This window comes from Oreochromis aureus, linkage group 3 (assembly GCF_013358895.1).
Source record: "Oreochromis aureus strain Israel breed Guangdong linkage group 3, ZZ_aureus, whole genome shotgun sequence".
Taxonomy (NCBI): domain Eukaryota; kingdom Metazoa; phylum Chordata; class Actinopteri; order Cichliformes; family Cichlidae; genus Oreochromis; species Oreochromis aureus.
In genome coordinates, this window is record NC_052944.1 from 48,118,195 (window position 1) to 48,344,840 (window position 226,646).

A 226,646-nucleotide genomic window follows, 5' to 3' on the forward strand; every position below is an offset into this window, starting at 1 on the left:
CCATGTTTTGTAGAAGATGCTGCTGTAGTTTGCAGGTTTTGTGGTTAAAACTGTTACTATACTTTGCTGATGATGTCGCTTCTAGTTTCAGTCATTGAATTAGTTGCAGACGTTGCCATTGCTTCAGTGTGTTTGTTGGGCTGCAGTAGCTGTGCTTACTTATAGGTTTTTTGTGCTTGTTTTACACTTCTTATACAAGTTGGAATCTTTAGTCACATGTTTTTAAGGTTGCTGCAACTCAAAAAAAAGTTGCAAAAGTTGCCAAAGTGATCCTTGTTGTTGTGCTATTGTTGCTATTGTTGACATTGGCATTGTTAGTTGCAGGTGTACTGTCAGTGGTCCCTTTCTTCATTGTAGGTGTTGCATTAGTTTCACAGGTTAGTTTAGCTATAGTGTCTTATTAGTTGTGGGAGTTGCCTTGTGTAGCTGTAAGCATGAGGGTTTTTTTTTTTGCAATTTCAGTAACAAACTTAGTTGCAGGTTGCAGTTGCAGTTTTTCTGATAAGTGTTTGTTACAGTGGTTGTAGATATTTCTGTAGTTTCATTCAGAAGTCATTTATTTTTATTTATTTATTATTTAAAGGTGTTACTGTAAATGTTGCAGTGATGGGTTTGTTTACCTCAATTAAGTGTCGCTCCTATCAGAGAGCCCATTCTGATTCCATTTAGTAACAATTTTACGGGTTTTCCAATGATTGCGTAATGACTGAATTTACCACCTAAAAATTGAGCTCACCAACATTTTTCAATGTACTGTGTATGAAAAAGGTGTTTACTTCAAACTGGAATATATCAGATACTGATAACTCCTCCCTCTTCTACCTGAAAGCACCTCCTCTTTGTCTGTGTTTCCTCATTCCCTCCCATTCAGTCTATACTTTGAAGATGGGCATAACCAACATCTGTTGACGTGTAAGAACAGACAGCCTCCATTTCCCACATAAACTCCTGCTGATTAGATCAAAGCTCAGAATAGTTTCACTTCCACAAAAGACAAACCAGCAAGTCATTGTTACTAGGAAAAGAGAATGGATGCAGAAAACATTTCTTGTTCCATCTGTTTGGATCCACTGAAGGATCCGGTGACTATTCCCTGTGGACACAGCTACTGCATGGACTGTATCAAAACCCACTTTGATGAAGAGGACAGGAAGGGAATCCACAGCTGCCCTCAGTGCAGGAAAACTTTCACACCGAGGCCTGTCCTGGAGAAAAACATCATGTTAGCAGCTTTAGTGGAGCAACTGAAGAAGACTGGACTCCAAGCTGCTCCAGCTGATCACTGCTATGCTGGACCTGAAGATGTGGCCTGTGATGTCTGCACTGGGAGGAAACTGAAAGCCATCAAGTCCTGTTTATCTTGTCCAGCCTCTTACTGTGAGAAACACCTCCAACCTCACTATGATGCAGCTCCATTAAAGAAACACAAGCTGGTGGCCCCCTCCAAGAAGCTCCAGGAGAACATCTGCATGGTTTCAGATATACAAGAGAAAGTGACAGACATCTCGTCAAGAGTTGCTGAAGAGGATGTTTTACTGTCAGCACCAGAGCCAAAGACCAGAGCTGGATTCTTAAAATATTCACGTCAAATCACACTGGATCCAAACACAGTAAACACACATCTGTTATTATCTGAGGGGAACAGAAAAGCAACAACAGTGAAAAAACATCCAACAACATCTGATCATCCAGACAGATTCACTGGATGGCTTCAGGTCTTGAGCACAGAGATTCTGACTGGACGTTGTTACTGGGAGGTGGAGTGGAGAGGGAGAGGAGTTGGTGTTGCAGTGGCATACAAGAATATCAGCAGAGCAGGGAGCTCTGATGAATGTAAATTTGGATTCAATGACAAATCTTGGTCTTTACGTTATGATTCAAATGGTTTTCAGTTTTGGCACAATGAAGTCCGAACTCTCCTCTCAGGTCCTCGGTCCTCCAGAGTAGGAGTGTACCTGGATCACAGAGCAGGTATTCTGTCTTTCTACAGCGTCTCTGAAACCATGACTCTCCTCCACAGAGTCCAGACCACATTCACTCAGCCGCTCTATGCTGGACTTCGGTTCTTTTATTATGACAATGACACTGCAGAGTTCATTAAACTGAAATAGACAGAAATGATTGAAGGACACTTGGTTAAAACGGGTTTTTCTAGTTTCCACTTTCAGATCTGCAAATAAAGTCATTTTACATTTGAGTCTTTTGGACAGATGTTAACAGACTTTTGTTGATGCTGGTGTGGTATATGTAACTCATCACTCATATTTTTATACCGTGTGTTGTCGATATATTAAAAAGGTTAAACACAGCGTCTGCTTCAAATCATTCCTCTTCCTGGAATACGTATGAGACTGGTAACTCCTCTCCTTTTTCCGGAAAGACAGCACCTCCTCTTTGTCCACGTCTCCTCATTGCCTCCCATTCAGCTCAGACTAGTTTTACTGCTATAAAGACAAACCCACACGTCATTGTTACTAAGAAGAGAAATGGTGCAGAAGGAAATTAAAACAGATTATGAAATAATTTGTTGTTTCAATCTACTAGTGATGGTAAATTCGATTCTTTTTACTGAATCGAGTTGTAATGAGTCACTCACCAAAGTGAATCGGGTTTCTTGAGTCATTTGAGTCACTGAGTCAGTTGACCAGAGAGTGCAAAAGTGTATATTTTCACTCAAACTTAATTTGTTTATCTTTTAATGTAAATCCTACTGCTAAGATGAATGATTGTGAAAGAAAACAACTATTTTCTTTAGAGCAAAAAAGAACAAAAAAATTCTAAAGGGAACATTTATTAATTTTTATTTTATTTGTATTTTCCTTAAATGTGTGAAATATATATTTTCTCATCTAAATGTCCACTGAGCTGTGAGCCAGGGGGCGATAAAGTGCCTTAACATTGGTTGCCAACCAAGAAGAAGAAGAAGAAGCTGCGAGCCAGGAGGGAGGGGGTGAGTCAGTGAGTGATTCGTAACAGGAAGGGAGGGGGTGAGTCAGTGAGTCAGTACCCGTTTCTCAATTCTCAAGTACGCGAGTACGTACTGGCCGAGAACGCACGGGAGTACGGACTCGCCGAGAACGCGAGCACGGACTCGCGATTTGTACAATTGGAACACCAGTGTACGTGATGATGTCACAGGTCCGGAGTTTTTACTGCCGTCCCCTCTTAATTTAACTGTGAGTAACATGTTATGAAGCTTAACTTTAATCACAGCCAAACCGGTTTACTCAGGAACAAATAAAACACTGAAATAAACCAAACATTAACATTTAGAAGTGATCTACGTGACTTATATATCATTTTTAACCTCAGTAGTGAAATAAAAATAGTGTACATGTACATACGTGTACGTACCTTAATAAAAACAAGCAGGTGAGATGTTAGATTAGAACGCTTTTATTTTTATTTTTTGTTTAACCTGAGTAGTGAGAAGACCGCGAGCGGGTGGGGGGGGGGGGGTTGACAACGAGTCCCCTGTTGAGTTTCGCGTTCTCGGCTTGATGCGTACTTCGAATTGGAACAGTACTTGGTCTCCGACTGATGACGTATCACGAGTACACGAGAACGCAAGTAGGCACAAGTACGCATATTGAGAAAGGCCCAGTGATTCGTTCAACTCGTTTGAGCTGTGCAGTGGCGTGTCTAGAAAATTTTTGTTTGGGGGGCCAGGTAGGGGCACAGATTTGGAGAAGGGTGGCAGATGTAATTGGCAGATAATGTTAAAAAAAAATTCTACCAACCGTTAACCATAATTCAATAACCCTATAAACCTAATAACCAAATGCACTTTTAACTCTTATTAGAATGAGGTTTTAACCACTACGGTGCAAAGTTTTTAGATACTGCGTTGATAAAGTACAAGAGATACAATCAGTGCTTTGTCAGTGTTTATTCAGCATTCAAGGACAGCAATATTTGCATAGTATTTTTACTGACATATAATTTTGGGCAAAAACATTTTTGAATATTAAAATACGAACATTTTTAACATACAATTGGCAAATTAGCCAATGCAAAACTTATCTGCCTATTAAAAAAAAGAAGATAATCTTCTCACAAACTGGTGTTTGATTTTGAAACAGGAAAAAAGTGGGGAAACAAATGAAAAGACTGACATTTGAATAAAACCTGAAAGCAAGTAAATACTTTCTATGCTGCCTTATGATAAACTTTGTTAATATTGATGTATAAAGAACAACACCGGTTGCGCCGTAAGATGGCTGCACCAACGAGAGCTCCCAGTCATCTCAGCAAAAATGTTATTATTTATTTTGTTCTGCTTTCTATTACTGTGCGCACAGCGCGATCATACACTCGGTATGACAGACAAACGCTTCTGGAGCTACGTTCATCAGCCAGTTCGGACTTTACAGCAGGTTTCGACTCCGTGGACGCTCTGCTGCCTGGGATCCTTTGTTTACTCGCGACGTCGAGGGAAAACAAAGAGGGGAAACGCGCCGGAGTTTTGTGCCGAACGCGACAGAGAAACAGCAAGCCACCTCTCCCCAGCATCCTGCTCGCGAATCTCCAGTCTCTGGACAACAAACTTGACGAGCTGCGTGCACGGATTAAACACCAACAAGACATCAGGAACTGCTGCGTTCTGGCCTTCACAGAGACATGGCTGGAGCCCAGCGTCCCCGACTGCGCCATCACGCCGGATGGATTCACTGTTTACCGGGGAGACCGAACGAAGGACTCAGGCAAGAAAAGGGGAGGAGGGTGTGCTTTATGGTTAACTCCTTGTGGGCTAGAGATGTGTGTATCTTAAAACTTACTGCTCTCAGAGCCTCGAGCTGCTGACCATTAAAGTCAGGCCTTTTTACCTCCCGAGGGAGTTCAGCTCAGTTCTCCTCTCAGCTGTTTACATTCCACCACACGCTGATAAAGCTACGGCTATGGACGAACTGTATGACATCATCACTGGACTTGAGAACAAAAATCCAGAAGCTGCCTTTATTGTGCTGGGAGACTTCAACAGAGCCAACATGAAGAAGGTTCTCCCAAATACTATCAGCACATCTCCTTCCCCACAAGAGGTGATCAAACACTGGACCATTGTTACACTCCATTCAAAGAGTGCTACAAACCCCTCCCCCGCCCAGCTTTTGGTAAGGCAGACCATTGTTCCATTCTGCTGCTGCCTGCATACAGACAAAGACTAAAACAGGAAAAACCAGCTTCCAGGGTTATTTACAAATGGGACAGTGAGGCTGAGGAGGTCCTGCAGGACTGCTTTGAGACAACTGACTGGCAGATATTTGTGGATGCAGCTGATGGCAACATCAATGAACTCACAGACTCTGTCATTGGATATATTGGAAAGTGCATGGATGATATCATCACAAAACCACTGTCCGCATATACCCAAATCAGAAACCCTGGGTAAATAAAGACGTTGGCGCCAAGCTAAAAGTGCGGACCTCTGCCTTCAACTCCGGGGATGCTGATGCATATAAAGCAGCCAGGTATGACCTCCGTAAGTCCATAAAAAAGGCCAGAAAGGACTACAGGGACAAAATGGAGTCCAGCTACCACAGCCGACACCAGGCGACTGTGGAATGGACTGCGCTGCATCACTGACTACAAGAAGGTCAACACAGTCAGTGTCCAGCCCACTGCATCTCTCGCAGACGAGCTTAACAACTTCTATGCTCGTTTTGATGCAGACAACAGAGAGCAGATCCTCTACCCTCAGGAGGACAGTGAGGCTGCAACTTTAACTCTGAAAACAGAAGCTGTGAGATGGACCTTTAAAAAGGTCAATCCTCACAAAGCTCCAGGACCGGACGGCATCCCAGGCCGGCTACTCAGAGTGTGTGCAGACGAGCTGGCAGAGGTGTTCACCAACATCTTCAACCTCTCCCTGAGGCAGTCAGTGGTCCCCACGTCCCTCAAAGCATCCACCATCATTCCCGTTCCCAAAAATCAGTGGTCTCCTGTCTGAATGACTACCGTCCTGTTGCACTGACATCCGTCATCATGAAGTGCCTGGAGCGGCTGGTCAAAGGTCACATCTGCTCCTCCCTCCCTGACACACTGGACCCTCTTCAGTTTGCCTATCGGACAAACAGAGCCACAGAGGATGCCATCGCCCTGGCAACACACACCACCCTCACTCACCTGGAGAAAGGGAATACATATGCAAGAATGCTCTTCATCGACTACAGCTCGGCATTTAACACCATCATCCCCTCAAAACTTGCCACGAAGCTCGTCGACCTTGGGCTGGGAACACCGATCTGCAGATGGATTCTAAACTTCCTCACAAACAGGCCCCAGGTGGTGAGAGTTGGTAAGCACACTTCCTCATCACTCATCCTTAACACAGGTACGCCACAGGGTTGTGTGCTCAGCCCCCTCCTATATTCCCTGTTCACACACGACTGTGTTGCTAAACATGAGTCCAACATCATCATCAAGTTTGCTGATGACACAACCATCATAGGCCTCATCACAGGCAACGATGAGACGGCCTATAGAGAGGAGGTGATGGCACTGTACGAGTGGTGTCTGGAAAATAACTTGACTCTCAACATCAGCAAAACTAGAGAAATGATAGTGGACTACCGGAAACGACCAGTCAGGGAACACCAGCCCATCCACATCAACGGTGTCAAGGTCGAAAGGGTCAGCAGCTTCAAGTTCCTTGGAGTCAACATCACTGAGGACTTCTCCTGGACCCTTCACACAGACACTGCTATCAGGAAAGCTCGCCAGCGGCTTTACTTCCTGAGGAGGCTGAGGAGGTTTGGCATGAACGCCAGCATCATCTCAAATTTCTACAGGTGTGCAATTGAGAGCTTGCTGACGAGCTGCATCACAGTTTGGTACGGAAGCTGCTCTGCCAGCAGCCGTAAATCACTACAGAGGGTGGTGAAGGCAGCAGAGCACATCACTGGCACGAGGCTTCCTGCCATTCAGGACATTTATCACCAGCGATGCCTCCGTAAAGCACACAGCATCATCAAGGACCACAGCCACCCAGCACATCAGCTGTTCTCCTTGTTACCATCTGGCAGACGTTACAGGAGTCTGCCTGCTCGGTTACAAGACTTAAAAACAGTTTCTACCATCAAGCCATACGACACCTCAACCACAACACTTAAACACACACAACACAGCACTCAGAAGCTACCCTGCAGCTTCACAAGTACTCTGATTAATCTGCACTGGTCACTTCACTTTATTGTTATTGTAATTTATATTTAAAAAGTGCAATACTGTAAATTTCTGCTGCTCATTCCTGTGCAATATCCCATCTGCCCTCCCGTCATATTTCTTTTCAAGATTTTCTTATTTAATCACTAGTGTACATATATTTATATTTATAGATACATATATATTTAGTCATTTTTTCTCTTTTACCATGTCTCTCTAATATTTTGTTCTTTACTATTTTTCTATTTGTTATTTTATTTTATTATATTATATTTTATTATATTTTTTCCTACTGTATCATGCTGCTGAGAGACCGCTGCTCGTCAAACACATTTCATTGCGATGTTGACCCTGTGCTAACTTGCATATGACAAATAAAACTGAAAACTGAAACTGAACTGAAAACTGATGATGAAATACAGCCAGCTGGCACGGTGAAAATGCCAGTATTAACCTGCAGGGCTGGACTGGGACAAAAAATTGGGCATTTTGATCAGAGACCAGCCCACCAGGTATTAAAGCCATAAAGCCTTTGAATGAAAACAAACGCTGTTGTGACAGTGATGTACACTGTCTTTTTGGTATATGTATGATTTCTATACATTTTACATCAGATAAAAGCTTTGTTCGCAAGATTCAGATAATTATTTAATAAAAGCTATTTGTTTTAAATGAGAATAAGAAAGAAAAGTATTTCTTTGTGCCCCCCTTTCCCTGTTAATGCTCTACCTGGCCCCCTGGCAAAACTTTGCTAGACCCGCCCCTGCACAGTTACCATCTGTCAGCTACACAGAAAAGGATCCTGGTGTTATTTGTCTCTTAGAAACAGTTCATAACTTCAACTCATTCATGTCACCTAAAAGGTAAACCTGTTTCTCCATCACCTGTTCAGCTCTGATGATTCAGTAAGGACATCTCCTGGTTTCATCGTCATGTTTCCCTCTCTCTACATATCCAAACCGATATCATGACCAGCAGCTTTACAGCTGTGGCTCCAGCAAACATCAGCTGATACTAGAAATTAATATTAAATAAATTCTAACAACAGCAGATCAAGCTTAAACGTGCTGCTGTTGTGTAGCGCGACATCTGCTGGTTTCCTCTTTCTGGCGCAAAGTGGCCGATAAACAAACAAGGAAGAAAAGCCGATCAGCTGATCATTGATTAGTTTCATGATTGAAGTAGCAACAGGAGAGGGAGGGGAGAGAATGAGAGAAGAAGAAGCGGCTGTGCAGCATAACGACACAGAATAACTCCAGCTTTGTGTCTTTTTTTCATTCTAGCTAAAGTGAGGGACAAACTGTGTTCCTTTTCAGCTCAATACCAAACACGTAATATTTTTTCTGAATGCGGGGCGATTCCCTTTTTTAAGGAGCCGTTGGCAACTCTACTAACTAAACTTATGAATAAAATAAAGTTCAACATCAGTAACATCATAGCACCCACCCAGCTGAATAGAAACTCCGTCATGCTAGCTAGTACGCAGTACGAGTTATTGTAACTGACTGTAAAAAGTCAGCACAGGACCTGTGCCCCCCCAGGCCACCCCGCTGGACACGCCACAGGAGCTGTGAGCCAGAAGGGAGGGGGTGAGTGATTCAGTGATTCGTTCAACTCGTTTGAGCTGTAGGGTTGCCAACTCCCTGAAAAATAAATAAGGGACACCTCGTGGCCAGGGCTGGGCAACCCAGTTGTCTTCACCCTTTCCAGTGTGGTGAATTTTGTAGCTCTTTTTTTTGTGTGTGAAATTATTTTTTTTAACCATTTGACTTGAATTTGATTTAAGTAGATGCATATTCTTTATGATATGACCATATGGGAAACAAATGATCATTTAGTCATTTATTTTTAGCTCAAAATGACAACATTAACACAATAAAACAGGTCTCTTTCTTAAACAGAAGCCTGTCATGCTTAACTTTTGAGAATATAAGTAAATCTTTCTTTAAAAGAACTCTGTCCTGCTTAACTTAAAAGTATATAAATTAATAGAAAACAATAGAACGAAAAACATTCTTGTAACAGTGCACATATAGTGCATTTAGTACAATTGGCTTCAGTTGAGGCATTATTTCAGCCTTTCTAATGCTAATCAGCTGCTCCTGTTTGTAAACCCACTTGTTCCCATGATTACGCATCATAACTCATCATCATAATTCATCTATGTAATACTTTTATGTATTAGTCATCTATTTGTTGTAATACTCTATCCTTGCAGTTGTTTATTACACAAAATAAATTATATTATCGCACTTCTGGCCACATAGCGCTGATATTCACTGCACATGCCCATATTAACCTTAACAAGAGGGTTTAAAAAAACAAACCAGTGTTTACATACCATATCTGCTTTTGCCGTGGTTAACGGTTCCCCGAGCTTTCACGCCCCTCATGTTCTTCATGTGCCCACCATTAGAAACATGCCTATGGAAAAAGTGCACCGGCACACAGTGGAGTGCGCTTTATAGGTGTTATCGTGCACTTTTCCAGCCAGGTGTTTTCCTTTTCCCATTCCTCCCTGTACTTTTGCAGCCTTTTTTTTTTTTCTTTCTCTGAGGTGGTCTAATGCTGGGCTTACACTGTGCGATATTTGGCCCATTTTGAGCCGATTTTTGAGTTGTGCGACCGATTTGGTGATCGGCCCGATTTTGGCCTTCATCCTGCAGTATACGTGGGGTAACGAGAAGCGATTAACACCTCACGACCAGCTCCCGATCATCAATCGCTCGTGAGGGTGTCACCGCAGCCGCTCACACTGCTCACACGCAAACACGTAAACGTCGGTGAAAAAGACGGAGCAGCACGGCTGTGCAGCGTGTGATCTGGACAAAAGCGATGGAGGCACAACTTTTAGAACTTTGGAAAGCTCATCCGAGCCTTTTCGATGTGGCCTCACAAAATTATCATGACCACAACAACCGTGAAAATAGTTGGACTGACATTGCTGCTCAATCACAGCTGCCTGATCAATGTTTTTCACTAGCAATTTAGCAAAGTTGATGTTGGTGGTGTGCGTGTCTGTGTGAGTGAGAGACAGAGAGGGAGAGCGAGCGACAGATTTTCTGTTATAACCTTCATTTTATGGATGCACAGTGTGAGCACTCAGGTCGCATCAGAGCATCGGGCCGTATAGTGTGAGACCCTGCATCGTGACCTACGAACTTATAACCCCTGCAAGTCAATCGTGCAATTTTAAAATCGCACAGTGTGAGCCCAGCTTTAGGTGTACTGTCGTCCGAGACTTGCACCGCAGTGTCGGCGTTTGTTTCCCTGTTTCCCTTCCATTAACATTTATAGACTACTTTTGATTCTCACTGTATTACGGGACAAAGTGCGTCCCTTATTAGCTCAATACGGGACGTGTACTTTTGTTTCTAAATACTGGACGATTCCGTTTTTTAAGGGACAGCTCAACCCTATTGAGCTGTGAGCCAGGAGGAAGGGGGTTAGTGAGTCCTGAGTGATTCGCTTATGCTATGATTCAGCACAGCAAGGGAGGGGGTGAGTACCTCAAATGTGCTGTTAGCATGCTAGCTGAGCGATGCTACTGTGAACCGAGGAGCTATTGTCTTGATGTGAGCTTCTACTCAGAAATGTTTTTGCTAATAAACTGGCTGTTGGTTTTTTTCCCCACAATTTTAATTATAAGCTAGATATATTTCTACTAATGGAATTAGTTTGCTAACAGCAACAGGGATGAGTCAGTGAGTCAGTTGCGCTTGTGAATCATGATTCACGAGTCAGTAAAGTGATTCTCGAGTATTGAACGATTCGTTCAGTATAAATTATTGTGAGTTGCGACTCTTTTCCACACACTGAGTCATTACAACCAATTTAAGAGTTCCTCCACCGGCTGAATCCACTTTAACCCTGACTCCACATATTTTCCTCTTTAGAGGCAAAGTCCCCTTCTACAGTTTAGACAAAAGAAAATAGAGCCATTTAAAAAAATTTCTCTGCTCATGCTCACCTGTTTTCATGTTCGATGTTCCCTGCCTCGGCTTTTTATGTTTCATACTTCGTGCTTCTGGTTCCAGGATTTTGTTCCTTTGTCTCATATTTAGTTTTCCTAGTTTAGGTATTTCTTAGTTTGTATTCCCATCTACTGTCATGGTCCTGAGCCTGTGGACTCAGTGTTGGTTTTGATTATTATCTTGTGTTTCAGGTTAATTCTTGTTAGGATTTTCTTGTTGTTAGGTTTGGCTTCTGTTTTGTATTTTGAGCTCCTTATGTTCTGTGTCTTTGTGGATGTCCTGGTCCCACATCTCTGTGTTTTCTCCTGTTGCCAAGTATGATGTCTTGTGTTAAGCTAATGTCTGTGCATACCTGTTGTATTTCCTGTTTTACTTTGATAGTCCCTGGCTTATGTGTAGTGTGTCTGGTTTTGCTTCCCCTTGTCTCATCAGCTCTGATTTCTCCCAGCTGTGTTTCCCTCCTGTCTCCCATTTCCCGATTCAAGGGCGTAGATTTGGCATGGACGGAAGGGACATGTCCCCACCAATATCCAGCGATTATTGAAATGTCCCCACCAATAATTTGATCTCTGCCAGTAAAGAAAAACAAACCCGATAGAAAGAAAAAAACGATCTGTCAACGTCTCATTCACCCAGCGGTGCAGAAAGAGTTAAATTACGTTCGCTCCTACGTCATGTGACAAATGTGGCCAATGTGATTGGCTGTGCCTTTCAGGGAGCTCTGTTTAGTTTTAGCAGCCGCAAGCCTGCGCTGCGAGGACTTGCAAGGAGGAGAGGAGGATGGCAGCAAAAAGGAAGAACCTGGATATAAGAAAGTATTTTTCAAAGAAACCTGTAAGTCACTTAAAGTCAAGTTCACTCATAAAATGTGTCCGTCATAATAACGTTACAGGCTATGCTAGGCTTTGGCCCACATCAGTCTAAAATTGTATGTAACCATGAATAACGTGTTTTGGAAACTGCACAACAGGCAGCACTATTAGTTCTCTCAGTCTCAGAGCAGCATTTCTAATTTTGATTGAAACTGTCAGAGAAAACGGCAGCCTCGAGCAAGCCAGGATATTAGTTTACAGAGGCTGTTAAAATTATACGTCTAACGTTAAAATGTTGGTGACACAATAATTTCATCCTAATGGCACTGACATATTCATAGGGTTCATTTTTGAGACAAAATATCATGAGGTAGTCATGATTTTGCAAATATTCCACCTTGTAGTGCAGTTTGCACAAATTGTTTTAAAAATGCACTCACCCTACAAACATTACTGATGAGTGACAGAAACACTGAAGCAGCTACACATTTTATTCTTATTGTCATGTATGTCCAATTTGTCAGGTGGCAGAAGAACCAACACAAAGCTCAGAGAGTAATGGTGACACAAGATCACAGGTGAAATTGGATGATGACTTAGTGGTTCATTACTGACTGCATGTATTTGGAATGTCTCACTGTTATTTATCAGGTGACAGAGGCAGCTCTGCCATGTTGTAGCTCAGACAGAGGTGAAGAGGCAAGGTCACAGGTTAGGACTGTTGATTTGGTGTTATAGATTAACTAGTATTTATTATCATGACAATAGTTAGGCTGCTGATGTAAATTGATTCATTAGTGTATATTTGACAAAGAATCTGAATTGACATGTCTCACTTTTTATATGGCATGAATCAATGTGTTATTTTATCAGGTGGCAATATGTCCTAGTGCAGTCAGAGGGGAAGAGCCAGGGCCAAAGGTGAGGCACATCAAGCACATAATAATTTTAATCTGAGGATAAAACGAATGAACTCAACAATGACTCAAATGAGATTAAACAATGCTGCTGTATGTCCACCAGGAGTGACTGGACAGTATAGATGTAAAAGAAATATGCCAGCAGTTTATCTCAGTTAGCGAGAGGAGAAGGCATGTGTTTGGCTCCTTCACATAGTGGACATTGAGTTGTTGTGTGGGACACCTGTAGTCCATGTCTGTTGCTGTAACAGTAGTTCATGTTTAGAATGAAAAATCCCAGCTCACTGATTTGATAGTGTGCCTAAAATGTTGCATAACTTTGCTGAGAGATCTTTTACTTTGTGGTAATCTTAGATGAGTAGTTTTATGGACAAAAACCAGCAGGTCATTCAGTGTTCCCTTAGTGCTAATGTGTAAGAGATGTTGGTGCACTATAACTGAAGTAATGTTGTTAAGTCCTTAAAGTCATATTCTTTTATTGTCATGACTGTATTTGACGCTGTTTTTATTTTTGTATGATACCTGATTTATATGGAATATGGCTGAAGTAAACTAAAGTCTAAAATACTTAGTCATTTGTTTAATAGTAATTTAACATTATATAATTCACATATAAAACTATGAATTGTAATTTTAAATGGTTTAAAAGCATGTAGAATAGGATATGTAGGCAAGTATATTTTTCCTTTTTATCAAGAAGCAAAGACAAAAAGGGGAAAAAAAGAAACAGGGCAGGGTTCGGCGGTTGAATCATCCGTCCCCACCAATGCCAAAACCAAATCTACGCCCTTGCCCCGATTGCTCCTGTGTGTATATGTTACAGAGTATAGCATGGTGGAAAAGGATGGAGAGAATCCCCCACTAAGCTTTTGGGTTGGCATTACTTTAGATTTTGTTTTGTATTAATTGCATGCTTTGGTGTTTCTTTGTGTTTAATTTGAGGTGTGGGCCACACATGTGGGAGTGGAGATTCTACTCTAGTCCAGCTGCCAGCTATTTGGAGTTGAGTACAGGGAGCAGCTGATTGGGGAGGATTGGAGCCCTTCTCTATAAAGGGGAGAGAAAACAGGAAGTAGGGATTGTTGTGGGCAGCACGGTGGCACGGTGGTTAGCACTGTTGCCGCACAGCAAGAAGGTCCTGAGTTCAATTCCGACATCAGGCCGGGGTCTTTCTGTGTGGAGTTTGCATGTTCTCCCGTGTTTGCGTGGGTTCTCTCCGGTACTCCGGCTTCCTCCCACCGTCCAAAGACATGCAACTTGTGGGGATAGGTTAATTGGAAAATCCAAATTGCCACTAGGTGTGAATGTGCGAGTGAATGGTTGTTTGTCCCTGTGTGTTGGCCCTGCGACAGACTGGCGGCCTGTCCAGGGTGTACCCCGCCTCTCGCCCTATGACAGCTGGGATAGGCTCCAGCGCCCCCCGCGACCCTGAAAAGGATAAGCGGAAGCGAATGGATGGATGGATGGGATTGTTGTTTTTTCTTTAGTAGGACACTGGTGCAGCAGGGAAGCCTCGAAGATCCAGGATGAAGTGTGCACATTTAAACGGAAAAGATTTTTAACCTGTCCTGGTTTTGCTTTTAAAATAATCTGAGGATGTTGGAGGGAGGACTCATTTCCATTGGGATGTGCGTGGATGTGCTGGGAGGCAGAACCCCCCCCTAGATTAGAGACTCTTTGTGCCCCTGACAAGGAAACTGGACAAGTTTTGGGGAAGTTCCAGCTCCCAGGATGTGATGTGGAGACCCAGCCTCGAACGAAGTCAGGCCTGAAAAGGTGGGTGGCAAGCCTTTTTGAGGAAAATGCAGGATTGATACGTTTTGGCTGCTTGTTCTTCCCCTGTTTGTAACCAGGCTAGCAACCCTGACCGCGGTGGCTTTGGGCCTTGGATTACTGGCCAGAGTTGTGTCTTCAGCCAGTAGTTTGACCTGGAGAAAGAACAAATAAATCTTGTGTGCCCCATTGCAGTGTGCGTGTGGTGGTTCGTTACTCATCCATCCATCCATCCATCTTCATCCGCTTTATCCAAAGCCGGGTCGCGGGGGCAGCAGCCTAAGCAGAGAAGCCCAGACCTCCCTCTCCCCAGCCACCTCCTCCAGCTTATCCGGGGGAACACCAAGGCGTTCCCAGGCCAGCCGAGAGAAATAATCTCTCCAGCGTGTCCTGGGTCTGCCCCGGGGCCTCCTCCCGGTGGGACATGCCCGGAACACCTCACCCAGGAGGCGCCCAGGAGGCATCCTTGTCAGATGCCCGAACCACCTCAACTGGCTCCTTTCGATGTGGAGAAGCAGCGGCTCTACTCTGAGCCCCTCCCGGATGGCCGAACTTCTCACTCTATCTCTAAGGGAGAGGCCGGCCACCCTTCGGAGGAAGCTCATTTCTGCCGCTTGTATCCGCGATCTCGTTCTTTCAGTCACTACCCACAGCTCGTGGCCATAGGTGAGGTAGGGACGAAGATCGATCAGTAAATTGAGAGCTTCGCTTTTACACTCAGCTCCCTCTTCACCACGACGGACCGGTGCAGCGTCCGCATCACTGCAGCCGCAGCACCAATCCGTCTGTCGATCTCCGGCTCCCTTCTCCCATCACTCGCGAACAAGACCCCGAGATACTTGAACTCCTCCACTTGGGGCAGGAACTCATCCCCGACCCGGAGTGGGCACTCCACCCTTTTCCGGCTGAGAACCATGGCCTCAGATTTGGAGGTGCTGATCCTCATTCCCGCTGCTTCACACTCGGCTGCGAACCGTTCCAGTGCAAGCTGGAGGCCTTCACCGATGAAGCCAACAGAACCACATCATCCATAAAAGCAGCAGAGGCGAGATTCTGAGGCCACCAAGTGAAAGCCCTCCGCCACTTGGCTGCGCCTAGAAATCCTGTCCATAAAAATTATGAACAGAACCGGTGACAAAGGGCAGCCCTGGCGGAGCCCATCACCCACCGAAGCAGGTCAGACTTATTGCCGGCAATGCGAACCAAACTCTTGCAACGTTTGTATATGGATCGAATGGCCCGTAGCAATGGGCCAGACACCCCATACTCCGCAACACCTCCCACAGGACACCCGAGGGACACGGTCGAATGCCTTCTCCAAGTCCACAAAACACATGTAGACTGGTTGGGCAAACTCCCATGCACCCTCAAGTATCCTTGAGAGGATAAAGAGCTGGTCCAGTGTTCCGCGACCAGGGACCGAAAACCGCATTGTTCCTCCTGTATCCGAGGTTCGACTAGCAGGCGAACTCTCCTTTCCAGCACCCTGGCATAGACTTTCCCAGGAGGCTGAGGAGTGTGATCCCCTGTAGTTGGAACACACCTCCGGTCTCCCTTCTTAAAGATGGGGACCACCACCCCGGTCTGCCAGTCCAGGGTACTGCCCCTGATCTCCACGCAACATTGTAGAGGCGTGTCAACCAGGACAGCCCTACAACATCCAGAGCCTTCAGGAACTCGGGCGGACCTCATCAACACCAGGGGCTCTGCCACCAAGGAGTTGTTTAACTGCCTCAGTGACCTCGCCCCCGGAAATTGACGGGTCATTCCCCTCATCCCCAGACTCTGCTTCCTCCTTGGAAGACATGTCAGTGGGATTAAGGAGGTCCTCGAAGTATTCCTTCCACCGCCTGACAATTTTCTCAGTCGACGTCAGCAGCGCTCCGCCAGCACTATACACAGTGCAGGTAGAGCACCGCTTTCCCCTCCTGAGACGCCTGACGGTTTGCCAGAATCTCTTCGAGGCAGTCCGAAAGTCTTTTTCCACACATACATACCTGTCGGCTGCCTCCGGAGTCCCACAGGCTAACCAAGCCCGATAGGACTCCTTCTTCAGCCTGATGGCTCCCTTCACCTCTGGTGTCCACTATTTGGTTCGGGGATTACCACCATGGCAGGCACCAACCACCTTGCGGCCGCAGCTCAGTGCAGCAGCTTCGGCAATGGAGACGCTGAACATGGTCCATTTGGACTCAATGTCCCCAGTCTCCCTCGGCATGCTGTTGAAGCTCTGCCGGAGGTGTGCGTTGAAGATCTCGCGGAATGGGGCCTCTATAAGACGTTCCCAGCACACCCTCACTACGCGTTTAGGTGCACCAGGTCTGTCCAGCGTCCTCCCCCGCCACCTGATCCAACTCACCACCAGGTGGTGATCAGTTGACAGCTCAGCCCCTCTCTTTACCCGAGTGTCCAGAACATATGGTCGCAGGTCTGGTGATACGATTACAAAATCGATCATCGACCTGCGACCTAGAGCGTCCTGGTGCCACGTGCACTTATGGACACTCCTATGTTCGAACAAGGTGTTCGTTATGGCCAAACTGTGGGTTGCACAGAAGTCCAATAACAAAACACCGCTCGGATTCAGATCAGGGAGGCCGTTCCTCCCAATCACGCCCCTCCAGGTCTCGCTGTCATTACCCACGTGAGCATTGAAGTCCCCTAGCAGGACAACAGAGTCTCCAGGTGGGGCACCTTCTAGCACCCCTCCCAGGGACTCTAAGAAGGCTGGGTACTCTGAACTGCCACTCGGCGCGTAAGCGCAGATGACAGTCAGGATCCGTTCCCCGACCCTGAGGCGCAGGAAACAAACCCTCTCATCCACCGGGAAAAACCCCAACGTACCGGCAGCAAGCCGAGGGGATATTAGAATACCCACCCCAGCCCGCCGCCTCTCACCAGGGGCAACTCCAGACTGAGACAGAGTCCAGCCCCTCTCCAGGAGACTGGTTCCAGAGCCCAAGCCATGCGTAGAGGTGAGCCCGACTATATCTAGCCGGTACCTCTCAACCTCACGCACTAACTCAGGCTCCTTCCCCACCAGAGAGGTGACATTCCATGTCCCTATTGCCAGTCTTGGCAGCCGGGGATCAGTCCGCCAGGGCCTCCGCTCCTGGCCGCCGCCCGGCACACAATGCACCCGACCCCTATGGCGCCTCCTGCGGGTGGTGGGCCTGCGGGAGGATGGGCCCATGTCTCCTCTTCGGGCTGTGCCCGGCCGGGCCCCATGGACTAAGGCCCGGCCACCAGACGCTCGCCCTCGGGCACCCTCCCAGGGCCTGGCTCCAGGGCGGGGCCCCGGTAACCCTATCCCGGGCAGGGTAAACTGTTCCCTCGATGTTCTCTTCATAAGGGTCTTCTGAATCGCTCTTTGTCTGGTCCCTCACCCAGGACCAGTTTGCCATGGGAGACCCTACCAGGGGGCAAAAGCCCCCAGACAACATAGCCCCTGGGATCCCTGGGACACACAAACCCCTCCACCACGATAAGGTAGCGATTCACGGAGAGGTGGTTCGTTACTATTATATAATATTTGTAATATATAATATTAGACCTACTACTTTCTTGTACGGAGGCCATTTTGGGCCTTACGTAACATGTATAAGCCCTGTGTTTTCTTCTGCCTGTCACTGGTCTGTCTGTATTACCTCCACATGTCAACCTGTGTTCCACCCTGTGAGTTATGGTTTCAGATTTGTTGGTTAAGTTGTCCCAGTTTAGGTTTGTTTTTAGTTTCCATCCATCCCCATCTCTGCGCTGTCTGTATTATCACCTCATGTAAATAAAGCTCACTCATTGCATCGTCAGTGCCTGCTATTGGGTCCTTTTCCCTTCAACCCCACACAACTGCCACCACAGCCATCACATCTACTAATATTATTTTATTATTACATAACTGTAGCACAATCTGTTCAGTTAGCTTCACACAAAAATAACTGGTAGAAATGTCCTCCAAAGATGATCTTTGTTCACCTCTGAGGGGGCATTTTGATGCTGATCCTCTTCATCTGTTCACTGCCTGCTGGAAACTGACCTGCTTGCTGCTGCTGCTCTTCTCTTGGCTTCCCAGGGTAAATCTGAAAAGTCACCTGCCTGCCCTCCTGCCTGCCACAACACACCTCTGCTCTAAAAAGGAAGGGTCAGACATGTTGTCCTTCTCCTTGCTCCACCACACACCCAGAGAAACTCCCGTCTCTGTAGCTTTGCTGTAGCCTGCAATACAAGCAGGCAAAATCTCCTTTCACTCACCTCACGTCGTACTCACCTTTAACCTCATCTAGAAATAACTCACCTTCTCCCTCTGTTACAATGAGTCCTGCTCTGTGGAATTTCCTCCATGTCTCACCTCAGCCTTTCTGATCCGTGCAATAAATAAAGTTTTCCTTCAAATCAAACAGAGACGTGTGCTGAGTCAGCTTTTGACTCCAACCTTTGTACACCGGCTGCTTGACCTTGACAGTACAAGGTCCCAGACCACGTTTACATGTCTTCATAAGTTAACAGACGTGACACATACGGTCCTTAAAGCTTCTGTTAAAATGCTCCACAACGCTTGGTTTAATCTGGCTTTATGAAGAGAAATGTGTGATATTAAATCAAACCATCAGCTGATGGAAATGTTTATTACTAAACTCCTCGCCTTCATCTGTTGGATGTTTAACGGGTACACATCCCTCACTCAGAACATCCTCAAAAGCAGATGCAACAGATGCTCCTGCCGGGGTTTGAAGACACCTGCATGCATACTTAGAAAATCCATCTGTACATGTCAGTAAGTATCTCACATTATCATCACTAATGTGTCTGTCATCACTATAACTGCATGTGTACAATGTGGATATTGATGTTATGTAACGATGATATAAAAAACAATATCAGAACATAATTTGATTCAGCAAAACCTATTTATTAACAACTATTAGTATAAATAAAACATTCTGTCATCTTTTAATGGGAAAAAACATTAAAGCAGACGTGTGTCCAAACCTCCTCCACTAACACATCTGTTTCTATGGCGCTGTCATCAGCTCGAGGCACAGCTGCGTCCTGACTAACTCCATCAGGCACATTTAAGTCACTACAATCTTTTCATAATCCCCCCGTATCTCTGAAGATTTCCAGAGTACTTTTTCACACACATCCAAGTCATGTAGTTACAGTACCTCGACTGCAGCATTGTCCGACTCATTCTGAGTCGCTTGTCTGATGGATCCTGTATTCTGCTGTTTTAACAAGTCCAGCTGGTGCTGGAGGACCGAATACTGGTGATGGACCGCACTGTGCTGAGACAGATTTTGTGTTATAAACTTCATGTTATAGACGCACAGTGTGAGCACTCAGGTCGCATCAGAGCATCGGGCTGTATAGTGTGAGACTCTGCATCGTAACGTACAAACTTCTAAACCCTGTGATTCAGTCATACGGTTTAAGCAGGAGCAGAATAACATGACTGAAATTTCTTTTTTAAATAAATAAAAATTAATAAATCACATAGTGTATGCCCAGCTTAACCAGACTGATGAAAGATTTCAAACATGCTGAATATGAAGAGTAGTATCATTTAAACTCACATGATTATCAGCCATAAGAACAAATTCAGATTTATATTGATGTAAGGTATATAAATGTAAGTACAGTTTGAATCAGTGCAATATTATTTTCACACATCAATGGACCACTGAACTTCTCAGCTTCTAAAATGTAAAGCCTCATTTAGAAACTACACAAGTACATATAATGGTCAGGGATCAACATGAACCTGTCTTCTCTATTTGACTTTAATCAACTCTGCAGTGTCTCCATCATCGCAAAGCCAAAGTCCAGCATAGAGCGGCTGAGTGAATGTGGTCTGGACTCTGTGGAGGAGAGTCATGGTTTCAGAGACGCTGTAGAAAGACAGAATACCTGCTCTGTGATCCAGGTACACTCCTACTCTGGAGGACCGAGGACCTGAGAGGACAGTTTGGACATTGTTGTGCAGAAATATATAACTGTTGTTGTCACAATATAATGCCCAAGATTTGTCATTGTATCCAAGCAAACATTCACTGCCTGTCCCTGCCCTGATGACATTCTTGTATGTGACTGCTACACAAACCTCTGCCCCTCTCGACTCCACCTCCCAGTAACAACGTCCAGTCAGACTCTCTCTACTCAGGACCTGATAACATCCAATGAATCTGTCTGGATGATCAGAATAAGACTGTTGTTGTTTCATTCTTGTTACTTTTCTGTTCCCATCAGATAATAACAGATGTGTGTTTGCTGTGTTTGGATCCAGTGTGATTTCACGTGAATATTGTAAGAATCCAGCTCTGGTCTTTGGCTCTGGTGGTGACAGTAAAACATCCTCTTCAGTGACTGTCAGTGAGATGTTTGTCCATTCCTCTCTCAGAATGTCCTGTAGTTTATCTCTGGTCTCTGACACAGCTGCTGTCACATCCTCAAAGTACCTCAGAGGACGAATATTGATGCTGGATGAGTGTGTAGACTCACTGAGTGCTGACAGTGAGGGGTAGTTGTGTAGAAACTGGTTGTGATCCTCTGTGTGTGAGAGCTGCTCCAGCTCGCCGTCTTTCCTCTTCAGCTCAGCGATCTCCTGCTCCAGCTTCTCCTGAAGCTCTTTGACTCGACTCACTTCAGTTTCCTGCTGGGATCTGACCTGCTGCTTCACATCAGAGCTTCTTTTCTGGATGAGACGGATCAGCTCAGTGAACATCTTCTCACTGTCCTCCACTGCTTTATCAGCAGAGCCATTGATGGCCTCCACCTCCTGTTGAAGCAGCTTCACATCTTTCTCTCGCTCCTGGATTCTCTGCTGGATGTTTAGTCGTCTCACCTCGAGCTCCTTCTGCTTCTCAGTCGTTTCTGCTGCAGCTGGGACTGTTTCATGGCCTTTATGTTCATCCATTGTGCAGAGATAACAGATACTCTGCTGATCAGTACGACAGAAAATCTTCATCACCTCATCATGACGAGAGCAGATGTTCTCCTGGAGCTTCTTGGAGGGGGCCACCAGCTTGTGTTTCTTTAATGGAGCTGCATCATAGTGAGGCTGGAGGTGTTTCTCACAGTAGGAGATCACACAGACTAAACAGGACTTGATGGCTTTCAGCTTCCTCCCAGTGCAGACATCACAGGCCACATCTTCAGGTCCAGCATAGCAGTGATCAGCTGGAGCAGCTTGGAGTCCAGTCTTCTTCAGCTGCTCCACTAAAGCTGCTAACATGGTGTTTTTCTCCAGGACAGGCCTCGGTGTGAAAGTCTTCCTGCACTGAGGGCAGCTGTGGATTCCCTTCCTGTCCTCTTCATCCCAGAAACTTTTAATACAGTTCATGCAGTAGCTGTGTCCACAGGTTGTAGTCACCGGATCCTGCAGTAGATCCAAACAGATGGAACAAGAGAAGGTTTCTCGGTCCAGCTGAACTCCTTTCTGTGCCATTTCTCCTCTCAGTGTCAGTGACTGTGTGAGTTTCTCTTCCTTATAACTGAAATTATTCTGATCTCTGATCTCAACAACATGTTTCTGCAGTAAATGGAGCCTGTGTGAGCTCTGAAGGGGAGGGAACGAGGAAACAGGTGGACAGAGAGGAGGTGCTATGTTTAAGAGCAGGAAGAAGAGGGAGGGTTATCAGGCTGTGCTTCACTCCAGGAAGAGGAGCAGTTTGAGAGTGAAACTGTGTTTAACCCTTTTTATTATTTACTGCTTCTTCTATATAAATAATTTTTAAAATCCAGCTTTAATGAACACTGGACAGAAATGTCTCATGTAACAACAACTGTCAGAACAGCAGAGGCTGCTGACTTAATCAAAGCATATATAGAGAGCAGGGTGTAGAATTATAGGGATTATTTTACATAACCATCATCTTTATCATTGCATTAATTATCATTTTAGTCAAGCATTTATTGAAGTTGCTGGCATTATGTTATAATTTGTATTACAGGGGTTATCATAATCAAATATTAACATGTTTATTACAGGTGCAGTTAGAACCACTTAAATCGTTGAGTTAAATCTATAATCTTAAAAGCTTATATGCTGAGTATATTGTTACAGTAAAATGGTAGCTGAGCAAAGGCCTGAATGTATTCAGCTTCTTGTTGCATTTGAGTTTGCCTAGCAACAGGTGACGCAAAGAGGAGGACAAGTCCATGGGGACCTCATCACCATATTTGGAAGAGGATGCCAGAAAGGGGAACTTCTGTCTCTGCATTTATCTCTTAGAATAGATCATTATCTGTAGAAGAGGCAAATAATGTTCTTAAGATGCAAATTATGTGCTTGTAAACGCATGAGGGGGCGTCATAATACCCTGATGTTATAAAAGCAGTCTGAAGTGTATTTTTGGTTGGGGATTTACAACTGATGGTTTACAGTTTACATCTCCCCACGCTGCGTGCATTCATTAAAAATCAATTGTTTGATTGACCTCTTCTGGACCATCATAGTTTTACTCTCGTCCTCAATTTCGAACCCGTAACATTTGGTGCATTGGCCGAGGGTTGAAGGGAGAGACTTGGAGATTGAGACCGAGAGGGTCCGAGGCGCTCGAACAAGCAGACACGAGTCAGTGGTCGAAGTGAGTGGACATAAGCCGGCTTATTCAAAGGTAAGGCACTACCTGTTGAATTATTTCCAAAATGTGCCAGATTGGACATGAGAAATTAAAGTCTACTCACTGAAATTACTGGTAAATGTCTCTTTTGATTTTGGTGAAAATCTCATGAGAAGTTGAAGTTGAAGTAATGATAAGTTATAAGTAAAAGTGAGTTAGAGTCTCACTAAAGGTACCGGGTTAAAGTCCCAAAGGAATAAGAAAAAGAGTAAAAGTGAGTTAGAGTCTCACTAAAGGTACCGGGTTAAAGTCCCAAAGGAATAAGAATAAAGAGAATTTAGAATAATAGGTAATTGGTGAAGTTTGTGACATTAAAGTCTCAATTGAATATAAAGCCGGGCTTGGACACCGATATGGTGGGTTGGTGAGTTTTGGGGTGTCTTCAAAATAATTAAATTGTATAGAACGGGACTCTGGGAGTCTAACAAGTGCATTGCTCAGACGTAACGGTTGCCAAGGTCAAGGACGCTTAGACCTTGTCCTCAGTTGAGGGATAGTCAGTTGGTCACTGTGGAGCTTGGGGCACTCCAGAATAACTAGTGGTTGGACCACACTGTAAAATGTAATATTGTGTTTAATTAAAAATATTAAATAGGCTGAACTCAATTTTTATCAATTTGTTATTAGAACTCAATTTAAATAAGTTACCAGTACTTTTTATGCAAAAACGCTGATAAACTCCATTTATTTAAGTTGTCTTAAGTTAGAAAAACTAAGTAAGCTGGAAGTTTTGCTTCTCAGGGCGGAAGGATGAAAGATGTGTTTTGAAAATGCCACGTGACTACCGTCCTCCTCCCTCGCGGATCAGTCCGCATGTTCACGGTGCATTTTTTATGGAATATGTTGAGCAAACCTGGAGAAGCGTCAGCTCAAGATATTATTGTTGTCATTGCTGTGGATCTTTACCTGATACACTGACTTGGTGAGTAAATGTTTACTCTTATTCAAACTGATTTTGTGGCTTCTCTTAGTTTAGCACCAGGTTTAAAATCTTGCTAGCTAGTTAGTGTTAGCCTAAGCGTTGCTGCTGCGCTGGGCTCACGTTACTTAAAAATTAACACCACAGCCTTAAAACCTTACATAAAACTATGTGGTGAAATTTTCTGTTGATCGTTTGAAATAAATAAGTGAGATAAGAGCCCAGACAAAATTCTTGGGAGGTGCAGCCTTTAGGGGTGGGGTAGGTGTGGGATGTGGGGGTGGATAACAGAGCTCTCCGAAAAGCGTGGAAGCACTTTTGCAAATATGTGATATTTTGATAAATTAAGTAGATATTTGAGCATTACACAGCTACATTGTCGCCTGAAAATATCTTAAAAGGTTATTTTGTGATCCAGAAAGGGTAGTCTGGGGAAAAGGAGGATCGCATTTGTCGGCCACGGTTGTCGGAGCCTGTGCGTGCTTTGTAAGCGCGGCAATGGCGGAGGAGCGCGCTAAAAACTTATTACTTTTTCTGGGTCACAAAATAAACTTTTAAGATATTTTCAGGCGAGAATGTAGCTGTGTAAATTTCAAATATCTGTTCGATTTATCAAGACATCACATATTTGCAAAAATGCTCCGACGTTTTCGGAGATGTCTATTTTTTTTTTCATGCTTTGTGGCAGCTTTAGAACATCTGTGGCATCTATTAATGTCAAATCTAGCCTTTATTTAACAACATAAGCAAACTCTATGTTACAATGATTGCACAGCCATTAAGGATCAAATCAGTTTCTGAAAAATGTTCTGTTTTTTCTCCCTCTGCTTGCTTCTTACTGTCTTTGAGGCTCGGGACCAGCACTCCTGTTGTTGGACAGAAAGACATCAGTAAGTATTTTGGTTTTCCAATATATTAGCAACTGTCAGTGACATTTATATTAATCAGGCTGAACTTTAATCATACTTTAGATCTGCTTGTTTTACTTATTGTTTTGTTTGTGCTTTGGTTTGGGGAAGTTGTTTCTTTACTGATCTTTTCCTGTCTTCTGTTATTAGACTTGAGATATGACTGCACTATGCTGTTGCTGGTGACCACAGTTAATTCTACAAGACATGCTGTGTAAGTAAACAAACAACAACAGTTTGGTCTGCATTTCTTGAAAGATCACATCCCCCAAACTTAGTTTAGAGGGTCGACACTGTATATAGTGTAGTCTGCAAGTTTTCTAACAGCAAAATCTGTTTTGTGCCCAAAATCATTTTGCACATCATTAGAATGAAAGTTATTGGCCATGTTTGCATAGCCTTTTTAAAATGATGCTTTCATGACATTATTGTGTGTTGGGTGGTGGTCAGGGCTATGCAGACTGACAATTTGGGACATTGAATGTCACCTCTCCGGTGGGGAGGGGGCCTGAGATCGTCTAAATTGGAGTCTGTTCTATACCGAATGCAGAAAAAAATGTTTTAAGAAAGCAATTAAGTTCATGTTCCAAAAAATATGATTGTTTGCTTGCAGGACAACAGGAGAGATGAGTCCTCCGTCACAGATGGTGTGGTCAGTGAAGATGGTCGCCTGCAGGTTCAAGCTCATTGCATCTTCAACCCACATCCACTGCCACTGTACTTAAGGGAAGTTAAAGACTTTCTTCTGCACCTACATTTGGATCACCTCGATCCATGACAGTCATTCAGGCAGTGATGCCTGGACTGGAAACAAGCATCCTTAAAATAATACAACATTCCAGCTCCTGTGTTGGAATGGAAAACAAATGTGTTGTTTAAATCAGAGACTGCACTTGTGACAGAACAATAAATATTTTATTTTGATTATATAAGTAAGTACAAAACAAACTGTGGTAGACCTAAACTTATTTTCAGAATAATTACATCTGAGACTTTGTTTCATTGTAAGATTAAAACAGTGATGGCAATATAATTGTTTGTTGTTCAGCAGAACAGTGTCCAGTATGTTGGCTGTTGTACTTTGTTGTGTTTGAAAATAAAAGTTGGGCTCATTTTTAACATCATTACAAAAAGTGTTGTTAATTATTTTTAATCACATTCAGGTTACACAAATTGTTTTTTCATTTAGTTAAACTTGAAATGTTTGTCAGTAGGTAAACAAATAGTATTGTACAGTCAGAAATATCAAGTTATTCTTAATACTGCAGACTTGCAATGTATAAGTTGTCCTAACAGTAAGCTTTACTTAGTTTTTTTGAGGCAACGAGTTTCCATAATTTTTTTGAGTTCTGGGAACTAACAAGGCTGTACAGTGTACTCAAAATGAGTAAGTTGCCCTAACTTGGTCATCTTACGTAAACTTGATCCAATTTTTTTGAGTTCTGGGAACAAATGAGCTTGTACAGAGTACTCAAAGTAAATAAGTTGTCCTAACTTAGTCATTTTTAGCTAAGCTTTACTCAATTTTTTTGAGGCAACGAGTTTCCATAATTTTTTTGAGTTCTGGGAACTAATTAGATTTTACAGTGCACTTTACCGTCCGGGACGGTGGTTTGCACTTTTTTGGTCAGTAGAAACCGGGTTTCGGGCGTGTAACTTTTAACTTAAAACTTCGGGGAAGCCTGGGATGTGAAATGTCCCCAAAATAGAGCTTCTCGGCAGGGGTTGAGTTGGTTGACGCTTTTAAATTGTGTTAGGGCATTAGATATGTGACCACGGTCCGGGGCCGAGACTGGTTAATTGATGACAAAAACTCAGGAGTTTGTCCCTTGGAGGGTTAATTTAAAATTGTCTAAATTGTGTAGGTTTTGAAATGAGAGGCCTAAAATCTGTGCAGTTGTAATCATAGGACGTCTGTGTAAATATATTAAGAGACTTGTCGGAGTCTGTGAGTCAGGCTGGTATTATTTTTAGACTGTGTGTGTGTGTGTGAAAATGCAAATAAGGCAGCTGCAAGGTCTCTAGAGTTTTAGGAAGTTTAGATAGAGACTGTTACACATTGCTGAACGCCTGTTTTGTTTATTACAATATTGTAAGTAAAGTTTTTATTTCTTGCCATGACTGTATGACTGTTTGCTGGGTTTTGAGATAGGATACATAAAATGTTGATACTTATGACCGTTATTTGGGGTCTGAAAACTGAAATTGACTTTGAAATAATTTCAGTAATAGAGATGTCTGTAAGTGATGTCTCTTTTGGTGTGTTCAAGTAAGATGTTTTAGGATTTTTAGATGGGTTTTGTTTCAGTTTGAGATAATATACACAGTTACAGTTGGGGTTTCTAATGCATTGTTGACTTTGAGTGATACATATAGGTGTAAGTCGTTTGATGTTTGTTGGGCAAAGGAGAACTTTAGAAGACTGTAAGTGGTTTTTCCTTTAGTCCGATGATATATAAGTAGTTAGATTTGACAGACTTGTTTACATTTTGGCTTTATGTTAATATAGGTTGCAACGGGCACAGAGGAAACACAGTACAACATCTTAAGGGTTTAAAATAATAATAAATAAATGAATGAAGTTTCTTAAGGGTTCTTGTGTGTGTTTTTAGGGATAGTTTTTTGTGGGTTTTTAGGGGGAGTGTGTGTTTGTGTGTGTAAAACGGAGATAACATGAAAACAGAGGAAATAGAGACTAGAATGTCCTAGAAGGCAATAAAATGCAAATTAAGAAGCTGTGAACTGCTTAAACCACAGTTGGTTTCACAAGTACTGCTGCAAACATTGTTGTATGCGTGTGTTTAAGACGCCATTTATGTTTATTAGAGGGTTATAAATAAAGTTTTGAGTTGCTGTAGTGGATGTATAGTAAGTGACTGAATTTTGATAGATGTATATATTTTGAGCCATAAAGGCTGGTGTGTTTTATTTTTCAGTTATGTGTGTGTGGTGAGAAGCTGTGTGTGAGATGATGAGAGGTTTCAGTTTTCTTTTCTTTTTTCCTTTTGACTTGCTCTTTCTGATTATGGAAGGCATGTCCAAGATACTCGTATGAAAGCGTATTTTGAGTGATTTTAACCGTGTGAATGCTGTCAGTATTTGATTTGAATGTCTCTGCATGATTTGTCTGAGTGAGTGAAAAAGGGAGAAGTTTGAGAGAAAAGGCAGTGTGTGTGAGACGATTTAGGGCGTCTGAAAGAGGTTAGAACATTTAAAAGTGTGTATGAAATATATTTCTTTTGTGATGTAAAGTAGGATGTTTTAAAGTTTGAAAGTGCTTTTAATTCAAGAAATGCATGAGTGATGGTATGAGAGGTGGAGTTTATTTTTATGTTTGAAAGAGCTCTATTTAAAAGTGTGTATGAAAGGAAGGTGTATTGTTTTTAGACCAAGACTTAGTAAAACTAAAGAGGGTTTGTAGACTGTAAATATGAAAAAACAAGTGTTTGATTAATCTGTAGAAATAGGAAAGAGAAATAGGAAATACTGTGTTGCTGTGTGTGTGACAGGAAGGTGTGTGTGTGACTGATGATGTCAGGGGAGCACCCAGAGAAATGGACAGAGTTAAATTCTAAGAAGATGAAGCAAATCGAGGTTTTAAGATAAAAAAAAATGAATATAATACTAATTGTATGCTTTAGTGTGCCAATACAGGTGGGCTTCTCTCAACATTGAACCTTGATTAACCGGCAAAAAGAATAGAGGAACAATTGGGAAAAACAGGCCACTTTTGGCTGAAATTCTACAGCTTCACCTGTCACTTTGTCCCTAAACTGAGAAGAAGTTCAAAGGACAGTCAGTCGCCTGATGAAGACCGACAGAACAGCGTGGACTTGAATACAGCAGGCAAACGACAGTGCCACTGATCCATTAACACTGATGACGACTGACGACCAGCAGCAGCATGTAAGAGTAATGCAACATGTACTGTGAAAATACAGGCAGTTGAACAGTGGGATAAAGAATTGTGGAAGAGCACTGGACATTGAGTGTCATATTTGCCATGCTTGAAGTAATCTTGGAAGAGAAGACTGAAAAGTCAGACGGGAACTTAACTTCGAAGAAGAATACGGAAAGATCAAAACAGAGAAGAAAGAGACTGTGTTTGCTGGAGCTTTGAAGCCCGAACAGGACACTGTGAATGAAAAAGGACCAGTGAGAGGTGAAGCTGGACGAGGTTGACTGCGAGAATATAGGATATAATTGGAATGAAAATTGAAGCCTGAACTCATGAATTGTTTAGGGAGGTCCACCCCAGCATAACAAAGAGGTAGACCTTAGAAAAGGTAAGAATAATGAAAGAAAATAATTGTCATTACCTTAATGAATAGAAAACACACATACAAATTGTTACATGTGAAATTATTTTGAAATGAATCAGAAGTGAGATAGTTTGAATCTAAAGCTCAGTGGTGAAATGCATAAATTAAATATGAATATATAGGATGCAATGGAGAAACAGCTTACACGTAGTGTACATTAACATGAATACATAGAAATGCAACGAAGAACTCAATGAATTAATTCAATGAAGAAGCAGCTTACACTCAATTAACATAAAATGCAAGGAAGAACACGCTTACATGCATGGCATAATTGGTATTTCTGACCAGAGACAGAGAAATGGGTCATTTAAGCACTTGGGATAATAATGAAAATGTCTTAGTTTGTTATTTTCAGGAGTAAAGCAGAACCGGACCAACTCTCCACAGCAGCAGTCGGAAGAAAGTTAGAAGTTAATATCAATGGAAAAGTTAAGGCAAGTTTCTGGTTGAATTGTTCACAGAATGATGTGTCCATGAACCTGAAAAGCAAGCCCTAGCTCCTGGCTGAAGACCAGGAGTGCTTTTATTTAAGGTGGGAAATTAAAATGTGGGTTAGTAATTCGGGGAAAAGAAAACTGACTGTTTAACTGGAGAATTGGAAAGGTGTCTGACAGACTGCGAAGCCATAGATGCAAAATACCACACACAAACAGAAAATGTATTAACCTTACAAAGACAAGCTCATGAAGCTTGTCTAATCAAAGCTTGATGCATAGAGACATTGATTTAAAACCTGGCTAAGAACACAAGCATATGCAATGAAGATCAGCTTGCTGCTTGTATGAGTGAGAGAATGGTGTGAATGTTTAATATAATAGATGGAAAAAACAAAAGAGAAGTGGTTAAAGTAGTTTAAAAGGGTGACTTAGGAGTGCTCTTGCACTGATTGATCAAAGTAAGTGATTAGTATAGAAAGAAAATGAAAATAATTGAATAATATGATAAGTTTAAACATGTATTTCTCTTGTCAAGTTGGCTGTTGAGCTGTGAGTCACTATGCAAATTAGCTCGAGTGAGTGACGACAGAGGAGCTTGCTGTGTGTGTGATTGAGGCCTTGAGGAAAGGAAGCAAAGTAGACTGTTCAGAGGTGCAGATTTGGACAGGAAATTTATAATTTAGTGTTGACACATTGTTATAACGTGTTTATATTTTAGGCTGAATCTAAGTATGGTGAAGATACATTGTTGTAAAGGGGACCATTGTTGTGTGTAAAACGGTGCAGTTTGGACAAGGTTTTCAGTGAGTTGAATGGGTGAAATTTAAGATTGTTTAAGATTTTTTGGGGCTGTTGTTTTCATTTTAATAGAGGGAGTTTTGATAAACATGGACATGTCTAAAAGGGCCCATAGTTAATATAACAGTGCACTTAGGAAAAAACCTGTCAGGTGATTTTGTTTGGTACTTTGATGAGCTAATAATCAGCTCTCTTTTTTCATTTTTGTTCTAAGCAGGCCTGGAAGACAGTGAACGGACGGCGTTGACAAAATTACCGAGTACGAAAATCAGGTGGGCTTTACAGAATTATAATTGATTACAATCAGAGACTGAGTGGCGGCAAGTCTCTGTCTAAAAATGATTGCAGCGTGTCAATCCAGTCAAAAATATAGAGAACTATTTTCCTAAAAAGGAAAACGAAATAAAACAAATGATTGAGCTCATTTTGCTGATGTGGAGCATCTGATGACGTGCGCAGAAGGCTGCAGTATCAGCAAAAACATAAGGTGTGAATGCATGTGAGTGAATGTGTGGGAATGGACAGGTGAATGGACGGACCAGGCAGACCATAGGTTGGACCACCTGGACACTGACAAAAGACTGGACTAAGGACGTTTCAAGGATGCAGGCTGTGGATGGAGCCAAGAAAGGATTTGACATGATGATTAATTTGATTTCATTCCTTAAAAACAGGTTTGAAGGTCCGGAGCATGTAGACTTAATATGATATGACTAACCTTTTCTTTTAATGCCCTAACCTGAGTGAAGGATTTTGAGTTTGTAACACATGAGATGTGTCACAAAAAGGGGGGTGTTAATATATGCGATTAGCTACATGAAATGTGTTCTTTTAAGGTTACTGAGCAAATGTCTACGTGACCTTTACCTAATAACCTTTGTGATGATAAACTTGTTTACCGACTTGCTCTCTTGTAGAACATACAGACTTAGAAAAGGGGAACTTCAGCTCTGAGTTTTGAGAATAACTCTGTTAAGTTGACAGGAAACACGTCGAGACAGCCATATAGGGCAAATGTGTTGGAGCTTGTAATTAAATGTGGAACTTGAAAAGAGGAACCAAATTTGGTACAGGACGTACTTGAGATGATCAGACGAGAGAAGGAGAAGGTCAGGAATAGTTTAAACTAAGATTGAGAAAGTAAATGGGGTAAAAGGGGTGTAGCTTCAGGGCAGTTCACAGCCTGGCGTAACGCAAGGTGCTGTCACACAGCTTAAGTTATTTGGTTGATTTATTTTATGACAAAATAATAAGGAAATATTAAAAATATACAACACGTTGAGGAGATCTCTTTTGTTATATTTTAGTGACTATGTCAGCTCCCAAACAGACAACAACAAACCAAGACTAGCAAAAAACAATCTGAATATAAATAATAACAAATAAAGAACAATACAGAATCCAAATCTGAACCAAAGAACAAAATAGTGAAATGTGGATTATTGGGTTTTTCTCTGTATATATGAAGCATTTGTAATGTGTATCGGCTCATTATCTTGTTTTATGTACTTTAATTGTGAAGGCTTGTAGAGGTCAGTTTTTACTCACAAACAAGTGCTCAGCCAGACTGAAAAACAGGAAGCTTTAGTGCACAAGGCATATTAATAAATATAGACACAAAAAGAGGAACTCCCCAATATAAACAACGTTCAAAAATGTGTGAAGTATAAAGTACCGAAATAACACTATATAAGTCACAGTTGATGATTCTAATCTTAGAGAGCTCTTGCAACTGGCGTCTGAGCTGTGCAGAGGTCGATGTTTGTCATAACAGTGATGTCTCTATTTACAGGTTGAGTTCATTTTATACACAATGCATAACTGTGCTTGTTTAGAGTTGATGTTCCGTCCAAACAGGTTTTAAGCTTCACTGGTGAGAGTGTCCAGGTGATACATGTTGAGGGAAGATGAGAACATAGCAGGTTAATTGCATGCATGCTTACAATACACATAAATCTAGTAGCAGGCCTGAGCGAAGGCCCAAGTGTCTTCTACTTCTTATTTGAGACCTGTGCCAATTTAGTTTACTTAGTGATTGATGACGAGGGTCCATTCCACTAAATTTCCACTAGAGAGGGACCCAGGAAAGGAGCAGAGACCACTTAAGCATGAAGTGTTTTCAAGTGGGAGCTGGCGTTTTTTATTATTGGACCACCTAGATGACATGAGGTTATTGTCTGATTTGCGGAGTCAGGGGACGGCAAGAGAGGGTCAGAGCGAAGGCAGTGGACCTGTAGTGACGTCTCTGGAAGAGACGTCAAGAGAGGGAATTGTAGAATTATAGGGATTATTTTACATAACCATCATCTTTATCATTGCATTAATTATCATTTTAGTCAAGCATTTATTGAAGTTGCTGGCATTATGTTATAATTTGTATTACAGGGGTTATCATAATCAAATATTAACATGTTTATTACAGGTGCAGTTAGAACCACTTAAATCGTTGAGTTAAATCTATAATCTTAAAAGCTTATATGCTGAGTATATTGTTACAGTAAAATGGTAGCTGAGCAAAGGCCTGAATGTATTCAGCTTCTTGTTGCATTTGAGTTTGCCTAGCAACAGGTGACGCAAAGAGGAGGACAAGTCCATGGGGACCTCATCACCATATTTGGAAGAGGATGCCAGAAAGGGGAACTTCTGTCTCTGCATTTATCTCTTAGAATAGATCATTATCTGTAGAAGAGGCAAATAATGTTCTTAAGATGCAAATTATGTGCTTGTAAACGCATGAGGGGGCGTCATAATACCCTGATGTTATAAAAGCAGTCTGAAGTGTATTTTTGGTTGGGGATTTACAACTGATGGTTTACAGTTTACATCTCCCCACGCTGCGTGCATTCATTAAAAATCAATTGTTTGATTGACCTCTTCTGGACCATCATTGTTTTACTCTCGTCCTCAATTTCGAACCCGTAACAAGGGTTAGGTTAGCAGACATATACTGGTTGCTTTTATTCATTTATTGCTTTTATAGGCAGTAATCGATGTTGCTGTAACAAGATGAGAACTAGATAAATGCCACTGCATTGCTTTGAACAGTCAGCAGAGTCTGCACATATAATCACAGATATTCCTGCAAAAAGTTAATTACTCAAAAGAATCTTGCATTTTATTTTGGTTTTGCATTTATAACAGCTGCTGCAACACAAATAACCATGTTCTTTACATTAAAATAGTAACAAACCTTTCTGGAACAATTTCACCTACTTTCAAGGTTCATGGAGAAGACAAAGATCTAATGACATGAAGACTCCTGTGAAACTGAAAGTATTAGGGACCAGTTTTAGTACGTGACCAACACATTTCCCCTTGTGGCCTTCATCAGGGTCATTGCAAAATATCAAACAATTTGTGTTTAAATAAAAAACAAGGAAACAGTAAAAAAAAAAAAAAAAAATCCAAGGGGACCAATCACACCTTCACAAATGAACAATCTGACCAATTAACATTTAACAAGGTGGTGCTGGCTAATTGGTTATGTCACAGTCCAAATAGGCTCAGGGTAGAGCTGCTACACCTCCACATTGAAAGGAGCCAGTTGAGGTGGTTTGGCCATCTAACCAGAATGCCTCGCGAGTGACTCGAAGTTGTGCAGGGAGGAGGCCTAGAGATAGAACGAGGACATGCTGGAGAGATTATATGTCTCAGCTAACCTGGGAACGCCTTTGTTTTCCAACAGATAAGCAGGAGGAAGAGCCTGGAGAGGAAGGTCTGGGTTTCTGTGCTTAGGCTACCCTTGTGAACTGACCCCACATAAGCAGAAGAAAATGGATGGATATCAATTAGTATCGGAAGTGCTAAGGCAAGTAATTCACAGACAATTAGCAGATGCAGCCCATCCTCATCTTCCAAAGCTTCCATGTGTGTAAAGTAACGTCAAAACACAAGTGACTTTAAACACAAGTGACTTTAAACACAAGTGGCAGCCGCTCAATGGTTTGTTGTCATATTGAACAAAATATTAGGTTCTCTTTGTAAATTATACTCAGGCATCAGGAAAGTGTTAACTAGTTTATACTTTTTAGCTAATGACATGTCAATTCTCAGCTAGATCCACCTTCCACTCTTCACTTACAGTTTCAAAACAGAAAACAAACACACAAATAAGTTAAAGTAATTGTTTCCTGTATGACTTCACTGGTCTCTTACATCAGTGGAGGACTTTTGCTCCTTGTTGTTTGAGTTCATTGAGGTGGTGAGCATACATTTATCCCCAGACATGCCCACGTACACAAACATGAAATAACTTCTTTCTGACTTTTTCACACTTTTGCACCACTTCAGAGGAATCACCTTAACCTCAAATCACTGTTTTCTTAAGGTATGACTTACCTTCACAGCTGTGTGGATTACGCATCATGTAACAGAAGGTCCTCACAAGCATAGATGCACAAGTGTGTTCATGTCTGTAAGCTATTATTGTAATTACAGTGAGCAGACAAACATTGGGCTGGTTTCATCTCACTGAAAGCACAAATGCCATCCTCTCTCTCTCTGTTTTTATATGAGGATGGGGTGGACAAAATAACAGGAACACCTCACAACAGTGATGGCGTTGAGTTGCAAAGCTGCCTGAGCTGCATTAGAGACTGCGCTGGTGTTATTCACCTATAACGTGCTACAGTTCGTGCTTCCCTGTGTGTGTCGCTTACAAGAAGAGGGTCAACAAACACACCGCAGTGCTGCAGGCAGAACATACATAATCAATCAGCCCTCAGTGTAAGCTACAAAAATAAAATATGGGTTACACACACACACACACACACACACACACACACACACACACACACATACACACACAGCAGCCTGCTCTGATATCTATAGCTTCCTATTAAGAGAGAGAGAGAGTGTGTGTGTGTGTGTGTGTGTGTGTGTGTGTGTGTGTGTGTGTGTGTGTGGATTAAAACACCTAATAAAGGCAGGGAAAAGCTCTCAGCCTGACTCGCAGACAGTAAAACTCAACATCAAAACATCCGGCTGGAACTCATTAAACTGTGAGGGTTTGTAGAAGATGTAGCGCACGCACACACACGCACACATACACACACAGAGTCATGTTTTCATATCCTTCCCTAGATGCTTATCCTAACACTAACCCACTGCTTCCCAAAAACTGTGCCGTGGCACATAGGTGTGCCGTGGAAGATTATCTGGTTTCACCTGATTAGTACTCTAAGTGACCAACGTGAGTAACGAGCAGAACAATTACATTCTCTTCCACTAGAGGGCAGTACAACCACCTGCTCTAATTAAGTTGGTTGTCAAACAGAAGAAGATGAAGAAGATATTACATAATAGTCATGCTGTGAGAACACAGCACCTAATAGCAATAAATAAATATTTGAAGAGAAAAAGCAGTCAGTCTGACCTGGGCCCTGGAGAAAATTCCAGCCCACATGAAGGCCCTCATGAGTAGTGGTCAGAAGAAAGCAAAAAAGGTATACTGGGGACAAACTGAGCCGATTTTGCTAAGATAAATGATCAAAATGCTTTTTGAGACATTTTTGTTTGGTGGTGTGCTGTTTGATTTTTCTAATGTGAAATATGTGCCGTGGCTCCAAAAGGTTGGGAAACACTGGTCTGACCTATTTTCTGTGCCCATAAGGGCTGTTGGTCCCCATAAGTATGGTAAACTTCCAATTTTTGGTCCCCACACAGGTATGTAAACATGGTACACAGACACACAGTTTTTCCTATAGGGGTACAGATGTGTGTGCATTTAGCCGTATTATTATTTTAGTGGGGACTTTTCTATGTTGTCACCGTTTTGGGGACAGAAAAACAGGCCCCTGTAATATAAATCATTAAATCATAGGATGGAGTCTGAGTTTATCTCTGTCTTTTAGTAGATCTCCAACTTTAATTTGTCATGTAAATATCACAGAGTTCAATCTGAAGGAGATTAATTAGTTACTTTAATTATCTGGATACAAATTATAGCACTATGTTGGGCTGGTGTTTAGGCTCCAGAGTGGATAAGCAGAAGATGGATAGATGACTTCTTCAGTCTCAGCTGAAGCCTTCACGGCTTTTCATTGGCTTTCTTTTATTTACCTTTTCCTTACTTTGTATCTTATTCTGTGTTTTATAACCTCTTTTTCCTTATTTACTTTATTTTTCTCCTTTCCTCTTTTATTTCTTTTTATCCTTCACATTAATGTACTTTTGTTTCTTCATCTTATTCCACTTCCCTTTGTCTTCGGTGTTTCCATCATTCCTGCTTCCACCTTCATTTACTTAGCTTGTCTTCATGCTTTCCTTCCTCACTTGTCCTTCCCTATATTTCATTTATTTCCCTTTGTTTCTCCTCTTTGAATTGTTTTTCTTTCCTTCATCTTTCTTTTGTATACTAATCAATGTTTTCATTCCTTCCTTCCATTTCTGCCTCGTTTCCTCTTCCCCACTGCCACTTTCTTCCCTTCATTTCCTTCGTCTTTTCTTCTTTCCCATCTTTGGTCTTTCTGGTTCTTTTTTTTTCTCTTCAGCTGTTTTTGCTTTCTTTGCTTGAGTTTTTGCAGTCGTCTGCCTGTTGTTGTGTCGGCTGGCGGTACGTTATCAGGCTACTATAAACACACATCAAACTCTACACACACTTTCACACTGCACCTTTCATTTCCAGCAGGTCGTAAAAATAGAAAGCCCATAAAATCCGGCTCTTTCATGTAGGAGCATTAGGCAGGAAGAAAACCATCCACGTGTGCAGAGCACTGACGGGCAGCAGCACGGACCTGCTGCACAGCTTAGATTTAATTCATTAATTTTATCAATGAAGCTCAGAGAAAAGGAAAAAAAAAACAAAAAACACCTACATGCTTCAGTTTTCCTCGTATGGGGTGTTGCAGCCAGTTCTGGTTGCATAATATTATCTGCTCTCCTACAAACTCCCACATACTGAAGCAGAAAGCTCGGTGCGAGGCTCAGACAGGAGATGTGTGGGAAGACGGAGAGTCAAAGTCAGAGTTCGTCTCATCCTGGTTGAGAATAAATAAGCTTCCTTTAAACGGCTGATTTTGAATGTAGTAAAATCTACTCCAAAACGCTGCTAAAATAAACTCGACTCATTAAAGTCCAGGTTTCCGCTGCTTTAATGAAGCGTAGTTTCTACATTCCTCCACGTAGATCAGATTCAGTCTCGAACCAGTGAATTTGGTCCGAAAAACCTCAAGCTGACGTTAGAGCTCGCTTCATTTTTAAACTCAGCTCAGGAATTCTTCCAAGTTTAACGTGGCTTTACGTTCACTTCCATCTGTCAGTGTCCTCTCCTTCCTTCCTCATATTTTTCCTTTTCCTCTCTTCTTTTATTTTTTCCTTCCTCCACTCCCATCTTTTCCTTCCTTTCTTCCTTTTTTTCCTCTTCTCCCATCTTTTCCTTCCTTTCTTCCTTTTTTTCCTCTTCTCCCATCTTTTCCTTCCTTTCTTCCTTTTTTCCTCTTCTCCCATCTTTTCCTTCCTCCTTCTTCCCATCTTTTTCTTCCTTTCTTCCTCCTCTCCCATCTTTTCCTTCCTTTCTTTTTCCTCTCCCATCTTTTCTTTCCTTCTTTTTTCCTTGTCTCCCATCTTTTCTCTTCCTACCTTCCTCCATCCTTCCTCTCCCATCTTGCTTCCTTCCTTCTCCCCCATCTTTTCTTTCCTCACTTCCTCCTCCCCTTTTTACATTTCCTTCCCTTTCTCCTCTTATCCCTTTTCTATCCGGTTTCTTTTCCTCTTGTTGAATAGAACTGTTTGCAGTAAACAAACATTAAAATGACGATGACTCATTAGGAAGAGAGCGATGTGTGCTTGTCAACGTTCAGCTCACCTGTAAATTTCAGGTGACGACCTCATTAAAGCTGCTGAAGATGTTGCCTGGTGTAAACAATCTAAAAATATTAAATGTTTCGTCTTCGTGGTTTATGTGTTACATCATATGAATTTTTCCCCACTTTGTAACAATTTTGTAATGCTGAGTGATAAAAATCATTCCGTTTAACTAACCTCAAATAAATAAATCGGTTAACTCCTTATGAGTTGTCACTTTGTCTTATTGTCCGATCTTTATGATTTGCAAATAAACAAACGTTTGCATGTAAACAAACATTAAAACGGACAGTTTATGCAACTTAATGCATAAACTAATGCTGGAGGTCCTTTAAACACCTTTAGTTACTGACTCGGTGATTCATCTGATTAATAATTTGTGAAATCTGTCAGTTTTTTTGTCTTGACAGACGTTCATTTGATCTGCTTCAGATCTGAGCATGTGCAAAACCAAGCTTAAGGCTGTTTGAGCCATTCTTTTATTTTGGTAAACCAGAGTTTACCTCAAAGCAGCTCTGTGTACACAGCGTTTGGCCGTCTTTGTGAGGACATTCATCAACATCAGTGGGTTTCCCCATCTTTTTACATCTTATTTTAACCATCCCAACTAAGTGCTTAACTAAAACTCTGACCACAGCCTCATTTAAAGTGTTTTTTTTTTTTTTAAATAATTTGATTTCTGTGGCAGACACCTTCAGCTCACTCCTCATGTTTCGACATTTTAAATGAGTGTTGGTGCTCTCCTCTTTATGATTAGCTGTAGGTGAAACGTTTAAAGGACATCTGTAAATTGCAGACACATAACCTGCAGTGTTAATACAACACAGGTGTGCATCAAGAGTGAAATCCAACCACCATAAAACTGTGATTTACAAATTCTTCTGGGTCACTTTGGTTTGAGTTTTTCATAATAAAAGTCAGAGGAGCTGTAAGAAAAGCAGCAGAAAACTCCCATCACATTTCAAAAGCAATGTTTAAAACATAAAAGACAAGCAGTCAGCACTTTATAAAACTCATCTTTATTGATTCAGAGTCATCGCTCCATCTGATCCTCCATCCACGACAATATTTTCTCTGCTGTGTTCTTATAAAAAGCTGAATATGTACATCCTCTTTGTATTTACATTATTTTACATGATTACATCGTCAGAGAGCCTCACACCTGCAAAAAGGTCAACTCCCCTGCCTGAAACGTATCACCTGTTGCCGGGGGAAATGAACAACAGAGCAACCTGCTCATGGGTTGAGGTTGTTGCCTGGCAACAGTAGCTTATCAGATTAATATCGGTAAAGAGGAATTGTTTTTAATTATTTATCTTATTTTCCTAAATATTTTACAAGCTGAGAAAAACATGCGGAGTGACCCCATGTGTGGCAGCGGCCGGGGGGGGGGCACATTTAATCTATGGAAGAAAAGTAATGCCAAAAAAACCTAAATACAACCCCCAAAAACAGGTGGTTGAAAACACAAATAAAAAAAGTAATGAACCATATAATGTAGTGCGATGAAAATTTGTAATGTGAAGTCGTGATGAACGTACAAACTAATAACAATAAAGTTGATGCACATTAAAGAGTTTTTGTGCACTTTACATAAGCACACAGTCTGAGGAACACAAATTGTAGCTAATATTAGGCTGCTCAACATCTCCTCAATCAGCTTAGTCCTGCACAAGAGAGAAAAGGGAAAAATACGAAATACAGGGTGGAAAAATGTCCTAATTTGCTTGAAAAAATATACACAAACCACTGATCAGAGACTTAATGCTGATTATCTGATAAATCATAGAAATGGCATCAGCACATGGCTGGAAAACTTAATGTGGAGAGCAGACTCGAAGCATAAATGTGGCTGATTAAAACCTGCTTTGCTTCTCTAATGAGAAACAAAACAGGCGTTATTTTATGTCTGTAATATGCCTTGAAGTAAAAGCACATAATTATTTAGGTATAAAACATTTTTATCCATCGAGATGCAAAATGTTCGCCGAGGTCATGCATCAGAGGAAGAGTTCAAGGGTCATTTTCACTTTTCTCTTCTTCATTTTAAAAACTGTGTTAATGCTAATGTTAGCAGCTATGTGTAAAGGCATGTCATTCAGTCATTCAGGCCTTAGAGACTGCTGTGCGATTCCATGGCAACCACTGGTCGCTATGGAAAAATGTGTATTCCCAGACTCGTTGGAGAGTGGTTTCTAGCAACTGCCTGTAGTTTGCATGGAAGACGTCACCTTATCTGCAAACACCACCAGCTATGCAGCTGTTGAACTGAGAAGCGCAAAACAAACTGGAAACAGAGATAGTTCACCTTCAAAATAAAAGTTGAGCCTTTTGAAATGTACGTAGTAAGAAGCTAATTTTCTGTTTTGTCTTGGGAGCAGTTGGCTAGTGTTTGCAGACAAGTTGGCAACTTCCAAATAAACTATGGGTGACCACAACAATTTGCTAGCAACCCAGTCACAAGGTGGTGCAGCTCAGCCTTTGTGATCAGTTTCACTTAACAACAGGCAAGTGGTTCATAACCTCTGCACACCTGAATGAATGACCGGTGCATAGAAGGAAGAAAAAAAAAAAAGATAAATATTATAAAATAGTATCTAGCAGCAGTCAGCAATCACTTGCCAACCGGTCAGGGGAATACACATTTTTCCCTAGCAACCAGAGGTTTCCATGGTGTCAACAACCGCTCTCTAAGCCTGCGTGACCAAAGCCTAAGCTTTTAAAACATCCAAGACACTCTCAATAATACTGAGCAGAAAAAAGGCCTTTCTCACACACAGAATGAGTTTAACAGCAACAATAACTCCATACTTACAAAAGCTTGTGTGTGCAGCCCCCACCCCCTCCAGCCCTGACGGCGAGTAAATAACCACAACCCTGAAACTGAAGGCGCTAAATGGAACTCAGCCACCTTTTGAACTGTTTACTCCTGTGCTTTCCCCACTTTAATACTTCAATGTCTCAACAGAAACAGGCTAATGCCAGAGCTGAGCAGCAGCCGGTACCACCCCTTTGAAAATGTTTAGGCTTTTGGCAGAAAGTTGTTGCACTACGAGCAAAACTGCGCCATAAATCATTCGGACATGTGCGTCTGCGAGTGATTTAGCCTGCAGTAAACCAGAGTAATCCCCTTTCTCTCTTTAAAAATAATGTTTCTGTAAAGCTTGACAAAGTTTCCAGTGTTACAACCATTGCAGATGTGAGGCTCTGCCTGTGGCCAACATGTTTCGAGGGTTTAGTCTTCCCTCTTTTGCATGACGGGAAAAGAAGCTTTAATTCCCGAATTTCACCACCGTTTCCATGAATTCCAAGCACCAAGCATGTAACTCTACCGCAGGATCAAAACACGCTGTTTAGAGGCAACAGAGATGAAGAATTTGGCTCAGCTGTTGAGAACAAATGTGAAACAATGTGATGGTTTAAAAAAAAAAAAATACTGACTAAATGTGAGGTTTGGTTTATATGCTGTGACATCGCTCATCGCCGTTGCCTCTAAAAGTTGCCCGTGTCTCTCCAGCTGCCAAGATTTGGTACATTTGCATTGGTTAAACAGCATCGTTGACCTCCTTGTTGGTTCAGCAGCAAAAAAAACAAACAAACAAAAAAAAAACCAAACAAAAATTGTTTGCCCTCGTTCTTCCTCTTATTGGATACATTCAAGAAATCCAACACTTCTCTTACTCCGTCTTCTTGGGGCCGTTTTGATTGAAATAAATGCACCTGTTTGTCCATTTACATCCATGTTTTATGTCCTTGTGGATTTATCAGTCACACTGTTTGAATTATCCACACTGGGTTCATCCACCCGTCTCTGCCAGCCAATTAGGGACGAGCTGTAACATTCACATCTATCAGTTTGACTGACGAGAAGAGCTGGATCCAGTCAGGACTTTGGTCAAAAAAAGTCAAAGTGTGACGAGTTTCTGTAACTTTTCTTTAAAAAATCAAATAAAATAACCGACTGCCAAATCCTTTTTTTTTTAAGCCTGGGCTTTAACCGGGTTTGATGATGTCACTTCCCCCTCAGTCCGTCTCTTTATTCTTTTCGTCCAGGTCAAAGTCCAGCACGAGAAGTTTGGTCTCCTCAGTGCCGTTTCTGCTGCCGGCGGCGCACACCAGGCGAGTGTCGGACGCTCTGATTCGCCACACGACGCCACCTGGATCAAAGACGTGATTGGTTTAGCCACAGATATGTGATAACTGTGAGGACATAAATAAAGTTCAGGTACTAATATATTTATTCTTAATATTTAATAACAGAGTGAATACTGCATCTACCTGGACCATTACTGTTCATTTAGTGTCTTTTCTACTGAATTTTGCATGTATTTAGTTTGTTAGTTCTACATTAAAATGTCTATTTCCTGACAACATTGGGTGAAACTGGTTCCAAAGAGGTATATGATGCAACACTGAACACCACATTGTGACTGCTTTAGTTGTTAGCAGAGCGCCACGGTCACCTGTAATCTGCATGGAAGGCGCCGCAAACACTCCAACTACTCACCAATCAGGAGAGAAACTGAAAAGTGCAGTGCAAATTGGACATAGGCTGCTTGCCTTCAAATTAAACGTTGTTCTGTCATGCACGTTTCCAGCTGTGCAGGCTGGAAAAAGTGACTGACTGTCTTCAAAGTGAAAGACACTGTCTGCGTTTCCAGTTTGCATCGTGCATTTTCAAAATTTCACTACAATTCAGTGAATGGCAATCACAGCAGTCTTCTGGCCCCCCCCCCAAAAAAAGAAGCAGCAAGCACCACATACCTCTTTGCAAATGAATTCACTCAGTAACAGCCAGAAAAAACACATTTTTCCCTAGCGACCCAAGGTTGCCAGGGGTCAGAGATCGGCCTCTACTCATGTGTGACCCAAGGCCAAAACCAAACAACTCATTTCTTGTTCAAAAACACTCCAAAGCTGCATCCTGAACTCGGAAAAACTGTGATGCTGAGGATTTAATAATAATCTATATTCGATGGTGGGTGTGATATGTAGTGGCGTGAACTCCTCACCTGATCCTCGGCTCTGCAGCGCCACCACGTCCCGCAGCCAAGCTCCGGTCCGCAGGTCCCACAGTTTGACCGTCCCATCGTCAGAGCTGGACAGGACCAGGCCACGACAGAACTGCAGGCACGTCACCGCCGACTGGTGCTTGTTGGGACCTGAAAAGTACGCATCATTACACCGTGACCCTTGACCTCAATCAGTTGTCTTTACATGAGCAGCCTTTCTTCTCAGCGGTATCACTTTATATATCCTTTCTTATATGCACGTCAGGATGTGCAGCTTGATATAACACCTGATTTTATTGAGTTATAAATTCTCATATTGAATAATTTCCTCCTTCTTTACCTCGGACTAAAATATTTGCTGCTTAAAATATTTACTGCTGGACAGATTTCCAAAAAGAAAACAAAAAGAGAGAAAAAACATGGACATTTACAGTCCCCAGAGAATAAAGTTTATTACCACTGGCAGCGAGTCCAAGTTTTCATCCAGTCACCAAAAATCCTTGAAACCACTCACATTCCCTTTAGCTGTACTTTCTAGCTAAATCCATGTGCCTCGAATTGCCGGCACATGTGAGCTTAACAGATGAAAAGCAAACGCTGTCGAAATCCACAACTCATTAAACCAACCATAAAAGACTAAACAGGCCGTCGCAGACTTTGCGTGAAAGTATCCTCAGAACTCGTAACAACAAACACCCTGTGGTTTGTTTTATTTCTCACGAGTCGGACCACAGCTCAGGTTCACTTTCTGCCTCAGACCTTAACATGATTATTCACTTCATCTCAGAGCCTTTACAATGCCCCCTGTTTCCTCACTTCCTCCCAGCGGGTTGCGGACTTTTGAGTCAGGCTGTTTTATTGCTGAGTCGGCGATATGGCGCACAAGTTCCACGGCGACCCTCACCTTCAAGCTGCTCTCATTGTTTAATCTGACAGCTTCCCTCTGAGGGACGTTACCGGCTTCTCACCTTGCAGCGTGTGGAGACATTGTCCTGTCCGGATGTCCCACACGCGCACCGTGGAGTCGGCGTTCCCGGACACCAGGATGTTGTCTCGCAGCTCCATGCCGCTGGTCAGCGATTGGTGGCCCGTCAGCGTGTGGACACACCCACCTGAACAGGACACACTCGTTTAGCTTAGGCTGGCACCCATGCGTTTCGTTTTCATTTGCAATGTGATTTGCAGATTTTTATATGATTACAGCAGGTCACCACCAACAGGAGGCGCCACATTTGGAAGCTGGATTGGAAATATTAAGATTTATGTAATGTGATTTAATGAGAATTCATCAGAATTAAAGAATACCATTTATATGAATTCTCTTCAACACAGAGTAACACAGGGTTTCTTCTGCTTATCCTTATTTTCTGCCACATTCATACATATGTTACACGTGGACATAATAGAGGAGGCTCATATTAAACATGACCAAAGCGTCAAATGACTAGGTCAGAGAATGTAAAGGAATTCAGACCGCTCTAAACTCTCAGGTTCAGCTTTTTCTACTCTTGGGCCTGCACGATGTCACTGAGAGCAGATATGGGCATCTCTGAAACAGAAGCCCCGCCCACCTGCTGTTTAAACTTTCTGTGTGGAAGGGGCAGCCAATCAGAATAAAGTTTGCTTGAAGAAAGAGAAGCTAAACCAGCTTGTTTTAGTGTTTAGTGTTTAGTGAACTGTGTGGCTGCGCTGAGGCCCAGTATAGGACAGATAAGCATCATTTTGAATTATGAATCATGCAAAGCTGCTCTAGTGGAGTCCAACAATATTACAGGGTCACTGAGCATCATTGTATTTATTCTGTTTAAATTATATAAAAGTGAAAACAGGCGATTGCAGCAGCTTTCTGCATGCATTATTTGCCACAAACCATATTTGTTTTTATTTCTTCATTTATCACAGAGAAAGAGGCAGTCTGTAATCCAGGCTGCTCGTGTTTCAGTTATGTGTAATATTTAAAGCAAAAAAAATGTATAGTAATATGATAAACACAGCCCCTCATCCAGATTTGCTGCCCCCTAGTGTCTGAATACAGAAATAAACTAATTAAATAACTCTTAAAGTGTTTTCAGGTCTATTCAGGTTCACAGTGAGAAAACAAAGTCAGTGAGGTCTCTACCTGTCTCTGCGTCCCACACTTTGATTGAAGTGTCCAACGAGCCGCTCACCACGAACACGCCGTCAAACTGCAGACCGGGGTGGGAGAGGTGGAGTCAAAACCAAAACAAGGAGCTCAAAGATGCTAAACTGCCTCATGTAGAGAGCTCAGCTCAAAGACTCCTGCTCTGTGTGTGTTTACCTGCAGCGAGTACACTCTGTTGGTGTGTCCCTGCAGCGTGTGCAGGCACACCTCTGTCTCGGGGTCCCACACCTTCACCATGTAGTCGTAGCCGCCCGACACCACGCGGCGCCCGTCGTACTGAACACAGCGCACAGCAGCCAAGTGGCCAGTCAGGACGTGCTCACAGCGGCCAGTCGACACATCCCACACGCGCAGTGTGGTGTCCCGAGAGCCCGACACCACCCTGAGAAAAAGAGAGAGAAAGAGAGAGGCATTACATCGCTGCAGTGACAGCCAATCAGGTCAAGGTGAACCGAGGTGTGTGTTTTTATCTCTGTTAAAGCTGTGCTGACCCAGTTCTATGAGTTCATGTGTAGCTTACATTAATTTGTGTGTGTGTGTGTGTGTGTGTGTGTGTGTGTGTGTGTCTGTAGCACACACAAGAGTGAGTCTGTTACCGGTTGCCGTTGAGATGCATGCAGCGCACGGTGGACGTGTGTCCGTAAAGCGTGTGCACGCACTCGCCGCTCTCAGCGTCCCACACACGCAGCGTCCGGTCTGTGGAGCCGCTGATCACCGTGGTAGCCGCCATCTGACTGCACCACACCCCACCGGTGTGACCCGTCAACGTCCGCAGACACTGAGGGAGAACAAAAGAGGGAGACATGATGATTAAACAGTGTAATGATTGAATTTAAACTTTGCATTTTAATGATAAAATGCATGAAAACATTCAGACTGAAGACCAGTGATTACAGATAAAGTTGCATTCTTACTGCACTTTAAACTCAAATATTAGAGTTTGCATTTGGAACAGTCGAGGTCGAAGAAAAGCCAACACGTTCTTCCTCATTCACTTAAGATAAAGGAATAAAGAAATAATCTAGTGCTCTTATCTGGGCCAATGAAAGCCGTTATTCAGGGTTTTTCCTGCTCGGATCAAATTAATAAACAAAACAATCAAAGCTTGCAGTTTGCACAAACACAGCGAACATTAAACGTCTCTCTCATTCTTTGCGAACGCGTGTGAGTCAATATTTGTTCCACTTTCAGGGACAGCCTTGAGAGACAAACGCAGTTTCACCTTGAGGATGTTGTAGCGATAGTTGCCATGGTAACAGTGGCAAAACTTTGCCTTGGAAACTGTTGCAGACACAGAGGAAGACACTGCGGGCGCCGACACGAGCGCTCGCCGTTACTACACGACTGCCAGCGGCTCGTACGCGGCGGAGCACACGCCTCGTCACCCCCGCAGACTAAAACATCGTGAGGGTGTGTGTGTGTTTTTCTTTCTGCAGGGAACAAAATGACTTCACACACACACACACACACACACACACACACACACACACACACACACACACACACACACGCACACAGAGGCAGGTCTAGGCGGATGAGCGAGCAGGTGTGGCGGATTAAAGAATGTTTAACCGAAACCAGATGAACGACCTGAGTCTGTGATCTCGCACCACATACCGAGTTCACTGTTCTATAGTGCTGCCTGTGTTACTGCAGTTTATATAGTGCACTCAAAGTATCTCACAATGCCTCACTGTAAGTAATGTACAACCAAGGGTCACTATCCAAGCATTGTATCCCATCATGCACTGTTGCTGGAGTAAGAGGCGCTAAGGCGCTGGCTGGTTTACAGGACAGAATTTCATGAATGACAGGAATTCTGGAGCTTCATCAGAGTGTGTGATCGTGTTCCCGTTATGATACGGGTCAGCAGAGATGAGCTTCCTCTGAAGGGTGACCGGTCTCTCCCTTAGAGGCGGGGTAGAGCCCCTTGAAACGAGCCATAGCAAACAGCGCCTCACGACAGAGTTAAGGTCAAACTGTGGCTCTACCGCCTGAGCCGCAGCCACGTGTACAGCAGCTCATGTGTGAATGTCAGACAGAAAGCACTCTGGCGTAGAGAAAAACGCCTGTTGCATGGAGTGCTTTGAGTGCTCGGGCAGCGTAGAAAGCGCTGCATAAGAACCAGACCATTTATCATTTACCAAAATGACGTCATATGTGCTGTCGCGAGCCACCGTTTCTGCCAGTCCTGCACAGCTCGACTTTTAAAATTTGGCATGTTGTGACGCTGCAGCTGGGTTACAGACGTGAGGTACGATCGTGTCGATTTAACCGCAGTTTTAATGATGCATCAGGAGCTCAGACAATCACAGATTAGAGGGACATGCTGCAACCATTTGAAAAAGATGACACTGTGGAAAACACTCAAATTCTCCTGATGTGGAGGTTTTGTCTGAGTGGCGACACCCGTCGTTCTGCAGAATGCTGCTGCGGCTAACAGCAGTGATAAGTGGATGTGATGTCACAGTGGCATGCAAAGCGTCCCACGCAGCGGGTTTACTGAGGCTTAACTCTTTCCACCTTTGATGCTTACAAGGATTTAGCTTTATTTCTCCTTTCTGAACTGAGTAGTTTCTGTCATACTTCATAACAACAGGTGAGCGTGGTCGCTGCCTACACGGCTGCCCTCGGAAAAACCCAGAACCTGTTTGTCCGTATAGATTCTTGGGTCATAAAGTCATAGTAGTCTAACGAGCTTAAAAAGAAGGTGACAGGACTTCTGTAAGTTTTTCATATTTACATACAGTTGACAGAACTCGGGTAAGGGTACAAGGGAGTTGGTCAAATACCATCTTTAAGGGGAAAAGAGTCGAGCAGCTTATTCGGGGGCGTCCTCCACATTGACAGTAACCAGCGGAGGTGGTTCAGCATGGGATCTGGATGCCTTCTGGGCACCTCTTAGGAGGACACAAGGGAAAGTATGGCTCTCAGCTGGCTTTGGGAACGCCTCGGCGTGACCTAAACTCGAATAAGTGTCAGAAAATGGAAGATCAGAGGAAACGCACCTCAGCATGCTGGGTAATTCCTGTCAGGAACGACAACAGTCTGCTAGCGTTAGCAGCTTTTAAACCAGTGAGCGCACTGAAACATATTGAGGATTGCTCTTCTGGTATTACTCCCCTTTCTTAAAGAGGATTTTCCTTATAAAACAAGACGAGCAAACAGTAAAACACTGAAACCAGGAAACTAATCAAGATTGAAGCAAATTGTTATTACATGAGCTGAAATCTCCTTCAGCACAATCAAAGATGTGTTTGGCATTCTGGTCATGGTTGCTTTTGGAAGGTTTTAAACTATTTTAAAAGGACCTGCAGGGACCCATAAATCTGTTATTTTGTGTAAAACAGCCTTGTCTTGCAGAACATTTTGCGGAGTTAAATTAAGATGATCAGTTGCAGCACTGAAGACGTGCACTTGCAATCAGACAGCTTCTTGGCTTCTGCAGAGAGGGCTGCACTTTATGTCAACATTACATTATCCTCGTCTTGGTGCAGCGGGTAGATGGAGAATCTGCAACAATGGCAAAAGCTTAGCTGGCTTAAGATGAGTCCGGGCATCTTTTCTCCGAGGACAAAGGAGGGATTTATATTCCAGCAATGTTCCCTGTTTATTTAAGGAGCTTTTCATGGTCTGAAATAAGGTAAAGGAGAGCCTGTCACCTTTCTCAATGCACTCTGATTGCACATTGTGTGTTTAACAGTCTGCGGGTGTTAAACAGGAAGGTTTACAAAAACACAAACACGCCAACAGAAACAGACACTTTCTCTACACCTTTAACACAAATGTGAGTATTCAAACACAGATGCCTCGGGTGGTGTCTGTCTGTCTCTGTGTGTGCGTGTGTGTGTGTGTGTGTGTGTGTGTGTGTGTGTGTGTGTGCAAATAGCTTCCCAGCGACACACCCCGATTGACATGACAGGTCCGCCTGTCTTTCATCCGTTCAGCCACACTGAGCTTCTCGCTGTCCTATTAGGTCACGCTGGCCTACATATTAAAATCTTATTCAGGTCAAATCTGAAGCTGAGAGCAGCTCGCACGCAGCAGAGTCCACTTATTTCATGATAATGTCTTTTACTGACAATCCTGAAGGTCACCTTGATTAAACACTTGATAGCTTCAAATTTAAACCCAAACATATTTGAGCTACAATTCTTTGAAATTGGAGATTGAAATGTGGTAAAATATATGTTTGACTTCCAGACGATTAATCCCACAGACTGACCGTTTCCTCTCGCTGCACCCCGATGTTCACATTTCCAGGCTGAAGTGAAATCTGTCTATGAACTCGAGCACCTGTTGTGGACTCAAAAGTCCTTCTAGAAGCAAGTCTAGCAACTCAGCAGCCATTCTGGATCAAATCCAGGGAGTTACTCATTGTCCTAATTGCTCTGTGTTTCTTCCTCTGTATTAAAAGATGTGAATGAGCGCGCGCTCGCTAACTGATCTGCAGGTAACTCACTTCCTCCCGATGACAGCCTCCTACACAAATACCTGCCCAGGACAAAAGATTCACTCATTCATCTTTCACTCAACCAGCCACACCTGCATCTACCTGCGGCTCTTCCATGTGCTTTGCTCATCAGTCTGAAGGCGTTCGTAGGTGCGTGTCCCTCTTTATTCTGAACTGGTTTCATGTTTATATCAGACACAAAAGCACTCCACATCACTCTCCTCTCCTGATGTAGAGCAGGGATGTTACATTATAGTGTTTCTGTTAGTTTTTACTCATTAAAGATAAACATCGCCTTCCTGTATTCCCCTGATGGAGGTGCAGACACACCCAGTTGACTCCTGAAGCAAAAACCCTTCATTTCTCGCCCCAGTTCAACTATCGGTCCAAATGCTACGACTCTGACTCCAAAGATGGAAACGTTGTTGCATGAGATCTGATGGTGTGCAACAGTGATTATTTCTGTATGGGCAGACACCACCCTCACTGACCTCTGATGCACATCCAGTCATTTTGTTGTTTAAGGGGGATTGAAACAATTTCAGTTCAGACACGAGCTTCACAGGTTACTTCTAGCAGACTTGTTTCAGGGTATAAAGACTTAAATTCTTGTTCTTGCTTGATGAACTTGGGCTCATGGATTATGCAGTATTTAGATGATCTTTACAGAAGTTTCCATGTTTCCTAATCTTAATTTTGTCAAACTCTATATGGTTCGTTTATTTTTAGGGTGGTGGTAAATCATTTATCTGATAGGTTTTATTGTGAAGGACTACAAAATAAAAGTCATATTTGTTCTGAATTTGACTTGCAAAAATAAAAGCCTCACTTTTTTTTTAGCGAAACAGCTCCTGCAGAGTAAAAGTGGCTGCAGAAATATTCACACTAAATGTACTGTGAATATGTGAATTTCATAATAAATGGACTGCTTCTAGAAATTTCACAATGCTCCAAAATAAAAGCGCACACCTTGCTTGCTAGGCGACACAAACAAACACACTCATACATGCATGTGATCGTGTGGTCGAAGCAAAAGAAAACAATCGTGTCCATAATCGATACGTCCGTCTCTGCTGCTGCGTCCTACCTTGCCGGTGATGGCGGACCACACTTTGAGCGTATTGTCGTCTGAGCCACTGACAATCAGGTCGCCGCTGAACTGCAGGCACGTGATCACATGATCATCGTGACCTTTTAACACCTGCAAAGACATTTAAAGACAATCAGTTCACATTTACATCTCAGACAGACGCTGTTAAACCGAGGTGGTGTGTGCGTGTGCGTTACCATGGGTTCCCGTGTGTCCCCCTTCCTCCAGTTGGTCTCTATGCGATGTTGTCTAATGTAGGTCGATTTCCACTCGCTGACTGCAGCACTTGGTCGCCTGCGACGAGACGACGCACACTCTGATATACCTGGAGAGGGAAGCGAGTGAAAGGATACATTTCAAAAATGAGGCGCTACCCCTCAGTCTCCTACGTCGTCTCCATCTCAAGTTATCACATTCACTAACTCAGGTGTCCGTGCCGCCCACCTGCATGGCGCAGTGATGACAATACCCCATCAGCCTGTTTGTTTTGTTTTGTTTTTTAAACAGCTGCGGGCTAAAAACAAATCAAGTCCCTGACATAGTGCCACACCTTTTTGGGAGGAAAATAGGAAATCTGATCAGCAGATTTAAATAAAGATTATAAGACAAAAACAGATTTCTAATCAATATTTGGGGAAGCCAGTCCATGACCGATGATGCTTCATTGTGTTTTTTTCTATCCAGAAATGTTTTTACCGCAAGAAGACGTTTCATCACCATACCTGAAGTTCACCGTAGTGTAGCCGAATAGCATCTACTGTGACTTTACTAAAGTAGACCTACTTTAAGCCAACATTCATTAGTATGTAAGATGAGTGTGGTTAATGAAGGTTAGCCGCATTTATATTCTCACTGAGTTCTTGCTAACGTCGACACCGATCCCAGCAGTATGGCAGGGAGTTGATAATTAGCCTTATTTGTGAAGCTGGTGAGCTGCAGTCAGCACCGGCTTCATTAGTATGGCTGTGGTGTGGCGCTAACGTTAGGTAGCCTCATTGGTATGGCTGCTGAGCGCTGGCAGTGAATCTCGGCTGACTGGCAGAATTCCCAGACACACACACACACACACACACACACACACACACACACAGCCACTGCATTGCGCTGAATGAAGGCGCAGTGACGGACTGTGTGTGACTGTATTTGCATGTTTCACTCAGGTTAGAAAGCACCATACATCCAGCAAGTTCCCGTCTCTCTATTTGTATTCTGTTTTCCATATTCCTCTGTGAAAACAGTGGAAAAACACCTGCAGCCTTCAGGTGCTACCTGATAAAACTCACACTCGCAACAGAAAACAGAAGGAAATTAATATAACAATGTGCTGCTGTCCTGGGCTTTTAAATGTAATTATCACCCTCAACCTCAAAATAAACTGCAATCGACTTCATTTTGCCTTTGACTGAATCATTTAAATATTCAGGTGCCTTTTTTATTTGATTTGCTAAAGCTGCTGAGGTCCTCTCATGGTCAAACATCCAGTCATTTTATTTAGATTTAATTATAGTTGAGATGATTATCTCTCCAAGGAACATTAACTGCTTCGCTAACCAAGCAGACAATACAAGTTTATCTAACGCAAGGCTCTTAATTTGGAGTTTGTTCATTTTTAAATAAACCACAGTAAAGTGAATATCTCTGGATCACCGACCACACAAAGTAACACATAAATCAATAAACTGTAAAAGTCTTTTTTTAAGAACAAAAAAGTGGAAAATATTAGTTAATGTATGCAGTATGTATTATTATTGTAGGCTCTACCTTACAATATAAAGTGCCTTAAGGTGACTGTTGTGATTTGGCGCTGTATAAATAAAACTGAAATGAAATCAATAATGAAAATAATTCTTCATTAAAGCTCAAAAATTATCATATTGTTTTAACCTAAAAAGGAAAACTTGCTTCCACAGCCTTAAACAAACACTGAGTGCAATTTATTATAAATCTGTTGAATATAAACTAATCTACAATTCTTGATATTGATATTTCAACATAATCTTCAGCATTTTCATTTTATGTTAGTTTTCTATGGAGAACGTTGCATTATGCATTACATTGTAACAAGCAATGTTACAGCATAGCATAATGGCTACATTTAACATACGTTTATGTTAAATGTAGCCAAATATAATTCCTTTAAGCTCAAGTTTCAGAGTTGTCTGAACACTAAAGAGTTAAAACAGCTGGTTTCATCCTAAATAAAACGATGACTTGTGAAGTGAATACAGAGGTGTTTCAGGTTTTTTTTTTCCTCCTCAAAATGACCTTTGGTTGCTGAAAGACTTCAGATTATAAAAGTGTATATATAAAAAAAAGGTTTCTCTTAGTCCCTTAAGGGCTCAATCGTAAGTTTTAACTCTTACTGAATAAAACGTGACGATCGTCATTACCTTCCTCGCGGCATTTCTCCCTCCACAGCAGGTTGTCTTCAGCCAGGATCCTCCAGTACCTGCAGGTCTGAGCGGCCTGCAGCAGGTCTCTGGGAGCCAGGAAGGTGAGCACATACAGGGCTAGCTGCAAACACGGTGATAAAACACAACATTTGAAGCGTGCTGCTCATCAACGGGGCCACATTTCTCAGACAACAGAGTGGACTGCTTTTGTGCTGTACCTCTTTGGGCAGAAGTGATATAAAGTCTCTCTGGAACTGAGGCTCAATGACCTGCATCATGTGCTTCACCTGGCTGGTCTCACACCTGTCGATCAGCTCGTCCAGAGCCAGCAGCCTCTCAGGGCCGCTCCACATCTGTGTGAAAAGGCAGCGAGGGGAAACATTAGCACAGGATGAAGAGACAAAGATTTACATTTACTGTTGGCACTGAAGTGCCTCCGTATAAAGTGTTAACATTTTTGCTTACCGCTTTGTTTTCCTGTGTAATTTACTTTTTATTTTATATTGTTATATTTCTCCTCTTCTCTGTGTGTGTTTCAGGGTGTGTCATCTTTTACTTTTTGTTTTTATTCCCTTATCTCTAAACTGCTTTGAACTGTCTCTCCAAAGAGATCATGTTTTTTTTCCCCATTTAAATGTCTGCCATCTCTTTGTGTGTTTGTACTTGTATGTTTTTTTAGTTACATAAGAACAGCTTGGAGGCAGCACCACTCTGCCACTGTGTTTGTGCAGCGAGTGGAAGATACACCACACTTTACCAAAAAGCAGGAAAAGCAGAGACTGATTTAGCTGCTGTCCTTGAAAAACCAGGACCAGTGTCTCTGTTCAGATGTGCATATAAACTGTGCACTGAAATTTTGCTATTAAAAGTTCTTCGTTGGATTTTATTTAAATATAATCTCTGGATTATCTGGGAGAACGTGCTTGTACGTGTGCTGACCTGGAAGGTGTGGAGCCAGTCCTGCAGGCCGGAGGGTGGCGGACCAGAGGTGACGCGTCGTCGCTGAGCTGAATGTCCGTTAGCCAGTCGTAAGTCACCGAATGTGGTGGGCGTGGCCTGAACCAGACTGGATGGACTGCAGACAGAAGCAGGAGCAGCAGAAATGTGACAGTTTAGCATTTTAAACCTATAAAACATCCATCCATGCATTTCAGGAGTCTGTTACACCTTTCCTTTGTCCTTTTGCTTTATGCTCTGAACTGGTAAAGCTGATTTAATTTAACCATTTAACATTCTAATTAAATCATTAATTCATTATTAAAATTCAATACAAATCATTCTTGGATCAAATCCACTGTGGCTGCTATATTCATTAATGTTAGGAGAGCAATGAATTTAACTTTTCTGTGTCACAAAATCTGCATGGACAGAATCACCAATCAAAACCAACATGGGGAAGATAAACGGCTGGCAGAGTGTGGGGTCTAGTCGACGGGGTGTTTCTGAATGTAAACCCTGTCTTGCTGGTCCTCCTCTGCTGCAGGATGTCTGCAGGTGCAGATGAGAGCAACTAGAAGCCCGGGGGGTGGGGCAATGGAGAACTGAGTTGGCAGCCAACTGTTGCACGCTGCCAAAAACGGAATGGATCGGAGACGCCGAGCTATCAGTGTGATACAGGAAGCCCTAGGCAACCAATAATCATTCCCCAGGTTCACCTACACAAACCTTGTGAGTTTGGTTTGCTTCAGGTAGAGTTTGTCTTTTAGTCATGTTTGCTAGAGCTGAACTAAAAACCAAGTAGATCTGGGCGTTTGGGAAGGGGCAAAAAATGCACAAAATCAGCTTTGTAGCAAAAATAAAAGCAGAAAAAAAGAAGAAAAATAGAAGAAAAAAAGACTTTTAAAACCTTGAAGGAGCAACTGAAGCAACAGGTACTGGGCGTAAACTGCACGCATGATTAACCTTTATGGAGGTTTAGTTACATTGACGACCAGTTTTAAACGTTATGTTGGTTTGCATGTGAAACTAGCTCTAGACTGGGTGCCATTTTGGTGCAAAGCAGGTAAATCAGTTATAGGACCTTTGCTCACTTCATGTTATCAGAGCATGCTAGCATGTTGTTCCAAGTATTCCTAGTTTAGTTCAACAGTATTGAGGAAAGATTTGCGCTGATGTTAACAAATCAAATGTGGTACCTGAGGTATCCGTTGCCTTTGCAGTGCTTCTTCCCCGAAGGGAACGGCCGGCCATCTGGACCATGGTCCAACTTCCTCTTCATCTAAAGAAAGATAAAGAGAGAAACCATTACAGACTGTAACCCTCCCGTTTTGGAACAACAACAGAGCAACAAATGGAGCTTTGTAGGCCAAACTAATTGGATTTACCAACCGGGCTCCCAAAGCCCCACTTTGCTGCACGCTGGTGATTTGATTATTTGCAAATACCATAAAATAAGTCTGTCAGATCATTACCTGATCCGTCTGATCAGGTAATGGTGGGGTTGCATCTCATAAAGAATAAAGACTCTCCATGTGAAAAACCATTTTAAAAAGCTTTAACTTCTCCACAAACCACTTCAAACGCCACAGGAGCTCTGGCTGCAATAGCAGTTTTTATCCAAGGGCCACAAAACTGGTTAATCCGGCCATATCCTTCCTCAACGGAAATCAGCTAAAATAAACACGCGCAGCTAGAAGTTTAGCATCAGCACAGAAAAACAAAAGCAGACGACATTTATATTGTATATGTGCCTAAAGCATGGGACGAGGATGAGAACAAAGCTAATGACTTCAAATCTGCACAGACAAAACAAACCACACAAAGACCATTTCCAACAACTTGAAAAGATCAGGACACACTGAGGACTACTGCGGTCGGCTAGGGATTTTATTTCCACTTGATTAAAGAGGCTGATGGTACGACTTCCACAGTAAAAAGTAAGACTCAGACTAAATAAGTCAGACAACAAACTGAAGCTCTAGAGATCGGTAACACAACACATACCAAACTAACAGCTGTTCTTGTACTAAAACAAATATAGACAAGACATATTTTAAAAAATTCTATATATGACGTAAAGCCCATTATTTACTGTCTATCACAAAGCTAACACAGGGACAGACAACATTCACACTCACATCTACAGTCACTTGCTCACGACCTTACTGCTGTGAGGTTCCAGTGTTAACCACTGCAAAACTATGCTGCCCAGCATGGTCCTTAGTTTGAACAGGACAATGTAGTTTTTCTTATGTGACCGCCCCTCTCTCTGCCGGTGCTTAAACGGTGCTCGAACCGGTGCTTAAAGAATGGAGAACACAAAATTGGTCCAAAAACCTCTCATGTTCAGCTGTTTTTTTGTAAAAAGATAACAATGTTAGCCTTTTCTGCAGCTATAGGGGATTTATGGCATCACTCTTGGCTGGAAGCAGTGCTTAAACAATGGAAAAAAACACAAACTTTGTTCAAAAAAGCATGTAGCTACGACGGTGTTTGCTAGTTCACCTTACATGCATTAATTTAATAACGTGGTTAGCCTACTCAACGTAAATTACACACGAACAACATTAAGCTCCTCACGCAGAGAAGAACGGCTGCTGCTGCCATCATCATCCGTCATCATTTCTGCTACGCTGACAGGGCTAGGGGCCAGGACTCTACTCTTCGGGTTCTTGGGGGATGTTGCTAACTCTGGGTCTGATAACAGGCACCACACCCGCAGTACATGTGCATGGTGTGAGGTCTCGCAGCAAGCTATCAAATATGGCGCATTTCTCGGCTTTTAACAAAATGCTATGCATCGCCAGGTGTTTCATCAGATTTGAGGTGTTACCTCCTTTGCACAGTATCACCTTAAAGCACTTGTTGCAGGCTGCTGAGTTTGCATCTTTTGCAGTGACGTACAGCCAGACTTTTGACTGCTTTGCCTTGGGCACTTTTAATCTGTAGCTCTGCTCTAAAAGAACGTACGTACCTGGGCCCGCCTACTATCCTTGCAAAGGTAAAATGACTGGCTAGAATTCAAAGTGTATGACATCTCAGTAAAAAAAAGCACCGAAATATGCGCTGCTTTTCGGTCTGGTTACTACCGTTTATGTCAGAACCGGTGCCATAATGGCACCGGATACCGGTACCCATCCCTATTCAGGAGACTGTTATTGTGGTTTGGCACTATCCAAACAAGAGTGAATTGAACTGAATTGGTATCCTGCATTTTAAAATATAAACAGTATTATGTAATAAAAAATAAAAGCTGACCATACACCAGATTGGTATAGAATTTAGAAGTCCTTCTAAATTGTTTAAACCAGTCTTTCGTGACTACCAATAATTAATGGATTATAGCATATTTCAGCAAATGTGTCATGTTTTACTTGTTTATTTTTTTAATTTAGCTCTTCAGTGTGTGACCGGTCACTTACTATATCTAACTTAGTTTGGCATTTGGGGAAAACCGTTGCCCTTCCTCGGTCTACATGGTCTAATCATTCGCCATGCCCCAATTATCTTTACAATCATCGATGTGAGCCAGCCTAATTCATATTAGTCTGCAACCAGTGTCTGCACTCATGATGCCAGCGCAGAAAGAGCTAGAGGAGTTCCCACGAATGTTTGTGGGTTTCTGGGTCGACCCTGCGGTCAGAAAGACGACCAAACAGTTGGAGCAGAGTCCACGTCATCAAAGAGCTGCAGATAAACCCGAGGCCGTCTTTTGAACCGCAGAGATGCTGGAAACACCTACGCCGCCAACTTAGACAAAGCGAGGTCTGAATCAGCCTTCTCTCCCTCTCTCTCTCTCTCTCTCTCTCGCTCGCTCTTCTCTGAGCATCTATCGCTGTGAATGAACGCAGGAATGCAGAAAATCAGAGGAATGTCGCCGGTGCAGCGCCGCTCTAAAATAGCCTCCAACACACACACATGCAGAGGATAGCATCTGTGTGTGTTCAAAATTAAACATGAGCAAGGAGCACCTGTAAATATTTCAGATTGTAGATTATCAGAGGGCGTTCTTCACTCGCTAACATAAACTCATAATCTGCTTTCCATTTTCAGACTCCGTGTCGCTGTATTTTAATAGCAGATGCCGCGTCTGTGTGGATTTGATTAAGCTGGAAAAAAGAAATAAATAAAATAAAAAGGAAAAAACTTGACCTGGGGGGGCTGAAAAACTGAAGAATGTGTTTACTGTTAAAACCAGAAGACTTTGGCTTTTGGGTGGGTGGCAGAGCGGAGGGACACATCTGTGCTGTAGCAGCAAAAATGTCCGAATCAAGCTAAACTGCATGCTTACTACTTTGACTTTGTGGAGGGTTAGCATCTCTGCAGCTTCACCCGGTGACTTAAATCAAGTTTATAATGTTGAAAAGAGGAGGATACGCTGTGGCCTTACATCGACCTAGGTGCAATTTTGCCGGGATTTACAGTGAAGTCTCCTTCCATAAATCTGTGTTTTTACAATATAGAGAAGGAGCTAACGTCCATTTGAAGCTCCGAACGCAAACAAACACTAGTTATTAAAGTTTTATCTGACTTTAAGTAGATTTCTGCATCCAAAAATGGCAGTTTTACAGCAGCTGCTGTCTCTAAGGTGCATCTTTTATTCATATTTTCAAAGTGCAGCGAGGTGAAGGATTCAATTTAAATAGAGTTTAATTCATTTGTATTAGATTTTCTGGGTTTCCTGCAGCTTTTTCTAGCTCAGTCCTGCTATTTATACATCAGTGTTACAGATAAAACTGTCAATTTAAAAGACCTTTGAATTTTGAAATAAGTTTTATTTTTATATTTTTCTTCTTTGAAACATCTTTGTAACTTAAAAAAAAAAATCACATGAGCATTAAGGAGACAAAAACAATTCTCTGTTTAATTGATTGTCATGGATACTGATTGTTTTAAACACCATGTTAAATGTGAACTGTGAAAAAAATGGATTTCTAAGATTTCAATCCTTCAGTTTGAAGCCGTGACGATAAATTAGCATTTGATGTAGAAGTCACGTATCCGCTTAATTAATTTCTTTTGTTTTGTTTTCCACACCTGGATGGAGGCAAATGGCATTTTTTAACTTTCTGCTCCTGTGGTTTGAAGCCAACAAGACAAATTAGTATTAAATGAAAGTCTTATATCCTCTTAATTCACTTTAATAGATAATATCTGCTTTATTAAAAGCCTCATCAGTCTGGAACACGAAGTTTACATGGTAGCGTTGGGATCAAATACAGTTTGTTTTGTGTGGTTTGGAGCATAAAAGATGCTCAGGTTATGCAGCCGATGACTCTCTGTACCGTCTCTTCTGAGGTGAAAACTTTCACCTTTTCAATATTTTGCTTTTGCAGTTTGAAGCTTTAATGACGTTTAAGCATTCAGATGTTATTTTTGTGTCATTTCAGCTCTTTGATTCCTGTTTTTGACACTTAATTTAACTCAAAATGTAACTTAAGTTGCATTGAGATAAAACATGAACACCTGCTCGATCTCTAACTGTTGCTGTTTGCAGATTAAAGGATAAACAGGTAGCTGCTATAGATTAGTTTGAGTTGGGCATCATTTTAGCTTATGTCCAATGCATTGCCTCTCCTTAGGGAGTAAACACTTTCAAGGTTTTAATCTTGTAGTCTTAACCAAGCACTTAACGACTAAGTACTAAAGTGAAGCTTGACTGAAATGAATTTTGACCCGTATTAAACCCCACATGTTGACCTGGCCGCTCAGTAGAAAGCCTTCATTCATTTGTGTTTTCAGAGAAAAAGGAGGAAGTAGTGTCAGTTTCTAAGGCTTCATTCCTGTGGTCTGTAACAGAAGATGTGACTGACCATTATACACTCAGCTTTAGCTTGATTTCAATGTGAATTCTGGTGTTATATACAGACTATGTGAGCCTAACAACGTGTCTTACAGCAGCCATGCTTTTCATTATCTGTCTTTTCAGGAGGTGTAATGTAGGGTTTCCTTCAAGTTTTAATACTGAAGTCATTTTATTGTAATTTTAAGATCTTCAAATAATCAAGAATCGGATCCTCACCTTAAGCCTGACTGGAGTTTATTTTATGTATTTTGCTCATGTATATGACCACAGAAAAGGCAGAATACTGACATTGACATGCCTGTGCAGTGAAAGGCTCCACCTTTGTTTGTTTTCACAGTATCGGGAGAAAGAAAAGTCACTGTCAAGGTTTCATTCCTGTGGTTCGCAGCACTAACAAAGAGTAAAGACTTTTTTTCCCTGCTTTAACCAGCGTTTGCGAGGCAAACAACGCAGAGTGTGCTGGTTTTTGAAGGTTTTTGAAGGTTCATGGAAGAAAAAAAACGAGGCAATTTTGAGAAAATTAAGCCAAACAAAGCAAATAATATCGGCTGTACTGTCAACCTTCCTTATTTTCCGGGGAAAAAAAGTTTGTAAGGTGTTATTCTCTGAAGTTCTCTCTGCAATCTTATGCTTTTAACCTTTAACAAATCACACTCAACCAGTAAAATTGCAGTTTTATCATGTGCAGAGTAAAGTGCCCTCCATTTAATTGTGCAGGGAGGAAGAAATGTCACTTTCCAGGGCTTACCCAGCATTTATGAGCCAAATAGCACAGCTGCTAGAGATTATCACAGCTGTACTGTAAAATATCCCAGTTTTACAAAGGTGGGGGGGTCATGTTTTAAAAGTTTTCATCTTGCAGTTTGAGGTTAATTTGATTTAAAGTACTTTTTCAACCTTTACTAAACCCTACTGGACCAAAATGGTGGTGTTTGCATGGTTGCACAGTGGACTAAACCACCTTTTATCTGCATTTTCACAGTGTAGGGAGGAAAAAATGTCACCTTCATAAGGTTTTATGCCTGAAAGAGGAACAAACATAAGATATTGAAGTTAAAACTGACTAAACAAAATGTAACTCAAGTCTCACGTGGCAAAAAAGGGTCCATTTACATGACAGTACAGTGAAATACAGCCTTATATTTATGTTAAATATGAACAATATGACTTTTTTAGGTTTAGGCAGAAACATCTGAGGCAAACAACACAGATCGCAGCTGCTGTACTGCAAAACATCGCTCATTTCAAGAAGCACAAGTCACTTTGTGAAAGTCTGTATGTAGCCTGCTGTAATAAACCATATGGGACCAACATTGAGGAGTTAGCTGTACTGTGGAGCACACCTCCTCCACCTGCATTTTCACAGGGCAGGGAGGGAAAAATGGAATCATTGAGGTTTGTAGCTATAAATACTGAAATAAGTATTAGATACTTAAGTTTAGAGTTTAAAGAATTTATAAGATTTTTAGGTTTTATGTCACCGCGGCTGAGGCAGTAAAATCTATCACCAATAATCAATCACAGAGAGGGGGACACGGGAAGGAGAGGGAGGACACAGATGAGGTGCCCCCCCTCTCTGGTTCCGCAGTGGTCCGCGCTCGCACGCGCACACGCACGCGCCGCCGAGGCATTTCGCTGTCAGGGAGAGAAACGCCTCGTCATGCCGGCGCACGAGCCTGACAACCTTCAACATCTGCACCACAACCGCCCGTATCGATCTGACGCTCGTCTCTAATCGATACTCACTTTGTAGAAGATGAGCTTCAAGGTGCCGTAGAAACCCATGGCTGCCCCCTCCGGTAGGTACGAGCCTCCCGGAGCCCCGAGGGGGTGGAAAAAATATATATTACAAAGTTCAAATGAATGAAACCGGAAATAAAATGTGTGAAAATAAAAATAAAGAGGGATATCCGAGAATGGGCGTGACGTCACAGATCCATGGGGCGCTAATCGATGAGTTTGACAGAGGAGCCGCCGAGCTGCTGCCGCTGCTTCAGGATCCACTCACTGACTGACTCCCTCTCTCCGCTCCAGCTCTATGCGGCTCGACCTCCACGGGAACACGCAGGGACATGCCTCTCCGTGCCTCGTGAGAGGGAGGGTGGAGCCTCTGTGCGTGTCCGTGTGTGTGAGAGTGTGTGTGCGTGTCCAGAGCACGGTAATTATCGTCGTGGTAGCCTAATTACCACGAAAACACTCGAGTTTGAGTCCAAAGCGTTTAGAGGGAAACAAGCAGCTGTTTTTAATGACCGCAGACACACATCAAAGGTTCCGACCAGGAGGAAGAAAGACAGAATTAAACGATTAAAAATACCTCACCGGCCACTTCATTAGGTACACACTGCAACAGTTGCACACCCTAAATATCACATCCTCTGCAGAGACACCACGGTGTTAAACACACCCGTTATTTAGTGTAATATACTGGGATATTTATTATTCGTGCTATGTTGTGAATTTGACTTATTATTGTATTATTTAACTTAGTTTAGTTACTGCTCTTACTGTCTTGGAGCAACTGTGACCACATCATTTTCTCTGGGATTAATAAACTAGTTTGATTGTCATACACCTGTACACCTGCTCATTAATGCACATGTCTAACCTACCAATCACATAGCAGCACTCAGTGCATTTAGGCATGCGGTTGAGGTGACCTGCCGATGTTCAAACTGAGGATCAGACTGAGCGAGAAGGGTGTATTTCAGAAGCTGCTGATCTGCTGGGATTTTCCCGCACGACCATCTCTATGGTTTCAATGATGTCAGAGGTCAGAGGGGAATGGCCAGAGTGCTTCACGCTGGCAGGAAGGCAGCAGTAACTCAAATAACCGTTCACCACCAAGCTATGCAGAAAAGCATCTCTGAATACACAACACAATAGGCCTTAAAGCAGCAGAAGAGCACAACACGCACCACTCCTGTCACCTAAGGACACAAAGCCAAGGCTACAATTCACAAAGGATCACCACAATGAAAAATAAAATGAATGAAGGAAAAAATGTTGCCTGGCCTGTTTGCTGCTGTGACAGGCTACATCCACACAGACGGAGCTATTTTGGTAAATGTAACTTTTTCTATGAGTTTTGGCCTTTTGTCCACACATAAACATCATTGTGCACCATGGAAACAGAGCATTGGAAAAACTCCTTTTGAAAACATAGTTTTCATTTCTATATTTCGAAAAGAAGGACAATGGTGATTTTGTCTCACAGCGTCAAATATGTGAACCTTTGTGCACTGTTGAAGAAGGCGATAGTGTTATTATTTGTGGGCTGTTGATTGGCCATTTCCTCAGTGGTTAAGGCTACATGACCTTTTGGGGGGGTAATATCATGTAGACTGAGTTTTTTTTCCCCAAAACCAAAAAAATCCAGGAATGCTATACTAGCAACATGTACCTAATGAAGTGGCATGAGCATACTAGCAAACTAGATGTTTAATAGGTCAGGCCAGTAAAATTACTGGCTTATTTCCCTTTCGTCTACTGTCAAAAAAAGTATCTTGTGAAACTGTTTTTTTTAGCCGTCCGTTCATAAAACTGACATCTCGACAAAACCACAAATCGGTTTGTTTCCACATCACAAAGCAAAGCTGCTGAGGTAAATCAGTGATTTTTAACTTATCTAAAACAAATATATCTATCTATCTATCTATCTATCTATCTATACCTACCTATATATATCTATATATACCTATATCTCTATATATCTCTATATCAGGACGTAACACACACACAAAAAAAAAAAAAAAATACCCAGACTTTTTCTCACAATTTAAAGTTTTTCATTACTTCACAGAACACTTTCAAGCTTCAGTGTTGGTGTTTCTGGCTGCTGCCATTTTGACTTTTTTTGACCAACTAGCGGTTTGTCGTAAACAGAGGGTTTAAACAGTAGGTGGGTGGGGCTTTTGAGACGCCCACATTATAGACATCCCCTCTCTGCTGCCATGTCCTAATCACCTCAGAACCCTGGGGAAGCGTCACTTCAGAGTTAGCGTGTTCCAGAAACAGTGAAGAAAACCAGGATTTGTTTTTTACCTTAGCGAGGTAACGTCCAATTAGGCATGTAGCTTATTTAGTGAGTCACAAACACACAACAGCACAGATGAAATGTTTTACTACTGTCGCTGTCTTTGCGAGTTGGAAATCCGACTTGAGATGGGGTCCAGACTCAAATTCTGACTGGGAACTTTGAAATTCTGGCTACAACTTATTCAGGAACGTGTCATATGACATCATACAGATCCAAAGTGTGAAGCGTGAGCTTTCGGCTCACAGGGATCCCCGTCACCCATCACTGTAACAGCAAAGCACAAAAGAGAACTGTCTGAACCAAAGCTGCAAGCTGACCGCTGCAAACATTCCCATATGGAAAAGAAATAGAAAAAACTTATCAAAGACTTGCATAAGATGTGGCCTACTTCATTTGGTGAATCATATAAGGCTTATATGATTTACTCATGAAAGTGGCCACTTTCTCATTACTTTCATTTATTGTTTTAGTAAGTATGCAAAACATACAAGCTTAATTTATATGATTTTTCAAGGGATCTTATATCTGTTTTCACTCTTGTATCCTTTTCATACAAGTTTCACACAAGACAGATACAAACTTTATAAGATTCATATATATCTTTTCCATATGGGTTGTGACGTTACTCTGAAAGAACGGCCACACAGGCAACAGGAATAAATATGACGCGCTCTCACATAAACAAACACACACGCGCCCACATACGGGCAGCAGGGGGTTGTTGGAGGTTGCAGCTTTCTCACAGCTGATTGACCTGAAGGTCGAGTGACACTCCCACAGGCGTGCACACACACGCAACCGCACACAAACACACATTAGGCAGCTCTGGGAGTTGGTGGAGGTTAATTTGGGAGGTCAAGCCTTTCACTCACTGCCTCCAGAGACAAAACATCCAACACCTTCCTCCTCGCTTACCTGCAGAGTTTTTTTTTTTTTTGCCTTATCTTCCCCCTTCTGGATCTCTCTTCCTTTGTTACCCTGCTGGCTGAGACGCTCTGTTTTTCCCCTTCTCGTCTTATCTTGATTACATACCAGCGCACGGAGGAAGTTGCTGTATAAACTTGGCATCCAGAAAAATGGAAACACCTGTAAATCCAACAAAGCAGCCCTGCAGCCGGTCAAACTGTATCAGCGCTGAGGTGGTTACGTGGACTCTGTTCGGTCTCAGAGGAGTTTGTGATGCTGTTGTCTTGGCTGTATCACACAGAGAGAGAGAGGAAAAGCTGTATATTAAAAACACCTGAATGTATAACCCATACGAGCCTGATTAACACGTGAGACGGGATACACTCGGTCTTTTTTAATTATATTTACAGACCGGATCCAGATATAATGTTGGCGCCTGTTAGTTTGCTCTGAGCTTAATCAAAGACAAACTTTCCAAACAATGCTAAACAGATCATCGGTGCATGCTCAGTATTCCAGCTTGTGGCCCGTCTCCTGCTACTTTAATCTACAAAGGTCGCCACTGCATTCCTGATTGTGTCCAGAGAGACCATTTCTTCTAAAAGTACAGTTTATTTGAAAAAAGAGGCACTGAGCTGTTTTTACTTGTGATTTTTGGACTAAAAACAAGAGGACTTAATGGGAAACCGGCTGCATTCTCAGAGCATGCACTGCATTTAGTAACTGATGCTGCTGCTTATAAGCACCGACTGAAACCAAATGCTGTGCCGGCAATTTTGTCCAATAATGACTCTGAAAGCTCCCGGATAGTGAGTGAAAATTGCTTTGAGTAACATGAAAAACGAGCGATATAAGACATCCTTCTACTGGTCAGTGAACTCTCTGCTCCGAAAGCCAACCAGAGGTCGTGACCTTTGTCAAACAGGAAGTGATAACCTGCCAAGTTCAGTCGCCTCAGCAGTCTCTGAGTGCCCAGTGTTTCCAACTCACACCGATGCAGACGCAGAGGATGGAGGTGTTCACCAAGCGAGTAATTATGGACCATCTTTGCATGTGAACAAGGGTTAAATGTCATCTCCTAACTCACCCCACGAGAAACCACTCACTTTTCCCGCACTACATTTGCAGTATATCATATCAAGCCATGAAACAGCGCCACCCTGAGACTATAAAAACTTTACAAGTTACAGCACCTTAGAAGTACATGAGGTGGCCGCTTCATTTTTTCCCATCTTTTTTGAGCACTTATAACTTCTTAACCTCCTAGGACCTGGCGTCCACATATGCGGACATCACATTTTGGGTTATTTAGACCAAAATACTCAATTTTGCTCTACAAGGGCCTGATATCCACTTACGAGGACATTATACTGCTACTGTTCTATCAAAATTTTAAACGAATATCCTCATATGTGGCTCTCATTTTTCTTAGAAACAAAAATCAGGTAAAAAAAAAATAAAAAATCAATCTGGTAATTCTTTGTTTTTACATTCATCGGGCCCCAATCAGCCCAAATATCAAAGAGAAATTAAAAATGCATGTTGTGGAAGAGTTCAGGTTTTAGGAGGTTAAATACAGGACATAGAAACTTGAAAGTCAGTTTTCAGAAAAAACACATTTAAGCTCTTAAAACTCCAAACAAACCAGTTCTACACTAACTCGCTGTGCTACAATATGAATCTGAAATCTCATTATTGTTGCATGGCCAACTTTGAGCATGACTTTCAATTATGGCAAAATTTTGAAGAACTCTAAGAAATTTTAAAAGAACAGCTGAGATGTTGTGTGACGTCGACACAAACACTGAAGTTAGTGTTGAATACTGTGAAGGACTGGACTGATTTTATACACACGTATGTGTATGCATGTCCAAGACTTTCATTTAATGTGACAACAATGGTCAAGATTCGCCAAGGCTGAGCTGGTTTGGACACGTGTAGGGGATGGTAACGATGGATATACTGGACAAAGGATGTTGAAGATGGAGCTTCCAGGCAGGAGGGAAAAAGGAAGACCTCAGAGAAGACTGATGGATAGTAGTAGTAGTAAAAAAAAAAAAGCTGTTTACCATAATGCCTTAAGTATCATATTATTGACTGTAAGTCTTACAGTAGAAACACATCTGAAACCCGTGCTTTAATACTTTATCCCCAAACAGACTCTTCACACGCTTCTCCCACAGCAGCTGTCATTTACCTGACCTGCTCTGACCCCGCCTCCTGGCTACAGCCATCCTGATCACCTTAATCATCAGGACTCCGGATGATCTTTAACCTCTGAACCTGCTAATCTGTAAACCTCTCTTTCTCTCTGTCATCACATCACTTATTGGTCAATCCTCCTCCCTTCATCTCTTCTTTGCTGCTTTTAAGCCTCTCACCTTATTTCCTTTGTGTCACAGCACTTCCTTCCTCCCACCTTTTCCTTCCATTATATCTGGGACTAATTCTTCTCTTTCTCCTCCTCGTAGTTTCCATTTTGTCATAAATCTGAATTCAGCATCTCCCGCTGTCTGCTTCTAATTTACGTCTTTTTCATCCCTCCACTGGTCTGTTTTCTCCACAGAAACATGCTCGACATGTGTCACAAATTAATTCTGGAAGTTAAAAGCAAAACAAAGAGTGCATGAAGACGTAGGTGGAAAATACAATGTTTGGGTTTTTTAGAAGCATCCCCGTGTCAGTGGTAGGGTCTTAAAAGTATTTTCTGAACCGTACATCAGCTGATTTGCATTTTTTCCGTATCATCTATAATTCAAAATAACTCCATCATCTAGATTTAAGTCTTATTGTTTTTCAAGTTTCCCACATGCACACGTTTATTCTGCAGCTCCTTTGTAATGAATAGAAAGTTTTTCCATCTCACATATGAAACTAAAGAAACTAAAATTTGCTCTCTGCTGTGAATTTACAAGAGAAGCCACTTTTGGAAAAGTGAAGACTGGGAATATTAGACGCTCTCCTGCTCGATGCAAATCTCTGAAAGCAAAACAACAACTAAAACCTGATCTCAGAGAGAGCTGACAATCATTTTATTTTCCAGCAACTTTGCAATGAATCGATAACTTTACAACAGACAAGACTGCAGCGAGTCTCCAAATCCTGTAACAGTATCTACGGTATTATTTAGTGGCTCTAAGCAAAAGATCACCGGTTTGATCCGAGGAGGAGACAAATCCCTCTGGGGGTTTCATCAGGAAAAATTCTGCCACACCAAACATGAGCTACCCACTGTGGTGACATCTTGTGAATAAGTGAACAGCCAGTAGTTTAGGCATTTTCAATACAACATTTTTCTAACACGTTTAAATTTCATGCAGCTTTAATTCATTTTTGGGAGTTTGTTTAGTTTAAGTTTTAGGATGCTGGTGACTAGATGGCGGGTAGTCTGTGGCCTCGTTCCCATTTGCCCATGTGTGCGCTGGATTTTTAGCAGCTACTGAATTTTCAAAATAAGAGTAGGTTTTCATAGCCTGGAGCTCAGATTACAGAGGGCTTGAAAGTGTCAGACACTTTTCTGATTGGCGACACCTTTCTGGAGAAGACTGAAACAAGTCCAGCACGCTTCAAGCAGTGGAAAAAATAGTTAGCAAACACAACACTGGCATTGTGATCATAAACAAGGCTTAAAGTGGGGATGATGGTATCATGTTTGTGCCAGTCTGCAATAGTTTTTGGCTACTCTGAGAGAAAGATTTTGGGTACGAACATCAAAGTTTCCAGTTTCCTGTAGTCCTCCAAAAAACAGCGACTAAGGCCGACTGGAGTAGTTCACATTGCTAGTTGTTATTCTACAGCATGTAGATGGTCTGCAAAGTCATGCTGGTCTATTTAGTCCAACAAGCAGTTTCAAACAAAACAAAACACACACAAAAATGGACGGATGAAGCCAACTATACTTGGGTGGTCTGCCGAGGTGAAGTCCTTTGTGTGAGAAACACTGCATCTACAGCATTCAAATCCCAAGTTGTAAATCTTTAAACATCTGAAAGGACCATCATGAGTGACGAGAGGAAGAGAAGTCCTGCAACAGATGGTCTGACCCCCACACAGGGCCCAGATCATCATGGAGTTGGTCTGTGATTACTTCAACTCAGACAAACAAAACTCTTTTGGATAGTACTGATCAATTTCCAAAAAACACAGAGTGTCTCTATACAGGAAAAGATCGCCAGCTTACATCTCTTCTTCGTGTAATTTTCCCTCCACCCTGTTCATCCTTCAAAGCTCAGCCTCCCTCCCTCTCTGGTATGTAGACCCACAGATTCTCTCCCTCTGATGACCTTGTAAAACCTAAAACTTGTGTGAGTGTGTAAGTGTGTTCTGCATTAAAGCACACCCTTTCCCACACTCAAGGACTTCGAGTGCATGTAAATTTCCAGAAGTTACTCTCCACTCGGTCATGCTGCTCGTTATGTAGCAGCAGAGGTTGGGAGACCTTGTTAAGGCTGATATGACGCTCAACTGATAAAACAATGGATGGCATGTGATAAGAGAGGTGGCAGCAGTCCTTGTTGCAGGGAGAGTGTATGATAACTGTGTTGCTCTGTGGGGGCTGGAGTATATGGTGGTATACGAGATACAATCTTTGTTCCAGGGCTTAAATTTGGCCAATTTTATGTTCAAGGTTGTCTCGTTGGGGAGCTACAATCTCAGGTTGTTTCTGCTGAATGTTTTCCATCAGGTGCTTCGAGACATTACAGAAGTTTAAACTGACGACGAATTGTTGATGCCCAACCCTGTGAAGGAGTCACATTTCTGACCTTATGTGGCACATTTAGGCTAGGAAACTGCAACCTGTACAATCTGTTTTATTCGAAGTACTCAGACATGCATCTGATCTAAAGCGATGGCAGTTTGGCCGTTTGTCAGGAGGCAGAGCGTGTCGCTTACCTGGTCAGAAAGTCCGCGATCTTAAGCTCTGAAGTTCCCCTCGGTGTATTACTGTACTGCTCAGCCATGTGAACTCATGCCATGAAGCTCCTGGTATACAGTTTTTGTGCTGATGTTAATGCCAGAGGAAGTTTGGAGCTCTGCAGCCAGCAGAGCGTTGGCAACTTTTACGCTCTATGCGCCTCATCATTCGACACCCAGTCTGTAACTTTATGTGGCCTGTAGTTAATAAACACTTGGGCTTTGCAATAACACCAGTTTAATTATCTTTGCCTTTCGCGTCTGCGAAGGGCACCATACAGCAAAAGTGACATCATATCTGCTGGTGCAAGCCGGACTTTGGTGTCATGTCAGACAGTTGTGCTGCCACTGAAGCCTCCTGGTAAAAGACAACCATACGAGCCTTCCACACCATAGCTGATGTGGTGGTATTATCTGAGTGTTGTTCAGGAGAATACTTCAGTGTACACCCACGCCCTCAGCGCTCGTTTTAATGGTACAGAGCTGTGGCGGCAGGTTTCTGTGCAAAGTGACTAATGTGGTGGGTACAGATGGTTGGAGAATGTGTAGTGTTGAAGACAAAGCTCTTTAGAGGAACCTATCCTTCATACATGCTTGTAAAGGCAGGCACACCTGTGTGAATGGGAGTGAAAACACCTGAATACAAAGATTCAGAGGTGTCGCCTATTATTTTTGACAATGTAGTTAGTGTATTTAAAAGTATAAAGCCATTCTTCAGGTTGGTTTGGGACGTTGATATTTGCTCTGTGGTAAAATAGATGTGGACACGAAGACGATCATAAGAGGTCTTTACTGCAGCAATGCTTAAAGCTCAAAGGGGAACTGAAGCCATACAGAATTTAAACTTTGGCTAAGTTTTACAGGAGTTCCATAATTTGAACCTCACAAATCTTCCTTATAATAAAAAGCATTTCTCCTCCAGCTGTAGTGATGATTAAGTTGGAAAATGAAGAAACTTCATGTAGAGATGTTAATGTAAGGTTTTCATAACAAACTGCTGCTGACAGTGACAGATTTTTAAAAAGAAAAAAGATGCATCCTCTTAAAAATGCATGCATGGTAATATTAGAAAGACTCCAAATCCAGCAAGGTCAGAATTACAGAGTCACTCTGCAGTTACTTCACCATCTCTGCACACTGGAAGAGTAAACTGTCAACTTCAATGGGCAGTCTAGATAGAAAGCACTCTTCTCACACACACTAGGGGAACCTCACTCCCCACTATTAGTTCCTATCTTTTACAAAAGCACCTGTTTATTTCCTTTGATTCAATGATTTTGCAATCTAATAAAGCAGATTTTCATTTCTCATTGTGTTTTATGCACCAGCTCATTGCTGATAGTCCTACTGCCCGCTGCGAGGCCTGTAAGCCCAGACTGCCGACTTCTTCACCAGCGCTTTGTCCAACATCTGTTTTAACTCTGTTGCCTTAAGTTTAGATACAGGAAATATTTTTATTACAGATAGGCTTTGATTTAGAGCTCTTTGCGTTCTCTTCTTTTAGCTCTTTTTTTTTTTTTTTTTTTTTTAAATTTACCTTTAGGCTGCAATACAATTCAAATACATTTATTTTTTGTGTAAGGTTGATTTTAGCTGCTGTGACACTTTCTGATCTTAACCCAACTTGATCAGAATCCACAGAAACTATTAACACACACTCCAAAAAATTATTTTCACTGGTCTCCAAGCAGCTAAGGTTTGGAGCTATAGCTGGGGTCATCAGCAGTGACTATGACCTCACAGGGTTAAGCTCACCAAGTCAGTCTGAGTCACTCACACCAGTGAGGTTCGACTGTTATTAATCGGGATTTTTTTTTTTTTTTTTTCCCCCAGAGGTTGTTTTGGTTCGTTTTAGGATGTTGTGGCCCAGGACTGGTTCTGGTCCTTGGGCCATGTTTTGCTCTGTGATGGCAGGGATACACTCCAGCCTCTGTAACCCTAAATTGGATAAGAGGGAGGGATAAGTGTGAGGTACATCCATTAAAAACAGTTGGAACATATACTGTGAGCCACAAAGAGAAAGTTGGTACCTAATCTTGATGAGACGGTGTTGGTGATGTGAGAAACGGGATTTTATTTCCCTTTTCCAGCATGAATACAAAGTAATGCAGGGCAACCCTCCAGAGACTCCGCTATCCATATTTAATGAACTGAATGCACAAATATCAGCTGAAATGAAGGTAAAAATTGTATAAAGTAAAAGAATATGCCTTGTTCTTTTTTACTTTTTTTACACTTCTACTATTTCTAAAGAAAAATCAGCAAACCAAACAAGTTTTTTGTATGTTTGCGATCCTCAGAGCTAACGATTGTCAGACAGTGAGAAACAGTCCGACACAGAGAAAACCACTTCAAAGACGCACACAGACACACTTCAAAAGGGCAGAGGCAGATGTGGACGGACGTGTGTGTGTGTGTGTGTGTGTGTGTGTGTGTGTGTGTGTGTGTGTGTGTGAGTGTGAGTGTGTTAGCAGGATTACCCTACGAGTGTGTGAGGAATCAATAAGGAGCGAGAGGGGGGAGGAGAGAGGATCAGAGGAATGTGTGAAAGATTGATTTTCAGCAGATGATGTTTCATCTCTTTCTCTCTGTAGATGACTGTGTGTTAGAGTAGAAGAAGACCCTAACGCTCAGAGTTCATTTTAGCATCAATAATGCAGCACAAACAACCAACAGTGAACGCTTCAGAGGTCAGAAGGTCACCGGCCATAAAGCATGTGCAAAAATATCATAAATCATTCACCCCTCCAGGCTGCAGAGAGATTAAATGTATTTTAACACCTAACACCAGAGAGGCTGGTTTCCAGCATGATGCAGAGCATCTTCCAGAAATGATTCAGTTTTCATTGCAAACACATGCAGCAGATTGCAGCCAATCCCTGAGCTGCCGGAAGTTTCTTCCATTGAAAATGAAGCTCCTCCTCTCCACCATCAACAAGTGCTGCTTACACTGAGATTGTCTGACTGTTGGGTTTCTCTCTCTGCTATTGCAGTCTTTCCTTTACAATTAAAAAGCATCTTGCAACAAGGCGAGTGCTGTTGTGAACCAGCACAGTGTAAATGAAATTAATGACAACTGGATCATTACAGATAGAGATGCAGCAGGTGTAAAATTCTGGGCTGATATCGACATATAGGAAAGTGCAAAATTGATATAATTAAAAACCTTAATGTTGCCAGTATCAGTCGGCTTTGTTCAACTGTGATGTTTCCAGGATGGAAAGCTTAAATCTTAAATCTTTAATGACTTTTAAAAGCATTTCAGATTTGATCTAATCCACACAGCGTTAAAGGTATACATACAGGATCAAACATAAACATACATTCAGTTTTAATAAGTGCTGCTGAATGTTATTCCGTGTTTTAACTTGACCAGCCCAAGGCTTGTTTACTGCTCAACAGTGATCATGAATGACTACAACTGGTAGTTTCTCTTTGCTAGCATAAAAATGAGTTTGACAGCACTGCATTGACTGCAATATTCCGAACAATGGGAAACTTGAAGGAAGATCTAAGAAGGAGAATTCTAGACTTAAACAAGCTAGGAAGCTGTCATGGAGCCATTTCTAAAGAACTGCTCATTCCAAGATCATCAGTTCAAACAACTGCACACAAGTTATTCGGATGTGTCACCACTTTCCCAAGGTCTTGAAGAAACATATGTCCAAACTGTCACCCTCATGTTCAGGAACAACCAGTTGAGATGAGACAAAGTTTGAGTTGTTTGGCCACAGTGACAATAGGTATATTTGGAGGACCCTGTACCAACTGTCAAGCATGGTGGTAGTAGTGCAATGCACATTGCACAATGTGGATGGAAATATGAGGGAGAACTACCTTCAAACTCTTCACCTGAAATCAATTTAGATTCAAACTTAAACACAGATCTGTGTCCCAACGCAGCAATGATCCCAAACACACATCTGGGCTGGCTCTGTCTCAGGAGGTACAACAAGTCATCCATTGATTGGAAGGTTGGTGGTTTGATCCCTGGCTGCTCAAGTCTGCATTCCAAAAGTGTCTTTGGGCAAGAAACTAAATGTTTATTAAAGTAAGAATGTGTGTCAGTATTAGATAGAAAGCACTTAGGCATAGAAAAAAAAAATGTATGAATGGGTGTGAGAGGGTAAAGGAGGTAAGTTGTATGAAGTGCTTCGGGTGCTCCAGTAGAGTAGAACAGCTCTATATAAAGAACCATTGCATTTACATCAGAACTGGTTTTAGAATGGATAAAGCAGGCTAACACTAAGCGTCTGAAACTCCTCGGAATTTATAGACTATACTCAAAAGACAGGTCCATACCAAGGAAACCAACCAATTTAAATTAGCTCTAGCAATTTTAATAAAGAAAGATATTTTCTTATGCTATCAAATAAACATTTACTAGCTTAAATTTAATAGCGCCCCTGTGTTCTTCACCATAAGCCATTAGCAACTGTTGTTTTCTTTCAACTTGCAGAGATATTTTAAGAGTCAAAAACAAGCTTGTGCAGCCACTGAAGATAATGGTTGAATAAGTTATTACAGCTTCGTCAGCCCTCAATTAAAAATTACTTCTACAATAAAATGCTACAGTAAAAATAGTCAATTACTAGGAACATCTACCGTGAGGAGAAATTGAGCTTAGCGAGCTAACAAGCTGCCGGGTCTGAAGACAGAAGTCATTTCCAGTGGGACACATTACAGAGGTGCAATGCAGCAAACAACAAGTGGTTTATAATGGAAGTAAACAATGCCACTGCACCGTGCAGAGAGTGTGTGCGCGCGCATGTGTGTGTTCATCTATAATGAATGCCGACAGTGTTGGAGGAATGTAAGGGAGTTAGTGCTCATGTATATTTTAATGAGTACCTGTGTGTCTGTGTGTCTGTGTGTGTGTGTGTGTGTGTGTGTGTGTGTGTGTGTGTGTGTGTGTGTGTGTGTCTCTCTCTCTCTAAGCTGCAATTGTTCCCAGGGGAGAAATAGAGATTCAACAGCGCTAGCAATCAGGATGGGAGGATGGAAGGAAAAAAGGCACAAAGGAAAGAAAGAATTAAGATACACACTCAGAGGAAGAATAAAAAGCCCTTTTAATATGCTGACCTTGTGTGTGATCAAGCATTAGCATGTAAAGAGGGTAATCCTAAGATCTAAGGAATATGCAGAGTTGCAATATTTCTTTAATACAATGCTTAATTCTACCTGCTTGGTATGTGGCAACTATCACAGCAATACAAAAAAATAAACTAAAAACAATGTTAAAGTTCGATAAAGAGCAAGTCCACTGGCAGGCACTAGATTTTCGCGCTCCTAAACCAGTGTCTACTTCCAGTTTGGCGACCCAAGAAAACCTCAGAGGAGACGAACCTGAGGTGGAAACTTTGGACATGAAGGAGCATCAAGTTTACTCTGAGTGCCTCTTTACATCTATAAAGGGAAGTGTGCACAGGAAGAACCTGTGTCAATCAAATTCACCCAATAGTAGTGATGACAGGTGAAAGAACAGTTAGGAACAGGAAGTGGGCAGGTGCTAACCATTACAGGAAGTGTAGCAACTACCAATGTGAACGCAGTATTTAAAAATCAGTGTTTATTTGCCTCAAACTTCAAAGTAGGGCTTTGGCACAACAGCAAAAATGTTTCAAAAGGTACAACTTTTACTTTTTCTGTATGGTGGGGTACCAGTCTGTAGGTCTGTGTGACCGGACCCTTATTCACTTGACCACGACTGTCGCACATCAAAAATGCATCAAGTTAACACTGCATGGTTCGTTGTCATATTTTTTTTTAAAAAGAGGCTTAAAAACTTTGCAGTCTTTGCCTCAAAAGCATTTTTCCCCACCCACTGCAGGTTGTTGCTCTAGCACCACCTTCACTGCTGCAGAGCTCTCCCACAGACTTCAGTGAAGGACTCTGTCAAAGCCACGTCTCTCTTCTTTTAGTCCTCTGATTGAAGCCTGCATCTCGATAACATCAGTCAGAAACATCATGTATGGTGCACAGTGTGTCTAAGTATAAGAAGAAATACTAGATGTGTGGGTGAAGACAGGCAATCAGAAAGAAAAACAGACTGGGGGGGAGTGCGAGAACGACACAAGCCTCGAGGTTTGAGTGGCATTCTTCAGGTGTCGCCTTACATGCAATAAAACACAGAACGAGAGAGAGAGAGAGGAGACAGGACAGCAGAGCACCTGTTCCTCGTTGTGTTCCCTCTCTCACACACACATGAATGAGGGTCAACGGAACACCGGCCCACCAATAAGAACACAGTTCTGTGGGGTTGCCATGGTAATGGTGCAGTTAGAGAAAGACATGAGTGGTTTAAAAAAAAAAAAAAAAAAAACAGGAAAAAAGGAGAAGGTCGATTTATACTTCAGCTACCACGTTTGAACACCTCAGTTTTTACAACACATTTTATATTTAGTCAACCGGGTGGGGTTACAGCCATGTTATTACAGATTGACACCTTTTATCCACTTAAATGACAAAAAACACATTACTTTCACCATTTAAGTTTTATTTGGTGATGATTTGCAAGAAGGTTTAATCCTGTGTGGGTACAACCACTTGTTATAAAAGGTTTTGAAGTCAGTTTTCGTCTACATATATTTCTAAGTTGAGCTAATGTTAACAGTTAATGAAAAAGACAGACTACTGACGTTCTGCAGACGCTAACTTGTCAACCACTTGGCTTGAGACAATCGTAGTGACTACGTAAGGTCACATGAATATTGGCTAATCACAAGGCCTGAAGACCACTGTGCAGCCACTGGGCAAACACTGGTTGTGTGGGGAAAAATAAGTATTACGCAACTAGTTGGGAGCATTGCGGAGGGTTGATGGCAGTTTCTAAATGCCAAATCACACAGGTCTACAAATGTGTCAGTGACCTCTGACTTATGGCAACCATCTGTCGCTGTGGGGTGGGAGGTGGGGGTGGACTGAAAACTCCAGTTTCTGTTACACTTTTTTACACTACTGCTGGGCTAAATGTTGGTATGCGTTTGCGGACAAATGCAAAAAAACTACACACAACCAGTCACTTTTTTAGTTTTTTGTGCAGCACCTTCTTTGCAATCGATTTCATCCAGCCATAGCCAGAAACCTCCAACAGCCACTGCCAAACAGGCCCTAGTAGTCAGTTGAGGCCAACTCTTGAGTAATGTGTGCATAACGTCACATAAGAAATCTCAGTACATACAATATAGGTGTGGCTTCTGGGTCTGAAAAATTAGCCAATGAATGCCTTGAATGGCCTTTAATAGCCCCTGTTCAGGGCGGGTGGGGGCAGCATCCCTCCATTTGATTGTCTGATCAGCACCACGCTATCTCCATCTTTTATATACAGTGACTGGAAAAGGTAGTTAGTGTTACTTTAGTACATTCAAGTTCATTACAATTAGATTCATAGTTTAATCTTCCTGGAAAACCTGCTGGTGAAGTCTTACCCTGTTATGACTCCATTATCAGCTCTAAATTCTGGTGGTAAGCCATAACCACACAGTAAGGAATTACATTTTGTTTCTTTATTTTCTCTGTTTGCAAGATTAAAAGTGAAGATTACATCAAAACATCAAAGCTACTGGCAGAAAATGGCCCTGATGTACAAACATATTTGCATAAATCCTTTTTAAATTCACACATCTGACAGCTTTGACAGGCTGACAGGAGAGAGTGTCAGTCTGACTGACTGACAAGAACGTTTGCTCCTCGTTTACACAAGAGAACTTGAAAAATCCGGGGCATTAAAAACACTCATTGCCAATACAACGTCTGGCTTCAAACCTAGCTCTTTGGATGAACTTTCTTCCTCTCTCTGACTTGCGTCACTACGTACTACAGTAAAGAAAAAGCTACAAGACACAAAAACCGTCATGACATCAGAGCTTCAATAAAAAAGATACCAGCTCTTTATTAAAGGTGTGCCGTTAGGCTGAGCGAAAATTGAGAAAGAAACAAACTTGATCTTTTTTCCCCCCTCTTCTAAGACGCCGGATATGAAAGAATTAAATTACATTTTTCAGTAGTCGTGTGAACGTGCTGCAGGGAGACTTTACTGTAACCGGAAGGTCACAGATTCAAGCCTCCGTCCTGCTGACGAGCAGAAGAGTCCAGGAATGCTGCAGCTCGAGGAATGTGTGTGTATGACGCACTGACTCGGCGTGGCCGAACCTGACTGGCTGGAATGTGACCGCATGCACGCACACACACACAAACACACACACACACACACTCAGAGCGTGGGTATGAGGGTGTGTTAAGGTGTGTATGAGCAAAAGGAAGAAAGACTTGGAAGGCGAACAGAAAGGCCAACTAATAAATTATGTGTTAAATGTTCCATTTTGTAGGTTTGTGTACCTGTGGTAGAAATGCACCGTATTGGACGAACTAGACCACATGATGTCACTGATGTTGGTGAAATTAAAATATACCGAGTTTTCATTTTGGGAAGGCACGAGGAGCATCCTCCAGGTCTGAAAAATGAAACCTGGAGATACCAAAAACTGCAGTTCCTCTAATGTCCACTTGAGGCCCACTCCAAAAGTAAGCCAACTCTCATAGTTAAGAGATTTAAAAATGTCCACCTTTACAGCAGAAATAAAGATGTTTACAGTCTAGTAAAAATAGGCTTCAGCCATTATGCAAAAAAGTTAAAAGCTTAACATAATGGGCATGGCATCTTTGATTGACAGCTGTCCCAGAACAGCTGCTAGCTGTCAGCTTTGTGATGTTGGTGCCTGCTGGAGTGAAATGATCTAAAAATATTTTATTTTACAATACATATTTTTTTTTAGTCTGCACTGATTAGCAGCTGTCTAACTAACCTGTTGGTGGATAAAATGCTATTTAACCCTCTTGACCATATATGTTTGTTTCTGGCTAAAAAAAAAATCCCAACAGCAACGTTTTGGCAACCAAATTTATTCATTTATTTATTTTTAGTCTGAAACCAATGAGCTGCATTGTATAAAAGATGCACCCATCCATCTTTTACAGACAGAAGAAAGCTGACTCTCTGCCAGTTCTGTGCTTTGAAGTGGCTTCTTTTCTCACTTTGTGATGGACAACACAGACTATTCACTGGAAAGTACGAATATGACGCATTCTCAGGATGAATCATTCAGTCGGCTCAAGGTTGCAACACAAACCCCCCTCCATGTGAGGTGGTAAACTAACAAAACAGAGGGACGGCATAAAAAGCATCCAAAGCACTCAGTAGACGTTTCTCCTCGTACCAACAACTCTCTTGTTTTGTGACGTCTACACCTAGAGGCCACACCATGACACAAAAATGGAGGTTTCCTACATTTTAGCCCTGACATTAAAATGCGGCCTCCTCCGACAGTAATACGATTGGGTTCATCCCTCCTCCTAAAACTCAAACAAGAGACACCACGTTTCAGACCAAGGGTGTAGATTTGGCATGGACGGAAGGGACATGTCCCCACCAATAATTTGATCTCTTCGAGTAAAGAAAAACAAAACCGATAGAAAGAAAAAAAACGATCTGTCAACGTCTCATTCACCCAGCGGTGCAGAAAGAGTTAAATTACGTTCTCTACTGGAGTCCTACCCCATGTGACAAATATGGCCAATGTGATTGGCTGTGCCTTTCAGGGAGCTCCGTTTAGTTTTAACAGCGGCAAGCCTGCGCTGTGAGGACCTGCAAGGAGGAGAGGAGGATGGCAGCACAAAGGAAGAACCTGGATATAAGAAAGTATTTTTCAAAGAAACCTGTAAGTCACTTAAAGTCAAGTTCACTCATAACACCATACATGCCAACCCTTCCGATTTTTCCGGGAGAATCCCGAATTTCAGTGCCCCTCCCGAAAATCTCCCATCCAATTTCACAGTCGCTCATTTCCGGTCTATGTTCCGGCCCGTTTCCGGCCAGACAATAATAACGGTGACATTTAACTTATTTTATCCGATAAATAAACACTGTAAGATTCAAGTTTTTTTGTATATATATATGAATACATGTATATGTATACCACTCCCCCCACCAACAGCTCTTTTGAATGTCTTGCTAATTCTGAGGTCTAAACGTTGGCAAGTATGTGCTAGGCTTTGGCCCACATCAGTCTAAAATTGTATATAACCATGAATAATGTGTTGCCATGTCCACCAGGAGAGACTGGACAGTATAGATGTAAAACAAATATGCCAGCAGTTTATCTCAGTTAACGAGAGGAGAAGGCATGTGTTTGGCTCCTTCACATAGTGGACATTGAGTTGTTGCGTGGGGCACCAGTAGTCCATGTCTGTTGCTGTAACAGTAGTTCATGTTTAGAATAAAAAAATCCCAGCTCACTGATTTGATCGGGGCAATAGTGCCTAAAATGTTGCATCATTTTGCTGAGAGATCTTTTACTTTGTGGTCATCTTAGATGAGTAGTTTTATGGACAAAAACCAGCAGGTCATTCAGTGTTCCCTTAGTGCTAATGTATAAGAGATGTTGGTGTACTATAACTGAAGTAATGTTGTTAAGTCCTTAAAGTCATATTCTTTTATTGTCATGACTGTATTTGAAGCTATTTTTATTTTTGTATGATACCTGATTTATATGGAATATGGCTGAAGTAAACTAAAGCCTAAAATACTTAGTCAGTCATTTAGGCAAGTATATTTTTCCTTTTTTATCAAGAAGCAAAAACAAAAAAAAAAAAAAAAAAAAAAAAAAAAAAAAAAAGGAAACAGGGCAGGGTTCGGTGGTTGAATCATCCGTGCCAAATGCCAAAACCAAATCTACGCCCTTGTTTCAGACCCTGTACAAGCAAAGGAAAGGAAAAGTTTGTATTCGCATACCAGACATGCCACTGCAGATCTAATGTGCCTCCATTCACGCCAGTCATCTGACCCTAGCCAGGTCAGTGTGTGTCTGTCATGTGTCTTTCACAGACATTTTGAGTGAATAAGAAACAGGCCGAGTGTGTGTCAACAAGGTCACACTAAATCGGTTTAAAAACTAAGATAAAACCTCTTCACTGAGCATTAAAGTGTATTAATATAATTCCAGTACAAGTGTGTGTGTGTTTAATCCCCTATATGTGTAGTAATCTAGAAAAAAATGCTCTTAGATTACAGATGAGTGCCCTAGTTTTTCTGTCTGGTCCCTTACAAACACAAACATTTGTACTTTGTGAGGACCCTCGCTGATATATAGCATTTCTTTGGCCACTAACCATCACGCCTAAAAGCCTCGACTCAATTTTAAATTCAACCAAACCCACAGTATCCCCACAGCATCTTTTAAGAAGTCAAATGGGCCTTTACAAAGACAGTCATGCATCGCCCATCAGCAAACTTGACTTAAAAGGAGAAAAAAAACAAAACTGCTTTCACGTGTTTTGAATTGAATAAAAACCAAAATGTGCCCCCTAGAGGCCATAGAGAGAAATGCAGAACCGAACCATCAGTTGATTTTCGGGTGTCCCATCATCACATTAACAACTATACACTGTACTGGTTCTGCACCAGTATGACGGTGCATGTGTCTGTGTGTGCTTAAGCCATCAGTTCCCATGGGACTAGACTTCATATCCCATGATCCCGCATGTGTGAGAAGAATCTGAGGAATGTTGACTGCTGCACATTCCCACCCACACCTCCTCTCTGTGTGTGCCTATCTTTGTGATGACTAATTTAGTTTGAGTCCTTGGGATTGAGGACATCATTATCAGGTATGATGGGATATCTGATGTTCTCACTGTGGCTGCTAGACAGCACATTTTTTCATTCTTGTATTCGAAACAAATTCATGACATGTGAGACTAAAACATGTGACTAAGGACAGGTCAACTTGATCAGCCTGAAGCTTTTGGCTGATGGCATATAAAAGGTGGTTGAAGCTACTGTGAGGTCACAGGCTGGTTTGTGGACTCTTAATTTGAACATTTTGGCAATCGTCATCATGTTTTAAAAAAATAAACTCATATTCTACTACTTTATAAATTACAGATATGAGCCACAGACTGAGATGCTTTACAATCTGCAATATCGACACTATTGCAAACATGATCATAATTTATAACTCTGACTCCGACTATTGACTTAGAACCGAAACTCATCAGGAAAACATGACCAAGGTTGTGCATCCAAAGCTTCTTTCAGCCATTCTCTTTAGGGGTCGCCACAGCAACCCATCTCACCCTATCCCAGCATCCTCCTCTGTCACACTAACCCTCTGCATGCATCCATCTTCTCTCTGGTCTTACACTTGGCAGTTCCATCGCCTTTTTGTTGTGCCACCGTATCCAAATCATACACCACAGCTAGTCTCGCTACCATCGTGTAAGCCTTCCCTTTCGCTCTTGCTGCGATCTTTCTCTCACAAATCACCCTGAAACCTGTCTCCACCATGCCTGCACTCTCCTCTTCACCTCTCTTTTGCACCAACTGCTACTGGATAGTTGACATCAGCTATTTTCCTGTCGTTCCCATCTCCCTGTCATTGACACGTGTATTCTGTCTTGCTTCTACTCACTCTCCTTACTCTTCACTCCAGAGTTTACCTCGACCTCTAGGCTCTCTTCAAAATGTCATCTGCCAACATCATAGTCCACGAAGACTCCTGTCTGATCTCATCTGTCACTCCTGCTGCACACCTCACCCCAGCCCCTGGCACCACGCTTTCTCTGCCTGTTCTTCATGCAGCACCACAGTTCATCTGCTCTCTCTGACTCCACGAAGACACAGAAACTCCTGACACTCTCAAATCTCAGCATGATGCCATAATGCTGCTCACAGATCATCACCTCTCTCCTTAATCTAGTATGTGCAAACAATCCCCGTAAGTCGAAAGCTCCACCTTCACACCGCTCTGAAAAGTTTCAGAAACTGTTTTTCTACTTCTCATTTACACGGTGTAAATAAAATGTGTATATGTGTAAACGTATACACATACACAGAGGGTATTTCAAAGCAAAGCTTTCAGTAATTCCACGGAGTGAAACCATTTTTCAGAGCAAAGATCTGATGGATTCTTCATGTGAGAAGACACACACACACACACACACACACACACACACACACACACACACCTCTCTCAGGTGTATTTCATTCACACTGAGGAGATAAAGTGTACACTGGAGCCACCTGCTGGATGATTGCAGAAGAAGCAGGAACTCATAAGTATAAAAATATATTGGCAGCAGTAGAAGAAACACTTTTATAGTTTAAAAGTATAAATATACCAATCAGTAAATGGACTTCAAGAGAAAATAAAGATCCTACTGATTTATTCTGTTTGAATGAGCCTATCCTCCACTGCTGTGGACCTACTGTGAACACAGTGTAATTACACATGATGTAACAGAACAAACAGAGCTCATTAAAGCACCTCTCACATTTTAGGATATTTCACCGTATTGGATTATACAAAAGCTGCAAGACACAGATCGTAAGCAAATTGGGATATTTATCCATATATGCAAACTGTATGAACACTGACCATTAGCCAATTACAGCAGCAGGACATGATTGGGCATCAAGGCATCTTCAAAAACACTTTAAATATCTGAATGAGACTTTATACTGGATGACTGTTGAAATAGTTGAAATTTTTAAAATGTCGTTCTTTATCCCAACGTGTTCATGAATTATCCTTAAAGTCCAAATCTGCTGTCTCTTTTTACAAATGTGTCAGGCTTTTCAATTATTTGTCAGAGTTTCTAAATTCTCCAGCTCTTTGTTTCCCCGAAGATCTAAAACTGAGGTGGTGAGTATTAGACTGACCCACAGAGGAGCCACTTCATGGGCAAACCTGCAGTCTCAAATAATGAGAATGATCCTTTAATTCAAATACTGAAAAATTACATGATGAAGTTCTTCTTTGCATTCCCTTACCCCTGACTCCTAACCATTCACTGCCTCTCCCTGATCCTGGTTCTGTTGGAGGTTTCTTCCTGTTAAAAGTCAGTTCTTCCTTCCCACTCTCACCACCTGCTTCTCATTGGGCAGAGGTGACCAAACTTTATTCTAAGAGCACCACTGGAAAATCACTCAGGGGTCCTTTGTCAAGCATAAAAATGATACTACTATGCTGCCACCATGAGGTAAAAACAGAAATTACACACAATAGGGTGAATTACACTTTATTAAGCACGGTGGCATGGTGGTTAGCACTGTTGCAGGTCCTGAGTTCACTTCCACCATCAGCCCCGGGTCTTTCTGTGTGGAGTTGGTGTGGGTTCTCCCTGGGTTCGCCGGCTTGCTCCCACAGTCCAAAGACATGCAGTTAGTGGGGATAGTTAATTGATTAATCTAAATTGCCCATAGGTGTCAATGGGGGAGTGAATGTAAGTGCGAATGTTTGCCCTGCAACAGACTGGCAGCCTGTCCAGGGTGTACCTCGCCTCTCGCCCTATGACAGCTGGGATGGGCTCCAGCGTCCCCCGCGAAGGAGAAGCAGAAGCTGATCGATGGATGGATGTCTAATTATATTTATGGTGGCGAGCAATAAACAATACATTTTGAATTAGGAACGACAGGTCATATAAAATCTGACCCAGGGTGATGATTGGCCACCCAGCTAGACTTTGGACAAGCCTGTCAAAGGGGGAATCTGAGTTTTTGGGTCCTCTTGCTAATAGTAGGGCAGATGTGTCAAAATAAAATCCTGCACATCACCTTTCTAGCGTGCATGACATACAAATGCTTAACCAAACAGAAACCTGAAAGTTATCAAGTTTACTAAAAAAAGAAAAAAAATACAGGCACTTTCACCTGAGGTGGAGAGGAAGGTTCTTAGTGAGAGTACTCAGTACTCGATTTCTCACTGTGGGTCCTACCTTGAGTTGCAGATGAGCCTCAGGTGATGCCAGCTCCCCTTCCTCCTCTCTCTCCTCAGCATTTGCCGCCTCCTCCACCTCCTCATTTTCTTCTTCTGCCACCTCCTCCTCTCCTTCCATCTCTCCATCCTCCTTCCCCTCCCCTCCACTCTCTGCATGTCCAATATCATCCTTGGTTGGTTCAAATTGGGTGGTGCCAAAGGGCTCTGAAGGACAGGACTCATCCTCAACAGTTAGTATGGCGACTCTGACTTCCTCTTCATCCTCGCCCCCCCTTCCCTGATGAGGGGAGGAGATGAAGGGAAAAGAGGTGAGAGAAGAAGAGGCAGAGATTGGGGTGTGTCCATTAATCAGCTGACTTCGAGCTTGGTCTCTGGAAGAAGCCTTCATCAGTACTGTTTCCTTTCCCTCATCTTCCTCCTCCATCTTTGTCCCCGATTTAGGTTTTGGAGATCCATCCCTCTGTTCCCCTCTTTCTCTCTCCTGCTCACGTATCGTCTCCTCATCTCCCTCCTCTCTCCTTTCTCGATGTCGTCCCTCCATCAATCATCTACTCTTTCTTCTTAACCAGCACAGGAATGTAGAAGCATCCTAAAAAGACAACAGGGATCAAAACATCAACATCATCATCAACAAAAACAGCAGCACAAACTTCCACTCCCGTTTATGATCGCATAAGCCACACCAAATCACCGCACCACATTCTCCTACACTATTCCATCCCTCCTTGTACCATCCATCTAAATTTAAATAAACTCCACCTCTTATAATTTAATCCCTGGATGCCAGCCTCTCCTTCTGACTGAGGATAACTATTGTAGCAAAATCCAGCATTGAACTGAATAACACCATTCTGTACAAGAAGAGTTGTGTAAGAGCCAATTAGCATGTATGCAGAGGTACAGAAATACCTCAAATCAGTAGGTACAAGTGTTTGGGGGGGTGAGTTTCAACGAAAACAATAAGCAATGCACTAAACCGCCATGGCCTGTATGCACACTTAACACACAAGACTCCACTGCTGAAGAAAAAGCATGTTTAAAGTTTGCTGAACAACATTTAGAGAAGTCTGCGAAATATTAGGAGAATATAAGTCTGTCAGATGAGACCACTTTGTATAACTGAACTCTGGATGCCATAGCGCACTCCACATGTCATAAGACATTGGATGTCACCTGAAAAACACCACACCAACAGTGAAGTTTGGAGGTGGGAATATCGTGGTGTGGATCTGTTTTGCAGCATATGAAGGAAGACTGAATTACAAAATGTACCAAGATATTTTTTATTAAAATCAAAAAACAATGATCCCAAACACACACTGAGAGAAATAAAATAAAGCTGCTAGAATGGCCCAATCACCTGACCTGAATCAACTGAAAACCTATGGAAAGAACTAAAGGTCAGAGTTCACAGAAGGGGCCCATAGAACCTTTGAAGTCTGTGTGGAAGAATGGGCCAAAATCACACCTGAGCTGAGATGAAGCAAAGGCTTTTCTGCCAAGTATTAAATACATTTCAGTAGGTGTGTTCAAAACATTTTCCCTGTGTGATTGTTCGTCATTACATAAACTTTATGGAGATCCATGGTTTGATTTCTTTGCATGTTTGGATTAGATGGGTTGTTACAGACATCTGATGAGATTTCATGTCAGTAGCACCTTTAGAAATAAATTTAATTAGAAAAATTGGTGACATGTTTAATACTTATTCTAGCAGCTGTATATTCTAACTATTTTTAGAAAATATGTGGACAGAGTGGAACTACAGGCTTTCAGGTAGAAGAGGGAGGCGTTATCAGGGTCTGTGAAAGAACAACAGCTTGTTTCAATTTTGAGCCATCTTTTAATATAGAAGAGTGGATTCAAAAACACTAGTGAACACAATTTTTAGGCTGTAAATGTTAATCAATTTCAAAGTAATGGACAAAATAGAAGTTAAATTACTATAAGTACAATCTTGAAAGGTCATTATGCAAGAGACAGGTTAAATAAATCAACTGCTGCAACTACAGAAACCATCAACACAGTAAATAAAGATTCAGTTGACCACTATTTATATAGTGCCAAATAACTACAAGAGTTGACTCAAAGCACTATGGTGTAAGGTAAAGATCGTACAATAATACAGAGAAAACAGAAATCCTCAATCAGATGACCCCTTATGAGCAAGCACTTTGACAGCAGCGGGATGGAAAAAATCCCTTTTAACAGGAAGAAACTCCAGCAGGCTCAGGGAGGGGCGGCCATCTGTAGCAACTGGTTGGGGTGCGGGGAGTAAGACAGGGCAAAGACACGCAGTGGAAGAGAGTCAAAGATTAATAAAACTAATGATTAAATGCAGAGAGGTGTAAAAGATGTGTTAAAACAGGTGACTGAAGAAGAAACAGTGCGTCATAGAAGCCCCAGCTTCAGGCCTTCACAACTAAGGGAGGATTCAGGGTTACACAGTCCAGCCTTAACTGTATGCTATGCCATATCCTCCTGCACTGAGGGCAGCTGTGGATTCCCTTCCTGTCCTCTTCATCCCAGAAACTTTTAATATAGTTCATGCAGTAGCTGTGTCCACAGGCTGTAGTCACCGGATCCTTCAGTAGATCCAAACAGATGGAACAAGAGAAGGTTTCTCGATCCAGCTGAACTCCTTTCTGTGCCATTCCTCCTCTCAGTGTCAGTGACTGTGGGAGTTTCTCTCAGATCCAAGAGAAATAATTTGTAATATGTGTACAGACTGGAGCTGCTATGCTTCAAGTAAAAGGGGGAGTTTTGTTAAAGGAGTGGTTTGAAGCATACACTGCATATTTAACCCATGTTATATAAGAGAGCACCTTTAAAATGCTGGTCAGCACAGTACGTACAGTATGAAAATTCTAATGAAATATGAGTGAAATCAGTCACATGTGCTTTTAACAGCTGACATTTAATGGCACCAATGACAACAATCACCCCCACAACAACACCCAAAGCCAAAATACATTGATTACTGTAGCTAAAGAAGATATTTAAAACTTTTAAACAACTGCTGCAACGAATCCAACCACTAAAACTACACCAACACTTGTGACAAAAGAATGGCAGCCACTTACATGAAGCACCTGCTACAAACAACAGCAGCTCCAGCGATCAGACAAACCAACATCAAGCATCAAGTCAGTCTGGCTAACTTCACAACTTCTGAGCCAATTAGTGAACCTACAGAGCCACTTACAAAGCACATGGCACTCTGCAATCAATTTGTGTAATTTCACCAACACCAGCAATCAAATTCAGATACTACAACAAAATCCCAGAATTATTCAAGACCTTTTCTGCTAAATACCAAAAACAAATTTCTTTCCATGTTGCAGAAACACTTATTCGAACATCTATAAGTAAATAAAATTTAACATTTAAAGCACATTTAATCCCAAAGAAAGTCCAAAACAGAGTGCTGTGATGCACACTCAATCATCCAGGTGAGGAAATCCCAAAAAGTTGGTTCTGTTCATCTGGACGTAGCATTTCATCACTCATCCAGGTGACTTCTTCAGTCTCTGCTGACTCCAGGTTTCCCCTGGAAACATTATACACAGTACATCTGCACAATAACTGAAGCTAGCACCACTGAATGAACAATATGCTGCGAGGTCATTAATATGCAAACTGTCATGACCATTGATCCTTATGAAACAGAGTAGTTCTCAGATTCCTTCTACACATATTCTCACTACTGGCATACAATGACAATAGCAGACTGTCCTCCAGAGCTCATAAGCTGCCAGATTCCAGGCAAATTGAAAAAAACAAAATAAAGTTGATGCTGGTCTGAATTTGATCATGAGATTTTTGACTAAGTGTACAGTTCATTACTGTAGCACAGTGTAAATCTATCAAGGGACTATGATTTTCTCAAGATCTGCTGGATTAGTCTGGAGATTGTTCAGAGTTGGAAAAGTTGAAAAATTGTTTTGTCAAGGACTATCGAAAGACTCTCACACAGGACTCCAAACAGCCGAGTACATCACCATCAAGTGTCAAATGTTGCACTGAATCCCAAAAAAACTAACAACAATCACCAAAAACAGCTTTCATTTTCTTTTTTAAAAGCGCATACTCAGTACTGTGAAATGGTCTGAAGGCTGACTGAAAGGTTGTTCGCTTTTCATAGAACTTCAGCCTGATATAAGCCAGTGGTTACCAAGAACGGTTCATTCTTGCTCTAAGCCAAGAGTTCAATGTCTCAACAGTTCGAGGTCTTCTTTATTGTAGTTTTATTTTTGTTTTAAAATGCACCAAATGTTTTCAGTGGACAAAAGATGTGGACTACGGGGGGGCAGTTTTCACACCAGCAGTCTTTTGCTATGATGAATGGCATTTTCATAGTGAAAAAAAAAGCAAGACCTTCCCCGAAAACATGTCAGATATGTCTGTGTACACCAAGTGCCCATTTTAACTGATTCAACATAAATACAGGCTTTTCTCTTTTCTCTGTTATTGCTGAGAATTTGACTAGCGTTTGAGTAAATAAAACCTCCAATTTTTTTCAGGATAATTTTTCTTCATGCAATGACTAATTGACCTGTAATCTGTCAAACATCAGTCATTTAGAGGCAGACAGAACACCTCAATTAGTTTTAGGCTAACTGACTTTTATACATCCTTCTTTTATCCAGGTAAAAAGGTAAAAGTAAAAAGTCTTATTCAAATTTTTTTTTTTTAAATCTATTTTTTCCAGTAAGACCTGGCCAAGAGTGCAGCAGAAATCGGAACAAATATAACACAACAGTTTTCTAAAGACAAATTAAGTGGCCGGACTGGATTGAGTTTAATGCAGAACTTATAGTAGGCAGAAAAGAGCCATAAAGACGCTTAAAAACCCAGGTACCACCATAAATAACTATAAGACACTTAAAACAACAACAACAACAACGCGCGCGCGCACACACACACGTAATCACTTTTTCCTGGCCATGTATTTGACACAAGCCGTCCACACAGACAGATGTGCTCACCAACCCTACCAAACCTAACCAATCCCAGAGCCTACAAGAAAACCCGAACATTACCGTTCATACTTGTATAATGAGACTCAAATCCTGCCTGCAACAAGTGTGTGTTTTGATAACTACCCACATGATGTCGTACTTCAAACTGCCTGCAGCTAAAAAATATCGGGTATCTCTATAGTAAATATCGATATCTCCGTCATTTTTACAACCACTGATGTATTTCCCACTCACTAAAACATCAATAAGACTATGTTAAAAGCTTTAAACCGAGACGGACTTACGTTTTGAGCTCTCCTCTCGCTCCTCGGACTTTAAATTTTAAAAACCGGCATTTTCTTCTTCTTTGTTTATTCTTCACAGCAGCTTCAGCGTTTCAGCTCCAAACAAACACCTCGGCTCTGAAGATGTCTCCAGAGCGTTAAAATTACACACTTTCTGCTTCTAAAACCCCTCAAACCTCAGAGAAACTAAACTTTATCCCTTTCTCTTCTCTCTTGTCTCTCTTTTACACATGGAGCTTTGTTTGGCGCGGTTTAATGACGTCAGGCGCCTGAATTACATAACGCTCCGCCATTGTCCAATCAAACGCCTCACAGCTTCCTCTTTGTGTGCTGACGTCTCGTTGTGAAAATCAGTTGTTTAGTTTACTGTGGAAAAACTAAATGTCTGCAAACCTGCAGCTCTCAACTATTATAATAATGGTGGCACAACTTTTTTCGAATTACATTTAGTTATCTAATAATGCACTAATATTAAATACTCTTATACCAAAGCCTATTTATTTCAACCCACAAATGCATTTTCCTCACAGACGTGGCTCCATTTAAGGTTTCACAGAGGTGTACACAATGGTGTAAGATTCATTGCCAAGAAGCACTGTTACAAAAAATAAATGACCAAACACAAATGTCCTTACTTTTTGTGCTAAAATCCAGATTTTATAATATATAAGATTGATATCAGGGCCAGAGCAGATGGACTAGACACCAAGCAACTTTGATGGGGTGAAATTAGACTGAGCTCACTTTATTTCATTACAAAAAAAGAAGAAAAACAGAGAGGATGATTAATGCTGCCACCTTTACAGCCTGCACAATAAATTCAAGCATAAAGAACCTATCTGAAACCACAACATGAACCTGTAATAACCAGACATGCACAGTACGCTCACTGCAAATTTGTTTTGCATGTCTCAAGTGAGAATTGGGATAACACATTTTTTTGTTTAGTTTTTTAACATACGGATTTTAATATTTGCTGCATGTGTGACAATGTTCATGTAAAGTTTCCTTCAGATTGGCCCACCATAACTGGTGGATTTGAGATTTACGTATTATATACATATATACAAAGATGGAGGGTAAGGACCTTGTGTAATACAGCTAACTTGTAACATGTATGAGTACAAGGTAAGGCCGGGAGACTCTGTGATACAACCTGTACCACTAATCTTAACCTGATTTACAAAGAGGAACTTTCTAGTTATAATATTTTAGAATATTCTATATTACAGCCTGCAAATCTAAATTGACACTGATGTTCTTCATTCTTGTATGTGACTGCATCTCCAACCCCTCTCTCTCTCCACTCCACCTCCCAATAACAACGTCCAGTCAGAATCTCTCCACACAGGACCTGCCAGCATAAAGCAGTGGAGGACGGTGATTTCATTATTACTGTATATGTGAAAGATTAGCTGCCAAACAGCACAGTTTACAACAAATGAAAACCAGTCAGCATAGTGCCAAAATTACCGAATATGTGTGAGCTCTACCGGTGGTCACATGTGGCTCGTTGGTCTAGGGGTATGATTCTCGCTTTGGGTGCGAGAGGTCCCGGGTTCAAATCCCGGACGAGCCCGAATTGTTTTCGGATGCTTTAGCTACACCATATCTCATCGCTATGGATGAAAATGTCTAATTTCAACTTAGGAACCCTTCAACATTTATATCATATTTAAGTTAGGCTTTTGCAAAATTAACTTGTATAACTCAAACATTAATTAATTAATAGAAATGATGTACTCAAAAAAACTCATTCAGTCATTAATTGACTAATAAGACTTTCATTGGTGCGGCAGAAAGAAGATAAAGAGGTCATGATACAAATAAGTGACGCAGATTTAAAACACACTTTAACTGTACACTTTAACTATACAACAAAAGTTCAAACTCTTCTGATAATGCGAGGACGTTGCTGTGACTTATAAAGTGTCTGCTTATTTTTATCTGTTCTCTAAAAAGCATCAATAACATTAGTTTAAACCCCTTGAAATTAATAGCTAACTTGAACCTTCTGATCCACTAGTCTGCTGGTATATTGCGAGTCGCCAGCTGAGAAGCTGATGAACTTTATTATTTTAGTTTGTTAAAGATTTCTCTTCCTATTCTGATCGAATTGGGCTTCAGTGTTTTATTACAGCTCTAGATCCAGGTGACAGCAAATCAAAATGATGTTACCTGTGAGTGTCCAGCTGCAGCCTGTGTTCAGTTTAAATATTGTTATACACCGATATGGATCAGTTTTTTTCACTGTGACATTTAACAAGGATTGAGAGAGGAGGACAGAGAGGGAGAGAGCAAAGAGAAACAGGTAAGAGTGGACATGTGGTCAAATTCACCACAAATGATAAAGCTGTAGATTCTGTTAACCCACATTCAGTGATGATGATTTGACATAACTTAGCCGTGTGTTGTCCTGTTATCAATCACGAATCCCAACCTGCTCTTGTAATAATTATTATGAGAGTATATTTTTGTCATTTACCAGCTAATACAATTCTAGTTTAGTGAGGAAGATGAAGAGAGAGAGGTTGTACAAGAACAGGAAGAACGAGGGAGAAGATAGTGAAGTTAGCTGGAAAAACTACAATTATTCTTCACAAAGTAATTTTTCATGTTTGCTTCGTGTACAGGTTGGTGGAGTGGCAGGGTGATGCTACTTTAAGTGCTTGACGATTTGATGGACTGCCTCTGTCAACTTATCCTTTTTGACACAAAGAGTTCTTTAACTTCTTGAATTGAGGTTTGCAAATGTGAGAAGGGTTGATTACATTTGCAAACAGTACTGTAAATAACCCTAAATACTTTTATTTAGTTCCTTGCACTTCATTTTGGCACTTATCGCTGTTTTCGATTACCAGCTTCCTGTTTGACTTTAGAAGCTTTTATTTTGCAGGGACGATTTCCTGTGAAACACTGTCGGCGCAGTTTTAGTGGCAGTCGCGTGAGTTTGAAGTGTGACGGTGTAACGGAGCCCTTCTTTTGTCATTAGCAGCCCCCTTAATAGAGGCACAAGGTATGTTCATGACGTAGATAAGGACATGTTTATATGTTTTGTGTGACAGATGCTACAGTTAAATTTTATGTTGAAGCTTACTTTATGTTGTAAGGTTTATGATTGTTAAGAGTGTGGATTTTTAACTTACACGCTGTTTCTGTGTATACATCCCCCAGCTCTTATGGTGAGGTTGATGGTTTACTGCCTTTAAGCCTTCAAAACTTCATCAGTAAAGTGTCATCCTTCATTCGGTGGTTCGCTACAAGTATATTCCATATTAATTACGCCCCCCGCCCCCCATCCCCCGGAAGCTGATCATGCAAATGATCAGCTTCCGTTAGTTTGCTCCGTTTCGAGCCTGTTGGTAAGTTGTGGGGAAGAAGTCCTCGCTCTTTTTTTTTTCTTTTGAACCTATAACATTATAAAAGCATTTTTTTAAAATAACTGACCTGTTTGTGATGTATGGCGTGTGCTAAGGAGATTATTGTGCATGTTCACATTGTTTTCTTTTTTCTTTTGCTGACGTGTAAGTTTAATCTGTTCAAACAAACGGTTACGAAAGTAACCAGTGCAGCTCTGCAGAGACCTCAGCAGCTCTTTCCAGGCGTCACTCAAATTATTTCTAGCGTACAGGGGAGGTCAAGTCAGGACAGACACGGTGACAGTTCATGTGTACCTTACATACTTAATAGGAAATCTACTTAGGAAATCATAACATTTGATCAGAAATAATTAAAGAAGAAGGAAAAAAGGGTTGGGAATGGTTTTCAAGGTGACGTGCATCCCTGTGCTCTCATGCAGTTGTATTATTTTTAAAAGCATAATTTAATGACTATTTTGTGAAGGTGGTGAAAAAAGTAAGCAAATCCTTAAAAACTGACATTGTCCAAACATTTTAGCATCAAAGCACTAAAATTGAAAGCACTGAAGCAAAATCATACACAACACATTACTTATATATTGAATTTTATATCACCCTGATGCTGCATCAGATTTTATTTCCTTAATGCTGAGTGAATTTATAAGAAGCGCTGTGATTTTAAAAGTGTGACCTAGAGCCATCTGGTGGACCTTGAAGGTACTGGAGATGGGATCTACAAGAAGTCACCACAAGAGAAATTTAAAAATATATTTTAAGTGTTAGTTTAGTTAAAATTGACATTAAATATTACTCTACTACTACTACTACTACTACTAATAATAATAATAATATAAAATTAACTAGAATAAAAATAAATAAGTTCCATGTTTCCAACAAATTAAATTCTTATCTTGATGCATGCTCAGTCATCCAGGTAAGTAAATCCCAAAAAGTCGATTCTGTTCATCTGGACGTAGCGTTTTCAGAGTGCTACAAAATTCTTGTTAAACACTTTTTTTTTTTTTTTGCATGAACAAACAGATCTTAGGGTCCCAAAGTTCTAATCTTTCTCACTTGTATGTCTAGCTTAGTTTGCAATGTAGCGTTGTCTTCCCTGTCATTACATAGTGGTACCTTCTTCATTCATAATGTTCAATAAAAATTTGATGTTGACTGACTGTTGCTTGTGTTCTCTTGTTAGGATATACAGGTTAAAGATGGGTGAAACCAACATGTGGTCATGTTTCTGAGCTGATGGGCATCATTCACTGCAGAAATGCATGTTTAGACCAGAGATCAAACTAGTTTCACCAAAACAAAAGAAACTCACACAGTCACTGACACTGACAGGAAAAATGGCACATAAAAAAGTTCAGCTGGACCAAGAAACCTTCTCTTGTTCCATCTGTTTGGATCTACTGAAGGATCCGGTGACTACAACCTGTGGACACAGCTACTGCATGAACTGTATTAAAAGTTTCTGGGATGGAGAGGACAGGAAGAAAATCTGGAGCTGTCCTCAGTGCAGGAAGACTTTCACACCGAGGCCTGTCCTGGAGAAAAACGTCATGTTAGCAGCTTTAGTGGAGCAGCTGAAGAAGACTGGACTCCAAGCTGCTCCAGCTGATCACTGCTATGCTGGACCTGAAGATGTGGCCTGTGATGTCTGCACTGGGAGGAAGCTGAAAGCCATCAAGTCCTGTTTAGTCTGTCCAGCCTCTTACTGTGAGAAACACCTCCAACCTCACTATGATGCAGCTCCATTAAAGAAACACAAGCTGGTGGCCCCCTCCAAGAAGCTCCAGGAGAACATCTGCTCTCGTCATGATGAGGTGATGAAGATTTTCTGTCGTACTGATCAGCAGAGTATCTGTTATCTCTGCACAGTGGATGAACATAAAGGCCATGAAACAGTACCAGCACTCAGTGAGTCTACACACTCATCCAGCATCAATATTCGTCCTCTGAGCTACTTTGAGGATGTGACAGCAGCTGTGTCAGAGACCAGAGATAAACTACAGGACATTCTGAGAGAGGAATGGACAAACATCTCACTGACAGTCACTGAAGTGGATGTTTTACTGTCACCACCAGAGCCAAAGACCAGAGCTGAATTCTTAAAATATTCATGTGAAATCACACTGGATCCAAACACAGCACACAGACATCTGTTATTATCTGAGGGGAACAGAAAAGTAACACTTATGAAACAACTACAGTCTTATTCTGATCATCCAGACAGATTCACTGGATGTCATCAGGTCCTGAGTAGAGAGAGTCTGACTGGACGTTGTTACTGGGAGGTGGAGTGGAGAGGGAGAGGAGTTGATGTAGCAGTCGCATACAAGAATATTAGAAGAGCAGGGAGCTTAGATGGATTTGGTTTTGGATTCAATGACAAATCTTGGTCATTACGTTGTTACACATACAGTTATATCTTTTGGTACAACAAGAAGCGAACTGACCTCTCAGGTCCTCGGTCCTCCAGAGTAGGAGTGTACCTGGATCACAGAGCAGGTATTCTGTCTTTCTACAGCGTCTCTGAAACCATGACTCTCCTCCACAGAGTCCAGACCACATTCACTCAGCCGCTCTATGCTGGACTTCGGCTTTTTGAGAGTTTTTTTGGTGAATCTAATAGAGACACTGCAGAGTTAATTGAGCTAAACTAGACAGACGTCTTTGCGGGTTGGTTAAAATTTATGTAATAGTTTCCAGTTTCTTTGGTCTCCATCTTTGGTGCTGACAGCTCATTGTTGTCCTGTTTCTTCTCAGCACAGACATCGCCTGTCAGTCACATTTATCAGTGATACTCTGACATCTCATCATTTGTTGTCTAGTTAATGATCGACTATGTTAGGATCGCGCTCCTTGTCGTGCTTGTTTTGCCATGGAGGCTCTGACTACTCTCCACATGAAAATTTAAACTTCTGTATGCTCGGATTATTTCAGGAACATTTGTGTTGGTGTGACTGATGTTTCTCCTCCACCATATCGGCCTCAATAGAGAAACCAGTAAGCCTTCATTTTCAAACAGATTTTGTAAAGCGACACATCTATAATTACATTTACATTTATTTGTTTACGCTTTCAAATTGATGTAAACTGGTAATTGTCATCATCATGAATCAGGACTGTCCACAGCTTATATTCTGAGACAAGCGCTGAATATGTTCAAAAATTCACTGAAAAATAACTTTATAGACTTTTAATGATTTCATGTTCAACAATCTGAAGATACATGAATACAATTTCAGAAGTTCTTTACATACTGTGTGTTTAACATATAAGAAAACAAAAGCATTTTGGAGCAAATAAGTTATGTGACAAACAGCCAAGTTTGACAAGTGAAATTCTAGTGTGTTATTAGCCTCTTATTTAAACACTAATTAGTACATATTTGTCTAACAAGAGGTTTAGGAAAGATTCAGACTTTTCTTTTTACAATATTCAACAGGAGAAAAAACTTGTACAAAAATAAAGTCCAACCCCCCAAAACAACAAAATAATACAATAAAAATACAAATGCATTTGGTGTGATCGTTTTATTTTCATTGGATTAAACAGTAACAAAGATTAAAATTCATCATCTGATCGATTTTGTTGAATGATGTGGCTCCAAACTTCCTGTAGTCAGACTGCTAACAAAAACAGCTTGACACTTTAATCAAATATTTGCAAAAGTGAAAGGCTTTTCATACTGTATATTGATTGAAAGCAGCATGATTGTAACTAACAAAAAAGCATGTTTATGGCAGTAGTTTCTTATTTTGCAACAAATATGTTAATACTTGGAACAAGATACAGCACCTTTTCTTGTTTTTGTACTCCTGAGCTTCCTTTAGTCCTCACTGTGCTGTCCATTCAATTCAATTCAGTTTCATTTATATTGTGCCAAATAGGAAAAGACAAAAAACAAAAAAAAACCCAGTCTCCTCAAGGTGCTTTTTATATTGTAAAGTAACAAAACTACAATAACACAGAGAAATCAGGGAAAACTCCAACAATCATATGACCCCCTATGAGCAAGCACTTTGGCGACAGTGGGAAGGAAAAACTCCCTTTTAACAGGAAGAAACCTCCGGCAGAACCAGGCTCAGGGAGGGGCGGGGCCATCTGCTGCAACTGATTGGGGTGAGAGAAAGAAGACAGGATAAAGACATGCTGTGGAAGAGAGACAGAGATCAATAAGAGATATGATTCGATGCAGAGAGGTCTATTAACACATAGTGAGTGAGAAAGGTGACTGGAAAGGAAAAACTCAATGCATCATGGGAATCCCCGGCAGCCTACGTCTATTGCAGCATAACTAAGGGAGGATTCAGGGTCACCTGGTCCAGCCCTAACTATATGCTTTAGCAAAAAGGAAAGTTTTAAGCCTAATCTTGAAAGTAGAGATAGTGTCTGTCTCCCGAATCCAAACTGGAAGCTGGTTCCACAGAAGAGGGGCCTGAAAACTGAAGGCTCTGCCTCCCATTCTACTTTTAAATACTCTAGTTCTGCTGTTAAAGAAGTGTGAAAATAACTAAATCCCAAACTCACAATATGGTAGAGAGTAAAAGGTCATGAAAGGTTTTATACTGAGAAATTCACAGGAATATATGCTGACACTAAGCAAGACTGAGCAGACACCAGTAAATGACAAATCTAAAACACACTGAGAATGAATTCAGCATTAAACACAGCAGGGAGGAACAATACACATATCAAAGGTGGAAGCAAGCAAAGCTCAAAGCAAGGCACAAGACAAAAGTAAAACAGATAATTAAATAACTAAAACAGAGAGACATGAAACGTGAAAAGCAATAGGAAACATTAATGACCTAATTCAGGAAGAAACACAGAAAGGCGAGACAGAGAGAGTGATGGGGAAACAAACAGAAACCTCAAAGTAAGAAGTGAATTTAGCTGAACGCTAGAACAGAAAATCACTATAATAGCCATTCAAATTCATTGAACTACAAACTGTAACTAGAACTCAAACACAACAAGGATTTAAATTCAAGATACTGGAATGACAATGAAATCAAAACAGGAATCAGAAATATATCTGAACAATAATCAGAAACTAAAAACACTGCAACTCAGTTTAAAACCAGGGATCATGACAAAGTGTCCAATGAGGTGAGGTTTTTGTTTCTCCGTTTCACTGCCTCACTGATTATTAGTAATATAATAAAAATTTCATATGTACTATTTTCATAAAGGAAATCTCTGGTCTTGATTTATATTTATTACTTATATGTTTATCGATGTTTGAATTATTTCATAATTTGCGTGACTGTTAATCTACATTTTTTGACTTTGAAAATAAACATTTTAAGAAGAAAAATGTCCAAAAATCATTTGAAACACAGCTGATTAGAAAAAAATGAAAAAAGGTTCCCTCTCTAAAGACAGAGACTCCAAGAAGAATTTAAACCCAAAAAACTTTGTTAGGTATGATCTGTACAGAAAAGGGCTCCTATTCCTGGAATCACTCACAACCTGATCACTCCTTCCTCTTCTAAACATAGAAACTACTCTTTGTGCACACATTTCCTCATTCTCTCCTCTTACATATATAGATATATATCTAAAGGCTGACAGGCTCCATTCACTACAGACACACATTAAGTTCAGACCTCAGGCTAGTTTCATTTCTACAAAACAGAAACTGACACCGCCACTGTTACTGTGACTGGCACAGAGAAATGGCAGAAAAAGGAGTTCAGCTGGACCGAGAAACCTTCTCTTGTTCGATCTGTTTGGATCTACTCAAGGATCCGGTGACTACAACTTGTGGACACAGCTACTGCATGAACTGTATTAAAGCACACTTTGATGAAGAGGACAGGAAGGGAATCCACAGCTGCCCTCAGTGCAGGAAGACTTTCACACCGAGGCCTGTCCTGGAGAAAAACGTCATGTTAGCAGCTTTAGTGGAGCAGCTGAAGAAGACTGGACTCCAAGCTGCTCCAGCTGATCTCTGCTATGCTGGACCTGAAGATGTGGCCTGTGATGTCTGCACTGGGAGGAAGCTGAAAGCCATCAAGTCCTGTTTAACTTGTCTGGCCTCTTACTGTGAGAAACACCTCCAACCTCACTATGTTGCAGCTCCATTAAAGAAACACAAACTTGTTGACCTTTACAAGAAGCTCCAGGAGAACATCTGCTCTCGTCATGATGAGGTGATGAAGATTTTCTGTCGTACTGATCAGCAGAGTATCTGTAATGTCTGCAAAAAGGATGACCATAAAGGCCATGAAACAGTCCCAGCTGCAGCAGAAAGGACTGAGAAGCAGAAGGAGCTCGAGGTGAGACGACTAAACATCCAGCAGAGAATCCAGGAGCGAGAGAAAGATGTGAAGCTGCTTCAACAGGAGGTGGAGGCCATCAATGGCTCTGCTGATAAAGCAGTGGAGGACAGTGAGAAGATGTTCACTGAGCTGATCCGTCTCATCCAGAAAAGAATCTCTGATGTGAAGCAGCAGGTCAGATCCCAGCAGGAAACTGAAGTGAGTCGAGTCAAAGAGCTTCAGGAGAAGCTGGAGCAGGAGATCGCTGAGCTGAAGAGGAAAGACGGCGAGCTGGAGCAGCTCTCACACACAGAGGATCACAACCACTTTCTACACAACTACCCCTCACTGTCAGCACTCAGTGAGTCTACACACTCATCCAGCATCAATATTCGTCCTCTGAGCTACTTTGAGGATGTGACAGCAGCTGTGTCAGAGACCAGAGATAAACTACAGGACATTCTGAGAGAGGAATGGACAAACATCTCACTGACAGTCACTGAAGTGGATGTTTTACTGTCACCACCAGAGCCAAAGACCAGAGCTGGATTCTTAAAATATTCACATGAAATCACACTGGATCCAAACACAGCAAACAAATATCTGCTGTTATCTGAGGGGAACAGAAAAGCAATATATACCAAAGAAGAACAGTCTTATTCTGATCATCCAGACAGATTCACTGGATGGCTTCAGATCCTGAGTAAAGAGAGTCTGAGTGGACGTTGTTACTGGGAGGTGGAGTGGAGAGGAAAAGGAGTTGAAGTAGCAGTCACATACAAGAATATCCGAAGAGTAGGAAAATCAGACTTATGTTTTTTTGGATTCAATCAAAAATCGTGGTCACTGAAGTGTTATATAAACAAATATGAATTTTGGTACAACAAAGTCCAAACTGTCCTCTCAGGTCCTCGGTCCTCCAGAGTAGGAGTGTACCTGGATCACAGAGCAGGTATTCTGTCTTTCTACAGCGTCTCTGAAACCATGACTCTCCTCCACAGAGTCCAGACCACATTCACTCAGCCGCTCTATGCTGGACTTTGGCTTTGTGAGTCTGATGGCGTCTCTGCTGAGTTCATTAAACTTAAATAGACAGAAGTCATTGACAGAAGTTGATTAAAATGTGTTTTAGTCTACAGTTTTTTTTCTTTGTCATCATTGTTACTGAGCTTGCAGTTGTGCTTTTCTTCTTTGTACACAACATCACCTGTTAGTTAAACTTTATGGGTGCTGTTTTGACATCTCATTGTTTGTTGTCTAGTTAATGACTGATTTTATTCAGGTGGCACTTCATCCTGTGTTTGTTTAGCCATGTAGGGAAAACAAGCCTTCCGTGATTTATTCCGTCAGTGTACTCTTCCAATGTGGATGGTAAGTAATGTAAAAACACTGCTGGGACTGTCTTTTCCGCTTTCTTTGGTGATTGATTTGAATTCTTTAGTGCTGATATTACTGTGTTACTTTGCAGCTTTTAGTGGTTTTAACTGTTATCATAACTTTGGCAGACATTCTTACTTGCTGTCACTGATGTTCCAGATTAACTGTCACAAATTAACTGTCAGTCTCATTGCTATGAACAATCAAATATTAAAAACTGTCTCTTGTTTACTTGGTTATAGTCTCATGAACAAGGCGACCACAAAAAATGGCAAAAAAAAATTGCTGTTCACAAGACAGCATACATAGCCTACAACCAGATTAACTTGTGCACATCTGCACGTGTATCTGTCACCACATTGAGTAGAGGCTGAGTGGCTGCACTTACATTTGATGCATTCAAATTGACCAACAAAGATCATGTTCAAAGATACATACATGTCACATATAAATATTTTAAATGAAGGTCCAGACATTTCTGGGGTAAACCTGCATTTTTGAGCAGACAGAGTGCTATGCTCAGTCTTAGCCTGGCAACACCCTCTTGGTCAACAGAAGACTGAACTGTTGTCCTCAGTAGAATTCGTTCTGCAAGCTGGCCATTTTCTATTAATTAGAATCTGTGCATATTCAAGTACAATACACCATGACCATTATACCTGCCTTGCATACAAAAACACCACAGGATGTAATGTCCTGCTGTTTGAGATGTTTGTCACAGACTCTTCCAGCTACTCCCACAAATGTTTGTTTAATTAAGCAAGTTAATATGTAAGCTATATAGACTGTATATGACTACCAACTGTCTCCAGCTGTGTCAATCTATTATCTATTTTGGCCCCAAGTGTTCCAAACAAACAGTACATGATTGTCCCAGGTGACTACAGTTACACAAATGTAATATACAAACTCAGTTCACCATCATTTCAGATAATTTTAGAATTAAATTCATTTCCAGAGAAAAGACAGAGGCAGACTATGCTAACAAGATGTGATGTTACAACACTAGTCAGATATTGATGTGTAATATTTGTTGTTTGTTATGGAAAAAAAATAGTCATCATGAACAATAGGAGTGGTGATTTCTAGAACTTTGTGTACATAATTTGTCATTTCTTACCGATGTAGGCTTAACATTAATATACAATAGCATTTCATTTAGTTTAAGGGTTTATTTACAAGATGCAAGAACATAAAACCTGGAAAGTTACAAATGTATTGTGCATGAAACGGGAATTAAAACGTGGCGATAGAGCCAGGTGCAGATGTGTGTTACAAATTAATCTGGCTGTAGGCTATGGCACTTGGCCACAGGTGGCGCTAGTTGACTCAACTCCGCTTGAGTGCACACAAACCGTTTTAGTTGTGAGGCGAAAACGCTGAAATCACAGTGATAAAATGTAGGAGGGGAATGATAATGAAGACAAGAGAGATTGTTTACTCTTGCTGTCCTGTGAACAGCATCGGTGTGGTGACGTATATTTGTTTGCTGTTTTCGGTGTTGTCTCGTGCATGAGAATATCAGCAGGTAAACCAGAGACAGTTTCTAATATTGTATTGTTCAAGAGCAATAAGACTGACGGACTGTGTTTAAGCTAACCTCACAAAGGTCACTTATTAAATATTCAGTGTTTATTTTCTGGTTTGTCGGTAGCAGCTCCTTAAAACTGGAGTATGAGTACAGGTGGAGGAACAAATGTCTCCTCCTTAAACACCACCTTCTTACTCTCTCCTGGGACTCGATGCTGGCCAATGCTTTCTGGACACATTTGCCACTTTGAGCTTTTTGACCTGAAGGATCTGTACAGCGGTACACTGACGCGCGTTTCACGGGTTTTGGCGTTTTCCCGACGCAAATCTGCCTCCGCATTTTCGCCGGACGCGCAATCGCGTGTCATCGTGCTCTTTCCATTGACTTTACATGTGAACCTGACCCTCTGGCCGCCTCTTTCGCGTTCGGTGTGTGCGCACCGTTACAGTGACTTCATGCAGTTTGTGTTTTGACCTCCAGAGGGCGACAAATCAGCACAGACAGAGAGCTCCATTCAAACTGCTGCCATCAGTAATAATTCTTCAAATATAATCATCAGTGTTTGAGCAGTTAAGATATCAGGGAATATCTAGACATGGGTCACAATACTGAACATGTCACATGTCACACCTTCAAAATCATGTGATCCGCTCTCAGTCCGCACTTTCATTCATGACTTCAACATGTTGAAATGAGCTTTGAAGAAACATTCAGTGAAATAAAGCTTTCATCATAAGATTCATGTGAGCACCAGATGAGCTTGTACTAACAACAACAATAACAGAGTGTTACATCCTGTGAGGCTGTGGGAGTGTGTGGGCGTGGTGTTGTCTTCTCCCTCTCCTCCTCCTTCTTTCTTGCCCCTCCCCTTGTCTCTCTCTGCCCCTGCCTTCTTCTTTAGAACACACCATCTGCCTGGCGTTCTTTTCATTTCACCCGGATCCAACTGTTACTGCCCCCCACCCTCATCGCCTAGCTTTTTATGTGGGGACGTAACACAGAGTCTGAATGAAGTTCAGGTGCTGATGCAGCTCACTGATTGGACATTTGGTTTCAGCTCTGCTCTCAGTCTTTACTGCACAGGTGAAGATAGAGAGTGTGAGTGGATCTATAGACTGGAAACAGAAACATGCTGAACATTTGAAGCTTTTATATTCCAAGTAAAGCAAACAGTGTATGAGAGATGATCTGTTATTAGTGTGTTCACACCTGCAGCTTCAACAAGGTTTCGTGTCTTCACACGTCAGCATGTGAACTTTACTCTGACTAGATTTAGTCTGAGCAGTCAGACAACATATTTTTAAAATTTACAATAACAACACACACAGAGCTGAGCCCCTCCCACCTGTCCTGCTTCAGGTGGAGTCCCGTCTCCTTCCAGGAAGCAGCTCACCTGTGTGTCCCTGTTTAATGTCCAGGTGTGGAGTGGAGCTTGTTGTTTGTGTCTCTGTGTGAAGAAACTGTAAGTTTGCTTTGTCTCCTCCTTTAACAGTTTGACTGTTTGTTTCTGCTCTGTGATGTTTGAACCAGGTGTTCTTCTCTTACTTCAGGACAAACTTTGATCACTCTTGTGTTTGAAGACACTGGTTATCAGTCAGTAACTCTACACTGAAAAATTTGTTACTGTGATCAACAGTTTAAATGGATCTGTATGAAACTTCAGATCCATTAGACAAATTAGTTTTTTAAATTAGAAGTGGACTTTCAGGTTTTACTGAATTTCGTAAAAATTCAGTAACAACATGGTGCCCTTGTTGGGACACCATGCCCTTGTTGGGACATGGTGGCCATCCACTACTGCATCCATCTGGACCATCCAGGGTTGCACGGCACTCATCAGTGAACAAGACTGTTTGAAAATTAGTCTTCATGTAGTTCTGGGCCCACTGCAGCCATTTCTGCTTGTGAGCATTGGTTATGGGTGGCCGAATAGAAGGTTTATGCACAACTGCAAGTCTCTGGAGGATCCTACAGCTTGACGTTCGCGGGGCTCCAGAGGCACCTGCAACTTAAAATATGTGTTTGCTGCGTTTTAATGGCCTTTTAGCAGCTGCTCTCTTAATCTGATGTATTTATCTGGCAGAAACCTTCATCATTGTGATTTGATTTCAGTGATCCAAAGAGCTCTCAGACACAATTCCATCCTTGAGTTTAATTGAAAAATAACTTATTTAATCTTTATGACACTTAAACAAAATTAAAAAACCCAGAAAAAGGTTCAGATGTGAAGATCTGAACCACTTTAACAAGGACTCCTATTTAGTGATGAAAAACAGAAGCACGTATTTAAAAACAGAAGGAACAGAGAAGAATAAAGTTTTAATAGCCAAGTTAATGTTCACACTCAGACCCACATATAGCGTGACACACTCAGGCATGAGGAAGTGTTCAGTTAAACATTCCTCTGCTAACAGCTGATGATTGAGGCATCACAGAAACTAATGGAGCTGAACTGACCTGACTGTATTTATAGATCACTATAATATTTCATAACTTTAAGGTTTTTTAAAAACATGTCTTTATGTTTGTAGCTCTGGATTTATTACATGCTGTAATTGTGATGTCTGCAGGTGAATTATGGTCTATAACTAAAGGCTAAACTAATAATTTTGATGGTATCATGAAGTCCTCTTGGACTATCTGTCTGTCAGCTTTCTGTTGGTGTAGCTGACGTAAAAATAGTTTTGTGATGGGAGATTTCTTTATTCTATGTAGTAATATGAATTTTACTTTAGTAATAGTAGTATCACTTTGTCACATGGTTATATGCATATATACGATGTTATCTCAAGTGGGCCTTATGTTTATCACACCTTCACAGTAGGGTCATTGTATGTGGGTTACAGACATATAGGCACCGCGTAAGGGAGGTGCCGGTTGGTCGTAATGTCCTTTGGGAGGAAGGGTTTGAGGATGAGCTGAACTGGGAGGTATAGAGCTACGTGATGTGCTGTGGAATTTCCTTTGTCCATGAGTTTGTCCAGGTCATATGTAAGGCAGCGCCCATCTTTAGAAACCATTCTGGTTTGTGACCAGAGCGCTCTCTCCACTGCAGTGTGTATAATAAACTCTGCTTCAAAAAGACGCTTACCGGGTGTTTGCAGTTTATTTAAAGTTTCCAGAACAGTTACCTTTCATAGTTTGTAATCATAGTGATAAATGTGAGCAGTGCAAAACAAACTGTAAAGAATATGGTCAGAAAAAAAGAGCAGAGTCACTTCCTTGCTGTCGGTTCCAGATGTGTCCAAAATGTGATCACAGAGGTTCTCTGATGAGTTAGGAATGAGACTGTGTTGGCAGATCATCTCTACTCTTCTGTGCAATAAAAAAATAATTTAACATCATCGTAACCCAGATAGCTGACTCATCTGTTCAGAAGTATTAAAGCTGTTCTTGTGTTTTTGGGTTCTTGATAAACAGCTTCCTTTCTGTTCTCAGTCATTCTATATCTAGTATAGTGCTGGAATGAATCATTGAGTAATTTGAGTATAAAAAATCCCTGATGCAGATTCTTTGATGTTTTGTTTAACACATGGCTCTTGTTGAAAGATTTTATGTTTTATGTGTTTTTATTCGTTGTTTTATTATCTTTCATTAAGAAGCATATCATGAAGTGTTCATATATTTCACAAGGTTTCTGTTGTGCAAGCTGACATTTAACTCTACAACACAAATAAGTTAGACAGGAAACAGATGCAGCACCCAAACCACAAGAGTTGAAAAGTGCACCACGTTTCCTAGAGGAAGCAGCCAGACACACATGTGACACACACACACCCACACACACAACCATTGGTTTAGAGGAACTTGTAAAGAGGAAATGTGATGTGCTTGCATACGTGATGTAACCTATAAAAGAACTGTTGCCTGCACTCAGGGTGTGGGTCTCGCCAGAGAGCCTCACCCGTGCTTGGGTCTCGCCAGAATCCTCACCCGTGCACGCCGCTGTTATTATATTCTAACTGTCTGAGTGTCTTTATTCAACCTGAAGAATGTCTTATTAAAAATAAACTCTTGACATTTAATTGGTCCTCCGAGCCGGATGTAGGACATCGAATTATAACTAATTTTATGCTCCAACGGAGTGACCTCGTCGTTTCCTGACATCGTGGAGAGCCCGCGCTGAAGTCTGTCGACAGCCTCTTTCCTATGAAGGAGAAAAAGACCAACTACGTGAATTCGGGGTTGGCCAGCGTTCTTAGTAAGAGGTCCACGATCCTGGGGAACGAGGAGGAATCTCTGACCGGCACTTATATCATCATAACCAGGTGAATATTAACACTCAAAGGCACATCGCGAATAATCGTCTTTTAGATTGACACTTTTCTAAGGGAAAAACTCGTCCTGTAGGGACTGGCAGTTTAAAAAAAGACTCGCTTAGTAAGACGAAACTGGCAGTCCAGAAGAGACTCGTTTCGCAATAAAAAAAAGCTGGTAGTCTAAAAGACTCGCTTGTAAGACGAAACTGGCAGTCCAGAAGAGACTCGTTTCGCAATGGAAAAAAAGCTGGTAGTCGACAAAGTTTACTCCGGGAGTAAATGGGAAAAGGAAGGTGTCAATTAAAATAGGATTACACTGCCGCGTATGTGAATTGTTTGTATTTAAAAAGAGGAAGTGAGTGTCATTTGAAGAGGGACAGTAGGACCCTACACCACTTCTATTGTTTTCCTGTGTCGACTGAAATACTGGTGAGGAAGGGAAAAGGTTGCGCTTCATCGCATAAAATTAAGGCCGCCCTTGACATTAGGACAAGGGTAGAAGGCTGCCTTAATAACCTCCCCTAACTCTAATACCAGAGAAGGTCACACAGTTCTGTTTGTAGTATTAATAACACAAAATCAAAATGGGAAATAAAACAACAAAACTCACTGCTGACGAGCAGTGGCTAGAAAAGAAATGTCCAGGCGCCGGACAAATTAGTGCATATAGATGGAGAAATCCAAAGAAAACTAAATGTCCCACGTGGGAGGGAAAATGTATAACTGTATGTATAATGCATTAACTAAATTAAAAGAAACCCTCCAAGCAGAAATAAATACTGAAAAGGAAGCTAAAAAGAAATCAAAACATACATAAGAGTTGTAATATTTTAAAGCATGGAAAGAGGAATGAAGTGGAATAAACAAAAGGTTAAATTAAGGTTGACTTAAATTAAAGCAATGAAACAAAATTGGGAAGACAACCAAGCTGAATGAATAGAATGCGTGAAACCAGATAATCCACACAAATATATCAAATAAAAAAGAGATGCATAAGGTATTATTATGGCTGTGTCATTGTTCAGCCAAGGAAAATGTCTCCAGCTTGGGGAGGTGTGAAGCTGCAGATTCACACAGACCTTTGATGGATACATAATAAAATATAAACTAATATACTATTGTATATTAGTAGTAAAGTAGTGTATTGTGATATACTATTGCTGTTATAAAAAGGAAAAACAATACAATGATAACATTAATAATGACATACTATTAATAGGAAGACGCACCTCAGTCAGTTATGATGCAAGGTGGAAGATTGTTAAAAGTAGTCTGATTCAAGCTTAAGGTTTGCTCAAACTCAGTACAATGATATATGAGATAAAGAAAATAAGGAAATAACTACACTAATCAGGTGCATAGAGACACTTGACCTGCTTGTAAACCTGTCATCTTAGATGAGACTTTGTTAAGATGAAGAGCAAACCTATACTAACAACTAATGAGCCAAACCCGTATACAACAGCTAAAGCTACAGGTTTGAGAAGCTGAATAAAATGAATTAAATATGTGGACACTACCAAGCTGATGAGCAAGTTACACATTTTTTTTTAATTTTATTTGTTTTTAGAGCAGAAGCTGCATATTAAAGGTCACACATGCAGCTGTCTGTGAGCTCAGTTTTTCCTCACACTTCTGCTTTGTTTCTGGCAGCAGCTTTTTCTTTTTTCTTTTGTGTCCTTGATGATGATAAAGTCCAGAGCCAGCTGAGAGCTGGGTTATCTGTTTTGTTTTATGTGACAAGGCTGAGAGATTAAAACTTAGTTTCTTGTTTTGAAAAAAAAAAAGGAAAAAGAGAGGTTTTGTGTTTCTCAGCCAAGAACAACTACAATTTCATTTTCTGTTTTGAGACAGGATAATAATAATAATCATAATAATAATAATAGAACAAAGAGTGATGTTTTGTTTAAGTGTTGAACCAGGCTAATACTGCAACATATCGTCTAGTGCATGATCTGCGAGCAATATATGAAATCATCTTATTTATCTTTAAATAAACTCCAATTATGGAGACCTGAAGTCACATGCTTAGGGCACACCCTCAGGTGAAGGCAGAAAGCTACTAAACAAAGAAAAGAAGCTATACAGAATGCGCCACAGCCACAAAACTAAGTATTCACATTCTTTCTGACTCTTTGTGAGCCTGAGTTATGACCTTGGCTCCCTGTTTTTCTGCCTCCACCAAGGGTGGGGGTGACGCTCCCGTGGCTCTTTACTATCACAAAAAAAGAAAAGAGAGGCCCCTACTCTCTGAATACAATATTCTCTTCATAACTCGGCAGTATGAAATGTCATGAAACAGTGTAACTCACTCACAGTAAATCAGCAGTATAGGATAATACAAACCTATCTAATAAATCTAATGATTTTCAAATTCTTTTAACTAAGAAGTATGATGTGGCCTACAGCAGTATCATGATTCACTCATTTTGATTACAGGTATAATGTAATATATGACAGCATAATAATCTCACAACTGCTACAAGCACATTTGCCTTTCTTAACACACGCGAGTGAAAGGCAACTGTTAAGAAAATGCCCTTTTGGGTGAGACAGGCCCAGAGGCCCTGCATGCAAGCGTACTAACACACATACATGCAATGAAGAGCAGCTTACACTAGAGCACACACTATATGTGCGCCTCTATATCTCACATTGGTGTTAAAGCAGGAAAAACTTAATAGTTTTGTTATCAACTGCTGAATTTACCCACTACTGACATTTAACTCTCCAGCTTGCAGGACAATAGGTGAAACGTTTGTGAAAACAGAGAAGGAAAAATAAAGACACAGAGAGAGTCTGGTATGACCAAGCAGTGACCAGACAATAAATTTAGTTGGTAATACAATAAATTGTGAGATGCTTTCTCCTTGATTGATGCAACACAAGTAGTTTACTGTATGGAGGAAATTCTCTTTGTGATAATCTTTTGAACGTGCATTTCTGTTGACCTGTCAACTTAGCGCATTATAAGCTGATATGCAAATTAGTTGATTGATATTAGATTTGAAAAATAACTGTATTATAAAATAAGTGAATAAGATGTAACAACGGTTGAAATATAGTTTTTGTTTCTAGTGTGTGGAGAAGGTTTTATCATGGCACACATCTGTTTACATGGGAGGAAACTCCTCATGTGATGCGACATTTAGCAGTTTGCAAGTGTGCAGCACATCAGAAGAATGACTATGAAATTACAAAGGGAAACAATTTTACTGACAAAGGATGAACAAAAAGCAGCTCCCACAGCTGAGCAAAAGAAATGGCTGAAATGCGGAGCGAAACTAAAAGAAGGAAAACCAATACTTCCAAAATCTCTACACAAAACAGCAGTTTTAGTGACACATGGAGTTACTCTCCATGCGTCAACAGGAGGATAAGAGATATAATCTCCAAAATACACTCTAAATTTCGAAACTTCAGCAAAATGCTGGCCAGAGTGTACAGGCCTAGTAAAAATGTGGATGAGACTAACCCAATGCTTGCAGAAACTGACACCATTTGAAATTGTACATGGTAGACCTTTTCCTCTGCCCATCACCAGTGAACCAATAGACAAATCAGTTAGAGAAACAACCCTAGCAGAATGGATGACAAAACTGCTAGAGAACAAAGAAATAGTTCTGAGCAACCAACTGCCGAATGATTCTTCTCCAGTCTCTTCCAGGTTGAAACCAGGCGACTGGATCCTGATCAAGGTACTCCAGAGGAAAACTGGAGCTCTCCGAGGTGGGAGGGCCCTTATCAGGTTCTGCTCACAACACCGACAGCGTGCAAAATCGCTGAAAGACCTTCGTGGATCCACCAGAGCCACGCCAAAAAAAAAAAAGTACAAGGGGACACAAGCCCAGACGCCAGTTCACCTATCATCTAGTGATCTGTAAGTGGAGGAGAGGGCAGATTGGGTATATCCCGCCCTCTTGACTTCTCGCTTTCAGTCGACACACTAGGTGATCTGGTGAACTTTGGTCGACCTGAAGAAACCCCATTGTAGCCCCGAGCACTGACCTAGCCCCACCTGCCCGGTAGAGTAAAGGAAGATCAGTCCAACCTGCAAAACCAGAAGAGCAACCCATCACTCAAGATGTGTCCTCATCCTGTGGAATCAGATCCATGACCATGGTCTGCCTATGGAGACTTAGAGTCCCAGAAAAGCAGGGTGTATCTTTTGTTTATCCAAATAAGACACTGCAACCGGAATCTTCCTGGCACAAGCTTATAGCCCGATAGCAACTGAGGAAGAAGAAGACTGTGTTTAAAAATTTCAGACACTTCACATGATGTAGCAATTGAAAATGCGCGAGCAAGTGAATGTCTACTGAAGTCTATAGAGTATGTGTGAAATATATTAACAACAGGAGGGAATGTTGAAAGATTTTATGTTTTATGTGTTTTTATTCGTTGTTTTATTATCTTTCATTAAGAAGCATATCATGAAGTGTTCATATATTTCACAAGGTTTCTGTTGTGCAAGCTGACATTTAACTCTACAACACAAATAAGTTAGACAGGAAACAGATGCAGCACCCAAACCACAAGAGTTGAAAAGTGCACCACGTTTCCTAGAGGAAGCAGCCAGACACACATGTGACACACACACACCCACACACACAACCATTGGTTTAGAGGAACTTGTAAAAGAGGAAATGTGATGTGCTTGCATACGTGATGTAACCTATAAAAAGAACTGTTGCCTGCACTCAGGGTGTGGGTCTCGCCAGAGGCCTCACCCGTGCGCGGGGTCTCGCCAGAATCCTCACCCGTGCACGCCGCTGTTATTATATTCTAACTGTCTGAGTGTCTTTATTCAACCTGAAGAATGTCTTATTAAAAATAAACTCTTGACAGCTCTGTAGTGTGCTCATGTGTTAAATGATGTAAACGTGAGCATTTCACACACATTTGCAAGTAAAACAGAGCTACAATAAAAGTGTATTTAGGAGCAACCAATTAAAAAGTCTGACCACATTAAAGCTACACTATGGGGCGCCGTTTGTAAAGTGAAACATGCTGAAATTAACATCAACATCTTTCCACATTTAGCTCAAAACCTTCAAAAACATGTTTTTTCGAGTCATTTTTTACAACATTTAGTAAAATATTTGTAACTATTTATGTTATATTTATGTTACTTACCACTGTACAGTGCATCAATTTAGTAGTTTAGAGGACCAAGGCACAGCAAGACCAACATCAGGAACATCAGCAACAAAAAGAAATGTTACATCTCTTGTGTTTTGTGAAAATGAGAAAAGACAAGAAAAAAACAAGTCATGCTAAACTTATACAATAGCATTAATAGTATTTCAGTTAATGTGCACATGAATGATGTGTGTTTCCTCTGCAGGTGAAGGTAGAAAGTGTGTGTGAGCTGATGTGGATGTGAATTCGGCAGCATGGATCAGTGTGAGGACAGCGAGAAGGGAGTCCCTCCCTCTAAAAGCACTCTGTGTGGGGAACATGAGAGCCAGACCAAAGCTCAGAGGTGAGATGACCATCTCTAACTGTCCATGACTCTTCTCCATGTCACAGCTCAGCACTCACATCACTGCTCCATCATTATTCACAGGAACCAGCCTGGACCTCCACCCAGCTCTGTGTCCTTAAAGAGTGACCGGTCTAAAGGGCATCCCAATAATTTTAAAGACCAGCAGGCATCTGCTGCAGAGAGGTGAGCTGTTAGTAACATGAAGTCTTTGAGAGCTGATTTAACTGCTTGATGTTGTTGGCAAACAAGACTTTTATCTGAAATTACTTTTTTTTTCTTTTTTAATCTCATCAGGACTGGATTTTATATTCCTGATGGAAACTTGGCTTCGACCCAGTGAGTTTTCTTCCTTCTCGGAACTCCTTCCCCCCGATTGTTCATTTCTCAGCTCTCCCCAAATCACTGGTAGAGATGGAGGGCTAGCTTTGGTATTTAAAAACAAATTTCGCTGTCGGCAACTGCCACCTTTTTCCTACCCCAGCTTTGAGGTGCAGTTTTTGGAACTGAACTCCGCTCCCTCAGTCCTCTGAGCTGTGGTGTATCATCCACCGAAATGCATTAAGGATTTTAATCTCGATGTTGCAGACTTACTAGGGAGTCTTATGCTAGGATATGACCGTGTTTTAATTGTTGTTGAGTTTAACATCCATGTATGCTGTGAGACTGGACCACTAGTAAAGGACTTCCTTGTCCTTGGGTGTGTGATCCAACTCACGAAATGCCACACACTTGTTCTGGTGCTGTCAAACAGTCTGGATGTTTGTATTACAGAAATCAAGGACTGTGGGATATCAGATCAGTGATGTTTAATATCGCAGTGTGTAATGTGGAGTTGAGCAGTGAGGGACCTGTGCGTCAGTTATGCATGATAAATTCATTGACCGCTGCTCACTTTTCTCTGCTTTTACTAACTCTGTATGATGCCAACTGTAAATATCAACACTTCACCGAGTTCTTTTGATTCCTCAGAGGCATCTGATGGAAGACAAAACACTGCTCGGTAGACCATTTAACATTTCTCTTTCACAATACTTCTAGAAGGGAGATGCGTCCTGCATGACACATTGCGCGGATCTCAATATGGTGGTGTGCCCCTAACAGTTTTATTACAGAAGCTCTCTCATTCTAGTCTAAACAACAGCGTCTCAGTACCTTTCCACTAGAGATGGTTCCCTCTTATCTACTTTTTCCCAGGCAAGCGTGAGCAAGAGTCTGCAGCTTTCTACTCTCCAAGGACACATGGTCTCATGCCTTTATTTTTCAGGGCTGTGTCCACTTAATACTACACTATATAACTTTATAACACTTATTATTAATAAAAAGCATAGCATTTTTGAGGCACTGCAAATTATTTAATCCCAACACAACCTTAGTGTGGAACTATCGGTTGAAGAGCTAGCTAACCTTTTTAATTCAACATGTTCTGGTATCCTTGACTCTGTTGCTCCACTTAGGAGTAATCGCACTAAATCTTCATGGCAACCTTGACTGAATGAAGCCACCCACGCTCTCAGATGCGAATGTCGAAGTGCAGAGAGAAAATGGAAGAAGGACAAACTCTTGGTGTCTTTGAGCATCTTACATGACTGCTTATCAAAATAAAAGAAGATTGTTAAAGCTGTAACATATTTTTCTGTCCAGTGTAATTTCTACCAACAGTCAAAATCCCAGAGTTCTTTTTAATAGTTTTAATAGTTAATAGTTTTGTGATTAACCCCTGTGCCACTGTTTTTATGGACGCTTCCTTTGCACTTTGGGAAAACATTTTGAAACACTTCATTGAAAAAATCTCAGCTTTAAGGTCTCCACATTCACAGGCAGGTTTAGACCTAGATCTACCTTCTAAGTGCTCGGCTGTTTTTCCAGCAGTTTGAGCCTGTGACTTTTCCTGCCATAAAGGAAGTAATCGATCACTTAGAACCTTCTAATTTTCCTCAGGATATTCTTCCTTCTCGCCTGTTCAAGGAAGCTCTTCACGTTATTGGACCTACTATGTTACTTTTATTGAATCTTTCCTTGTTATCACATTGTTTACCAGCGTCTTTTAAATATGCTTTTGTGCAACCCATTATTAAAAAGAAAAATCTCAATCCAAATGTTCTTTCTAATTACAGGCCCATTTCTAAACGCTCTTTTATGTCCAAAATTTTGGAAAAAGTTGTTTTCGAGCAACTTCAGAACTTTTTAGACACTCATGACATTTGTGAAGAGTTGCAGTCTGGTGTTAAATCTCGTCACAGTACTGAGTTGACACTTTTAAGAGTTTTTAATTATCTTCTTTTAACTTTCGACTCAGGATTTTCTGTTGTTCTAGTCCTTTTAGATTTGACTGCCGCCTTTGACACAGCTGAACATAACATTCTTTTATCGAGAATTCATGAACATGGTTTAAATTATAACTATCAGAGAGGTCCTTTTCTGTTGCTACTGAAGAATACTCGTCTTCCTCCGCCCCTATTTGTTGTGGTGTGCCACATGGGTCTGTTTTGGGCCCAACTCCCTTCTCCTTATACATGCTGCCTTTGGGATCTATTTTCAAGAAATACAACATTGCCTTTCACTGTTATATTGATGACATCCAAATTTACTTCCCCTTGATACTGGTTGTCTCTGTCCCACTGCCACCTTTCCTTAACTGTCTACATGATGTTAAAGACCGAATTTTCTCACCCTAAACGAAAATAAGACTGAAGTTATTGTTTTATGAAGTCATGCCCCTTTGGATAAGTTAACGGATACCCTTGGGCCTCTTGCTTGTGATCACTCCCACACTGTAAGAAAACTCTGAGTGTTTTTAGATAGCTCTTTTAAATTAGAGAAGCAAGTGTCCACAGTTGTGAAAAACAGTTTTTATCAGTTACATGAAATTGCCAAAGCGAAGCCTTATCTTCCTCCTGAAAACCTAGAAAAACTTATTCATGCCTTCATCACCTCTAGACTGGACTGCTGCAATTCTCTTTATTTAGGTATTCAACACTCCATCGCTTGCATTTAGTCCAAAATACTACTGCTGTATGTCTTTTAACAGGTTTTAGAATGTATGAAAGGTTTTCTCTGAAATGGAGAAAAACGAACTGATCTGATTGTGAGCGCATGCTGCTCATAAACCCGTATTTAGCATTAATGGTGCAATCCCAGATGTGGTGGATCGGCATCCTGTACTTGGACTAATTTTTCATGATTTTTCCACAGAGTGGGCCAGGACAGCTCAGGGTTTCCCAGTGGTCAGTCTGCCCAGCAGCATCAAACACACCTGGATTCCATATTTATGGTCTGTACATGTTCAACAACTATTTTGCTACTAAACAAAACACCTACATAATAATAATAATAATAATAATAATAATAATAATGATGATGATGATGATGATGATACTTGAATAAAATGAATGAAAGTATAATGTATTGTCGAGAATGACACCCAGACTCTTAACCTGTGAGGAGGCAGGAGACAGAGGAACAGTCACTGACTAAGGAAAAATTGTTTTGGATCGTGTTGATTTTATACTAATGAGGAGAACCTTAGTTTTCTCGCTATTTATTTTGAATAAATCTGAAGACAACCAGGATTTTGTTTTAGATATACAGTCAGTGAGTGAGGAGGGAGGCAAGGTAGAAGATTTGTTGTTAAGCCGGATGTCATTTGCGTATCAGTGGAAATTGTTGTTGTATCTATGAAAGATAGTACATAGGGGAAGAAATGAATGATAAAATACCTGAAGTGACTGAAGAAAGCTGGGATGTGAATAATTTGAGCTAAATGACCTGAGTGCAGTCTGAAAGGAAAGATTCAACCCTTAGAGTGGAATGGGAGTGATGTCAGTGGAGGATAATCTGTTTAGGAGGGTACAATGCCTGATAGTATCAAATGCTCCACTGAGGTCAACAAGAATGAGAATAGTAAGTAAAATGGAATCAGCTGAGAAGATCATTGGTAACTTTTATGAGTGCAGTCTCTGTACTAGGAAGGGAATGAAAACCAGACTGAAACTATTCGTAATTGATATAAATGTGAATGAACTTGAATGACTACCTGTGGCGGGGCGTGGCCTGCGGTGCCGTGCAGGGAAGGTGGACGCACCCGCATGGCATCCGCAATCACGCCCCGCTGACTTAAATATTGCACTGGGTCCTGTGGTTGGGGTTGTTGTTGGTATGTTGAGCTGGCAGTGGGAGAGCTGCAGCTCTGTGTGTGTTGTAACAGCAACCGTGAGTGTAAATAAAGAAGGCTGCAAAGCACGAAAATTTCTCCGGGTCTGCCGTGGTGCTTCACACTACCATTTCTAAAATGATTTTGGAAATGAAAAATAAGTTTGAAATACAGTCAATAAAAAAAAGTTCATCTCATTTACTTTGTTTTATACCCTTTGTTTGCAATGACAGAGGTCAAGTGTTTTCTGTAAGTCTTCACAAGGTTTTCACACACTGTTGCTGGAATTTTGGCCCATTCCTACATGCAGTTCACCTCTAGAGCAGTGATGTTTTGGGGCTGTCGCTGGGCAACACAGACTTTCAACTCCCTCAAAAGATTTTTTATGGTGTTGAGATCTACGAATTGGCTACTCCAGGCCACTCCAGGACCTTGAAATGATTCTTACGAAGCCACTCCTTCGTTACCTGGGCAGTGTGTTTGGGATCATTGTCATGCTGAAAGACCCAGCCATGTTTCATCTTCAATGCCATGCCAATGGAAGGAGGTTTCAGTGAAAATTACATGGATACATGGCCCCATTCATTTTTTCCTTTACATGTATCAGTTGTCCTGGTCCCTTTGCAGAAAAACAGCCCCAAAGCATTATGTTTCCACCCAATGCTTCACAGTCGGTATGGTGTTCTTTAGATGGACCTCAACATTCTTTCTCCTCCAAACACAACAACTTGAGTTTTTACTAAAAAGTTCTATTTTGGTTTCATCTGACCATATGACATTCTCCCAATCCTCTTCTGGATTATCCAAATGCTCTCTAACGAACTTCAGATGGGCCTGGACATGCACTGGCTGAAGCAGGGGACACGTCTGGCCCTGCAGGATTTGAGTCACTGTCGGTGTAGTGTGTTACTGACGGTAGCCTTTGTTACTTTGGTCCCAGCTCTCTGCAGGTCATTCACTGTGTGGTTCCGGGATTTTTGCTCACTGTTCTTGTAATCATTTTCACCCCACAGGGTGAAATCTTGCGTGGAGCTCCAGATCGAGGGAGATTATCAGTGGTCTTGCATGTCTTCCATTTTTGAATAATTGCTCCCACAGTTAATTTCTTCACACCAAGCTGCTTATCTATTGAAGATTCAGTCTTCTCAGCCTGGCGCAGGTCTATAATTTTGTTTCTGGTGTCCTAGGACAGCTCTTTGGTCTTGGCCATAGTGGAGTTTGGAGTGTGACTGTTTGAGATTGTGATAACAAATTCAAACAGGTGCCATTAATACAGGTAACGAGTGGAGGACAGAGGAGCCTGTTACAGAAGAAGTCACAGGTCTGTGAGAGCCAGAAATCTTGCTTGATTATAGGTGTCCAAATATTTATTTTCCACTATAATTTGCAAACAAATTCTTTAAAAATCAGACAGTGTGATTTTCTGGGTTTATTTTTTCTCATTTTGTCTCTCATAGTTGAGGTATACCTATGATGAAAATTACAGGCCTCTCTCATCTTTTTAAGTGGGAGAACTTTTTACTTTTTTACTTTTTTTGCCCCACTGTATGATGGAAATTGTTGAAGTTGGTAGAATCAGCACGAGTTTTTTTTTTTTTTTTTTTTCAGGATTGAGGTTATTGCAGCGGATTTGAAAGATGCGGAGACAGTTCTGGCAGAGAGAGATGAGTAGATGATGTCAGAGATGAGGAACCAGAAAGGGAAGGCGAGCTTTAATGACGAGTGTGGGGCGATGTTCCATCTGACATGTAGATTGCTTGGACTTATGAATATGATATGAAATTCCTGAGCAGATTCAGAGCTGGAAAGAAGAGAGAGTGAGTGGGTGACAGAAGCTCAAAAAAAATAGTGGGTCTTTTGGATTCTTTTTTTTTTTTTTGGATTAAAGAAAGACAAGAGAATTACAAAAGACAGTTGAGAACAGGTAAGATGTTAAAGAGTCTGGTGACTGGATGATGTTAAGCAATGAAAAGAGTGACTTGGTGTTACCTTCATTAGAAGAGATAATATGACAATAGTAACTGGACTAGTTTAAGCGATGCTGTCCTTATAATGTCGTTTATGATTTTTAATACATCTTTTATGAGCAAGTCCAGTTCTTCTGTAGAGCCTCTCAAGTTTGTGACAGTAATAGTCAAAGTTCAGGTGTAAACTCAGGGGGTGGAGAAAGAGGAGAAAACAGATCATTTTTTTCATGGAGTTCAGTGTTGTAGAGTGAAACCAGTTCTTCAATGGTGAATAAACTCTGAATGTCTATGAAAGAGTCAATGCTACCGGAGAGAGAATTAATAATAGAGAATTGTTAATAAAGAGAGTTTCATAGGTAAGCGGGGTTACACCAGAGCAGCAAATCAGGTCCCAAATGTGTCCTTTAGACTGAGCACTCTCAAGGTAAGATACAAAATCTCTGATGAGAGAGTTATTAATGCTGTGATAGATGTGAGGCAGGCAGCAAAATCATTTAGGAACTGATTGTTGAGTTTAGGGAAACGGTAGACAGCTGAAATAATGGTAGGAGTAGGAACAGACATTTGACACACAGTAGATTCAAAAGAACTGACACAGGAGCAGAGACAAGTATGACTTTTCACCTCTCATGATAGATTATTGTAAGGTCCCCGGCCAGTACTACAGGGTTGAAAGATGTTAACAAACCCAGGAGGAGTGGATTGATTCAACTGAGACAAGTCATTGGGCATTGCCAAGTCTCAGTTAACCAGAGAAAGTCTAGCTTAGAGTTGGTACAGAGATCATAGAAGATATGTCCCTTGCTCTTAAGTGAGTGGGTGTTAGGTAGATTGAAGTTGAGAGTGATGGTATCATGTTTGGCAGCAAAAAAAAAGAAAGAGTTGCATCATCCTACTGAGAACAACTGAACAGTCAATTAAGACATGACACAAATGCATAAAGTTACCAACGAGAAAGTCCAGTCATCTGTTCACAGTCATCTCCATGCTGCTTTTTGTTCGACCAGTGGATTGTCAGTGTGTCCAACATGGATCTGATGTTTGGCTGCATGATTTCTGTCTGACTGGATCATTCATAAAGTATTCTGTTCCAGCTGCTGGAGGACAATATCATCATATTTGTAAAGAACGAGCTGAAGAAGATCCAGAAGGTTCTGAGTCCAGATTACTCAGAATGCACAGAGAATAAGATTGTGAATGAGGAGGTTTTGAAGGGTGAGGATGATGAGCAGAGGAGCAGCAGAGAAGCATTTGTGAAGATCACATTGCATTTCCTAAGGAAACTGAAGCAGGAGGAGCTGGCTGACCGTCTGCAGAGCAGTAAGACAATTTCTCTAGATATTTAAGCTGCTGGATGAATGGAACATTTAGTAATCTCTCATTAATGTTAACAAAAATATTACATACACATATTTTAGGGGGCACAAATAGTCATATGCATTCATTTCATTGTTTTCTGTCTGTTTGTTTGTTTTTTTATTGTTTTCAGAACATGTTGCAGCAATTTGTAAATGTAAACTTAAAACAAAGTTGAAGAAGAAGTTCCAGTGTGTGTTTGAGGGCATCGCTAAAGAAGGAAACCCAACCCTTCTGAATCAGATCTACACAGAGCTCCACATCACAGAGGGAGGGACTGCAGAGGTCAATGATGAACATGAGGTCAGAAAGACTGAAACAGCATCCTGGAAACCAGACAGACCAGAAACAACAATCAGACAAGAAGACATTTTTAAAGCCTCACCTGGAAGAGACGAACCAATCAGAACAGTGCTGACAAAGGGAGTGGCTGGCGTTGGGAAAACAGTCTTAACACAGAAATACAGCCTGGACTGGGCTGAAGACAAAGCCAACCAGGACATCCAGTTCATATTTCCATTCCCTTTCAGAGAGATGAATATACTAAAAGAGAAAAAGTTCAGCTTGGTGGAACTTGTTCATCACTTCTTTACTGAAACCAAAGAAGCAGGAATCTGCAGCTTTGAAGACTTCCAGGTTGTGTTCATCTTTGATGGTCTAGATGAGTGTCAACTTCCTCTGGACTTCCACAAAACTGAAATCCTAACTGACCCTAGAAAGTCCACCTCAGTGGATGTGCTGCTGACCAACCTCATCAGGGGGAACCTGCTTCCCTCTGCTCACCTCTGGATAACCACACGACCTGCAGCAGCCAATCAGATCCCTCCTGACTGTGTTGACATGGTGACAGAGGTCAGAGGGTTCACTGACCCACAGAAGGAGGAGTACTTCAAAAAGAGATTCAGAGATGAGGAGCAGGCCAGCAGGATCATCTCCCACATCAAGACATCACGAAGTCTCCACATCATGTGCCACATCCCAGTCTTCTGCTGGATCACTGCTACAGTTCTGGAGGATGTGCTGAAAACCAGAGAGGGAGGACAGCTCCCCAAGACCCTGACTGAGATGTACATCCACTTCCTGGTGGTTCAGGCCAAAGTGACGAAGGTCAAGTATGATGGAGGAGCTGAGACAGATCCACACTGGAGTCCAGAGAGCAGGAAGATGATTAAGTCTCTGGGAAAACTGTCTTTTGATCAGCTGCAGAAAGGAAACCTGATCTTCTATGAATCAGACCTGACAGAGTGTGACATCGATATCAGAGCAGCCTCAGTGTACTCAGGTGTTTTCACACAGATCTTTAAAGAGAAGAGAGGACTGTACCAGGACAAGGTGTTCTGCTTCATCCATCTGAGTGTTCAGGAGTTTCTGGCTGCTCTTCATGTCCATCTGACCTTCATCAACTCTGGAGTCAATCTGCTGGAAAAACAACAACCAACCTCCCAGAAGTCTTTCTTTTTTAAAAAGAAAAGTAGTATAAAGTATCTCCACCAGAGTGCTGTGAACAAGGCCTTACAGAGTCCAAATGGACACCTGGACTTGTTCCTCCGTTTCCTTCTGGGTCTTTCATTGCAGACCAATCAGGCTCTCCTACGAGGTCTGCTGACACAGACAGGAAGTATCTCACAGACCAATCATGAAACAGTCGAGTACATCAAGAAGAAGCTGAGTGATAATCTGTCTGCAGAGAAAAGCATCAATCTGTTCCACTGTCTGAATGAACTGAACGATCATTCGCTAGTGGAGGAGATCCAACAGTTCCTGAGTTCGGGAAGTCTCTCCACAGATAAACTGTCTCCTGCTCAGTGGTCAGCTGTGGTCTTCATCTTGCTGTCATCAGAAAAAGATCTGGATGTGTTTGACCTGAAGAAATACTCTGTTTCAGAGGAGGCTTTTCTGAGGCTGATGCCAGTGGTCAAAACCTCCAACAAAGCTCTGTAAGTGAATATATACTCATCACTATATTTAAAAATGGTTGATTTCACAAATGATTGAAAATAGTACAGTCATATATTAAATGATTTCCTGTTTGCTTTCCTCACAGATCAGGTCAACCGATATCTCTAAATTACTTTTTTAAAATTAAAAGAAACTCCTAGGTTTTTTGTAGTTCTATGATTTTGTAATAATCCAAAATTTTCAAGACTGTATGCATTTCTGTTAATGTATAATGTAAAATTAAGTTTTATTCTGACAAAATATTGTTAGATTATATTTTAACATTCAGAGAGCACACATTTTTATGACAACCCACATTTAGCACCCCCCGCCAAAAACAACAACAACAAAAACGTGAACATGGGACCCTTTTCTGCATGTAGACACTATGAATTACAATTAAACCAAATTCTACCCTAAAATAACCTAAACAAGACAAGAAATTATGTGGAATAAAGATATTTGTTGTCTCAAAGTTATTTCAATAATTAAAATTCTAAATAGTAGTGAAATGAAGAGGAACAGAAAGTAGGCAGTCTACATCTCCAAGTAGCCTCATGTGCACACAATAGTACTGATTTGTACATTGGGGCCAGATCAAGGGAAGTTTTAAGATTGATCAAAATATAAACAACATTTCCAAAATGTACAGAAGCCAGTTACAATGCGAGTGGATGATTTGTTTTGGAGTTTTTTTGTTGGTTTGTTTAAATTGTGTGTGTGTGTGTGTGTGTGTGTACGTGTGTGTGTGTGTGTGTGTGTTTGTTTTACTTTTTGAACATATACTTAATCCAAAAGAAAGACCTGAGATTAAAAACCTTTGGCGAGTCCTTAGCGCTTAGGGAGCATTAAACTGTTTGATGCGTCAAAGTAAAGAAATTAAGAAAAAATTACAAAAATAATTTTAACATTGTTGATCAAGACTGCTTAAAAAATTGCTAAATGTAATAATGCTTCAGTGTACTGTCATTGCACTACAACAGTGTTTTCAGTTTATCTTTTATTTTTCAGACTGAGTGGCTGTAACCTCTCAAAGAAAAGCCGTGAAGCTCTTTTCTCAATTCTCAACTCCCAGTCCTCTAGTCTGAAAGAGTTGGACCTGAGTAACAATGACCTGCAGGATTCAAGAGTGACGTTTCCATACTCTAAACTGACAACTCTCCGGTCAGATCAATATATATTCTGTTTTCTTATCAGTTAACCCTCCTATTCTCCTCAAATATTACTAACACGTTTTACCGTGGGGGTTATTTACCTCTACCTTTACATATAATTGTTGACCAATTTTTTGTGTCAGGCACTTTGTTATTTATTGAATAAATTAGTAGTCCTTTGATAATCAAATTCTAGTGCCACCATCAAGCCATGAAGTCAAATTTTTAATTCAGAATAAATGTATCTTGAAAAGTTTGAATTGAGAACTTTTCAAAATTACTGACAACATTAATAACCACAAGTAGATGAACCCTGTTGGTGTTTGGTGATGACATAACCTTTTCTCTAGCACCACCATCAGGTCAAACTTTCAATTCTGTGTACATCTATGCCCTTTAGAATGAATCTTGTTGATTTTTGTGACCCTAGACACTTTGCTTTAGCACCACAACATCACTTTCACTCACCCCTCCTCTTTTCTTATACAGGCCTGGGACTGGCAATTGTAGAGTTGAAGGTTTTTTTTATTAATTTTTTATTAATGTTTTGTTTTTGGTGTTTGTTTGGAGGGGGGTTGTATATATTTCGTGTGAAATGCAACCATTTGTGAAATAGAAAATAATAAGAACATAGTCAGAACATGGAACAGTTCTTGTCTAACAGTCACATTTTTTGTCTGCACTACTGTAGACAGGATGTGAAGAGAGTGTGTGTGCATGCTCCTTGCAGACATATTTCTTGCATTGTGCCCAGGTCATGCTAGTCTTAGAATCACTCCTGGTGGGACAGCCCTGGCACCTGCCATGTTTCCTGCCCGTGGTTTGTAGTATTCAAAAGTAGAATGGGAGGGAGAGCCTTCAGTTTTGAATCCCCTCTTCTATGGAACCAGCTTCCATTTTGGATTTGGGAGACAGACACTATCTCTACTTTTAAAATTAGGCTTCAAACTTTCCTTTTAGCTAAATCATATAGTTAGGGCTAAATTAGGTGACCCTGAATTTTTTATCTTGTCTTCCTTCTCTCACCCCAACCAGTCACGGCAGATGGCTGCCCCTTCCTGAGCCTGGTTCTGCCGGAGGTTTCTTCTTGTTAAAAGGAAGTTTTGCCTTCCCACTATCACCAAAGTGCTTGCTCATAGGGGGTCATATGATTGTTGGGTTTTTCTCTGTATGTATTATTGTAGGGTCTACCTTAAAACATAAAGCACCTTGAGGCGACTGTGACTTATATCAGTGTTCTTTGTGTTCTTGTGTATAAATCTGCAGACTGAGTCACTGTAACCTTTCAGAGACAGCCTGTGAAGCTCTGTCCTCAGTTCTTAGCATGGGGTCCTCTAGTTTGAGAGAGCTGGACCTGAGTAACAACAACCTGAAGGATTTGGGATTGAAGCTTCTGTCTATTGGTCTGGAGAGTCCATACTGCAAACTTGAAACTCTCAGGTCAGATCAAGAATGTGCTCTGCTCTTTTTTTTCTTTTTTCTTTTCCATTTTGTTTGTATAACCTAACAAAAGTAACAAGATTTTCTGCCCTAGTTTTATAATTGTGAAAATTTAAATTTAGTTTCATTTACACAGTCCCAAACAATATTTAACCCTTAAATGATCCTGGATGCATTTTGTTCCATTTAATGTTTTTTTTTTGTTGTTGTTTAATTTTTCATGCTATTTTACCTGTGCTCAGTGAATATAGCTGATATTTCCTTGCACTGCCCAACTCAGTTGACATTGGCAGCGCCCACCTACGTTATGGACTATGTGAGGAGAGCCCCGCTTTTCCCGCCTGAGTCACCTGAATCTTTTTCAGAATCACTTTGAGGCATTTACTGAACCTTATCAGTCAGTCTTATCTAATCTGTCACAGGACTCACGGGCTGTTTGTCCTCACTCGCACCAACACCACCTACATGTTAAAGCAGATGGTTAAACCTCCTTTAGCAAGATTTTGTTGGGGGTCTCTTCCTAGTTGTAAGATGTTTTTCCTCCTCACTGTGACCAATTGCTGCTGACAGGGGATCATCTGACAGTTGTGGTTCTTTCTCTTATATTGTAGTGTTATCTCTGCTATTAAAAGTTAAGACATTTTTATAAATGTAGGTAAATTAAATTGAGTGGATGGAGCTCACTTTCTCTGGGAAGAAAACAAAACACTTTAAAAAAAAAAAATTTGGTATGTACCTGCAGTCTGTCAGGCTGTTTGATCACAGTGGACGGATGTGCTTCTCTGGCATCAGCCCTGAGTTCTTCCCACCATCTGAGAAAGTTGGACCTGAGCTACAATCATCCAGGACACTTGGGAATGAAGCTGTTGTTGCCTGAACAGAAGAATCCATCCTGGAAACTGGAAACTCTCAGGTATGGAGAAAAGGTCTGATACTGGAGGAAGACATTAAAACTTTTTCTGTCTCCTTTGGTCCCTCCCTGTTTGTTCATGTCAGATCTGTATAAAACAATTAGACATGTATGAACATTTCTTTCTCCAGATTTTGAGGGTTGTATTTGAAAGATACTGGTTCACAGATAGCCACATATTTCTGAAAATGTTGGACTGTTCCTTTATCAGTGTCTAACAGTATGAGTATATGACGATGTAATGTCCACGTGCGCATGCTGAACGAGACTGTGCTGATCTGACCCCCCTCCTCCTTTCAGGGTGGAGCCTGCTGGAGTCCGATGGTTGAGACCAGGTCTGAGGAAGTGTAAGTGTGTTTTTAATGGGATTCATGAAAACAAAGCAGCACACATTCAACCATCTTCAAACTGTCACATCACTCATTCACATCTCTGATGTCAGAAGTTATCATAGTGTCAATCCACGAACAGATGATAACAATAACTGCAACTGGATTGTGTTTGTTCTCTCTATCAGATTCCTGTCAACTCACAATAGATACAAATACAGTGAACACAAACCTCAAACTGTCTGACAACAAAAGAAAGGTGACACATGTGGAGGAGGTTCATTTATATCCTGATCATCCAGACAGATTTGATGTTCATCCTCAGCTGCTGTGTAGAAATGGTCTGACTGGTCGCTGTTACTGGGAGGTTGAGTGGAAAGGAGATGTTGACATATCAGTGGCTTATAGAAAAATCAGAAGGAAAAGTGGCAGTGATAACTGTTCATTTGGGTGGAATGATCAATCCTGGAGTCTCAGCTGCTCCGATGATGGTTACTCTGTCTGTCACAATAACAGAGAAACATCCATATCCTCCTCCTCCTTCTCCTCCTCCTCTGTCTCTAACAGAGTAGCAGTGTATGTGGACTGTCCTGCTGGCACTCTGTCCTTCTACAGAGTCTCCTCTGACACTCTGATCCACCTCCACACCTTCAACACCACATTCACAGAACCTCTTTGTCCTGGATTTAGAGTGTGGTTTCCTGGTTCCTCAGTGTTTGTTTGCAGAGAATAATCTAAAGAGTGTCCTCGTGCCTCTTTAGAGAAACACTTTGACTGTTGAACAGATAGTTCAGTCTGTACATGTCTGTCTGTTTCACTCAGAAACACGTTTTCAGATTCATGGATAAAGATGGAAGCTTTGATTATTCCAGGATCCACATGTTTTTCTGTTGTTTTTCTGATTTTTTCCACTTAAAGCTTCACAGTGAATATCAGTATGTTGTGTTTCTCTGAAGCTCAGTTCACAACCAGCTCCTCTGCATTTTTAACAAGTCTGAACTCATTAAAAATAATCTGCTATGATATCAAAAATGAAGTCAGTTTAAGGTAGAATGTTATTTTAGATTTCTTAGATATTAAATATGAAATTGTAACTCACGTGAGCCACCTTAAAATCACTGTAGTCTGTGATGGGAAATGATGTCATTAGTAGACAGGATGTTAGCCAGTGAATTTGAGGAGAAGGGCTGTGCTCAGCTAGTTAAATCCAGCAGCATCCACTTACATCTTATACCTTTTGTGGCTGCCGTCATCAGTGGTAATGCAGTTTAAGGTAATTTCACGTTTTTAAGTTACAATAAATACGTTAAGAATACTTTATTTTTAATAAATCAGATTGTAATGTACAGTGGTCCTTCGTTTATTGCGGGTGTTATGTTCTAAAAATAACCCGCAAGGGTTAGGTGAAATCCGCGAAGTAGCGAACTTTATTTTTTACAATTATTATAGATGTTTTCAGGTTGTAAAACCCCTCACTACACACTTTATACACTTTTCTCACACAGGCATGAACATTTTCACACTTTTCTCTCTTGTTTAAACACTCTCAAAGTTCAAACTTTTGTAGAAAAATAAGTCCAGTATCATAAAATGAAAGCACCTGTGAGAGAATTCAACATCAATCAATCATTAATAAATCAATGAATCAGAAGTCCAAGTTTTTGTGCGATGGTTATCTTCCTCTGCCTTTTGGGTGCTACCGCAGGTGCCTTTGATGGTGCAAAACGTTTGGTCGACATTGTTTTTGTTGGGGAGAAAAGTACAGAAATTCAGAGTCACACTGCTAGCGATCGATGTAGCGATTTTGTACTGTACAGGAGAGACGGCACGGAGGAGATTGACAATGGTCTACAGCCAATCAGGACACAGAACACAATGCGCTGTAAAAAAACAAACAAAAAAAAGCATGCAAAATTGCACTTGAAACAGCAAGGCGGCGGAAGGTGAACCACGTTATAGCGAGGGACCACTGCATACATTGTTGGATTTACACCACACATTTAAAGGATGTTTCCAGGGTGAAACCAATGTTCAGTCTGTTGTTTGGGGTTGACGATATTTTCAGTTACACGCCACTCTCGGTAGAGGGCAGCATGCTTTCTTTTCTCAGTCGGTGGTGGAGATTTAGAGATGCATGCAACAAAGTTTTCCGGTTGTGGGGAAAGAGTGTGCACTGCAAGATGTGTTTTCATTAACCCCTTCAAATTAATCTGGCCAAAGAGGTTTGCAATTTGTATTTTATATGTTGGTAGAAAAATTAGATGTTTGTTTGTGACAGAACTGTCAAGTTTATGTTAGTTGCGTGTAATATGTTAACATTTTGTAAAGATCAGTGTATATGTTATTGAATAATATGCTTTATTCTCTATGAGAACAGCTTATTGTGAAAATTGATTATTTTATGTTGTTTGTACAGTTCTAATGGCATTGTTGGTGGCACCTGTGTCCAGTAAATGCCTGTAAAAATCAAGAACGCCTTGTGTCCATTTTTCAACTTGGAGGGAGTTACACCTTTGCTAGCACTGTTGTTATATAAAGACTTGTTTTATTTTTTATGTGCATGTATGGATTATTTTCTTTGAAGTACGGTTATTTTTTCTAAGTATAATGATAAAAACAATCTCCTACGATTGAAGCAGTTCATTAGAGCAAGAGTTGTTAAAATCATAATTTAATATTTATATGTGAGCTAGAAAGGGAAGTCATTCATATGCATATTTTAGGAAGATATGCTGACTTGTAATAAAAAGTAGTTAATATATTTTCATCATTTTATCTGTACATGGTGAATATGTAAAAGTGATTATGCCTTGGACTGTATGGTGCAGTTTCACCTTCCCCTGTGTCATTAAACCTGTGAACAGATGGTATCGTGTCATCAGAGTCTTAATGTAGGGAAGGAGTTTAGCTGACTGCCAAATCATAGCAGAGGCAGTACAGAATCCAAATGTTTGATTTCTCTTTCTTGTGATTTTTTTTTTTTTTTTTTACCAACCTCTCCAAATACGCTCATTGGTTCTGAAATAGGAAAAGACAGAAGCTCTTAAAATGAGAGCAAATGCAGATTTGCATGATTTTTGCTTTTATTTTAACCCCTTAAAAGAGAATGCCTTATTAAGCCATGGAGCATCATCTCCTAGAACTCTTCATTGATGGTGATTTGTGGCCCTCTGCGGGTGAGAAGATGAACTGCATGATGTCAGTTTAAAAGCAAGTCTACCACACATGTTTGACCGCCACCAGTTAATCTGTGACACGAGTTAATCTGCCGGCATTGTGGCTCATCTGGAAAAGCAGGTGTATCGATAGACATGATAGGTTTTTATTAACATGCGGTTTTCAGCTCTAATGACTCAAATGAAAGTTAGTTCAGATAATGTTTCACAAGAACTACCCAGTGTTACCAAGTGAACTGACTTCCACAGTAAATACTGCTGTGTGCAGACAGGGGACAGGTGTGCAGCTCACAACAGAATACAGTTTGTGGGGTTTATCTTGACTTCTGTAATCATGTTTTGTTTGTTTTTAATTGTTTATGCACCATCTTTCTCTGTCCAGCAGGTGGCAGTGACATCTTCTTTATAAATGTAATACTTCAGTTGAGGCTTTTAGAGCAGATTGACAACTTATTATCAAAAAAAAAAAAAAGACACCTTTCCCCCCTGCAGATATAGATCTCACGTGGCACTCATCTGTACTACTTTCAGCCATTTTAGTCAATATTTGTTTTGTTTCTAGAAAATATTCAGGGATTTTAAGAGACAAGGACAAAGAAAGGAAAAAAGGATATAAAGAAAAACATCAAATAGAAAGAAGCTGCAGCCTTTGATTTTTTTAATGGGAGAGTGGTAACAGACTTCAGAGGGGACCTTGACACTGACATTCATGATAACTGTCTTTTTTCCCACCACATTTGCACAGGTTACTCAGAGACAGCCACCTGCTGGTGTTTGGAGTTTGCCCCAGGATTCTGCAAACAGTGTAATAGTAAAACAATATAGGAGGGGGTCATATATGGTACATCATATATGGTATCCGAGCCCAGAGCGTACCTTGAGAGATGGTTTTTGGCACAAACCTGAGATTCGTAATAGGGTTGTGGGAAAGTTCCTGATTTAAATCCTGGCTGAGGCTTTTCTGTGTGGAGTTAGGATGTTTCTTCCATGTTACTCTGGCTTCTTCCCGCAGTCCAAAGACATGCATGTTAGGTGTATGTGATGCAAATGAATACTTGAAGTGTATAGAATAAAGTACTGTATACATTTTTAAGATACTAAGATTATAAAAACAACTGAGTTGCCATTTCACTGAGTGTGGGAAATGCATCCAAATACCAGATTTAAGGTTTCTTATCACTGCTTTGAATAGACAGACTAGTTTGTAATAATTTTGTAATATTTTTTTGCTCCGTTAATTCATATTTAATCAAACCTGATAATTATAGATGAGGAGAATCTTTTAATACAGCATAAGAACAGTGTTTAAAAGTTTTTGCTTTAAGGTAAATGTATTCAAACGATTAAGACTGTTATGTTTTCATGTCTAAGCAAAACACAATGTTGTGTAATAGTAGATGTTTTTCTGCTCCCTGCTCTGAAGCATTAACTAAAAATTGATCTGTGGTGGAATTTTCTGTTAATAAAGTCTGCAACACAATCAGGTGTGGCCAAGCTACTGAAATTACTGCATGCAGGAGAGCAAACACAGACATCAAACATCACAGTTATACAGTCAGGAGAGCTCTAAAACAGAAGTGGAGCTTCCACTCCTTTATGCATTCCAAAGAAGAGGGAGGAAGTCATAAACTGATCATACCACACGTCACGCGGCTCACTATGAAACCTAACGGAACAATGGGTATGCTGTTTCGTGCCCTTGGCGTTATCAGCAGCTGCAGAGGGAGTTGCTTTCTTCAACTACTGAGCCATAATAAGTTCATCTAGTTTTAGAAAATTCCACTGAACAGTCTATTACAGTGTCACAGCTAAGCATTTGCATAAGTATTTAACACTCTAAACGAGAAAAATGGAAATTTTCCATTACAGATCATTGGTTTAGTAATGCCAGCTAGGCTATTTATACATTCTAAACGGGCTGTAGTTCAAAATTTGTTGTGGACACTTTTTTCAGTTTTGACCTAGCAAATAACTCACTTATAATTCATTGTAGGCACTTAGAAAATTACTAGCACCTGTCAAAACTGACCTGAATCATGCTGTGAATGCATAGAATATGAACAGCATGTAAGGATGAAATATATTCATGTTAATAAACTATACTATGTTAATCTGATGCGTCTTTTTAGACCTCTGATGCCACTGATTTCCAATCCTCTGTTGAGATTTCAGTTACTGGTTGCAAAATCATTCTTAAAGTGCCATTTTTATTCATCAATAAAGGCAGGGGTTTGTTTTATCACTGGTCCAACAGAAATGGATTGTTTTGACTCCAAATTATGATGATAGCATCATGTAGCTAGTGCAGATTTCTGCAAAGCACCTTCAAGATGTCACTCTACCCAACTGTGTTTTATAGGAGCAAGTTCTCTCAGATAATACAGTGAATTTATTCTCATGTTCAGGAAAACAGTTTTAGCCTTTAGAAGTTGTGTCTGTGGTCACACAGGGACAGATATGGGCAGCAACAATCCACCATATATGTTCTGAGGCATTTAAAGGTGCTAAGGGCTCTACAATGGGCAAAGTCTGTTAAGAACATGGGGACTGAGTTAAAAACAAATACCAAAACTTAAAAGAACAGCATTGCAAGTCAATTCAATTCAGTTTTATTTATACAGCACCAAATGACAACAACAGTCTCCAATTGGGGCTTTATATCGTAAGGTAGACCCTACTATAATACTTACGGAGAAAAACCAAACAATCATATGACCCGCCTATGAGCGAGCACTTTGGCGACAGAGGGAAGGAAAAACTCCCTTTTAACAGGAAGAAACACCCAGCAGAACCAGCTTTAGGGAGGGGACACATTGTACATCTGAAAGCTTTTTTTTGTTGTTAGTCAGATCAAGATTCCTTTTTAGTGCAGTTCCTGTTTTATTTTGGTTCGGTGGTTTTGAGTTGTTACCACTTTGGCGATTCTCGCGAGAGACGAATGAGGTTCTTCAACAAGAGTTCAGTTCAGTTCAGTCTGGGCACAGGCTCGCCATCTCCATCCGGAGAGAATCCAGAAACCCTTTCTAGTTGCTTTATCAACACCAACAGATAAACTAGCCAAGATGAAATATGAAAACTAAAACACACATTTTAGACTGACGGACTGTGTTTAAATCCGTCAGATCATTAAGGATTGATCTGACACCACCTGTGTTATGTGTGTTCAGAATATTTAAACTTGATTTTTTTTCTTCTTATTTTTCTTTGAGTAACCTTTACCTTTCTTTCAGGTTCTGCAGGAGAATCTCAGTGACATCACCAATTTCTGAAAAGTACTTCTGAAATATTTCAGGTGTTTACAATGTAAGTCATAGAAAAATAATGTCTTTTAAATTCTTGAAATTACACCCTCGTATACTTGCGTGAGATGCCATGAAAAATATCGACATACCAATTTGTTATGTGATGAAAATGGTGATTTCCTCCAAACAGTGAAATAAATTTCAGAATATATACATTAGAGACTCCCTGTGGAACTGCTATCAGGATCTCTTACTATACAAAGTAGAGGAAATTAACGAAAAAATGGTTCTAAGGTTTTTTGTTTGTTTGTTTTTTTTAACTAAAATGGACTTTATTTGAAGAAAAGCGTTCTTTCCATGTTCCTTCCCTTGTACTTTGAAGATGGGTGAAACCAATGTGGTGACGTGTAAGAGCTGATGGGTTCCATTCACTGCAGAAACAAATTAATTTCAGAGCCCAGACTGGTTTCACTTCTATAAAACAGAAACTCACACAGTCACTGTTACTGAGAGGAAAAGTGGCACAGAAAGGAGTTCAGCTGGACCAAGAAACCTTTTCTTGTTCCATCTGTTTGAATCTACTGAAGGATCTGGTGACTACAACCTGTGGACACAGCTACTGCATGAACTGTATTAAATGTTTCTGGGATGAAGAGGACAGGAAGGGAATCCACAGCTGCCCTCAGTGCAGGAAGACTTTCACACCGAGGCCTGTCCTGGAGAAAAACATCGTGTTAGCAGCTTTAGTGGAGCAGCTGAAGAAGACTGGACTCCAAGCTGCTCCAGCTGATCACTGCTATGCTGGACCTGAAGATGTGACCTGTGATGTCTGCACTGGGAGGAAGCTGAAAGCCATCAAGTCCTGTTTATCTTGTCCAGCCTCTTACTGTGAGAAACACCTCCAACCTCACTATGATGCAGCTCCATTAAAGAAACATAAGCTGGTGGCCCCCTCCAAGAAGCCCCAGGAGAACATCTGCTCTCGTCATGATGAGGTGATGAAGATTTTCTGTCGTACTGATCAGCAGAGTATCTGTTATCTCTGCACAGTGGATGAACATAAAGGCCATGAAACAGTCCCAGCTGCAGCAGAAAGGACTGAGAAGCAGAAGGAGCTCGAGGTGAGACGACTAAACATCCAGCAGAGAATCCAGGAGCGAGAGAAAGATGTGAAGCTGCTTCAACAGGAGGTGGAGGCCATCAATGGCTCTGCTGATAAAGCAGTGGAGGACAGTGAGAAGATGTTCACTGAGCTGATCCGTCTCATCCAGAAAAGAAGCTCTGATGTGAAGCAGCAGGTCAGATCCCAGCAGGAAACTGAAGTGAGTCGAGTCAAAGAGCTTCAGGAGAAGCTGGAGCAGGAGATCGCTGAGCTGAAGAGGAAAGACGGCGAGCTGGAGCAGCTCTCACACACAGAGGATCACAACCAGTTTCTACACAACTACCCCTCACTGTCAGCACTCAGTGAGTCTACACACTCATCCAGCATCAATATTCGTCCTCTGAGCTACTTTGAGGATGTGACAGCAGCTGTGTCAGAGACCAGAGATAAACTACAGGACATTCTGAGAGAGGAATGGACAAACATCTCACTGACAGTCACTGAAGTGGATGTTTTACTGTCACCACCAGAGCCAAAGACCAGAGCTGGATTCTTAAAATATTCACATGAAATCACACTGGATCCAAACACAGCATACAGACAGCTTTTATTATCTAAAGGAAATCGAGAAGCTATGGTATATTACAATCAAGAGTCTTACACCTGGACAGATTCACTGTGTTTAGACAGGTCCTGAGTAGAGAGAGTCTGACAGGTCCTGAGTAGAGAGAGTCTGACTGGACGTTGTTACTTGGAGGTGAAGTGGTGTGGGATAGGTATTCTTATAGCAGTCACATACAAGAATATCAGCAGAGTCGGGAGGTCAGATGAATGTGAATTTGGATGGAATGATAAATCGTGGGCATTACGTTGTGACATGAAAGTTGCTTTCAAGCCAACTTGTTATACATTTTGGCACAAGAAAATCAAAACTCCTGTTTCAGGCCCTGTGTCCTTTAAATTAGGAGTGTACCTGGATCACAGAGCAGGTATTCTGTCTTTCTACAGCGTCTCTAAAACCATGACTCTCCTCCACAGAGTCCAGACAACATTCACTCAGCTGCTCTTGCTGGACTTTGGTTCTTTTATTATGACAATGACATTGCAGAGTTCATTAAACTAAAGTAGACAGAAGTCATTAAGGGACGCTTGTTAAAATGTGTGTTTTAGTTTCCAGTTTTCTTTGGTCTTAATCACTGTTGTCCTTTATCTTCTCTGCACAGACATCACCATGCCCACATGTTTACATTTACAAAGCTTTCAGCTTTCTAAGAATTGCTCTTAGTCACCAACTTATAAAAAAACTTAAGCGTTCTAAGAATTACCCTTCAAAGGAAGAAAAGATGGGTTATTCACAACAAACTGTAAAGTGTAAAATGACTGAAGAGCTTCTTAAAGAATTTAAAAATAAAGAGAAGGAAAAGTGTAGTACAAAAAGACATCAGAAATGCCTATTTTGGCATGACAGCCTGAAAAGTCATACCCAATGTTGCTATTTACTCTATATTTAATCCTATTAAATAATCAGATTTCCCAACTGTGCCTTATTCTCCACATTCTCTGTGCCTGGAAACTCCCCTGCCTCCCCTCCAGAGATCTGCGCCCATTAACAGACACTTAACTTTTCAAAGATCAAAATGACGCTCTTTAATCATTTTAGAACAGTTTGTCATTTCAATCAAATACATGGAAAACGAATAGCTGCACGGAGTCTTCTTTGAAATCTAAAAAACAATGTATGAAAGTGGTTAAATAAAGTTTGGGAGCAGTGGCGGTCCTAGCCTGTTTGGCGCCCTGGGCGAACACTCCCCTTTAATGTTGCACGCCAGTATGAACACCCATCCCCCAACCCGAGGATCACCACAACATAACTTAATAGACCTACACCTTAGTTCACAGATTCACTTTGTCTAGGGTTTATTTCTGAGATTTCACACAACCCAGGATTCAAATCATGAATACACAATGGGTTTGGATTTACAACATTATGAATGAAATGTGCTCTATTTGGAAGAAGCAGGTCCCTCCCCTTTCGACGGGTTGTGTGTGAGACTTTAAATCATCAAACTGTAAATTTTAAATGTTAAATTGATCCCTTTACCCCTGGTCCTAAAATGTATATTTATTTTCTTACTCTTCTTATATATATTGTTTGTTTACTTGCACTGCTGTAACTGGAGCCTCGTCGTCTCGTCTCTCTATATACTGGACTGTATGTAGCGGAGATGACAATAAAGTTTACTTTGACTTCAGCAGCGAGCAGGCGCACCGAGGGCTCTCGCGCTCACTTTTAGTGTATAGAATTTCGAAAAAACATCGGTGCAAATTATAAGTCTGTATCATAATGTCTGGTGTTTTTGTGTTTGTTGGTTTGTTTTATTTTGCGAGTTGGTTATTAGACGCTGCTCCAGCCAGCCAGAGAATCCCCCGCCGCCCCGCCCTCTCCTCCCTGTGCTGCAAGCAGCAGGCGCACCTCGCAAAAGGAGGGCGCCCTTACTCCCAGCAAATGGGCGATAGAAAACCGATTGGTGCCTATGCCATTCCCAATATGCGCTGGCTGATGTCGGGGCAGCATGAGTACGAGCTTTTTTTTTTTTTGCCGATGCCCGTGATGCCGCCCCCCCCCCCCCCACCACGATGCCGCGCCGGGCAACCGCCCGTGTCGCCCGTATCTAAAACCGCTACTGTTTGGGAGGAATAAAACCCGCTGCTGCACGCCTACTGTTTATTCTTCCTGAGCTTCCGTGTTTCCTCCCTCACTCTGCTGCGTCACTGCTGTCGGTAAGTTGTGATGTGCTCTTAGTTTAATAGTAGTTTATTTGCTGGATAATCCATTGATGTTGTAGCTTTTAGTGCATACTATCTACCGCTAATGTAATTGTGCCACCTTGCAGTTTCATGTCGGGTTTTTTTGTGCGCGTAGGACGATTTTTTTCAGCCTCGTACACACCCGGCTTGGAGCGACTCTCCATCCACTTTATCCCATCAATGACCTGCAGCCGGAGGCGACACATACTATGAGATTAGGGCAGACCGTTAAAATCCACAAGGTAATTGTAGCATTGACTTTATAGGGGACACAAATATAAGTCTCTCCGATCACGGAAGTCTGGCTTCAATCCAAATGAGTATGACTGAGTCATTCTTAATTAACTCTTGCTTTCAGCAGGAGGAGGAAAATCATGAGAAAAGTAACGTTTTGGTAATGGCTTTCTTAATGCCTCTGTTAGCTCTAAAACATGCTGGTTGCAGCGCTGTTTTACGTTCCTTATTGAAATATACTGGCTGAGTAAGTGTAAATAAATATGTGCATTGACAGCCTGGATTTGTTCTCGCTCCTCCCATTCTACTGAGCGTGCATCGGTGGTGACTTGTGTGCAGCCAAGTATACCAGAATACATGGCGGAGGAGAGCGGCTAAAACTGTGAGTAAAGTTTGAAATATGACCGTTTTTGTGACTAATTTTCTAATAAATTTAAAATAATTTAAAATAATAAATTTCTAATAAACCTGGGGAATCTAATAAACCTTAATTGTATACTTTCAAACCAATTCATAATATGACTTGTTACTGGCAAAGGAAAGAGGAGCGACAGATTCATTTCAGTAATATATTTGACACAGGGGTTAAAAAAAAAAAAATATGGAAGCTTGTTTCTGCCTTTTTTTTAATACACACACAAACATGCATATATATCCTGCACACACTATCACATATCCATATCCTGCAGGCCACCATTAGGCATTGGGCAGCTAAATACAGTCAAAAGGATATACTAAATCTAGTCCACAAACCCCGGGAACTATGAAAGCTTGTTTCTACCACATAAAATAGAAAATAAAATGTAGCCATCCATAATTCAAAATAATGGGTTATCTCACATTTTGGATTTGATGACTCAAAAGTTGGACATATTCAAACTTCTGAGAAAAAAAAATTGTGAAATTTTGAGTTAAGTCATGAAATTTAGCTCATAATTTAGCTCAATTCAGACTTGTGGATGGAAATAAAGAATTTGGGTTTCTTGCTTTTGTTTTGGGTTTTTTTGTTTTGCGAAATTGGTAGAGGTTTTGAATAGTGCAGAAGAAAACGGTAAGACTCTTACAAGGATCAAAAATATTCTGCTGATCTTAGTGTAAGTGAAGTCAGATATCAGCTATTGATCTCTCTGAAGTTAGAACACACCCTCTGGTCAGTAAACGGATTACCAACCTGGTTTACCAGTGGATGGAAACAGTCTCCAACTTCCATGTGATGTTACAGTTACATCTACCAGGACATTCCCAAAATAACCAGCGCCTTACAGAACTTGGAGTATACCTTGTCCAACCCAGGGGCCTGGCCAAGTAGCTTTAGAGAACCCTGTCATGGTAATGGTAATTTGTCCCCTGTATCTCTAAACTTTGCTTCCTCTAAGGAAGAGATGCCAGTTTGTACTGGGTTAGATTTGGTGGATGTTGGTTCATATATGGTGTCTGTGAACGCAGCATGAACATTCACCCCTCCCTTAGCTGTTAATCAGAGGTTGGTTATAAGGAACAGCTGTGGTCCACTCTTGAGCTCTGGCAACTTGCACTTGTTCTTGTTCAAGGTGGCAAATATCACAGGCTGTTAAGTATTGCAGACCAGATTCATTTCCCCTGGATGAATCTGTATAACTGTTAAAGGGTGGTAAATAGGATCCTCATGGATTATCTACAATTTGGTGTATAGTAAGGTGGACCCTGGATGACTGTTTTCCCTCTTTTGTTACAGACCTACACACTTCTGCTGTCTTGTTGTGGCCTTTTTGTTGCTTTGCAGTCATTTTTGGACTGGCATTGACAAGCGGGATTGAGGAGATCCTCACTGTATTCCTTCTATGGTCTGTCTATATCCTCAGTTGAGGTCAGCAGCACACCAGCTGCACTATGTACTGTGTGGGTAGAATGCTGCTTCCCCTTCCTGAGTATACTGACCATAATCAAAGCCAAAGTCACTCTGAGGCTCACCAAAAGACTTTGTTTCATGACCTTGCCAAATTCCTTCCACACCTAGGTTTTTGCTTCAGCTACTGCCAAGGCCACTCTCCACTTGTCCTGCAAGTCTCTCTTAGCTTCCTCTGGAGTCCCACAAGCTAACTAGGTTTGATAGGACTCATTCAACTTGATGACTCCCTTCAGCACTTCTCCATTACTTGGTTAGGAGAAAACTGCCACAACAGACATTTACCACCTGCGCTGAGATTCGTTTATCTTTTACCCAGAGATCTATAAGGCTGCCTCAACAATGGAAGTATGGGATATGGCAAACTCATTGTCTTCAGTCTCTCTTAGAATGCTGTTGAAGTTCTGCCAAAGATGAGGGTTGATCTCCCACTGGGTCTCTGCCAGATGTTGCCAGCATAATAAGGAATGTCAGCTTTATCCAACACCCTCCTTCCACCAAATCATACTTGCCACAGGTGGTGATCAGCTGATAGTTCAATTCTTCTCTTCATCTGAGTTCTCATGATGTGATTACAAAATCTTCTAGGCTGACTTTGTGTGACTTGCACTAAATGACGCTCTTAAGCTAGAACAAAGTGTTTTGGGTTTTTTTGGACAAACTGCAGTTGGCATAGAAGTCCAAGAACAGAACACCACTTAATTCCACACTGGGCATTCTGGTTCTTCTAGCTATTGCCCCCAGGTTTCACCATCATTGCCCATGGGAGTGTTGTGGTCCCCAAGCAGAACACTGAAGTCCTCAGATGGGACACTATGGCGTGAATAAGGCACGGCGGGACCACAGGTTGTTATTGAGAGCCACCTTTATTCATTCCACGGCTGCAGCTCTCTGCTGGCAGCCGCACATACGTCACACCACAATCGTTTACCAACCCCTGAGTCCCCGTGTTTTAACAGGCGGGCGTGATTGCGGATGCCATGCAGATGCGTCCACACGGCACCGCCGTCCATGCCACACCACAGACACTTTCCAGCACCCCACCCATTGACTCCCAGAGGGTGATGAACTCTGAACTGTCTTTCTGCACAGATAGGCTGTATCCCAATTCAGGGTCTGCAGCCTTAACGGTCCTCAAGGGCCGGGTACTCACAGACCACTAAGGCCGGAAGTGCGAGGCTTGTAGGCTTGTGAAATGGGACGGTCTAGCCTCCGTTGCGCTGCCCAGGTTGCCTAGCAACCATGATACTAACAGCTGGAAACGTTTCAGACAGCTTTGTTTGACAGAAATGAAGGAGAACATATTTTGTACATTTGTTTCTACATGAGCTTTGTGTGATTTGATAAGTATCTGAGGCTGAGACCACAAGACTGTAAAACATGATAGTTGGGCTTCATATCTGTACTGAACAGTCATTTAAGATTAGTTAGTAAATAACAATTAGCTAATGTATTTCATGAGACTAAAGTCATCTCACTGTGGTAATGTAAATATAATATGGCCAATATTAAAGCTATTATATTAATCATTATTAGTTATTACAGCAGTGAACTTCAGTAAAGATTGAAGTTGCAGTTATTTATATTTCCTATCACCTTAAATCTTCACTCAAAGACAAGTATCTCTGACAGTGTATATACAGATGTATTATATATAAGAGACAAGTGTTGTTCCTTCCGTATGTTGGCATTACTAAATTTGGCTCAATGCTTTCATATATGTATAAAAAGAAAATGTATGAGCTGTGATAACTGTTTCTGATAGAATGAAGATCAGACTGATATATGAAATATTCCTTTATTGGGTGAGAAAATCAGACCATGTCATAACTGCTTTAAGTCATACAGAATAGATATCAGAGCCTTAAACAGGCTGACTTCTGCTAAATGGGTCAAACTGGGCAGAAAGTATACAAACACATAACATCCTTATAGAATATGATGTAACACTATAGATCAACTTACCTCAGAATATATAAAGCATATAAACAATTACAGCAATATGATGCAACAAACACAGCAGTGCTACTAATCCAAAATACTCAAAGCTTCATAGAACTGAAACAAACATTTATTTTTAGCTCCATTCTGCTGCTGATACATACTTTAGGTTTCTGATTATTAAACTTGTTGCTGCCTTTCATAGTGTGTAACTTGAAGGCCCTGAGTACTTTCTCCCACACTGAAAACACTGGAATGATAACATTATTTGAACATTACCTAATACGACTGATTCAGGACAGACAATTAGTTATGTTAAACTTTCCTAGCAGTCCTTCACAAACAGGAAACAGTCTGTCTATTCTCTCCATCTGTCAGCTGCTGCTGGCTCTTCCTCCTCCTCTTCCTCACACACTGCTGAGTTTGTCCTGGTGGATCATCAGGGGTGCAAAGCCTCACAGATGATGTGCAGCAGTGGATCCCTCAGTCTGTCCTCACTCTGGACACTTGCAGTTGTCACACATGGAAATCAAATGTGTGATAAGCTGCAGGATTCAAACACAAGTGTAACTTATAAATACATGTTCATACTTTTATTACACAATCAGAGAGAAAGAAACAGAGAGAGAGTGCAGGACAGACAGACAGGTGACAGTCTCAGGTGTACACACTGCTACAAAACAGCACAAGAGAAGGAGGATTTAGTGTTTGTGTTATTACGAGTGCTAAACAAGAAGAGTTCCCAGATGGTCCAGTGGACACATGTGTGACTCCTGTGATTAAAGCATCTTTCTTTCAGCTAATTCAAACAAACGTTAAAGTCCATTTGGCTCGACACCACCGAACAGAGGCAGATATATAACCAGGGCTACACATAAGTGGTCCGCAGGTGCGCATTCGCTGTTAAAATAAAAGACACGCACCAGATAAGAAGTTGCAACGTGCGCTTGCGTACGTAAGATTTTCTGGAGGAGGACGTAGATTTGTTCAGAACTCTTAAAGATGTCGAAGAAGCAAGCTCCGTAAGCAATTACTTTGGCGTCCCTCCACCGCAAAAGAAGCACGTATTCTCGGAATTTATCAGAATTTCCAGGAATACGCGCTTCTTTTGCACATTAACAGTGCAGTGAATCCTGCTTGTGCCGTCATATTCAGGACTGCAAACCGGGCAGCATCACTGACTTTCAGCTTGTTGTGTTTGTGGATATATGACTGACTTTAATTATCCATAAAATCATCACATTCTCTGTAAGATTAATGTCAGCTATTGAACGGCGTATATTTTAAAGTGAAGGCTTTAAAACCACGTTAACGCACAAAGTACTAACCTCGCTAACGGCACATAACTTTGCCGACATGTGGCCGACAGTAATATTTTAACGTTCTTCATTATTAAACATTTGCACATAAATAAGTGACATGAGATTCAGTACTTACTTTTAAGAGTTTACTCTTCGGCCGCTCCGCTTCTGCCGTCCGCCGTATTTTTCGGCAAAATTATCCACACCCACCGCCGCGCTATGCATTCTGGGATATGTTGGGCCACAAAGTCTACACTGCCACATCCTTAAAATTCAGCGAAATGAAGAACGCATTTGAGGGCCGCATTTCGAGCAGCCTTTGAATTGGGACAGCCTTCGTCGCGTTGCTGTGATGTAATCGGCCTTAAAATGCGGCTGCAGACCCTGAATTGGGATACAGCCATACACAAACAAGTCAGGATCTATTTCCTGACACAGAAGCAGGGAAGCAACCCCCGCATCTATTTGCAGGCTTCAAACTTACTTGATACCAAGAATGGACCCACCAGGGCATTCACCTCTACATGCTACCTGATCCACGTTGCACCACACTCCTACAGTATCTCCTGGGTCCACAGCAGGGCCGGCCAATTGTTTTAGTCTCAAGTCTTAAAGCATGTCTTCAGGTTCTTGCTGATGATCCCTTCTCATGGCTCCAGTGTATGCCCCCTTCAACCAGATTTGGGGAAAAGTAGTTGTGTCAATTTAAATAAATTAATGACCAATTTTCTAAAGGGTTTTCAGACGAGCAACATAAAAAAGGAGACAAATACCAGAGTGTTAGTAAGAAGAGGTTTTATCTTAAAATGGCATAGCAGGTTGGCTAAAATGGCTGAGCCACCAGGGCAAAGACTAGCGAGCCTTCTGGAAAGCCTGTCCCAGGTATGCTTTTATCAACACCTGACTAGGTGTGGCCAATTAGCACCAGCTGAACACACTGAGGAGATTAGGGGCTGCAGAGGGGCATTACACCACCTCCCTCAAAAGAGTTCTTCTAGGACCCCTAAAAAAAATTAAAACCTAATCTGAAGCTCTCTAGTCCTTGATCCCCAAACCTGAAAGAAAAGTAAAAGCTAGAAGAAGCACAGTGTTCGCATTACTATAGTTTGCATCTTTAAGCATGGATGCCCCTGCATGAGGATTTGAAGTTGCCACACTGAACACACAAAAACTAATATGACCCAACACAAAGGAGCACAACAGTCAAACCCAAAATGATTACTTGACTTGCTACAACACAAAACCAAAAGTATCAGCTGTTAAATATCAACACTTCACTGCGTTCTTTTGATTCCTCATAGGCATCCGATGGAAGACAACACACACACTGCTCAGTAGAGCAGTCCTGCATAACACGTTGCCACGGATCTCAAAATGGTGACGGGCACTTGACAGTTTTATTACCGGGCACCCCATTCTAGTCTAAACAACAACATTTCAGTAAGTTTCCACTAGAAGATGGTTCCCTGTTATCTACTGTTCTGCAGGCAAACGTGGGCAAGAGTCTACAACTGAAGGACATGTGTCCACTTAATACTACACTATATGATTCCTTCTTTTGATCTGTCCCCATGGCAGATCAACACTACTGCAAATCATCAAGCATAATATCAGCGGATTGACCCTCCCCGGTTCCCAAAAGTGGCATCATGTTGTCTGCCCCGGCATCAGATCCCCCAACAGCCTGATTGATCACTCTGACCAATAATGCTCTGATACAAGGAACACAACAACAGCCACATGTTACCAAAATAGCTGTAAAAGTAGATAAAGAAACCAAAATAGACATAATAAAACCCTTCCATTGCCCAAAGACAGAGGTCATCCACTCCCCCAACAGATTGACTCCTGAATGCTCGTGTTAGACTAGCAGTGATGGGAATGACGGCGGTGCAAGTAATGGCGTTACTTTTTTCAGTAACAAGTAATCTAACTAATTACTATTTCTATCGTTACAACGCCGTTACCGTTACTAACAAGAAAATGCGTTGCAGTCGTGTTACTATTTTTCAGCAAACAGACGGCTGAAGCTGTGTTCAGCTTACCGCATCCTCTATCAGTTGCACGGAAATAGCTGTAAGTAATCTGGACGCTACAGCTTTAAGCAGCTGCGCGCTCCCGCGGACAGTAATCACGATCACTTTTTGTCACAACACCTGGAGCTCAGGGGGCAAAACAATCGCATGAGTGCTGCTGTTTGACTGAGGAACACTAAAGTAGATGTGGTAAGCCAGTCACATGACCACTTCAAGATGACAAAGCAACAAGGTGATTTATACCAGTTTTAAATTGTGTTGATAGGCCACGTAAAACCAGAGTCGTGATAAACAAGATATACGCGGCGTTTTTTTCCTCAATAGTTTCATCACGTTTACAGTCTAAGGACAGTGCTAGCAAGCACTCTCTGCTTATGACCAGAAAAAACAAACAAAAAACGAAACCATAAACAGTCCGTTCGTGTTGGTGGAAAAATGTTCCATGTCGACCAATCAAAAAATGATATGGCAACATGACATTTGGTTGTTAAGGAAGAGGGGGAAGTTTTAGGAGTGACGGGGGGAGAGAGAGCGAGAGAGAGAGAGAGCAGAAAACACAAGCAGAAAAAGAGAGAGAGGGAGAGCAGAAAAAGAGAGAGCGAGTTTTGAGTTGTGAGATATTTGTGACGTGTAGTGTGTTTGCAGTGTGTAGTTAATGTGTTGTCTTGTGTAGTTAGTGTGTAGTGTTGTGGATAGTTTTGTGTTGTGTGTCAGAACAATGAGGCGACTGCTAAATGAAAACAGGACGAGGAGTCAATAAGAAATCCGCTGAAAGGCAAATGGCACCTGCTGCTGTCAGACCTGCAGGTATCAGGCTGTGTTCTCCTTTATAGTTGACAGAAATTATTTTTGGGGAGTGGCACAAACAATTTGTGTGGCATCTTATTGAATGCAGAACAGCTGATTGTTATGTAAATAGTTTGAAATAGTTATTAAAAAGGGGTAAAAGGTAAATGGCTGCAAATAACTTTGTTTGCAAAACTTGTGCATATGATTTTAAAATTGACAATTTACATTTGCATTTAAAGTTATGAAATATGATTCATTAAACATGTTTGTGGTTGTTACAGAAAAAAATATAACTTTTTCTACCCGGATTTTATCTTTTTTGTCTGATTGTAGATCAGTTGTGGTAATACAGGATGTCAAAATGAAAACATAACTGTAAATTCAGACACGTGAGGTTGTGCTGAAAAGGATGATACCAAACAAGGCAAAGTAAATAGTTTTTGAAGGTGAAATGTGGAGGAAACATCAAAAGTGGTTAAAAATGGCCAATTACACCCTGGACCCCAGAGGGTTAAACACTTTTTTTTTTTTTTTAAGTAACGCAATAGTTACTTTTCAAGTAATTAATTACTTTTAGAATCTTGTAACTCAGTTACTTTTTTTGAAGAAGTAACTAGTAACTATAATTAATTACTTTTTCAAAGTAACTTGCCCAACACTCTAGACAAGGTCTTCAGGCCTTCTAACGCTCTGGTCACGGATCCATCAGGGGCTGTATTATTAGGAATAAAAGTACAGCACATATCACCAAACATCGCGCAAGTGCCCCCCTTTTCTGCCAACAACATGTCTATTGCCATTCGATTCTGCATAGTCATAAGAGAAGTGGGTCCTAATTGCTCCGCAAATCCTCCTACAGCATCATGGGTTAAATTTGCTAATCTAAGGATATAATAATGGACATAGTTAATACAGTCCACATTCTTATTTGGTGTAATTGGGATAAGCCCTGCAATCAAAGGCAAATTCTCAAACCCAGCCGCAATTGGGTCAGCCAACTTATAATCATCTGGCACTCCTCTGGGCACACCAATACAGTCTATATACGTTGGTGAACCCGTAGAAAGGTCAAACAAGCTTGTTGAAAGCTTCCTCAAAACATGACGTCTACGTCTCGCCGTTAGTTGGGCAGTGCCGGGTTTACCCAGTCAGACTAGGGCTGGATATCGTCACTGATTTCTAGAATCGATTTGATTCCATTTCACAAGGTCCAGAATCGATTCGATTCGAATTTGGGAAATTTTGTCAGAAATATTATAATTCTGATCACTTATCAGTACATATCTATATTTTTATATCTATAAAAAGAAAGCTGAGACTTGTGAGACTTTATCAAAGGTGTAAGCATCATAGCAGATTTGTGTCAAAGTAACTGAGGATAAAACACAGAAAAAGATGAAGGCGGTTTTCCTGGTCTGGTTTTTTATAGCAGATGACCTTAAAAATATTGTGCAGTAGATCAAAAACGAAGTGAAGCAGAGCAAAGTTACAGAGGTTTGATTAGAGACACAGCTAACCATTTTGCAATTTTGTATGTAATTTTAAAAAGTTTAAATTTGTTCAGTATTGAACAGCAGAAATTAGGCTTTCTTGTCGGAAGTAAGTAAAAAAAAAAACAGCGGCCAACACCGTAGACTTGAGGGTAATAAGTAAGCGAATAATGCAAAAAACAAGGATTTTTAGATGGGAAACTATTCCTGAGAGAGAGAGAAAGAGAGCTCTACATGACAGTGTGATTTTTATCGTGGTGGAAGCAAAGCGGCAAAAGTAAGAGGAAATTTGTGACGATGTTTATGTGAAGCGTAGTTTGGATCGTCTTTAGCTGCTGGTTCAGTCAATATTGTTTGGAGAGAGATAAAACCTGCAGCTTCAGAATCTAGCGCAAAAAGGAAGTAAACACAAAGCACCCACCGGCGCTTCAAAATCGGTGAGCTGTAGGCTTTCAGCCCCGACGGCGGGTCCGTGTCCGTTTACGTGCTGTCGGGTGAGAAAGGCGACATCTCACTGACTCAGATGCGTTGGGTCCGCGTTTTGTGTTTACGTCTTTGTGCAGAATCCGTGTACCTGCTCTCATTTACTATTTTAGCTGTTTGGTGGTTGTAGAAATTCTATGAGGTTTAACCTGAGATTCTGGCGTTTCGGGCAAAATAAATTTATATTTAAAAATCGATTCAGGATTTAAATGAATCAATATCACGTTATCCAAGCCAGAATCGATTTTAATTGATAATCAAAACCCAAACCTAAGTCAGACCCTCTTTTCACCCACTAGAATTAATGGAGCCCCCAATCGTACTAAGGCGCACAAGCCAGACGTTCCCCTTGGGATTCTCAGAAACAAACAATATTCTCCGCAATAATAATACAAACCAGATTGTGCCCATGAACCAATATATGTGTCTTTATCTCGTGAGGCGTTCCCCATGGCTGGAAAAACTTCTACACACCAGTCAGCTGGAATTTCACCAGCGTCATGCTTGTGGCTGGAAGGTTCAGAAACAGTAAGTAAAGTTAAAACAGGTATAATTTGCTTTTCTCGGTATGAATGGTCCCACTACAGTTTTATTGTCAATTGGGGGAAACAGACTGGCCAACATGGTGCAGTTGCCCTCCGAAACTGCCTCCCTAGTTAATCTAAGCATACACTTAAACCCCCAGCGGTCCTATGGATACAGGGGTGCTGGTTCAGTAAACAAATGTGGTCTGGCTGCCGCACAGGCCACACAATCAGACACATTTTGCTCTCGGGAGTTTTGAATTAACCAGTCTAACCACAAATTACTATCCCTATAGCCAGTAGCCATAGAGATCAGCTGTCTGGGTTATAACTTTGCCCCCCACAATTTATGACTGCACAGAGATCGAATGTGAACGAAGTCGTGGACCCTGTAACGTAGTCCAACTCTATGCCACCGTAATAATTTAAACAGGTGCCGAATTTACCTGATGTGCTGCGTTTGATTCGTCTCACCGTGGCCTGGAATGCTGGAGTCACTGGCGTGGTCGGAAGTCTGTCTCCGGGCAACTCACGTGCAAGAAAAATCACAGTTAGAGTAACGACAATAACAACCCTTAAAACTCCCATTACTCGCCAATTTCCCCACAACCCCATTCTGATCACTTCTCCGATCCCTTACTTTATACTTAGACTAGAACCTCTGTCTAATGAGTTTTCAATCTTTATTTATCTTAGAAGTGACCTTTATCTTCCGGGTCGGGTGATTCTCTGCTCCTCTTATTTCTTCAACGTCAGGGGTAGACTACCCGTCAGTTCGTTGCATAGATCAGTGGATTATTCTGCCCTGGCCAAGGATTTATGTTTGGGGGTCTCAGCCGAGTCCCCCTTTTTGCAGAGCCTTTCGGACCTCCTAGGCTCTTCCGCCAAAGCGCACTGACTCCAGTGATACCAGGTTTCACCTTTCCCTCTCAGCTGGAATGCATGTGAGGTCCTGGTCACCACTTTGAACGGACCTGTCCACCTCGGCTCGTTCCACTTCCGCTTGTAGACCTTCAGCCACACCCACTTCGCCTTCGGCACCATCTGCTCCTGTCCTTGATCTGCAGTCACCTGTGATGTAAAACTTGAGACAAGAGCCTTGAGTGCTTTAAATTGCCTAACAGATTCTAACCCAGGTGCCTCCTCCCTCAAAGCTGGGACTCCCGCAGTGGGCCCAGGAAATTGTCTCCCCATGAACAACTCATAAGGAGTGAACCCAGTAGACTGATTTACAGACCATCTTATGCTCATCAAGGCTATTGGGAGCGTGTCAACCCAATCCATTTTTGTCTCTCCATAGATTTTTGCCAATTTGCTCTTCAAATTTTGGTTCATTCTTTCCATCCTACCCTGAGATTGTGGATGATAAACAGTCCCAAATCTATGTTGGCGCCCCAACAGACATTCCAACTCCTGCAGGTGTCTATTTTTAAAATGAGTCCCATTATCTGTTCAGATTCTTTCGGGGAAACCATGCCAAGGAATCTAATGGTTCACCAAACACTTAATCACCGTCTTACTATCTTCTCTCCTCGCCGGCCATGCTTCCGGCCACCCTGTCAGACACACCAGCAGATATCTGATCCCTTTTGCGGACATAGCCATGTCTGTGTAATCGATTACAATCTCCTGCCCGGGTCTTTGGAGCAGGGGAAACTTACCTATCTCCGGCTTCACTGTTACCTTGAAGTTGTACTGTCCACAGATCAGGCAAGTCCTCACATGCTCCCGCACCATGGTCTTCAGGTATGGGTGCCACCAATGACAGAGATCCCTCTCTATCTGGGTCACACCCACATGCCCTAGGCCATGAGCCTCTCTAATCTTCCTCTCTGCCAGACCTGCCATTAGGACTGGTCTCCCATTAGGTCCTCTCCATATTTCCTCCACATTTCTGGCCCCCTTTCTCTCCGTACTGATTTCTCTTCCAGTGGGGCCTTCTCCTGCTCTTTAATGATGTCCTCCTTCTCCTATCCAGGATTTTCCTCATACTCCATACCCATACTCATTATCTTTTTCACTCCCATGTATCCGGCCGCTTTCTTCGCCGCCTCATCGGCTACTCTGTTTCCTCTCGCCACCCATGTGTTTGAATCATCATGACCTTTGCATTTGATGATTGGCACCTCCAAATGTCCTTTTAGAGCTTCTTCCAGCTCTTTCATTTCTTTTTCATGCTTGATGAGCTGTTGTGCTGAAGTTCAAAATTCAGCCCGTTTTGACTGGCCCAGTTCCACATGTGCAGCTCCGAACACATATGCTGAGTCCGTGTAGATGTTCAATCTTTTTTCTTTCCCTAATTTCAGGGCCTTAATGACAGCTTTAAGCTCAGCACGCTGAACAGACTGGTGGGCCCACAATACTCCCTGTCTTTCAGTCACCAGTCTTCCATTTTCTCCCCTCACTACTGCATAGCCTAAAACAGCAGCCATCTGTGAAGAGGTCCTCCGCCCCCTCCAATGACTCTGCTTTAAGGTCTGGTCTAGTCTTTTCTTCCTTCCAGACCACCTGGGTGCAGAGATGTGGTTCTCCGGATCCCATTTGGTCTGGCATATTGATTCCTTCATGTGTGAATATCAAATTTGGGGCTTCCAAGGCTCTGAGTCTCTGCTCCCTCAGCGGGGTCATAGTAAAGGGCTGTGAATTCACATATGCCACCAAGTTTAATTAGCAAGTCTCTGCCCATTAAATTTACCAGGACTTGTGCTGAAATCACATACGGATACGTCACTACTTGGTTACCAAGTTCAGTCTTAAAAGGTGTCGTGACAGGCAGTGTCATTGGAACCCCAGAGAAGCCGACCACACTGACTTCATCCCCAGATAATCGCGTCTCTCCTGGAGCCTCACAGATGGTGGAATATGTGGCTCCAGTATCAACCAGGAACGGCAGAGTCAGTCCATTCACCGTCATTGGTAGCAATGGGTCTGCCTTTCCCCATCTCCATGGCCTCTCTGTGGGGTGTATCACTGCATCCACTGCTGCCGGTCCCAGCCCACCTCCCAGGTCGGGAATTGTGGACGTGGTCCGGGTGTCATGTGTGGGTTAGGTGCTTGATATTGGGGTCCCCCTCTGCCCCATTGTAGCTGACCAGTGTATTGTTGAGGCTGCTGCTGATAACAGTCTCTGGCCCAGTGCCCTGGCTGACCACAGATCCAATAAACACCACGCCACCCACGTCCCGCTCCAGGCGCTCCCCTTCCGCAGGCAGGTGCCCCCTTCACACCCACCGAGCCACCACGGCCTCTTGCCCTACCCCTACCGGGCCCCATATTACCACCCCAGCTCGGCATGGGCGCGGCTTGCAGTCCGTCATAGTATCCTGGATATGGATTCGCCGGATAATTATTTGGGTGTGGGTCAAGGGGATTAGGGTCAGTTTGATGACCTTCAGTCACCATCACCTTAGCAGTTTTCTCCTCTTTCTTTTTATCTAACGCCTGTTGTCTTGCTTCTCCCACCTTAAGCTTCAATAATTGTTCCTCAAGTTCCTCTAGATCACCTTTCTTTTTGTCTTTCTCCAGTTTATACTTATGAAGATGGTACACCAAGTGTTTCTCCCAGCGATGTGAATCCGCCCCCCCTAAATCAGGGTCATCCAAAATTTTCTCTCTCACTAGCTCTGGAACTCCTTCCAGCACTGCTTTCCTGAACCACTCTTGATGGAGACCCCTTGTAGTGGGGTTGTGGCCAGTGTGCTGCAGCCACTTCTCCTTGCCCTGCTCTACATAGCCTCTAGAGTTCTGATCTGTTTTCCACTCTAACTTAGTAATCGCTGAAGCATTTGGGTTGGGTACTTCAGTCTAACAGCATTCCCCACCCTCTCCTGCACACAGCAGTAAGGTGTGGTGTCAGGAAGATCCACCACCCTTGCTATCACCTGCACCTCTTCTAACGCTGTTATAGTAATGCATCTTCCAGCTATGGCCCTGAAGTCTCCCAGAGCCAGTTGGGTGCCTGGAGTCAATTGTCTCTGTCACCCTGCCCCTCCCTCAGTAATTGGAGACAGCATCTGTACCAAACCGGTTACATCTCCCACACTATAGGGTTTGTACCTTCTATCTCCGCTGCTCGAAGCCAATATGGGGTACTGTCCAGGGTCCTCGCTCTCGGTGTCCCAGTGGACCTTTCCCCCTTTGGATTGGCTGCGCAGGTGCATACGACAACCCCCTTTCTCTAGTGCTCGCTCTTCCTCCTCACGTCACTCTCTCTGTCCCCGCCTATAAAATGCTTCATACTCTTCAGGTTCTTCAGTCTCGCTGAAGTTCAGTCGCCGTTTCGTAGGATTCTCATCCTCCTTCACTGCAGCCGTCACCCAACTGCCCCACAAATCGTCATCCCACTCTTCATCATTTGTTTTCATTTTTTGCTCCATCAATGGAGTAAACCCCTTCTGATATTTTTCCCGACTCCCTCGCTCCAGCTCTCCCTCTAATTTCTTTACCAGTTTCTTAGGGGCCAGGGTCACAGCAGGGGTACCCCCTTTTCCTCTTGAATTCTGCATCTGACTCTTAAATGCGTCCAGGTTCTCTTCTTCCTCTTGTGCTGGACTGCACCCTCTGTCCTTCTGTGTCTGAGCTGGAGTGGGTAGTTCTCGAAACTGAATCAGCTCTTCTCCCTCTTCACTTGCCTCTTCCAGCGAGGCCCCCTTAGGGGCCCCTCCTGTGGCCATTCCCAATGTGGTGTTGTTCGGGCCCGAGTTAGAAGTGGTTGGTGAGATTTTGTTCGGGTGCCTAGGTCGCTTAGTCGGCTCATAATCACAGTTGATGGTCCCAGGGTCCCAGCCTCACCACTGTGCCATCCTCTTTCTCCATACTTCCGTCCATTACCACGAAAGTAGGGTAATTTCCCGAACAGAGCATACTCAGCAGGGGGTGCAGTGAGCCGGGGCGGTGGAGAATGGAGACCCTGCTTACCTTTTTCCTCCACCGGCTCCCTGATCCAGTGCTCAACCCTCTGGCAACTAATTCCCCATCTCATTAGGTTAGCTCTTCTCTCCTCTTCCTCCTTAAGTTGTTTCTTAATTCCCCTTTTCTTCAATGTTTTTCCTCCTTCCATCTCAATTTCTTTTCCTTTTCTTCAGAAGCTTGTGCTTTTTCTAGCACCACTTTGGCCAGTGTGTAGCGCATGTCATCCGTCACCCCCTGCTCATCACATATTTCCAATATTTTCCTATCCTTGCCTATATTATTTCCAGTGATGGTGCTCTTCAGAGCATTTCCCATGGTTTTCCATTTGCTTCCATCTTTTATCTTAGCCCTAGGCTCTTCTCTAATCATTTCTTTTAAATCTGCCATTTTCACTTTTCAATTGTAATACTTACCACCATCCACCGGATGTCACCCTTGTTCTTTCTCTGTCTTCCTCGGCGGTCCTCCTCAGTTACGTCCTCGTGCTCAACTCCAGCCCTCTGAGTTGGGCTGCCTGCTCCTTCTCCTTCTGTCAGTCTTCTTCACTCCACTCTGGGAGACACTTCCTTCTCCCTCGCACTCACCACACTATACAAAAACCCAAACACACAGTTTTAGACACAAATTTCAACTTTAAGCCTAATTTACTAACCCCAAAATTAACCCAGACAGTCTAGAGGCACTACAGCTGGCGAACAAACTCAGCTTGAAATCTAACCGGCGAAAGAACTTAGCCCTACTGTCAGGCAGACTGTCAACTGTAACAAATTTTAACTTTTTCATACACACACACACGGTCAAAGACACTGTAGCAGGGTCACCAATCTCGACTCAGAATCGAACCGGCTAAAGAACTTGGGCCCACTCTCATACAGGCTGTCAACCGTGGCGAGTTTAACTACTCTATTTCAATCAAGACGCGACCTCTCGCGCTTTTCACATTCACGCACACAGCCTACAGGCGCTGCACAGGCTCGCGCCCTCCGCACGGACTCTAGCCGGCGAAAAAAAACTTGGGCCCACTCTCGTGCAGGCTTTCAACTGCGACAAGGATCCCAAACGTCAATTTAGCTGTTCAGGGGTCCTCAACTTCCCAGGTTGCCACCCTAGTCCCATCCCACGGGCCTCGCCCTCACATCTGCGAGCGAGTGGAGCAACCACACCCTAGGATAATTACTCTTACTCTCTTCATTTCAGTTGTTATCTGCAACCACCAATCCGTTTACTCGGCTTATTCACTTATTATACCCACAATTTAGTTCCTTTAACACACTGGGATGGATCACACACTGCCTCTTTGTCTACTGCAGCAAATTGACACTGAGTATTCAATCAACTTAGCGAACAGACAATTTAGATAAGCTCCAATATGTACACTTTTGATTAAAGGTGGTGCTTACCTTTTTAAGATGACCCAGGTCGCTGTTCGCTTCGCTGGTTGAACCCCAGACTGCCCAATCCATCTTCCTTAGCCTCCTATTGGAATCCCGGACGAGCCCCCAAATTGTTAAATATCAACACTTCACCGAGTTCTTTTGATTCTTACACTAGCATTTTTGACCAGGATATATCCTTCAACGCACATATTAAACAAATATGTAAGACTGCTTTCTTCCATTTGCGCAACATCTCTTAAATTAGAAATATCCTGTCTCAGAGTGATGCTGAAAAACTAGTTCATGCATTCATTACTTCCAGGCTGGACTACTGTAATTCTTTATTATCAGGATGTCCCAAAAACTCACTGAAAAGTCTTCAGCTAATCCAAAATGATGCAGCAAGAGTACTGACAGGGACTAGAAAGAGAGAGCATATTTCTCCTGTTTTGGCTTCCTTTCATTGGCTTCCTGTTAAATCCAGAATTGAATTCAAAATCCTGCTCCTCACATACAAGGTCTTAAATAATCAGGCCCCATCTTATCTTAATGACCTCGTAGTACCATATCACCCTATTAGAGCACTTCGCTCTCGCTCTGCAGGCCTACTTGCTGTTCCTAGAGTATTTAAAAGTAGAGTGGGAGGAGAGCCTTCAGTTTTCAGGCCTCCTCTTCTGTGGAACCAGCTTCCAGTTTGGATTAGGAGACAGACACTATCTACTTTCAAGATTAGGCTTAAAACTTTCCTTTTGCTAAAGCATATAGTTAGGGCTGGACCAGGTGACCCTGAATCCTCCCTTAGTTATGCTGCAATAGGCGTGAGCTGCGGGGATTCCCATGATGCATTGAGTTTTTCCTTTCCAGTCACCTTTCTCACTCACTATGTGTTAATAGACCTCTCTGCATCGAATCATATCTGTTATTAATCTCTGTCTCTCTTCCACAGCATGTCTTTATCCTGTTTCCTTCTCTCACCCCAACCGGTCGCAGCAGATGGCCCGCCCTCCCTGAGCCTGGTTCTGCGGAGGTTTCTTCCTGTTAAAGGGAGTTTTCCTTCCCACTGTCGCCAAAGTGCTTGCTCATAGGGGTCTTATGATTGTTGGGTTTTCTCTGTATGTATTATTATTGCGACCTCCTGTACAATATAAAGCGCCTTGAGGCGACTTCTGTTGTGATTTGGCGCTATATAAATAAAATTGAATTGAATTGAATTGATTCGATGGAAGACAACACACTGCTCAGTAGACCATTTCACACTTTATTCTCTTACACAATCACTTCTAGAAGGGAGATGCGTCCTGCATAACACGTTGCCGTGGATCTCAAAATGGTGACAGGCACTTGACAGTTTTATTACCGGGCACCCCATTCTAGTCTAAACAACAACATTTCAATTCAATTCAATTCAATTTTATTTATATAGCGCCAAATCACAACAAAAGTCGCCTCAAGGCGCTTTTATATTGTACAGTAGATAGCACAATAATAAATACAGAGAAAACCCAACAATCATATGACCCCTATGAGCAAGCACTTTGGCGACAGTGGGAAGGAAAACTCCCTTTAACAGGAAGAAACCTCCGCAGAACCAGGCTCAGGAGGGGCGGCCATCTGCTGCGACCGGTTGGGGTGAAAGAAGAAAAACAGGATAAAGACATGCTGTGGAAGAGAGACAGAGATTAATAACAGATATGATTCGATGCAGAGAGGTCTATTAACACATAGTGAGTGAGAAAGGTGACTGGAAGGGAAAAACTCAATGCATCATGGGAATCCCCCCGGCAGCTCACGTCTATTGCAGCATAACTAAGGGAGGATTCAGGGTCACCTGGTCCAGCCCTAACTATATGCTTTAGCAAAAGGAAAGTTTTAAGCCTAATCTTGAAAGTAGAGATAGTGTCTGTCTCCGAATCCAAACTGGAAGCTGGTTCCACAGAAGAGGGGCCTGAAAACTGAAGGCTCTGCCTCCCATTCTACTTTTAAATACTCTAGGAACAACAAGTAAGCCTGCAGAGCGAGAGTTTAAGTGCTCTAATGGGTGATATGGTACTACAAGGTCATTAAGATAAGATGGGGCCTGATTATTTAAGACCTTGTATGTGAGGAGCAGGATTTTGAATTCAATTCTGGATTTAACAGGAAGCCAATGAAAGGAAGCCAAAACAGGAGAAATATGCTCTCTCTTTCTAGTCCCTGTCAGTACTCTTGCTGCAGCATTTTGGATCAGCTGAAGACTTTTCAGTGAGTTTTTAGGACATCCTGATAATAAAGAATTACAGTAGTCCAGCCTGGAAGTAATAAATGCATGAACTAGTTTTTCAGCATCACTCTGAGACAGGATATTTCTAATTTTAGAGATGTTGCGCAAATGGAAGAAAGCAGTCTTACATATTTGTTTAATATGTGCATTGAAGGACATGTCCTGGTCAAAAATGACTCCAAGGTTCCTCACAGCATTACTGGAGGCCAAGGTAATGCCATCCAGAGTAAGAATCTGGTTAGATACCATATTTCTAAGATTTTTCAGGGCCGAGTACAATAACCTCAGTTTTATCTGAATTAAGAAGCAGAAAGTTAGCGGCCATCCAGGTCTTTATGTCTTTAAGACATTCCTGCAGTTTAACTAATTGGTGTGTGTTACCTGGCTTCATGGATAGATAGAGCTGCGTGTCATCTGCATAGCAGTGAAAATTGTTTCCACTAGAAGATGGTTCCCTGTTATCTACTGTTCTGCAGGCAAACGTGGGCAAGAGTCTACAACTGAAGGACATGTATTTGAATGCCTTTATTATTCAGGGCTGTGTCCACTTAATACTACACTATATGATTATATGGCATTTTGATTAATATGAGATTAATAAGGCACAGATTAATATAAGGCACATTAATATAAGGCACAGTATTAAAGCACTTCAGGTAATATCATTCTAACACAGAAAATAATAACCACAACCAAGTGATCTGTTGGGGCAATCGTGGCTCAGGAGTTGGCAGTTCGTCTTGTAATCGGAAGGTTGCCGGTTTGAGCCCCGGCTCGGACAGTCTCGGTCGTTGTGTCCTTGGGCAAGACACTTCACCCGTTGCCTACTGGTGGTGGTCAGAGGGCCCGGTGGCGCCAGTGTCCGGGGGCCTCTCCTCTGTCAGTGCGCCCCAGGGCGGCTGGCTACAATGTAGCTTGCCATCACCAGTGTGTGAATGTGTGTGTGAATGGGTGGATGACTGAACGTGTAAAGCACTTTGGGGTCCTTAGGGACTAAATGAAGCACTATACAAATACAGGCCATTTACCATTTACCATTATCTCCACCACACAAGTGGTTACATACCACAACAAGTTGCTTTAATTTCCAAAGTTCAGTAAAGCAAGCATGCTAGTGACCAACCACAAATGGAGAGCTATGCCCATACAATGATCACAACAAGGGTGGCTCACCACCCCACATTGTTATTGCCATCACCTGGCCAACAACACTCACAAGTGTTCCAACTAAAGTAGCCAAATTCTCCACAACACTAAAGGTCAAGGCACAAAACACTCACCACCTCATTTGGCATCCATCAACACTGATCTATTAGATGAAAACACAACATAGTGATAGAATGACCCATGTTTCTTTGATCACTGTCCTTTAGATCTGCAGTTTGAAGATGACTGAAACCAACGTGGTGATACACAAAACTTCACAAGCTTCATTCACCACTGAAACACTTCAAGTATGAACTCAAACTAGGTTACCATCTACAAAATAAACGCTCACACACCTACTGTCACTGAGAGGAGAAATGGCACAGAAAGGAGTTCAAGTGGATCGAGAAACCATCACTTGTTCAATCTGTTTGGATCTACTGAAGGATCCGGTGGCTATTCCCTGTGGACACAGCTACTGTATGAACTGTATTAAATCTCACTTTGATGAAGAAGACAGGAAGAAAATCCACAGCTGCCCTCAGTGCAGGAAGATTTTCATACCGAGGCCTGTCCTGGTTAAAAACATTGTGTTAGCAGATTTAGTGGAGCAGCTGAAGAAGACTGGACTCCAAGCTACTCCAGCTGATCACTGCTATGCTGGACCTGAAGATGTGGCCTGTGATGTCTGCACTGGGAGGAAACTGAAAGCCATCAAGTCCTGTTTGGTCTGTTTAGCCTCTTACTGTGAGAAACATTTCCAACCTCACTATGATGCAGCTCCATTAAAGAAACACAAGCTGGTGGCCCCCTCCAAGAAGCTCCAGGAGAACATCTGCTCTCGTCATGATGAGGTGATGAAGATTTTCTGTCGTACTGATCAGCAGAGTATCTGTTATCTCTGCACAATGGATGAACATAAAGGCCATGAAACAGTCCCAGCTGCAGCAGAAAGGACTGAGAAGCAGAAGGAGCTCAAGGTGAGACGACTAAACATCCAGCAGAGAATCCAGGAGCGAGAGAAAGATGTGAAGCTGCTTCAACAAGAGGTGGAGGCCATCAATGGCTCTGCTGATAAAGCAGTGGAGGACAGTGAGAAGATGTTCACTGAGCTGATCCGTCTCATCCAGAAAAGAAGCTCTGATGTGAAGCAGCAGGTCAGATCCCAGCAGGAAACTGAAGTGAGTCGAGTCAAAGACCTTCAGGAGAAGCTGGAGCAGGAGATCGCTGAGCTGAAGAGGAAAGACGGCGAGCTGGAGCAGCTCTCACACACAGAGGATCACAACCATTTTATACACAACTACCCCTCACTGTCAGCACTCAGTGAGTCTACACACTCATCCAGCATCAATATTCGTCCTCTGAGCTACTTTGAGGATGTGACAGCAGCTGTGTCAGAGACCAGAGATAAACTACAGGACATTCTGAGAGAGGAATGGACAAACATCTCACTGACAGTCACTCAAGTGGATGTTTTACTGTCACTACCAGAGCCAAAGACCAGAGCTGAATTCTTAAAATATTCATGTGAAATCACACTGGATCCAAACACAGCACACAGATGTCTGTTATTGTCTGAAGGAAACAGAAAAGCAACAGTAATAAAACAACCATTACATCCTGAACATTCAGATAGATTCACCTTTTGGTTTCAGGTCCTGAGTAGAGAGAGTCTGACTGGACGTTGTTACTACGAGGTGGAGTGGAGCGGGAAAGCAATTTATGTAGCAGTTGCATACAAAAATATCAGTAGAGTAGGGCGCTCAGATGAAAGTGGTTTTGGATGGAATGACAAATCCTGGGCTTTAAGTTGTACAACAGAGCGTTATCAGTTTTTGTACAACAAAAAGAAAACTCCCCTCTCAGGTCCTCAGTCCTCCAGAGTAGGAGTGTACCTGGATCACAGTGCAGGTATTCTTTCTTTCTACAGCGTTTCTAAAACCATGACTCTCCTCCACAAAGTTCGGGCCACATTCACTCAGCCGCTCTATGCTGGACTTTTTCTTTTTGAGTGTGGTGTTACTGGCGAGTTTAGTAAACTTAAATAGAAGGTTTTTTGGTGTTAACCTTGTTAATCAGGTTAGGTCTACATGAAGACAGCATACTCTGTTGGGACCAAATATAATGTTGAAGCAGATGCTTTGAGTGCTTCTGAAATGATGTGACGGTATAGTATGCTACAGCTGCACTCTTTACAACACTGTCAGCATTTACTGCAAGCATGTGTGTCAATATATGCATTACAACTAAGTAGACAGTAATAAAGTGACTTCATAATAAGTTTTCAAGTCGTTTGCTAAATACAATACTGGAAAATGTATCACTTTGTCAATATCCCATGTATTGGAGAAATTGTCACATTCCTTTTATTACACAAATTTTGTTTTCACTTTATAAAGAAGAAATATGTAATTATATTTACCTTCATTATTTTGGCAGAACAAATGTTGATGTTCAAATTAATACACCAATGTTGTCATATGTACTAAATTTATGTTTGATATTATCAGTCGTTAATGTCTATTACAGTGTTTCCCAAACTTTTGGAACCACGGCACAGATTTCACATTAGAAAGATCACACGGCACACCAACAAACAAAAATGTCACAAAAAGCATATTGATATTTTTTCCAGACACACCAGGAATTGGCTCAGTTTGTCAACAGTATACCCTTTTTACTTTCTTCTGACCACTACTCATCCTAGGGCCTTCATCTGGGTCGGAATTTTCTCCAGGACCCAGGTCAGACGGACGACTTTTTCGTTTCAAATGTTTATCTATTGCTATTACGTCTCACTCACAGCATGACTGTCCTTTCTTCTTTGTCTTCTTCTGTTTTACTGGCAGTTCAATCCATTTAATTAGAGTAGGTAGTTGTAGTAGGTAGTTCTCTAGTGGAAGAGAATGGAATTGTTCTGCCCGTTACACCGGTCACTTAGAGCAGCGGTCCCCAACTCTTGGGCCACAGACCCGTAACGGTCCGTGAGTCGTTTGGTACCGGGCCACGAGAGTTGAAGCTCCGATTTGAAATTTATGGTTTTCAAGATTTTTATCGTTAATTAGGTTTCCCTGGGTCTTTCCCCATGTTGTAGTTGTAGTGTGTCATATTTTGAAAGAAATATTTACGCGTTACCATAGCGACCAGAGAGCATTAAAGGGCAGAGAGGACGACGTTACCCTCAATGTTGTTGGCGCATTTCAGGAGGATGCTGCTAATAAAGTTACACAATTACACAGTGAATTCGCGTTTTTTATCATATTTACAAAATACCTCAGTTTTTGTCTTGGTCATATCTTTTTATTTTGTTGCATTTATCCGTGACATCTTAAAGGCCGGTCTGTGAAAATATTGTCTGACATTAAACAGGACCGTGGTGCAAAAAAGGTTGGGGACCGCTGACTTAGAGTACTAATCAGGTGGAACCAGATAATCATCCCCGGCACACCTGATCATTGTTCGGCGCACATTGGTTGGGAAACACTTGTACAGTGCATATATTCTGAGTCAAGTAATTCTCTAATTGAAATTACTGAAAAAAATCGGGCTAGTGATTAAGCAGACATGTGACTTTTATTTTGTGTGTGCGGACAAATCAGTTCTTTCTAATAATAAAGTAAAACAAAAAACAAAAACAAACAGTACAGAACTAAACTAACATTTTGCCAAAGTTGCAGTGGTGCGCCTAACTTTTTTTCTTAGGTGCACCAGCACAAAAGTTGGGTGCACCCAAATTTTTCAACCTTATCGCTTAACACTTCAGCTTTACAAGTTCCCTTTTTAAAAAATAAAAAATGCTGTCCATACAGACTATATTGATTTGTAAATGATTAACTAACAGTCTTGTCAACACAAAGTTCTTTATTTGGACCACATTTCTACAAGATAAGCTACCGTATTTTTTGGACCGTAAGGCGCATTAAGCAAAACAAAACAGTCAGACTTTACTCAACAAACTTTACTCAACTCATTCTTCTTCCTTCCTCCATTTCCGTACCATTGACTCATTAATGTTGAATTCTCTCACAGGTGCTCTATTCCCATGTTCTACTGTGTGACAGAGTTTGAAATCCGCTTTGTAATCATGTCTTTTAACTGGTGTCGTTTTGGGGTCGTTATACACACACAATACGGTAATATAATGCTGAAACAGAGTACGTATTACTCTGCGAGGCTCCTGTAATGCTCCAACAATCCATCAAGCGGTGCGGCTTTGTAGCTTACCAAAGTCATACTAAAACATTTTTTTGACAGATCTTTGAGCGCGATGTACCACATTAAATCATTTTGTGGTCAGTAAGCACAACCAGAATTCATACATAAGGCACACTTTTGAGAAAATGAAAGGATTTTAAGTGGCCTTATAGTCCAAAAAACACGGTACTGAAAACGTTCTTGTGCTTCACTGAGCTGAAATTTAACCTTAAAAAATCTCAAGATATATGAAATTAAAAGAAAGTGTAAATTAAAAATGCCTCAAAGGCTTCGAAGTGAACATCTCAATATCTGAACATCTTACCTTGGGCATGGGCATCTGAAAGGTTCTGCCCTTGACTATCCCTGATTGGTTTAGACCACGATTTGGGCATAATGTTGTCTGTTATTGACCACATTGAGACTTTTTTTTTTTTACTTGAACAGCTGGTCAATTTTTTATTTTTATTTTTATTTTTAAAGTCGCACCATTGAGAAATGAGGTTGCATATGTGACCAAATTGGTCGCACTCTAGAGCACTCACCTTCTTTCCTTAATGGTAATGTGACGGACACAAATCATTCTCATGCCACATGCAGCTGAACAAAAGTATATTTGACGACACTCAAAAAAAAAAACAAGCTGTTGAATGAACGTAATTTAACCATGCCACCATATTCATTCAGTTATGCAGCTTTAATTCATTAACCTTTCCAAAAACCTGGCTTTAGTAAATCCAATAAAATGTATGTTCATTTACTCTGCATCAATCAAATACCTTAGAGCAACATAATGTTGCTTTGTTATATCAGCTGTTATGTACTTTGTGTAATAAGTGGTACTCTTCTGGTATGAAATGATACACAGAAGCTTTTACGGTAACACTTTATAATAAGTGCACACTATTAAGCATTAGTTAATCATCTGTTAAGCATTAGTTAATGGCTACTTAATTATCTCTACAGCATCTACAAAGTATTTCTCATAATCAGTTAATAGTTTACAAGCACTGCTTTAAACACTTTATTCATGATTAATAAGCTAATGTACAACACTTTTTATTAATTATGTTTTCATGTTCTAAAACTCATTGATTAATCATTTATAAACACTACTCTGCATCAGTTACAAACCAGTCATTTCAGGATGTTCAATGGTATACAAAATCATTGGTGAAAGGTAAGTAGATGGTTAACATAATCTATATAATACTATAAACTCTACATGTACTACACAAAGTAGTTTCATACTAGATGTTTTATAAACACTGAATATCAGGGTTACATCAGCCAGCTGCTATATCTTAACAGATGTCTTACAATACATTTATAACTGTCACTTAAAGGCTGCCAAAGCTGTAACTCACTATCGACCAACTTCTTTTTCGATAGATTATTGAGGTATTTATGAGTATTTATAGATAAACTTATTTAGGAAGTTACAAACCATTTGCACGAGGGATTTCACTGGACTGTTATTGTTTCACTCTGTAAATAAATTCACTGTCTCATTGCAAGGAGATCTGCGCTCGAGTCCGCTTTTTCCACACACCACGATATTAAACTGCACTGCCCAAATGTTTCATTTGAGGACATAGAACATTGTTACTGCTAAATGAGTGAGAACTGTGCATGTTTAACATGTGTACAGAGGTTTAGTTTGCAAGCTAAACTTTGACCCTTTGTAGATTTCAACATGTCCAGTGTCCATCATGTTATCAAAGTGTCAAGCTGGTCCAAACAGGTCATCATAATTGTGTTAATACTTAGCGGCGAAGAAGGGAAGAAAATGTGAAGGGTCAACACCAAATGCAAAACATGACGGGCCTGGATACCTTTAACAAAAACAGACGGCCATTGGCTGTGGGCTCCAGAAAGAGAGAGAGAACGATGGAGCAGTCCCCAGGTAGCATGATGGAGGTAAGTTTTTACATGGCTTCATTAAGTATGCTACAATAACTGTACAAATAAATATGCTCATTCCAAAGGCATCAAGTGGGAACTTTTATTAGGTTTGACTGATTATGATGAGATGATGCGTTATGACACACATGTACACTGAGCTATACAAAATGTAATTCAAAAAAGCAAAAAAGAACTTTATAAAATGACAAAACAAGCTATTGTTTCTGTGTGAACTGCACATAGAAAGCAGGCTGGGCCTGTGAGGCCACCATGCTGTCGGTCCTTTGGTCCCAGGATCCATTTATTATGTTTTTCATTTTCTTTTTCCATTTTTCATTCTCCTGCTGGTATATTACTAGCACTCCAGCTGTAATGGCCTGTTACGGTCACCAGAAGGTTTAACTTTTAAGAATTGGGAGGTGTTTGTTGGCAAAATGTCTATAGACTGCAGATTTCAGTCAACTGATGTCTGTTCGTACCCCAGCAATTCAAGTGCATAATTCTAGCCAGGGTGGCTGCTATATGACAAATAATTTTTGTCAACCGAGAGAGATTGAAAACAATTTAGACGTACACTGTTTCCCAAATTGGCTGCCCAGTGTATTTCTGCTGTTATTTGGAGTAAATTGGGATCTACCCTGGAGTTTTTCCCCTATCTGTGGAAGGCTGTAACGCCACTGTTCACCTCAGCTGTCAATGCTGCGTGAGAACTGCCCACTTTTATTTAGTCAGTAAGAAGCTGTAAAGCTCTCTGAAAGGAGTCTGATATGAGTTGATGAGTCAGTAAAGGTCACGTCTGACCGATGACAGCCAAGTTAAGGTTTTCTGTTGGTAAGCGCTGCTGCTGTTAGCCTCTGTTAGTTGCTGTTCGCCAGTGTTAGTGACTGTTTCTTTACAGAGGATCTTACATTGTGCTCTGTAGATTAGTGAATAAACTTTCAATTGATGTGATGATGTAATCAAACTGTTTATCAGAAGGAAAGTGAGACACTCAAGCCTTAGCTAAGATAATGTTAGTTTATAACCAGATGGTATTGTTGGGATGGGAGGTTTGCATGTGCTAGAGCCCTGACATCAGTTCAGGAAATGAGGCTTGAGGTGAGGAGGAAGAGAATGACATTTTGTTAATAGGAATAAATTAACTTATTAATAGGTATAAGTTTTCATTTCTTTGATGAAGAGAACCCCTGGCATGAGGATGAAAAGTGGAAGACAGGACTTGAATACACAGAAGGGTAATGAGGGAAGTGGAAACAGCTGGGGAGACACACCTGACACAAATGATCATGATGCTACAGGGAAAAGTAAAACTAAACACACTGAACATGGAAACACCAGACCTTTCAAAATGAAACAGGAGACAGGAGAGACAGACGTGATAACACAAGCTTGACAACATGGAACACGCAGGCATGAAACACATGACAGAGTGGACAGGAAACATGACATATAATCCAGGGAGCATGGATGATAAAATTAACTAAACTAAAACTGACCTAGACCCTAACTAATAATAACGCAAGAGCCTCACATTATATCAATGTAACATAAGAAATCAAAAATACAAAATCAACTGAAAATTCTGGGTCGCGGGCCCAACCCCCTGACATGCCTGTGAACGCAAACGTGAACTCAAAAATACTGCTTTATTGCAGGCGTGGAGATGAAACAGAACAAAACTAAACTGGGAACCTCTAATAATAATGAACTCAGGGAAGACAGGGAGAATAACACACAGCTATGAGGGAGGCACGACACTGAACACAGGAAGACTGAGGACTTAAATACACACATGAGGTGATCAGGAGAAGTGGCAATACATGGGGGAACAGCTGAAACAAATGAACATAACAATGTCACAGAGGAAGTGTAAAACTAAACACAACAAACACAGGACCTCTTTGAAATAAACCAGGAAACATAATGAAACACAGACATGACAACATGAATTTGACAACAACAGACATGCAGACATGAAACACATAAAGGACAAGGGAGACTTAACACCGGGGTGAAAACACAAGGGGGAACTAATAAATAAATGAACTTAGAAAATGCAGTGAACTTAAACCTAAACCATAAACATCAAAATAAACTAAAACTCAAAACGCTGGGTCAAAAGACCCAGGATCGTGACAGTCACTCAGCTTATGAGTTAACAGTTTTTGAGAAGAACTGTCATATACAAAAACAAAATGCACTAATGTAGTCTGACTTCTGATTACTCTGTAATGTTTACATTTTGATTCAGAGAAATTTTGATGTACAGCTTAAAACTCTTTTCTACTGTCCATGCTGTGGACAGTCAGGTCAAGGCTCCAAAACCCCAAAGGCGATATAAGGGTGTCGGCTCACAACAGCTTTGTTTGCTGGATCATTTTAGTTCAGCTGGGTGTCTTTCCTTTTGTTATATTTCTTTAAGAGTTTAAAATGTGTTATTTACTTAAATAAAATGTAATTTTCTCTGTAGCACTTTATGGATTTCATAAGCAACACACCTTAGTTGCTCTGTGGATTCTTTTAAAAAGCAGTTAAAAACCTTTCTGTTCAAACAACCCTTTTGTTGATCTACGTATTTTATATTCTTTACATTATTTACATTCGATCTTTTACATTGTGTATAATGTCTATTGATTGTATTGTTTATTTTAATATTTGTGTACAGCGCTTTGTGACTGCCTGTCTGTGAAAAGCGCTTAATAAATAAACTTTACTTACCTACTTTAGTTGTTCGCACAAAGCACAAAAAACAATATATACAGTGTTATTTTCATTTTAGATTTCAAAAAGTATTTGCGGCTCCCAGTGTTTTCTTTTACGTGGAAACCGGGTCCTAGTGGCTCTTTGGGTGTTAAAGGTTGCAGACGCCTGGGTTAAACACAAAGTTTCTGCACATTTCCTCCTCCTAGAATGTGTCAAAGCCTGAAAACTACTTCATATTCTTGATGAAATAAGGCACTTCCTCTCTGTACAAGTTTTCTCTTTATCTCCCTCACAGATCTGCAGTTTTCAAGATGAATGAAATCAACATGCGGTGTTGTGTAAGAGCTCAGAGGCTCCATTTCCTGCAGAAACACATGTTGTTCAGATCAGCGCTCAGACTAGTTTCACTTCTACAGAACAGAAACTCACACAGTCACTGACACTGAGAGGAGAAATGGCGCAGAAAGGAGTTCAGCTGGACCGAGAAACCATCTCTTGTTCCATCTGTTTGGATCTACTGAAGGATCCAGTGACTACAGCCTGTGGACACAGCTACTGCATGAACTGTATTCAAACCCACTTTAATGAAGAGGACAGGAAGGGAATCCACAGCTGCCCTCAGTGCAGGAAGACTTTCACACCGAGGCCTGTCCTGGAGAAAAACATCATGTTAGCAGCTTTAGTGGAGCAGCTGAAGAAGACTGGACTCCAAGCTGCTCCAGCTGATCACTGCTATGCTGGACCTGAAGATGTGGCCTGTGATGTCTGCACTGGGAGGAACCTGAAAGCCATCAAGTCCTGTTTATCTTGTCCAGCTTCTTACTGTGAGAAACACCTCCAACCTCACTATGATGCAGCTCCATTAAAGAAACACAAGCTGGTGGCCCCCTTCAAGAAGCTCCAGGAGAACATCTGCTCTCGTCATGATGAAGTGATGAAGATTTTCTGTCGTACTGATCAGCAGAGTATCTGTCATCTCTGCACAACGGATGGACATAAAGGCCATGAAACAGTCCCAGCTGCAGCAGAAAGGACTGAGAAGGAGAAGAAGCTGAAGGTGAGACGACTAAACATCCAGCAGAGAATCCAGGAGCGAGAGAAAGATGTGAAGCTGCTTCAACAGGAGGTGGAGGCCATCAATGGCTCTGCTGATAAAGCAGTGGAGGACAGTGAGAAGATGTTCACTGAGCTGATCCGTCTCATCCAGAAAAGAAGCTCTGATGTGAAGCAGCAGGTCAGATCCCAGCAGGAAACTGAAGTGAGTCGAGTCAAAGAGCTTCAGGAGAAGCTGGAGCAGGAGATCGCTGAGCTGAAGAGGAAAGACGGCGAGCTGGAGCAGCTCTCACACACAGAGGATCACAACCAGTTTCTACACAACTACCCCTCACTGTCAGCACTCAGTGAGTCTACACACTCATCCAGCATCAATATTCGTCCTCTGAGGTACTTTGAGGATGTGACAGCAGCTGTGTCAGAGACCAGAGATAAACTCAGAGATAAACTACAGGACATTCTGAGAGAGGAATGGACAAACATCTCACTGACAGTCACTGAAGTGGATGTTTTACTGTCACCACCAGAGCCAAAGACCAGAGCTGGATTCTTAAAATATTCACATGAAATCACACTGGATCCAAACACAGCACACACACATCTGTTATTATCTGAGGGAAACAGAAAAGTGACAAGAACAGAACAACAGTCTTATTCTGATCATCCAGACAGATTCATTGGATGGGAAGAGGTCCTGAGTAGAGAGAGTCTGACTGGACGTTGTTACTGGGAGGTGGAGTGGGGAGGGGGAGGGGGAGGAGTCTATGTAGCAGTCGCATACAAGAATATCAGCAGAGCAACATGGTCACATGATTGTTTATTTGGACATAACTGGAAATCTTGGTCACTAAGTTGTTCAACAAACAGTTATCTATTTTTGCATAACAAAGTCATAACTGACCTCTCAGGTCCTCGGTCCTCCAGAGTAGGAGTGTACCTGGATCACAGAGCAGGTATTCTGTCTTTCTACAGCGTCAATAAAACCATGACTCTCCTCCACAGAGTTCAGACCACATTCAGTCAGCCGCTCTATGCTGGAGTTTGGTTAATTTCCTCTGCAGCCACTGCAGAGTTTCTGAAACTGAAATAGAGAGAAGTCATTGAAGGATAGTTTGTTAAACCGTTTTTTATTTTCCAATTTTTATCCATCACCGATTTTCACTCTGATAAATGCAGCTTATTCTTGTTGGAAAATAGATTTTATACTTATAATGGTGTTGATTTATTGTTGCTTCTATTCATGACAACATATTAATGATTCAAAGAGCCTGCAGTATAATATAGCAAACTTGCTGTGTCACTGAAACATATGAATTGGCCTAATGTTACTCTTACAGTACAAGTAGGGAGTCTGCAATTGTGTAACTATGTTGTGTTTTTTATTTCTTTACTTTATTTGTACTATTAATCCTGTTCTGATGAAAAAATAAATAAAAAAGGGAAGTAAATGGACTCAGCATGTTGTAGTAATATCTATGTACACTGTGCCTTTGGAATAGAAATATAACTTTATTTACAACCTGCAAATGTTGGAAGGTGCCCCGATCATTTATTTTAAATATATCTATAAAGGATGGAGCACCACAGGGCAATTGAACAAAATTTTATTATCAGATCACATAAATCTATCTCGGAAACAAGTAAAATGACTGAATCCAGCTATAAAATTTTGAATTAAACGACTAACTTTGATTTCAATTATTTTTGATTTCAAGTAATTTCATGTAGATTCGAAGACATTTTTGATGCACAGCCCGACAGTCCTCTCTGCATTCTGTGCTGTAGCACCTGAACGCATCATTACTTATACAGGTTAGACACCTGTGAATAAACCTCAAACATTTAAACTTTTCTGTCCTGATGAAGTCAAAAGGTGCCAAAGTCTCACTGAATATCCTTTAAAGCTTCAGGTTCAGCCCTTTTGGATATGAACATAGTGAAAGATTTTGATAGGTTTCAATGACCATGTTTGTTCAATTTTTTTAAGTTTTAACTTTGACAAAAACTTCAGGACAGTCATTCATCTGATTTTTAAATTACCTAGAGCAGAAATCTTGATGATCGAGAATGTTTGAAATGAGGTTACTGCCAGGTTTATCCTCTGTCACCACTTATGATCACATTACTGACTGAACTGCCTCTTCTGTTACTGGAATAGTTCAAAGTCCTCCTCCCTCTTCTGCCTAAAACACTGCTGCTCCAGTCTGTCCACATATTTTCTAAAAAATGATGTCACTTATATGTAAGAGAAACTCACGCAGTCACTGACAGTTTGAGGAGAAATGTTTCAAAAGTTCAGGAGGACCAAGAAACCTTCTTTTGTTCCATCTGTTTGGATCTACTGAACGATCCGATGACTATTCCCTGTGGACACAGCTACTGCATGAAATGTATTAAAAGTTTCTGGGCTGAAGAGGACAAGACGAAAACAATCCACAGCTGCCCTCAGTGCAGGAAGACTTTCACACCGAGGCCTGTCCTGGAGAAAAACATCATGTTAGCAGCTTTAGTGGAGCAGCTGAAGAAGACTGGACTCCAGTCCTCTTCAGCTCGAGAATCTGTGGCAAGATCTGAAAACTGCTGTTCACAAACGCTATCCATCTAATCTGACTGAGCTGGAGCTGTTTTGCAAAGAAGAATGGGCAAGAATTTCAGTCTGTAGATGTGCAAAGCTGGTAGAGACATACCCTAAAAGACTGGCAGCTGTAATTGCAGCAAAAGGTGGTTCTACAAAGTATTGACTCAGGGGGCTGAATAATTACGCACACCCCACTCTGCAGTTATTTATTTGTAAAAAATGTTTGGAATCATGTATGATTTTTGTTCCACTTCTCACGTGTACACCACTTTGTATTGGTCTTTCACGTGGAATTCCAATAAAATTGATTCATGTTTGTGGCTGTAATGTGACAAAATGTGGAAAAGTTCAAGGGGGCCGAATACTTTTGCAAGCCACTGTATATTAAACAATATCCTTGAAACGCACCATTTATCTTTTCACAACAGAGTAAACTGTCATCGGATCAATGCATTACTTAGATACAAACAGAAACCCCAGCTCTGAACATTCTGAGATATAAATTATGGGAATCTTTTAAATACCTTGTGTTTATACTTAATAATTATTCAGATTTCCTCTAAGTGCAGAGCTTTTGCCAGCTGATGTAAGTGAAGTTGTTGGGCCACCTGCCGTCTCATAAACTCCTGTTTTTTTCCAAATATTAAATCTTGGTTACATTAACAGTTACACATTTTCTACAAGTAACAAACTGTCTTGAGCAAATAAATATATGCCTACAATTACGTTGATTGTTTTTCTGATTCAAATGGAAGCAAAATGTACTCTTACTGATCATCATCAATCAAGAAACCATTTTTTTGGCACAACAGCGTACGCTGGCGTGCTGTGAATTGTGGACCCTAACGTAACACAAAGGGAGGCCGAAGTTGACTTGAGTTTCAAACGTAAAACGAGCCTTTGAAATGAGGCTCGTTTTTTCTGCAAATTTGCAGAAAGCAAATTAAAGCAACAAGGACAGTGGCGAAAACAAAACTAGAGCCTAAACTTGGAAAACTAAAAAACTATAAAAACTGTGACAAGACTGGTAAGTATGACAACTATGAGAAGAACCCTAACCCTAACACGAGGAAACAGCTGACACAAATGACATCATGACACCTGGGAAAGTAAGACTCAGTACAATGAACATAGAAACAAGACTTTCAAGACAATTAGAGGCCACACATAAAAACACTATTGATACTAAGACAAAATTAGAAATGGCAAAGAAGAGAAATCTAATAGATGAGATATATACTCAAGATGTACAAAAGAAACTAATGCTGACTAAACAAAGATATTATGAGGGGGGAGCTAAATATATGAAACAATTGGCATATAGATTAAGGAAGCAACAAGCAGACAGAACAATATATAGGATAAGGGATCCAGAAACCAAAAGGGAAATGCAGCGTATAGAGGAAATTAAGTATTGCTTTAAGAGATATTACGAAAAATTATATTTACAACCACCCACAAACAATGACGATCAAATGGAGAGTATGTTAGACAGGTTACACCTCCCTAAACTTACAATAGAAGATAACAATTGTTAGTGAAGCAAATTACAAGGAAGAACTTCACTTGGCAATTGCTAAACTCAAGGCAAACAAATCCCCAGGTACAGATGGCTTTTACATGGAGTGGTACACGAAATTAAGGGAACCTTTGACACCGGTCTTACTTAAAACATTTAATTGGGTCTTAATGAAGGAGAAGCACCCCCTCGTGGAAACAAGCCATAATTTCTATTATACCTAAAGATGGTAAAGATAAATTAGAATGCTCCAATTATAGGCCAATAAGTGTATTAAATGTAGATTACAAACTGTTTACGTCAATCATAGCACGGAGACTTGAAGGGATCATCCCAAGGATAATAAATCTAGATCAAACTGGATTTGTTAGGTCGCGTCAAACCCATGACAGTGTTAAGAGAACTCTGCAAATTATTAGACACATTAATTTAAATAAAATATCAGCTATATTACTGAGTCTAGATGCTGAAAAAGCTTTTGACTCTGTGAGATGGGAATTTCTATTCCAAGTAATGCATAGATTTGGGTTTAATGGGTCCGTCATTACAATATTGAGGGCTTTGTATAATAGTCCAACTGCAAAAATAAAGATTAATGGTGAACTTTCAGACGCTTTTAAGCTCGAAAGGTCCACAAGACAGGGATGCCCACTGAGTCCACTCTTATTTGCCATTTTTATAGAGCCATTGGCTCAAGGGATTAGGCAAAATGATAAAATAAAAGGGATTAAAATTGCTGGAAGCGAGCACAAATTGGCCCTGTTCGCAGATGATGTTTTGGTTTACTTATCACAACCTACTGAATCTTTTATGGAACTTATGTCAGTGTTAAAGGAGTATGGGTCCTACTCGGGATATAAATTGAATATACAAAAAACACAAGTCCTTAGTAGCTTTTATAGCCCCCTCAAAATTTACTCAGCAAATACAAATTAGGCTGGGATAAAAAAACAATCAAATACTTGGGCATCAACCTATCAATGGATATAAACAGTTTGGAAAAATCAACTATTCCCACTTAAAAAGATATCATGGTCGATATTAGCAGATGGTCATTAACCCCTTATTTAACCATCTCTTCTAGAGTAGATATCATAAAAATGAATATGCTCCCAAAGATATTGTATTTATTCCAGTCGATTACTATAGAAAACCCTGATAGATACTTCGTAGAATGGGATAGGATCCTCTCTAGATTTATATGGGCGGGTATAAAGTCAAGAGTTAAGTTTAAAACACTTCAGCTTCCCAAGGATAAAGGAGGACTAGGCCTCCCTTGCTTACATGACTATTATAGGGCAACTCAAATAAGAAATCTGGTGGGCTGGTGTAAACCTGGATACTGTTCAAGATGGAAGGAAGTGGAATTTCCCTTGGGAGGTAATTTCCCTGTCAGGGCACTGATAGGAGACCCTTCGGAGTTAAGACTCCTGGGAGACCCGGGTAACCCTTGGATAGTAAGCTCAATAAAAATATGGAAAAGAGTACTCAAAAAGAATCAATTAATACAGAGGGCCGGATTGCTTAGATGGTTTGCATATGACTCAGAATTTTTGCCGAGTAAGACCGACTCGACATTTAAAATATGGGCTAATAAAGGCCTTACCACATATAATACTTTGTTGAAAGATGGAAAAGTTATGAGTTTCCAGGATCTTAAGAAAATGTTTGGGTTGCAAAATCAAGATTTTTTAGGTATTTGCAACTGAGGGACTTTTGAATAAAAGTTAAAACATCCCCAGTTATCGACTGAGAATGAAGAAATTATTTATATATTCGAGAATGCATATAGAGATGCACCCTATCAAAAAATTATTTCCAAATTATATCGTTCACTGACCAATCTAAGGGGTCATGATACAAGATATGTTAAAGCTAGATGGGAAATAGAGGGCAATCTATCCTTAACAAGAGAGGAATGGGAGGGGATCTGTAGGCAGCAGTGGTCGGTAACAAGTTCCCCTTTGTGGAGGGAATTCAGTTGGAAGAATGTAATTCGTTATTTTATTACTCCGGCGCAAAAATCCAGCTATTCTCACAATACAACATGCTGGAGGCAATGTGGACATGTAGCAGCAAATCATTTCCACATTTTTTGGGAATGCCCTCGAGTGGTTCCATTTTTGAAGGAAATACATAAGGTCCTGGAAACAATCTTCCAAAAGAAAATACAATTCTATTTTGCAGTATTGTAACTTAGAGAGTCTTAATCTATGCAAATCGGATAAATACTTGTGTAGTGTGCTGTTGGTAGCTGCCAAAAAGGCCATAACCCGCCATTGGTTAAAAGAAGAAACTCCTACTATAAATGAGTGGATTGATGTGATATATACTATTTTTGTTATGGAAAGAACAATTTTTAGGCTAAAGTTGCAGGCGGACACATTTGAGGAACACTGGTTCAAATGGATGAAATATATTCAAAATGTGAGGTCTGATTTTGTATAACCCCATTACATTTTCTGGTTGTTGGTAGGTGTTTTCTTTTCTTTTTCCTTTTTTTTTTTTTTTTTTTTCCTTTTGTTGTTGTTGTGTCTGTTTGCTGGTGTTTTTTTGTGTTTTGTTTTGTTTTGTTTCTGTTTGTTGGTTGTTTTTCTTCCCCTCCCCTCACGGTGATTAAGTTGTAATGTTGTTCATGTTGTATAAATAAGAAGAACCAATAAAACATAAATTTAAAAAAAAAAAAAAAAAGAAACAAGACTTTCAAAATAAAAACAGGAAACACTGAGAAATGTAGACATGACAACACAGGCTTGACAACAAGAAAAACATGACAAACTAAGATGTGGAGTTAACACGGTGGACTGACGAGGAGTGTAGAACATACAGAGGGAAAAGGGAACTGGAGATGAAACATGGAGCACAAAGAGAGACGTATAAATTAGAAGTTATAGTAGAAACAAAACTAGAATGAAACTCAACTGAATCCTAACTAGCAATACCAACACAAGAACATGACAAGACGCAGACATGACACAAACTTGACAACTTGAACCACACAGACATGAAAAATCAAAGGTTAGAAACATGAACCAACAAAGGAGACTAAACCACTGCGGGTGAAGAAACAAAAGGATCTAATAACAACTATAACTGAGCAACCAAGGAGTTAACTATGACTAAATGAACCAAAACATAACCAGTGAAAAATGAATTGAAAATTATTTGCACATGGCTTCTGATGATAGACTCGTCTCTGTGCTTGTCTTTGTACTTTCATCTCCTCCCAAACCACAAGTGATCAGTTGAGTGGATAGCTCTGCATGTCGCAACTGATGCAACCCCAAATACATCAAAATCACAAATCACAATCCTTCCACAGAGGCAACGAATATCCAGGTAGCACAAATAGTGATAAAAGAAATGTTTCAGTAGTGGTTCATCAGCATTTGTTATTGTTACTCCAAGTGTTATTGGAAAAAATATACCTCAAACAAGAACTATGAAAAATGTCAGAATATAAAAACCTTTTGTGTTGACTGTCAGGTCTATTTCATTTTCAAATAATACATTTAAAACAGAAGCTATCTCAAAGTGCTTTGAAGACTAACATTTACATTACAGATCTCCATAAAACAACAACAACAGAAAAAAATGTATAAAAAGCTGAAAGGTCTGTTTGTGTTTTACCTAATTATCACAGATAGTAAAAACGACAGTGATTTAGTGGTCATCAAAATTTGTTCAGAATTTGCAAACTGATGACGATTAATCTCATAAATCATTACAGAATCCTCTCTGGTTCATAAGCTCTGGACCTGTATTCATAATTTGCAGTTTCACACATCACCATTCAAAACCTTAACACTTAACTAATGCTCCAGCATCAATAAATGTATAGACACAGATATATGTTAATTAGTACTAAGTAACAGATTCATAAACTAAAGTATCACACAACATGTCATTTTTTCACAAACATGGTGGAGAAGTCCAGTTCAGTGATTCCAATTGTTGCTCCAAGGGGCAACTAGTGATGCGCGAATCATGAACGAATCGTTCAATACTCGAGAATCACTTTACTGACTCGTGAATCATGATTCACAAGCGCAACTGACTCACTGACTCATCCCTGTTGCTGTTAGCAAACTAATTTCATTAGTAGAAATATATCTAGCTTATAATTCAAATTGTGAAGAAAACACAACATCCAGTATCTTAACAAAAACATTTCTGCTCTGAACTGGAAGAAAAACCCTGAGTAGAAGCTCACATCAAGACAATAGCTCCTCGGTTCACAGTAGCATCGCTCTGCTAACATGCTAACAGCACATTTGAGCTACTCACCCCCTCCTTTCCTGCGCTGAATCGTAGAGCTAGCGAATCACTCATGACTCGCTAACCCCCTTCCTCCTGTGCTGAATCGTAGAGCTAGCGAATCACTCATGACTCGCTAACCCCCTTCCTCCTGTGCTGAATCATAGAGCTAGCGAATCACTCATGACTCGCTCACCCCCTCCCTCCTGTGCTGAATCATAGAGCGAGCGAATCACTCATGACTCGCTCACCCCCTCCCTCCTGTGCTGAATCATAGAGCGAACGAATCACTCACTCACTCACCCCCTCCCTCCTGGCTCGCAGCTACTTCTTAAGGCGCACTACCGCCCCCTGGCTCACAGCTCAGTGGACATTTAGATGAGAAAATATATATTTGACACATGTAAGGAAAATACTAATAAAATAAAAATAAACAAAAGAAATGTTCCCTTTAGAAATTTTTTTTGCTCTTTTTGCTATATAAAATAGTTGTTTTCTTTAAGAATCACTCATCTTAGCAGTAGGATTTACATTAAAAGAGAAACAAATTAAGTTTGAGTGAAAATGTACATTTTTTGCACTCTCTGGTCAACTGACTCAGTGACTAAAATGACTCAAAAAACCCGATTCACTTTGGTGAGTGACTCATTAAAACTCGATTCAGTAAAAAGAATCAAATTTACCATCACTAGGGGCAACTGTCTGTGTTTCTACACCTGCAATCAAAGTGGCCACATCTCTAACTTTATTCTCATGATACAGTTCTTCTGGAAAGTATCATCCAGCATCAATTATCTGGATAAAGAAATCTCAAAAAGTTAAATCTGTGAATCTGGAGTGAATCCTTTTCAATTCAATTTTATTTTATTTATATTGTCATGGTCCTGGGTCGGTGACCCAGCGCTTTGAGTTTATTATTATCATTTTCTAGTTTATTCTGATTTTGTATTAGTTCTTTGAGATTGGTCGTCGTGTCATCATCCCTACCTGTGTCTTCCCTCCGTACTCCGTTCGGGTCCTCGCGTTGGTGTGGTAAAATAGTCTGTGTGTTTCCTGTTATGCTTTGTACATCTGTGTCTCATTATGTCCATGAGTCCCAGCTGTGTGCCCACCTGTTCCTCGTTTCCTCATGTGCTTGCCAGTGTATTTTAGTCCCTGTCAGTTAGTTCTTGTTGTCGTGTCATCAACGTTGGTTCCCCTTGCATGCTGTGTGTTTCCTTGTAAGTTCTTTCCCTTAGATTTCCCAGTTTAGTTTGATGCTGTTCTGCATTCCTGCCAAGCCTGCATTAAAGCAGAGTTTTTGAGTTCACGTTTTCTCCTCTGAGTCCTGCATTTTGGGTCCAATTCCTGCCTGCCACACCGCACACCATGACAGCACGACGCGACCATCAGATGGGCCCAGCGGACTCACGTCTCCGGTATATAGTGCAGATGTGGGATTACTGCTGGGGCATAATCCTCGCTAAGGACACACCCAAGAAGCTCACCCAGGTAGTTTTTTTTGACAACTTTTTGTCATCTTCTACCTGCACAGTCGGTTTGTTGGACATCAGCAGATTAAAACAACTGATAACAGCTCTGAGAGCCAGGATTTGTTTTGAATTATTCGGCATGGGCGGTCTGGGCGAGGAAGATTCAGCTGCCCTCCTGGAAACCCTCGCCACCTGGTATTCGCAGCGTCAGCATCTTTTTTCGTCACTGTTTATAGCCAAATCGTTCGATCCACCCCTGAAAACGACATTGTACCCTCAACATCGTCACCCTACCACCCTTCCACTCTCCCCTGCAGTATCGACTGGAACAGTTCTCGGTTCCGCATCGCAGCAGGAACGGCCACAGGGGAGTCTTTCCTCGTCACATTCAGCACGAACCCCAAAGGGCTGCACCCGGCTATCACTGCCTGAGCAGGGTCGGTGCTCTGTGCAGCTGCGGTTTTCCTCATGTATGCCAGAGGCGCCCGGGCCTACTGGTTCTGTGTCTGTTTTCTCTGAGGGGTCCAAGGAACCGCTCCGGCCTGCTTCTGTCGCTGGGGGGACCGTGGAACCCGCCCGGCCTTCGCCGTCACCGACAGCTTCCGCTGAGGGGTCTCGGGTACCGCTTCAGCCTGCTGCTTTCGCTGGGGGGACCGAGGAGCCCATCCAGCTACCACAGTCGCCTGCAGCGCCACCGCCTGCGGCTCCTACGCCGTCGCCTGCAGCGCCACCGCCTGCGGCTCCTACGCCGTCGCCTGCGGCTCCCACGCCGTCGCCTGCAGCGCCACCGGCTCCGGCTCCCACGCCGTCGCCTGCAGCGCCACCGGCTCCGGCTCCCACGCCGTCGCCTGCAGCGCCACCGGCTCCGGCTCCCACGCCGCCGCCCGCAGCGCCTTCGCCTTCGGCTTCCACGCTGCCGCCCGCAGCGCCTTCGCCTCCGGCTTCCACGCCACCAGCTGCAGCCTCTTCATCCTCGCCAGCTGCAGCCTCTTCATCCTCGCCAGCTGCAGCCTCTTCATCCTCGCCAGCTGCAGCCTCTTCATCCACGCCAGCTGCAGCCTCACCATCCACGCCAGCTTCAGCTTCTGTTTCAGCTTCGCCTGGTCCAGCCTCTGCATCAACTTCGCCGGCATCAGCTTCAGCTTCGTCTGGTCCAGCCTCTGCGTCAGCTTCAGCTTCGCCTGGTCCAGCCTCTGCGTCAGCTTCGCCTGGTCCAGTCTCTGCGTCAGCTTCAGCTTCCCCTGGTCCAGCCTCTGCTTCTGCCTCGTCTGGCTCTGCGGGGGCCACGCCGCCTTCAGGTCCCCAACTGCCGCCTCAACATCGTCGGTCATCTGCCAGGCCGTTTGTTGGACATCGTCGCCATTGTGGACGACCTCCTGAACGCCACCGCTGCCTTCCACGCGGCCGGCCTCCGGACTTGTGTCGCCGCTGCCACAGCCTTCCGCGTGGCCGGCCTCCAGATCTCCTTCGACTGCTTTACCGCCACGGCTTTCCACGTGGTCGGCCTCCCGCGATGAACTGTCCTGGCCTTCTGGCCTATCGGCCCCCAGGCCGGCCACCTGACCTATGTTTTGGACTCTGCTCCCCTGCGTGCTTTTTGGACATTTTATTTGGTTTTCTGGGGGGCTCTTGTTTTGTTCTGTTCCGGGCCCTCTGTCCTGGACCTCCCGCCGCCCACCCTGGCTTGGTGGTCTCTTTGTGTTTTGGGGCTGTCAGGGGCCAGCCCTTGAGGGGGGGGTACTTTCATGGTCCTGGGTCGGTGACCCAGTGCTTTGAGTTTATTATTATCATTTTCTAGTTTATTCTGATTTTGTATTAGTTCTTTGAGTTTGGTCGTCGTGTCATCATCCCTACCTGTGTCTTCCCTCCGTACTCCGTTCGGGTCCTCGCGTTGGTGTGGTAAAATAGTCTGTGTGTTTCCTGTTATGCTTTGTACATCTGTGTCTCATTATGTCCATGAGTCCCAGCTGTGTGCCCACCTGTTCCTCGTTTCCTCATGTGCTTGCCAGTGTATTTTAGTCCCTGTCAGTTAGTTCTTGTTGTCGCGTCGTCAACGTTGGTTCCCCTTGCATGCTGTGTGTTTCCTTGTAAGTTCTTTCCCTTAGATTTCCCAGTTTAGTTTGATGCTGTTCTGCATTCCTGCCAAGCCTGCATTAAAGCAGAGTTTTTGAGTTCACGTTTTCTCCTCTGAGTCCTGCATTTTGGGTCCAATTCCTGCCTGCCACACCGCACACCATGACATATATAGCACCAAATCACAACAGTCACCTCAAGGTGCTTTATATTGTAAGGTAGACCCTCCAATAACACATACAGAGGAAAAACCCAACAATCATATGACCCCCTATGAGCGAGCACTTTGGCGACAGTGGGAAGGAAAAACTCCCTTTTAACAGGAAGAAACCTCCGGCAGAACCAGGCTCAGGGAGGGGCGGGGCCATCTGCTGCGACCGGTTGGGGTGAGAGAAGGAAAACAGGATAAAGACATGCTGTGGAAGAGAGACAGAGATTAATAACAGATATGATTCAATGCAGAGAGGTCTATTAACACATAATGAGTGAGAAAGGTGACTGAAGAAGAAACTCAGTGCATCATGGGAATCCCCGGCAGCCTACGTCTATTGCAGCATAACTAAGGGAGGATTCAGGGTCATCTGATCCAGCCCTAACTATATGCTTTAGCAAAAAGGAAAGTTTAAAGCCTAATTTCTTTTCAGTGGGAGAAACATTTGGTCACTCATCCAAGTGACTTCTTCAGTGAAGAATGGATGAGTGACCAAATGTTTGTTTGGAAAGACCAGACCTGTCTATATAATGTCCCACAGTTTGACCACCAATCCATGAAGTCCAAGGAATTGTCAGTAGACCTCCGAGACAGGATTGTGTCAAAGCACAGATCTGAGGAATGTTACAGAAAAAATTCAGCATTGAAGGTCCTAATGAGCACAGTGGCCTCTGTCATTCATGGAACAGGTAGGATTCTTTGTAGAGCGATCAGGGTAGAAGGTCTTAGACAGAAACATGGCCAGCAACCTGATGATCAGTCTGACAGAGTTACATGTCAGCCCACCAGCAGTTTGCCAAAAGACACCTTAAGGGCTCTCAGATCGTAGAAGAAAAAAATTCTGGTCTGATGAAACAAAATTGAACTCTGGCTTGAATGTCAAGAGTCATGTAGAGAGGAAACCAGGCACAGCTCATCACTTGGCCAATACCAGCTCTACAGTGAAGCAAGCAGTGGTAGAAGGGGTTCATCTTCCATAAGGACAATGACCTTAAGTACACAGCAAGGATGACAAAGGAGTGGCTTCAGGACCACTCTATGGATGCCCTTGAGTGGCCCTGCCAGACCCCAGACTTGAACTCAATGAAACATTTCTGGAGAGATCCAGGCTGTGTACTGATGCTTCCCATCCAACCTGATAGAGCTTGAGAGGCTCTCCAAAGAATGGGAGAAAATAAACGTGTCACACTTGTCCTAATACTTGTTTTTCAGCTACAAATATTGATAGTTGTTTATGATGTTGATCAGAGGTGTCAAACTCAAAGCACACTTTAGGTTGCGGGCCAAAAAGGATAAACATTTATTGAACACACTAAAACAATGTTTTTTGAACATAAATATGAATAAAACAGGAATATTATTCCAGAATAAATAAACTTAGAATAAAGAATAACTTTAAATATTTTGCTGTCCAAAAAATATATATCCTGTCAAAATTATACAAGCTAGAACTATGAACATGCTGCAAAAAATACATTTAAAAATAAATTTAAAAAATGTGCTTTTAAGTAAATTCTAAAGTAACATAAAATCAAATGCTCTTATGCCATTTTATTAAAAAAAAATAAAGTTAAAATATTTTGCTCTCCATAAAAATATATCCTGGTTCAACATTACTTGGCAACAGGGAAAGTCAGGCAAGTCGCACTGGTGCATCTGTGTCTTCCATAGGAGCAGATTCCCTTGAAATGCCTTCACCCCATCATACATGTCAGCAAACATGTGGTCACGTCCCTGGAGCTGAAGGTTTAAGACGCTGAGATGAGCTCTTATCTCGGATAAAATTTATGGTTTGTGTTACGGTGATCATTACATGCTCCATTTTTAGGACTTTACCACACAGTGTTTGCTGGTGTATGATTCAGTGATATGCTGTTAACTCACTGGTACAGTTCTCCTCCTGCATCTTTACTCACATCCTGCCGACTAGTCCACTTTTTTCACCGCACATTGCCGGTGCTCCATCTGTTGCAAGTCAAACAAGTTTGTCCCAGGACAGTTTCATGTTGGTTACACTTTGACATACGTTTTCAAAAATGTCTTTTCCTGTCATTGTCCCGTGCATCGATTTAATGTTCAATATTTCCTCTGTAACGCCCAAATTGGAGTTCACTCCACGGATGAAGATGGCCAGCTGTGCAATGTCCATCATGTATGTACTTTCATCCAGAGCAAGAGAGTATGCAATAAAGTTTTTGCTGACAAAGAAAATTTTGAGCTCAAAGTTTAATCACTTTAAAAATAATGACGGGAACTTTGCTGCTTCACTCTCAGTTTCTACTTGATATCTTTTGATTGTCGGAGCACTAAAGTTGCTGAGGTTCAAGTGAACATCTCATGATGTGTTTTCAGTGCTCTAGTCTGAGAGTAAAAGTTTATTTAAAACACATGAAGTGAATGAATAATGGCATTGTAAAGCGCTTTGGGTGCCTTGAAAAGCACTATATAAATCCAATCCATTATTATTATTATTGGTAAAGCTTATTATTGCCAAATAAGCTTTACCAAGCACACCATTGTTTTTCTTGTGACATTACCAATAAGTTTGATGTGTCACATGGCCCTCTTCCTATTGAAAAAACAAAAGTTGTATCCAAGATGGCCGACTTCTAAATGGCCACCATGGTCACCACCCATCTTGAGGAGTTTGCCCCCTCATATATACTAATGTGCCACAAACAGGACTTTAATATCACCAAATGGATTATTACGGTGGATCCATATAAATGGCCCACCCTGTATATGTGTGTGTGAGAGAGAAATGCAGAGATAAGTACAGGAATTGCTCTTAAAAAGCTGTTTGTGTTTGTATGAAGAAGGAACACATGGAGGTAAAGGGGACAAAGTGCTGCTCACAACAGATAGAAAAAGAGGAAAAAACTTGTATTTTATGTAAAAAGCATCGTTATTTCTGTTGCAACAGTGATTATAAATGCAAAAACAAAACAAAATGCAAGATATTTGTGAGATATTTATTTTTTACAGGAACCCTTCTGTATATATCCTTTAATTAATGCAGCAGCCTCTGCTGTTCTGACAGTTACAGGTTTAGAATCTGGTCATGTAACTACAACCATGAGACATTTATGTCCAGTATTCATTAATACTGGATTTTTTATTTATTTATAAGAAAGCATTAACAACCTTAACAGTTGATGTGAGCACTAAATAAAAAGGGTTAAACACACAGTATCACTCTCAAACCGCTCCTCTTCCTGGAATGAAGCACAGCCTGAAAGTCCTCTTCTTCCTGCTCTTAACCACAGCATCTCCTCTCTGTCCACATGTTTCCTCATTCCTTCACCTTCAGATCTGCACTTTGAAGATGGGTGTAACCAACATGTGACATGTAAGAGCTCAGAGGCTCCATTTACTGCAGAAATACAGGTTGTTGAGATCAGAGCTCAGACTAGTTTCAGTTTTAAGGAAGATAAACTCACAGTCACTGACACTGAGAGGAGAAATGGCACAGAAAGGAGTTCAGCTGGACCGAGAAACCTTCTCTTGTTCCATCTGTTTGGATCTACTGAAGGATCCAGTGACTACAGCCTGTGGACACAGCTACTGCATGAACTGTATTAAAAGTTTCTGGGATGAAGAGGACAGGAAGGGAATCCACAGCTGCCCTCAGTGCAGGAAGACTTTCACACCGAGGCCTGTCCTGGAGAAAAACATCATGTTAGCAGCTTTAGTGGAGCAGCTGAAGAAGACTGGACTCCAAGCTGCTCCAGCTGATCACTGCTATGCTGGACCTGAAGATGTGGCCTGTGATTTCTGCACTGGGAGGAAGCTGAAAGCCATCAAGTCCTGTTTATCTTGTCCAGCCTCTTACTGTGAGAAACACCTCCAACCTCACTATGATGCAGCTCCATTAAAGAAACACAAGCTGGTGGCCCCCTCCAAGAAGCTCCAGGAGAACATCTGCTCTCGTCATGATGAGGTGATGAAGATTTTCTGTCGTACTGATCAGCAGAGTATCTGTTATCTCTGCACAATGGATGAACATAAAGGCCATGAAACAGTCCCAGCTGCAGCAGAAAGGACTGAGAAGCAGAAGGAGCTCGAGGTGAGACGACTAAACATCCAGCAGAGAATCCAGGAGCGAGAGAAAGATGTGAAGCTGCTTCACCAGGAGGTGGAGGCCATCAATGGCTCTGCTGATAAAGCAGTGGAGGACAGTGAGAAGATGTTCACTGAGCTGATCCGTCTCATCCAGAAAAGAAGCTCTGATGTGAAGCAGCAGGTCAGATCCCAGCAGGAAACTGAAGTGAGTCGAGTCAAAGAGCTTCAGGAGAAGCTGGAGCAGGAGATCGCTGAGCTGAAGAGGAAAGACGGCGAGCTGGAGCAGCTCACACACAGAGGATCACAACCAGTTTCTACACAACTACCCCTCACTGTCAGCACTCAGTGAGTCTACACACTCATCCAGCATCAATATTCGTCCTCTGAGGTACTTTGAGGATGTGACAGCAGCTGTGTCAGAGACCAGAGATAAACTACAGGACATTCTGAGAGAGGAATGGACAAACATCTCACTGACAGTCACTGAAGTGGATGTTTTACTGTCACCACCAGAGCCAAAGACCAGAGCTGGATTCTTAAAATATTCATGTGAAATCACACTGGATCCAAACACAGCAAACACACATCTGTTATTATCTGAGGGGAACAGAAAAGTAACATTTATGGAACAACAACAGTCTTATTCTGATCATCCAGACAGATTCACTGGATGGTTTCAGGTCCTGAGTAGAGAGAGTCTGACTGGACGTTGTTACTGGGAGGTGGAGTGGAGAGGGGGAGGAGTTGAAGTAGCAGTTGCATACAAGAATATCAGCAGAGCAGGAACTGTGAATGAATGTTTATTTGGAAACAATGAAAATTCTTGGGCATTATATTGGTACACAGACAGTTATAAATTTTGGCACAACTGTGTCCAAACTGTCCTCTCAGGTCCTCGGTCCTCCAGAGTAGGAGTGTACCTGGATCACAGAGCAGGTATTCTGTCTTTCTACAGCGTCTCTGAAACCATGACTCTCCTCCACAGAGTCCAGACCACATTCACTCAGCCGCTCTATGCTGGACTTTGGCTTACATATGGAGATGGAGTCATTGCAGAGTTGATTAAAGTCAAATAGAGAAGACAGGTTCATGTTGATCCCTGACCATTATATGTACTTGTGTAGTTTCTAAATGAGGCTTTACATTTTAGAAGCTGAGAAGTTCAGTGGTCCATTGATGTGTGAAAATAATATTGCACTGATTCAAACTGTACTTACATTTATATACCTTACATCAATATAAATCTGAGTTTGTTCTTATGGCTGATAATCATGTGAGTTTAAATGATACTACTCTTCATATTCAGCATGTTTGAAATCTTTCATCAGTCTGGTTAGTGGTTTTATTCTGTAGTTGCTGTAGTGGGTTGTCAAATGCAACAATATATCGAAGCTGCAGTGATTCATCAGTTAGTCAATGATTAGAGAATTGATTGTTTTATCATTATTTTAGTCACATTTAAAGCTGGTTCCAGTTTCTGAAATGTGAAGATTGTTGATTTTCTTCATCATATATGACCATCTTCTTCATCACCTCATCTTCCTCTTCTGACTGCTGCTGAGCTCCCACCCTTTTTACCTCCTGGAGATGATTCATATTCACTGAAATTTCACTCATGACACAGAAACTGTTCAGCTATTCCCCATTTATTAGTCTATTTATTAGGAACCTCTGTTGATTTTACATGTAAAGTATTTTTCTTCTATCATTGAACCTTTTAAGGTTTTTCTCTTCGTAGTTTTGGGGAGTTTTTAATTAGATTTACAGCTTCAGAATAACTTTGATGTCAGATTAGAAAGTCTGTGTCCAACCCTGGTGTTTGATCAGATGTTTGATCCCTGCAGGGTTGGATTTTTTTATATGAATGTTGAATTTCTTGTATTGGAACTGAGTTAGATTTTTACTGATGGATGATTCATTGTAAAAAGTGGATCTACCAACAGTAAATGTAAAACAAATATTGTCCACTTTTTGTGTGACAGAGGCAGGAATTTCTCTGTCCTAGATGTAAACTTTTCCAGTAAAATGTTGAACCTGTCAAAAAAAAACCTTGTTTGTGTTTTGTGATATAAAACACAACCCATTGTTCCCAGGTAAGGTAGAGAGGTCTGTGTTCACAATGCTCATGTGTGGAAATGTATCAATAGTGTGTGTTAGGAGCTGATAACAAGCTAAGACAGCCAAGAATTGTGTGTCCTTGATAATTGTTCTTTTAACAGTGCTGGTTAATTCTGTTGTGTTCATGTTGATTCTTAGTAGCGGTCTGTGGAGGATTTTGGTTTGTGGCTCAGCTGCAGTGGATGGGTGGAGCAGTGGGTTCAGGGTGTGGTGTCAGGGGAGGCTGGTTGTCACAGCATTTCAGTTTAATATCACACATTTCTCTGCATAAAGCCAGATTTACCAAGCGTTGTGGAACGTTTTAACAGAAGCTTTAAGGGCCGTATGTGAAAATACTTCACATCTGTTAACTTATGAAGACATGTAAATGTGGTCCAGGACCTTGTGCTGTCAAGGCCAAGCGGCTGGTGTACAAAGGTTGGAGCCAAAAGCTGACTCAACACACGTCTCTGTTTGATTTGAAGGAAAACTTTATTTATAGTAGGGATCATGGAGGTTGAGGCGAGACATGGAGGGAATGACATGGGAGCAGGACTCACTGTCTTCTTTGTATTAAATGCTGAAGCAAGGCCACAGTGAGGGGGGTTTCTCCAGGTGTGCAGTGGAGTGAGGAAAAGAACATGTCTGAGGTGAGTTTCTGGACTTACTCTACGAAATTAAAAAAATGGCTCTATTTTCTGTTGCCTACATTGTAGAGGGTGACTTTTCCTCTAAACAGGAAAATGAGCAGTCAGGGGTTAAAGTGGATTCAGCAGGTGGAGGAACCCTAAAATCAGTTGCAATGGCTCAGTGAGGGGAAAACATTCACAACTCAGAATAATTACTGCTGAGAGCTCCAGCAGATTTTCGTCATGTACAGGCTGTGATCAGCTGACCTGCTTTCTTTTTGTGGAGTTACACAACTGAATTCAACCAGATGTCAGCAGATGTTTCCTTAGTTGAACTGATTTCCATCCTCTACACTGACAGTAAACTGTTCATGCTGTCTTTATATTAGACACTATTCAGCTGGTATGAAGGTGGAATTCAATGAATCTAAGCATCATCAGCTTAACTTCAAATTCATCTCTGCTACACTTGATGTAGCCAAACTGAGCATGAAACCACAGCCACTGTGCTGCAGTCACACACTGTTCTTTACTTTAAATCCATCACAGTGCAGCAAACTAACCTGTTTATCCTGCACTAACATGCAACCTTTAAAAAGCACAGTTAGTCTGCCTCAGTTTGTTTAGCAGCACGTTTCACAATATGAAAAAACATAATGTCACATGTACAGAACCAATATCTGATTTAAAAACATGAGGACTTACATGTGAGCTTTACATTCAGTCATTCTGGTGTTGGGCCAAAAAAAAAGGGGAAAAAAAGGAAAAGGAAAAACTTTAAGCCCTGACTATGACACATAGTTTTGCCACTTTTCTCTCTTTTTTATGTGATATTCCTGGTGATTATTACACCAACAGGACTGAAGTTCAAAGCGGTTTGATTAGAGGCCTGCGGTGACAAAATAATAACTCCCCACAAAGGTGTTAAACCTAACGTAATGAGTCTGTTTTGAAAATGTAAGAAGTAGAAAGTAAAAAGTTGTTAGAAAGGTAAATACTTGCAAAATTTGCAAGTATCTGTATTTTACTCATTTCATTGCCCGGTGGATCAGCAGGTAGATGATCAGTTGCACTGTTGTCTCTCTCTCTCGCCGGGGCGGAACTCATTGCGGGTTCGGCCCATGCACCCATGAAGTGGAAACACCACAGGATCACTGCCTCTGCCAGTATTTAAGCAGTGGGATGGCAGCCATTCATCACTGGATCATTGTGTGACTCTTGTCAGTGCATCTCAGCTCTCTTAGTATTAGACTCTTGCTGTTTCTGTGCCTTCATTCTGATGTGTACACTCTGTGTTTAGGTCCCCTGGACCCGTCCCTGTTTTCCCAGAGCAGATCCTTAGTTGTGAATGATTGGAGAGTGGCTATGGCGAGCAGTGAGTGAGCTAAGAGAAGCGAGTGCTTTTCCCGTCCTCCTCACCTTGGATTTCCTGGAGCCTGGACCCCGTCACACTTGTATATACCACAATTCCCTGCACTGTCTGTACATATACCTGGTGTAATAAACCCCACTGTTTCTCCTCAAATTGAAGAGTCCTGTGTGCGAGTCCTCAGTGAACCGTGACAACATTAGTACAGTAACAAAGTATTTGTACTTCATTACTTCCTTCCTCAGGCTGTAACCGTCGATTTCATTGTGTGTGTTTTTCCATTTGATGAGATGCAGCTTTCCACACCATCTTTTCAAGGATCTGATGCTGATCACCACACTGTGTTTATGTGCTAAAAGAGAAATCATTTCCTGCCTTGAGACTAAAACTGATTCTCAAGTACAATTTCACTAACTCTGTTGCAACTGTTGCAGTTTGTCTCGAAACAACTGTAATATCCACATTTTGACTTTTTTCTAAATTGAATTACGATTTTAATCTCAAAATTGCAACTTTATTTTCAATGTTATCTATAATAGTTTTTCTTAATGTGACTGTAATACTCATTTGTAGAGCAACAGTGCCAGCAAACTGAAATTGAAAATAAAAACAAAGAGGTAAGTTTCAAAACTTGGTTGATAATAAAATTTTTATTTTAATTTCCACATTTACATTTTCAGTTCATCTTTTTTCAGTATCTTTTTTCCCTTTTAATACAACATTTTCCAGTGTATTATTTTCAGTTTCCTTTTAAGGTGGCATCATTTTAACCCCATACACACTCACCTTTATTCCATTTCCAGAGTGTAACAACCAATCACCTGTATGAAATCTGAAATGCCCATGTGTTGAGATATATATAGATATATATAGATATATATCTATATATAGCTAAAATCTACACATTTATTTGAAAAAAAAGAAAAGAAAATCAATTGTTATTTGTCTGTGGTTCTAAAGATCTGTGATCTTTAAGTGTTCACTGACACCTTATTTGTCCATACACACTGTTATTGTAGTTAGTTTCATTGTGTCTTGGATTGGTCTGAATGTTGTGCTCCTTTATCAGCCTTTGCTTCCTGCATGTACATCTTATGTGATTATTGACCAGGAGGGTTTGCAGTTTCATCAAAACATGAGTTGTTTGTTGCTTTGATTATGACTTTGCTGACTGTGGCTGCTTATACATTGCAGAGTCAGACTATTACATTAATATGTTATTAATATCTGTATATTGATTTAATTTTGCTGTCAGACAGTTTAGTGAGTAGTAGCAAGGGTTGTGTGGTTTTATTGGTTTGTTACTGCACGGAGTAATCAAAGTACATTTTGACTTTTCGTGCTAGAGCATACAAAGAGCACCACGCTGGGGTGTCACCTCTGAATGAGCTGGGTGTGGGGTTAGTCTCAGGTTTTGTGCTGGACTATGGTAAATGGCCTGTATTTGTATAGCGCTTTACACATCCAGTCATACACACACTGGTGATGGGAAGCTACATTGTAGCCACAGCTGCCCTGGGGCGCACTGACAGAGGCGAGGCTGCCGGACACTAGCGCCACCGGGCCCTCTGACCACCACCAGTAGGCAACAGGTGAAGTGTCTTGCCCAAGGACACAATGAGCGAGACTGTCCAAGCCGGGGCTCGAACTGGCAACCTTCCAATTACAAGGCGAACTCCCAACTCATGAGCCACGATCGCCCACTATATGCACCTTGTGTGTCTGGGGGTCATGCACAAGCTTATTTATGTTTGGGTAAAAGGTCCCTGAACATGCAGACAGTCTATGCAAATTCTAGCTGTGATTTCAGCATTCATGCTTTCTTTCAGGCAATATTTACAAAGAAACCAAGTTGTCTCCTTGTAATTAGCACGTGGAAAGCAAGACAATTTTTGTTTTACACAGGTCCTGTTGCTTTACTTAATAATGTACCAAGCCAAATGTATAAACACTTTATACTTTTATCTGTGTCTAAGTGTTGATTTGTGTAATGTGCTCGTTTCAGCTTCCAGCTGGACTCAACAAGCCTTGTTTCTTTCAAATCTGTCTAAACACATGCACGTTGTATTAGTTGATGAATTAAAATGGAAAATGGTGCTTTTGCCACTAAAGTCTGAATATGTGGCATTGGCAATGCAGTACTAGTTGACTTCTTTTTGCTTTCCCCCCCAGCATGCTATGATTTGCAGTTGATTTTCTGGATGGTGGAGGTGGATCCAAAATTCTTTGCAAGTGGTTTACAGGACTGGTGGAAGACTCTTGTTTCTGGGCACCAGGTAGAGTCAGTGTCACTAAGGCTGTGAAGGATGGAGCTGCTCTAGATCAGAGGTGTCAAACTCAAAGCACACTTTAGGTTGCGGGCCAAACAGGATAAACATTTATTGAACACACTAAAACAATGTTTTTGAACATAAATATGAAAAACAGACAGGAATATTTTTTCAGAATAAATAAACTTAGAATAAAGAATAACTTTAATTTTAACTTTAAATATTTTCCTCTCCATAAAAATATATCCTGTCAAAATTATACAAGCTAGAAATATGAACATGCTGCAAAAACCCCAGCAGAAAATAAAATAAAAATTGCGCTTTTAAGTAAACACTAAAATAACATCAAACCAAAACAATTAGATTTTGTTGCTATTATGCTAAGGACTGGTGCATCTGTGTCTTCCATAAGAGTAGATTCCCTTGAAATGCCTTCACACCATCATACATGTCAGTAAACATGTGGTCACGTCCCTGGAGCTGAAGGTTTAAGACTTTGAGATGAGCGCTTATCTCGGATAAAATGTACGGTTTGAGTTACGGTGCTCATTATATGCTCCTTTTTTAGGACTTTGCCACACAGTGTTTGCTGGTGTATGATGCAGTGATATGCTGTTAACTCACCGGTACAGTTCTCTTCCTGCATCTTTACTCACATCCTGCTGACTAGTCCACTTTTTTCACTGCACATTGTCGGCGCTCCATCTGTTGTAAGTGCAACAAGTTTGTCCCAGGGCAGTTTCATGTTGGTTACACTTTGACATACGTTTTAAAAAAAAATGTCTTTTCCTGTCGTTGTCCCGTGCATCGATTTAATGTTCAATATTTCCTCTCCACGGATGAAGGTGGCCAGCTGTGCAATGTCCACCATGTCTGTACTTTCATCCACAGCAAGAGAGTATGCAATAAAGTTTTTGCTTCTTTCACACAACTGTGTTCTTAAATCAGTGGCCATCTCACAGCAATTGTATTTCTCCTCAGGCTCACATTTGCCAAAATCTGCGTTTTGTCTGGACACAAGATGCCGCACACCTTCATCATGCAGCTCTTCAGAAACTCTCCCTCAGTAAATGGCCAGGCTGATTTGGCTGTCTCTTCTGCTTCAACAACAGCTTCACTTTGTGATTTTGCTCTGGTGAAAAAACGTCTGCTGAAATGTCAGATTCTTCTTTAGCTCTTCTACTTTCTGTATGAGAACTGTGAATACATGGAACGAGGTAACACAGACGATCCAACAAAGAGTGAAAGAAGGCACACAGACTAAATACACACAAAGGAGATTAGGGAAAGTGGAAACACACGAGGAAACAGCTGACACAAATTAGCATAATGACACCACAGGGGAAGTCAAACTAAAACACGCACACACACGACAAGCTTGTCAACATAGGAAACACGGACATGACGAACCAACAAGGGAGACTTAAACACAAGCATACTGAAAGTAACAGACAGACCTTATAATATGTGAACAAGAACAGACACAAGATTTCCCCACCCGAGGGGTTAATAACGTTTTATCTAATGTCTGTAAACTTATATTCAGATTCCCATCGGTGTTGAAAGGCTCCATTTTCAGAATCATCTTTTCTCTGCGCTGTTGTGAAGGGCTAGCTTCTCTTTAACAGAAGCTTGACTTCATTGACGCTCTGAATTATTGGATCTGTAGTTTTCGTCTCATTAGCGCTTCATATTGTCGGGCCATGAGTAACAATAATAATGAATCTATATAAAAATGATCTCGCGGGCCAGATATAAATGTATGTTGGGCCAGATGTGGCCCGCGGGCCTCGAGTTTGACACATATGATGTAGATGGATGGTTTGTAAACAAGATAATGAAAGATTATATTAGATAAACCTGTACAACTGCTCACCAATGCAAATATTTAATTAGCCAATCACATAGCAGTAGCTCCAATGCTTGTAGGGACGTAGATATGGAAAAGAAGTTTAAAAGGTTTGGTTCTTGGTATTACACAGGCTGGTCTGAGTATTTCAGAAACTACTGGGATTTTTGCACACAGCCATCTCTAGGAGTTTACAGAGAATGTTTTAGACTTGACAAATATTCAGAGAACAGCAGTAACGCTTGAAAGCACAATTCTTATTACAGTGTTTAAAGAAATCAAAGATAAATGTGAAAGGATTTTTTTCACTCTTTAAAACTTCAGCAGTTTAGCACACGTACATATATTTGGTGTAATAACACATTCAAGATGAACACGTTGGCAGTGATGTTACCACAGAGACGTTTTCCTCTACACAAATCACTACAGTTACTTTAGCTTCAGCGTTCTGTTACATCACTACAGAAAACCTAGAAGCAATAACATATTTGTGCTTGTTTCTTGAACTCTAAGAAGTATAAAAATGGATGATTTTGAGATTGATGATGGTTTCGATTGTTTTAGTTTCTCCATTTTAAATTTGAGACAAGACCAGAATTAATGAGAGGTGCAGACACATTGACGTTCTGCTCAAGATTAGATACAAAATGCAGCTGTAAGAACAGGAAATGTGTATATAGTTTCAAATGTACTTGGTTTTAAAGTGAATGTTTCCAGACATTCATCCACTTGAAGCAAGATATTTCAGTCTATTTCAATTAAAACATTGTCTTCAGGCAGGAAAAAGTGCAATACATTCTTTGAATGAAGTGTGCAGAGTGACTGAGGAACAATACTTTATTAATTAGTGGGGAAACATTACATACATAAATAAAGACAGATAAACATAATGTCCTCATATGAAAACACACAACTCCAGAATTTTCCAAGAGAGTCAGAAAGTGTCTGTTTTTAATCAGAGTTATAAATATCTCCTTGTTTAAACTGATCACTGTTTTAAAAAAAAAAGACACCACCGCTCTCAAAGATTAATTATATCAGGCTTTATAAAAACACAATTAGTATTGTAGTAATATTATTATTTCTATTTTAGTCCAGCCTGGATTAAAGAGATTCTTCAGCACGGTTAGTGCAGTTAAAGGTGCTTGTGAATCGAAAAGGCATTCAGTCACATGACCTTTAAAAAATGCAGAATTTTCAGGACACTCAAAAAATGTACTGCATGTAGCTGCAGATATTTATTTCTCTTTCAAAAAAGAAAAAAAAGTACCACAGGAATAAATCAAAGGGGGTATAAATAAAATGAAATTAGATTTTATTCACTCTGTTTGCCTCTTTTGTCTCCTCTCTTTTCAATTCAGTGTTTAAATTTGCGGTTTGTATGTTGGTTGTAATAGTTTCTTTCATACAATACGGTGTACCCCTTACTCTCATAGTAGGAGCCTTTAGTCTGTGGATTAATGGGCAGACTGACTGAAGTGTCTGTAGGCCTAATAGGAGAGATCAAGTCATGGCTAGGGCCACCAAAGAATTCAGAACTGCTAGTGTTAGTGTGGTTTTGACTGAAAGCTTGTTAGCCATCACTTCACAGGCTGTAGTCATTTCTCGACTCATCCAGAGATCTCAGAGCTTCACTCTGACCAAAACAAAAAGGTCTGTGATTTCTGACAAGACATCGCCTTTCCTGAGGTCCTGAGGAGAGGTCATTATTGTCATTAATCTTGGAATGTACTCTCAATTAATCAAAAGATTTAGAAAGAATAAAAAAATACCTTGAAAACAAGTTGTTTTTCCCCTCTGTGGTTGTTTAAAGTACATTACAAGGACAATATAGTACAAAGAAAACATAGTGAACTTTTCAGCTCCGATGCACTTAAACCTTGTAATAACAAACAAACAAGGTAACAAACAAGATTTAAATCCATACGAGACAATCTCATTGTTTCGCATTGGATTGTATGTTCCTTTGTTTCTCAAATTAAACTTGAACATTTTAAAAGGTATCTACATTTCATAATGGAGGGTATCTCCTGACTTTGCTGAAGGAGGAGTGATTAGGAAAAAAATCATCAAAACAAAACAACCAAGAGCTTATCTCCAGCGCGGCCTTGTGGGCAAGACAGAGTCCTGAGAATGAGTGGACTTGTCACTGTCACTGTCATTCCATCTGTGGCCTTTAGGGGGAGCCAGCAAGTCATGGCGCGATGCACGAGGAGATGATTTGACGCTCTGAGACTTCCTCTGTGAGGAGAGGGAGAGTTTTTGGACATCTGAGGATCTTGCTGAGGCATGGACTCTTAGTGATCTTGATCGCGTAATAGGCAAGGAGGTCCTAGATGGGGCAACAGAGGAGGGGGTCTTGGGAGAAGATTTTGGGAAGGGGTCCGACCCAGTGTTGGGGGACTGAGAAGCAGCAGGAACAGCAAGGTTGGTGTGAGTACGTCTGAAAGAAGAAGAGGCTGTGCTCCGTGCAAAACCCGGAAGCACAGATGATGAGGAGCTAGTGGCTTTGCGCAAAGGAGTGGCAGGAGCACTGATGCTGCCTCCTCCTCCACTTCTTCCACCCTGAGAGAGTGCCCGCAGTGTGGAGCGACAGATCTTCTCCTCCTGCTGGGCTTTAGGTTTCATTAATGGCTTTTGGCTGAACAGCTTTCCTTGAAAGTCCTTGTTCTGTTCTCGGGCAGATGGCTGAGTACCTGAAACATTCTGGTCCTTTGAGTCCTTTGGATCCAAGGTCTTGGGGATCCCAGATTGTTGGGATGAAGGAGCATTTGCAGGCCTCGCTACTTGTCGAGGGGAAGCACTGCTTCGTCTTGAGGGAATCAGACTGGTGGGCACTGCGGTGCTGGAGGAGCCTCGATTCTGCGCTTGTGTCTTCTCTGTATGTTTGATTCTGGATGGACTTCTGTTGGTCCTGGTTATTGGCACAACCCTCCTCATGTCCTTGTTCTCGGAGGTTGTGAGGGTCCGGATAGATTTAGATTTGCCAGATGCAGAGATAGTGTTCGGGGTAGCAGGTTTCTTCCCATTAGTTTGGACTTTAGACGTAGGAAGGCTCTTGTTGGATAGTTTAGATGGAGTTGCTGGTTCTGCTTTTACTTTGGTGGAAGAAGCTGCTTTTGCAGTTTTACTGGTTAAGTCTTTAGAAGCCATGTTGTTTTTGCTTTTTTCTTCTGTTGATTCTTTTGAGACGGTCACTCCATCACTGTTCTTGTTGGTGGACGCTTCTGCTTCTTCCTCTTGATGGTTCAGTTCTTTATCTTTCTCAGAAGCATCTGCTGTGAGGGCAGGTACTATATTAGGTGATGGAGGTTCTTTCGGGCGCCACACAGAGGAAGAAACAAGCAGTGATGTGTCCTCACAGCGGGAGACAGGCACCGGTTGGCTGCTGATGGGTACAGGCACTGGTTTTTCATTGGCTGGTTGAGGTTCTGAAGGCATGTCATTGGCTAGAGCGGAGGAAGTTTGTTTGTTTCCTCCTTGGTTATCACCCTTATGCTGACCTTTTTCAGTTTCTGCATAGGTGCTTTGTGTGTCACTTGTAGCCTCGCACACACCTGTCACACACCATACAACCACTTTATCCTCTTGCCCCTCATCGTCCTCTCTTGGTGTTGAAGAAGAGCTGAGCTCACCGACTTGCTCATCAGATTGTTTTGGATTTACAATCAGTTGGCCGTTCTGCACCTTATCAACTTGCGATTCGTCCCCTTTCTCTTCTTCCAAATCTGTGATTGTCACATCATCTTGATGAAGACCAACATGTCTGTTATCGCTATGACTTGTGAGGGTGTCGCCACTGTCAAACACTTTTAGCTCAGGAACCAACGTGCATTTCTCTAAAACCACCACCATGTTTCCTGTAGCAGTGGTGCTCTGTTGAAACCTCTCATCAGTGCAGTCAGTCTGCTGAGTTAAAACCAGTTCAACGTCTTTTGTTTTACTTGTTGTAGGTGTTGCATGGCTGGTTAAACCCATGCCAGGTTGATCACTGCTGTTGTTGTTGTGTTCAGATGGCTGGTTTGAGTCAGAGGTAGGTTTGACTGCAAGTTCATTTGCAGGATTAGTGGCATTTGCACAAGTCTGGGTAGCATTTTGGCTGAGGTAAGTGGCAGTTGCATGGTTTTTGTTTTTTGGACTCCTCTTGGAAGGTGATGAGGGGTTTTGTGGTGCTGTCTGGGTGGACACTGGGAATCCTGGACTTGAGGGAGATGGAAAACTGCTCCCTTTGCCTCTTTGCTGAATGTTTTTGCGATCAGTCGCCTTTTCCAGGAAAGTGCTTAATTCCCGCTCAGCAGCAATAGATGGTGAGCAGGATGGAGACTTTCGGGAACGACGTAAGCTCACAGCACGTCCCAGAGGACTGTGGGAGTTGTTCACTGGTGAGCGAGGGTGGGACCTAGGGGTCAGGAGCTCCATCAGCAGTCCGGCCTCATCATGCCGCGACAAAGCAGTAGACATGTCAAGCTCACTGTGGCAGCGCAGCCCAAAGACTCCATCCACCTATAACGGGAACACAGAGTGGATAATCATTAGACATCTTTGATTGTCTTTGTTTTACAGTGTCTGCGTACGTCATCCTACCTTTTCTCCTCCAGCCCAGGAGTGCCTCTTCTTCTCCTCCAGCTCTTGTATCCGCTGACGACGAGCTGCCTCCTTCACCTCCCTCTCCATGTTCTCCTTCAAAAAGAGAAAGAGAAGTTATTTTCCTGATGCACGTGACTCTTCTGGTCCTCCACAGCCTACAGATATTATGCATGTTGAAAAAAAATTCCTTTTTTTTTTTAACTTTTCTTGATTTTGCTTTAAAAGCTTATTCAGAACATTTACTGAATTTATCTAATATCACTGTTGCTAAGTTGGTTTTTGGCCAAAGATAAACTTTACAGATCAGTTCATTTTTTTTAATAAGGTCATTCAGATTAATACAGCATTACTGACACTTTCAGCATACAAACGCAACAAATTAAAGCAAACAAAACAAAAAACTAAAACATAGAGTGAACCCTTGGGCCTTAAATACAACTTCTCCTCTTATGCCTGATTTATGGTCTGACATGTGTGTCTGTGTCCACAGCTCATTGTGAAAGAGAGATTTGGGAATTCAACCTACTCCGAGGCAATGGAGATGCAGTTGAGCCAAAAAGTCAACAATGGTGCCATTGCTGGCAATCACACAAAACGGAAGGTGTTGGGTTTAGAAAATAATGTGTTACACTGTAAATCAGAAGCGTGATTACATATGGGATAAAGACTAAGGTATCAGTTGAAGTATACCAACAGTTTTAACCACATCTACTGGATCTTGTGTGCATTGTTGTACAGACCGTGTAATGGATTTGCATTCATAGTCGTACCTTGACAGCATTGGTGAACCTGGAGCAGAAGGTGTGGAAGATGCTGAAACAGTCGTCCAGCCTGAAACTGTCTCTGTCCTCGCAGAAAAAGTCGATCAGCTCGCTGCCTTCCCTCTTTAGCTGTTGCCGACTGCCACGGAGTGAGCAGAGGGATGATGTGGCATGCTGAGACACAAACATAAAAACACAAACATGAATAGGCACGAAAGTATTTTTTTAAAGTACACACTTATTTAAAGATTATATAAAACTAAAATACTGCTATGTGTGTTACCTGCAGAAAGCTGTCCAGTTGCTGCAGCAGCTCTGTGTCTCTCTGGATGCTCTCCTCCACTGAGTGTGTTCGAGATGTCAGCAAATGCAGCTCAGCATCCAATGTTTCCAATGAGATCCTACCAAAGGAAGGAAAACATAAATCAATGTAGCCTCATTTCTGCTTCGGTTTTATCAGTTTTGTGTCTGGTGTAATTTAAGGCACAAGTGGAGGACTGAAAGGAAATCAGCAGGGGGCGGTGTTCACTCAGATTCTTTAGATATGTAATAAGATGATGGAAAGAAGGAGTAAAATAAAAAAAATCCCCTCCAAACAGGTTGATGGAGAAATCTAGTGGTGTATATGGACAACTGTAGTATTTAATATGTGAATAATATGAAGTGATGTCTGACCTGGCTGCGGCCTGGATGTGACTCAGCTTGAGAGGAAACTCCAAGAGCTTCTCATCTTTTTTCTGGGCTTCCTATAGAAAAACAAAACAACAAAACATGAGAAAAAATCTAATGTTCATTTGTTTTTGAGCTCCCAAAGGTTTAACATTTAGGTTTTAGAGACATTAAACTCAACATTCATACAGCTCTCACACATCACTCTGTTTAAAGAGCTAAACTAACTGATCCACACAGACAGTGAAACACCAAACGCACACAGATGGACGAGGAGCCAACAGGGCAGAATCACCCCATAAATTTAACGAAGAAATGGAAACCATCTGCAACATCAAAAAATAACCACAAAGACATGTGAAATGGTGCAAAGGGGCAAAAAATATCAAAGATGCTCCATCCATCCAATCATGAGACCCCCTCTTTCCAGCTACCTCCTCTTGCTGATTTTGGTGGTACAGAGGTGCTCTCAATCCACATAAAGAGACCCATTCTCTGCCCCAGGGTCCCGTTCTGGTAGACATTGCATGAAACCATCTTAAAGACATAATCTCATCAGCATGTTTAGGCCTTCTACCAGTAGGACTTGCCTGCAGCTCTATTCTGAGCCCCTCCTGAACTACTGAGCATCTCACTCTCTGAAGCTGAACCAACAACCCGTCAGAATAAACTAATTTCCACCTGTTGTATCTGCAATTTTATTCTGAGGGTTCGAATTTATATCGACTAGTTACTCAACAGCTTCCCCTTCAGCTTCAGGTCTCTCTTCACCACTCAAACCATTTTCTGGTGTACCACGGCCCAAGACGTGGATCTGCTCATTTTCATTGTAACCACTTCACACTGTGCTTCAAACTCCTACTGTCTCAAGAGCTAATTTCATTAATAGATTCATCAAAAAAAGGATTGTATCATCTGCAAAAAGGAGAGACGTGTTTCTGAGACCACCAGATCTGAAAGAGTCGGTACAAAACCAGCAGTGGCGGAGTCCACCACTCTCCAGGAATAAGTATGACTTATTGACTGTAATGTGAACCAAGCTCTGGTTGCAGTTGTCCAGGTACCAAGTAGCCTGTAACAATGGCAAACACCCAAAGCAACACTAGGATGACAACCACATCATAGCATAGATCTTCCCAGGAAACTCTAAAGGTGTGATTCCCCATAAAAATACATCCTGTGGTCTTCCTTCCTAAAAAAAGTGGGGGACCACATCCCCAGCCTACCCATCCGGAAGAAGTGTCCCTGACCTCCTGCCAATGTTTCAGCAGAGTGCCAACCAGCACAGCCGACTACATCCAGAACCTTGAGCAAATTCAGATGAATCTCATTCACCAATGGTGCCTTACAACCAAAGAGCATTTTAACTGTTTTTGTGTCTTCAGCCACACTGGCGTATGAGTAAAAATGAAATGAACAATGATGTTACTCACCAGAGCGACAAAGTGCAGCAGGTTCATGCCTGGTTTGTTAGCTTTGGTGTCAGCCAGAGACAGGAGGGACGACAGCTTGAAGCCTACTGCGTTTCCTGCATAACCTCCCTGCAACGTACATAGAACAGAAATTAAACTCATAGTGGTGAACATTCAAACGCTTGAACAACAGAATCTGAAGCAATAAAACTACATTTCCCACAAAGCAGTTGGTCTCCATAGTCTACCTGATAAGAGAGAGTAGAGACAGCAAGTCTCCAGTTTGACTGTACACCTAACATGTATCGCCCAATTATCTGCTCATTCTGTTAAACATTTATCAATTAAATGAACATAAATACACTTTTTCTGCAATCATTGTGTCATGACAGTCAAATGAGCTCGTGCATTCAGACCCTGAGATTTTAAATGACAGCTTATTTATACAATCTTAGTATCTAACACTAAAATACAACTTCTGCTCAAACTAGCAATCTAAACCGTCAGAAATAAAAGTAGTACCTCAAAAGCAGAGTTTTTGAGGTACTATCAACCTCCGAACAATTTAATACAGACAAACATTTTTAAATGTGCTCTGCTGTGTGAAAAATGACCACACGGCGTCTGCTTGAAACCACTCCTCCTCTTGGAATAAGTCAAGTCCTCATAACCACTCCCACTTCCTGTTTCTGAAAAACACCCAAATCTTTTCCTGTATTGCATCGGTATTAGAGAAACTCACACAGTCACTGACACTGAGAGGAGAAATGGCGCAGAAAGGAGTTCAGCTGGACCGAGAAACCTTCTCTTGTTCCATCTGTTTGGATCTACTGAAGGATCCAGTGACTACAGCCTGTGGACACAGCTACTGCATGAACTGTATTAACACTTTGTGGGACAAAGAGGAAGAGAAGAAGAAAATCCACAGCTGTCCTCAGTGCAGAAAGACTTTCACACCGAGGCCTGTCCTGGTTAAAAACATCATGTTAGCAGCTTATGTGGAGCAGCTGAAGAAGACTGGACTCCAAGCTGCTCCAGCTGATCACTGCTATGCTGGACCTGAAGATGTGGCCTGTGATGTCTGCACTGGGAGGAAGCTGAAAGCCATCAAGTCCTGTTTAGTCTGTCTGGCCTCTTACTGTGAGAAACACATCCAACCTCACTATGAATCTCAAACTTTTAGAAAGCATAAGCTTGTTAAAACTTCTGTGAAGCTCCAGGAGAACATCTGCTCTCGTCATGATGAGGTGATGAAGATTTTCTGTCGTACTGATCAGCAGAGTATCTGTTATCTCTGCACAATGGATGAACATAAAGGCCATGAAACAGTCCCAGCTGCAGCAGAAAGGACTGAGAAGCAGAAGGAGCTCGAGGTGAGACGACTAAACATCCAGCAGAGAATCCAGGAGCGAGAGAAAGATGTGAAGCTGCTTCAACAGGAGGTGGAGGCCATCAATGGCTCTGCTGATAAAGCAGTGGAGGACAGTGAGAAGATGTTCACTGAGCTGATCCGTCTCATCCAGAAAAGAAGCTCTGATGTGAAGCAGCAGGTCAGATCCCAGCAGGAAACTGAAGTGAGTCGAGTCAAAGAGCTTCAGGAGAAGCTGGAGCAGGAGATCGCTGAGCTGAAGAGGAAAGATGGCGAGCTGGAGCAGCTCTCACACACAGAGGATCACAACCAGTTTCTACACAACTACCCCTCACTGTCAGCACTCAGTGAGTCTACACACTCATCCAGCATCAATATTCGTCCTCTGAGGTACTTTGAGGATGTGACAGCAGCTGTGTCAGAGACCAGAGATAAACTACAGGACATTCTGAGAGAGGAATGGACAAACATCTCACTGACAGTCACTGAAGTGGATGTTTTACTGTCACCACCAGAGCCAAAGACCAGAGCTGGATTCTTAAAATATTCACATGAAGTCACACTGGATCCAAACACAGCAAACACACATCTGTTATTATCTGAGGGGAACAGAAAAGCAACATTTATGAAACAACAACAGTCTTATTCTGATCATCCAGACAGATTCACTGTATGGTGTCAGGTCCTGAGTAGAGAGAGTCTGACTGGACGTTGTTACTGGGAGGTGGAGTGGAGAGGGGGAGGAGTTTGTATAGCAGTTGCCTACAAGAATATCAGCAGAGCAGGGGGTGGCGATGAATGTTTTTTTTGGATATAATGACAAATCTTGGGCATTATATTGTGACACAAACAGTTTTCAATTTTTTCACAACAAAGTCCAAACTGTCCTCTCAGGTCCTCCGTCCTCCAGAGTAGGAGTGTACCTGGATCACAGAGCAGGTATTCTGTCTTTCTACAGCGTCTCTGAAACCATGACTCTCCTCCACAGAGTCCAGACCACATTCACTCAGCCGCTCTATGCTGGACTTTTATTTTTTGAGGGTGTCTCTGCAGAATTCATTAAACTGAAATAAATGCCACTGAGGGACAGTTGATTAAAATATGATTTAGTTTTGACTTTCCTTTGGTCTCCATCATTGTTGCTCAGACCACATTGTCACTAATGCCCACTTTGTCGCCTCTGACATGGGACTCATCTCTACACTAGTGTGTGTAGCATCCAGCACTGTTCCATTTACATGTACATACTTCCCTTAGGCAGTATTATTAGAAGTGATAGCATGTGGGCATATTCTCATTATTATGTAGTGAAATGTTGATTTACTTACAAAACAATGTTGGTTAAAATGTCTGTTTTAGTTTGCAGTTTCTTTGGTCTCCACATTTTTGCAGAGCACTCATCGTTGAGCAGTTTCCTGTCAGTCACACTTTACAGATACTATTTTGATATCTTATCATTTATTGTCTAATTAATAACTGACTTTGTTTGAACAAAGAAAATTTTCATTACATTTACATATATTTGTTGTTGTTGTTGAAATCATCAATCAGTTTAAGAAACAGCTTACTTTGGGTTTTTTACATTGATAAATGCAGCTTTTTATGCTCATGAATGAATTTGCAGTTATTTGGGATCTAATTTTCTTTCACCTTTAATTATACCTACATATACATACAGCATGCTCTGATTTTATTAATTAATGTGTAGCTGTGTTGGTCATATCGTTATTTCCGTGCAGTTAAAAATTAATGACTTGATTTAAATATCCTCTTTGGAGGAGGCTTAATTTAGTGCACCAACCTGTTTTATGCATAAAATTTTGTTTAGATCCACAATTTGAACTTTTATTCAGATTCATAAATGGTTTTTTTTAATGATTTTCTTTCATCATTTTCGGTCACTGTTACATTTTGCACGAGTTTCTACATGTTTTCACCAATGGATTCATGTAGGCTCCATACTGTGTATTAGACAACCAACAGTTATGAAATAAAAACAAATCATTTTGAAATATAAAACCTTTAGAAGACACTATATTATTTCCAATCAATTTGTGAGTGATAAATTGTGCATAGTGATACCTTGACTGTAATTAAATGATGGATTTAGCCACCATGCTGTCATTCATGGTTTTGGCCACCAACATGTCAGTTTTTAAAACACGAGCCTATACTTAGATGATAACTTGAAGTCTAAGTTACAGTTAATCTGATGGTTAAAACCGTACATATGAACCTAAATCCATTTGTAGCACACAGTAAACATGTTTAACTCTTATATAAAGTTGAACATTTGAACATGGGAGTTTGTTGGGACTGACTCAATTTTGGAGCCAGCCTCCAGTGACCACTTGACACTCGCATTAATATATGTGAGAGTGTTTTTAAAAAGAGTATATTACGTATAGACTGATTATAATAAGGAAGGGAAGTTTTATGAAAACATTGTTTTGTTTTATTGTCGTCTTAGCATTTCTTTTATAATTTGCACCTCACCTTTTCATCTTGACTCACTCAAAAAGAAAAGTATCCATGCACAGTTTTAGGTTATGTACAGAAACAAGAAATAAGCCAGGATTCTAATATTAAAGGTACTGTAACAGAAATAAAGGGTGTAAACTAAAAAGCCTGTTGTTGCCGCTACTTCCTTCGTGTATTTCTTTTTCTTCTTCCACCATCTATCCACTTTTTTCTCCCTCATCTAATTATTAATTGATGCTGTACATTGTTTTTTTTTCCTACTCACAGCATTAAGGATGTTTCCGGCCTGCAGCACCAGGTGGAGAACAGCATGGAGCTCCTCGCAACACATTAATTCTGGAGGACGGAGACAAAGTAAAAGAGATGATGTCTTTATTTGTGTCAGCACATAAAGGATAAACTAATGCAAAAGCATCACCTGCTGGAAATAACTGTGTGACAAGAGAGTAAAGAGAGAAACAAAACACAGGGAAATGAGGTGAATGCAAACTACAAATACAAAAACCTGTGCAGTAAAGATACAGATAAAATGAGCTTATGATGCTAAAATCCCACTGGGTTTGTATTATCACATGCAGTGTGGAAGGTTAGTTAACAGTTCAGGCAGTTATCAAGTTCACACACACACTGCTAAAAATACTGGAGGTGTTAGTCTGTATTGTGTGGAGGGTGTAAACGAGGAGCAGAAGGCTTTACTGCAGGTATCTCTGCACCAACGACAGACAAAGTGACATTCATTCCAGAATTAGTGTGTTTTATTTCTTTTCATCTTATTATTACTAGCTCACAACAGCTCACTCCTTCACTTAAAGGTGAAAGTACTGATTCTGAGACATGGTAACACAACTGATGCATTAAAGAATCTGCTAAATCTGTGAAAGTGTTTCTAGAAGCTTCTTGGTTATACCTCTGGGCAGTGATTCTGAAGCTAAATGAATCCTTTGAGATCGATTTTATCACTGATGACGACCTCAAACTGAAGCTTATGTTTGGAGTCAAGCAAAGGAAGTTTTCTGGAAGTTTTTAATGTTTTTGATGGATGTGAGTCGGTGTCATTTCTTTGTTGTTCGTTCATTGCCGAGTCGTGAGCGAACACTTGCTTTTAAAAAGAACAAATGTTACACAGAGGTAGGGTTCATCAACAGTAATGAGCTGTAACTATGAACATGCTCAATGCAACTTTTAACACATATTATTTATTGTATATTTGACCACTTTACCTCAGTGCCCTGGATCCCAGTGTCAGGAGTCAAACGTTACTTTTTTAAATGTAAAATTAATTTTAAAAAGTTGGTGAATTTGCTCTAAAATAATTTTTAAAATTCCATTTCCCCTCGAACTTAAAGCTCCACCACCATCGTTGGTGTTCATGACATTCTCTCAGTAATTTCAGTTCATATAACAGAGATAGAAGCACATAAACTCTACCAACCTACTGTAGCACATTTGCTTGTGGTAAGGAATAAAACATAACACGCTCAGTGCTAGATATCGTTTTTTGATATGTGTCGACAGTGAGAGGCAGTAAGTAAGGGAAGAGAATCCAGAGCTGTGGCCTGTGTGAGCTCCCAACAGCGGCTGCACGCAGAGAGCAGCTCATCAGCGCGCCGATGATGCTGCGAGCGTTACCTTTGATGGCAGAGCGGAGGATCTTAATGTCCCGTTTCATGGCCTCACACGCTGCCGGAAAATCCTCCTTTAAGAGCATGGATTCAATGCGGACTGTGTAACTGCAGACAGAGAAATACAGGAGTGAAAATAAATTGATTAATACAGTTTTATTTTGCATCCAAGTTCGTACACATCACAAAATACAGCTAATGCTACTGCTTTACATACTCTCATAGTTACTGTATACCAGCAGCTGGCAATTAGTTTGAACCGTGGGACTATTTCTAGCGTATCTCATTAAGGAGATGTTGTTATTCGTGTGTGGGGGAGCCGCAGCTTGATGTTTTTGAAATGATCTGAAGGCAGATGTCACATTACCAGAGCCCCAGCAGCAGCTACTTACTAACATTTGTTTGTTTTGTTGAGCACAAATTGATACATTAACGGTTATGATTCCTGAGTCACTGTGAGTCAGCACTGTTAACTGTCACAAGGTCATGTTTAATGATACAAAAACATTTTTTCCCCCACTCAGAGCTAGATCTGGTCTTTGTCCAACACTGTTTTACACCAACACATCATGTAAAACTATTTATCTTCAATGTTGAACGTAAACAAGTACTACGAAAATGTACTTTTTTGGTGCAGTATTTCAGTGAATGCTGAAATGTAAAAAAAAAAAAAAAAAAAAAGATCATAAAGGTTTAATTCTAATTTATGAAACATAGTGCAGTGGAAGTTTAATGCAGCATAAAACTGAATAACTCAACAAAAGTTCACAGCTCACCTGGGCACCTGAATCAGCTGGTACATGAAGGAATCAGCCAATGAGAGCTGAGAGACTTCGCCGCGGTGTGCCTTCAGTTTCTTCACCTTCATGCAAAGAGCAAAGAGAAGAACCGGGTAAAAAACAGATCAGTGTGTGTGTGTGTGTGTGTGTGTGTGTGTGTGTGTGTGTGTGTGTGTGTGTGTGTGTGTGTGTGTGTGTGTGTGTGTGTGTGTGTGTGTGTGTGTATATATGTTTAGACATCTTTGTGAGGACAGAAAATTGTCATCCCACTATACTTGTGGGAACCAACAGTCACTTAAGGGGACAAAGTGCCCATCCCCATGAGTTTGAAGGCATTTCTGGGGCTCCAAATGTGGTTTAGGTGTGAGGGTTACAATCAGGTTATGGTTAGCCATTCATCTTTGATGGTTAGAGTTACAGTAGGCGGCTAGGGAAAGCATTAGTCAATTAAATGTCCTTACTAAGACATGAAAACGAGTGTGTGTGTGTCACCTCTTCAGACTCTGGCAGCAGTTTCAGCAGTTCTCTCAGACGCTCCACCCCAAAAGCCTCACTGTTGCCATGGCGGATTTCGTCTACTATGGTTTCATTGGACCTGAAGGAAGAAGATGTTTAAATTTAGTATGAGCAGGGATAAAAAAAAGAAAAAAAAAACCAGTTTGTGCTAAATGAAGAAATAAAACGGCATCAGTAATTCGATCCATTTTTCCTCAGCATTTGAGATTCAGTTACCATCTGCACACGTCGTACAAGGTATACTCAGTCCACTGACAGGTTAAAATGAAAACAAAAAATAAAATAAATAATGTAAGAAACTGAACTGTAAGCTTTTGCTTTTAATTGATAATTTCATCTTCCTTTTTAATGTTAGATATTCATTCAAGAATTGGCCTAACTTTATCTTCAGCTTTTGCTCAGCAGTAAACTCCATAAATAAATACTGTAACAGAAATTTGTAACTTATTGTACTGCTGTTATCTGATAGAAACATTCTTGCACCGTGTTTGCAAAGATGAAACACAGCTGCCAGTGGGCTGTATTCAAGGTCATGAGACACACACACTCCTACAGTGGCAGGTTAAGAATTGTACACACACTCGAGTATAAAGGAGCTGCTACTTTTCTGTTCTGTATCAGCGCTGGTATTAAGACTCTTCATGCTCTGTTGTTCCCTTTGCAAAAAAATTAAATTAACCTGAGAAAGACAGTTTGGTTTTGCTCAGTTTAGTTTTCTATTTTCCCTAAAACACTGTATACAGTATATGTGTCCATACAAATATATCCTATATTCTACTCAAGCAAAGCGTTCATGTAAGAGATCAAGTTTAGTCTTGGCCTGGATCTCAATACTACCTTGGCTGATGGCTTAGCTGATCTCCAACCATCCAGTTGGCTACTGCGTATGTGGGGACTACTTTGGCCGCACATCTGCAAGCCTCTTTGCAACCCACCTCAACCTGGGACTTTCCTTTGATACAATTATTTAATCAGTGTCTTATCTGTTGTACTTCAGTGCATGGTCTTGCTGCTGTGCTTGCTTAGAATGTAGGAAATAATGATTTTCTTTTGATGATGTTGGTCCTCAATCATCAATACCATAAAATAACGCACAGCAAATACACGCTGACAGTGTCAGGAGTCACGTTTTGAGATGCTTAAAGTACTAAAAACTGGTTATTACAGGAAAAAGCATGATAGTCTAAAAGTGGAATTACAGCTTCTGCATTGCAAGAGCTATTTACAGTATTCTACAAAGGTCTGAAACCAACACTGATGTCTTTATGTTTTGCTTCCAAGGGTCCAGACTTTGTGGTAATTTTTAAGGTGATCTTTAACAGATAATGACTGCTTTTTCACTCATTTTCAGTCCAGTACTTGTATCTGACTGTGCTTTTTTTTCCACCCATTTTTGTTAAATCACTTGGAAGATGAAGGGTCATGAAGGAAGGGAACTATGGAGAAAACATTAGGCACAAACCCGTTAGGTCAGAACTACAACAGTGAGTTTTTACAGCTATCTGTAAAACCTGGTGGAGACTCTGTCATGCTTTGAGGCTGCACTGCAGCGAGTGGTGTCGGGGATCTTGTCAAAATTGAAGAAATTATGAACCAAGAATAGTATCATCAGATTTTGGCACAGGCTTCATTTTTCAGAATGACATTGATCCCAAACACAAGCCAGTGGAGTGAAACAACACCTGGATAGAAAAAACACATTAAAACAGTATCAGTCATGGATTGGTCTCCCCAGAGCCAAAACCTCAACATTACTGAAGCAGTGTGAGATCATCTTGACAGAAAAAAGAAAAAAAGAAGAAAAAAAACAAAAAACAGCCAGCATCCCAATAGAGTTTTGAATGTCCTTCAATAATCCCGAAGAACTATTCCTGAAGACTTAAAAGAAAGCTTAAGTTTAAGAGAGTTCAGGCTGTGTTGTAGAACAAAGGTGGTCTTACCAAATATTGATTTTCAAGCTTGTTAGAATGGTACAAACTCTGATTTTGCCTTATATACTGTATTTCCATGTACGTTTTCTCATGTTTTAATGAATCGCTGCACCTTTTTGCCGTTTTCCTAGAAAAGTATAAAGAAATGGGAGGCAGCTCAAAACTTTCGCACAGAAGATGACTGTGTCTTTTATTTCCCACTTCTCCAAACTGTCACTTTGTTGTTGGACGAACTAAAAGTACTTCTGCCTAGATGTTAAAACTGTTGCAAAACTTTCGGCTTCAGTTGAAAGTGAATGATAGATTTTTCGTGGATATTGTGTACCCTGAACATAAAAAGATGTAACCCAGATTCTTCTCTCAGTGATTTCAGGTATAGTTGCTGTACAGTCCTGCTCTCCGTCTCCCACATGCCTGTATGTGCCTCAGTGTGTTTGGTAAGCACTCAGTCTGAACATGGTGACCTGAATGATTCAACACATTAAATACATTCTCTAAGCTTCCCTTGCGGTCACTAAATCCAACTTACTCATCTTATGGAGACTTTCACTTCCCTCCCGATCTGAATATAGAGCTGTAGTAAGGATGTAAAATCATCAGTAAGGTGAAAATGTAAGAAAAGGGAAGAAGAGTTTAGATACAGGAAGTTTTTTCATTCATTGAATTAAATTTATTCCACAGCTTCATTAACAGGTATCTATCACGATATAAATGCATTAACTCTGTCAAGCAGTGCTGCTGTGAGCTAACCATGAATGAGTTACAAGACAACAGCCCATGCAAGACCACCAACAGTCCTACAAAGGACTGAGACATCAGGCTCAAGGACACACAAACAACAAACTCAATGTAACGTTGTCCTTTCTCTGTGACTCTTGGTCATTTTATGCCCTCTTGTAGCCACTGTATGCCTCTTCATCACCATTTTGTATCTCTTTGTGGTTGATTAATCGTTCTCATCAAATTAACTAACCCAATTTCCTTCGGGGTCAACTTTCAGGATCAATAAAGTTTTATTGAATTGAATTGTAACAATTTTGCATTTCTTTGTATTCTCATTTTGTTTCCCTTCGCCACCGTGTTTCTTCTCTTTGCGATCAATTTTAGTTTCTTGGTGTTCATTTTCTCTTTGTGGTTAATGCAAGTTTCCTTGTAGCTATTTTGCAACTTTTTAACCATTTTACACCACTTTATTGCCTCTTTGCACCTCTTTATCCTTAACCTAAGTCCACTTTTAGACATTCTGCTGTTTTTTGTGATCATATTGCATCTCATAGCCACTTTATGCCCCTTTGTCACCAGGTTACCCCATTTTGTGGGCAAATCAAGTTTTCTTATGGTAATTTTTCATCCTGTAGCCATCTTTTCAAGTGGTTTAAGTCTTCTTATTGCCATGTTGCATCTCATAGCAATTTCTCGTCCTATTTTTGCCATTTTGCAACTCTTTTATTGTCAGTTTAAATCATTATGATGGCATATTCTATGACATTGCAGTGCTTTCCTGTCACTTTGTAGCTATTTTTCTTCTGTTCATTATCAATTTAAGTCTTTGTCTAGACAGGATAATTTTATATCCATTAACTTATTATTTTGCATCTTTTTTGTGATCAACATTTGTTTGCTTGTTGCCACTTTGCAACTCTGTGGGGCCATTTTGCTTGCTTCACCTCTTGGGTCCCTTGTTGCATAATCTGTCTGTAGACATCAGCCTTTTTTTCTCTAATCTGACACATGGTCACATGTCTGTAGCGCGTCAGTATTCAGTCGTGTATAACCTGCCCACATCATCATATCTGTTTATCCAACGCCTCAGGATGAGGGTGAGGAAACACGTTACATTACAGCGTCGCAGACACGTGCCAACACCCTTTGTGACGCTCCATCAGCTAATAAAATTCCCATCTCCGTCTGACAGTCGTTTTGTCATAGTCATGCTGTGTCAGACCCACATTATTCTCAACAGAGAGTGACATGACATCGCTGCCTAGATTTAGCATTTATAGTCACAAGCTTCCTTTTCTTCTCTCCTCTGGGAATCAAACCCGTGATCTTTAAAGTACAAGTCTACCTATCATAATTGAATCCACTTCACATTACTTAGAGTCAGAAATTATCACTTGGATGCTCTGATGCTTATCGTGGAATTCAAACAGCGGCAGCAATCAACAACCTTTTAAAATGTGAAAAAAATTAAGAAATAAACACATTTTCCAACTGTCTTTGTTGGGTGAAAAAAAACTGTATCTGTGTGTGTGATCATAGTCTCAAAGTGAGATTATTTACCTCTTGAACTGTTTGAGAAAAATTGCAATGTTCATCCCTCGCTTTGCATCTAGAATGGAGACCTAATACAGAGAGAGAGAGAGAGAGAGGTGAGTAGGTGCCAATCTGAGGTCAAAGCCCTGGTGGAAACACTTCACCTCCATCTCCTATGACTTCAACAAACAGCAGCACACGCAACCCTGCACCAAAAACACACCTCCTGTTTGGTCTCTCTGAATGAGCTGCTGGTTTTCCCTCCCCTGGCGGGCGTTGCCAGGTTTTTTGATTGACCGTCATGTTGGCCAAACAGCTCTTCGACAGTCTGAGCGTCAATCTGGTATTTCTGCTTCACTCGGCCTTGAGTCCACAGGTTGAGCCGTCCCTTTACCTGTGACAAAGATTTCACCAATATAATAGCTGGTTTATCAAGGTGATGAACTTCTCTTCGGACTCGAGCATTTTCAGGGAAGTGCTAAGTCATCATTTAGGTTTGCCAGTGAGCAAAGCAATGTAAAATACATTTATATAAAAAATAATTGTAAAACACTGTGCTTAGACAAATGTAAAGCATGAACTCTACCTGCTCCTCTGGAATCGTTTTCCAGAAAAAACTCCTCACCCTCCTTTTCTTCTTCAACCCACCAGCGGGGTGTCCAAGCTCTGGTAGCAGAGGCGGTAGGGGAGGAGGAGGTGGGGGAGGTGGTGGAGGAATGTCAGGTGATTTCATCTGGTTATCTTCTATGTCAGAATACCTCGATTGATTATAAGGAGGAGAAGGCGTGGACATTGTCACGACAATAGCTATATCCTCTTGTTGGACAGACAAATCTTGGCTCGCATTGGCCTGGGAGACACTGCCCATCACATGCATCCCTGCAGCTGATGGGGCAGTCGAGGACAGGGGAGCTGGCAGGTTTGAAGGTGGACTGTAAGATCAGTGGGCCGATTAACTGACCATTGTGAAGGGTGTAGTTATTAGGATGAAGATGGGTCATCGCATTTGGATCATCGGAGGACACCAAGGTCAGGTTACGAGATCTAAAGATGCTGGTGAGAAAAAGAATGGAGAAAATTAATGTTAACTTTAAGTGAGAGAATTAGCAGAAGCTTGGTACTTTAAATCCATTTTTGACCCACAGGAGGAAACAGAAACAAATTTTGAGTTTACAGTAGAAAACATATTTTACACAGGCAGCAGTTATAGTTCCACGTTAGTTAGAGAAATGCAGTTTTTTGCCCTTCCACTAACGGCCATTTGAGGCTGGTTCCAAGAGGGAGTCCAAGTCCCCACAGACTCTCACATTACATCTTTCAACCGTACAGCACCAATAGCCATGTTTACAGTCTGCTACAAAGAACAGTCTCTAATTTAATATCCACTTCCGGCACCAACTAATTCTCATGGTAGCAGCTGAAGTGCTAACAACTGCCGAGGCTTCAAAATAGAGGGTCCAAAGCCAGGCAGGGATATCAAATGATTAAATTTATTCAATGGGAAAAACTTTAATAACTAATCAAACTATTGCAAAAGAAATTTACATTTCCACAAGAGACCGGCCAATAAACCCCTGGCAAAAATGCGTATTGTGCTTTTGACTTTACTGTTAGCAGATTGCTGTAGTGACCTACAGACATTTTTGGTGCTTTACAACTGAATGAAACAAGGGTCAGCTAGCAACCTCTAGCAACCACTCAGCTACCAGGTGCAGAATACACCAACCGTTCTCTGAGTCCTTATCTGTGCTTCTGAAGCTAGCGTTTTTTTGATCTTTGACTATTTTTTTTTTGCACTTCTTCCTTTTTACAATAATCTCAGCTGATGCTCTCTTTCCTGTTTATGATAACTTTTCAGCCAACCAGCATTCAACCTCCACATAGTGACACTGTGGTTGAACCTGTTATTGTATATTTTTAAGGTCTGCCTGTAGTGAATTTCCATAATCCCTCTCTTTACATAGCCAAAAAGCTAAGCAAATATACACACAGAGAAGCACAGAGATATTGAAGGAATTATCTGGATTGTAGGACTCACGTCAACTATAAGAAAATTACTTTTTTCTTTGTATGGGGTAAATAAAATAGAAAACCTCAAGTAAGCTTTGAGGATGTTTTTATATTTGGTATTGTAATAACCAACAATTAGTGTCACTGTGATAGGACTAATAGGAATCATAGGAGTGTTCACTGGAATGTAAAATGTATAAAGCTGCTGCAGAGAGAAGACTGACTTGGAAAAATCCATTTGGCACGTAATCATGTGGGTCTCACACTGACATTCATCTGTATTATTCATACTGACTGTGTGAGTGTAATTACATGAAAAGCAATTAAACATTTATAAAGTTAAACATTTGCTTTTGAGTCGTTTATGTGTTTCTACAGTCTTTGTGCAAGCCTTTTTTCTCCATTGAAACCTGTTGTGTTTGTTTTCTGAACAATCAAACACCTCCAGCAGTTCTTCAACCTCCTTCTCCTCTTAACACACATTTTATTCCCTCTTTAAACATCAGCAGCCTCACCTGGATGTCAAAGCATCTGCTGTACAAAAGTACACTTAGGGCCCAATGCATTCAATATTCACTTTCTATCTATTAAATGGATTGCTGTGAAGTCTGGTTCAGACATTCAAGTCCACCAGAACATGAATCCTGCTGGCCTCAGCTGATCCTCTCTATTGGGGATAAAATTTGTGGGTTTCAATGACACAACTAAGGTTTGGTGCTATATAAATAAAACTGAATTGAACTAAACTGAATTAAATGCACTTTAGATATTCACGCTCCTCAGACGATGAATCTTCTTGACTTGTTTTTCCCCCCACTACCTTCTTTTCCTAGGACCACCATTAACATGATTGTTGTTGTTTGAATTGAACTAATGCTGTAGGTGGATTGCTGTACAATCTGGCTTAGACATTCATGTTCCCCAGAGGATGAATCCTAATGACTGAGTTGATTCTCTGATAGCAGCATCTCGCCCCTGGATTAACATTTGTTGTTTTGAATGGAATATCTCTATAACTGTTAAATGGATTGCACTGAATATGCATTAGACATTCATATTCCCCGTTGTATCACTACTACTCATTTTATTAATTCTCTTAGTTTTTCTTTAGCACTACCATAATGTTTCATGTGCTTCTTTGTGATATCTGATGTCTCAGTAACTATTAAACTTGGGTCCTCAACCTGTCTAACATCATCGTGGGACTTATTGCACTCAAAACCACAAAAGTATCTTAGGAAAAATTACTGGAAATTGATTGCTGTAAAATCTAGTTCCTCCTCAGAGGATGAATCCTACTCTTTAGATGATTGTCTAACTTTCCTATCAACATAATACGATTGAAATTTTTAATTTTGAGTAAAATATCACAATTATTGAGTGGACTATTCTTCAAAGCAGGAATCCCGCTGACTGTTTTGTTCACCTGACTGTCATCATGGCACTGGACATTTGTTCTTCTATTAGTATAGAAGGATTGATGCAAAGCCTAGTTTTAGGCATTCATTTAGACAGTAAGACTCAAGCCCACTACTTTATTCCCACAAATGTCCTCAAGTGACATTTGTAATTTGAAGTGAAATAACAGTTATTCGATAAACTACTGGGAATTCAAGTGTTTTAGACATGTATTCCTCTCAGGACTGAGCAGCAGAAAACTTAATGGTTAATGTAACTCTTACTCACCATGATTAAGAGCATTGTTAATTGCAGTTTTTCTAATAACAACTCATTTGGTGGTTTTGACAGCCACAGGCAGGAAGTCCACCAATTAATTATTTAACACAAACAAGTTCGGGATACATGTCGACAGAGAGACACACACTTCCTGCTGTTGAATTAGAGATGAGTGTGTTACATAAGTTAATCTCACAACGTTGTTTGTCAGCCCAATTACTTCAGTCATTTATATTGATTGTGTGCAAATGTTTACAATTAATCAAAAGTGAGAAAATGAGAAAAATATTTTCTTTAATTTCTCAGGATATTAACTCCAGAAATTAATTTTTGGTTTTTAGTTCTTGGTTTCAGGTGTTGTTTTTTTATTTGTTTGATTATAACATATCGTCTATTTTAAAAACATTTATTTCCATTATTTTTTATTAAATTTGTAAAAATTTGATAAAAATGTAATTATTGTTTTTAATATATAAAATCTAATAACATTTTATAAATGTAATAAAATCAAATAAATAATTGAAACCTACAATTGAACAAAAATTATTCAGAAACTAAGATCTTTGTGAGGAGCAAACATTACAGTAAACATGTGATGTGCAGGCAAATTTTTATTTACTTATTTGGTGTCGTTAGTGTTTTTCAGTTGCAGAAGCACGAGGGTTGGAGTCGGCATGCATGGCTGTGGCAACTAGTCGTAGTATTGCTGATCGTCATGGTAACATGAACAATGACAGTTTGTATACTTGGCAGAGGACAAATTTAGGTCATGATGTGCATGCGTGTTAAAACTAGACATACATTATCCTTTTCTCCTGCACACCCTGAGATCTGTTTTTTTTTTGTTTTTTTTTCCTCTCGCTACTCTCCATCTTCAAATGACCACAGAAAAAAATTTGGATAACTTTCTCTCTTTTTACAGTTTCAGGCAGTTGATTTAACACGTGAGTGATGATGACAATCACAGTACTCAAAATACAAAATTACCACCTAATTACAAAGTGTTGACCTGGTTCTCATGAAGGTTTCTAATTGGACAATGGGGTCGTCCGGTGGAGGAGGAGCCCCAAAACTACAAACAAGAATGGCCACACTCACACAAATGAACAAAAATAAGAGCAGAACAGCTCCAGAGATAAGGAAAGCGCAGACAAAAGATAAAAAATGATTCCAAACAGACATAAATGGATGACAGTGAAACAAAAACATGACTTAAACATGTCATTAAATAGCCATGAAGACCAACTGCAGTAACAGGAACCTGCCAACAGGAAATATAGAAAGATACGAAGAACTACAATCGACCAGAAAAAAAACCCCAAAACAAAAACCTACAAACAGACGTAAAATGACCAAAAGAAACAAAATGTTTCACAATAATACAGAAAACATTAACAAATAGACACAAAAAGCGATAAATAAACACAAACTACCCAAAAACTAGCAGAAAATATCCACAAAAAAATAACAAATCCCAGAAACATAGTTAGCATAGTCCAACAAGTAGTATAATACCACAAAGACAGACACAAAAACAGCAATGCACAAAAAGAAGAAGAAAAAGATTCAGACAAATGGATAAAAAACAGCTACAAGTCGGTTTAAAACAATTCAAGAGACTTAAATTTGTGCATAAAGAAAAAGGACAGACAACCGGCTGATTAAAGCAACCGCAAAATCACCCCGAAAAAGTACAATGTCACAAATAAACCCAAACATAGGTCACCAAGGCAGGCACCAATAAGTGACTGCGATACAAAAACATGCAGAAAAAAAACAGCAACAACAATCCTCAAAACAGCTACAAATATATGTAAACCAACAATAAAGGCACGTTAAATATACAGAGACAAAACAAGCATAAATAAATGTAAAATGCCCACAAAGACATGCAAAACAGCTACTAAGAAACAGAAAAGAAATGTCAGAAAAAAGACAACAGCCACAAAAAGAGACACAAATTATCCACAGATATATTTAAACACAAACAAATAAACAAAAGAGACATAAAATAGCAACAAAGCGACAATGTAACTGAAAATAAACAAAAACAGCAACAAAATAATCTAACAAATCCCCCAAAAAGTAAAAAAAAAAAAATATTAATAACAATAAAAGGGTCATAAATATAAAATTTCAACAGAGAAACAAATCACCCACAAAATGAAACACAAAGTAAAAAATGTAAATTTAAAAGGACACAAAATGAGCCAAAAATAAATCTAGGAACAAAAAAATGAACTCGAAGATTAAAAAGTCGTGCAGGAGGTGATCAGAGTGATGAAAGCATCCCCCGATTTACATCAAGTGTCTAAACGTTTTATACACAACTTTAACTAAAAATCATAAATGTGAACCTACTGGTGGAGAAATCTCAGTGTGGGGCTCATCCTCTGGGGAAAATGAACCCGAGTCAGCCTGTGTAACGGTTATTTAATAATGGCTATAAAAAGCCTGACTTTGAATCCGCACGAAAGCTGGGAGATCCACTGTGTGAGTGAAGCGCGCTCATTCAGAAAACCCTTCTAGTGTCTGCACGCTCCTTCTTGGTTTGCCTTTCTCGGCTGACCCAGTTATGATCCGTCCATATATCCAGCTCTAGCATTTGCTCCAGATTCCAGTAGAGTCAGCTTGACCTCAATACTGAAGCAGAGAGAGAGAGCTCGGCTCAGACAAAGTGTGAATGAGTAACTGACAGAGACTCTGATCCACCATGAAAAATCTCTCCTCCTCCTTTTTTTCTTCCTCTAATGATTTCCCGAAAACTACCTTGCTGCTTTGGTCACATCAGAGTTCAGGAACGGCATCTGAGTGAATAATGAGGAGAGAGCCGGTGGAACGGGACGGTCTGGATGTGGGTAAAAATTAACCTCACTGGTTACACACTGGGAACTTAAACTCATCATTTTAGCAGCAAAAATCTTCCCTCTGCACTTTGTCTCAACTCAGAGTGTCAAACGTTTCCTGAAACAGCACCAGACTTCATTCAGAATTTTAACCATTTTAGATTCATGTCTGTAGTTTCAGTGTGTGTCTGGTGTGGTCATATTAGCGCTGGTGAGGCAAACAGAGTACTGTGTTTGCAATCTCAAGTCTACTATGAAGCTCGACACAGCTGAGCATCACAGCAGAGCTTCTCTGCTGACCCAGGCTTCCTGCACCAGGCTCTGAGCGTGCTCACAAAAGATGGGCCTGCCTTTCATGCATTATTTCTCCTTCTGGACTAAAGGGACTTATGAGCCCCGCCTACTTTAGTCAAAGAAATCATCAGAGGGAAGGTGAAAGAGATCTACAAAGAACTACATCTAAAGTATATTGTATATGTTGCAGTCTTTAATCTTGCGAACTCCTCAGTTAATGAGTTTGTTTTTCCACTCTCAGACCTGCTGCTTAATTCTGACATGACAGCTGCATGAGAGCTGTGAGACTTTAAAGGCTGCTCAGTGTCACAGTCAAATAAAGGAGATGCAGAAATCTCTCTGGGGAGCAAACTCCCAGCCTTCTTCATTGGTGTTAGTGTGATACGGCTCAACAGGTCATGTTTATAAGACATTTTCCTTCTGCAGAATCAATATCACACTCAAAGCCACTCTAAATAAAAGAAACAGTGAAATTGTGCTTCCAGGCAATTTTAAACTCTGAACATAAACCTGCTCTGGAGCATGTTTTATCTTCGGGATAGGTTGTTATGGTCTATGTTCTATAAAAAGCTCTGATTTTAAGTTTGACACACCTCACTAACCCATTAATGTTGCCTTATAGTACGCCGCTCAAGTATCACATCCCTGCTGTCCTGTTCTGAAAGCCATCAGTCTTTTGAGTAAACAGCACCAAACCTCATTCAGAATTTTGCCATTTTTAGAACATTTAAGGATTAGACCAGACCCTATTCATCTTTTCTATAATTGCAGAACTGACTTTGTGCTAAGCCCTTAGACAAACAGATCTCTCTGTCTATCTAATTTTGGCTGCTTAAAACACAATAGTGCAACTTGTCATGAAGAAAATGTTCAACATGTGTGGAAAAAAAGCAGCATAAATGTGTTTGCCTTTACTCGTTAGACCACTAAACACTTGTTCGGTGCAGTGTTGTTGGAGCCAACATTAACTCGTTCTTCTCGTTTCAAAGTCTGGGATCTGAACGTGGATTTGCTGACAGCTGTTGGCCTGCTGCTGTGCCCATGCATGGACTGTCTTTCAGAAATTAAGAGACTGTAGTTTTGACTTGAAATGAGAGATTACAGGCACTCATTTCACACTAAATGACTTCTCTAATAACTCATCATGATAACAGTTCCCACTATGACTTCTAAATGAGAGTCACTGATTTACATAGGAAAGGATATGCAGCCGGGAGGCCTACACGGCAGTGCAAGTCTACTATAAAACACACACACACAGACACACAAAAGTTCCCACAAACCTGTCTGAGAAATAATGCAGTGACAAATATTTACACAACAAATTCGTCTGACCTCCCCTCTGTCACAGAACAGACGAACAAAAGAAACAGAGCATGCAAACCTTTAACTGAACAAATAACATGAACACACACACACACACACACACACACACACACACACACACACACACACACACACACACACACACACACACACACACACACACACACACACACACACACACACACACACACACACACACACACACACACACACACACACACAGCTGTGATGACTGATTCACAGTGACTCATGCCATTTAACAAGTTATTAATACACAGGAGATGATGAGGAGATCATCAGGAAGTGATGTAAGCCAGAGCGTCGCTGTCTCCAACATCCTTAGATTAAAATATCAAATTAAACTCTGTCGTCTGTCAGGTTCATGCAGCTGTGCTCAGATAACAGCCACGCGCTCACACTGAGCTCTGTTTAGCTCTCTGCAGCAAGTGTAAACTTTATGAACATGTGAAACGAGCTGCTCACTGTCAACACCTGAAGTGTGTCTCATGTAAAAGTAGCTCTCAAAACAACTGCTCACTGGATACAGTTAGCAGTCATGTTAATCCATCCATTCATTCTCTTTCATTTATCCTTATCGGGGTCGTGGAGGGGGCGGAGCCTATCCCAGCTACCATAGGGCGAGAGGCAGGGTACACTCTGGACAGGTGGCTATTCTTATGTTGCAGGGCTAACACACAGAGAGACAGACAACCATTCACACTCACATTTAAACCTATGGGCAATTTAGAATCACCAGTTAACCTAAACCCCGCTAACTGCATGTCTTTGGAGTGTGAGAGGAATTCGGAGTACTCGGGGGGACCCCACGCTAACACGGTGAAAACCTGTAGACTCCACACAGAAAGACCCCAGCACCTTCTTTCTGTGAGAGCAAGCAGTACTAACCACTGCTCCACCGTGCTGTCCCAGTCATGTTAGCATGGTGGAGCAGTGGTTAGCACTGTTGCTGTGACAGTGTTAGCTTAACACAGTCATGTTAAGCCCTTATGTTTCAGGGTGCAGTAGTGAAAACATCCTCGAGTTGTTCTAGTAAACAGCAGAGGAGCAAACCAACTGTCCTGCGTGGTTATAAGGGGAGGAAGGCGATCTGGATTGATGGACAGAAACAAACAAATTAATGACCTTAAACATGGTGAAGGTGCACGACTGATGAAGGACAGAACATTTCCAACTCAGTCAAACTGGATAAAGGTTTAAGGCCAGTAAATGTGCAGGGATGCAGCTCCAGACAGATCTCAGAAAAAAGGCAGACAAGACTTTAAGCTCAGGGCTGAGACTTTCCTTCAGCTCTGTGCTGTCAGTGTTGTGTTGTTGAGGGTTATTTTGTTCCAAAATGCAAACGTTTTTTGGGGGGGGTTTCAGCTATTCTGTGGAAAAAATTATCTCACTGACATTTTAATGTGAAACTAAGTGAAGTGTTTGTGAGAATGGACAAAATAAGTGCTGGTTTGCTGAAGGAAATGCGACAAATGAGGCGCTCTAATCCCCCGGTGGTTTGACACCGAGGCTGAGCTCAGAGAGTTTCCAATAAAGCTGAATGTCTGCACATGAAAATCTGCACGTCTGCCTGAATTTCTGCAGGTGATGCATTTATAGAGACCATCCTTTCTGGTTTCACTCCATGTTTTGCTTGAAGAGTGGATCATTGCACCACCACAGGTGGTTTGTCCCACATTTTCACCTTCGTGCAATTGTTCAATGTTCATGCAATTTACCGTATACCTGCCTGTTTGTGTTACGTAAACCACGTTTAATTAGTGCTAATTCTGAATCCAGCAGGATCGTCTGATTTAACATGATTTTATTGATATTTTTAATTAGACTATTTCATTATTTGTGCACAAACTGACATCTTATGTATGCACTTATTTTTATTTAAGATTTAGTAATCAATCTTACCTATTTTTTTTTTTAAATCACTAGCAATTTTTAATCAAATCTGCTGTTGTGTCATTTCAGGTGATTTCAAGTCATAATGTTACAGTTTTGTTTATCTGCAAAACTCCTGATTTTACTGACAAATGATTAAAAATGCAGTTTATTACAATTATAGCCTTTATAAGTATAACCTATATATAAAAAGTTAGCCTACATAAGAGGCTAACTTTAATAGCCTGGTCAACATTTTAGATTTATACCGATTAACTGAGTAGGTCCTCATATAATTTTTTTTTAACTTTAATCTGCAATTTTGAGCAAAATGCAACAAAAATCCACTTTCATTTGTTTAAAGGCACAGAGTTGTTTCTGATTATTAAAGAAAGCCAAATTCCTCTCGGCTCTGCGTGCCTGTGGACTGAAACAGCCAATGTAATGACAATCACAGAGATAAAAAAAGAAAAACATATTGAGATAATTACAGGCTGTTGGTACAGTGTGATGAGCAAGCTGACAGCATCATTGTGAAGCTGTTGCCACAGCTCTGAGGGCTAAATTAAACAGAAAATGGAGGGGAAACTGCTCCAGACGGCAACATGTGAATCACAGCAGGCTTTAAATACATATGTATTTGTCCTCCCTCCTGTGATTTCTGTAGGTTTACAGGATGGCTGGTTGTTGCTCAGCAGTCTGACAGATTAGCTCCCACACTTTCTCCAGCACTGACAGATCTCCTAACGCCTCAGTTTGAGGATTACAGCAGCAGGTCGGCGGACTGCACTGTCACACTAAATATATGAGGTTCAGGGTGGAGGAAGAGAATCTGAAGCCCTCCCGAAACGACCGAGTCGAAAAATATTGAGCAAGTGTTTCAGAAGTAGAAGAACAAACTGTCCAAGAACGTACACATAAAAACGAGCCATCATTTTTCACAGAAACCACTTTAAAATACTTGGATATTAATGATAAATGTCATATCATATAAATTCCTTTGATTTCCTTATATGTTACGTTCACGTCCCCCTGCAAACACAATGCTATGCGCTCTGTCACAATGGATCTTTGTTTCACTCACCGCTAAATACGCAGTTAGAAATAAAGTTCTCAACTATCACAGACACATCGCCACTAGCATCCAATAAATAACCAAAAGTCTAACAGAAAACCTTAGAAAAGTATCCATAAATATGTAAACCATTCAAAAATCTGCAAACAGAAACTACTGGCATATTTGTAGAAAAGGTCAATCGCCCTTACTTGTCCAACATCCAATTAACGAGCTAATGGCATTACAACAGGAGAAGTGATCAGTTACTATAAAACAGGCCAACAAATGATTTCAGAGCGCGCAGCAGACCCGACACAAAGACTCGCTCTTAGTCACCGTGGAAACCCCAGTAAAACCTGCTGAGGAGCAGAAGGCCTCTGTCTCATTGAGCTGGGAAACAACAGTAAACACATGTGTTTGTGTGAGTGACTGTGAGGGGCAGGGGGGGGGTTCAAGAAGGACCCCCCACACTGATGAATCTCAGAAAGGAATCTGAGCTGCTTTTAAAGAGCATTAGCATGAAAAATGCTCCATTTCTGGCTGTGGGTTTGAGCTCCATTGTGCCAAAAACAAAAATAAAACAAGTAAAAAAAGTAAAAGAAAATCGCTTTCATGGTTCTGCTGATGGGCTGATGGTTCCTTTCTTTATCTGAGGAAGACTGCTGTGGTTTACAGTCGGGGAGGGTCAAGCAAAGCAAAGAGCTGGCTGAGCATCCCTGGTCTCTGGGGTTACCATGGCGACGGGGACAGACGGTGACAAACAGAAACCCGTTTGTTAAATGTCACCCAGTGATGTCGTCACCGGAGCTCCGGGCAGGTCAGGGGGTCAGGCAGAACGCATAACCTGCAGAGAGAGCACCGAGGCCTGGCCACAGTCTGCGGGGAGGCTCGGTCAGAGAACCAGCTGTTTGTCTGCTGGATACAAATTATCCAGGAATGGACTTTGGTAGATAAAAGGAAGTTGTTTTGAACACAACATTTAGTAGTTGGCTTCGGTTTAGTGACCCTGGGTAATGTTTCTGCCTCACTTGAAATCAAGACAGGGCGTAATGTAGAGTGAATCAATTGATTTGTTAGCTTTCTGCATATTATTTGCACTTAAATATTTCAGATTATCACCTACCATCAGGTAGGTTTGGATCGTTTTTCTCTGCCCAATAAATGAACTCATCATCTGCATTTACTACTTATTTTTGTATAATATTAAAAAATGTTCATGGTGTATCAAATATGCAAAAAGCCAAGAAATCAGAAGATAAAACAGCCCTGCACCTTGACATTAATGATGTGTTTACAGTAATCACACAGAGGTTCGACAGGTTCTTTTAAATTCAAAGAAACTTTCTGACACATGTTTTTAAGCTGCTTGGTGGTTTTCAAGGGGGCAGATCTGACCATGAGACTGCGCTGAATCCAAAATAAATTACAGGTCAAGCTGTCTAAGCTGCATCCTGTGTGCATCACTAAGCAGCAAATTAAACCGAAGCATAGTGAAGCATATCTCCTAAAAAGACGAAGCTTGTTTACTAGAAGTGGTACGATATAAGACACAGATTTAATTTAGACCACAATAAATATCAAAACAAAAACCACAAAAACAGACAAGCTTACAAAATAAAACTTGGCTCTTGATTTTGAACATTATTGGAACATTATTGTGTCTAAAGCAAAGTCAAAAACCAGGTGGCACAAGTTGTTGCATAACATAAGATTAAATTCACAGATTTGTGAATGGAGTCTGGTTTAATGAAATCTTACAAAAAGTAGACAAACTAAAAGTAACATAGTGGTTTAAAAAAACGAATAAAAAACTAAAGATATCAACCAAAGACTTAAAAACAGATTTTTCTTTTTAGTTTTTTTTGTATTATTATTTAAATTGAAGACGTTTTCTGCACATGGTTGGTGTATTGATGTGGTAGGCAATCATTAAGAAGCAGCTATAAAATGAATACTTCTGCTATTTATTTAAAACATGCGCTGCTGAGTTTGTCCATTTCCTCACAGAAAACTATCAAATGAAGGACAAAAAAGGATCTGAAGGCATGTTCTAGACAATTAATCACAAAATAGACAGTTTAATGATTAATGAAAGCAGCCAGAGCCACAGCAGACTACATTTCACTGTATGAAAGAGTGACAGCACTCACGGAAAAGCACCAACAAGCACCAGAAGGACATAATCTGTCACAGCAGCTATGACTAAAACAGTAACTGGTTTAGATCTACTAGAAGTACTGAAGTAGGGGTAAAGTATTATTGTATTAGAGCATATTCATCCTAAAAAACAGCCTCACTGTCACTACAGTACCATTATAGAAATATTATGGGACATGAGCACCACAAGTACACTGCAGAAAACACTCTAAATACTGCACTAATACCACAGCAAAGGCAGTATCTCTGTACAGTAAGACCCACAATCAACTTATCAAGGATACTAACAGCACAAACATAATGCATATTCCAGAAATCTCACTGCATTACCAGCAGAATACCGGGAAACCCCAATAAAAGCTCAGTCCAAAGAATCTCACCAGCCACCGGTATACCTCGAAACCGGGGGTCGTTTTAGTTTAAGGTCACAAGCAACCCAGCTTAACGCTGAGGTGGGAGGACTGGTTAACGGTTGCAAACAGTTACATTTAATGAACCCTGCATTTAAACACAGGATGAACAGCCTGAGGGGGGAAAGTTCCGTTTCAATAACAGGTCTGCATTTTTCCACATTTGATCAGCTGACTGAACAATGTGTGCGCACCACAGTTACAGTGTATCTGTGAAGGCACAAAACACTGGCACTTTGCAGAAATCTGCATGTAGTCTGGTTGGCGCAAAGCGCCCCCGTGTTAAACAGTTCGTTAGCCTGTCAGATAACTTATATTCAGCGCTGAAGTTAAATTTCTGGCAAACTAAAATCGACTTAGATCAGAAATATAAACCAGGGGTTACATTTCTGTTAATATAACTCACCCCACTGCGCGTATCCAGCGGCGCTGAGGCTCCTATGCAAATGTTCCGTTATAAAATGACCAAATATTCAGCAAAGCGATATTAACTGATCCCGGTCACATCCACATGAAGCGTGTAGTTTGCAGTCAAGTGCTGGACTGACAGAGTGAGCGAGAGAGAGCAAAAAAAGAGGTGGGAATCCCAGCCGCCGCTGCGCATGCGTGTTCACTCAGGTGAAAGGGAAAGCTCTGTCTCCGCTGCGTGTGTGTGTGTGTGTGTGTGTGTGCAGCTCAGATAAGCTCAAACAGCCCCTCCCTTGGCAAACAGTCAAGCTTCCCTCCTCATGGTTATGCTTATTTATGAAAAATAAATAAAAACACATCATATCAGTGTTAAGCAGCAGACTGGGTAACAGCTTTTTTCAGTGAGTTTATGTTTGGTAGTTTATTACTACTTAAGGCCTATTTATACTGCCATAAATATATAAAATGTGAATGTGTTTTCTGAATTTACCTGCTTTTATTCTAACAGCCAGCAGGGGGAGATTCTTCAGGTTAGCATGTGAAGAGTTTATGGTTTTTAATCACTACATCAAAGTCTCATTTAATAAAGCATGCCATTTATGAGCAACATCCTCAGTTTGTTACAACATCTGGATTTCTATATTCTTGGGGGCGTTTTGGGGTAAAGATTTTTTTTTCCTGGCAATTTTCATCATGTTTTTATATAGAAGGTTTTAGACAGTAACATTTCTTCTCTTTTCAAATGTGAAGAAATAACCTTCTGTGAGAGCTGATGAGGTCCTGCCTCCACAAGCCACTCCAAACAGGCAATCCACCTCCTCGTAGCAGTCAGCAGCTGTAATGATTATGCTTTATTGTCCCTTTTGAGCCAAATAGGGACCATCATTTCCAAAGTAAACCCTATGTTAGATTCAACAACTCTACAAACTAGTGACTGAGACTGTAAACTCCCTAAGAAAGTATTTACTGAGGACCCAAAGCAAGGAAGCTGAAGGCATGCTTTCCCACAGACTTGTATACAATCAGAATTCTTTTTGCAACTGCAGGAGTCTCCCCCAGCTGGGTCAGCAGAAAGACTACAGCTTTAAGGCTCTAATGTATTTGCTTTGCTTTTCAGACCCAGAATACTGTGTACACAGTATAAGGAAGTATAAATGAAGCTTTAAGCTGCGTTCACACAGGAAGTGATTCGCTCACCACTCATGACTTTGAAGTTGTCTAGAAATTCCAAGACATTCCAGGCTTCTGTTACCTAGGTAACCCTATAATACATTTAATCACAGATTGGGTGTCAATCAATGATATCCTGCACTGTCATTGGTCATTGCTTAAAACGCTCACATCACTTTTGAGAAACGTTTATCTCAGGCTCCAGTGAGAGCATCGCCTGTGTTCAATTAGCCAAATCAGCTACATACACCACCAGCTGTCCACTTCTCACTCGGCACATTGCTTCATTACTTGCTTCTAGTCGTGTTTTCCAGACACTTTCTTTAGTACTTTGTGTTCTTCTTGTTTAATTTTTTCCTCATGTATGACCTTTCCCTGTTTTGGGATTTCTGCCCTTTGCCAGCCTCTTGTAGGAAGCGTTCGCCTGTGAGCGCTTTGGATTTAGGGTTTTGCTCTCTGTGTTTCTGGCATACTTCATTTGTGTTATCTGCTCCTCCTGTGAACACTTACAGTTATTTGTTAAGAGATTTCAGTCAGGAACTGGCCAACAGACAGATATTACCCTTCCTACAACAATGTGAATCTGTGATTCAAAAATTCATCACTAAACAAATATTGAATTAATACAAACGTTACAAAACGTGTTAGAAAGAAACTCCTCCAAACAAATACGAGAAAAGCAAAGCTGAAGCTACCCGGTGCGTTCTTCAGTCTTGACAAGTTAATCATCGAGTTTGCGGCTGAACTTCTTAAAAAAACAACTGGAACTGAGACAAGAGAGGAGGGAGTCTTTGTTGTGAGGAACTCTATCCCGCTGTTGAAATGTTTGGGAAAATGAGCCTGGATGCAGGAACACACATTCACAGACTCGCTCAGACAAACAGTAGAATCAGTTTTGTGTGCTGGTGTTGCCAGGTGGATAATTGCCTCTCTTTAAAGTAATCAGAGCAACAGAACCACAAACAGACCAGGGTCTTATTCGAAAATCGCTTCACTGATCCCCTCCATTTAAAGCAAGAATCACAACACTGCATACTAATCCACCCTGCTTCAAGTATAGTCATTTTATTCTTGGAAAACAACTAAAATAACACAGTGGACACGTAGATTTGATGTTTTAATGCTTCTTGTTGCTGGTATTAAGTTGAACTTGAAGGAAGTTGAGGTTTGGCCAGCATCTGTCATCATTACAGAGTCTGCTGACTGAAGGAGACATATTCTGCTTGCATACTAACTCCCCCCCCCCGATTCAGTATACATAATATTAAAATGATGGATGTTCACATTAAACATGGTCAAAATTTCAAATACTTTGATACAGATACATAAATGTGAGCCTTTTTGAGTCAATAGCTGAGGTTTCATCTGCACATCCAGAAAGTAAGGGCATAGGAGTTTACAAGCACTGGATGCTGCCCCTCGGCAGGCTTCCAGATGCTGGTCAATGAGATGAAAGCAGACTTTTAGTGCAGGGATTTTAACAAAATACAACTAACATGGAGTGTTTCAGACAGTATTTGTATTATGTAGTATTTTTCTTTTTTAACTAAACCATGTTAAGCTACTCAAATAAAGCCACAGACTAAAAATGTTTGTATAGCTGAATATTTCTTAATCTCAAAGATTAAGAAAAAAATTATATCTGCTTTTTATGCTTCAAATAATTATTTGAAGCATTTCTAACCTTATTTATGGCCCTTTTTCTATCTACAAGGGAGGCAGCCTTAGTCTCAATTCTACAACAGGTGCAGATCTTGAAAAGCATCTAAAAATCATTCAGTTAATTTAATAAACTGAATAGTTTCTCAGATATTAAACCTACGTCAATAACAATTTTCACTTTTTTAAAAGAGGTTTGCATACATTGTTACACTTTGAGCTGCAAGATAAAAATGCTTAAAATGACAATTAACTTGCTGATGTTAACCATGTTCACCATCTCAGTCCTCATATAGATCTTTCAGCGACCCTCTGGCAATTTTTGGCTATGAAGGAAAATAAATGTGTATTCCCCCAACCGGTTGGTGAGTGGTTTACTGGAGGTTGCTTGCAGTCATTAGGTGTTAGTTACTGCAACAAAAACCTCCTTGTGATTGCTTTGGGAGCTAGCAGGTTGCCATAGTCACCAGCAGTTTGCATGGAAGCTGCTGCCTTGTCTGCAAACACCAAAGCGTAGTAAAATTGGTGAAAAGGGTGATGTAAACTGCCCCTTCAAAGTTAAGTTTGGAACGTTTAATATGTGCTGGTTGTAGCAGTATTGTGCTGCACTTTTTCAAGTTTGACTACAGCTCAGAGAGTAAAGTGTCAGGGCTTGTACAGCAGTCAAACTGGTATCTTCCATAAAACTACAGGTGGCT

The 226,646-nt window shown here is 41.2% G+C and overlaps 8 protein-coding genes, 1 long non-coding RNA gene, 1 other non-coding gene and 2 pseudogenes across 15 annotated transcripts; 9 read left to right on the forward strand and 3 right to left on the reverse strand.

The window, feature by feature from the left end:
- Positions 1-10,650: 10,650 nt before the first annotated feature.
- LOC120438152 lies at positions 10,651-14,622 on the forward strand. The gene is made up of 3 exons (XR_005611706.1): positions 10,651-10,662; positions 13,810-13,869; positions 14,355-14,622. It is a non-coding gene; the product is annotated as an uncharacterized LOC120438152 (long non-coding RNA).
- Positions 14,623-20,127: 5,505 nt separating this feature from the next.
- On the reverse strand, positions 20,128-22,122 carry LOC120438970 (tripartite motif-containing protein 16-like). Its single transcript, XM_039609583.1, has one exon. The coding sequence runs from the start codon at positions 22,079-22,081 to the stop codon at positions 20,408-20,410; it is 1,674 nt and encodes a 557-aa protein (XP_039465517.1). The 5' UTR covers positions 22,082-22,122; the 3' UTR covers positions 20,128-20,407.
- A 17,326-nt stretch (positions 22,123-39,448) lies between these two features.
- Positions 39,449-90,419, reverse strand: LOC116332936 (F-box/WD repeat-containing protein 7-like). Of its 2 annotated transcripts, XM_039610442.1 has the most exons (14): positions 90,181-90,419; positions 84,913-85,503; positions 55,675-55,757; positions 54,479-54,614; positions 53,758-53,892; positions 53,537-53,660; positions 51,344-51,471; positions 51,144-51,257; positions 46,200-46,381; positions 45,760-45,985; positions 45,580-45,646; positions 44,429-44,572; positions 43,461-43,610; positions 39,449-42,605 (listed from the first exon to the last, which is right to left on the reverse strand). In XM_039610442.1, exons 2-14 carry the CDS (start codon positions 85,453-85,455, stop codon positions 42,472-42,474), a joined length of 2,166 nt encoding a protein of 721 aa, XP_039466376.1. In that variant the 5' UTR covers positions 85,456-85,503; positions 90,181-90,419; the 3' UTR covers positions 39,449-42,471. The 2 variants fall into 2 exon arrangements, with proteins under 2 accessions (XP_039466376.1, XP_031611897.1); XM_031756037.2 differs by lacking the exons at positions 84,913-85,503; positions 90,181-90,419 and adding an exon at positions 62,031-62,334.
- Positions 90,420-91,687: 1,268 nt separating this feature from the next.
- On the forward strand, positions 91,688-91,759 carry trnap-ugg. Its single transcript has one exon. It is a non-coding gene; the product is annotated as a tRNA-Pro (tRNA).
- Positions 91,760-95,584: 3,825 nt separating this feature from the next.
- On the forward strand, positions 95,585-97,510 carry LOC120439451 (tripartite motif-containing protein 16-like protein; the record flags this gene model as incomplete). The annotated part of the gene is made up of 1 exon (XM_039610445.1): positions 95,585-97,510. A coding segment is annotated over one exon (627 nt), but the record flags the coding sequence as incomplete, so codon positions are not given.
- Positions 97,511-97,917: 407 nt separating this feature from the next.
- Positions 97,918-112,391, forward strand: LOC116332925 (tripartite motif-containing protein 16-like). Its single transcript, XM_039610444.1, has 2 exons — positions 97,918-103,808; positions 112,332-112,391. Exon 1 carries the CDS (start codon positions 99,233-99,235, stop codon positions 100,907-100,909), a length of 1,677 nt encoding a protein of 558 aa, XP_039466378.1. The 5' UTR covers positions 97,918-99,232; the 3' UTR covers positions 100,910-103,808; positions 112,332-112,391.
- LOC120439450 (protein NLRC3-like) lies at positions 110,986-126,613 on the forward strand. Its single transcript, XM_039610443.1, has 11 exons — positions 110,986-112,469; positions 112,554-112,655; positions 112,767-112,808; positions 115,665-115,743; positions 119,684-119,909; positions 120,079-121,882; positions 122,895-123,047; positions 124,304-124,477; positions 125,220-125,390; positions 125,688-125,734; positions 125,905-126,613. Exons 1-11 carry the CDS (start codon positions 112,381-112,383, stop codon positions 126,447-126,449), a joined length of 3,432 nt encoding a protein of 1,143 aa, XP_039466377.1. The 5' UTR covers positions 110,986-112,380; the 3' UTR covers positions 126,450-126,613.
- Positions 126,614-135,833: 9,220 nt separating this feature from the next.
- LOC116332932 (tripartite motif-containing protein 16-like) lies at positions 135,834-159,723 on the forward strand. Of its 4 annotated transcripts, XM_039610447.1 has the most exons (4): positions 135,834-136,017; positions 136,160-136,286; positions 136,556-136,660; positions 156,648-159,723. In XM_039610447.1, the coding sequence occupies exon 4, from the start codon at positions 156,798-156,800 to the stop codon at positions 158,466-158,468; it is 1,671 nt and encodes a 556-aa protein (XP_039466381.1). In that variant the 5' UTR covers positions 135,834-136,017; positions 136,160-136,286; positions 136,556-136,660; positions 156,648-156,797; the 3' UTR covers positions 158,469-159,723. The 4 variants fall into 4 exon arrangements, with proteins under 4 accessions (XP_039466381.1, XP_039466383.1, XP_039466384.1 ...); XM_039610449.1 differs by lacking the exon at positions 136,160-136,286; XM_039610448.1 differs by lacking the exon at positions 135,834-136,017 and having other exon boundaries at positions 136,024-136,286.
- A 3-nt stretch (positions 159,724-159,726) lies between these two features.
- LOC116332926 (tripartite motif-containing protein 16-like) lies at positions 159,727-167,727 on the forward strand. Its single transcript, XM_039610446.1, has 2 exons — positions 159,727-162,534; positions 165,518-167,727. The coding sequence occupies exon 2, from the start codon at positions 165,677-165,679 to the stop codon at positions 167,363-167,365; it is 1,689 nt and encodes a 562-aa protein (XP_039466380.1). The 5' UTR covers positions 159,727-162,534; positions 165,518-165,676; the 3' UTR covers positions 167,366-167,727.
- Positions 167,728-181,794: 14,067 nt separating this feature from the next.
- Positions 181,795-184,495, forward strand: LOC116332927 (annotated as a pseudogene).
- Positions 184,496-191,480: 6,985 nt separating this feature from the next.
- On the reverse strand, positions 191,481-224,448 carry LOC116332928 (FH2 domain-containing protein 1-like). Of its 2 annotated transcripts, none has more exons than XM_039610452.1 (14): positions 224,317-224,448; positions 209,631-210,097; positions 209,268-209,438; positions 209,072-209,133; positions 204,834-204,936; positions 204,339-204,424; positions 203,570-203,670; positions 202,206-202,276; positions 198,112-198,219; positions 196,685-196,755; positions 196,293-196,410; positions 196,019-196,183; positions 195,246-195,341; positions 191,481-195,164 (listed from the first exon to the last, which is right to left on the reverse strand). In XM_039610452.1, exons 2-14 carry the CDS (start codon positions 209,919-209,921, stop codon positions 192,753-192,755), a joined length of 3,855 nt encoding a protein of 1,284 aa, XP_039466386.1. In that variant the 5' UTR covers positions 209,922-210,097; positions 224,317-224,448; the 3' UTR covers positions 191,481-192,752. The 2 variants fall into 2 exon arrangements, with proteins under 2 accessions (XP_039466386.1, XP_039466385.1); XM_039610451.1 differs by lacking the exon at positions 224,317-224,448 and adding an exon at positions 223,118-223,255.
- LOC120439453 lies at positions 198,260-202,179 on the forward strand (annotated as a pseudogene).
- Positions 224,449-226,646: the final 2,198 nt, after the last annotated feature.

Excerpts from the sequence above, each read along its gene's own strand:
- LOC120438970 (XM_039609583.1), bottom strand. The coding sequence starts at position 22,081 with ATGGCACAGAAAGGAGTTCAGCTGGACCGAGAAACCTTCTCTTGTTCC.
- LOC116332936 (XM_039610442.1), bottom strand. The coding sequence starts at position 85,455 with ATGGAGGGACGACATCGAGAAAGGAGAGAGGAGGGAGATGAGGAGACG. Across the intron at positions 55,758-84,912 it reads AGGCTCATCTGCAACTCAAG|ATGAAGAGGAAGTTGGACCA; the intron begins GTAGGACCCACA and ends ATCTTTCTTTAG. Across the intron at positions 51,258-51,343 it reads GGGACACACGGGAACCCATG|GTGTTAAAAGGTCACGATGA; the intron begins GTAACGCACACG and ends ATGTCTTTGCAG.
- LOC116332925 (XM_039610444.1), top strand. The coding sequence starts at position 99,233 with ATGGCAGAAAAAGGAGTTCAGCTGGACCGAGAAACCTTCTCTTGTTCG.
- LOC120439450 (XM_039610443.1), top strand. The coding sequence starts at position 112,381 with ATGGATCAGTGTGAGGACAGCGAGAAGGGAGTCCCTCCCTCTAAAAGC. Across the intron at positions 115,744-119,683 it reads ACCTGGATTCCATATTTATG|CTGCTGGAGGACAATATCAT; the intron begins GTCTGTACATGT and ends ATTCTGTTCCAG. Across the intron at positions 125,735-125,904 it reads GAGACCAGGTCTGAGGAAGT|ATTCCTGTCAACTCACAATA; the intron begins GTAAGTGTGTTT and ends TCTCTCTATCAG.
- LOC116332932 (XM_039610447.1), top strand. The coding sequence starts at position 156,798 with ATGGCACAGAAAGGAGTTCAAGTGGATCGAGAAACCATCACTTGTTCA.
- LOC116332926 (XM_039610446.1), top strand. The coding sequence starts at position 165,677 with ATGGCGCAGAAAGGAGTTCAGCTGGACCGAGAAACCATCTCTTGTTCC.
- LOC116332928 (XM_039610452.1), bottom strand. The coding sequence starts at position 209,921 with ATGCATGTGATGGGCAGTGTCTCCCAGGCCAATGCGAGCCAAGATTTG. Across the intron at positions 209,134-209,267 it reads TCAGAGAGACCAAACAGGAG|GTCTCCATTCTAGATGCAAA; the intron begins GTGTGTTTTTGG and ends TCTCTGTATTAG. Across the intron at positions 204,425-204,833 it reads TGCTGCCAGAGTCTGAAGAG|GTGAAGAAACTGAAGGCACA; the intron begins GTGACACACACA and ends CTTTGCATGAAG.